The sequence below is a fragment of the Molothrus ater genome, chromosome 10, assembly GCF_012460135.2.
Source record: "Molothrus ater isolate BHLD 08-10-18 breed brown headed cowbird chromosome 10, BPBGC_Mater_1.1, whole genome shotgun sequence".
Lineage (NCBI taxonomy): Eukaryota > Metazoa > Chordata > Aves > Passeriformes > Icteridae > Molothrus > Molothrus ater.
Window position 1 is genome coordinate 15,975,627 of NC_050487.2, and position 232,680 is coordinate 16,208,306.

A 232,680-nucleotide genomic window follows, 5' to 3' on the forward strand; every position below is an offset into this window, starting at 1 on the left:
GCCCAGTTTCTGACTTCTGGGGCTGCTCCGTGCCTGCACTTGCCCCGGCCACCTTACCACCTTCATCCCTGTCCTGCTCCTGCCAGCGACAACAGGAGGGTCCTGCCCACCCCGTCCCCCCACCTACGGTGCAGCAGCTGCCGGGAGGTGGGTGGCAGGGAGAAGCAGGCGGCCGGCACGCTGAAGTTCCTGATCAGCATCTCCACCAAAGGGCGGGAGAACCTGCGGAGCAGAACCAGGAGTGCTGCACGGGGCCACAGGGACACGGGGACACCTGGCCCCGCAGGGTCCGAGCAATCCCCTGGCTGGTTTGCCTCACCACCAAGCGCTTCCCTTCCTTTACAGAGGAAATGAATCAGAACTTTACAAAGATCCGATCCAAAAAGCTGGATTTGCCTGGCTGCAAAGCGGCACAGGAGTCTCCAGCACTCACCTGGGATCATCTGCCAGCTCCAAAGTGGGATCCATCCTGTTCGGCTCTCGCTGGTTCCGTCCCAGTGGCTGTGGGGCTGCTCGTCACCGCCTGCCTCAGCTCCCCTGGCCGACCCACGGGGTCAGAGTCCCCAGGGCAGGGACCGCGGGACGATGCCGCGCCTCGTTCCAGTTTAACCAGAGCCTGCAGAGCCTCCCTCCCTCTCCCGCAGCCGCGGGCACCCATTGGCGTGGCCGTCCCGGCCCTCCGAGTGCTTTGGCCACCAGGTTATCGACCCGGGCTGCCGGGAAGGCAATTGTCACCCGGGCGGGCACGCCCGCGTGTGCCAAGGCCCGGGGCGCAGGGCGCCTGTGCTGGGGTGACACCGCTGCGCCCTCGGCAGTGCGGACATGGCTGGTGGTGCTCTGGAGGCTCCGGGACGTGTCCTCGTGTCCCCTCATGAGTGTCCTCGTGTCCCCTCAGCAGCAGTGTCGGGGTGGGAGGTGGTGCGTGGGGAGGCTGCCAGCCCCTGCTCTGCTCCGCGGGCCCTGCGAGGACTCCGGGCGTCCCAGCTCCAGGGAGCCGGGGCTGAGCCCTGCACGGAGCAGCTCAGGGGCACTAGAGGGCAGGGCTGGCCAGCGCTCAGAGCCCTGGCCTGGGGAGGGCACCAGGGGGCTGGAGGGAACAATCTGAGTGGGGAGCTGGGGGTCAGGCAGGGGAGCAGCGTACCCTTGTCTTAGATGGATCCCAGAATCATCGTGGGTTCCAGGGGTGTCCACAGCCCCGGGCATTCTCCCAATGCACCAAGGAAAATGAGTTCTGGTTTATACTGGGTCCCCTTGGAAGCGCCACCCTTTGCCCCTCTGGCAGGGGGCTCCTGCTGCAGCCAGAGTGGCACCAGGGCCCCAGATGGGGTCTCTGCACCTTGCTGTAGGAGCAGGATGCTGCTGTTGTCATGGGAATGGGATGGTGGGGAGGGGTCGGGAGGAGGGAATGGGTGTGGATGCTTCAGTGGGAGGGAGTGGGATGGAGGAGGAGGGAGTCCTGTGGGGACTGTGCACACCTGGCCCTCCCCTCCTCTCAGCCCCATTAACCAAGCCCCGTATCCCTGTCCCCATACACTGTACATGCTCTTTCCTGCTCTATATGCTGTAACTTAACCTGACACAGTGCGTGCTGCACACCCAGCCCTCTGCACTCACATTCACACACACAATTGCCCACACCTTGCACCAGCAGACCCCTCACCATGGCTGCTCCTGGCCCCACAGCATGCATGGGACCAATGGGGGCCCCCCCACCCAGCCCCCCTGTATCACCAGCATTGCCTATGGCTGAAGAAACACGTCAGCTCCCGTGACATCTGCTGTGCTGGCCTTTATGTGACAGTCACTGCAGGCTATGTCAGGGCAGTCCTGCTGTCCTGCTCATCCACCTGGTGCTCATCCCCCGGGGTCCATCAGCACTGGGATGATCTGCACGTATCCCTGGCCCCAGGGAAGCAGAGCCCAGCCCCAGCAGGCGGCCACACGAGCTGCACTGCCCAGACACGTGCAGGAGCCTCTTCCCCTGCCTGGCATAGCCCAGGGGCCAGCACCACCCACGGGTGCCCGCAGCACAGGGGCACATGCCAGTCCCCTTGCCCACCACACCTGTGTCTGGCTGTCCCCTGACTCACTGCTGTAGCACCATGATGATCCTTCTGGCCACTCCGGTGGTACCTGAGCCTGACTGAGCCCTGGTCCCCTGCGTTCCCCAAGCACAGCACACCCCAAGGCGCCAGTACAGCTGCGGGGCATGGAGCAACCTGCCAGCCCGTGAGGGGGATGCAGAACACGGCTGGGCCCCTAGCCCAGAGCAGAGGGCAGCCCCACACATTGATGCTCTGCATGAGTGAGCCCCAGCACACATGCACAGGTGTGCAAGGAAGGCTCCACTGCTGCACACACTCCCATCTGCATCCCCACCAGTGACACCCACAGCACTGACCCACCTGCACTGGGCCCCCAACCCCATCACGATGCCCAAGACACCGGCATGGGGCCAGGACACACCCACACACTGTCCTGCTGTGGACAGTTATTGGGAGTCTGGGTGCCACCACCCCAGAACTGTCCCCTGGGCACATGGAGGGCTCTCACCCTGCAGCCCAAGGTGCTGAGCCCCCCCTGCACCAGCAGGACAGGACGTGCCTGCTCCTTGCTTGCTTCAACCTGCCCCAGGAGCTGGCGGAAATGGGTGTGGAGAGGGGGAATGCAGTGGGATGGGAGAGCCCAGAGTCCTTCCAACTGCTCCCTTGTTCCAGCCCCTATCTGTGCCTGGGATGTATGGTCCTGAAGCCACCAGGGCCCATGGCCACCCTTGTTCCCCAGTCAGGGCTCTCCACACAAGCTGCTACCACGGCCAAAAGCATCCCCTGGCATGGGCATGGGGGGCAATAGATGGGTCAGGCTCCCACCAGTTCTACCTCAGCCCCAGACCTTCAGAATGCTCCAGGACAGAGCAGCCACAGGGACTCCCTTTCCTGCCAAAACCCTTTTCAGCAGAGAAGGAAAAAAAAGAACAGAGAGATGGGAACCATACACCCACCAATCCAGGGCAAGGGGTGGTTTGAAGGTTCGTTGTCCACTTAGCATCAGGGTGGCTGTTTAGCCCCAAGGAGCTGGCAGAGAAACCTGCAGCAGTGCTGGAAATTCTCCCCATTTGCTCATTTAGCTTTTTTTTTTTCTTATTTTAAACAAAACTATTTGACCATGGAAATCCTGCTTCTCCCCGCCCCCAAAAAAAGCCAAGCAGACCCTCTCAGTATGCCAGCTCTCCCACACTGCTGCTGTGTCAGCACTCCCCAATACTTGGAAAAGCCCTAAAAATGCAAATATTTGTATGGGGTTTAGACAGTTTTCCACCCATCTCTAATTCCCTGTGGTTATGGCCAGAGGGGCTGACCTTGGGGGGCACAGGCTCCCAGCTGACCATCACCACCTTCCCCATGGCCAGGACACGGCAGGGAAGAAAACTCCTCATTTATATCCTTGGTAGGAGCTGGTAGGAGACCAAAACACATTCCTTCTCATATTCTCCTCTCCCACTCAGAGCCTGAGGCCACGGTGGATGATTGGGATGCTGGGGAGTGAGAAACCCATGCCCAGCTCATGCTGTGGCACAGCCAGACAAGTGGACAATAAAGATCTGCACCCTGAGCTTTTGGTGATCCATGGTCACTGCTGTCACAGGGCACAGAGGGACAGACCCTGCTCAGTAGCACAGAGCAGCCAGGATGCTCCCTCTCCCAAGGGACCTCCCACGCTCTGCCCAGTCCCTGTGCCAGGCAGGACCAGCCGACTGAGAGCATTGGCACCCCATAGTGTGGGGGATGCCTGGCACCCACCTCAGGGGAAAACCACACTCCACAGGCACCTCCTCAAAGGGATGCCCATGCTTTGCATGGACACAGATGACCCTGTTCCCCACACTCCTGGGGTTTAGGAGAGAGTCAGCATCCCCACCCCACCAGTTTTCCAGCAGCACTCTGCTGAGCCACTGGGAACAGGAGGGTGGCACAACCACAGAAATAAATAAAACACAAAGGTCTATCAGACTTGTGAAAGGGCAGGAAGGCCTTTTCCATGGTGGTGCTGGCCCTTTGAGCCCCCCTCAGCCCTGCAAGCATCTCCCTGGTGAGGAAATTGCTGCTGAGAGTTTGGTGGAAGTGGATGAGGGATGTGGATTCTGCTAGCAGTAATAAGACTGTTGCCACCATCTGCCTTCAACATTCCAACACAATCCACAACTGCCTAACTCAATGGCCTTGGCTGGACCCCTGCAAATCTGTCAGTGTCACAGCAACACTGCCCACTACGCTGGAGAGGGGTCCCAGAACTCTGAGCATCCCCCTGCAATGGTCAGTCACAGTGCCCCCAGCCCTGGCCCCAGCACAGCAGGAATGGGGCTGGCTCCCCTCTGCCCCAGGTCTGGAGCCGCCCATCTGATAGGGATGGCAGGGAGCCCTTCCCACAGCTGGCCCGTAGATAAGGCCCATGTGTTGCCCACTGATTGCCCCAGGAGGCAGCTCCACCATTCCTGGGAGATATGGCCAGGAGGGGCACTGGGTGATGGGGGCAGGGGGGCTGCTGCAGGGGTGTGAGACACTGGGTCCCTCTGGATCCCTCCTCTGGGCAGGTGAAGCTTCCTGGGCTGCCCTGGCAGCACAGCTGGGCTGGGAGAAAGTGTGGACCCCCTGGCAGGGCAACAGCCCTCCACAAATCCTCCCCTTCCAGTGAGGACCAGAACTCTGCCGCTGGAAAACACTTCCCAGGGCCTGCAAACCCACAGGGCTGCATCACGAGCTTGCTGCAAGGCAGAGTCAGGGACCCCACTGTACCTCAGTTTCCCCAGCTGTAAAACGGGGCATGAGTCCTGCAGCATGAGGGTATACAGGGCTCAGTCTCTCATTGCTCTGGTGCCTGGGGACAGATCCATGCCAGGTGTTATTTAGAGACCAAGCTGGCATTTTAGAAGAGGGGGATACTGTCCTGGAAGCCAGCTGGCTGTCTCCAGTCTCTGCCTCAAGGTCACCAGGAAAATGCTGGCCTTGGAGAGGTTTGGGGTGGGAGTCCTTCCCGCTGCAGCTTCCCCTTCTGGGCAGGGAAAAGAGGCAATCAGAATCATTCCTGTTAGAGTCCCCAGTCCCCACATCTCCTGCTGGGCCATGGGTGATGGGACACTCCCAGGAGGTGGCCGTGGGGCAGAGATTGTGGGGTGAGAGTGGCAGAGGGCCGCACACGGGGGGCACAGGGCAGAGCTGGGGTTTTGCTAACCAGAACAGCTCACTGTTTCATCAAAAAGCCAGCCCTGGATGCCTAACCTTCTTGGGAAGCAGAAGTGCTGCAGAGGGTGTGTGGGCAAAATCTCCCCATGCTCCAGTCCTCAGAAACACTGCTCTGCCACAGCTGGGGGACCAGCTCCTGTCCACAGCCCTGGTGACACCCCCAGGGACCCTCCTGTCCCTTCCCATCTGTGCCACCACAGATGCTGCCAGCCTGACTTCCAGGCTAGGAAGAGAACTGAGACATTGGCACAACCAGGATGTCACTGTGTCTGTCCCAGAGCACAGAAAGAGGTCACCCCATAGGGAACTGGCTTGTGACCCCTCAGCAGCCCAGCTGCAGTTCAGGTCAGCAAGACGCCTCTTCCCAAAACTGCTGAGATCATTTGACCATGTGCATATGTTCACAGAAAAGCCACACACAATGTACACACACACACCCATAAACGTGTATGTGACTTTCTGTACTATCTAGGATCTTGTACAGTGCATATAAACTGCAATCAGCTGGGATGGGTGTGCCCCCAAGAGTGGAACTCTTCCCCACAGGCTGGCTTATCGCCCATGCCATAGCCTCAATCATGATTCCAAACCATTCCTGGGGTACTGGCCCACCCAAGGGTCCCCTGACCCCACAGATGACCAAAGGGGCTCCGCAGGGCAGGGGGCTGCCCTTTGCAATGCCCAGCATTCCACAGGTCATCCCCCAGACAGAGAAGTGGAAGAGGATGGCGGGGCCTGTCCCTGGTTTGGGAGGAAGGGGAGCCCATGAGAAGAAAGAAGTCCAACCAAAGCTGGATGAAACCTTTCCATGATCTGGATCAAGGCCATCACAGCAGCTTTCATGGCCCCAGCCCTTCTCCTCCCGTTTCAACAGAGCCTCACAGATGGGGCACCTGATAACACCCCTGTCTTCTGTCCAGCCCTTCTGGCCCCCTTTGTGTTTGCTTTTCCTCCCAGCAGTTCCATGTCCAATGGTGCTGCCCTGGGCCAGGGGGGAAGTGACCAAGCTGTGGGGCTCAGCATGATGAGGGCTTTGTGTCCTTCAAAGGGGATGAACAAACAGCCAGCGCTCCCAGCCTGGCTGGGGATCCTGCGGAAATACCACGGTCAGCACTCCTGGGAGCTGCTTCCTGCCTGCTCCAAGGCCTTGGATGCAAAGAAGCCTTTTCCTGCCGCAAGGTAACATCTGCATTTCCAGTGGGTGTCCCAGTGACATGCCACTGGTTTCTTAGAGCCACCCCCAACCTCTGAATGAAAAGGCACCTTGTTTGAAAAACAGAGGGGCCTTTTTCTGCTACAGCTACCTAAAGTAACCACGTCACTCCTGATGTTTGCTTTTGGTGAATGACGAGCTTAACACACCCTCTGAGAGGGCTGTGAGCGTTTTCTTTGGTCAGGAGCTTTATTTTCATACTCGTCTGTCTTGCAAGAAGCTCGTAGGGGAAAATGCTGAGGCTTGAAAAAGTCAGATGGACAGTAGAGACACTGTGTTTGTGGAAGGGAGGTGCTGCTCCCCTGATGACCCTGAGCCTTCCCAGCTCCGTGATACTCACCCAACAGCCTCAGCCACCCCATGGGGTCACCCACAAGCACCTAAGTCAGGCACAGGGAGTAGTCCCACCTGCTTGGGGAAAGCCTTCAGCCCTTGGTGGGACTTCTTCAGCTGTCCCTAATGCAGGTGGGAAAGCATCCCAGGTACAGCTCAATGGGAAAAAAGAAAAACACTTTCCCTTCCTTTCCTGTCACCTCTACCAGTGCCAGATCCACACCAAGGTGCTGGGCAAACCCTCCCACCTGCTGCCTGCTCCCTCCTGCTTTGGCAGGAGGGATGGGAGGGGATGGACATGCCTGGAGAGGTGTGGGCACACTCGTGTTGGAGGCATGTGTGGGTAGGGGCGTACATGTGCATGCACACATGTGATGTACATGTGTGGGACATGGGTTTGCCCACCTGGCTGGCATCCACACCTGTGAGCACAGCACTCTGTGGGGTGCAGGGAGCTGAGGCAGAGGGTGGTGGGAGCCCAGCATCACCAGTTCTTGCTGACAGCCAAGCAACACTCAGCCCTGGACAAGCCTCTCTCCTGGGTGTCACTTCTTCCCCAAGTCCCTGCTGTGGGATAAAGCACAGGGACAAGGCCTTTCAGCCCCAGTCTCCAATGATGAGGAAGAGAAGGGAGGGCTGGAGCAGCACTAGGAGAGGTGCACATCACCCTGGGCCCCTTTGCCATGTTTGCATCACTGAGTAATATATAAAACCTCCAAATTCACATCTGCCATGAAAGCCACCGGGATGTGCACAGGCAAAGAAAGGTGCTTTCTCCAGGGAGGAGTAATGGCAGTGAGCAAACTCTGTGATGGCATGAGGCTGAGGAAGGAGCCTGCACTAGCACAGGGGGCTCAGCAGCCTCCAGGGCAGTTCATGTGGACATACTGAGCCAAGCAGAGCTAAAGGAGAGGCTGGTGTTAGAAACAGTCCTGCTGACCATGCCTTTACAGATCACAGATGACTAAAAGTCAGGAGCTAAAACCAAACACAGCCCACTATTCACTGGAGGAGTGGGGAAGAGGGCAGGGGAAGTTGTTTCCATTAGTTTGACCTGAGAGTTTTTCTAGCTGCAGGAAAGACTTTGACTCTCAGGCCACATCAAGGCAAAGATACAAACTGATTTTTTTTTTTCCCCCTAGGGTAAAACCAGCTTTTCCCAGCGAGCAAGAGCCCAGCCCTGCCATGTGTTAATCCCAAAGGATGCCTGTCGCAGCTGCCACCAATGCAGAGAGAAGGCAATTAGCAGGTAGTGAGAAAGCTCCTGCTCCCCCTGTCCAGCCCAATTGTGCTAATCCCACCCCACTTAAAGCCCCCTCTTTGCTTTCAGATATTGCTATGAAAGATTAATCCACCCTAAAACAAAGTATTTCCAGCAGGTTAACAAGACAAAGCCAACTCTCAGTTTGCAAGAGGCTCTGGCACCTGCCTGGGAGCATTTAATTACCCTGACAATGGCATCAAGAGAAGAAGGGCCACGAGACCCCTTCAATCACAAATCCACAGAGGAGGCACTGGCTTTGCCTGCTGCTCCCACATGCCTGAGGCCAGCACCTGCAGGCTGCAGCCTCTTCCCAAGAGCAGAACCATCACCCAGCCCTCTTAGGGACACCTTTTCTCCCTCAGAGCCGGCAATGCTGCACACGGTACTGGCTTTTTCATGTCGTGCGTTTCCTGTGTCCTTTGCACCGCTCTTACACCAATAAATGCACATTATAAAAGAGCAAAGCAGTGGACAGTTCTAATATCTTAAGTCAACATGTCCCCTTATCAGTGGGACAGTGGGAACCACCCTTACAGAGGGTGGTTCCCACTGAGCAGGCTCAGGCTGTCTTTTATCCAAAAGCAGCAACGCGTGCACACGCTGCAGATCAAATCAGAGGCAAAACTTTCCTGGGTTTTCCAGGCCCTTTGGGGGCACAGGAGTGAGCAGCCAGGGATTCTTGCAGGACCAGGTCCTGCCAGAGAGGTACAGCAGGTACTGCAGGACCCCTCGGGCAGGCACATGTCCAGCATACCAACAATCACTCCCACCATATCTTCGTGTCCTTCCGTGGCTCTGTTCAAGGCACTGCACAGAGCTGTTCCCAAGGCTGTTAAGTAAGAGTAACTTTCCTGCTGGCCTTCTTGAGCAAAACACCACATTATAGGTCTGGTTTTCTAGGATTCTAACCACCAAGTCCGGAAGGAAAAACCCCAACAGCCCTCAGCTGTAGCAAATGCTGATTAAAAAAAAGTGTAAGAAGTAAGAAGTGCTTACAAAATTGCACATGAAGCACTTTGGAAAAGTGACCTGCCTGGAGGTGCACTGAAAAAGGAGAAAGAGGGGCTGTGTGCTATACTCCAGATATAGCAAGAGCCAGAACAAAGTGGACCAAGGGAATTCATGACAGGCCCAGGTTTTCGAGGAAGAGACCCACATGACTGCGTCCCAGCTCCTGTGTTCTCTCCCTGCTGATTTCTTTTCCCTTTCCACTTCCCCTCACTCAAACCCTTGGCCCCTTGTGCCGGGGCCAGTCAGTCCATGGGTAGCCATCAAACACACGGGCTTTTTCAGCAGTGCAAAGTGAGACGGACTTTGATGTGCCCCAGGGCGGCCACACTGCGTCCCCCTGCTTTTCAAAGGCCGGTCCTTGGCTATTGTGTTCACATCCTGAGCTTGTTTGTACACTGCTGGAGGGAGGGCCCAGCCCCGCAGCCCCCCTGCCACAGAGGCAGCCACAGCCGCCCTGACCTGCAGATAAAAGCAGGGGCTCCCGAGCAGGGCTGCTATCAGAGCAGGGACACACGGCACCGCCGAGGTGCAGCTGCCAAGACAGGCAGAGCTGTGCCAGGCCGACCCTGCAGCTCTGAGGGCTCCAGGTCAACAAGAGCCCCACAGAGCTGCACCGGCCCTGGCTGCAGCCGGGGCACTGGGGCTCTTGGCAGCAGCGGTATCAGTGCTCTGCAGCCGAGGGATGTCCTGGCGCTGCTGCTGTCCCCCTCAGCTGCCCTTGGGGAGGGCCAGCAGCTTGCCAGCAGAGGTAACTGCCAGGCAGCAAGCAACACTCAAGCTGCTAAAGCTCTCTGATCATCGTTCATCTCTCTGTGCCCTCTGGGCAGGTGCAGAGCGGGTAACAGTCCACCCTCCTCCCTGTAGGGTAAGGTGGGGTGGTGCAAGGAGCACAGAGGGTTCCCCACGACTTGGTGGTTAAAATTCCAGTGAAATCCAGTCTTTGCAAGCAAGGAAGCCCCTTGTTAAAAGAGCCAGACTGTTTTAGTCCCACTGGGACAGTGTCCAAGCATGAGCTTCTCTGCTGGGCCTCCATACCAGCCCCTGGCAAGCAGAGCAGCAGTAATGAGCATCACTGCATCCACATCCCTCCTTGTGTGACAGGACAGATGAGATGAGCCTCCACATTGCAGGAAGGCAAAAGAAAAGAAATCCCAGAGGATTTTGAGGGGGTGGTCCATGGGATATGCCAGGTCAGCATCTGTACAGGAGCAAGAGCCCACACTCTCCTCAGCCCCACATCTCTCCTCCAGGTGCTTGGTGCTCTGTCTCCGCTCCAGGCCAGCTGTGGAAGATCTGGAGAGCCAGGCCAGTCCCAGGTGCTTCCCCAGGAAGGATGCAAAGACAATAGTTCTTTTGAAGGGACAACAATGCTGTGGCCAGCTGTAGCCTTATCCACTGCACTTTTATTCTCCCAAGTGCCTTTTTCTCACCTCCTCCACAGCCTCTTTGCTACAGGACAAGAATAGGCAGCAGAGCCTCTCCCACATGCCAGTGCCTGTCACAGTCCCTCTCCCTCAGCCTGCACGGCAGCACGTGTCAGGGCCAAGGAACAACAGCTCCCAAGCATGGCTGTGGGTGCCTGGATTGCTGGGAGAGAGCAGGATGGAATGACACTCTCCAAGACAGTATGATGGCCTTTCCTAAGAGGATCATACCCAACTACTTTACCCACTTTTTGCCAGCACAATTGAGAAATGCAGCAGCAAAAGCCAAAATATGTGGTCTTCTGGAGGATGGGGATACTCATGGTGTTGTGAATTCTTGGCTATTGCACTCTTGGCTTGGTGAGACAGGAGCAGAGAAGGCAGCCTCTCCTGGGAGCCCTGCCTGCCAGACCTGACCTGGAAGGTTAGGGTAGTAGAGGGGGAGCAGTATGATTCTGACACTGAAAAAAACTTGATAAACTTGATTTCTCAGCTTCCTGGGACCTATAATGGCTGACTGCACCCATGAGGTGCAACCCATGAGGTGACACGGGAGCACAGACAGTCCATCCCTTAAACCCAGCAAGGCTGGAGCTGGCACTGCCACTCCTCTGAGTGGCTGGGATCCAGAGGAAGCAGTTGCCATTCAGGGCAGAAGATCAAAGTCTTTCTTTTGTCTCCAGATGCCTGTTGCCTCTTTGGCCCTGCACCCTGGGGTGCCTGGAGTGCCACACAGCCCCTGTTCCATGGAGCGCACTGCCAATGGGAGCCCTAAAACCACCTGCCACCCCACAGACCACTGCATGTCCCACAACCCTGGGCCTCAGCCCAACAGCAGATCCAATCCAGTAGCACACCCCAGCACTTGGTTCTCAGCTTTTCCATCCCTTCCATGTTAGTTGCAGTATTTCTTGCCATAGAAGTGTTCAAGTCACCTCACAACATTGTTCGGGGTAAGCTGCTGGAAAACCAGCTTTTCACAGAATATTCTGAGTTGGAAGGCACCAACAAGGATCACCAAATCCTGCTGCAAAACTGAAGTGAAACCATATTTTGATCACATGTTCTCAGCATCCCAGAGGAAGGACACTGGCCCATCATGAGATATTGTACAAAAGCATGTGGAGTCATTTGAGTCGAGTCAGAGGACTCACATACCCCCCAGTTTGTGAGTTCAGAAGACACATGGACATCTAAAATAGCCAAATAGTTTGCCAAACCACAACGAGGAGGAACACCCTGATGCTGGGAAGACAGATCAGAAGTCAGCAGTAATCAATCCTACATCCTCTTTCCTCTTCATCTATTTCCCCGTTTTTGTTCTCTGTTCCTTGCAAAGATTTTTTGTTGTTCTGGGCAGCCTGAGCATCTGGGCTCGGTATTGCCAGCACCACAGGCATCAGTGTGTGAGCAGCAGGTGTCCTGAGAGAGGTGGCACCAGCCACCAAGCACCCATCGCCAGCCAGCTCCCAGTCCCTTGCAAGGTGAAGGGCACTCCACTGCTCAGGGGTACACAACACTGCTTTTGAAGAACGCTCATTTTAAAGTATTTTACCACCAAAACCAGATGAGGTGCAAAAATGTCTGAATTTCTAGAATGTCAGCTTTCTTCTCTTTTTCCTGCACGTGTAGAAATGGGGAACTGACTGCCGGGCACAGGCATGTTGTGATGGGGAATGGAAAACACCTGCAGCGAGTGTCTGCAGGGCGGGTTGGGGCTGGCACCGCCCCTGCTGTGCCGGAAGGGAGGCAGGGCGAACCGAATAAATCCCATTGCCGCCTTCCTTGAGCATTGTGACCTTGCTCTGGGGAACGTCGACCCTGAGCGCCCTGCAGGTGTCCCTCCTGTGGCAGGAGCTCGGCGTGGAATCGCTGCCCTGCGCCTGGCACGCTGTGCACAGGTAAAGGAAGCTTAGGGCTTGGTGGGGGGAGCGCAGGAGGAACATAAAAAACAGGGCAGGGCTGCGGCTGCTTTCCCTGGGTTACGCTTTCCTGAGCGGCAGCTGCATCCAGGCTGGTGTGGTGAGAAATGAGCGGAGCATCCAGCCTGCAGGACTGATCTGAACTCTTTCTGAACCCTCTTACACCTTGGGCCAAGGCACCAGCCAGCACCTTGTCCCATGGGTCAGTCACATGCCAAGTGACAATGGTTTTCCTCAATGGTTCCCCTTCCCATGACTGGCATCATCACAGCTGCTGAGGGATGAATCTGGAGACAGCCCGGCTCAGACCTCCTCTGGTAAACAGAACTGGCAGGTCCGCCAGCACATTTTGCCTGAGAGACACTTTACAGACTTGTCTCCAGTCCTCCATGCTGAATTTCAGGTCTAGCTAATCCCCCTTTTATCAGCACAGGAATGTATTGCTTTTCACCAAACATAATCCTCTTTGCAAATCATGTGTTCTGCCAAACTACAAACTTTCTGCTCCTATCCTTCTTTCTTGGGAGAGGATTTGAGGCAATAATCCGGGCCTACTGATTTATTTTTCTAATGAGCAAGGGACAAACGAGCACAGTACCGCAGAACATGCGCTCACACAAACCTTGAAGCGTTCTGTAGCTGTGACATGCTTTTGAGGGATGTCCTGGGCTGAAGGACTGAGGCTGGAAGCAGTGACCGTCTCTCATGCTGGGCCACAGCCTGTGTCCTGATGCAGGCTGTCCATACTTCTTGTGTTTAGGGGCTGGAAGTCATAATACCTGCCATGCTTCCTGTTGTACAAATTAAATAGCAATCCATGCAGCCCAACACAAAGGAAAGGCACCTCGGGTGTCTCTGCCCATTCAGATCTAAAAAGGCAGCCCTGAGCATATGAGACTTGCTGGGACCTCAGGGTGCTGAGAGCCTCCCAAGCCAGAGCAAGGGAGGCCCTCATCCCTCAAAATGCTGAGAGGGTGGGAATGCTGAATCTGTGACCCACTCCTCTTCTACTGTGGTACAAGCATGCCTTCCCACGAAGAGTTGGTAACCTCATCTCCCTGCCCCACTTCCAGCCCTTCCTCTGGGGGAAGCTGGAACTTGGTGTGCAGCCACTGAAACACATGCCACTTGGTAAGTGACTCCTCCACTGTATCAAGGGCACCTAAAGGCAATTTATAAAGCAAGCAGCTTCATTCTTTATCAAGGAAGTAGGTTGTAGTGAGGAGGGGACAAGTCTCTTCTACTATGCCTGCAGTGAGAGGATTAGAGGAAATGGCCTTTAGCTGAGATGGGAGATTCAGATTAGGTATTAGAAATTTATTTTTCACCGTTTCAGGCACTGGAATAGGTTTCTAGAGAGGCGATGGAATCGTGACCCCTGGAGTGCTTAAGAGGTGCCGGGTCACACGGTTTAGTGGTTACAGGGGTGATGCTGGGTTCGTGGCTGGACTGGATGATCTTGGAGCTCTGCTCTATGGTTCTGTGCTTCCTTAGGTTCCCTGTGCGCAGCAAGGCCGGGGGGGCACACAGCAGCCCGAGCCCTTGGGTGGGCTGTGGGGCGGCGGGACGCGGCGGCCCCTGCGGCAGCGCCATGAGCAGCATGAGCAGCCCCACGAGCAGCCGCAGCCTCGGCGGGAACGTGCTGAGGGCAGGAGGGAGGCGGGGCCTGCCCTGCCCGGTAGGGGCGTTCCGAGCCTGGGCCGCGCCTGGGCCAATCCCGGCCCGCGTTAACTGCACTACGGGCGCCGCAGAGGAGCCCGGCGCGGCGCTGGAGCTGCTGCGGGTGAGCGGGCGCGGAGGTGCGGCGCGGCGGGAGTGGAAGGCCAGGGAGCGGGGCAGGAGGCGGGGACGGACGGACGGACGGACGGAGAAAGGGAGGAAGGGAGGCGGCGCGGGAGCCGCGGCGGCGGCGGCGCAGGGGCCCCGCTGGCGCCGGGGGCCGCGCCGCATGCGGCAGAGCCCGCGACCTTGACGGGCCGGCACGGGGCAGACGTGCCCGCGGCCGCCCGCCTATCGCCTCGCCGCTTATCGCGCAGCCCGCAGCTGGGCCCTGCTGGCCACGCCGGAGCCGCCCAGCCCCGCGGGGTGGCTGCTCAAACGTGCCCGCTTTTCGCTCTTTTTCTTCTCGTTGCCGTATTTCTGAAAGATCGGGGCCTGGCTGGAGGGGCTCGGGGAGGTATCGCGCACCCGGCCAGCATCCCTGCCAGGGCGATGCCCGCAGGCCCTTTGTGCTTCCCTGCCTCTTCCCGGGTTTCCTTTTAGCAGACCCTCCACATGCTCAGTGCACTTGTGCCTTGATAAGAGCCTGCGGCCTCAGGTTGTCGCTTGGGGAAGGCTTCTCTAATATGTCGGGGCTTCACCTCCACGTGTTCTTGCCCTAAATAAAAGGTGGAATAAGCAATGGCCACTGTTAACCTTTGATCTCCAAATAAAACCTTGCAGAGCTCCCAGGTGTAGAGCTAATCCACGTGCACCTGAGGACCAGAGCACCTATTAGCAGCGGCGCTTGAGGGCATACTCAGGTTGCTTGCTCTCAACCTCAGCACCTGTCTGGTCACTCGCTAAATTGCAAACCTTCTTCAGGAAGAAATGGAGAAGTAAATCAGTTTCCGTTTACCTTTCAGATATGTTTGCTGTTTGCAGAGAACTTAGAATTTTAAAAGTTGCTGAAATTATTTTGGAAAGATGCTCTTATTGATTTTCAGAGACTTTTCAAGACAGAAATTCCCTTCATAAAGTTGTAGAGAACATGGCTGTCTAGGAGGGATGTTTATATTAGAAGTGTTTTGTCGGGGTTGGAGTTTGTGCTGCTTTGCCTTATGGCCTTATGTGACTTCTCTTTTCCAGCTGGACTCTTCCTGTCATTGAGACAGAGCCCAGGATATCTACATATCTGGGGTCCATGGTGGCAGTTGAGTAAATGCCTGTTGCCAGCACTCCCTAAATGGAGGTGTCCCCACCATTAATAAGACCCTTGGCTGAACTTAGCCATTGGAGACTATTCCTTGTTTGTATGCCTGTCAGTATGCCCAAAGTTCAACAGAAAGAGTTGATTTGAGCTGATCATTGCCATGGGAACTTCTAGGTTGCATTCAAGGTTCATGCAGGTTCACTAATGTAGTTACTTAGGTGGAAGTATGCACAGAAAATCCATGGGCAAGCAGTGCACTAGTGGCAGTAACTGATCTCAGGTGTGTAATGTAGTGGTGAGGGAACAGCCTAACCTTGTTGTATTCTGAACTTCTAGGGCTTTGGTGAAGTTGGTTTGCATTTGTCCAGAAGGCAATGGATCATGCCAGAGCAGCAATCTCTAACTTGGTAAGACATGGTACCCCAATGCTGTTTGTCTCTTGGTGGGCTGATGATACTGCAGAAGAAAGGTTCAATAACATCTGTGTATGAGATTATATGTTTATGCATATAATATGTAATGATAATAATATGTATAGTATTATTTTTATATTTTTCCATGTAGTTCATTGTCTATTTGAACATACATGAGTTGGAGAATTGAGTATAGCTAAACTGTGCAACAGGTGGCTGTGTTGATGGAACTGTATGAAAGATACTTGATGAGTAGGGAGCTATATTTATTTTAAAAAATATCACTACTTATCAGTATTGGAGAAGATAAATCCAAAGCAGCGTTAGGTGCTGCTGTATGGGTGGTGAGCCAAATGTCACTGCAAGTAGCTGGCCATGATAAGGAAGTGGCTCAAGCAGTTCATGCTGGTGGGTTTATCGTTAGCTGCTATCGTGTTTTGGGTCTCTGAGGGCTGTTAAGAAAGGGGGGGCAGGCCTTGAATAAAGTTGCAGAAGGAAGTGCTGCTGAGGAAGCCGTTCAAATGCCTACTGGGACAATCAACATGTGTTCTATTGTTACTTGGGGGTGGGAATTCAACCACAAGTCCAGCTTTTGAAAGCAACCTGTGCTTGAAACAAATGTGCAGGAACTTGTTCAGCCAAGCCTGCTGGTTCTAGAGAGCTTGGATTGTGAAATGACCCAAGGCTACAACTGAGCGTGTGGTGGTTTGGTCTCTGAACAAGAGTGGAGGATATATAGGGTTGGGGCATGTCCTTTGTGTGAGGACATGCCTCAGGTGTGAGGGAAGCCAAGCTGTGGAGCAGCTGGGCAGGGAGAGTGTTAGGACAGATTGCAGTGTTGCTCTTTTCCAAAATATAAGCAGGCAGCCACTTCATTGTGGTTAGTGTGGGTCAGAGTGGAACTGCAAGTCTGAAATGACACTGGTTTCTTTTGCCCAAGCAAGCAGATATCTGGTGTCTTCACTTCCAGCTCTGACGTACAGTTTGAGAGGGAGCTGAGAACTGTGGATGAGCTGCTGAGGTTGTAACAGGGCTTGGGTGCTTGTTACCAGGTGTTCTCCAGTACAAAGGAGAGTGCTGCTCCCAAAGCTATTCCTTTTTGCCAGTCTCACTCTACTCCCCAGCAGAACCATGGCTGCAGGCAATTTCAGCATCTCTAATGGAAGAGGAGTGGTTCTGCCAGTGTCTGGCTATGCCTGGAATTGAGTTAATCTGAGCAGCTGCCTTGTGCATGGGCTGCTGTTCTGTGGGAGGCTGGGCTCTGCCTTGCACATGTTTAGGAAAGTGGGCTCCAGACTAAAAGCTCTGCTTGGGCACTGGTAAAAACCTGTCAAACAGTGCCAGTTGTTGGTGGGTGCAAGAGGTGTAGCCTCAGCTTTCATGTTAGCTAGCATAATGCCCAAGGGTCATCTCTCTTCAGCATAGCTGCTTTGTAATACTACCATATGTGTAATAGTGTAATTTAAGGGTAGCCATAGGGCAGTTTAATACGAAATTATCCAGGTGCTGGATGAGAGTATTTACATCAAAGTGGATGTGGCTCAAAGGCCCGTGAACAGTTGCTTTCTGTTTCCTCTGTGTTCATCAAAGTGTATATTGTACACAGTCAAGACTGATCTGTGCTCTGCTGATTAAAAGCAGGAGTTTCTGCTTGAATCAGCCTCAGCCATGGGGTCACGTGGGAAATGCTGATGCCATTGGCCACTTCATATCTGTAAGACTCCAGGCTAGACTGATCAGTGTGGCTCCAAACTTGTGCAGGGTAAATGGAATCTAAATAGACTCTGGAGACCCTGAGTGGGTTTGAGTCCTATCTGTGTTTAAAGCATCCATCTTGACTTACTGACAGCCCAAATGCTCGCTGCACTGGGGCAGCTGCAGATGGACCAGCAGTGTTTGGGGTGGAGCGCAGGTGCAGCTGACTGCAAGGACTGCAGGCTGGTGTAGCCAACTCTTCCATCTCCTGACTGCCTTTCCTCACAGTTCAGTGGCGAGCCAACATCGTACACACGCTTCAGCATTGCCCGGCAAACGGACGGAGACAACAGCCACGTGGAGATGAACCTGGCTGCTGATGAGGAGGAAGGAGGGGAAATTGGGAGACCAGAGCACCTGCATGCCAGCATGCCTCCTCCACGGAGGAATGGCAAGAACCTCTGCTTCGTAATCATGGCAGCTGCCCTCCTCCTTTTGATTGGTAAGGAAGGGTGGGAGGCAACTGCATGAAGTGGACTCCAGTATTGAATGTAATCTGAGGTGGTTACATTTCAATCTGTATTGTTCTCGGAGATAATTCAACAACTGGGATCCAGGCCACAGCCTCTTGTCACTAAGTATGTCTAGATCAGATTTATGGTACAGCACTGGCACGAAGAATCGTGCAGTTTGATTGTGGAGAGCTGTGACTTAGCTGAAGGGAAGACTGGTCCATGTCAAAGTTTTGGTTTTCCCTCCATTAACTCCTAACGCTTCTGTAGAGATATGGGTCAACAGATGAGTAAAGCCTTTGGTACTTGTCTCTTAAGGTTTTAACAATGCCATTGGCCTAAAGAGAATATTTTCCTTTCTAAGTGGTGCTGGAGGGACTCTGCCAAGTGCAAGATCAGATTTACAGTGCCCCTTAAAACATGCCAGCTCAGGCAAAATGTCAGGCTGCATATGTGTCTGTCCTTGGGTAAGCCAGCTTGTCAAAAATGGTGAGAGCAGAGATGTATCTCAACTCTGAAGCTGTGTGGTGGGGTTCAGTCATCTTTCTGCAGCACAAAGAAATTCCTGTTCTTTCCACAGGGTTTCTGATTGGCTACCTGAGTTATCGTGGACGCATGCAGAGGGTTAACAGGTGTCTGGATGGAAGTGGCAACTGCGAGATGACTCCTACTGCATCTTACTACTCAGATGATGGAATGGAGGAAGAAGAGGTCCTGGACCACGCATCTTATACTGGCCTGTATTAAGGAAAATGTTGTCATCTAAACTGTCAACTGCACATCTTGAGGCCAACCTGAGGTAAGGGTTCCAGAAGGTTTATCTAGAGCTTTGAGAGAGTCACAGCCTGTGAGCAGAACTTGGGCTCATTTGGAGAACAAGGGCCTTATGTAAGGTGGCGTGTTTTAAACTCAGGCTTAAATGGCTCTGCAGGCTGCAGTGCAGCCTGGTGCTGTAGTCTAAGCTATATGTATATATCTGTTACCTACAGGCAAAGGGAAAGTAAGACTTCTTTTGAAGCTGGCAAAGCTGAAGATGAGGGCACTGCCGGCCACATTCATGACCAGTTCACCAGCTTCCGCATGGATGACGTGTGGAACGATGAGCACTATGTTAGGCTGCAGGATAAAGGCAGGTATGTTAAAGAAGAGATTACACATCTCGTCCATATAGCACCTGGATACCTGTACGCGGATACAAGTACATGGATACCTGCAGTCTTGAGCAAACGTGTCATTTCTGCTTAAATTATGTGAAAATTGTGAGCAAGTTACCACTCTGCAAAGTCAGCCTCAGTCTAGCCAAGCAATGACTGCTCCTGCCTCTTCTCAGGCTTTCTAAATCCAGAGGGTCTTGAAGCAGAACTCTGGATGTTTCCTGGGGGAGCTGTTTCCTCCAAGTGTGCTTAGGAAGTGGACAGAAAACAAACTTGAGTGAAAACTCAGCTGAAAGGCAGATTACCTGTGTCTAAAACTGCTGGCACAGGTTTCTCTGTCTTGTCACCCAGACAGGGCTGCACACCTGGCAGTGGCTCCTCCAGTAGCCCAAGAGGGTGTCAACAGGCATTGTGATGTCTGGCAGCTCACACCCTCGTGTCTTACTTCCCCTTTTTATCAGGGGAAATTAGTTTGCTCAGCTTCTCTTAGGAGGTGACTGAGAGACTTGGAAGCAGATATTCCTTCTGCTACTGGTCTTAGAAATCAGCCTTCATTAATGTCTCTGACCAGCTCCAGAGATTTTTGCATGGAAGATATTTGCTGGGATGAGTCTGCCTGTTTTGGGCTCCATTGACTTGATCAGAATTTAGAGCACAGACTGAATACAGTCAGAATACTAACTCGGAATACTGAGCTAATTAAATTCTTGTGTGAAAGAGTTTAACGCTGTCTCTCTACATTTAACAGCAGCAGGAACCAAGTGTTCATTATAGAAGATAGTCAAGAAGAGTTGGAGAGTCCTGATGCATATGTGGCATACAGCAAGAGCGGCACAGTTACCGTAAGTGACTCCAGAAGAATCCTGGAAATGTGTCTGTACACTTAAAAAAATAAGTCCCTTTAAGATAGGGAATGTATAAAGTCCTCCTCAGTTAAGAGAGCTGGGTAGGGTGGGGAGAGAGAAATGGGCCCACATAGTATTCTTACTGCAGCAAAATGCAGGAGTAACTTTAAACTTCCCTGCTAGAATCCAGACAGGAACCTTGGCAGAAGTGCTGCTCCAACAGGCGTCTTGCACTGGATCAGTTTACATTGCTGAGCTTCAGCTCCCTGCTTTAGCAGGAGTCACTGTTACAGTGACTCTGTAGGCTGTTTCAAGTATCTTACTGACTTAGGACTGCTGCGTTCATAACCAGTGTTTCTGTTGCAGGGCAAACCTGTCTATGTGAACTATGGACTGAAAGAAGATTTTCAGAAGATACGAAATTTGGGTGTTTCAATGAATGGAGCTATAATCATCTTCAGAGCTGGAAAAATAACCCTTGCTGAGAAGGTAAGCAGTGTCTGCCCCAAAGCCTGGCTAGACTTGGCAGCAGGAAGCTATGCTTCCTACTCTTTGAGGTGCAGAGGTATGTCTTTTTTAGGTCTGTAGAACTCATGTATGTAGGATTGTTCTGCAGGCCTGGTCTTGCTTGTTTGCACTAAAGCTCCACGTGCAGGTCTGGACACTGAGGCTGAGCAGAGTTTGTTACTGTTCATGGTGCAATTCTTCTTGGCCTCGGGCAGTTTGCTGGAGCAGCCAGACCTCTGGAGTGCTGGGGTTGGGAGCCAGCCTGGGAGCAGAGCTGGCTAATATCACTAGGTACAGCCATAAGGCTGCCAGAAGCAGGACAGCCTTGCCTCCAGGACACCTCTTGCTGCTGTAGCCAGATACTTTCAAAGTTTGGCTGCAGTATGTAACTTGGGCCCTTGCTGACTGTTCCTTGGACCGCATGGCAGTGCTGGTACTGTGTCCAGCTGGTGGCCATGCATGCTGCTGTAGTGTTCCCTCTGTAGAGAACAGAACCAAATAGCCAAGCAGGCTAAAGGATCCAGGTGTTTCAATATGCAAGCCTGTTCCATATCTGACCCAGAGCTGCCCCTCAGATGGGTGCTCCTGGGGGGGCTGGGGCACAGGACCCTTTGCAGTTGGACTCAGCCTTGTCTGCAGGCATCTGAGACAGGCAGAGTCAGAAAGTGCTTCTAAAAATGTGCTCACTGGTTCTCCAATCCCATTCCCACTTTCCAAACTGGTGTCTAGCTGTACAAGATTGTTTGTACCAGTGGCATACTTGTAGGTGTGTTAAACAGGAACCTGGCTAGTCCACTCTGCCACCATTTTCTGGGTGAAGATGAGCCTCCAGTGGCTGTTTGTCTTGAGACTAACCTCATCTTGGGAACATGGATGGAGCATAATCAAAATTAAATAATGTAACATTTTAAGCTGCTCCAAGGAGCAAGTATGAGCTGAAAGAATCATAGACTGAGACACTGTGGTGTGTCCTGACTGTTCATAAGGATGCTAGACACAGTTTGCCTGAAGCAGGGCTGAGCTGCTAGGATTCAGCTCTCTTGTGTATCTGTCAGGTAGCTGTTAAAATCTGCTGTGGAGTTGGGCACTGAGAGGCACAACCTTCACACCATTACTCCATGTTCTTGCCTGGACTCCCCTTGCTTGCAATGCAGATGTACACTTAATGTTTCTCTTTGCTGCAGGTTGCAAATGCCAGAAAGGAGGGAGCAGTTGGTGTCCTGATGTACCCGGGCCCCTCAAATGACAGGAAGGCAGATTCCTATGTCCCCTTTGCACATGTGAGTATGTAACTGGTTCCCCTGGTTGTTCTTGAGAACCTGACTGGGGGCTGCAGCCTGGCCAGTCCAGCAGTGTCCTTGTGTAAATGAAAACTGTTGGACTCTGGTGAGACTTGAGGACTCCTCTTGCTTTTCACAGGCCCACCTTGGAACTGGAGACCCTTTCACCCCAGGCTTCCCTTCTTTCAACCACACCCAGTTCCCACCAGTGGAATCTTCTGGACTACCTCAAATTCCTGTCCAAACTATTTCTAGAGAAGCAGCAGCCAGACTGTTTGGGTAAGTGTTTCTGCTATCATGCAGGCTGAGGTGCTGCCTCTTGCCAGGACTGAGGATGGTGTGAGGTGCTGTAAGACAGAGCTCTCTGCTGCTCTCTGCTGTGTGTGGCAGGGAGCATGTTCTGGAACTGGCTGGAGAAGAGTCACTTGAGTCCATGTCTCATGCCTTAAAGATTGAAGTTAATCTAGTGTTGGATTCCTCTTGGCCTATGCATTCTACCCCTCCCTGCATAATTAGTGGCACAGAACTGCAAACTCTCTCTGAGGCAGGCCCTGAACCAGGTTCCACCTGCAGTTGCAGGTGTGCATTTTTCACACCAGAGCTAAACACGGTCAGAGCTGGATAATGAGTTCAAAGGATCTTCTTTTTCTCTCAGAAAAATGGATGGAGACAAATGCCTTGAGGAGTGGAGAGCTGATATCATGGGATGTAAGGTGACAGTGAGCAGTGGCAGCAAGATGACAGTGAAACTGACTGTGAACAACGTTATGGTGGATAGGAAGATTCTGAACATCTTTGGTGTTATCAAGGGATTTGAAGAACCAGGTAACAGCAGCTGCATTGTGGCTCAGTCTTGAGAGGAACCCTTCTGTGGTCATTGGAATGGGACAGCTGCTCCCAGACAGATGACAGTTCTTTCTCAGCAGAACCAAGGCCTTCCCCTGAGCATCAGAGAAAAATCTGAACCATGCCACCAGGGAAAGGCTAATGAGAGCACTCAGTGTGCCACATTCAGGGATCAGACTGCACACTCTCTTCCTAAAACAGAACTGAAAGCCGCTCTTCTCATAAATAGTATTTGCAGTTTGAAGCTTGCAGCTCAGGTCTTGATCTTGTCTCCTTTACAGACCGGTATGTTGTGCTCGGAGCCCAGAGAGACTCCTGGGGGCCAGGAGCAGCCAAGGCTGGAGTTGGCACTGCCATCTTGTTGGAACTTGCCCGTGTGATCTCAGACATGGTGAAAAATGGTAAATATTTGTGGACAAAAGCATGAGGGTGGGTAGTGATGCAGGTCTAGCTCTCTGTGTGTTAACACTGGAGAGCCCAGTTGCAAAGCAGTCCTTTAGAAGGTGTAGGGAATCTGACAAAGCTTCCTGATAAGCTGTTTCGTGTCCAATATAACTTGCCTGCAATGAGCATTCACTTCCAAGGGGGACTGCCTGTCTGTATCTGGCATGTCTCAACTACCAATGTGTCCTTGGATAACACGGGATGCAAACCTTAAACTTGAGCTGTCTCTTGGACAGTGGGAAAACTCTGAAGCGTTTGACCAGCTGGAACAGTGGTCATGGTGGCAGTTAGTGTGAGCACAGTTGTCTCCAGGGTTAATTTTGGGCTCAGGCAGCTAAACAGAGTGGAAATGCAGACAGCATTGTTCTCCTGCGCAGTCCTGCAGCATGTGGGGGCAGGGTACAGTGTCCGTGCGACGGGCACATTTCTCTGCAGCAGCGCTGTCTGAGGAGCAGGCAATTCATCATCCCAGGCCTGCAGTGCTAATCTGCATCTCCATGGGGAAAGGGCAGACCTCTGAGTCTCTCTCTCTTTACAGATGACTACAAACCACGGCGCAGCATTATCTTTGCTAGCTGGAGTGCAGGAGAGTACGGAGCTGTGGGTGCTACCGAGTGGCTGGAGGTATTGGTTGTTTAATAGAGTTCTGCAGGATGGCTGTGCAGTTGTTCCTGTGAATTAAACATTCTGGGGTTGGACTGCTACTTCTCATTATTAAAATACTTGTTTTGTTCTAGGGGTACTCCACCACGCTGCATGCCAAAGCCTTCACTTATATCAACTTGGATACTGCAGTCCTGGGTAACCTGCTACTCTTTCAAGTACTTCTTGAAATTGGGTGGGACTAGAATAGCTTGAACAGACATCCCTTAACCTCTAGGAATGGGGGCTGTGCCAGGAGGTGGCTGGTGGGTGTTTGGCTGAAGACTGGCATGACTCCATTTATTCTCCTGCTGTCATTGAAGCTGGGAGGTTGGTACAGCCTAAGCCATGAGGAGTCAAGTCTGCTAAATCCCAGTAGACTGTCCTGTGTCTGTTGAAGGTCCTTCAGCAACTGTAGCTGCAGATCAGGGGTGGGCAGCTCTAGCAGTAGTGGTTGATTGTGCCAGTATGTCAAATACCCTTTCATTTTTTGCAGGCTCCACAGACATCAAGATTTCTGCTAGCCCATTGCTGTACTCATTGCTGGAGACAACTATGAAGAGGGTGAGTTAAAGGGCATTGATCTGATCAAGGTGACTGTGGTTTTAAGGGGGAACTGAAAGCAGACAGAGCTGTGCTGGGTCACTTTGCCCACTTGACAGGAGAAAGACCCATTTAGGAGAAAAACCTGGGATTCTGAAGGGGCCCTGTCTGAAATCAACTGGGCTCTGGGAATTGCAGTTGCCACATGCAGAATCTAAAATCAGCAAATGCCACAGTTCAGTGGCAGATGTACCAGTGTGGAGAAAGGTCAGGGGAGCACACCTTACTCTGGCATCTGCACAGCAGTGTAAGCTCCAGGATGGAACTAGAAGCCCAAACAGATGTCAGAACAAGTGCAGTGATTCTCATCTCTGTGCAGGTAAAGGACCCCGCAGACGATTTGCGTTACCTGGATAGCAGAGCTGGCCCTGACTGGATAAAGAAAGTGTAAGTACTGTCATTCATCTCCATCTGGAGAAAGCAGATCTTCATAAAGGAGCAAACAGTATGGATTCTGCTGGAGTGCCATACTGTTGTCTGGGTGGGCTCTACCTTCTGACATGGGGTTAGGGAAGTGCTAACAGTACAGCACTAACTGTGCTGCCCCAAGCTGGCTGAGGCAGCCCAGCCACCTTCCTGCAGAACAAGAACAGCCTTGTACCAAGTCCAGTGGCAGAGAATGGACAAATAGGGCCATGGATTTGGTTGGGACTCCTTCAGTCTTGTCTAGAGTTCTGGTGGTTCAGAGCTTCAATTGCAGAGCTTGTAGCTTTTCTCCTGGGATGCCCAAACCAGCTAGTAACTGCTCAGTGCTTATTTTCTGCAGCGTTCCCCTTGATCTGGATAATGCAGCATTCCCTTTTCTGGCCTACTCAGGAATCCCAGTGGTTTCCTTTGGTTTCTACGATGTAAGTAATGTGTGCTTGCCTGGTGTGCTCATTCCATGCAGAGTGCTGTAAGGGTATCTTAGAGCAAAAGTTGGTGGCAGGGCAAAAGGTGCTGTCCAAGCTCAATGTCCTTGCAAGAGCCTCTCAGAGGGAGGAGGTGCAGCCTCTGGACCTGGTGGCTGTGGCAGTACTTGCTGTCAAGACTGCTCCTGGGACAAGGCTGGCCTTACAGCCTCTGTTCCAGAGTACTGAATACTTGCAGGTTTTTGGGGAGAGGGGTCACTTGCTTTTCTGGAGGTTCAGATGTCAATGAATTGGAAGCTAAAAGCAATGGAAATATGTCAATCTGTTGCTGCATCAGTGAAAAACTGTTCTACAGCCTGCTGGTCAGCAAGCAGAGAGAGAGCATTGTGGAAGTGATATCATTGCCCTGAGCAAGTACTGAGCAGAACATCCTGCTGGTCACTGAAAGCTGTCAGGGATGAGATACAAGAACTCCATTCCCTTCCCAGTGCTTTGGAGTTTTGCCACTTGAGTCTTTGTTCCTTAGCAGCACAGGGAGATGGGATGGGGGGGAGGTAACAAGCAACCTTTGGTGGGGGATGAAAAAAGTCTAACTGGAAAAGCATTCTTGGCTAACTCCAATACCTTCTTTCTTGCAGGAAAATGATGAGTATGCCTTTTTGGGCACTACTGAGGACACTTTGGCTAACCTGAAAAGGAAGACTGTCAACTTGTATCCTCTCATGCGTACTGCTGCAGAAGTTGCTGGTCAAATAGCTCTCAGGATGACCCATGACCATGAGCTCTTCCTGGACTTGGATAGATACAGTGACGAATTGCTGTCATTCCAGGAGAAGCTTTGGCACTTCAATGGCAATGTGAAGGTTAGAAGGACTCTGAGTTCACCAAATCCCTGATGATTATGGGGCCCATGTGCTAATAAGGCCCTGTGCCAGTGGATACAGCAGGATGGACACCTTTCCCCTTTAGACATAAAAGGGTAGTGAAGTGTGGCCAGAATAGATGCTCCTTATAGAGCTGTGCAGGCAGAGTAGCTGTGGCAGACAGATTTAGCTGATCTGGATGTCATGAGCTCTTGAGGAAATAGATGTGAAGTTTCTTCTCTGGTTGTCATTCACAGCATAGTGCAGCTTTCCATCTCATTTGCACATTTGCTGAAAATCTACGAGAAACTGTGGGTAGGGAGTGACCTCAGAAGAGCCTGCCAGGAACTTGTTCTGCTACTTGGCTAAACTGCAAAGAAAAAAAAAAACCAACACTTTCTTTTGGTAAGAGGAGCAGCAAAAGAAGAAAATCAGGTTTGCTAACAGCTCCTCCCTTGCAGGAACTGGGGCTGACCTTGAACTGGCTGTATTTTGCTCGTGGAGACTTCCAGCGAGCTGCAGATGCACTGAGAAGAGACATCGAAAACAGTGACACAGAAAACAGGATTGTCCGCAGAGCCCTGAATGACAGGATGATGAAGGTGGGTATCTTCAACTGGTTTTTCTTCCTTCACAAAGGAAGAGAGTGCTGGCTGGGATGGGCCTTTCCCTAAGGGGCCATGGGCATTGTGCAGACTGGTGTCTCTTCCACTTGCGTAGTGGCAACACGATGGCTTGCTCATGAGAGAGGGTCTGGCCCTTGCAGAGCTGCTGTGGGAAAGGGCTGAGTGGGGATCAGAGGTGGGCAGATCAGGAAGGAAAAACTTGGGAGGTGAGAGTATAACCCTCTATTTGCACCTCTACTCAGGTGGAATACGACTTCCTCTCTCCATACCTCTCACCAAAAGATGCTCCCTTCCGCCACATCTTCTTCGGCAGAGGCAGCCACACCCTGAAGAGTCTGCTGGAGAACCTGGAGCAGCTGGCAGCCAACAAGACCAGCGTGGATGTGAATGAGCTGAAAGAACAGATGGCCCTGGTGACCTGGACCATTAAAGGGGCTGCCAATGCTTTAGTGGGTGATATCTGGAATACAGACAACGAAATCTAGACACAGCAAACACCTGGATTACCCGTCTAAGGTACAGGAGAGCTGTGTGCTCTCACAGGGAGCACAGCTTCCTTCCTGGCCCTGGTCCCAGCAGAGGGCCTTGCTGTGTAGATCTAGTTCCACCTATAGCAACACACACAAACTCCTGTACCTCAGATTAGGCATTGGCATGATTTTTAAATGGCAGCTTCTTGCAGATTTCCAGTACCTTATATGTTGTAAAACCTAACCAAACCCTCTGAAACCTAAGCGAAACCCACTCCCTAACATGGCATTACTTTCCTGTAGATATTCTGGCAACAAAACGTTTTTGACCAAAGTTGAGCATAAAATTTAAATCTCACCTTGACAAATTCACAGGAGGCAGTTGTAAAGCAGTAGTAAGATTACCATGAAGTCTCTCACCAGGCTCCCACCTAACCTCAGTCCAAACCAGTCATGTACAGCTGCTCCAGTGTACTTAAAAACTAAGAGCTCAGGTGTTTCCTGAACTGGTACCTTGAGTGGGGAGGTACTTCATCTATTCAGGCTTTTAATTGTTGGCCACCTAAACCTAGTGACAAAACAGGGAATGGATTCCTCTGAACATTTGTAACAAGGGTCCCTTCTCTAGCAGGGAGCTGCAGTTCAAAAATTAAACAATGTAGTAATAGCCCGCAAGTGCTGGATTATCAGCAAGCTCTGAAGTGCCTGCCTGCCTTCACTCAACAGCAAGGTCCCAGTGACATCTTGCAGGCTTGCTTCTGCCAAGGCAGGTATCAGTACCCAGGGAAAATGACCCAAAGATTATCCAATGTCCCCTTGATATCCTCGGCAGGCACCTCAGCAAGTCCTGCAGCAGAAATGTCTTTAGACTGGCACTTCAGACCTTGCTGCTTCAGGGGCCTTGTGTGAAATTGAGTCTCTTGCTGGCCAAACTCTGTTTGACTGATGTCATTTTGCAGGTTGGCTCTTGTTTGGCACTGAGATATTTATTTCTTTATTTATTTATCAGTGACAGTGTTCACTATAAATGGTGTGGTTTTTTTATAGAAGATAATTATCGGAAGCAGTGCCTTCCATAATTATGACAGTTATACTGTCGTTTTTGAATAAAGCAGCATCTGCTATTACAATCAAACATGATACTGGAACTTTGCATTTAAAATAATCAAAACAAGACCCTCAAAAAGTTTTGGAAAACTAGCGATTAAGCTTTCTGTGGCGAAAACACCCCTCTGGAAGAAACTTGAAGGTGCAGACCTGGTAGTGAGTATCCAGGTTGCGCTCCAAAGTAATCCTTGAAATGCTGATAATCTGGGTGGAAATTCCAATACTAGAAATTTGTCTTCCTTGCAGGGTCTGTGCCCTTCTGTGGGCTTCAGACTTCTTCCTGCTCCCTTTTCTGGATGCTGTGTGTTCTCACAGGGAGCACAGCTTCCTTCCTGGCCCTGGTCCCAGCAGAGGCCCTTGCTGTGTAGCCCTAGTTCCACCTGTGGCAACACACAAAAAACTCCCTGTACATCAGATTAGGCATTGGCACGATTTTTAAATGGCAGCTTCCTGCAAACTTCCAGTACCTTATGTATCATGAAACCTAACTGACATTATCGGGGGCAGTGTCTCCCATAATGTGTAAAGAACAAGGTAGTTTTTGCCTACCACAGTGTTATATCGGAGGCAGTGACCTCCATATGTTGCACTATGGGTGTACTTAATTATCGGGGACAGTGTTTCCCATAATTGTTCTATGCTTATCACGCAATGTCATCTGCGAAGCTTGATGGTTAGTATCTAACATGGATTAATTTCCTGCAGTCCTTTTTTTCACTCTCCTGTGGTGATGCAGATACAATCTTCAGTCTGTTATGTACATCCTTAGACACTTCCTTCTCCATAGGCTGAACCGTTTCAAATAGCTGTGCTGTCTTGAATTGGCTTCCTGCCTTCAGTCACAAGAGTGGTGCTTGAGTGTTTAGTGGAAACTAGGCAAGTTAGACTGTGTGCTCTGTGGTGTTGTAAATTTCCTTCAAATTAGTTACAAAGACCTGAGGAATTAAAGGTGAATGCAGGGCTTGGGTCTGACAGCTGTCTGGGGGGCTCTGGTCGCTGCTCTAGATGGGTACATGTAGCACTTAGAGAGGCTGGCCTGCTGTGGCACTGGGAGGGTGCTGGTGTGTGGGCATGGGCTGCTCACTCTCCAGTTCTGGCAGGAAATTCCAGTCTTGCCCCCTTGGGTGTTGAATGGAGGGAGGAAAATCAGTGTCAGCTCTCTAATGGTACCGCTCTGCTGTGTGACCTGAAGCTGAGCACTGCTGATGTGTGACACCTGCTAAACTGCACTGCCTGTTCCCAGGGGCTGTTGGTTGTTCTTTGCAGTTTGATTAACCCGCAGCTTAGTTTTAACCTAAACTCTGCAGTTTGATCTGGCTTTTAAACCTAACCTGAGCGAGTGACCTGAGGCCCAGCAGTAGTCCTTGAGGGAAGGAACACTGTTCAGCTGGAGCTCTGCAAGGAAAGGGCAGGGACTGGCCCCCAGCCTAGTTACTGAGCTCAGTGCTCACCAGCTTGGAGGGCTGGATTTTCATCGGTCTCTAGAAACCTGATGCCCAGGCTTGTGCAACTTGTTGTTCTTCCTTAACTTTTCTTAACTCTCTAACTTCCTACAGCCCTGTCTGTGTTACTGTTTTCTCTGACATTCTAGCTTCTAGTGGAGTTTCTCTGGATGGCATCTAAGAGCTGCTGTCTGGGAGTCCTCACTGTGGTGTTTGCATGCATCTTGATGTCAAACTTAATCTTGTGCTTTATAGCCAGCAGAGAGAGACAAAAGACAAAGCTTGTCTCCTGGCTAGGCAGCACAGCCGTGACTACTGGGATGTTGGGATGCCTTGCTCACTGCTGGCATCTGACTGCTGTGGGGTGCTAAACTGTTTCTGGATTTACCTGCTGTTTGCTTGAATAAAGTATTTTTGAAGCTTGAACAGTCAGTTTCTCTTGTGGGGTTCTGGATTACCTGCTGTCTGCTTTAATAAAGATGTTGAAGCTTGAACACTCACCTTCTCTTGTGACTTCTTGCAAAGCCATGATGCTGTTGTGGCAGTGTGGCCATGGGTGAGCTTGGGCAGTTGGAGGGAGGCTGTTGTCCTGTTCCATCAGGGCTGCTGTGCAGCAGCTCCAGTATCGCTTAGTTGATGTGCAGTAACAAATCTGAACTTCATGGTGCTGCTCAGCTGAGACCTGCCTTATCACAGACAACTGCAATAAGGAGTCTGGTAATGAGGTGGAGGAGCACAACTGTATGCAAACCCCCAGACCTCGCCCTCCTTTTGTGTCCTACTTCCTGCCTCTCCATCACAGCATTGACTCTGAAACACCTCTGATGTATGGGTGAATGATGGGAGGAGGATGAAATGTCAGGTTTCCTCTGACCATGGCCTTGCAGGTCTCTGCTGTTGAGAAGGTGGCTGGAGGAGCCGGTGTGTGGCTGTGTCCCAGCAAGCCAGCACTTGCTTCTGCCTTGTTCCTGCCCCTCATCCTCCTAGAGGTCCTATGGGCCCAGGTAGATATGCAAGTGTGGATATTGCTTAGAGCCCAGGGCAGCTCTGGGAGGGCAGGAGCAGTCTCCTCAGCCCCAGAGACCTGCTCAGGTGAGACTGCATGGGTGTGGGGCTCTGCATTATCAACAAATAAGTTCAGTTTCTCTCTGCTGTCCTACCCCATCCCTCATTCCGGTCTCACCTTCTGCTTTACAAGCACCACATCTCTAGAAGTCGCACTATTTGGATGAGCGGCAGCTTCTCCAGGATCCCAGCTCGCTCTTTATGGGCTGTCCCGGCATAGCTCTGGTCCCTCCTCTTCCCCCGGGGATGATTTACTTGTTGGAAGGACGTCGTTTCCCGCAGCTCCTGCCCGCGCCTGGCAGAGCTCTCTCCCTGCGGTAACTCTGCAAAGTGTCCGGAGAGGCCGGGCCGGGGCTGCGGGAACCCTGCTGCGGCCGGGCAGCACCAGCCCCGCCGGGGCAGAGGGAACGGCGAACAGCCCCTTCCAACTCAGCTGGGAGCAGGGATTTTGGCAGCGCAGGGCAGCCCGCGTCCCCGGTGCAGCGGATCGGTCCCGGGGCCTGGCGCTGCCCCGCGGTGAGTCTGTCCGTCCGTGCGTCCATCCATTCATCTGTCCGTCCTCACCCCCGCCGTTACGTAAAGCGGCGGGGCGGCGCCTTTAAGAGCGGGGCCGGGGGCGGGTCGGGGGCCGTCCAGGCTCCCGGCGGCGGCGGTAGGAGGAGGCGGGGGGGCAGGAGGGGAGGAAGGGGTGGCGGAGCCGGAGCTCCAGGGGCGCGGCGCGGGGGGGGCTTCCCCAGCGTGCGGGGCCGGGGTGGGGCCCGCACCGCGTGCACCATCCGGGGACAGGGGGCGAGCGGGGCGCCGGGGGTGCCGGAGGGCGGAGGGTTGAGCCCGGCGGTGCCGGAGGGCGGCGGGGTGGCCCCGGGGGTGCAGGAGCAGGGCGGCTTCACTCGCGGCGTGCAGGAGGCGGGGCTGGGGGCGCTGCCCCGCGGCCAGGAGCTGGTGGCCGGCGGCGGGGAACCGAGGGGCGGCGGGGGGCCGGGCCGGTGGCACTGGGTGCCGCTGGGTGAGCGGACGAGCCTGCAGGAGTGGGGCGAGCGGCCCGGGCCCGTGACCGCCCTCGGCAGCCCCAAGCCGGGCGCGGAGCCGCGGCGGCCCCGGGAGCGGGGGGCGGCGCGGGCGCGGCGGCGGGCGCGGGGCGCGGAGGAGGCGGCGGCGGGCGGCAGCCCCGGGGCACGGCGGGCGCGGGGCGCGGTGCGGGGGGTGCAGGAGCACGGCCCCAAGGTCCGGCAGGAGCAGGGCCTGGCCCGGCGGGCGCAGCAGGAGCGCGGCGGGGGGCGACGGGACACGGCGAGCCCCCCGGCCCGCGCCCGCTGGTGGGTGCGGCGGGGCCGGCAGGAGGAGGGAGAGGCCCGGGGCGGAGTGCAGGAGGAGGGCGAGCTCTACCCGGGGGAGCAGGAGCACCCCGGCGGCAACCCCGGCACCCGGACCCCGGCACACCGCCTGAGCCGCAGGAGGTCCGCCCGGGTGTGAGGCCGCAGCCCGTGCCCGCTGCCCGCTGCCCCGGGGGTGATCCCAGCCGCGTCCCGGACGTCCCCGGCGTCGATCGTCGCACCCCGCCCCGGCAGGTGTGCGGGCTCGTCTCGCCTGGCATGCCGCCTGTCTGGAGTGCCGCCGTGCCCGTCCTCGCCCTCCGGTGACGCTGCAGACTCGGCGCAGGATGCGGTGGCAGTGGCGGTGAGCGCACAGGTAAGGAACAAGCCGCGACCCCGTGGTTGGGGGTGCTGCGAGGGGTAGGGGCGTTCAGGGCTTGGCGCTGTGCTGCTGCCCGGTTGACAGCTGAGTGTGCCGGTGTGTTGGCACCGTGCCCCGCAGCACTGCGAGCTGCGGTGCTTCCCTCGTGCCCAAGCACTGCGGGACTGCTCAGCAGGCCCGACCTCCTGCTCCAGCTGCCAGGGCAGAGCAGGCAGCAGGGTCTGCTGTGAGTGGGTGCCTGGTGCCCTTGAACTCTCCTAAACCACAGCGGAAGCTGGGGGAAGGTTTTTTTTTTTTTCCTGGAGAAAAGGCAGCTTTGCTCTTCCTCTTCCCTGGGCTCGTGGGAGCTGTGGCACTGAACAGAGGATCCTTGTCCTCCGGGGCCAGCCCCGTGCCTCGGGGTGTTGTACTGCGGCCGAAACCCGGGCAAGCAGTGAGGTGTCAGGAGCCTCTGACCTCTGGCCCAGCATGCAGCATCGTGGTTGTGTCCAGCCGTGCTGTGGCAATTTTTCTCTGAACAGTCCAGGACTGCTTGGTACTTTGGTCTTTGTTGTTTTGCTTTTTTAAATAAAAGTTTTAAGTTAAACTTGGTAAGGTCGTGCTGACAGTCCAGACAAGGATCCTACCATGCCGGGCAAATCCTGCTCAGCTTCTCAGAGCATGATTAGACCCCTTGCCCACTCTGAAGCAGCAGCTGGGAAGGAGGTTTGGAGGTGGCCAGAGGAGCCCAGGCAGGGACAGTGTCTCTGGCAGCAGTTCTGGGGCTGGGCTGTCTGGGCAGGACAGGCTGGGGCAGAGCCTGGCGCTGGCACTTCCCCACACCCTCAGCTCCCTGGGGCCGCTTGCTGCAGCGGATACACCAGGGTGTCCCAGTGCTGCTGGGCTCCAGCACCGGCTCAACACCTTGCAAAGGGTGTCCCTCTTGCCAGGTGCTGTGGGCTCTGGAGGTTGTGCATTCCCCCCTCTTACTCAGCCGTTCATTGAGCTGGCTCAGGGAAAAGCTTTCAAGAAAATTTTTGGGCTATGGGCTTTGCAAAAGTCTCCTAAAAACAGGACCTGCCTTGTGAAGTGTCTTTGAGCAGGCCTGTGCTACCGGGCACCTCTTTAGGGAGAGGGCTTAGGACAGACCCTGGGTGCTGCACACCCATCCTCAGCTGCAGCCCTGCTCCCACTGCCAGCCCTGAGCCCACAGGTGCCGCAGGGAGTGGGGAGTAGAAGCAGCTTCCGCATCCCCCGCCGGGCCGCGCCGAGGCCTGGGGGTGCAGGGTGGGAGCTGTGCAACCTGTTACCAACCCCTGGAGCTACCGGAGCCTCCTTAGCCAGGTATTTGTTGGAGCAGGGTGGGGTGTAGTGGGTATGGCTGGGGGGGCTAGCAATGCCTTCCTCCTCCTCAGGCAGCTGCCAGCCTGTTGTCCCACTGTGACTCAGCCTCCCCGGGGCAAGGGGGGGCCTCCTCATAAGCAGAGGAGCAACCCCCAGAGGACCAGGAAGTACTGTGAGTTTGTAGCCGAGCCCTGTCCTAACCAACTGCAGGCTAGACTCGACACCGTGCCTCAGTTTCCCCCCAAGAAGTCCCATCCTGTCCATGCAGCCACCTGGGTTTTGACTTCAGTTGTGTCCATGAGGGATGATAGCTGTCAGGGGCAAAGCATCCTGGGGGCATTGCCCACTTGTATGGGCTTTGGGGACAGGAGGAGGCTCTGCTTCATACACAGACCATGCCAAGATAGGAAGACTTAGGAGAAAGTCTTGTTCCATCCCTTTGCTGAGCAGCCCTGGGGGAGGGCCACTGCTCCCACTGCAGCCTGGCTAATTAGGGTGCTGTCAGTTAGTGCTAATGACTGGCAAATACTGAATGCTCTGGCTAGAAAGCTGTGCTGCTCTGGTGTTGGGGAACTGCCGGGATTGAGCTTTCATTCCCCCCTTCCAGCTCTAGGGGTCCCAGCTCACCTGCTCCCAGCCCGAAAGGAAGATGCTGCTGTGTGGATGTGGCTTTGTGCCAGTCTGGCCTGAGACCTGACAAACTCACCTTGTGCCAGCTGCAGCCTGACCCAAGGACACATCCTGTGCTGGGGTGGAGATGGGGGTACTGCTGGCAGCACCCCGGGGTGGAGGGGCAGGTTGGGCCAGGGCTCAGGGTGCATCCTGGTGCCTCCCTTGCCTGGCAGGACTGAGGCAAAGCTCTCCTGGGGGGCAGGTCCACAAAGGCTCTTCAGCTGCCTTGGCAGAGCGGGTCGTGACTCTGGATGCAGAGACACTTCCCATACCTTAACCCCCAGGAAGTCTTGGAGTGTCTGGGGTGGACAGATGGGGGTGCCAGGCAGGGATGCCCATTCTGATGCCATTCTCAAGTCCCACTTTGCCCCAGGGGGACCCTGTGACTGGTGTCACCTGAGCCCGACGTTTTGCTGCCTCTCACACTGCCCAGTTCTCTGTGACACGGGCTGGCACTGCTAAGGGATCCCCCTGTGCTGTCCTGTGGCCCAGGTGAGATCAGTGTGGAGGACTGGCAGACACAAACCAGCCTTGCATCGGGGTAGGGTGACAGGGTCCCTACAGTGAGTGACACCAGGGCTCAGTGATGCCAAGCCTGCTGCCCTCTCCACACCCTCCACAATGAGGGTGCCAGGGACTGTTGCTTTGCATGTTTGTCCCCCAAAACACTGCACTGTGACCCTGCCTTGTGGGAGAGCTTGGGGCTGAGGCAAGGATCAGTTATGGGGTCAGCAATTGCTGCCCATGCCGGCGAGCTGGGGCGTGCAAGAGAAGCTAAGCCCGCCCCAGCTCGACCTGCGGAGCGGATTTAGCAGAGGAAAGAGGCTTAGGGAGGGGATTGGGGCTGTGCCGGGATGGGGGGGGGCTCCCACGTGCCTGTGTCTTTCCTTCCCACACATCCACTGCTGCAGGCAGGGGCTGAGAGCAAGCAGGGGATGCTCTGTGCTGGGGGACAGGGCCAGGCCATGGGACCAGGCTCTGGGAGCCCAGAGATGGCAGCAAGGAGGAACCTGGCACCTCGGCCTCCCCGGCCCCCCATGCCACAGGGGTCAGCAGCCCTCCGTGCTGGCCCCCCGAGACCTCCTGCTTGCTCCATCCAGCCAACCAAGCAGCATCAGGTGCCTGCACCGAGGGAGGTAAAGCACCCGCTGATATGGGGGTACGCGGGGTGGCACAGCCCAGTGAGGGGCTCGGGACGGTCCCCGGGGAGCTGGCTGGCAGCAGCATCCCTCAGGTAGGCAGGATGCCGGCGGCAGCCCTGCCTCTGGTGGGAGCGGGGTGTGTTTGTACGCGTGGATATGTGTGTGTGTGTCTGCACACCTGCGCCGTGGCAGCCGGGCTAGGGAGTGTGTCGCCACAATCTGGGGCCGCCCTCGGGGCCCTGCCAGGGCTGAACAAGCCAGCCCGGGGTGACGGTGCGGCTGCCCTGCTGCCGCCGCAGTCAATGAGATCACTTCCAGGCGACACAGCTGCCAGGAAGGCGGCAGGAAGGTGGCAGGCGGGCTGTGACAGTGAGCGGGGTGATGTGATGGAGGTGAGTGAGGGAGCCTATCCCCCTCTGGGAGCTTGTTTTGGGGAGCCGCCACTTTTTGGGACTCTCGGTGCGGGGTGGTGGGCATAGGGGATGCTGTGGCACTGGTCCCAGGAATGTGGGGCCAAGTGTGGTGTCCCGAAGGGCTGAAGAACTCCAGTGTCTCCACAGAGGGGAGGGACACCTTGTGTTCGGTGTTGCTGTCACACCCTGGAGGGTAGAAGACAGTGCACCCGATCCAGTGGTTATCATTGTGGTGGGACCCCCCTCAGGGTGGGAATTACAGGGAGGTGAGTCAAGGCTGGCAGGGCACAATGCCATTTGTCCCCTTGTACGGTACCTAATCATTTTGGTGTCAGTTAAGCCTGGGCAAGCCGGGACGCCGACGAGTGGAGGGGGTGTGACCTAAATCCATGCCCAGGGCTGTGGGGACAAGGGCTGTCCCTGCTCATCCCGCACAGCATCGCCTTCCCTGGGCAGGCTGGTGAGGGTTTTGGGGTGGCGCAGGGCGGCTGTCCCGGGCGGGAAGGTGGCATAGCACGTGCATCAGTCACCGTGCCGCGGCGTGCCAGCGCGGTGACGCCGGCGGGCCGTGCGCGGGGGCGGCTCGCTGCTCCCACGCCGCAGGCCCGGCCCGCCTCGGCTCCGCGGCTGAGCTCACCTCCGTGGTATGGCAGGAGGAGCCGCCAAGGGGCTGCTCCCGCCCGGCCCCTCAGCCAGGGCAGATCCCCCCGGGATTGCGGGTGTTTGTTTCTCTGGAGCAGAGAGAGGGGAAGGAGGGGGGCAGGACGCGCTCTTGCCCCCTGCCTTGGCACGTTGACAGCCTGGTGTCACTCCTTTGGCTACACCGGGTTCTCAGGGCTCTGTGGGGGAACAGTGATGGATCCTGGGGGTCAGATTCATGGGGCATCATTCCCTGTGGCGCTGGCGTGAGGAGCAAACTGGTCCCTGGGGACTCTGTTGTGCCCCAAAGCACAGGCAGGTTACAGGGGGTCTTTGAGGGGCCTGCAGCCCCTCACTCCCCCCACCCCTCGATTTCAACCTGCTTGCGGTTCTGGTCCGGAGGCTGCGGGAGGGACTGTGGCTGGGCAGCGCTGGGGTACAGGCCGGGCGGGAGCTCCGGGGGGCTCCCCATCCAGGGAGGTGGCTTCCTGCTGGGGGCTGTGCCAGCTGCGGCAGCGCCTGGCAGAGGTCGAGGAGACCCCCAGCCCCCTCCGAGGGGGTGGGGGGAGAGGATTGATCCTGGCGTGGCCTTCGGACCCCCATCCCAGCGGCACCCCCCGGGGCCTGGCTGCTGTGCCAGCCCTGCCGTGCTTGCGCCAGCGCTGCCGGTCGCTGCGGAGCAGCCATCTTCCCGGTGCATCCCATCCCCCTCTGCCTGCGCAGGGAAGCGGGCGGGATGCTGGGGATACTGCCAGCGCCAGGAGCCCCCCCGTCCCTCTGCAGGTGCTTCCCTACCCATCCTGCCTGCTGTAGAGCCCCGGCTGCTTGACGATGGTCCCCCCTCATCCTCCTCCTCCGCCTGCCTGCCTGGTGCACCGTGCCGGGGTGCGGGGAGAAGGGGGCTGCGAGCGCGGCGCGGGCGGCGATGCCACCACCTCTGCACTCAGGAGCCGGAGCAGGGACAGAAGGTGGGCGGTTGGGCTGCTGCGCCGGGAGGAACACAGTGGTATCAGGCTGGGATTGGGCTGAGGGCAAGCGCTCAAAGGGCTGCCTCCCTTTTCCCATTTCGTCTGCATCCCTCCATCCATCCTCCACCCCCCCAACCCCCACCATTGCCGTCGCGGTCACCTTCACCCTCTCGCTGTTTTCCGGAACTGCAGCAACTTTCTGCCATGTGATCCCAAACCCGGCTCCAGCCCTCGCCGCCCCCAAGCAGACGCGGGCGTCTCCGCAGAGCCCCCCACTCGCCGCTGCGCCGCAGCCGCCGCCTCAGCCATGGGCGAGAGATGCGACTACCAGCGCTTGAGCAGCGCCGAGGAGGAGGAGGAAGTGCACGGCCCCCTGCCCCACAGCTTCTCGGACAGCACCGGGCAGCGGGCCCTGCGGCTGGGCAGCAGGCGCCCCACGCCGCCCCCACGGCAGGACATCGCCCCGGGCATGCCGTGCCGGCGGGTCAGTGGGGGGGAATCGGTAGAGGGGAGCAGCGGGGGCACCTGGCTGAGCTTGATGGCCCCAGGATGGGCATGGTTTGGCAGCTGACAGGGGGTCCCTGCATGGCATCTCCCCTCTGGAATGTGCTGTACCCCGCAGCATCCGGGGCAGCATGACACCCCCCCTTGCTCAGCTGTGCTCGCATCCTGACCCACAGGAGGGGGGCTGCCTGCTGCTTCTTGCTGGGGAAACTAAGACATGGGGGAATGGTGTGAGGTAGTGAGGCTCAGCTAAGCCTGGCACAGCTCGTGGAGGGCGGGGGGCGCACGGTGCCCAGCACAGGATGCCGTCCCTCAGCTGCAGCGCTGCAACCAGACGGTGGCCCTGCAGGCTGCCATCCCCACAGTGGAGCGTCTCCGGGGGATGTCAGGCTTTGCATGGATGTGGGGAATGTGTAGGTGCAGGGGGCTTGAGGTGTAGGACAGGTATTGCGGTGTCATTCGGGATAGATGTGATGGGTGGGAGGACTGGCCCCCCACGTGCCAGCTCGCACGGGTGTGTGCGGTGCCAGGCGAGCACGGAGGCGACGAACGTGCCACATCGGGGGTGGGCACCGTGGGCGCGCAGGGGGCCGGCGGCTCCAGGTGCGCGGCGGGCGGAGGCGGGAGCGGGACGGTGCCGGCGGCGGTGCCGCGGTGTTTGCGCACGTGCGGCCGGGCAGGGCGGCGGCCGGGGCTGCGCGGAGGGGGACGTGCGTGGGGGGCGGCTGCGGTTGTGCAGGTGGCGAGAGGCACGCGGGGGGATTGCTCCTGTGTGGTCCTGCACCGTGCATGAGCCTGGGTGCACGTAGGGAAGGTGCATCCCTGGCGCTGCAGGGATGGGTGTGCGTGGCAGGGCCGTGCAGGGCACCGAGGGCCGAGCAGCACCTGTGCGGTGGGTCTAGGGGATTTGTGACTTCCTCAGCTCAGGGTGGGAGTTTGCTGGCAGGGTGCCTTGCCCCACTCAGAGTGGAGGTTGCAGGATCACTCTCTGTACGTGCGGCTCTATCACAGAGAGGGAAGTTGAGGCACGGAACCTCCCCTGGCATGGTGGGCAAAGGTGGGTTCCCCATTCAATTTTGGGAACGTGTACTCCCGATGTGAGCACTGAACTGGGCAGCCTCACCTGGGATTTGAGGGGGCAGGAGGCAGTACACTCGGTGCCAGTCCCGGTGGGTGCCATTTCTGCGTGATGAGGGTGATGCTCTGTCAAGGCAGGACACCCCCCCCCACCCCCGGTGTCCCCCGAGCTGGGACGGGGGAAGCTGGCGCGTGGCAGAGGTTGGTGCCGAGGGCACTGTGCCCAGTTGTCCCCAGTCAATGGGCTTGTTGTGCCCGGTGCTTCTGCTGCTGGGTGCCAGCTGGGATCCCAGTAGCAGTGGAAGCCCCAGTGGAGACTCCTCCTGGGGATGCACTTAATTCCCTCTCAGCTGCCCCCGTGGAACAGTAATGGACGCGGTTTGGGGGCCCAGTCAGGCGGGGGCTGTGGCAAGAGGTTGCTGTGGGTCCTTCCTCTCTCACGCTGTGGCTGCCGGCGTGGCCAGCTGTTCTCCCTCGGGAGCCTGGGGCGGACAGCACTGCTGGGCTTGGGTGCCAGCCCCGCCAGGGAAGGGGAGCGAGCCCCGGGGTGCTGGTGGCGCCCCACGGCAGAGCCCCGTGGGGGCTGGCAGCTGGGCAGCGGATATGTTTGCCGAGCCAGAAACTCCCCCCGCAGTGCCCATCGCCCTGGCATAATGCCTGTGGCCTCGGTTGGGGAGCAGAGAGCCGGATGTCTCTTCTGCCTCCCTCCCTCCCTGCTTCCTAGGGGGGAAACTGAGGCCTGGGAGCGTTTCCCAAGGCCGGGGCGAGTTTCCATGGCAATGGGAGCGGGGGTCCGGGCTCCCAGCTGCCGGCAACCGCCGAACAAGGGAGAAAGCGGGACATTGATGGGAGCCCGGCCCCTTGGGCGCGCGTCCCAGCCCGGCTGAAAATAACCCTCCTGGGCAGCGCTGCGGGCAGGCGGCCGGGACCGAACCCCGCTGCCAGCGAGGGGTCCCCAGGAAGCGGCTCCAGCCAGGGGAGTGACCCCAGCCCTGCTGCCGCCACCCCCCGCCCCGGCCCCGTTGCGTTGGGGAAGGGGAGGGCCGGCCGGCCAGAGAATCGGGAGCCGGATGGAAGGAGGGGCAGAGCCACAGCCCGCGTCCGGCCGACGGACAGCCCGAACCCCCTGCCCGCTGCAGGGGGGTTCTGTGGGGCGGTCGAGCCCAGGGAACATCTCTGTAGCGCGAATGAAGGGACCGCGGGTGTCCCGGCTGCAGTGAGCGGGCTCCGCCGTGGGACGCCGGCACCGGGGAAGGGACATCAGCGGTGCCAGGGGCTGGCAGCCAGGCAGGATGCGACGCTTCCAGGCTTTGCACCGATCCTTCCCCTTCCTCACCCGCTTCCGCCTCTACCGAGTAAGTGCCGACCCTCGCCCCGTGCAGACCCTGCGCTGGCCGTCACCCGGCTCTGTCCCCGTCCCCTGCGGGCAGGGGAGCCGCAGCTCCCTTGGCCCCGTGTGGCCCTGCATGCCCCCATGCGCCCCCGTGCCCAGCTGCTCGCCGCGCCCGCCGTATTTTTAGCCCAGTGCCGAGGGTTGTAATTGCGGTGACGCGGCCGAGGGAGCCGAGCACAGCGGGTGAAGACGCCAGGGGCCATGTCGTCTCGCAGGGTAGAGGAGAGGATGGAGGGGGCTGCCGCGCTGTGGAGCTGGGATGGCGGGTCCCAGCCTCCCAGCCGCTCTCAGCAGGAGGAGGCAGAGCCATAGCTCGTTGCAGAACGGTGGTGGTTAACGTGGGGAAGAGCCAGAACAACAGGCAGGGATGGGGAGTCGGAGGGGGAGGATGGGGCTCCAGCCCTTCCTCTCTGTGTCCTGGCACAGCTGGGGGCTGATGCCAGCAGCACTGGGGTGTCCTGTACTTCAGTGCCGGAGCAATGGGACCCTCCAGAGGCCAGATGTTCCTGTCTGCCCCCTCCCTGTGTCTGCCCAGTGAGGTGCCACCACCCGTAGCAGAGGAGACCCACTGTGAGTCTGTACTACAGCTCAGCCAAGTGTGCGGGCATGCCAGGGGGCCAAGGTGGCTGTCCCTGCTGGGGACAGCTGTCACCTCCCTGCTCAGCCCTTCCAGCTGAGCAGAGAGAATTGGGCAGGCACATCTGTCCTGAGCTTCTGCCTCCTCCTGTGTCCTTGGCACTCCTGACCAGGGGATAGCCTGTGCTGGAATGGAGGGATGGCTGGGTATTTCTGTGGGCAGGACAGGGCAGACTGGGGTGCCCTTCCTATCTCTGGGGGTCCTGCTGATTGGGGTGCCTGTCCTGGCCTCCCCTAGAGAGGTGGTGACAGGCTCAGGAGATGACTCCACTAGTATCCCTCAGAGCAGCACCCCAGCCTTGGTTCTGAGCTCCTCTGGGTGACTCCCCAGTGGGGATAGGGCAGAGGGGAGTGGAGCAGGGTGCCCCTAACCCGATATTGTGTCCCAGCAGAGGCTGAGCTGTAGCATGCAGGCGGAGGAGGGCACGGACTGGCTGCTGGAGCTGCTCACCGAGCTGCAGCTGCAGCAGTACTTCCTGCGCATCCGAGACGAGCTCAACGTCACACGCCTCTCCCACTTTGAGTACGTCAAAAATGAGGATCTGGAGAAGATTGGCATGGGACGCCCCGGTGTGTACATCCCCCCCAAACCTCTCCCCTTAGCCCTGGCTGCATGTGCAGCATCTTTTGGGAAGCCCACAGGAGCATATGGGGCTGCAGGGGACCCCTACCCCAACTGGCCTGTGACAGTCACTGTGTCCTGCAGGCCAGCGGCGGCTGTGGGAGGCAGTGAAGCGGAGGAAAGCCATGTGCAAGCGGAAATCCTGGATGAGCAAGGTAGGGATGGGAGAGGGACAGGTGTGGCAGAGAAACTGAGGCAGACAGGAAGATCTGGATGCCTCCCTGTACCCATTCAGGGTGCCTGGCTCCCCCACATCCCTGGAGGCTGACAGGGAAATGGGCAGCAGCTGCTGCCATCCATGCCCTGCCTGTGTGTGACCCTGCCAGTGTGCACCCCAGTCCCCCTCAGGCTCCTGGGTCACTTCCCATCCCAGCACTTGGAAAATTCATTCCCCTCGTGTTATTTGCCTCTTTGTCAGGAAACTTGTTTGCAGCAAGTGAGCCAGAGAGCCTTGCTCCAGACAGCTCTGTGGGCAGCAGTGGTGCCCAGGACAGCGAGGGGGCAAAGCCTTGTACCTGCAGGCTGGGGCACACTGTGACTGGGGACCTTGGGATGCTCACATATGCCCTGATACCATTCCACCCAAAGCTGGTACTGCTGGCACCCTATGGCACCTGGCACCCAGAAGCAGAGTTTGGCAGAGCCCAGTTTGCCAGCTGGGCACTGGGCCATGGCCTCTCCCCTGCGTGACTTGTCTGTGCTGGGACATGATGAGGATGGGCTTTTAATAGAAGGCTACTTCTATTAAATAACAAATAGCAGAAATGCCACCTCCCACCGAAGACACATGCTGGGCCCAGCCCCCGCGCACCCTGCCTCAAGACTGGGATGGACCCTGTTCCATGGGGCACATCATCCATCCCAGCTGAGGGAGATGGAAGGAGGGCCCATCCTTTCGGAGTGGTGGTAGCCAGCACGCATTGCAAAGCCCACATCGCTGCAGGGATGTGTCACCATGCTCAGCCCAAGCTGGAGGTTTCCCTTGGCTTTGTGCCCAGGCACATTGTGTGGCCTCAGCCTGGTCAAGGAGTGCCCAGGGCTCTCTGGCTACCGGCCTGGTTTGCTGTGGCTGCTGGGGAACTGCTGCAGAACTGCTACAAGAGAAACAAGCTCTTCCCTCCACGGGAACCTCCACACAAGCTCAGTGTGCCGGCAACAGGAGGAACAGAGCTCTCTCCCACAACCAGCCTTCTCTGGGTTATGGGTCCAGTTACGGGTCATCACTAGGTTCCAGTGTGTACAGCTGAGGCAAGGAGTTGTGCCAGAACTTCTCACTTACAGACCCAAGGGCTTGGGATGTTTCCATGCCCACGTTTCAGCCTCCTCCATGTCCCACAGGTGTTCAGTGGGAAGCGCCCAGAGTCGGAGCTGCCACCTCAGCCCCAGAGCACCTTCCGCAAGCCTCCCACACCACCACCCCCTGAAGCTGGGGGCCAGCACTCCCTGACCTGCCTCGTGCGGGAGCGGGACCTCTCAATCTTTGAGAAGCTGGGTGACGGCTCCTTCGGGGTCGTGCGGCGCGGCGAGTGGTGCACGCCTGCTGGCAAGACGGTGAGGGGCTGCTCTGGGGGGTGGGGAGCCAGGCAGTGGGACCACACACAGGGGAAGACACTTCAGAACTCATCCCTGCTTTGGCCATAGCTGAATGTGGCAGTGAAGTGCCTCAAGACAGATGTGCTGAGCCAGCCGGAGGCACTGGACGACTTCATCCGGGAGGTGAATGCCATGCACTCCCTGGACCACAGGAACCTCATCCGCCTGTATGGCGTGGTGCTCTCCCACCCCATGAAGATGGTGAGTGGGGGGGAATGGGGCCCACCCCAGTGACACCCCTATGGGGAGGAGGTCCCACATGATGGCATGAGCCAAGCCAGGCTGGGTCTGTACCCCAAGCCCTCTGCTGGCATTCCCAGTGGGGCATAAGAAGGATGGAAACCAGCCCAACCAGGGTGGCCTTGGACTTACCTGCTTGCTGTCCTCATCCCATGGTCCAGGTGACAGAGCTGGCCCCACTGGGCTCCCTCCTGGACCGCCTGCGGAAGAACCAGGGCCATTTCCTCATCTCCACCCTGTGCCAGTATGCCATCCAGGTGGCCAAGGGCATGGCCTACCTGGAGTCCAAGCGCTTCATCCACCGCGACCTGGCTGCCCGCAACATCCTGCTGGCCTCCAATGAGCTCGTCAAGATCGGGGACTTCGGTCTGATGCGGGCACTGCCCAAAAATGACGATCACTACGTGATGCAGGAGCATCGCAAGGTCCCCTTTGCCTGGTGAGCCCTGGGGAGGGGGAGACCTGGAGGGGCAGCACCCATGGCCTTCTAATGCTCATGTCTTTCCCCCTGTAGGTGTGCTCCTGAGAGCCTGAAGACACGCACCTTCTCCCACGCCAGTGACACCTGGATGTTCGGAGTGACCCTCTGGGAGATGTTCACCTATGGTCAGGAGCCTTGGATTGGCCTCAATGGCAGCCAGGTAGGTGTACAGCAGGGACCTCCCCCCTTGCCTCACCCTGCTGGTGCTGAGGGAGATCTGGGACACCCTGACAGCACACCCTGTCCAACAGATCCTGCACAAGATAGACAAGGAGGGTGAGCGGCTTCCAAGGCCTGAGGACTGTCCCCAGGACATCTACAATGTCATGTTGCAGTGCTGGGCACACAAGCCTGAGGACCGACCCACCTTCGTGGCCTTGCGAGACTTCTTGGTGGAGGTGGGTGAGCAGGGAGGGGGACAGGAGCCCGAACACCCTCTGCTGCCAGCTCTGCTCAAGCATGGATAGAGCTAAGAGTATTGCCAAGGTGGGAGGTGACATGGGGAGCTCAGGCCAGGCAGCCCTGCAGGCTGGGAGGTGCAGGGTGTTGACATGGTCACAGCAGGAAGCACCTGGTTTCTGCCTTGCCATCACACACCCCAGGGATGTGACAGCGAGGAGGGGCTAGTGGTGATGCTGTCTCTGATCTATTTTTGGGGCCTCCCTGCCCTCCTTGGGGCTGGGCCAGGCCTCAGAAGAGGATGGACATGAGGGGCTGCATCCCCTATTGTCATCCACTTCTCCCCCAGGCTCAGCCCACTGACATGAGAGCGCTGCAGGACTTTGAGGAACCAGACAAGCTGCACATCCAGATGAACGACATCATCACGGTCATTGAGGGCAGGTACTGCATGGGAGGGTGGCAGCTGTTGTAGAGGGGGATGCACTGCCTGCCAGCCTGCATCGGGATAGGGAATGGGGACACTGTGAGCACTGGCAGAGCTGTGGGGAGCAGGGAGGGGAAGGGGTGGCTCTGTCTCCAGCACATCTGGCCGTGTACCCCACGGTGGGCAGAGCTGGTATGTTTGTGGCTCCCCAGGCAGCACAGCATCGTGGGACTACCCTGGTGTGGGGGGCACAGCCACTGCTGTGCTGTGGGCTCCACACTGCCCACAGTCTGCCCACACCACCCCTGCTGACTCACCCCACGCTGCCCGTGGGTTTGCCCAGGGAAACTGCACACCCCAGGGCCCCTCCCTGCAGATAGTGGTGGGGACCGTGCCACCAGCACCCGGACACTGCTACCGTCATCGGGCTGGGAGAGGCACCGTGGGGCTTGGTACCGTGCTGGCAGAACCCGCTGTGCTGTGGGCTCCTTGGTCCCTGCTGACCATACCAGGGCACAGCCACCCCTGCACCGCCCCAGGGACCTGGGACTGGAGTAGGGGGCCCTTTTGTCCCTGCATCCCCATCCCAGGATGTGCCTGTCACCTTCCAGCTGGGGGAGAGTGGGGACCTCCCAAAGGAGTTCGGTTCGCCCGCACTAGAGCCGGCCTCCCAACCCCGAGGGGAGGAGGAGGAGGGCTCTGTCCCCGTCCCTCCCTGTCCCCCGCCCCGGGCCGGCTCCCCGCGGTTTAGTCACAACCCGGGGTGATTCAGGCCGGGTTTGTGTGTCTGCAGGGACCGGCTGCTCCCGGTCCGCCGCCGCGGGGATGACTCCTGCCCAGGGTCTGGCGGTTTAATTGCAGGGAGGGAAGGGGAGGGGAAGCAGCGTCGGCGGAGGGAGGGAAGGAGCGGCGGAGGGCGGTGCGGCCGTGCCAGAGCGCCTACATCGTCCCTGCCGCCGCATCGCGGCCGGGCTGCGGGTCCGTGCCCCCCGCCCCACCGCCGGCCCCAGGTGAGCCGCGCAGGGAAGGGTAGGGCGGGAGAGGGGCCGGAGGTTGCCCGTCGGGCGGGAATTGCCGGGAGTGGAGTACAGCCGGGGCGCAGCTTCCCCTGCCTCAGTTTCCCCGAGGGACGCCGGTCCTTGGTGACCCCCGGTGGGTATGTTTTGGGGGTGCGGACTCAGGGCACACGCGATGGGCTCGCAGAAGCCCCACCGACTGCCGGTACTCCCGGAGGGAAGCCCCCTCCCCGTGCCTCAGTTTCCCCGGCAGTAGGCACCTCCACCGCGCTGCTTGTGGGGATGCTCGGGCAGAGGTGGCGGGGGAAGGGGGGCGGCCTCCTGCCGGGGGCTGCATCCGGCCCTGCCGAAGCCGCCCGGGGCACCGTAAACACCCCCCACCCCTTTTCAAGCCCCTGCCTGTCGTTCGGCGGGCGCCGGCTGTGCGTACGTGTGTGTGGGCAGGGGCAGGGACCTCCCTGAAAGCCCCCCGGGGACCCAGCCGCTCGTGGGAGGGGGCTGTCGCGGGGAGAGGAGCCAGGGCAGCACCGGAGCGGGTTTGTGCTGGGGGTCCGAGCTCGGGCTCGGTGGGACCGAGGCTGGGAGCGGGGAGAGCGGAGGGATGGCCCGGCTGCAGCATCCTTTGGTCGGGATGTGGCAGCGAGGGGCGCAGGGAGGGCGGGTGGAGGGGAGCTCCCAGGGAGGGGAGCTGTTCCCCCAGCTCCCCCAGCCTGCCGCGGCGAGGGAGGATGCCCGGTACCGGCTGGGCTCTGCCGGAGCTCTGCTGAGGGGTCCCCACGCTGAGTAAGGCAGCTGGCTGGCGGCAGCGGGAAGGTAAACAGGAAAAGGGCTGAGCTGGTGGCCGGGGGTGACTCACAGGTGACTCCAGGAAACTGTGGGGCCCGTGCCAGCCTCACCAGGCTGGCACCCACACTGCCACTGCCCCCTGCCCACAGCACACACCCTGCCCCATGGGGAGTGGAGGGCCCTGACAGGCAGGGGGGGTAGCTTTGGGTCGAAGCCCCCCCACAATTTATTTGGCATGGTGCTGAGTGGGGTACAGCACTTGGGATGCCTTTCTCTGCCCCATCCCTTTTCCCCCCACCAGTCCCTCTGGGTTAGACAACCACCTCATTTCCCCCAGAAGTGGCTGTGTCCTGGGCAACTTCTTGGGACACATTGGGGACCAGTACCCCAGGGTGGCCTGGGCCACTCAGGTGGCTCCAGGAAGACAGACAGCCTAAGCCTGCCTTTTGCCCATCTCCCCCTGCCTGAACGAGCCAGCACAAGGCTCATTGATAATGCAGGAATGGAGAGCTGTGGGCTCCCCTACCCATATGGGGGGAGGAAGACCCCACAGTCCCCCATTTGGGCCCCCCATCAGACGCCAAGCATGTTCCCTGTGCCACCCTTTAGTACGTGGGGCACAGAGGGATTGGTGACAAAGAGCTTGGTGCAGGCATTGCCCCAAGGCTCCTGTGTAACTTGAGGCAGCAAGGAGGAGGAAGGGGCATATCTTTTGGGACACAAGCACAGAGCTTTGTTCCCCACTACTTGCATTCCCTGCACCTGGTGGCGCAGGGACCATGTGGGATGGGAGCCAAAGTGTACTGCTGTGTAGGGTTGGGATCCTGGGCACCCAGGGTCCCTTCCCACTTGTGTCACCTCATGCCTTCGTGCACTTGGACAGGTCATCTTCCCTCCTCCCCATCACTGGGGCAGGCGCGTCTCAACCTCCCATCCCCTCATCAGTAACGAGGTCCTTTTTATTCCTTAGGGCCGAGAATTACTGGTGGCGGGGTCAGAATAAACGGACCCTAAAAGTGGGCCAATTTCCCCGAAACACGGTGACCTCGGTGGCAGGGCTGTCGGCCCACGACATCAGCCAGCCACTTAAAAACAGCTTCATCCACACAGGCCATGGAGACACCAACCCGCAGCACTGCTGGGGGTTTCCCGATAAAATTGATGAGTAAGAAACTTTTTGTCTTCTCTGCATCCTCTGCCTGCTCCCTCCCTTCCCTGCTGCCCACTGGGCTCGGGAGCAAGACGTGGCTTGGCTACTGCCCCCCTTTTGCCCGTGAAGCATCTCTTTCTGCCCCCGCTGTGTTGGGAATGGTGCCTCTGGGTAGGGTCCCTGCAGCTGGACTAACTTCCTTGCCTCTTCCTACTAATGGGTTTAGGGGACATGGGGGGCTGCTGTGCTTGTGGCTGTCCCAGGGAGAAGACCTTTGTGGCTGTCCTGGGGCAGGGAGACATCAGTAAGCACCACCCCAGAGGTGGCCACATTACCCCAAAACACTTTTGGGGTGTCCCAGGGCTGCTAAATGTGCGTGGCTTGCAGCCTGTCCCCACGCTTCTAACAGCATGATTCTTTTTGAAAAGCAAAACATGAAAAAAATCCACTGAAATGATTTTTTTCTTCACCCTGCTCTATCAGAAGACACCTGGCTGGACTGTGATGTGGGGAAGGGGGGCAGGGTGCTTGTGCTCCAGTGTCCCACATGCTCTCTGCCAGGTGGGATTGGCTGTGCGACAGTGAGCAGAAGCACCTTGGCAGGGAGCATGTGCAGGTCTCTCCCAGCACTGGGCTGGAGGGAGGTGGGAGGTCATTGTGGTGGGGGACAGGATAGGATTTCAAAAACTGGAAAGCTCCTGGTGGGTAGGGCCAGCTCCTGTGCTAGGCTCAGTCCATCCCCTGGGATACCCCGGCTGCTGTTTGTTATCCCAGGCCTGGGACAGCTCTGCCGGTCCCCTCAGTCCCAGCCTGACCCCTGGGCAGCACCCCGTGTCACGGGCCGTCCCGGTGGTGGCCCTGGGAGGGCTGAACCGCGGCGCCGTGCACGCGGATCAGGCTCGTGCCCCGGCAGGCCTCCCCGCGCCCCACTGCGTGGGCACGGGCGCTGGGTATGTGCTGCCCGGGCTGCGAGAGAGAACGCACCGAGCTCGGCACACGCCCAGGCCTTGGGGCTGCGCCGGCTCCCGCCGGCTCCCTGGCTTGCGACGGCTCGCCCGGGCCTCCCAGCACCCCCCGGCACGCGGGACCGGGGCATCCTGCCCCGGGCACAGCATCGCCCTGGGGCTGGAGGGGTGTCCTGGGCACCACACACTGCACAAGTACCCTGCACGCAGTGCCCTGCTTGCAGCCCCCTGGGCACAGCGCAGGCAGCCATGGATGCACGTGGAGCTGGAGATGGGTAGGATGGCACTGGGATGGCACTGGGATGGCACCAGGCTCTGTGCCGTAGTGCTGGAAGCCTCTGGGGTGTGTTGCCCCAGCACTCACAGGTACTCGCCAGGTGTGGTTGTGTGGTGGAGGAGCTGTGGGGTGTCCCAAGGCACAAGCCTGGTGAGCGAGGGGTCCCACGTGGCCCCTGCTGACTCCCAGGCACTCTCCTCTCCCCCCACAGGCTGTACCTGGGAAATCCCTTGGACCCTCCTGATATTTTAGGTGTGGACCAAACTGCTGCCAGACCTACACAGCTTCCAGGGAGGGCTAAAAGTGAGTAGCTTTTCTTCTTCCTCCTGCCCATCAGCTGCACAAAGCCTCCATCCCTGTACCCTGCTGCCAGGGTGATGGGCTGGACCCTCTCCTTTCTGTCTCTGTGCTGGCACTTGCTTTTTGCAGAGCAGGGGGAGCTGGGGTGATGGGGCGTGTTGTCACCTGGCCATACACCACTGCCAGCAGCATGGGCAGCTGGTGGCTCTGCCTGGCTGGACTCTGCCCTGCTGCCCTTTGTCCGAGTCCCTTGTCCCCTCCTGGCCTCCCACAGCTGGGCTCCCCAGCGCGGCGGATCTCAGCGGAGCTGCCACGGGGAGGGAACTCAGATGCTGTGCGTATGACCCAATCCTCCTAAACCTACAGTTTTTCCTTGGGGGGGGCTTCCCACCAGCATCCTCCCCATGCCGCACCAGTGAAGGGGGACACAACAAAGCATGCACCCCTTTAACAAGCACCCTGGCTGCCGCTTCTGTGTTCACCCTTTGCTTCCCCTTCTCTTGGGTTCTGTCTTCTGCAGGGCAGCCTCCTCCGCGCCCACCTCAGCCTACCGTCCTGCTCACCAGTAAGTTGGGCTTCTTTGAGTGCTGCTCTCCCTTCTTCATGCCCTCTTTCTTTTCTCTTTTACCTGGGTGGCCTGGGGCAGGTGCCCTAGTATGCCTTGGGAGCAAAGAGGGCTGAAATTATGGGATGGTCTGGGGACTTGGAGATGTAGATGCCCCATCTTGCATCCTAGGGATGGGTGCTGGGACCCTCACCATCTCTCTTTGCCGCCTTCTAGAGCCTTGCTACGACCCGGTTAGTGAGGAGGAGGAGGGTCTGCCAGGGGGTCTCCGGAAGCTCTGCCTGAAGAAGCCAGGCACAGGGAAGGGCCTGCGACCAGTCAAGCCATCAGCACGAGTTCCAGGCACCAAGGTGGGCGAGCGACAACCCAGACGGCTGGCAAGTGAGGGGACAGCAAGCGGCGAGGTGACTCTCATTGACTTTGGGGAGGACGTTCCCCAGGGTAGCCCCTCTCCAGTGGGAGAGCTGACAGCCCTATCATTAGCTGAGCTGGCCATGGAGGCCTTCTCTTTGCTGGACAAGACCCCACCACAGAGCCCCACGCGGGCTCTACCTCGGCCTCTGCACCCCACGCCGGTGGTGGACTGGGATGCCCGGCCCTTGCCCCCACCGCCTGCCTATGATGACGTGGCACAGGATGAGGACGATATTGAAGTCTGCTCTATCACCAGCCCCCCGAGCCGGCGGGGAAAGACCAACTATGGCTTTGTGGATGAAGGTGAGCGGGGACCGGCACTGGAGGACAACCTCTTCCTGCCCCCCAAGGAGGCCAAGCAGCCCAGCATGACACAGACCACCGAGCTCTTCGAGGAGCTGCAGCAGGAGTGCATGAAGAGGCTCAACGTCCCTCTGGGACCGGCTGCACCAGCTGACGACAAGCCCCAGATCCCTCCCCGTGTCCCAATCCCGCCCCGGCCCCTTCGCCGCAATGAGCCTGGGCGCTGGTCAGGAGACCTCTCCCCAGCTTCGGGGGGCGAGGAGGACCGGCCGCCCCAGATCCCCCCGCGGGACCCGCTGTCCCGGCCCACTTCCCGGACACCCAGCCCCATGGCTCTGCAGGTGGGCTCCCCCCAGCAACGTGCTGCCCTCTGCTCCTGCCTCTCCACCTCACCAGGGAAGCCCATGCCCACCACACAGAGCTTCGCCCTCGACCCTAAGTACGCCACGCCCAAGGTCATCCAGGCGCAGGGCAAGGACTGCTCCAAGGGACCCTGCATCCTGCCCATCGTGAAGGATGGGCAGAAGGTCAGCAGCACTCACTACTACCTGCTGCCCGAGCGCCCGGCCTACCTGGACAAGTATGAGAAGTTTTTCAAGGAGGCTAAAAGCCCTGAGGAGGTGGCAGCGTCCCGCCAGGTCACCACAGCCACCGTCCGTCCCATGGTGCAGCAGCCACTGTCAGACTGCAAGGGCAACTTTTCTTCCAACAACAGCAACCCTGGGCCCAAGTGCCTGGTGAAAGCCTCCTGCAGCCTCCAGAAGATCGTGTACGACGGGCCGGATGTTTGCCGTCCTGCTGACAAGATCCGGCTGGTAAGTGTCAGCCCCCAGCATCCATTAGAAGTGGGCTTACATGGGCAAGAGCTTTGCCCACCCTGTGCCTCAGTTTCCACAAGTTCAGTCCCAGGGGATTGGCTACAAGAAAGCCCCAGATGTTCAGAGGGACATAAATGTCACTGCAATGCCAAAATGGGAATTGAAGGCCCTGGGGAGGAGGAAGGTGGCTGCTGCTATGGTCCCCTTGGTCTCTCTAGGCTGGGGATATTGTGGCCCATGCAGACCCAGGGGAGATTTAAGATCCCAGAAATAAGCAGGCTCCCAGCTCCAGGCTGATAGTACTCCCTGAAGACAGAACCAGGGATGAGGGCAGCCCCAGTGGTCTCCTGTTTCAGTCACAGGCTTCTTGCTGCCCAGGGGTGGCAGCAGACAGTGACCACAAGCTCCCCCCCAGGTGCAGGACATGGTGCATGGTGTGACCACCGAGGAATGCCAGGCAGCCCTTCAGAGCCATGGCTGGAACGTCCAACGGGCTATCCAGTACCTGAAGGTACAGCACACCCCTGTTCCCTTGTCCCCGCTCCATCAAGAGTGGTGGCACCCCTGTCATCCCTCTGGCCATGCCCTGTCCCCTTGCAGGTGGAGCAGCTCTTCTGCCTGGGGCTGAAGTCCCGTGGTGAGTGCCAGCAGGTGCTGGAGAAGTTCAACTGGAACCTGGCACAGGCCAGCTCCCACCTCCTCGGTCCCTACAGCGCCACCCGCCAGAAGTAGGGACATCCATGTTTTTGGGGGGGCAGTTCTCTATGTCACACTGCTCTGGGCAGACTGGCACTATCACCCCTCCTGAGTTCATGTCCTGTCTTCTCCTTACAGGTGGTGACAGCAGGGACAGGGCGAGCTGTGTTGGATCCAGAGCAGGCATCTCGCCATGGGGCCAGTCCCACCACCTCCACCCATACAGCCTGCTGCAGGACTCTGGACTGAGCCCCCACTTGAGGGTGGAGCCACCCCAAAAGGGACCCTGCCTAGTGCCACAAACTTTCCAGGGTGCTTGTGCCCTGGCCTTGGCAATGGGCTCCATCCCCTGGCCCCTTGTTGAATTGTTTTTGTAAAGAGAAATGTAATTTTAATATATATATTATGTATATATATAAAAATATTCTATGGAGAGGTTGAGGGTACCTATGGCCGTCTCCCAGGTTTATCCCTACCAGCACACAGGGACAGGCCACACATCCATGGGTGCTGGTTCCTCCCTGCAGGCAGCTGGGACTGTGACCCTTGGGATCCCCAAGGGTGGGATGTGGGATCCCCACAAGGCTGTGACTCTGGGATGAAGCTTGGGAAGGGATGCGCAGACTCTGGGGATCCCCGGGAAGCTGTGTGACATGTGCACCTATAAAACCTCCTGCTGAGTTCTCCCAGGCTGCTTTAGGCTGCAAAGTTCTCCCCATCCACAGCTGCTGGGGTTAGTCACAGTATATCCCACCCCAGGCCCAACGCTGGAAGGCTGGGCATGGTTGTGCCTGCTCTGAGTGGGCAGTGTTTGCCTGCAGGGGAGCCCCTGCAGCCGAGCCCCCTTGCCTGGTGCCCCGCGGCTCTCACCTGACTCATGCCCGGGCAGGGAGCGGCGGGACCGGCGTCGCCCCCACCCACGTGTGGCTGTTGTGCAACCGCGTGCCTCTGCTGCAGCCGGAGCCGGGAGCAGGTGAGGGAGTGGAGGGGTGGCTCCTGTGGGGTCCCAGAGCCGGTGTCAGTGCTCACTCCCCTCTCCACGTGGGTATCAGGGCCCCTTAGCTGGGTTTCCTGCAGTGCTGCCTTTTAGCAGCATCAGGAAGAGATCTTGGGATCAGGTGGAGGAGGATCTTGGTGCCCAAACCCGCCAGGTCCATTGATAGTGGTGGTCCCTGTTCCCCAGGATACTCTGCTCCAGAGCTGGTGGCTCCAGAGGAGAGACCCTGCCATACATGGTGAGGAAGGGCTGCCTTGGCATGACCATGGATCAGATGGGACCTGGCCACATCCTGTGCACCCACAGCTCCCTCTGCTCTGGTCCCCTGGCCCTCCCTGAGCGTGGGGACAGGGAGCTGGTGCTGCTGTGGGCACAGTCACACGTCGCTGCTTGGGACTCTGTGCTTCTCTGTTCCTGTGTGAGGTGCAGTCGCCATGGCAGGGTGTCAGTGAAGCGAGGAAGGCAAAACACCATCACTGACTTACTTCCCTCTCCTTAAGTGATCCTGGAGATGCGTGAGACCTTGTGAAGAAGCAAACACATTTGCTGCAGTGGCCTCACTGGATCCATTCATGCAGCAAGGTCCATCCAGCCTCTGTCGCTGGTGGAAGGTGACCTGCAACCCAGGGCAATGCCCGGCCCCGCCACCTATGCAGGAACAAATCCCTCCCCCCACTCCATCCGGGTGTGTGTGGGCGTTTGCCACGATGTGCAGATAACGCCTGGGACCGGCAGTGCCCAAGGGGGGGACAGGACAGGGTCAAGACGTGGGACCCCAAGGCATCAGCGCTAGCCTGCTCCTTCCTTCTTCCTCCTTGGTGACAAGCCAACCCCTGCCAGGGGTTATCGGCCATGCAGCCAAGTGTGGAGGGACCTGACAGCAACCCGGAGGGTGGATGGGGGTGCAGAGCCCAGGACCGACCCACCCCTCCCAGAGATGTTTGGGACCCCTGTCCCCACCTGCCGTCCCAGTGCCTCCAGGCCAAGTGACTTTGAACCCCCTGGGGTGGCTCCCCAGGGGTTGGGGACCCCATCCGTGGGCTGTCAACAGTGGGGTCGGCCTGGGAGGGACCTTAAAGCTTCCCATGGCAAAATGGGTGTGGCCCCCAGCATCAGTGGGTCCCCAGAATTGGGACGCTGCCACCTCAGCGCAGGCTGCGAGGACACGGAGACGTCAGTGCCCCAGGCAGGGCACGTGGTGTCCCTGTCCCCCCCACCTGGAGGAGTGCTCACCGGTGGAGTCACCCGTCGCACGCTCCCTTGAGAGAGTGCGAGCTGCAGCCGCGTCGCCTTCCTCCCTGACACCGAAGAAGCACTATGGGGTGCCGGGGCCCGTGGCCGCTCTGGAGCTGGGTGCTCTGGGGGTTCTGGCTGCTGCCAGGTAAGTGCCAGGGTCCCTCGCATGCTGTCGGGCTGACCAGGTGGCTGATACCATGCGGGCGATGGGCTGCAAACAACCCTGCAAAGTCGAGCCGAGTGCCCGGCCGGGGTTTGCCCTCCGTCCGCGGGTGCCAAAGCTTTGTCACGGTCTCCAGCTGCAGCAGGGGAAGGTGGCGGGAATTGTGAATTCCCTCACCCTCGGGGAAGGTCCCTGTCCTGTTCTTGGTGTTGGTCCTCCCGCAGAAGGGAGGAGGGGTGGGGGTGATGGCGACTCCGTGCTGGCTTTTTCCTCACCTGCCCTCACCTGCCTTCTGCACAAGCCAGGGAGATGAAGGGGCAACTCCTTGTCCCCACGCTGGACCCATGCGAGTCGGGCAGCATCTCCCATGTGGCCGAGAGCACCAGCACCAGCGCCGAGCTGCCTTCAGAGCCGGCCATGAGCCGGGAGCTCCCCGGAGCCGCAGCCGCACGGGCAGAGCTCCCCTCGCCCGCCGGCCCGACCGCCGCCCCCGCGGGCAGCCGGAGCTCAGGTAAGGCCGGCAGGCAGCTGGCCACGGGCAGGTTCCTGCCTGCTGGGGCCGCGGCGGGGCTGATCCAGCTGGAGCTGCTCTGTCTCGCTCCACAGGCATCCTGGTGCCACCGGCAACAGAGAGAGGGCTGGTCCCAGCTGGGAGTCGTGGTGAGCAGGAGGGACCTCCCGGTCCGGCAGCTCTCTCTGGGGGTCCAGCAATGCAGGGCAGCCCCCAGGCAGGGTCAGGGGCTGGGCTCTCCTCTGGAGGTGCTGCCGGCCACCCAGCCAGCGTCCCTCCAGCTCCCACCACCACTTGGCACACGCAGCCTCTGTCCTTCAAGACAATGGGGCACACAGTGGGTCTTGCCCTGGGTGCTGTCACCGTGGAGCAGATGCCAGTGACAGCATGGACCACAGAGCCATTGCTCCCCCAGGATGAGCACAGCACAGCGACAACATCCCCCAGCGTAAGCAGGAGCTCTGCTGAGCCACCTAGTACTGCCATGCTGCTGTCCCAGGAGGTCATACTGGGGCTGGATGAGGCCACCTCACCTTTGGCCACAGCTGCCAGCATCTCTCAGGACAGGGCCAGCCCCATGAAGATGGCAGCAGCTGCAGCCAGTCCCCCTGACACGGCTGCAGAAGGAGCCTTTTCTTCTACCACCACTGGCACCAGCAAGGCTGCAGAGCCAGGGACATGTGCCTTACCCAACGCTGGCCACAGTGCCTCACAGGACCCTCCTGGGCCCCCCACTCAGCTGCCTGCAGCCCTTTTGCCCCAGCTTCCTGGTGAGGCTGTGCTGGGCACAGGAGAGATGCTTCCCCCCAGCCACAGTGCAGCCCCGGGTACTGCTGGACATGGGCTGCCTGCAGACAATGCTGCCCACCAGCCCCAGGCCACCACACAAGCTGTGGGCACACTGGCCACAGTGATGGACATCACAGCTGGAGAGCACATCCCACCACTGGGAAGCACCACTACTGAGCTGGTGTCCATCAGGAATGAGGCCAGTACCAAAGCCACATCAGGCACTGCCATCCCAGAGACCGAGGACACACCAGGGGGGCTCAGCATGAGTCTGTCCCCCCATGCAGCTCTCAAAGACCCTGATGGTCCCTCTCCAAGGCCCTTTCCACACTCCATGGGGTCTCTGCTCCCTCAGTCCCTCTCAACAGGCCTTGGGACCACCACAGCAGAGGCAGCTGCAGGCAGATCTCCTTCAGCCACTCCCAGCATGGCCATGCCTTTGTACCTCACGGGCACCACTGGAGCAAAGCCAGACAGGGCCCCTCGAGCTGCTGCTGCTGCACCACCACCTTCCATCGCTGCGTTTGGCATTGGGACTGTGCCAGCTGCCCATCCATCCTCCTTTGTTAGCAACACTCCAAGTAGTGAAGCTGGGATGGGATCAGCATCACTGGCCAGTGGCAGTCCCACTACAATGCCAGGGGACACCGAAGCCACCCTGCCTGTGCCTGATGCACACCCCAGCCACAGCCAGCCAGGTCCTACAGCAGGCTCAACAATCCCTGGAAGTGGCATCACACCCAGATCTGCACTAACCCCAGTGCTCTGGACTGGGCCCCAAATTGTGGAAGCTCCAGGAACAGAGATGCCATCACCGAACACTGCACCAGGCACTGGCAGAGCTCTATCAGATACCCCTGGGGGGCCCAGGGCAGTCACTGTCCCCATGGCATCACAAGCAGACGTCTCCCCTCTCCTGGAAGGCAGAGGCAATGTAGGGATGGCTCTGGAGGTGTCCCCATCCAGCATCCCCCAAGAGATGGCAGCAGTCACATCCCCACTGTCCCTGGCTGCCCCACTGCAAGCAATGGGGGCTTCAGGTGACCCCCAGCCCAATGGCAGCACCACAGGGCAAGCAACGGGGATGGGGTTCCTGGAGGTGAGCACAGAGGAGAACCCAGGTGCCAGTGCAGCAGGGCCAGCTCCCAGCCACGCGATTGTCACTGCCAGGCCATCACCAGAGCCACCTGCCACTGAGAACAAGCCCACTGCTGGGATCCCCTTGCTGGCTGCTGGCCACACAAATGTGTGGGAGGCTACAGCTGCACCCCAGACAGGTGCCACAGGCACCACTGCCCATGTGGACACCACCAGCTCTGAGAGCAGCACCAAGGGTGCAGCACCCTCAGCCAGCACCAGCAGCACCCTTGTCCCTGATTCCAACGCCAGTGGCACAAGCCTGGCCACCACGCCGGCCACCACACCATCCACCAGCGTGTTCCCCAGCAACACTAACCTGCCAACCACTTCCACAGGCTGGGACACCTTTGTGACCAGTGTCACCACAGCCATGCCACCTGCCACAGCACAGGCCACCAGCACCAGCAGGGCCCCATCCCTTGCTGTGACACACAGCGAGACGAGCGGAGGTGGGCAGCCTGTCCCATCCCCAGCAGCACGTACCCCCATGCTGGAGACAACTCTTGGACCCTGGGGCATCCCTGGTCCCAGCACTGCTATTGCAATGTCTGGTTCTCCCTTCCCAAGCCTGCACAGCCCAACAGAGGAGGCCACAACAGCCCCCTTGTCCCTGCTTGGTGTTGGTGTAACTGGGGTGGCAGCAGCTGGACAGACTCCCACCGAGTCAGCTACAGGCACCACTTCTGCATCCATTGGCTACCAGGACATGGGACAAGCAGCGAGCATGTCACCTCCTGCCTTCCAGACATCTCCAGGGGCACCTGCCTGGAAGGAGAAAACAGCCATCAGCAGAGGCAGCACCACATCCACTGCTGCAGGGAGCACCATGGCCAGCACCACAGGCAGCATCACTGCCACCACTGCAGGGAACAGCACTGCCACCACTGCCACCACTGGAGGGTACATCACTGCCACCCCCACAGGGAACAGCACTGCCACCACTGCCACCACTGGAGGGTACATCACTGCCACCACCGCAGGGAACAGCACTGCCACCACTGCAGGCAGCACCACTGCCACCACTGCAAGCAGCACCACTGCCACCACTGCAGGGAACAGCACTGCCACCACTGCCACCACTGCAGGCAGCACCACTGCCACCACTGCAGGGAACAGCACTGCCACCACTGCCACCACTGCAGGGAACACCACTGCCACCCCCACAGGGAACAGCACTGCCACCAGTGTGGGGAACAGCACTGCCACCACTGCCACCACTGCCACCACAGCCACCACTGGAGGGTACATCACTGCCAGCACTGCAGGGAACACCACTGCCACCCTCGCAGGGAGCAGCACTGCCAACACTGCAGGGAACAGCACTGCCACCACTGTCACCACTGCAGGAAGCACCATGGCAGGAGGCACCACAGCTATTACATCCACAGCCCCAGTGAGCCCAGCCAAGGAGGTGGGAAGTCTCCCAGGCACCACGGCACCAGTGACACCACCAGCCACCACCAGCCCTGCCACCACCCTGTCTCACACCTTTGGGACACAGAGAGGACCATCCACCCAACTGAGCACATCTGCCCACACCACCACTGGGCACAGAACTCCTGTACCTGAGCCCCAACCCACCCATGAGCTTATCAGTAAGTAGATTTTCTTTTTCCCAAGGACAAGAGTAGGAAAGGGGTTTTCAGCCAGTCAGGCATTGGGATGGATGAGGGTACGGCCTGGTCCGGGGTGTCTCATCTGCGTTGCACATTGGGCTGCCAGATTAATGGGAAAAGGCAAAATACGACATTTGAGAGCATCCCAAAAGTGGGTTGAAAATTGGGTTACAATCCATCAGAGCACAGGCACAGCATCCAGGCAGCAAGCAGGTGGGTTTGTCCTGGCTTCAGGATGGATAAAGCAGACATTAATGATTTCACACCTTTTTCATTGATCTCCTGCCCATGACAGAGCCAGCGACTTCACTCTACCCCTTTGGCGTGGAAGCAGGGGATCAAGAGTACGTCCGGAGGATGGTGGATTTTAACTCACCCCTGTTCAAGCCAGAAATTGGATTTCCCTTTGGGAAGTCACTGCGAGATGCTCTCTATGTGAGTGCCCCCTTTGGTGAGCAAATAACGGATGTGCTGCCTTTTTGGTAAAAAAATCCAAACATTGAAATGGAGTAGAAACTAAATTTCATCTGAATATCTTTTTTTTTAACATTTAAAATGGTTGGTTTCTGCTCACCCATGGAGGCTAAAAGCTATCCCAGTCAGCAAATAACAAGTTCTTTTGGTTAGTTTACAGATAACGGACAGATCATTTTTCCACCCACGGACAACTATGTCCCAACCAACCCCAACCCCCCTCCCCGGGGCTTCACTGGCCGGGAGAGCTTGCCAATGGTGGCTGCCTTTTGGGATGATGCAGACTTCTCCAAGGGTGTTGGCACCACTTGGTACCAGGTGAGGGCCACCAGAGGTGTTCTGGCATAATCCAGTTCCCAGCTCACTCATTTAATTCTCTCTCTTGCCATCTGGCAGGAGTACTCTACACTCAGCTCTACCCAAGACCCCATTGTTCAAGATGTGGAAGCAAAGATTGAGAAATACCTAAAGATCCCCTATGTAGCAAAATGGACCTTGAAGGTGACGTGGGAGAAAGCTCCAGCGTACCCATCCCAGAGGGATGACACTCAGGTGAGCAGTGACACATCAGGTGACAGAGAGGAGTGCTGGTGGCTGTTTCAAGCCTCAGTCTGCTCTGCAGGGAGAGCAGGAGAGGCTCTGGGAGCACTAAGGGGGTGCCTTGGGTTTCTCCAGACGAGCACCTACCAGGCAGTGCTCAGCACCGACGGGAGCCGCTCCTTTGCCCTGCTGCTCTACCAGGACGGGGGGATGCGCTGGGACTACAGCAGGCTGGCTGCAGCCAACGTGCTCATCGGCTTCTCCAGGTGCTGCACGCCTGTCACTGCCTTTTGGGACAGCAGAGATTTGTTCCAGCACTGTGTTGAGACTGTCAGAGGCATTACCCCCATGAGAGCCCAGCTCCCACTCCTGTAGCAATCCTGCCCCACTTAAACCCTTTCTCTTGCAAACTGCAGCAATTCCCACCCCAGCTGCTCTGTGGGGGGAGGAGGAGGGTTGTGTTGGAAGGATGACCTCAAACCTCCTCTCTCCACACAGCGGCAATGGCTATGCCCAAAACAACGAGCTGACTCAGGAGCCACCGGCTGTCAAGTACCGACCAGACCAGCACAGCAGCACCGGCTCTGGTACGGCACCGGGGGGCCCTTGGGGAGGGTGGGGATGGAAGGAGCTGTGTGCTCTGTGCCAGGAGCATGTCCCCAGCACCCATCCCTGGGCCAGCAAAGCCACTGGATAAGAGCTGGCCCCCCAGAGCAGACTGTAGGTGTCCCATATCCTCCTGTGGCTTGCCACAGCCCCGCTGGCTCTAGAGGGAGCCTGGAGACCTCGTGTGAGGTCAGTGGCCGGGGACAGCTGTCCCACGGGATCCCTCAGCACAGGCAGAGACCCTGGCTGAGCAGTGTTGCTCTGTGGTTGCTCCCCCAGATGTGCGTGGGCTGTGGATTTACAGACTGGACAGTCGCTCCCGGGTGAATTACAGGCTGCAGTGCCTGGCGTGGCTGGACACGGAGCCAGCGCCGGCCACCTGGAACAGCCAGCTGCCACCCTGCCCCTGCTCCCGGCCCCAGGCAGAGCTGGATCCCCGCTACCACTGGAGCAGAGGTGCCGAGGACAGCCCCCCAGCACCAGCTGCAGGGTGGGGACGTGGTCCCCTCCTGCTCTGGGGGCAGCTGTGACCCCCCCCACTATTTCAGGCCCAGCAGACACCTCTGTGAGGATGCTGCGCACTGCGTCCCCCAGCCCAGCTGGAGCTGGGGTACGATGTCTGTACCAAGGTGGGAGCTTGCTCGAAGGCTGGCAGGAGAGAGCATGGAGCCCCCCCTTCCAGACTGCCACTGGTAAGTGGGAACTGGCATTCCCTCACCCTAAAATACCCCAAGAATCAAGCACGGGCCCCGACACACCCCATCACATTCCTCCACAGACACGGAGCTGGAAGCGTTCAACTGGTGCTGCCGGCGTGTGGGGAAGCCCCTGTTCTGTGCCAGGTTTGCTGAGAAGAGACCGAGGGTTGACTGTGAAGGATATGTGCCACCCACCCCTGGTGAGTGAGTGCCCAGGCTCTGCCTCTGCTGTGCCAGGGCACTGAGCTGTGCATGGACCCCATGCTTTAGCCACACTTTGCAACATGCCAGTGGGGACTGCTGAGCCACCACTGAGCAGCTCTGGGGCTGCTCTCCTCCCTGAAATGACACCAGCATTTGCTCTTCTTCTTCTGCCCAAAATGTTTCTGTCTCTTTTGGACCCCAGCTGGTGCCTTTGGGGACCCTCACATCACCACCCTGGATGGACTCACCTACACCTTCAATGGGCTTGGGGACTTTGTCCTGCTGCTGGCCAGTGATGCCCAGACCAGCTTCGTTTTGCACGGGCGCACAGCACAGACTGGCATGGCCCAGGCCACCAACTTTGTGGCCTTTGCTGCCCAGTACATCTCCAACACCACCACAACAGTGAGTAGGAGTGCCCTGGATATGAGTTTGATCCTCTAATGGGAGAGACCTCTGTGGCAAGTTGGGCATCACCTCAGCATCACCTACAAGTGGGTGGGACCCAAGAGGCAACCCCTCTCCTTTTCCTGCCACCTCCCACCACTCCAACAAACTACCATTAGTGGGGGGATGGACTAATATTCACCAGGCACAGGTCTAACACCTCCTGCAAACACGCCAGCAAGGGCTGGAGACTCTGGAGGAACATGGCCTGCTCGACCTCTTCCATTGCACATTCTTCATCCTGACACTTTAGCACAAGTGACTGCTCTTCCTGACTTTGCAGAATTGCTCCCCACACCCATTTAGCTTCATTAAGCAGAATGTCCCGGTGTCACCAGGAACAGGCATTGAACAGCATGAGGAGGGGGCTCAGGGCTGGGAGCCCCCCAGCACAGCTCTCCATGCTGTCAAGGTCAGCTGAGCAGTGGTGGTGGCCTGGGCATGTCCCTTACCAAGGTGACAGGCAGCTCTCTGTCCTCTTCTGTGCAAACATCAAAGCTGCTGTACTGTATGTCTGCTGGGGTGGAGAACACACCAACACAGGCCCCAGGGCTGAGCCCCTCTTCCTGGCTGGAGGAGGACAGAGTTAAGAATTGTTCCCAGCACGGAGGGACAGCAGGAAGGGACAAGCAGAGGGGCTGACTGGGACATCCACCATGATTTTCAGGTTGAGTGGACCTTGGGGAGCCAGGATGACATCCAAGTCCTCCTGAACAATGAAACCATCCAGTTTTCCTATTCTCAAGGTGAGCAGGATCTATTGTTAAATGCTAAATATATGTGGGGGGGACCAGAAATGACCCCATCCCCTGGGACCAGTCTGCCCAGTGCTAGGGCAGCCACCCTGGGCTCCATTAAACGTCTCTCACCTGTGCCTGTCTCTGATGTGGGTGGGGTGGATGGGGAGCACTCCCCTCCAGGAGTGCATGGTTGTCATTTCAGGTGCCAGCCTTGCATGGACTGTCCCTCTGTGCTCTCCTTCTCTTGCAGACCTGGGTGATGAGGTGTACTACAGCCCTGGTGTTCTGCTGGTCAACTCCTCCTCTGTCACGGCCGTCCTCGATGGGAGCGTGGCTGTCTCTGTCTCGGCCACCTCTGGGATCCTCAGCGTGCTCTGCAGCCTCCCCGACTGGTACCGCAACAGCACCAGCGGCCTCCTGGGTGAGGGCTCTGCCAGAGCCGGGTGCAAATTCTCTTCCCACTCTAAAGTAGAAAACTGGGCATTGTGCTTGTGAGGGCAGGGACACCTGGGTATAACCTAAACACTGGCCTGCACCAGAGAGGAGGTCAACCCTGGCATGGGGGATTCCAGCACTCTGGTGATGCTCCACCAGGTGTGTGGGACCATGACCCTGCAGATGACTTCCAGATGCCAAATGGTACCAGCATCCCTGTGAACAGCAGTGAGGAGGAGATCTACAGCTATGGGATGACCTGTAAGTCCAGGCTTAGGATCCCTCTTGATGATCCTCTCCTTCCTGCACCTTCTGGCCATGCTTTGGCTTGAGATATTTAAACATTTGCCTGAGCAAAAGCAATGTCAAGGGGAGGTGTTTGGTGTCCTCACTGCCTCGTGAAAAAGAACCCTAAAATACAACAAACCTTAAAATGGCCTGTACCCATGGCGTGCTCTCTTGCAGGGGCTGTCGGGGAGCACAGCCTGTTCACTCAGCCTCTGGACTCACCAGCACTGAACTTCACACCCTTCTTCTTGTCTCGGCTGCGGCAGGAGAACGAAAGCCAGTACGAGCTGGTGGCCTCTCAGTGTCATGGCAGCAAGGAGTGCATCTATGATTCACTGAGCACAGGGAACTTGGCCCTGGGCCTGGCCACCCAGAGCCTTGCAGCTGACTTCCAGCAGAGGAAGACAGCACTCAGTAAGTGGAGCACATCCTCACCTCTGAGAGGGCATGGCTTGGATGTAACTGGGCAGTGCCCTGCTCCTTTCCTGGGCTCTCTTGCTTCATATGAGACAGAAGACAAGTCACCAAGGTCTTGGATTTGCACTGCCCAGCTGGCTTGTCTCCAGTCCTGGGAGATGCCACCAGCAGGACAGTTGCCATCAAGGTTTTGGAATTGCATTTCCTGGAACTGCATTTCTGGCTTCTCTCCAAACCTGGGAGATGCCACACGCATGCTGTGCAATATAAGGGCCTTGTTGGTGGGCAGCCATGACAGCATCTGCCTGGGGTCCCATCCTCACCAGAAGGGAGTTGGAGCCAAGGGGTGACAAGGCCACATTTGTGCTGGGATGCTCTTTCCTCAGATGCCTTCCCTCCCATCATCACCGGTGACGCATCAATCACAGCCTTCAGGACACAGAAGGTCACAAGGCAGTACCATGCCTTGGGGGAGGGTGCACGCTTCATTCCTCATCTCTCACCAGAGCTCAACATATCGGGTAAGGAGGGAGAGATGGAGCAGCTGGGATGGGAAGGAATGGGATGGAATTCCTCTGCCATCTCTAACTCCTACCTCTCCTCCTGGCAGAGAATGGCACCCTTGTATGGGAGCCCCGTGGGACAGCCCCATTCACCATCAACCTGGAGGCTGTTGGCTCCAACAACATCTCTGCACTCCTCCAGCTCCGCTTCACCCTTTGCAGATGCAGCAGGAGCCAGGACTGTGACTACAGCAACACTGTCACTCTCAGGGAGTCTTCCCTGCAGGTAGTGTACCAGAAAGCTCCTCTGGTGACACACTGAGCCTGCCCCCATGCCAGCTGTGCTGGCTGTCTTCTCTGTCCCCCCATCCTCCTCCCGTTCCCTAAGCCAGTGTCACTATCCCCTTCCCAGCTGGCAGCCTGCAGATGCGAGAGCGGCTACTCAGGTGCCCTCTGCCAGGACCCTCCCGATCCCTGCTCCCAGGGATGCTTCCCTGGCGTGGGATGTGACCCTTCCAGTGGCTGTGGCCCCTGCCCAGCTGGCCTGACGGGGGATGGAGAGCACTGCTCAGGTGACAAGGGCTCACAGCGTGCCCCCTGGGACCCCAGCCAGGCTGTTTGTCCCGGTGCCATGGTGCGGTGTCTCAGCAGATATCGATGAGTGCACGCAGGGGATGGAGTGCCCAGGGAACAGCACCTGCACCAACACTGTGGGCAGCTACGTCTGCTCCTGCCTGGCCAGTGAGCAGGGTGAGTATGGGATCCCTGGCAGGCATGGCCCTCCTCGCCATCACCCCAGGCTCTGTGGGGGAGAATTCCTGAGGGACCCAGGCTGGCCAGAGAGGAGAGAAGGGGGAGCTGCTTGAGCTCTGTGCCCAAGCCCTTGCTGTCATTAGCAGAAGGGACCAGAATCCAGCCACCACTCGTGTTCCCAGGCTGTCGATCTCACTAATCCGCTGGGAAGAGAAATTTTTCCCATGCAATTTTTCTCCTTGAGAAAAAAATTCTCATCCAGCAAAGTTCAAATGCACATGCGGAGGTTGGGGGCTAAATCAAGCCCTATTTTCAGATTGCTTTGGTGGGGTTGAGTTGATGGCTTTTGCTCTTGTTCTAATGCTGGGATTTAAGAAGGGCAAATGGCTCCAGCTAGAAGGAGGGGGAGTGGGGCTTTTACTTGAATTAATATTGAAATTCCTAACACATAAAAGAAAAACAAAACTTGGAAGAAAGGCCTTATGGAGCAGCTGAGGATGGCTCAGAGAGCTGGAGCTCTGCTCTGCAGCCAGGTTCATGCCTCTACCATGCTCTCCATCGCACAGGTGAGAGACCAGGCTGTGGCTCAGCCTGTGGCTACCACTCCTGCCCTGAGGGCTACTGCAGCAACGGGGGACGCTGCCACCTTCACCCCATCACTTGTGCCCCCACCTGCTCCTGCCCCCCGGCTTTCACCGACCAGCGCTGCCTGGTGGCAGGGGGGGATTTTCAGCCACTGCCCAGCTCAGGTGGGTACCTGTGCCCAGCGTGGGGTGAAACCCAACCCCACTCACCCTGCTCCTGGGGTGCCAGAGCCACCACTGTGGCTTTCCCCCAGCAGCTCTCCCTCGGAGAAGCATCCAGATGAGGATCAGGACACTGCAAAGCGCCACTGCTGAGGAAGTGAACAGCACTGTATGTCACTGGGGAGGTGGGCTCAGAGCAAGGCACACACTGGCATACTGGACAGCATGGCAGCTGGGAGTGGGCAAGCCTCTGGATGCCCTCCCATGGGATCTCTGGGGCTCCAGCAGATCCACAAGCCCAGAGGGAGGAAGCACCAATTTCATGATGATGGCTGCAGCCGTAGCCCAGTGCCAAGTCCCCAGCAAATGAACCAAAGGCCAGAGCAACCCTTGGGGCTTGGCCAAAATGCCTGCATCACTCTTCAACCTTTCCCCATGCTGGTGTCATTCTGATGTGCCCTAATGCCTTCCTGCTCCCCTCACTGCAGGTCTCAGCCATCCTGAACTCCCTGGAGGTAAAGGCTTTCCAGAGCAACACCAACATCACCCAGATGTGAGTCAGATGTGAAGCAGCCTGTGACCACTCCAAGGATCGGGTGGGGCAGGGCTGAGCGTGGGGCCAGAGAGTTTGGTGCACAAAGGGCACTTTCCCCCAGCTCAGAGTCTGTTTTCCAGCCCTGATGCTGGTAAACCCTTGGAGACACAAGTCTGTTGGCACCTTCCCCTCCTGCCTCATCCCTTCCTTGCCATGGCCCAGATGGGAATACTGAAGCACGGTGAGGCTCAGTCACTCTGAGAGGCAGCAGCAGCTCCACCGGCACCCCTCTTTTCCCTGCAGGACAGACAGCGATGGCTTCACCTTCGTGGTGGTGTCCGAGTTTGCCTATGACAGCCGCGGCACCGTCATCCGCTTCCTGAACGAGGAGCTGCCCGCGGCCATCACCGGCGCCTTCAACGGGCGGCGGCGGCGGCGGGAGGCGGGCCCGGGGCTGCTCTTCCAGCGCCTGCACCGGGACAACATCACTGACCTGGTGAAGCGTGAGTGCTCCTGGCACTGAGCTGGGGAGAACCCTCCTGTCCCCATCGTCCCCATAACCCTGAGTGCCCCAGGGATTGGCTCACACCCATGGGGGAGATGGGTGGGCAGCCTCCCAACCCCAGGCATAGATCCAGCTTGGGGAGGCTTGGGGAAGCATCAAGGGGTGCTGCTGCAAGGCCGAACCCATGTGCTTTCCCTCCCCAGTGACAGTGGACGAGCTGAGGGACTATTTCCCCTGCTCTCTCTACGGCTACAAAGGCTACCAGCTCCACTACATGGGGACCATTGGCTTCATCTGCATCTCCCCCTGCAAGACGGGCTACTGCCAGCACGGTGGCCAATGCCAGCACCTGCCCGAGGGGCCCACGTGCAGGTAGCAGCAGCCCTGGGGTGGACAAGGCCACCCTGCTCAGCTGCTTCTCCCGCAGCAGCTCAGCTCCTCCCTCCCCATCCACAGCTGCTTGCCCTTCTCCATCTACTCTCCGGCCGGCCTCCGCTGTGAGTGGCTGGCCATCAGCCTGGCTGCCTTCCTCGGCATCCTGCTGGGAGCCCTGGCTCTGCTCTGCCTCCTGTTTGCCACCGCCTGCCTGGCCCTGCGCCTCTGCCACCGCCACCGGCACCGGAGGTAAGCCACAGGCTGGGCCTGCACAGGGCTGGGTGCTGGCTGGGTGTCAGAGAGAAAAACTGATCAAAAATCCTCATCTCAAAGATCCACCACTGGTAGAACTCATCTGGTTTGGACAGGGGGACCCTGCCCTGGGAGAGGGGTTGGGTGGCCTTTTAATATCTTCAGCCCCTTTTCCAGACATCTGTTGCTCAGGGGTGCAATAGCATCAGTGGGTTGAATGTTAGCTTTCCTTTTTCCCCCATGTTAGGGAGTGTTGCATTTCTTCCTCATCCCACCCAATACTTGGTTACAGATGGGCTTTCTATTTAATTTTAATTTGCATACCACCCAAATGATTTCCACTTCAATTCACATGGGTCTGGAAAGAGCTGGCCTGGAGCAGGGAAAATTGGTTTAACAATTGAACCTTGCTCTTCTGCAGAGCAGGGACTTAACAGAGCAATGGCAAAGTGCAAGACTGGGGTGGAAGAACCAGCATCTCCTTCCCCCCTCCCTAGCCCTTGGTCCTGCAGAGGTATCCACGCTCAGGGGATCTCCAAGCCCCTGGCTCTAGTCGGAGCTGTGTCCTGCCCCTGCTCCCAGCTCCCTGCCAGCCCTGGAGCCAGGGATCTCTGGGAAGTTCCTCTGTTCATTTGCATTTGTGGCAAGGCAAGAAATTGTATGTGCACAACTGGAGTTTTTCCTCCTCTTACAGCCCCATCAGTCAGTCACTTTGCCATCTGACCCAGACCCCAGCATCAGGCAGGGGGTTCTCTCTCTGCTGACATGTTCTCCCTATTCTGTTCCTCCCTCTCAGGGCCAAGGAGACCTTGTGGAGGACACGACCCTTCTCCTGTGAGTACATGCCTGTAAAACTCCCCTCACTAAGGCTCTGCTTCACCCCAGTCCTCAAGCTCCACTCATCTTCCCTGCTCCAGCTTTAACAATGGCAGGAGAACAAGCAGAGCCCACCGTCTCCCACTCCCTGGAAAGGCATTGGAAACTGCAGCTCCAGGCCATTGACCCCTCAGTCCAGGTCTGTCCTCAGGTTACTGTTTCCATGGGATATTGGGGCTGGGAACTTTGGGCTGGGCTCTGAATCCTGGCCCTGTGCCACAAAGGAGCTCAGGAGCTGTGCCTCATCCTGAAGCATCACCGGTGCTTTGGCTGGCTCTGGGATCCACAGCAGTGTCACAAAGCACAGAGCCAGTGCCACACTGACTGCATGGCCTGCTCCTCCTTTACAGATAAGGATCCAGAGACCCCACGTTGTGCCTCCAAGCCAGTCCCCCCAGCAGCCCTAACCTGCCACCAGTCCCTTTCTGGCACCTCCAGGCTCACAGGGGAGCCAGACACTGCTGCCTGCTCCGCTGCTCGCTCTCGAGGTCTCCAGCAGCAGCAACACACGGAAGCAGGGGACAGGCAGCTGCCTTTTGGGTTCTGGGAGGATTCTGGAGGAGGTGCTTTTCTGAATGTGTGTTTATGTTGGGTGACCAAAGCAGGAGGATTTCACCTTTCCCCAGGACCTGCAGAGACACCTGGGATCATCCTTGAAAGTGCCTGCACCAGGGGTATGTGCTAGTGCAATATAACCAGACCCCGCAGATCCCCAGAGAGCAGGGCCAGGTGGGGCAATGCAGTGATTGTAATCCCTTAGGAACCAAATAGAATAAACCAAAAATGTTGGCTTGCTGTTAAATTGTCTGCACCTCAAGGGTCTCTGCTTCACTGTCATTGAGCCCTCAAGTCCTTGCTTTCTACTGGTTCCACAGAGCCAAAGTGAAAATGGATGTAAATTTTTTGGTGGCTTCATCCCCTCATTTTCCCTATGTACCTGCAAGTCTCCTGACACTGCTCTCATGGACACTGCTTACAGTGGCTCAGATCACACAGGTCAGGCTTTGGCCCCTACAAACATCCCACAGCCCTTCAACCCTGGTGAGTGGGAGATGCTGACCCAAGGAGGGTATATCAGACCCCATCAGACCCCCAACTCCCACCCCATTCACTGCCCTCGACCCTGGCTGAGCTGTATCTCCAGTACTAAAGCCAGGAACAGAAATATCCTGTAATCCTGCTGCTCCAAGCCTGCCCTGTCACTGCTTCCCACCCCACTTTGGCAGAGGACATGGCTGCTGCAGGATCAGGGATGCTCAAACCTTTCCAAGGTCTTATTGAACAAACAAGATTTGACAATGATTTATTTTTTTTTAAGAAAGGAAGATGCTCTCTTACACACAAAAAATTATTTTTTCTGCCAACATTTCTGATCATGGGGTTGCATTTTGGCCTCACACACCCAGCAGATGTATTGATCTGATTCTGGCTTGATCTGGAGAATTGTCCCTTCTCCTGAAGGAGAGACAGGGCCCAGGGACCACTCAGGGAGGGATGGCTGGGAAACAGAAGTGGGGGACAAGACAGGACAGGCTCATAGGACAAGCCTGGTGCACCCTGGCATTTAAGGGCTTGGCCATAGTCAACCCATGTGTGGTGTTTAACCCTTTCCCAGGGGTCCAGCCTCACCCTGCATCATGGGAGCACAGTGGGATGTGGGAAGGACAAGGGTGGTGTGTGCAGTGGGGGGTACCTGCCCACCTCCCCACCTGTTCTGCCCCCCAGCTTCATCTGGGAAAGGACAACTAAAGCAACTGAATCCTTGGGACAAGCAGGGTTAGAAATGTGAATTCGGGCCAGGGCAGGCAACTGCAGGCTCTGGCCAAGTGAGCTGCCCTGCGTGGTGGGCAGGGGCGATGGGTTCTGTGGGGGGACACAGGGGAAGAGCAGATCAAAGGGCTTGAGGATCAGCCATGGCCCAGAACGTGCTGCAGGTGTGCAACCTCCCAGTTACTTGTCCTCTCCATCTGCAAAGAAGAAATGAGATTTGCTCAGCCACCTTCTCCCTGAGGGGCAAGCTGGGAGCCCCAGGGCATTTTCTTGCAGGGGCACAGGGATAGAGGGAAAGGAGACCCCACAGTCCTGCTCACCTATCTGCTCATCTGAGTCATTCTCTGCCTCCTCCGAGGAATCTGTTGGGGGTTGCAAGAAAGCCCCACATCAGCTTACACCATAACCACATTTGCTGTGGTCCTCCTCACCTCCCAGTGCCATTACCTCCAGACTGTGCTGGTGGTTATGTGCTGAGGGAGATGACTCCACAACCCCACACAGCCCAGGGCATGGCACAACCTGCACATGAGCACCCCAAAATCCATCCCCCATCTGCTCAGGGCTCTTGCTGCCTTAACCACAGGGAGGCTGGGACATTCCCACTCCCCTCCCAGCCCTGGGCACCAAGACAGCACCACCCCAGTGCACATGAGCTGCAGACCCACCCATGCTGGGGGACTGGTATCCATCACAGCCGATCTTCGGCCTCTTCTCACTGTAGCGGGCGCAGAGGTGGGCACTGCCCGCCCGATTACAGCACCAGTCATACAGCTTCAGCTCCTGGTCTGGGGGCAAAAAGGACAGTGAGGGGCTGAAGGGAAGGGGAGGGAGATGGGCCGGTTCCAGGCGAGGCTTTTGGCAGCTCCACACTCCCTCCAAGGGAAACAGCATGTCAGGAAGCAGGTTGGCACAGAGATTAAAATTATTTACAGGCTAAACAATGCCAGCCTCAGGCAGGGGATGCCAAGGCTGGCTGTGCTTACCACGGTAGGGTGACGCCTGCCTGGAGTTCCTCCAGTACCTCTCCTGCCTCCCCTCGATGAGCTGGTCCTGGCTGTCGTACAGGCAGCGCACGCCGGCGCCGTGCTGGTTGGGGGAGGCCGAGTGCAGCATGGAGACACGGGCACCCCACCTGCCTGAAATGGGCACCAGTGAGCCTCAGACAGCTCTGCCCGGCCAGCACACCTGCCTCAGGGCAAGGACTGGGCCAGAGCTGGCTCCTTGTTATCCAGCACTGCCCCCACATCACCCACGGGCTACAGGGGTTTAAAGGAACTGGTGGAGACCATCCAAGCAGTCCCCAGGGGGAGACCCTGGTCTCCAGCACCCCCATGCAGGTCAGACCAACTCTGGCCAGTCCAATAAGACAAGAAGAGGTCAGCCCTCAATCCTCCCCACTTTTCGTGTCTCTGAAGGGTAGGCCAGCCCCCTTCTCCTTTTCCTTAGGTCACCTGCCCACCCTGCCAGGTGGGACTCCCCCCACCCCTGCAGGAAAGGTGGGGAAGGACAGTTTGGGGATGGGGAGGGTGAGGTACAGGATGTTTACTTGCCTCCACGGCTGCTCTTGAAGCGTGGGTCCTGCTGCCCTTGCTGCAGGGAGCAGGGGCAGGTGGGCAGGCCCTGGCTCCATGCCCGGGGCTCCTGCTGCTGCCCCGTCCATGCCAGGCACTTCAGCCGGTAGTTGATGCCCACGCGGCTCTCCAGCTTGTAAATCCACAACCCACGGAGGTCTGAGCAGGGAGAGAAACCATGAGCTGTCACCTTTGGCCAAGGGGACCACAGGGGCTGTTCTGTCTCAAGGTGAGAGTCATGTGGTGCTGATGCTGGAAGCTAAGCCCACGTTGACCTCCACCCTATGTTCAACAGCCACTCAACAGAAGGGAAACAGGGGGAGAGGCTCTTGTCAAAGAAGAAAGCCTTGGGACAGAGCCATTGGCACAAAAAGTGACCATGGGCACAGCAGGAATGTTTCAGCCTTAGGGCATAGTGGGTACCCAGGGGAAATGTGCTTCAGGGGGAAAGCCTGGCCTTGAGAACTCAGTGAGAGCCTTGCCACAGGGGCAGGCTGGATTTCATTCCCTGGGAATATTCCCCTCCTTGTGAACCCACCCCAGCTGTGTGGCACTACCTGTGTTGTAGCCCCTGAACTGGTCAGGGCGATATTTGGCAGCTGGAGGTCTCTTAGTCAGGTCATCGTTGTGGTAAAAGCCATCCCCACTGAGTGAAGAGAAAAGAGAAAAAATCAGGGGTTGCTCTTCCTGAGTGGGATTATCCCAGCCCCAGCCCCAGCCCCAGCCCCAGCCCCAGCCCCAGCCCCAGCCCCAGCCTGCCCTTCAGCCATCCTGACCCTGTGCCAGTGGAACTGCAGCACCCATGTGACAGCTCTTGGGACAGGAGGGCAAAGGTATGAGCTGCCCCAGCCTGCTTCCTCCTCCATATGGGGTACAGTTCTTTTTGGGTGCTGCAAACACTCCTGCTGCATCAGGGACTGAGCCCACAGGCATCTGGAGACCCCCAGGAGCAGCTCCCATGGTTTCCAGCATTTTGCCAGGCGATTTGGAGGAGAAACCCACGAGTGGTCACTCACAGGCACACACGTCTGTGCTGCCTGTGCTTCCCATCCAGGCCACCTTTTCCTTACTCAGCTGCAGCAAGCAGCTAATGAGAAAGCCCTGGAGACAGCGTGTACGGGGAGAGACGTAATGCGAGGAGGCAGGAAGCAACTGCTCCGGCCAAGCACGGAAATCCCTTCCCTCGGCTGGTGCAAAGTTCAGCAAACATCCCCTATTTCCCACTCCTTCCACCCAAACTGCCAGGATGCTGGGGGCCCAGGACTCCAGAGGGATTTGTGGATCTTACAACAAGCACAGCCCAGCAAGACAACATGCTGCAGCATGATCCAATCCCTAATGGAGCGAATTTGTTTGTGAGGCCCCTATATGTTAGAATATATGGGCATGCAGACCACATCTGGGCTGTCCTCATCCTTGTAGGGCACTCCCTGGGATATGGGGGAAGGATTCAACCAGTGGGAGCTGTGGGTGGGATGCATCCCAGTGCTCAGAGGAGGCAGGGATGGAGTGCTGAGCTGCTGTACCTGGTGTAGCCAATGAGCACATTGGTGGAAGTGAGCCTGGTGTAATCCCACTGCATGCCTCCATCTTGGTACAGCATCAGGATGTAGGACCTGAAGCCATCAGTGGTCAGGACAGCCTGGTATGTGATTGTCTGGGAAGAAGTGTTGCAGACAGGTAAGAAAGTGAGTGAAGATGTGGGGTTTAAAATTCAGGGTGTGGGGCAGTGCTTGCTGGGGAAGGGCCAGACTGAGGTCTGGAGGGAAACAAGGCACACACAGCTAGGCCTGGTTCACATTTCACATGGAAAATGTGATGGCTTTACTTTGAAACTGTTCCATGACAAGCTTCAAATTCACCGAGTTTTATGCCTCTGAAAAACAGTGTTTCTGGTGTGCAATAAACTCCCACCACCTAAAGAGAAAGGTTTTATGGAATGGGGGAAGTTCAACTAAAGGTGTCCCTCAAAAAACCTGAAAAACACCAAAACATGGGCACAGCCCAATCCTTTTTGGCAAAATTCTTCAAGACTGGCCTTTGTCACAAAACTGGTTCTTATATTCAGGCACAGAGAAGGTCACTGCCTGCAGGTCTTGGTGTTTTTTGACAACTCAACAGCACCTGTGTCCCATCAGCCCTCACCTTCCGGGTGTCAGTCCGTGCTGTGTGGACAGGTGCCTTCTCCCAGGTGATTTTCAGGGTCCAGGCTGCAGAGTAGGAGGACCTCAGGTACCGCCGGACCTTCGCTTCCACGTCACGGACAAACGGCGGCTTGGCCGTGTTGAGGGTGGAGAACTCCTGGGGGTTGGGAGCACACACGCCTGTGTCAGCTCTCAGTGGGACAAAACAGGCCTAGACTGGGGTCACACTCAGACCCTTGTAGCCAAAGTGCTGGATGGGATTTGGATGGCTCAAGAGGTGACATAGCACCAACAGCTCTTAGATTTGGCTCAGAAAAGGGAAAAACCATTCATGGATTCCATCTCAAGAGGCGTCCACAAAATAAATGATGAGCTTATAATCAAAAGGTGTTTCGTGCAATCGTGCTCCCAGGTGGCTTCACTCACCTGGTAAAAGGTGGTGCCAACACCTCTGGAGAAGTCAGCGTCGTCCCAAAACACAGCGATCATGGGGACCTCTTCGTGGCCATTGAAGCCACTGGGAGGAGGGTTGGGGTACGTGAGGATGTTGTTGTCTGAGGCTGGGAAAATGATCTGTCCATTGTCTGTGAACTGAGCAGAGGGATCCCTCCATCAGGTGAGGTCAGGACCAGCAGCACTCCCTGGCATGGGGGGGCAGCCCTCCCATTTCCAAGTCTGTTTTGAGCAATGCCCAAAGAAAGCCACCACCTGCCACTGCTGAAATGGCCACAAAGTCACCTCCTGCTGCAAACAGACCCCAGCAGCATCCCAACAGCTTCAGCCCCACAACAGTCCCATCCCAGGCACTCGGTCCCTGGTGCCTCTCCCAGGGGTTTAGGTGATGGCCAATTGCCCAATGAGTCAAGCCCAAGTGGACTCACATAGAGAGAGCTGTGCAGGGTTTTCCCAAATGGGAATCCAGTCTCAGGCTTGAAAAGTGGAGAATTAAAATCCACTCTCCTTTCCACATACTCCTGATCATTTTCCCTTGCTCCATACCCATAGAGGGGCACAGCCGGAACTGGAAAAGCAAGCAAACAAACAAACAAACAAACAATAAAACCAAACCACATTTACAGCAAAGCTTTTGTTCTGTATCAAAAATTTAAAAGGGCTGAAATTATCTTGCTTCTACTGGGACAGAACCTGGGCAGCAGAAGGATGGGAGGACACTGCTTAAAGCCTCCAGGGACACTCTGCATGTCACCTTCCCTTGCACGAGCTTGTTCCCTCTCCTTACACAAACACAGCTGCCCTAAACCTCCTATGATGGCCTTTGTGGTCACTGTCTCCTGCTTCAACCAGCCCTGTTGGGACACTGAATGACTGCCATTAGGAGGGGAAGAACATTGTACAAGGACTGTGGCAGGGGACAGCACAGAATTAAACACCCACAGCTCTTTCTAGAGACTTCTACAGCCTTCAGCTCCTTATTTATTTCTGTCAAAAAAAAATCATTTGGAGGGGATGGGTTTTCCAGCTGATGGGACTGTATTTAAAGCAGACTCAGCCTGCCAACGTTGCAAGCTCACGTGCAGGGGCTCCTCGTGCTGTGTCTCCCCCAGGATCCTGCCTTCAAATAGATCCCTTCTTTTCTGGGCACTGGATGTCCCTGAGGATGGTCCATCAGGAAACTGGATGTGTTAGTCCCACCCAGGCTGCTCTGCGAGCATCACCTACCTGTGGAACTGGGCAGCCGGGTTGGGGCAGCTGCTGGCACTCCTGGTGGAGCTGGAACCACGGGGGACGATGCACGGGAGGTGACAGTGGCTGTTCCTGGCCTGGGAAACACCTCCCTGCCTCTGGGGAGAGGGGCTGCTGGGGCTGGGGCCGGGCTGCAGGATGTGGCTGGGCGTGCAGTGGCTGGGGACCCACCCTGGGATGCCCCCCGGCCTGGGAAGGCTCCAGCAAAGCTTGACCCAGAGGTGGCAGGGGCTCTGTTTGCCAGGCTGGTGGTCAGCTCCCTGCCCAGGGGTGGCTGCAGGGCAGCAGGTAATGAGCCACCAGCAGGTCCTGGCCCCAGGGTTTTTGCTCCAGGACTTTTGCCAGCAGTGATCCCAGAGGGAGGAAGGGCGAGGAGCCCTGGGCTCCCCCCAGGTGGGGAGTGAGTCTCCATCTGTGCCCCGGGAAGGAGATGGGTTACGTCCCCCTGCCCTGTCACAGTTCCCTGGAGCACAGTGCTCCCTTCTCCAGGAGCGGGGCTGTCAGCATCCCCAGAGGGGGCTCCGGGGTTTCCCAGCTGCTGGGAAGGCAGGAGCAAGGCAGCTCCCCCTGGCAGAGCAGCCCCCAGCTCTCCCTTTCCCCCTGCAGAGGACCCCACTATCGACTCACGTGCCAAAGGCCCAGGGCTGGCAGACGCCCCCTCTGCAGAATTCCCTCTCTGTGGAGCAGAAGGCAGCACTGGGGCAGTGTTGGGGGATGTGGGAGCACGAGGGGACGATTCTCCCAAAGGTGCTGGCATGCCTGAGGCCACCTCATCTTCAAGAGACCACGAGTGAGCACCTCCAGCTGCTTCTGGCAGCCCACCTGGTGAGCCTGGCAGCAGGGGGCTGCTCCCACTCTGGGTGCTTGGGGCAGAGTTGGGGTCCCCACTGGGTGCCAGCCCCGAGCTCAGCCCCTGTCCAGGGAGAAGCAGAGAGCCAGGCACTGAGGTGGTCATGCCATTGGAAACACCACTGTTGTCTGGAGCCACTGGGACCAGGCTGGCACCAGGAGAAGGTCCCCCATTCACCGAGGCTCCTCCAGGCACCTGCACCACATTGACCTCACTCGGTTTTCCATTGGAAAGTTTGGTATTGGCACCACTTTGGGTGCCAGGGACAGACACAGAGGCTTCTTGAGGGCCAGCAGCCTCCAAGCCTGTGTTCAAGCCAGCACCAGCTGCAGTAGCTCCAGGAAGACCTTTTCCATCAGCAGCCTCACCCGTCCTCCCAGGTGATGAAGACCCCTCTGTAGATGAGGAAGAAGATGCAGACTGCAACACACCTCCCGTTTCTCCATCAAGGCTTTCTGAACCAGCTGGTCCCATTCCAGTAGGAGCCTGGGACTGCCCTGTGGACCCTACATCACCAGGCCCTTCACTTGCCCCTTCTCCTGCAGCAGGAAGGACCCCAGTGGCAGCACCCAGGGCAGGCTGAACACCTTCAGCAGCACTGTCTGTGTCTCCCAGTGCTCCCAGGCTGGAAGGATCTGAAACAGAGGATGCTGCGACATCACCACTGGGAGAGGCTGAACCAGATGAGGAACCTGCACCAGGCAGTTCACCCTGCTGAGGGCTGACAGCTGAAGGACTTGTCTCCATGTTGGGATTTCCACTCTCTGCGTTTCCTGCCTCTGCTACATCTCCTGCACTCTCAGCCCCCTGCACCAGACCAAGCCCTGGGCCAGTTTCACCTTCTGGAGAGGCTGGGGACAGACTGTCAGGGCCAGGGGCTGCAGATGACATGGGTCCTGCTTCATCACCCCTCGACACAGAAGATGCTGCCACATCACTGGGAGACGTAATACCAGATGGGGAACCAGCACTGGGCACCTGATCCATCCCAGCTGCTGCTGCTCCACTCCCTGCAGTGGAGCTCAGGGATGGTTCAGACTCAATCCCACTGCCTGCTCCTTCCAGTGCTGGCTCTGCTGCTGGCAGCCCCACGTTGGTGCCAGGCTGGTCCCCAAGGCCAGGTGAGGGGGGTCCCACTGGTTCATGAACGGCTGAGCTGGGGGTACCCCATGCTGAAGTCGAGTCGGTGTCTGGCCCTTGGGCCCCAGGGAGTCCTGCTCCCCCAGGAGCACCAGCTGCTGTTCCCCATGGCTGTGACCCTCCAAAGGATGGAGACCCAGGTGCTCCCTGGGCAGCACTGAGGTCAGGGCTCACTGGTGTCTGTGCCTCAGAGACGGGGCCAGTGACAGACCCCAGGGCTGGAGAAACAGCCACAGGAGCACTGGCAGATTCAGTGGGCAGGTCCCCTGGTCCTTCAGGCCCTGAGAGATCAGATTCCATTTCAGCATTGCTGGGAGGTTCAGAACTAGATGAGGACACTTGTCCCACTGCTGGGGCTCCTCCTGTTCCTGTTTCTGTTCCATCTCCAAGTGCTGATGGAGGTGAAAGTTCAGCAGGCTCGACATCCCCGGTTTCTTCTGCTGGCAGCTCTCCAGTGTTAGTGAGGTCCTGCTGAGGGCTGACAGCTGAAGGACTTGTCTCCATGTTGGGATTTCCACTCTCTGTGTTTTCTGCCTCTGCTACATCTCCTGCACTCTCAGCCCCCTGCACCAGACCAAGCCCTGGGCCAGTTTCACCTTCTGGAGAGGCCGGGGACAGACTGTCAGGGCCAGGGGCTGCAGATGACATGAGTCCTGCTTCATCACCCCTTGACATAGAAGGTCCTGCTGCCACATCACTGGGAGATGTAATACCAGATGGGGAACCAGCACTGGGCACCTGATCCATCCCAGCTGCTGCTGCTCCACTCCCTGCAGTGGAGCTCAGGGATGGCTCAGACTCAATCCCACTGCCTGCTCCTTCCAGTGCTGGCTCTGCTGCTGGCAGCCCCACGTTGGTGCCAGGCTGGTCCCCAAGGCCAGGTGAGGGGGGTCCCACGGGTTCATGAACGGCTGAGCTGGGGGTACCCCATGCTGAAGTCGAGTCGGTGTCTGGCCCTTGGGCCCCAGGGAGTCCTGCTCCCCCAGGAGCACCAGCTGCTGTTCCCCATGGCTGTGACCCTCCAAAGGATGGAGACCCAGGTGCTCCCTGGGCAGCACTGAGGTCAGGGCTCACTGGTGTCTGTGCCTCAGAGACGGGGCCAGCGACAGACCCCAGGGCTGGGGAAACAGCCACAGGAGCACTGGCAGATTCAGTGGGCAGGTCCCCTGGTCCTTCAGGCCCTGACAGATCAGACTCCGTTTCAGCATTGCTGGGAGGTTCAGAACTAGATGAGGACACTTGTCCCAGTGCTGGGGCTCCTCCTGTTCTTGTTTCTGTTCCATCTCCAAGTGCTGATGGAGTTGACAGTTCAGCATTTGCCAAGTCTTCTGTTCCTCCAGTCAGCAGGTCTCCATTATGAGCAGGAGATACTGAGGCTGGAGGAAGGGCTGTAGGACTCGTGTCACTCTGGGTATCTTCATAGGGACTGGCACTCCCTGAACCTTCTGCCTGTGCCATGTCCCCTGCCCCCTCAGCTCCCTGGCCTTGGATCCCAGCAGTGGGCCACGCCAGTCCACCAGGTACAAAAGGTGCTGGGCTGGGGGCACCTGAATCTGGACTCAAGCCAGTGCCAAGTCCCTCAGCTTCCTGGGGAGCTCCAGCTGGCTGTGACTCCCCAAGAGATGGAGACACGGCTGCTTCTGGGCCAGCAGCGAGGTCAGGACTTGCTGGTGTCTGTGCTGCAGCATCAGCTTCAGGCAAGGTGCTGGCTCCAGCCTCTGGGGCTGGGTGAGCAGCCCCAGGAGCACTGGGGGTGTCTGTGGGGGCTGTCAGAGCATCAGGAAGCAGCAGTGGCTGCTCTCCAGTGGGGGTCTGCCATGGGGCAGGCTGGAGGGATGGACTGGCCAGATGCACAGCTCCCACATCCCCTGCGGGCAGCGCAGTGGCCGAGACCGGGAGATTCGTGTCACTCTGTGCATCAGTGGGAGCCCCTGGTGCCGGCAGGGAGGTGGCAGTGTCCTCTGTTTCCTCAGGGGCCGCTGGTGCCCTGCTGGCTGCAGGCGGCAAGGCTGAACCGGGAGCGTCTGATGACATCCCGGGAACTCCCTGCCCATCCCCATCCCCATCCCCATCCCCACCATCGGATGGTGTCAGCGAAGTGCCCGGGCTCACTGCCTGGCCAGGGAGGAGGGAGGACTTCCCAGGGCTTTCCACTGTTCCTGACATCACTGGGCTCTCTGCAGGTAGGTGGGATGAGCTGGCTGTGCTGAGTTCACCATTGATTGCATCTCCTGGATGTCCAGATTCTGAAGCCAAGGGACTTTCCTCACCAGCTGGGGCCGTTTCTCCTGCTGCCTCTGGGTTGATGCCCTCAGCTCCACCCACTGCTCCATCCTGCTGGGTTGGAAGCAGCTCCCCAGCATCAGGACTGGAGCCCAAGGAGGAGTTGGCACTGGTTTCACCTTGAATATCTTCAGGCAGGATCACACCTTCCTCCACTGCTCCCTGGGCTGTGGTCAGCCCTTGGCTGGGCAGCACAGTGACACCAGCAGTTGGCTGTGGCACCCAGGTGACTGCCAGTGGAGGGGTGCTGTGGAGAGATGTAGTGCCAGTACTGAGGTCTGTAGTGATGTCCTCCTTCACATCCTCAAGGACAGGGGTGGTCCCTAGAGGGACATCAGGAGGGACCTCTGGTTCATCATGCGCTGCTTCTGGGGTGACAGCGGGGTGCTGTGTGGTGATGGCAGCAGCAGTCGTGGCCATATTGGGAGCAGCTGAATTTCTCTCTGAATTACTCTGAGTCGTGTTCAGAGCCTTGGTTTCATTCCCCAAAGCTGGCACTGAAGGGCTGTATTCGCTCGTCGCCATCACTGGGTCCATCTCAGTCCAGGGAGGGAAGGTCTCAGCATCAGCTGCTGTGGCACTCCTCTCTGTGGTATGGGGCCACTCGTTCTCTGTTGTCATGGGGAAAGCTGTCCCCACAGTAAAGGACCCATCGGTGGTGACAGGGACGGCAGTAACAGCCCCAAGCCCTGCAGAGAAGCACAAAGTGGAGTGTTACAGTGGGAGCTGGAGCTGGCAGCCTGCCAGGCTCAGACACCTCTCTGTGAGAATCATGAAGCTTCCACCATTTCTTAAACCCCCTCTGTCTCATCCCACAGCCCTACAAGGCTCTGATTTAAAAGCCAAGGAGTGCAGTCTGGGCTGCCTTGGGTACAACACTGCACATTGCATCCTCAGCATCAGCAGCTGGCAGCTGAGGCCGGACACAACTTGTGGCAGGTCAGAGGGAGACACCAGTGCAAGCCTGGAGGAAAAGCACCTGCTGAAACCCAGTCTAGTTGTGCTGGGGATGGCACTGGGATGCCTGGCCACTGGCTAGGACTGGAGCTAAGTAAGTCTGGTTGATAGCCCTGGGGGTGTCTGTGGAGCTCTGCCACCTCAGGGCAGCCCTCAGTCCTCTTTCCATCACTGCAGGGACAGCTCCGAGCACAGTGGCTTCTGCAGAGCCTGGGGGTTCTGTGTTTTTTCACCTTTTGGGTGTCTGAGGGACATTTAAATAACTTTACACAAAGCCCTTTGTCAGACAGGAAAGCCAAGGCTTAGGGAAGCCTTCCCTGACTGCAGATGGATTCTGATCTGCAGCACTTCAAGCAGGTTCAATAAAACTCTCCTGGGCTGGGTGCCTGCCTACTCCTGTCCCCATCCCTCTTGCCTCCAGCTGAGTGAAGGCACCAGGGGTTCTCCACCCATGGAGGAAATATTTTGCAAGCTCCCAGGACCAAGCCCTTCTTACAGTTCTCTCCTCCTGCTGCCAAAATTTAACCCAGATCCAGGAGCTCTGCAGAAAGGAGGAGACACCTGCCCACATCCCAGATGTGTCTCCCAGAACCTACTGGCACCCATGGGTGATGTTTCACACGGTCTCATTTTCAGGACAGGGACAGAGGCTCTGGGGTGACCAAGCTGCCGCCGCTGGCTCCGTGAGGAGCCGGCTGGATCTGCTGACGCTTGGCTTTAGGGAGCTCCAATTAGGGGAGACGAAGGGCACCCCGATGGCAAGATCCAGCAGGGCTCTGCCACAGCCTGACAGCCCCAGCCTGTTCCCAATCCCGGTGCTCCAGTTCATCAGGTTCCCCCTGACAGGCAAGCAGTTCTCCCTGCAGCAGAGGGATCTCCAACCTCACTGCAGGCTCAGCTCGTTAGCTCCCAGATAGCTTGTGCAGGATCATTAATGAATATCAGCTCCTGTCCCAGACCAGTCCTCCAGGGGTCCATCCTCTGCTAGACCCACATTCCCTTTCCTGGGAGGCTGCTTCAGTGTCATCTTCCCTGGCTGGAAAAGGCTCTTTGTACATGCACCCTCAGCCAAAGGAGCTCAGCAGCTTCCGTCCCCATCTCAGGGAAAACAAAGTACATCAGTCAAGTCACCCCAGTTTAGTTTGGCCTACTCACCCTGGTAAATCATTGTTTTATCTTAATTCTTCAATGTGGAGCAGGAAATGCCATCTACCCCACACACCCATTCATGGGAAGTTTGTGCAAGAGGGGCCCCAGCATGGAGCACCAGCATTTGCACTTCCCTGGGATGTGGGAGGGATGGGAGCATCCCTGGGTCCTGCTCTGCCAGCTGGCTTCCCTTGGCTCCTTTGCTGGAGGGGCCCACAGCTGCCTGAAGGCTTCAGGGCTGGGCTCTCATCTCTGCCATGGCTCCACGCCTGCAATCACCCCCTCGGGCTGATGTCTGCCCTGTAAAATGCTTTTCCAGCTCTTTGGCTGCAATGCCTTGCAAGGACTGGTCCTAAGAGGAGTTTCCAGTACAGCCAGGAGTGAAAAGCATCTCACAGAGTACCTGCTGCACCCTGGCAGGGCTCGGGTAGCACACGGGCTAGCAGAAGAATAAAGGACATACCGTGCAGAATCCAGGCGCAGCATCCCAGCAGGGTGGAGAGAGTCCATGCCCTGGGCCCCATGCCTCAGGCCTCCACACAGGCAGAGCACCAGGAAGCTCAAAGGGAGGAGAGAGCAGCAGGGAGCAGCTCCCTCCCTCCCTGCCTCTCCTGCAGAGCTGGAGTCCCACAGGTGCTCCTGCTCCTGCTCCCTCCCATTTATAGGGATGGCAGGAGGAGGCAGGTTGCCGACGTCCTCTCCCGCCCCCGGTCCCTTCCCTCCAATGTCCCTGTCACCCTTCCCTTCCGGTGGAGCCCTCCCCTGCCCAAGGGCTGGATGCCCTGTTCAGCTGGGCATGGGCTGGGTGTACCCAAAGCCCACCCTGCAGGGACCCACATCTCCCCAAGGACCTGGGCTCAGCCTGGTGCAGCTCCCTGGGCTGCCAGCACCAGAAGGTGAAGCTGCGCTCAGAGCCGTGTGTGGCACTGCCAACAGGGGCATGGCAGTCACCCCACTGATCCCACACAGCCTGTTCCCCATGGCAGTCACCCCACAGACCCCACAGACCCTGCTCCACATGCAGGGTATGGGGCCACAGAGCAGTGTGTGGTGGTGACAGGGCAGTGCCAGCTGGTGTCACCGTGCCTGTGAGGACACCATGGACACTCAAATCACCACTGAGCCATGTGTCAGCCCAGAGCAAGGCAGGACACAGGTTTCCACTTGACTCCCCTGGAGCAGAGGCAGGTTGTAAAGCAGGGAGAAGCATGGCTGGGGCAAGGCCCTGGGATGTCAGTTGAGCTCCACAGTGCTCAGCTGCAACTGGGAGCACTGGGGATCCCTCTTCAGAGCCCCAACACATCCCAGTGGGGTTTGAAACCTGCACCTCAAGCTGGGCACAGTAGTGATGGGGTGCTGGGAGGGGGTAAATGGTCCAGGGAAGCTTCTCTGTGAGGATGGACCAGCATCCCCAGAGGATGAAACAGGAAAAGGAACAGACCCAGACCCCCTTCCCTGCTGTGGGGATCCCCTGAGTCACTTCACCCCTATGTCTCACCCCCCTCCTCCTCCTGGAGCAGCAATTCCTGCACACACCCTTGAACACTGCTGCCAGCTGCCCTGTGAACAGCATTATGCAAACTCCCACCACTACATGGTTTTGTAGTCAATTAAACACTTCTTAACCAGAAATGCCCCCAGGCAGCTCCTGCAAAGTGTTATGAGGGGTGTTAGGCAGTACACAGTGTCCCGCTGGAGTCGCGCAGGCAGCACTCAAGTGACACCCGGAGCCAGCAGCGGGCACTACGGATGGGGAAACGCCAGGGGAGGCCGAGTCACGGCTGAGCAAACCCACCCTGTGAAACCCCGGCAGCACCCCCGGCAGGGGGAACCGGGCACAGACCATAAACCGGGAGCTCACCTGGAACTCAACACCCACCCACTCAAATGCCACCGCGGGTGTGCACTGGGGGGATGCTGCACTGGGGGTCTGGCAACCAGCACTGCACGTCTGGGGGTGACTGACCCATCAGGGACCACCTGAGCAATGAGCACACCAGGGCTGATGGAGGATTTGAGATGTAAACCTGCCTTGGGAGAGTGGCTCCTGCCCGTGCTGACGGTGCTGTATCACTTAGGAGAGCAACCCCAGCAGGGAATACATGCTGACGCTGGGGAGTGTTGCTCCAGATGGTGTTTGAGGTGCAAAATGTGGTGGGAACCACAGGGATTGTTGCAAACATGCTGCTCAGCATAGAGGAAAACAACTCAGCTGAAGCAAGGGCTGGCCCCAGCCTGCCTGCAAGCTCCTGTCTGTGCTCCACAGAGGCCAGCACTGCCTGGAGACCCTTGTGCCTGCTACTGCTGCCCATGCTGTCCCCCAGAAATGCCCTTCTCCCATCCGAGTGACAGGGCTGACAAACAAAACTCAGCCCTCTGCTCAGGCATTGGCACACCCTCCCAAGAAAGCCCAGAGCCACCAAGGGATGCCTGATCTTGAGGACAGTACCCTGTTACCACTCTGGGAAGGGGCTTCTTATTGATCTTTTTGCTGTGTCGGAAACCAAGGTCCTGGAAAAGCACCAGTTCCTGTAAAAGTCATTAATCCCCTGTTACCAAAGACCAAAGCATCATGTGGGCACTGAAGCCCTTCAGGAGCCTGTAGCCAGGGGGCAATTCCATGAATCCCAGCAGCCAGGGGCTCTGCACCATCCAGCATGGCAGAGCATGGCCCAGCACAGTGCCTTATCAGCTTTCCTGGAATTAATGGGCTGGTTGTTCCAGTCCTGTGGAGAACACAGCATCTCCTACTGGCTCCCCTCCAGCCTCCTGGCAAGGGCATTGGGAGAGGGCTCAGGGGTGGCAATGGGGGAAACCAGGTTATCCATCAACCCCACAGGTTCTGGATGACTTGGCATGCTGGGCGTGTTGCAACACCCTCCTGCCAAAGAGTGGGAGCTGGGCTATAGCCATCAGCAGGGGTGAAGGGAAGAGGGACACTGGAAGGGACACCTGAGTCACAAGGGTCCTGAGACACACCCCATGATGCTGCCAGCTCCTCCAAAGGTGACAGTCATGTTGGGCACAAGATTTGTTCCTTTGGACAATGCTGAGAGATTGGAGTGTATTACAGCAAAGAGGCTGAGAACTCTGTTGTGGACTGGGAAAGCAGCAGGGCTTGGATCCAGCCTCCCAAGCCCCTCTGGTCAGCAGTCTGTGGCAGGCCAGCAGCCATGGGGTGAAGGTGGCACCTCAAGGAAGCAGGCACAGAGAGCATGGGCAGTGCCAGGGGCTTGTCAGAGCTCTGTGCCACCACTGCCTGGGCAGGGACACCCCTCCAAGGGAGCCACATCCTCCCTCTGTGCCCCTCTTCTCCCTCCCAGGCTGGTGACAGAGGGGACCAGAGCATCTCGTCCCCCCACGGACCCCAACCACGACAGCGGTGGAAGGCGGCTGTGCCAGCAGGGAACAGTGAGTACCCTGGTCACCTTTTCATCCCAGCACTTCAGGACCTTTTCCTCCCTTTGTGACGCAGTTTGGCTCCATTACCCCGGCCTTGGCACCCGGCCATGTCCTGGGGTCTGAAGTTATGGATTCAACAGCCGGAGCAAACAGCCCAGTGGGACGCGCCGTGGGAGGACTCTGGCCCGGCTCCAAGGCGTGGGCAGACCACAAGGATTTCTTTCCCAGCACCCCAGCAGGCAGCCAGCACAGGGACTCCTTCCAACAGGCTTTGCCCTGCTCCCCAGCTCCTTGCCCAGCTGCCAAGGGACCTCTCTCAGTCTCAGCGGGTCCAAGGAGCCCACAAAAGCCAGGCAGCATCCTAAAGAGCAAAGGGGCCCCCCTGGGATGCAAGGGGCACCCCAAATGGGAGCATCCTGATAAGCTGCCTGGGCACAGCCTCCAGCCCAGCCCAGCCTCTCCCAGGCCCTGTGAACTGGCAGGCAGCTGGGTGATCCCACGGTGTCTCTCCCCATCCTGTCCAGCTGCTGGCTCCTTCCCAGCCAGCTGACGATCCAGGCAGCCTGAGAGAAGTCCCCAGGTTAGGAATCCCACAGCCCCACACGCCCCCTCCCAGCCCTCCCTGTGCAGTGAGGGCTGCCAGTGAGGAGCAGGGATCAGCCAAAAACAACCCCTGACACGCAACAAGGCTATTTTGCTAATTATTTCAGTTTTCAATCTCCAGGAGAGGTGGCTTGCTAAGGCTAATAATTGCTTCAGTTGGATTTTATCTGGCTAATTAATCAGTTAATAAATGACTTTGCTGCAGGGGGTCAGATGTTACAGCCGTCTCCTTAGTTGGGGACTGGAAAAAACAGGGAAGGAGCACAGCCCACGGGATTTCCACAGCCCCACAGAGCTGCCCCTGCAGCTGTGGGGTGTTTTGGGGCAGAGAGCTCCAGAGCAGACCACCAGTCTGCCGGGGTGCCGAGCCATCCTTGGGAATGTCTGCAGCAGCCCCTGGTGGGAGGGGACAGCACTGAGCCCATCTCTCCACACAAAGCTCTGGGGACTCAGTTTTCCTCACCAGTACCTCCAATAGATGGCAAAGCTGAAAATTGGGAAAGACAACTTGGAAAATAAAGAAGTCATCACTTCAACACAGAAAACATGGCATTTCTATTTACTGCCCGGCATGGGTGTTCTCCTCTGTCAGCAATACCACAGGTGAGCCTTGGGCACAGCAGTACTGAAGGCTTCAGGTCTCCTTCCTCTCGTTCCTCTGTCCCCAGGGTGGCTTTGATGGCTGAGCCAGCTCAGTCCCAGATGTAAAAGCCCAGTCCCGTGGGGTCCCCTTCTCCCAGCCCCCCAGCAGAGCTGGAGGGGGAATCAGGTCTGGAGCAGGGTGCTGGGAGGGCTCAGGCTCTTCAGACAGGTTGTAGGAAGGGTCAGGAGGGGACTGGGGGTACAGAGTGAAGGACAGGAAGCCCCAGGTTCAAGAGGAGCTGTATGGGATTCCCCAGGGGCCTGCACCACCATGGAGTGAGGAGCTGGGAGCAGGTGGCTTGGCAGTCCAGGTGAGGGGCAGCTGTCAAGTTCTCCTCTTCCCTCGCCATGCCAGTGACAGGCCAGCACATGGAAATGCTGTCTGCAGGTCCTCACGGAGCTGGGGGGAAAGAACAGCCATCAAACTGTGCCAGACATCTCCCTACCCTCTGTCCCCACAGAGAAAGGGCCTGATCCTGGACTACAGCAGCCAGAGGAGGACTTCCCCTTCATCTGAAAGGGCTCTGGCTGACATTTAATGCAAGATGCAGCCATTCCCCTCCCTGACTGAGGGAACCACAGCTGGCAGATGCAGGATCTCTTCCTGCACACCTCACCTTGGACAAGACCAGCTCCTGCACCGTGGTGTTCCCCAGGTCCAGAGGGGTGCTTAGCCGCAGCGACAGAAAGAGGTGAGATGCACCTGGGGGTTAAAAACAGGACTCTGGTTATTGCCCTTGCACCCTGGGCTGTGCCAGAGGACCTGGGGGTGTCTCCTCAAGGTTGCTGGCACAGACATGGAATGTCCTTCCAGGTAAATTGTGTCATGGACACACTGCACTGCCAGAACAAGCCTCTCACTGTACAGCAACCCCCATGTACCCCAGAGCATAGCACCCCCACACTGAGAGCACAGCAAGAGCAGTGGGGCTCCAGGGCCCCCTGCATGGCCCCAAGCACTGATGCTGCCCACAGGTGGTGATGCCCATGGGCACTGCACTTACTGGTGTTGGGTGAGCCAGAGGGGCAGGGTGGCAGCAGCGTTGGCGGGGCTGTAGGTGTGCTGAGGGTAGCAGCCTCTGAGGTCTGGGCTGAGCTGGTGGCAGGAGAAGAGGGCTCAGTGCCTGGGCAAAGCAATGATAGGTTAGTGCTGTCTGCAGGAGTACAGGATGCTCCTGCAGCTGGGGACAGGCCTGGGTGAAGCCATCCAAGTACATGAAATTCCTATGGGGATTTGTCACCCTGACCACGTCCCTGCCTTCAGGTGCCCCCCAGCTGAACCCACCCAGCTGCACTGGGGGTCCCAGATACTGTCAGGGTACCTGTGGTCGGCTCCACAGTTGAGGGGAGGATGTCGGGAGTGGTCCCATCTGGGTAGCTGGAAGAGGGAGAGCTCATGGGGTCTGAGGTGCTGATAACAGGGCTGGCTGTGGTGTCTGCCAGGGTTGCCAAGGTCTCTTCTGTAGATTCAGATGAATCTTCTGTAGTTGTGGTGTGAGGAAGCACAGTGGGAGGTGAGGTGTTTTCAGTCTCTGTGGATGTGCTGGATTCCTCTGGGGTGGAGGCTTCTGTTTCAGGGCTGGAGGAAAGGAGGGTGCCTGTGGTGGTGGAGTCAGTGGCAGGCAGCAGTGTTGAGCTCTCCATGGGTGTTGAGGAGGCAGGGAGAGCTGGGGACACAGTTGCTGTCACACCCATGGCAGTGGTCTCTGCAAAGAGTGGGGACAATGAGATGCACAAGGGTTGGTGGTGAAGGGCTGGGTCCATGGCTGTGCTGGGCATGGTGCAGCATCACCACCACAGTGAGCCCCCCAAGGAACTCAGAGCTGCATCAGCCATGGAGCACTGGGAGGGGGAGTTCACTGTCCTGCATGGATCAAACACACGGATCTCTTCAATGGGTATCAGCCAGGCTGACCACATAAATCCCCAGCCTGACAAAGCAGGAACAAGCCATGGCCATTGCTGGTTTCAGGGCAGAAACTCCTCTGGGCGCCAGTCCTAAGACCCATTCCACCATCTTCATCCGTCCCTGGAGGAAGTCAGACAAACCCGTCTGACAGGAAGAGCCAAGCAGGAACTGGTGACCATGAGACGGTCTGGAAGTGCAGCAGCAGCAGTTTAAACAAACCCTCTGTGCTGCAGATAGTCAGGAACTGATAGCAGTGGGTGTAAATAATGGCAGGGGGGAAGCAGCCCCACAAAGGAACAGATCCAGCTTGCAGCTCAGGATGAGCAGACGTGCTGTGACCCACAAAAGCTCTGGGAGGGAGGGGGTGGGGCACAGGAGGAATGTCCTCTCTTCCACTTGACTGTACCAGAGCAGTGTGCTGTCCCCAGAAAAGCCCAGGGATCTGTAACCCTCTCCACAGGACAGGCAGGACAGCCTGGCTACCGGGACCTTTGTCAAGGGGTGTCTGTGAGGTGGTGGCTTTGGGATACTAGACTGGATTCCCCAGTGATCCCAGCACAAACCCAGTGAGTCTGGGGTTCTGCTTGCATGAGGATGGGAAACCGAACCACAAGCTGCCATCTGCATTCAGCCAAGCCAGCCAGAAACTTCCAAAGCCCCTGGCAGCCAGGCCCTCTCTGCACACAGCAGCTGGTTAAATAAAAATACAGAGAAGGGCAAAGGTCTGACCTAGCCTTTGCCAGGTGAGCATCTGCACAGAAGGGCCTCATCCTCACAAAAGGAGAGGCAGCAAGTCCGCCTCTGCTTCCCATCTAAGAAGCAGGAAACAGCCCCACAGCATCTCACCCCCCAGCACCCCAGAGGTGCCACCCCTCCATGCTGGGGAATGATGCTCCCTGCTCACCACCCACCCTGCAGAGAGCATTGCAGCCCACTCAGCCCTTACCCAGAGCCAGGTGCAGCACGGAGAGGCAGGTGAGGCGCAGCAGCAGCAGCAGCAGCAGCAGGGGCCAGAGCAGGGGCAGGCACAGCCCTCCTCTCTGCCCAGCCATGTCCAGGTGAGCAGGAGCTGACAGACCCCCACAGGCACTGCTCTGAGTGCTCCCCACAGCCCCAGCACTGGGGTTTCCAGGTCTCCTTCACCCAGCAGAGGAGGAGCATCCAGGTGGGTCCTTTCACCCTCCAGGTGCTGGCAGCGAGGCAGCAGGTTCCACCTGACACGGACACTCCCAGGGACTGGTGCAATGCCCAGCAAACATCAACTGCACGGCTGGACCCAGAACAGCCACAAAAAGTGGGCAGGACAGGCCACCAAGGCCACCACTACTACAGACCTGGCTCCTGTGGCCGTCCTCTGCCTGCTGTGGGGAGGGTGACAACGGAAAAAAGCCCAGGAATGCTCCAGGCTGCCCGGAACCCCGCACTCCACCACGGGGGTGATGTTTGGTGGTGGCTCCCAGCACCAACGCCCTCAGGAGACAACAGCCAGCTCTGTCTGAGCCGAGGAGCTGGCCAGGGAACAGGCACGCTCAGCTCAGGAAGGGCGTGCCCCAGGCTGAGGGTTTGTCCCCTGGGCTGTCTGTGCAGGCATCACTTCCCTGTGTCACAGCACGGCCCAGGAGCACTGCTGGGGCTGCTTCCTCCTTCTGGGGTCAGGGACAAGAGCAGGCCCTGGGCCAGGTACGGCATTCCACAGGCAGGCAGGCGTGCTGGAGGATTGTCAGGGCATGGCCACCCTGCTGCTGAGCAGCTGCATGGGGGCACTGCCAGGGCACAGGCACACAGAGGCCATCGCCAGGGTGCTGGCACTCTGATGAGGTGCTCTCACACCACAGGCACGGGGCCAGGGTGCTGCAGGTACTCTGTGAGGATACAGAGGCTCTGCTGGGGTACAGGGACACCAGGAATCTGTGCATGGCCAGGGGCACCGGGGCAGGGTACAGTGTCCCTGTCCTGGCTGAGGTGCACAGAGTGGGCTGTCACCAGGATACATCTGCAGTCCCAGGATAAAGGCTCCTCCAAACAGCCACCAGGACACAGCCACAGTGACAGGACACAGGTGCTCAGAAAGCTGCACTGCCAGGGGACAGCTGCCTGGGGGACTGCAGGGGTACATCACACTCCTTGAGGGTACAGGGTACATAGACTGTCCACATGGGGGGTGTGTACACACAGGCTCAGTGCTGGGGGCACAGCCACATGGCAGTACTGTCACACCACAGCACAGGTCCCGCCCTGGGACCCGGCCACTGGCCTGCAGAGCCTGGAGACCAGCTGGCCCCTGGGGGAAGAAGCCAAGTGCTTTGCTGAGCAAGATGGGAGATCCTGTGGGGATTTGCCACCCTGATCCTGCCCTCCAGGTGCCCTGTGGTTGCACTCACCTGCAGTGTCACTGGGGGTCTCTGGTTCTGTTGGGATGGAAGTACCAAGGGTGGTCTCAGCGACCTCTGTGGTGGTACCAAGGGAGGTCGTGGTGTCTGATGGGGTCGTCAAGGGCCCTATCTGAAGTGTCTGTCACTTCTGGGGTGGTGGAAGCAGAGGTGGTGCTGGTCCCTGGGGATGTGCTGCCAAGCAGTGTGGTCATGGCTGGCTCTTGATGGGGGCTGGTACCAAGCGTGGTGCCCACCCCAGTGGAGGAGAGAAGAGTAGAGGTGGAGGGAGGCAGCGTGCTCGTTTCAACTCCAAATGAGCTGGCAGCCAGGGCCGTGCTGGTCCCCACAGACGTGAAAGTGGTAGTCTCATCACAGTTGGGTGTCATGGCCATGGAGGTTGGAGTTGGTGTGCTGGTGGTGGTGAGCCCCAGCCCTGCTGGGGTGGTGCTGGTGGTGGTGAGCCCCAGCCCTGCTGGGGTGCTGCTGGTGCTGGGTGCCAGCCCAGGTGACACAGGAGTGCTGTCAGCTCTGCTGCTCCTTGCCTGTGGTGTGGTGATGTTGGAGGCTGCCAGGCTGCTCTGCTGAGCTGTAGAAGCACTGGGTGTGAAGGCATCCATTGGCATCTCTGGGGTGGAGGTTGCAGGATGAGAGGAAGGGAAGGTGGCTGCAGTGCTTGAGCTGGTGTTGGACAGTAGTGCTGTGGTCTCTGTGAGTGTCAAGGAGGTTGGGAGAGTCAGGGGTGCAGGGTTTGCCATGTCTTTGACAGTGGTCCTTGCAAAGAGGTGGGAGACAGCACACAAGGGCTGGCAGTGAAAGGCTGGGACCACAGCTGTGCTGGGGATGGTGCAATATTATTGCCACCATGACCTGCCCAAGTCTTGCATCAGCCATGGATCATCAGGAGTGGGGATTCCCTGTCCTGCATGGATCAAGCACGTGGATTCCCTGAACAGCAACGTGACAATCAGCCAGGCTGACCACATAAATCCCCAGCCTGACAAAGCAGGAACAAGCCATGGCCATTGCTGGTTTCAGGACAGAAACTCCTCTGGGCGCCAGTCCTAAGACCCATTCCACCATCTTCACCCGTCCCTGGAGGAAGTCAGACAAACCCGTCTGACAGGAAGAGCCAAGCAGGAACTGGTGACCATGAGATGGTCTGGAAGTGCAGCAGCAGCAGTTTAAACAAACCCTCTGTGCTGCAGATAGTCAGGAACTGATAGCAGTGGGTGTAAATAATGGCAGGGGGGAATGCTTTGTGGAACTAGCCCCACAAAGGAACAAATCCCAGCCTGCAGCTCAGGGCATGTCCATGAGAGATCTGTTGCAACCCACAAAAGCTCTGGGAGGGGATTGAGGGGTGCAGCAGGAGGGGATCTACAGCTGTAGCTCAAGGCTCTCAGGAGGCACAAGCTGCAGGTTTATTCCCAGTGCTCCACTCAAGACTACTCTTACTTTGCATCAACTGCAAATGTTGGGACGGCATTTGAAGGTCTCCAGGCCTAGTACCTCCCAGTGAGGTTGCCATCTGGGCAGGGCCTACTGGGCAAGTTGTAGGAAAGGCAATGAGCCCAGCAAGGACCAAGGCTCAGCAAGGGGGTCCAGCTGAGCCTAAGCTCTTTTCTCCCCAGATGGAGACCCACATCTGAGGCAAAGAAATAGTGCTTGTTTCTTGTGTTCTATAAAGCCTGCCCTGTTTGCTCACTAGGACAGGGATGTTGGAAAGCAAGCAGCACCCAAAGTGTTTCACCTCTGTGGGCAAAGTCACCCCAGGACCACCCACCACCCTGGAGTACAACACTCCTCACTCACTCCCCACCCCATGGATAGCTCCACACACCGCTCAGCCCTTACCCAGTGAGAGATCCAGCACAGCGAGGCTCAGCAGCAGCAGGGGCAGCCCTCCCGTGCCCCGAGTCATGTCCAAAGCCAGCGCCCCAAGGCCTTGCAAGGCGAGGGACCCGAGGACACAGGGCGTGAGGAAGTTGCCAGCAGGGAACTACGCTGCCGAGTGATGGCTGGAGGTAGTTGGAGCCGCTTCCTTGTTCCCGGGCGGACGGAGGGGAGGCACCAGCGGGCACGGACACCCCTCCCGGGGCAGGTGCAGCGCCTTGGGCGCGCCGGGGCCATGGGAGCAGCACCTGCGCCCGTGTGCGGGGGGCGGTGCCGGTGGCGGAGCCGCGCCCCTCGGGACACGGCCACGCCCGTGGGCACGCCCTTAGCGCCCGCCCCGGCTTGTGTAACACTCGGGGCCGCGTGGCTGCCAGCAGGGATCGGGATCGGGATCGGGATCGGGATCGGGATCGGGATCGGGATCGGGAGCCGGAGCCGAGGTATGGACACCAAGAGCGGATCGGGCCGGGGACCGTAACACCGTTATTCCCCGGTTCCCGAGGACCAGCACGGGCAGGGGACCGGCATCCCCCGGGCTCTGGGGGCGGGCCGGGGCCGGGATTCCCGAGGGAGCGCGGGAGCTCAGCCCGGCCTGTGTTCCTCTGGCAGCGCAGCCACGCTGCTCCGGGCGGCGCTGAGGATGCGGCGGGCACGGGGGAAGCGAAAGGCCGAGGCCACGGAGGTGCCGTGCGTGTCTCGGAGGAGGACGGAGGCAGAGGAGGCGATACAGGAAGCCCGTCGGAGGGCGGCCCCGTCCGTTCGAGAGTTCAAGTACAACAAAAAGCGGGTTCGCCTTGTCTCGCAGGGCTCGGACCTGAAGGATGATGCTCGGTGCATCCTTTACTGGATGTGCCGGGATCAGCGAGTGCAAGGTGAGAACCAGCCGGTGGAAGGGGCTCCCAGGGGTGGTAAAAGCACTAGTCCCTCCTTCGATAACCTTGGTGCTGGCCTCACCTCTACAGGGGGGGTCTGGGGGGAAACTTCCTGTGAAGCCCCATCCCCACCCTGTCGGTGAAGCACCCTCCTGACGCTGCCCTGTGTATTTTCCCCAGATAACTGGGCTTTCCTCTATGCCCAGCGCCTGGCCCTCAAACAGGAGCTGCCTCTGCACGTCTGCTTCTGCTTGGTGCCCAAGTTTCTGGAGGCCACCATCCGCCACTACAGGTTCATGCTGAGGGGCCTGCAGGAAGTAGCAGAGGTACAGCCAGGAGATGTCCGTGCTGGGTGGGACAGGGCAAATGGGGAAGGGGGGAGGCAGATCCATCCCTTCAGCAGATGGTGCTTGGGTAGGGCTTGCAGAGCCATGAACTGTCCCACAGCCTTTTCCCTGTCGCTGCAGGAGTGTGCAGAGCTGAACATCTCCTTCCACTTGCTGCTGGGCTATGCCAAGGATGTGCTGCCCACGTTTGTGACAGAGCATGGCGTGGGTGGGCTGGTGACAGACTTCAGTCCCCTCCGCCTCCCCCGGCAGTGGGTAGAGGACGTCAGGGAACGCTTGCCAGAGGATGTGCCATTTGCACAGGTGGGTGCCAGCACTCTGGGAATGGAAAACTGGCTGGTCAGATGTTGGACAAACTTGTCTCCTGTGTCTGACTTGAGCAGAGACCATGTGTATCATGTTGCCAGGATTGTTTGCTTCTCACACCCTTCTCCACGGCTTTTCTCCCAGGTTGATGCCCACAACATCGTGCCCTGCTGGCTCGCCTCCCCCAAGCAGGAGTACAGCGCCAGGACCATCCGGGGCAAGATCCACGCTCAGCTCCCCGAGTTCCTCACCGAGTTTCCCCCTGTTGTTCGTCACCCACATCTGCCCTCCTGCCCAGCAGAGGTACCAGCAGGAGACACTGAAACCCATTCATGGGCAGGTCTCAGAGTGTTTCATAAGTCCTTTGTGATCCTGGGAGGGGTTGGCAGGGAATGAGGACAGTGACCTGCCTGAGGTCACACACAGATTGTCTGGAGATGAGGATGCCCTGGGGAAAGGGAGGTTCCCACCTCATTCATTCAGTTCCCACATCTCTGCCATGCAGAGGGCTAGTTAAAAGGAAGAGGCTGGCATGGACTGGGGACTTTGCTGGTTGGGGACATAACATTCAGGGCACCCCTCACTGAAGAGATTCTGCAGATGCACTCACTGCTTGGTTGCCACCCAGCCCATTGCTTGGGAGGCCTGTTATTCCAGCTTGCAGGTGGACCACACCGTGAAGGAGGTGGAGTGGGCAACCCCTGGCACAGCTGCAGGGATGGCTGTGCTCAAGTCCTTCATTGCAGAGCGGCTGAAATCCTTCAGCAGCCACAGGAATGATCCCAACAAGGCGGCTCTCAGCAACCTCTCCCCGTGGCTTCACTTTGGTGAGTGTCCCAGGCTTCCCAGTCTGCAGCAGGAGTGAGCATTGAGGCTTGGACCAGCAGCCTGACTTGGTGCTTCCCCATGTCCCCAGGCCAGGTTTCCACCCAAAGAGCCATCCTGGAGGTGCAGAAGCACCGGCGCAGTTACAAGGACTCAGTGGATGCGTTTGTGGAGGAGGCTGTGGTGCGGCGGGAGCTGGCTGAAAACTTCTGCTACTACAATGAGAACTACGACAGTGTGCAGGGTAACATCCTGGGTCACGTGGGCTGTGCTGGGTACCCAGCTGCTCACTCCAACTTGGCAATCCCAGTTCTGCTAGGAGAAGGGCTGTGGGGGCACTAATGTGGCATTTGGTCTCTTCTGGAGGTAGGACAGAAGCTGACGAGTGCCCTCTTCAAGACTGGTGCCTCCAGGGCACAGTGCCCTCAGTAGCCTGGATCTCAGGACCCTGCAGAACAGGTTGCTCAGTGTTGCTCCTCATCTCTTGCTCACAGGTGCCTATGACTGGGCACAAACCACCCTGAAGGTCCACGCCAAAGACAAGAGGCCTTATCTGTACAGTCTGCAGGAGCTGGAGCAGGGGACCACACATGACCCACTCTGGAATGCTGCCCAGGTACTGCCCTACATCTTCCCCACAAAATGCTGAGCTTTTTTCTGAGGCATGGAGGTGACCTGCCATGGCCTGACCCTCATGGCTGTCTCTCCATCCCTGCAGCTGCAGATGGTCCGGGAGGGCAAGATGCACGGCTTCCTGCGGATGTACTGGGCCAAGAAGATCCTGGAGTGGACGCACTCCCCTGAGGAGGCCCTGCAGTTTGCCATCTACCTCAATGACCGCTACGAGCTGGACGGGAGGGACCCCAATGGATACGTAGGCAAGCTGCAGGCTGGGAGGCCTTAGCTCTGGTGGCCAAGGCTGCAGTGGGGGCTCTCTGCAGGCAACTCCAGCCCATTCTGCTTTGCATTCAGATCCCCCTTGCTCTCTGTGTGCCCCTGAGCAAGGGGGAGAGCTGACGCTGGTGTCCCTGTGCCCGGCAGGCTGCCTGTGGTCCATCTGTGGCATTCACGACCAGGGCTGGGCGGAGCGGCCCATCTTCGGGAAGATTCGTTACATGAACTACGCCGGCTGCAAGCGCAAGTTCGATGTGGAGCAGTTCGAGCGTCGCTACGCCCCCACACACTCCCAGCTGTGAGGCCCTCTGGGCTGGGCAGATGTGCCTTGGCCCAGCTGCCAGCTTGCAGGGATCACCCTGGGATCTTGAAGGGCTCCCTGTAGCAGCAGCAAGCTCCAGGGTTTTACAGGTCTTTGCCATCGCCCACTGCTCGAGTTGCCACACTGGAGCAGCTGCTGGAGCCCTTCTGCTGGCACAAGGTTGCTGGCAGCTGTAAGAGCCTATCCTTGGCATGCCTATGCCTGCCAGAAACCTTTCTACCATCAAGGCCTTAGGAGTAGCCCAGGTCCTCATCGCCGCTGGTAACTACAGCTGCAATTTGGGCTGAGCAGGGTGTTTCTAGGGAAAAGCCCTCAGGAAGAGACTCTTTGTGGAACCAGTGCTGGGCTGTCATCTTTCAACAGTTGTTTTAAAGTTTACAGTTTTTATCACTTGTGTTGATGGTGTTTATGGGGAGATGCACAGCACTGCTGTGAAGGGAGAGCTGGGTGGCCTGGAATGGGGATGCAAGCATGGACAGGGCAGCCAAGGCCAGGCCCCTGTGCCCCTCTGCCAGCAGCAAAGGCAGGCTCTAGAAGGGGACAGACATTACAGAGAGCCCCTCACTCAGTGGCTTGTACCTCCTCTCCTGAGTCCAGGGGCAGTTTGCAGGGGCAGGCCACAAACCAGATTAATTAGTCATGGGGTACTGACAATAACCCCCTCCCAGTGACTGCATCACCAGCTACATGAGCTGTCCCTTCCATTGTTCAGCAGCACTCCCTGCCTGCCCCATCACCTCGAGGTGGGATACACACCATTACCCCACCTGAAACAATACAACCAGACTCCTTATTAACATCATTTATTAAGGACGGCATTTTAATTGCTGTGCTGTGCAATAACAATCCCGTTGTGAGGGCTGCAGTTGACGGCCAGGGCAGCCCCCAGCTCTCCCTCCCAGAGGTCCCTGTTGTGGCCAGTTCCAGTGTTAGTTGTAGCAGTCAGTGCTGGGCAGCAGTGTCAGTGCTGGGCACAGTCTTGCCCTGGAGACCCGTGCCAGGTTTGGGAGTCCTGCTGCTTCACACAGTCCATGGTGGAGGGTGGGAACCAGAACTAAGCCAGAATTCCTTCCCTCTTCTCAAAAAGTACTCAGTGCTTCTAGAAAGGGATCTGGGCAGCCTCTCAGCTGCTGTCCCATGACATTAAAGTGCTTAAAACAAAATAGGGTGGATGGAGGTGTGCTGCTGAGGCAACTCCAGGGAAGGGGGTACCAGATCCAAACAGCAGCAGGAGGGCTTTGGTTGGGGACAGGCAAGACCAAGGCAGACCAGCATCTGGCAGCCACAGGGCTTGCAGAGACAGAGTGAGAAGAAGAGCAGCTGCTCTTCTGGGGAAAAGCAGAAGCAAGACACAAGCCAGTAAAAACCCCAGGGGAGCAAGTGGGGAGCTGAACCCTGCTTTCAGGACTTGGTCAGGATGCTGCAGGCAGGGGAGAGATGCAGCAGCCCAGCCCTCAGCAGGAAGGCTGCAGCCACATCTCCTGGACCCAGCCTCTTCCCCTCTCCCCAACCCTGCCACCCTCAGGGAGAGCCCACAAGTCACATCCCAGCCTCAAATCAGGGCATGTGCTGAAAGAGCCACTGCCCCTTGAGGCCTCCTGCCAGTGCATTGCTCTCTGGTCCCTCAACAGCCTCCTTGCACATACACAGGCCACACCACCCTTCCTAAGACCCCACATCCCACCTGTGCTCAGGTGATGCTGCACATGCCATGGCTGAAGCATCCCCCCAAGATGCAGAGGCACCTCCTCAGCTGGGCACAGAGTTCACCTTGTCCCACTGGGTCTGACCCTGACCCCGCAGAGCTGTCACTTGTGCCAGGTGACACAAGTGCATCAGTGAGGAACCAGTCCTTGGCAGCACCCCAGTGCCAAACCCCTCTCCCCTGGGTATCCCCATTGCAATCAGGCTGCCTGACCATCCCACCACAGCTCAGCTGGGAAGCTTCAAAGCTTTGCCTGGCTCAGGGACCCTTCCTGCCCCAAGGGAAGCAGGAGATCCTGCTGGGAGAGGGGACCAGCTCCATCCAGGATGAGGAACCAGGAGCAGGATAGCCCTGGAGATTTTATACTGCTGAGTCCCAAGCAGATCACATGCCCCCTAAGAAGGCATTTCAAGCAGCACCTCCTTGAGGGGAGCACACAGTTAAAAATACAAACAACCATATTAAAAAAATAAAAGTCCAGCAGATTAAAAAAAAAAAAACTAAACAGAGGACTGGGGATGCAGCTGGAGGGATGAGCCTTCACCTGCATCCTGACAGGTCAAAGGCAGAGAGGCAGCTCCACACAAGGCAGGTTCTGGTGCCACCAGAGTGAGGTCCCATGTCATCCTTAAAGGAGGACATATCTCCCTGGTAGGACAGACAGGCAGCATGAGGAGGAAGTAGGGTCAGAAGCCTCACCATATCCCTTGGAGGCAGATTTCTATGGAGCCATAGGGATCTGCCTGCCAAAAGTCCATCAGCACATCCACTTGTGCAGCTGCTCCAGGGGCAATGTCCCTCTGCAGCACAGGGAAATCTGGCATTTTCATCATTGCCACGTCCTCTGCTCTGATTCTGGAGCGAGAGCAACTGCTCTCCAGCAGTGTCCCACAGCACATTTGAGAAAGGGAGCTGTTAAATACACAACCAACCCCAAAACCCACCCTCCCTCCATGCACACAACCCCCAGCAGCAGAAGGAGGATCACAGGACTGAGACCCGATTTCCTCCTCCAAGGAGCAGATGTGACCAGAGCTTCCCAGTATACAGCTGATGAGCAGCAAGTGCTGACCCTTCAGGGCACCCTGCTCAGCTCAAGCAGGGCACAGGGATGGACAGCACAGCCCTGCTGGGTCCAGCATGAACAGCTGCTCAGAAAAGGTCCCTGTTCTGCCTGCAGGACAGGCAGGAGCAGCTGCCTCCAAGCAGCTGCCTTTGCCCAAGCAAAGGCATCAGGGAGTGGGAGCGGTACCTGGAGCAGATCCACATGGTGGAATATGCTCCTTTCCCAGCCCAGCAGTACCGGAAAAAGAAACCCCTTCAAGACAGTGCTCCAGGCCTCCCAGCAGTCCTCATCCCCAGTCCGTGTGGCTCAGTCTCTGGTGATGAAGGCCATGCACATAAACAAACCCATGATCTGCTCCTTGGCTGCAGCGTGCTCATGTGGCTGGCCCTGGCTCTGGCTGCTGCAGCTCCCCCTCGCAGTCCGAGCTGTCGGGCTCCGGGCCCTGCCTGTCCAGCAGCTCCCTCCGGGCCTGCAGCCGCTCGCACCGGGGACAGCGGCTGCACTTGAAGCAGGACTTGTGGTAGCAGGCCTTGCACTCTGTGAGAGAGAGCATGGCTGAGTGCTGGTACAGGCTGACAGTCTGCCTGACACTCCACACCCCGGGTCCCTCACTAGTTCATGAAGCTTTGGAAGCACAGGAGGGAGGATTTCTGCTCTGCACAAGGTCCCTCCCCAAGCTTTCCTGATACTCCAAGGAAATAGTGACTTTGCCCCAAGTTTTCTCTGGCACTGCACCTGCCAGACCAAGGCTTGCATGTTGTCAGGAGCCATTTTATACCAGTTCAGAGGCTGGTCCCAAGATGTAGGGCCATGCTTTACTCAGCCATTAATACTGGGCATTATCGAGGATGTCCCCTGAAGGGGCCTAGGGACTTCTTATCAGGCAGGAAGGGCACAGAGATAAAGCCTTCAGGCTCTCTCTGCTCTGCAAGCTCAGCTCCAGCCATCCAAGCAGGGCAGGGGAGCTGTGTGCAGGCTGCAGCCTGTCCTGTAACTGCAGCAGGAGAGAAACCAGGGCTCCCAGACACCTGCTTGCTGCAGTGTCAGCCCAGCTGCCCACAGCTGCCAGGGCAGGCAGCACAGAGCGTGGTCAGGAGGGGACCTACATGCTTTACCATGCCACCAAACACTGTGACAATGATGATCTGCTGCTGTTGTAACATTGCAGACACAGGCCATGCACACTGTCTGGCTGGCTACAGTTCTGTCCCCCTTGCTAGCACAAATGCCACTCAAACTGGAAGCAGACCTTGGTGGCCCCAGGGTCTGTCTCCTCCCTGGTTTTCCCCAGTATCTCACCTTCACATGTCCTGCACTTGTTGAGCTCAAAGGGGAAGATGATGTCGTCCTCATTCTGGCAGAACTCACAGATGAAGCCTTTGGCTTGGCACAGCTGGAAGGAAAAACAACAAGGAAAAAGCAGCTAAATGCTTATCTCCCTCCCTGGCAAGTAGGACAGAAGGTAGAGTAGAGCAGGACAGCAGGCCACAGTGCCCTCCTCTAACCATGCGGGACAGCCCTTCCCCAGCATGGAGCACAGGAAGGCTGAATCAACCTGTGTCAGAGGCAGGGGAGAGGTAAAACAGAGTAGCAAATATCCCTTTTGTGCTGGGTAGGAGCTCTGTGAAGCAGAATTAGCATTGAATCAGTTAATTTGGTGGCTGCTCTGCACACCAAAGCCTCCCCATCAGTTATCTTTGCAGCAAAGCCTGCTCCCAAGGCTGCTCCCAAGGGTCCAGAGCCATGCAGGAGGCAGGAGAGAAGGCCTTACCATGCACTTGTCAATGTGCTGGCTGCCTGCCTTCAGGAGCTCTGTCAGGCGAGGCATCAGGTCCCCTTTCTTGATGGCACTGAAGTCACTCAGCGAGTAGAGGTGCAAATCCTCTGTCAAGTGGCCTGGCACTGTGTCAAAGGAGTCCAGGAGGCTGCAAGGACAGAGAAACCAGAGCTCAGAGCAAAATGACTCCAGTAAGATCCCTTCCTTCTCTCCTTATGCTTTCTCTCCCCCTCCAGGCCCCCGTCTCCCCAGAGCTCAATGCACAAGCTGCAGATTCCCAGTGCAAATTGCCTGGGACAGAACCAGGACAGCAGAGCAGCCCAGCACTCACTCTTTAGCCAGCCGGCACGTCTTGAACATGTTCTTCATGTGGAAAAGCTGGATTCGCAGCAGCTGGAGAGGAAGGGGCACAAAGAATCAGGAAACAGAGCATGGTCCTTGCCCAAGCAGGTCTGCCCCATTCCCTGTGCTGCTGAAATAGCTGCTGCTCCTCAGCTGCTGCTCCCAGCTGCTGCTCCCCTGTTTCCAAAGTGTTTACATCACACAGGGCAAGGTGAGCACAACCATCATCATCTGCTCCAGCAGATAAACTGAAGCCCAGCTGGATACCAGCCAGAAATTCCTGTTTGATTTTCCTATGAATTTGACATTCCTATGCCACTGAAGAAATCAGAAAAGGTGAATAGAAAGACACAGTGATGAGATTTTAAGCCTCCAAAACTGAAATATCTGCTCCTCCCCAGCTTCCCTGAAATACAGCTTACAGCTGGCTGCCATCTACTCACCCAAACTCCACTCAGGAAGGCACAGAAAGGGTCTTACCCTCACTTGGTTGAGAGCCTTCACTTTCTGGTACAGGGCAGGATTGATAGCTTGCACGTTGAAGAGTGGGTCACTCCAGATCTTGCTCAGCAGGTCTTTGGAGAAGTTGCTCACGTAGTACTTGCTGAAGTCCCACTTGCGCAGGATGCGGCTGGGGATGACAGTCTGGGCATTCTCATGGCAGCACTGGCAGAAGTACTTGCCCAGGTACTCGCAGTACCGCAGCCGCTTGATGTAATCTGGCCAAACGCAGGCAGACAGGCAGGGTCAGCCCAGGCACGGCCTCTGCTGCACTGCCAACACCACTCAGCATTTCCCATAAGCAAAGAAAGTGTGCCAGAGTGCTCAGTACTGGGGTCTGCAAGCACCCTCTGACTGCAAAAGCCTTTGGGACCAATAGTCCAGTCTCGTGCAACCACATCTACCTACATATTCAGGGAAGAGCTCTGCAGCTGCAGAATTTGCTGGGAGCTTGAGGACCCAACATAAGTCTCTGCCTTACAAGAGTCAACATCTGAAATGCCCTCTGAAGGACAAACTGACTGCTCTTTGCCTCCACCAGCTCTGTGACCCCCTAGAAGAGAAGGCTCCTCTGTGGATGGTGCACACCAATGTTCAGGCAGAGCTGGCAAAGGCAGTATAGCACTGTTCCAGGGACCTTATGCTGTGCTCTACCATTACCAACTCACTCAGCATCTTCCCACTTGTTTGCAGTTCCCCACCACTCTCCAGCTCAGGTCAGGCTCCCAACACTCACCAGGATCAGTCCGGATGCCACAGCCTGCACACCGGTAATTCTGCTTGGCCACAGCCACCTTTCTCCTGCCCAGACACAGAAGAAAACATGCATGACCCAGCCCTGGTGGTACCTGGCACCAGAAGATGGGTACCAGCACAGGCCTGGGAGGTTTATGTGGACAACACACCCAAGGGAAAAAGCCCCACTATGTCCCAAAGGCACTAACCCCAGGCACTGCCTCCATCTCACCATCTCACAGTGGTGACCACCGTGAATTTACCAAGATCAGAGCAGGGAAACCCCAGCAACCAGAGGATAAGCACCCTTGGTGTGGATGGGAAAGGGATGGAAAGGGCAGGTCTCCTGAGAGCCCCCAGCCACACGGGTCCTTACGCTGGGGCCAGGTGAACATTGAAGATGATCTGTGGCCGTGGCGGGGCCCACTCCAGGTTTCCGCGCACCCGAATCCTCAGCTTGTAGATGTCAGCGTGCTCTCCATCGTCGGGAGAGATAGGCAGAGAGTCAGGGATGGGCAGCAGCTGGGAGAGGCAGGCAAGAGGGTCAGATCCCTATCTTGAAGTGCAAAGGCAGTGCACCTGGCTGGACAGCCAGAAACCTGCAACCGCAGCCCTCCAAAAAACTGCCAGGCACCAAGCGCCCCTCCACCTGAATTGGGGGCTGAAGAAGGGCTGTCTCCCAGGGACCTGGACACTGCTGTAGGAGGCTGCATCTGTCTCCAAAGCCCAGATAAACCCCCTCCTCAAGCTCCACAAAGAGAGCACTGGGACAAGCTAAGCCCCTTCAGCAGTGCCCTGAAGCTGAGGGTTCAGGGAAGATCAAATGCAATCAGTGAGAGGAACTCACAGCCTTACCTTCTGTGGGGCCTCATGCTCAGGGACCAGCCACTCCAATTCAGAGGCAGCTGGGAGCTGCATGCCCTCAAACTGCTTCAGCAAGCCCATGGCCACCGCCTCAGCCGAGTTTGAATTGAGGAAGGAGTGGGATCTAGACAGCAAAGGAACTGTTAGTACTGGATCTCACAGCTGTGGCCTCCTTGCAGCCCCATGCCAGTCCCAGCTCAAGTCAAAGATCCTCCCCTCAACTCTGGTACCTTAATTCTGCACCGCTTAAAGTTAATACACATGATTGATTTCTGTCTTTGAAAATGTGCCCAAGCAAAGCTGGCTAATGGCACCATAACAACTGTTCAGAAGAGCGAGCTCAAAACTCAATTCACTTGGCAAAACCTATGCCTGTTCACAGGGGAAGCTGCAAAGGGTCAGCCAGTGCCTGTGTAAGTCAGAAACAACTGCTCTCCCAGTATGAACTTACCCAAGCAGTTGCCAGCCATGGACACAGCTTTGTATTTCACCACACAAAGCAAAGGCGTTCCCACAGAGAGAGGGAGAGGGGGAAGGAGGACGGGAGGGATATGTACTCCAGTGCAAAACAGAAACTGATGCACATGGAAGAGCAGAGCTGGGCAGGAAAGAGAACATGGTACCAAGATGTGTCACCATGAGGCTGAAGACGTACATGGAGTCCGAGGAGAGAAAGGACTTCCTGCTGGAGTCTGGGTTCCTCTTGATATCTGCATCTGAATCACAAACAGACAAGGTGGAACAGATGGGACAGGGCCAGGGATGCACTCACTTCAAACCAAAGCTTCAAGGTAAAACTCATCAAGCTGTTCAAAAGCACGAGAACTACAGCATCAACTTCTACCAGTGGCACTGAGCAGCAAGGAGGGGTGCAGTCTAATCAGCCAGCTGTCAGAACTACCAGGGAAAGGCATGGTGGGGTGCTGTGAACAGCCTGAAGTTTGGGGGAGACAAGTGGCTGCTGGTTCAGGTCACACACACCAAGTCCTAGCAGTAACATGGCCTGAAATAGAACACACACAGAACACAGGAGCCTGGAGAGCAGGACTGCAGGGTTAGCAAGAAGGTTTAGTAGCTCTCTACACACAGTATAGATGCTGGAAGGGATTAGCAATGGGTTGCAGAGCCCTTCTCTCTATTTGACTGTAACCTGTAAGATCAGACATTGGCCATGGCACAGTTTGTCAGTGACTGCACAGCCAGGGCTGGCAGCCTGTGCCCAGCACTGCCCAGACACAGCAGCACCCCTGCAGAGAAAGGGCCAGCAGCCATGGGGCCAGCCCTCTGCACAGGTCACAGACTCATCTACTGAGGAGGGAGAGGTCCAAGATAAGGTGCAGGACACTGCAGTCCTGCTCCCTACACCCCTCAATCAACTCCCAAAGAGCCCTGGGCTGCCCCACAGGTTGGGTGCCAGGCAGAACCCAGTGGTACCTTCACCACTCATCATTCTTTTACTCCAGCAGGTTAAGCCCTAACAGGGAATCCACCTCAACAGCAGAAAACCCCTATGTCAGGACAATTCCAGTCATACAACACAGACAGAAGCAGGCAGAAACTTGCTTCATGGCAGATAAGGCTCTCAGGAAAGGGAAGAAGGTATGTAAGGGGAAAGTACTACAGGCCAAGGCCAAAGCCACAACCTTCATCCCAGTAGGTTTGCTGTTTTGTACCTCTGGGGAGCTCTAGGAATGGCCTACAGTGACCACACTGCCCCCAAACAAAAGCCTGCAGCTTCCCCTGCCCCTGTGCCTGGCATGGGGAGGCACAGCTCAGGGTCCCTGCTCCTGTACCCCAAGCAGGCTGACTAACACAAACCTGCAGAGAGCCCACAGGTTCCCAGCCAGGCCCCAGCTGCACACTGAGGCCAAGGGAATCAGAGCCTGTGATGCAAGGGAATCACAGCCTGAGCAAAGAGTGTCCCCTACCCCAAGCTTCTCTACAGAGAGCAGGACTGCCCTAGCAACAAAGGGAGCAAGTCCTGCTAATTTACAGACTCACACTACTGGAATTTAGCTTGGACATTTGACCTTCATTGTTTGACATCCAATGCTAAAACAGGCAAAGGAAAGCATCCTTATGTTAAGGAATCCACATATCTACATCATGCAAACTGAATTCTAGCTGCAGAAAACAGGAAATTCAGGCAAACACCCTCACTACCTTGTAGGGCACCAGCCAGACACACTGCCATGCTCTGGTGCCTTCTGCTCTGCACAGAAAGGTCCTGCATGGTCCTAGACTACGATGGAGCACATGGGGGCACACACAGCACAGAGTGGGCCAGGGTGCTATGGGGAGGCACAGCCAGCACACTCAGGCATTGACATGGTCTCAGAGATGGCAGAGGGAGCCAGATCTGACTCTAGGCTTTCAGGGGAACTAACACTGGGATCCTAACACTGCTCGCTTCCCAACATTAACTGCAAACACTTCCCAAATCATCATTAGCTACCCAAAACACCTCTGCTGCCAATGCTATCAAGTGGGATAGTCCCCAGGAAGTTTGTGAACAGCCCCCAAATCTAAGGACATCATCCCACACCCATGTGCCAGCCTCAGCCAGGATCACAGCCTGGTCTGTGAACACAAAAGGGCTGACAGGAAAGACCTGAGCACCAGCAAACCCAGCAGGAGCAACGTGCTGGTGCTGAACACCTGACAGTGGAGATCAGCAGCAGCCCAGGAGACTGTTCCCTTGCTAAAGCAAACAGGGAGCACATGAAGGTTATTTAAACACTGCCAGCAGACCAGACCTAGTACTACTGTAAACAATAAAAACACTAAGCTGCATGTGATCCCAGTGACCAAAACCTCCAGCATGAACAAACTGCCTGTGCCCTGTCTGATGTCACTACTTCTCCCTCCAGAACTTCTTTCTAGAAGGATTCCACTCAAAGTCAAGTCTGAGCATGAAACTCAAGGAAGTCTTTGCTTCAGATCAAAGCTGTGGCATGCCAGCTCTGCCAAGTCAAGCAGGATAATGCTCTCCAAGGCACTTGGGATGGAGACCTGGTCCCCCATTGAAGAGGACTCTGCTCTCATTCAGCCCAGGCTCAACCTTCAACATCTACAGAGCTTCACTGTCCTGTGAAGTCCTACCCCAGGCAAGACATGTCTTCACACAGCAGGCATTTTGATATATCCAAAACACGGCATGGCAAAATGCCCTGGGGGATGGAGCCCACAGCAGAACTCCTCTGAGTCCACTCTACTCAATCCTCCACAGCTTTTCTTGCTGACATCTGGATGATACTGGAACTCATTCCCAGTTGGGAACCAGGCAGATTTGGAAGAAGTGTGCCCTGCACACACACACACACCTCGCACACACGCGCGCGTGCCAGGAGCACTGCAGGGTACCTGAGAACAAGGAAGCCATTGACACTGAGAGGCCGTTCTTGGACATTTGAATCAGGTTAGATCCATCGTTACCATCTGTATGACATGGTGATGACAAAACAGTTGACTTCAGTGCTTCAGCCAGGCCAGAGAGAAAGGGCATAAAACAAGAGCAGCACTCACACAAGGAGAGCCCAGAACTGAATTCACACACTCCTCCCTGGGCTACAAAACTGAGCTCAAAACCTCACCCTCATGGACTGAAAGGAGAGGGTGCTGTCAATAGTCAGGAGACAAGAAGTTTAAAGCTGAAGACTGGACAACTCCATCTTCTTTTTAAAGTAAGAGAGATGGAGGTACTGCTGAGAAGTAAGTCATCCACTTCAGAGGATGAACAAGGCTCTGAAGGCCAGGGATTTGGGCTGGTCTCCTCTGGGTGATAAGTGCACCACCCAAGCTGCCAGGAGCAGAGATTACAGGTATTGCAGGTCAGGATGTGACCAATACCCACCATCCCAGAGGTAAGTAGTCAGAGCTCCTTCTGCCTGGAGAGGAGAAGAGAGGATGGTAGCTCTCCCACCTCTCTAGCTGTGACCACAGTTATGTGTACCAGGAAATGAAATGGAAACCACCTACCAGCCAGAGGCACAGAATGTTACAGGGTTACAGAAGATTTTGAAGGAAAGTCATGCCACCACATGAGGGAAACTGATTGCTCTGCTTATACATTTGTTTGGGAAAAGCCATCCTGAAGGCCAGAGGGACAGAGTCTTCTTCAGCAGGACTGACCCTAACACAACCACACCAGGAAGTCTGCTTCTATGAAAGAAGCCAAGACAGCCGTTCCCTCCTACCTTGGATCTCATACTCTTCCACATCCTCGGCAGAGCCAGAGTCAGAGAGTCGCATGGAGCCGTGGGAGCTGAACTGGGACCCACTGTCTGTTGCCACGAGACCTGCGAGGAAGGCAGCACAGCCAGGTCACCAGTGGAAGTGCTCCAAAGGGGCACTGACAGCTGTGGGAGATGGGGATAGCCAGGTATGGCCAGGAAAGGAGGGATGGAGCTCAAAGATGGAAAACACTACAGGTTCAGAATGAAATGACATTCCATTACTCAGTGCCAGCAGTGTTATCAAGGGATGGTATCTGTCACATTATGGTCTTCAATAGCAGCAGTTTCACACATCTTGGCACCACCTTGGTAGCAATTGAACTGTTTCCAAGGAACAGGCAGGAAGGCAGGCAGCTATAGGATAGGCAATGGACAGAAAACCCACATCCCACTAGCTGATGAGCCCAAAACACATCACCCACTGTCTGAGCCCAGCTCCTGGCAGGCAGGGAACAGGTGCCTGGTGCGGATCTGCTGGCGCCGAATGCGAATCTTTTGTTTAAGCTCCTGGATCTCCTTGTCACTGTCTTCCTCCTCCTCCTCCAGCTGCCGGCTCATCATGTTGCATTTCATCAGCTCAATGGCAGCGATCAGGGACTCTGAGATGCTGAAGTGGGCGTTCTCCTGCAAGAGCAAAAGCATTCAAGGCTATGCCTTGGACAAACTAGGAAGACTTGGTAAAATTTTACTCCCCACCTATGCCAGGAGAGAGCTTATTACTCATAGATGGTGGCAGAAAGATGTTAATCCTTGTCAAAATATGACTCTTCTATCAGTACCTAGAAAACAAGGCCTTCTTGGGCATCAGAATACTCACAGATACAAATACTCAAAATACAAGAGGCATCCTACAAAGAGAATGTGCAACACATCCTCTCTGGGGGGTCAGCACACAGCCCTGAGGGGCCCTAACATGTTGCAAAGCTGCCATGTATATGACAGATTGACAGATCCCAGCTACCAGACACTACCAAGGAGCTCAGCCTTGCAGTTCTGTGCACAGCTTTACAACAGGCAGTACCATGGCATTATCCTCCCCATGGCAGGAAGCATCCCTGAACCTGCAGTAAGATACATTCCCTGAAGCACACAGGCTGCTGCTGCTTCCCTCACCTTCTCCAGGTCTGCACAGCTGCCAAAGTCCTGCTCAGAGAGGTAGCTGATGAGGGACTGCCCTTCAGAAGGTCTCCTGAACATCCCTTCCCCTGAGCTCAGGTACTGCCCAGAGTCTAGAAATGCAAGAGACACAGGTATGAGGGAAGAATCTGCTATCTCCGTGCCACCGAGTCCTGCCAGCACCCTGCCAGCATCCCACAAGCAGGTGCCAGCACTTGAGGACACTGCAGCCCATGGAGGAAGCTGACCAGGACTGAGTGTCCCCACTGGGGCTGGCTGTACTCACCATACTCCATGTAGAGGGAGCTGGGTGTGCTCAGTTCACTGCTCTGCGTGGAAGCAGAGACTGGCCCTCTCCCTCCACCTGGATCACCATGGGACTCTGGAAGGGAAGATGACACCAGGCACACGTCAGTACCTCAGAGGTGCCCTGCCACTGCACAGGGTGAAATGAAAGGGGCTTGGCATCACACACACAGGCACAATGGGTGGAAATAGAGACATCTTCCTGCTCCATGCCACAGCTGAGGGCAAGCCCAGGAGGAGACAAAACTAGAAAGGCATTTCAGGCAGGAAAAGGGGAATGAAGGAGAGAAGATAATGAGAGACATGGAACAGTCACATCCTGAGCCTTCCTCAGTCTACCCCAGAGTTGAGTTGGGGGACACAACAGGCTCCAGCAAGTACCTCTTGACAGCCCTTTCTTCCTGAGGGAGCATTCTGAGGGCAGAGTTATCCCCCAGAATAGAGAACAGGAGACACAGGGAAACATGAGCACCAAAGGATCTGTGGGGGTCCCTGCAGGGGTCCCTGCACACCAGTGTAAGGCGGCATCTGAAGGACATGCTCCTGCTCCACTGCAAGCTAGCCTCCCCACACACAGCACTGGAGCCTGGCTGCAGTGCTCAAGGTGACCTCCACAGGCTGTGGGCAGGGCTCTGCCCCTCGCACGCACTGTGGTGCAACTCCTGCCAGATTGAGCCAGTGGAGACCGCCAGGAGCTGGCCTGACCACAGACCAAGAACAGGTGGTGCTCTACAGAGAGCCACGGCCCCAGGGAGCACCTGGACAGAGTGCCTGGGTGACAGAGGACTGCTGAAGGAGACTGAAAACACCTTGCCTGAGTGGGAGGAGCATACGGCTCTGGATACAGGGCAGGTGCCAGCTAACGATCCTGAGCACAGCAGAAGGGCAACCATGTCCTTTCAACCTCCCACTCGCTTTTGTTCCCAGCTTTGTGCCATAACTGATATGGCTGGAGGCCTCTGAGCCCACCAATACCAGCCTCTCCCTGTCAAGGCCATGAAGCAGCAGTCACCAGGATGGAGCCTGGGAACAACCCACCTCACAGGCTGGGAGACAAGAGACTTGTCAGGGTAGGAGGCTCTCACAGCTACTCACTGCAGCCTGAGAGGGTGCCCTGCAGCCACCTCAACACAGAAACCACCTATGGGGTTGATGCTTGGGGATGCCACATACCACAGAGCCTACTGCTGAAAGGTTAAGTGAGGCAGTGCTCAGCATCATCTGTTGGAGCAGGATACAGGGCTGGACCCATCTCTCTGAACACCCATCAGCCCCAGGAAGGAGCCTTCCCAGACACAGAACCCTCAGCACCCAGATGTGAGCTCGACAAACCCAGTGCCACTGTTCACTGGATGCAAAACAAAACAGCCCATTCTGTTGTTGAGCTGCTGACTTTTTCTGCACATGGGCCAAAGGGATGGCAGCATCCCAGCATTTCTGCTTGGGGTAAAACCTGCCCTGAGCCCAAAAGATCATCCAGAGTCTCAGCTGTGGGTACATACACTGGAAATCAGTCAACATCAAACCTCCCTTTGCCACAGAAGATCCACGAAATAAAAGGAGAAATTAGATGTCCAAGCCCATGTTTGGTTAGCTGCCAGCCCTTATTCACTAGGTAAGGGAGGAAACCTCTCCTGGCTTCCGAGGCAGTGGGTGGAGGGAAGGGCAGGGATGCAGCTCAGAGACTTGGTGGCCAGCACTCCTAATGCCATGCAGGGGAGCTGGAAACACTTCTGGGTCTGGGCCACTGCTTCCACAAACCAAGCTGGGATCTTCAGTCAGGCCACATGCATAAACCAGACCACACTTCAAAGCATCAGCTGGGACACAACAAAGAAAGATTTTTTTTTTTGGTTTTCTAAATGAACACTAATGGATTGATGGCAATCCTGAACTTGATGCAATGATCACTAATGAAGGGCTGTTATACTGGCTCCCAAACCTGCCACTGGATCTTCTATTATAATGGTGATATCCCTGAGGCCTCCTGGGCAGACAAAGGAGGAGAAGGGCAGCGTTAAGGGAGAGAAAACAGAGACAGACTGGTTACTACTCAGCAAGGTCCTCCACTCCTCCAATGAAGGCAGCATCAGGACAAACTCTCACAAACTGGTTGTCCCCTCACACCCCAGTCTCTCCATCCCCATGTACTCACTCAAGACCACAGGAGAACCCCGCAGGTTACCAGTGGGATGACATTCTACCAGTAGGATGAGCCCAGGTCCCAGTCCCATATCCCAGCCAAGCAAACCCAGTAAAGAACAGCTGATGCCACAGCACTGCTGCCATTTTCTAAGATTTAGATCTAAGATCTAAATCATTTATAGATTTAGATCTAAGATCTAAAGCTGGCAACACCACTAACAGTTCCAGCCCAGGGCATTCTGGGAAGCAAAATGTCATCCCATCATTCCAGTGTAGAGCTGAAAAGCTAAGGGAAAAGACCAACCACTTGCCCACTGTCCCTCTCTCCAATGTGATCCATGGAGTCAAGGGGGTGGCCAGCACCAGCCTTCTGGTACCAGGGACTCCCACGCCCAGAAGCCATCCCAGAAAAGCTGTCCCATTACCATGCAACTTCCCAGAAGTCACGTTGGTGTCAGAGTGTGAGCGCATGTGGCTCTTCTTGAGGATGCCCTGTGGAGCTGAGGACTGTCCCTCTGAGAAGCTGGACCGGCGCAAGAGGCTCAGGCCCCTGCTGCCACCTCCGCTTGCCCCCTGCTCCCCCAGGGATGAGACTGAGTCCAGCTTCTGGGAGCTGCTGGAGGAGAAGAGTTTAGAGCTGCTGCTCTTGGTGCTGCTGGTGCTGGTGCTGCTGCACGCCCGGCCCCGGCGGCCCAGGTTCCCAATGGCCAGGTACTCTGGCCCGTCATTGGCATCACTCTGTGGATCATCCTGACTCCCTGTCCAAGTATCCTCGCTCTGGCTGGTGGTGCTGGAGCTCATCTCGCTGGCTGGAGAGAAGGGGTCTTTGGGTGAGGGGACATGGAAGCGGGTGACAGAGCTGGGCTGCTCCAGAGGGGACCTGCCCTCGCTGAAGGAGGAGGACCGGGTGGACAGGCAGCACTCCTGGGGCTGGCTGGAGGTGGAGCTGCCACAGGAACTCACTGGTCTCCTGTCTGGACAGAGGCAGGAGAATGATTTCACACACTGGCACAAGGATGTCCCCTGTATCCTATGGCTATAAGCTTGTGGCTTCACACCAACACGCCCACCCCACCACAGGCAAATCCCTCCCTCCCATCATGGGCAGAAGTCTTCCATACCCATCCACCCCAACAGATACATAGGCAGATAAAAAGATAAAGTCTTTTCTGGGTCTACCCTGAGCTCCCCAGCCTACCCTTGATACCTGAGAGGCCAGAGGAGGCTGGATGCTGGAGGCTGGAGAAGGACCCAAAGCAGCGCTGCTGAGTGCACGGGGATGCAGGGAGGGCAGTCAGGCTCTGACTCTTGGTCACTGGAGATGGATTGTCACTCTTCCTGGTAAGCTGAAGAGAGGTGGCATCATCAATAAATCAGCAATCTATTGGCCTACATGTAGCAGCAACAGAAAGGGATCAACCTGCAAATGCCAGATCACCAACCACAAACGATGCGGCGGCCCTGGGAGCACGAGGGTGGGGAGGGAAAAACACGGCAGCACAGAAGGGAAGCAGCTCTTTGTTCACAGCTGCAGGACAGACTCCCACTGGGAAATTACCAGGCTCTCAGTGAAATGATCCAGGCAGCCCAGCGCTCCTGGCAGACGGCTCTGGTGTCCCTCAGCACTGTGCTCACACATGTCTCTTGTCCCAGCAGAAGGCTCTGACGCGCACAGGGATGGCAGTGATGTGCCGGCCAGCTGAAAGAACACAGCCCCCATTTAACAAAGCCCCACTAATTGCTCTCTTTTGGGGACTCTGTGCAAAGAAGGCAGCTGCTGTTTCTGTCCTCTGGAGAGGGGCAGCTGGTGCAGGGCTGCACAGGGGGTCACTGGCTTGAGCAGGAGTTGGCACCCAGGTGTCCTGGGGTGTTGCCCATCCCCTCAAAAGCATGACTGTCCGTCATGACCAGGCAGCTCTGCGTGCTGGCCCTGAAGCCTGGGACTATTGGAGAGGGCTTTAAAGGTGCCTCTTACAAGGAACTGGTCCTCAGATCCGCTACTCAAATCCTTGGTGCAAGCCTGGACCAAGGTGCTCCACTACAGGCTCCACACAGCCATTTCCCGCACACTGACCCCTTACAGGTCACACAGGCAGGACAAGGACCAGTTCCCCACTCTCCTCACCTCTTGGAGCAACTTTTACTAGTTATAAGTCCAGCTCCTCGTCCAAGGGCTCCACATACCCTGAATGTGACCTTGAGGGAGCAGCCACAGCCAGTTGGCATCTGGGGAGAGCCAGATGTAAAATCTGGGACCTCAACTCACCATGGAGGTGTCGATCTGAGCCAGAAGCCTGGGGTTGTTCTGCTCAACAGCTTCCAGGCACTGCAGCATGGCCGTGACGTGGGCGTCACTGAGCAGGAAGGCAGTATCTGGGGAGAAAAAAATGCTGCTCAGGGGAGTCCCTCTCACCCACACAGTTTGACACACCAGTTGCTCACATGCAAATCAATTTTTCTGCTGTCCTCCCTCACTCCCACACAGCTTAGAAATGCCACCAGCTAGATATTTTCCTAGTAAGAAGGAAAAGGCCCATTGCTCCTTACCTGTGTAGAACTTCCTAATGTACTGCCGGTTCCCCAGGAGCGGCCTCAGCTGAGCTGACAGGCAGTGGCACTGCAGGCTGTGCTGCAGCCACAGCTGGGCAATGGCCTGGTCCCCTGGGCCCTCAGGGTCACGCTGGCCGCTCTCCTGCAGGCTGATGAACTGGAAAGGGACGTCAGGCAGAGGTTAAGGCAGGCAGAAGCAAGAAGGGGAACGGGGCTTGTTCCACCGCATGGCTTTGGTCCCCTTGATAACAGCAGCTTTCACATGCCAGTCGCTGTCAGCAGGAAAGAGGGCATGTCCCAGCAGCTCCTCAACCACCAGGGAGACAAAAGCACCAGGCAGGAACAATGCTTCAAAGGTCAGCCAGTGACCAAAGTCCTCTGACAGCCACCAGCACAATGAATTTCTCTTGCACACTCTCCCACCCATGAGCCTTGTCCCCGACTTGGAGCAACACCACGCTCCCAAATCCAACCTGACCCCGGTGGTGACGGTCATTTTCCTGCTGACACGTTAACTGGAAAAGGCTGTGGCAATGCCTGAGCGGCTGCAGCTTGCAGAGCTGGACTGGAGTTACACCCCTGTTCCTCCAGCAGCAGGCTGGCCACTGCTGTTCCCTGTGTCCAAAAGGGGCTGGCACAAATGGCCAGACCTTGGTGCCCATCCATGGCAGGAACCATGGATGTCAGCACGGGGCAGCTGAGGACCAGGAGCCATATGCCAGTGGCTGGCACAAGTCAGGAATGGGAGAATAAATGCATGGGGAAGCCAAAACCCAGAAATGGGACAGCCCAGACCCTTAGAGATCTGCACAGACACATTAATTACCCCTGTGCACACACAACCACTGCTTGTGCCAGTTCCCTTGGTGATGCCTGCTGCACCCAGCCCAGCAGCACTGGAGACTGGCCTGGGAGAAATAAGCAGCCAATTGTCTGAGCCCAAGCCACACTGAGTTCCCAGGACACAGCCTGTACCCAAAAACATGTCTGTGTCAGCCTCCACAAGCCATGGAGCAGCTTTACCCACAAGAGCCCAGGCAGCACTGTCCCACGGGTGAGGCTCCAGCCCAGCTGCCCTGTCCCCTCCCAGTGGGCACACAAGGCCACCCCCCCCCAGAACCCACCTTCTCCAGGTGATGAGCAGAGCCCGGACTCAGCCAGCGAATGTCCTTCACAAAGTGCCAGTAATCCTTCTGTCTGCAGCACACCTGCCCAGGACAGGCACAGTCAGGTGCCACCTCCCAAGTGCCACTTCAATGAGCACATCCCCGTTAGCCCCTTGCTGCCATGAGAGGCCATGCTGTTTGCCTCAGCTTTATTCAGACAATGAGGGGTTTTCTTAGTTATTCTTCCCCTTAGAGAGGAACTGCAACAGAGTTTCTGTTTTCCTCTCCACCCTATTGGCTGTAAGCACAGACCCAAAAAGTGTCTCTTCACCAAAAAGCTAATTATTTTTACTTCCATCCCTATTTCCTCTTTCACAAGTGACAGAGGAATGGCTTCTGTTTTGGTGGTTTATTTGGTTTGGTGGGGGAGTAGTTTGTTTTATAAGACTAAAAAACTAACATGGCAATTTTAGTTTTCTAGACTGAATTTGGTTTTCTGGACAAACAAATTAATTAAAATTAATTCAGAAGTTTAAAAACCTCTTACTGTAGTTTTCTTAATGTGTACATATGGATTTTTTCACCTTTTTTTTCAATTCCCAACTGTAGGCAAAAAGCTTGCCAAGAAAATAAAAAGTAACAGGAAATGTTTTGCTGGAGCAACTCTGAGCCAACTGCTGTTAGGAAGATGGATTTTTATGGGCCTCCTTTTGGAACTCCTATAGCTTGACTGGTGTCACTCATGCCTGATCAGAGGAGACATTCCTGAGTGGAAGAGCTGTCTTTGCCTACAGTAAAAGCACTGAGTAGGTAACACACATCCTGCTTTGCATGTCTGGCATGAACTGCTACCAACAGACAGACCAGCATAAATCATTTAAACCTCACTTCCTGAAGCCTGTGAATAGCAGGTCTGTCAGAAGGGAGCACTGCACTCCTCACATGGACAAGGCAGCTCCTCTCTCTGTCCATCTCCCAGGGCAGGTCCCTGGTCCATGCAGCTGGGGACTACCAGGAACAGAGCAGCGCCTCAACTAATGCTGTCTGCAAATTTAATAAATCCAGAGAGCAAAGCTCCCTGCTCAGACAACCTGCCAGTCTGGCTCTTCCTGGAGGTTTTTTAGCTTGGGAGCAGCACTGCAAAGGTGCAGTTTTCCTGATCTGGGACCCAGCTGGCCCGTGCAAGCTGCCTGGAGCTCCTCTGTGCTGTTCTCTTCTCTCTGGATGGCAAAGCCACTGATGGGATGCCTGTCCCCAGGCAAGCCCTACAGCCTTGTCCAGCCTTCCACTGGAAATAAATTGTGCCGGTAATTGCAAGCTGAAGGGGAGATCTTTAAGCACACAAGAGGGAAAGAGAAATTCTTCCAGGCAGCCATGGAAGGGGGAAGGCTGGGTGAGCAACTGCAGGCACAACAAGAGCCTGGAAAGAGTGATCCCATTCACGCAGAGCGCGGGGCTGGCTGCCAGCTCCTGTTACTAACACAGCTAAGTAGAAACAGTGAAGATGCGAGGTCTCCCTTGCCAGCCCTTGCTGGGGACTTGTCCAAGTGCCGATGATACGGGGCTGACTCACTGCAAATGCAATTTAATCACTTGGCTGCAGCAGAAAGAAAGGACAGAGGGGCTGGCCTCAGCACAGGGGGCACAAGTACTTAGAAAAACCATATTGAAAGTAGATGAGAGAGAAAGAATGTGTACACAGGTCCCTCTGACAACCACAGCATTTACCAGGCAAGCTCAGACCCTGCTTGGATCACTTCCCAGCCTGTTACAAGTGCTGGCCCCACTCTGCTATGAGCACAGAAGTGAGCTGCAGCACCTGCTTGTGACAGGCTCTGAGGCTGTGACAGACAGACAAACAGTCATGCTGGCAGGACAGAGCCATACCTTGTCATGGATGAGCCCATGGTAGAGGATGCTGTGCATGTCTCTGCAGAGCCGTTCCAAGCCACCATACTTGGACCAGACATTTGGGTTGCTGATGGACACCAAACCTTCCACTGTGGTCTTCAAGTTGCCAAGGAGCTTCCAGTGCTCTTTCCTGCATAGGAACACAGCAAGATCCATCAGAGCTACAGCAAGAGGAACTTCACAACAGGAACATGATATTGCACTCTCTCAAAGGAAACTCTGCTCCGGCTGAAACCTTTGGTGTTCCAGAAACCAGCAAAGGTGAGCTGAAGCACTTGGTGCATCCCTGTGGTCTCCCACACATGGTTTGTGGATAACAGGCCATATTGTAATGATTCTTCTGATGAGTGGTAGCCACCACCAGGAGATAGACAGAACAAACTGATGGCTTCTGCAATGCACCACATGCCCAGTCTAGGCCAAAAAACCTGGGGATTAACTTTCTAGCAGGCTGTTGCTCCACTGACATGTTCTCCCTAAGAGAGCAGCAGCCCCTCAGGAGCACAGCAGCAGTATGGAAGGGTGTGAGGGCCACCACATCAAGCAGACCCTGTGTTTACAGAGCAGCACTCCCTGAGCAATGCCCATCACACTGAGAGCTCCAGTCCTGTCAGGATACAGAGGTGCTCCTCTCCCAGGGAGGTGACACTTCATCTGCATCTCCAGCTGTACAGCTGCTCTCTTGGCCCCAACCTGCTGTAGGCACAACCTGCAAAAATATTATCACCTCATGGCCAGAGATTAGCAAACTGCTGCGCTAGACTATGCACAACAGCTCATCAGTATCATCCCCCTTGGCTGCCCTGCATACAGCAAGAAATCACCATTATCTACCACAAAGCAGGAGCAATGGTGTAGAGAGGTAACATCATTTGACTATGGAAAAGCAGCTTTGGGGAAGGAAGCTTTGGGTGACTGAGGTTCCCACTCAAGCTGCTTGACAATGTTGTCAGATGAACAGCAGCTGTCAAAAACACATATTCAAATAGGAGCCACTCTCAGAAGAACAGGAATGTTGCAAGGTACAGTTAGGAGTGTAAATAACCAAAACAAAAAAGTCACTGCAAGGTTTGTACAAAAGCACCCTAAATGACACCTTAGCATGAAAGTTCAAGTTTTCAATGGGCAAGAAACAAGATGGTCTTTCAGAAGTTTAGTCCTTCCCACAGCCAAAACTGAACTGGATTTCCAAAACACAAAGGGAAAAAGAAGGAAAACAAATAAATAACATTATTTAAAACTGCTCTCATTTCCATCCCTTGGGGATCAAAGTGTGGGCTGCACACTCCTGGTAATTAAAACAAAGCTTTTCTCACCAATATTCTCTTTTTGAGACTTGTTCACTACTGCCAAACTCAAACTGATTAGTTGAACAAGCAGATTAATTAATCATTAACTATTGGCTCTATCTCAAGCTGCCCATTTACTTTACTTCCTCATGAGGGAAACATCAGCACTTCCAGTGCCTACATAAGCTTAAACCACACAGAAGCCAACCCATCCCAGCAGCAAAGCCTGTCACCCTGACAGCACCACAGCCCTGAGGCAGACCTGCAGCGCACCTGGCAGCATGTGTATGTTCATGTTGTACTTCAACTAACAGGCATGGGGCTTTATCTCAGAAGAGACTGAAGAAAAATGCACAGATGTAAATCAAAGGCAGCTTCCTGAAGGAGATACAGCTTGGGAAGACACCAAAAATGATCCAGCTCTGCTGAATTTATGGGCTTTTCCCAACCCTGCCCTGAGCAATGCAGATGTTCTTTGGCTGTGGATGCCCAGAGAGGAATCAGCAGTCCCTGGTCAAAGAGCACCTGCAGCCACTGAGCTCAGAACACCAGCAGCTCCTCCCTAAGGTATTTCTAACACTCAGAGTTAGGAAATGCAAGTGAAAGCTCAGCCACACCACTGATATTGCAGTCAGTGAGTCAGGGGAACTCCCTCCCATGTTATTTCAGGCTATAAAAAGCAGGTGATGCACACAAGGATGTGAGCGTAGCACATGCAGGGATATGCCTTTCCAAATGGCTGGTCTCATTAAAGGATTTGTGCATCTCAAGAGGTGGAAACCAGGATCCATGGCTCTTTCCTAGCATGGGGAAACTAAGGGTAAGCAATCCTTGAACAAAATAATCTCAGAATGTTAAAACATTGAACACAGAAGCACATACAGAATAGGCCACATAATTAAAGCACCTTTTCAGAGGTGATCTTGAATCCACCAAAAGTGAATTAAATCCTGGTAGGACAGTAAGCATCCTATGGGACTTGTTGGCCCAAAGCAGTTCACAAGTTGGACACACAAGACCTTTCTGATACCCGAACCCCAGCTATTTCTGGGCTGGAACACTGAAAAGCACACAGAGACACAAGGCTAAAGACATGAGGACCCATATAGTTGGCTGCAGATGGCAGGGAAATTGAGAGAGCACAGCTAACCACATTTCAGCTTTGACTGGACTGTGGGGCAACCCTGAATTAGCAGCAGGGTTTCTCCCCTCCCGCTGACAGAGCCTTGGTTTCAGATACCAGGAGGGATGGAGAAAGCCCAAGTTCCCTTTTCTGCTGGTGTTCAGAGCATTACTAAGAAATCTGCTTTTTTTCCTGAATAAGGAAGATTCTCCTTTGCTAGTGCTACAGAAAGCCTATCATGGGGTAAAACAAATTCATATTACATCATGAGAACAACTTAATTTACAATAAGGGCAAAGTGAGTAATACCCCAGAGGGTCACAGAACAAGCCCCAAGCTTTCCCTGCAAGAACCACACATGCTTCTGCTCTCCTGATCCAGCAGAGCTTGGTTCCCCCAGCCAGAAGGGCCAAGGGTACTTGTAGGGGCCATGGAGCCGCAGTGAGATCTCAGCTGCATCCCTTTCCTCCTTAAAGACAACCTCTGATCCAGCCTCCAATTTCAACCACCAGCTCCACAAACTTGGCCCTCAGTCTCCTTTCTTTACCACAACAAACTCCATCTTCAAGTACAGCAACATCAACCTGTCAGTGGGAACTGTCCCAAACATAACTGAACCTTTTGCACTGGAGTGATAAAACACAGAATACAGAATATAAATAAACACAGAATATTTTTTGCGAGCCTTGTAGCAAAAAATGGCTTAATGCTGCCACTGCTGACAACAGGGAATGCTGCTTGCTCTTCCAAGGCTTCCTCAGCCCCTCCACATCAGCAAGGGTAGGAATTTCTCTTGGTCCAAGTCATCAAACGTGACTCACAGCAGAGGCAGGGAGCCATGCTGCTGACTTCTTAGTTTAAAATAAAACCAAACCTTGATTACTTTCCAAATCAGAATCACACAGTGGTCAAAACTGAAAAATAAAAATGAAGCTCATCTTTCTTGCAACCATCACCTGTGTATCTCCTGTGCTCTGCAGGAGGCACCCAGCAATGCCTGCTTGAATCCTGACCTCCACCTGGAAGACTCTCTTGATCCGTCTTAGCACACTAAAGAGGTTGGGCTAAGGATGCTGAGGTTATGGAGGGACTTCCGACAAATGCCCAAGGACACTCATTCCCGTGCTGGCTGTCAGTTCCCTCCTGCAGAAACCAAGACTCCACTAAGCTGCCCTGCGCAGAGCCTGCTCCGCCTCGCTGTCCCCAGATCTCCCAGACAACCAGCAGCCCCTTCCCTGGACTCCCCCGCCCGCTCCTCCGGGCTCGGCACTGCTGGGAAAAGGGATTAAAGGAAGCCAGGCTTCGTGCAATTCATCTGCAGTCGCGGGGAGTGGCTGACAGGCAGAGGAAGCCAGAAGAGCTCTGCCAGCCCAGCAGGGATGGGCAGGAATCGCTGAGCGGGCTGCCTGGAAAAGGGACACGCAGGGGAACTCGCATCCATGCTGAAAGCTGGCACTGATGGAAAATGGGGGCACAACCACAAAAGGTGCCCCCAGCAAACACAGCCCTGAGGAGCTGCTTGCTGACGCATTCCTGCTCTGCACTGGCAAAGGATGAGGGAAGAAAATAGGGATTAAAGGTGTTTTTTAACCTTCCCATGGCAGCTTTACCTGCTCATCTGGCTAAGTCTCTTACAAGCAGATGACCACAACCTGTGGACACAGGATACTGTCCATTGGGCTTCAATCTGCACAGGACCTGCCTGTGACGAGCATGCAGGCAGCCAGAGGCAGTGACAGGCAGAGCAGATCCCCACAGCAGCCCACCTCCCTAAGAGCAGCTGCTCACATCCCTCCACTGCTCACAGCACAGGTTCCCTTCAGGAACCTCTCCTCTGGCCCTGCTGTCCCTGAGGGTTTTGCTGGTGCCAGAGACAAAGGTGGCAGCTCTTTGCTAACCTGCCCAGCTGACCACTGGCCCATCTGCTCCCCCTGGGACTGCTGTGTCCTCTGCACCACCCAAGAGCCCTGCTCTCTGCCCAGCAGGACAGCACTAACCCTCCTGCCTCCAAGGACAATGTCCTCCCTGGACACCAGCCTTATAGCCCTGCCACTTGATGCATTTCAGACCTGCTGCTAGGAGGAAAAATCCAGTACAAGATCCTCATTGTCCTCTCCTGTGCTGGCTCAAGGATGGACTTCAGCAAAATAACTTTCACTTCTGCATTTTCTGTAATGCACAAGAAGATGGATCCAGTGATCTCTATCTATTCCCTATTGATAACAGTCACAATCCAGTGTGAAATGGCACCTCACTGGGAATAAAAATGCTAACCACATCACACAAAGGACAAGGCAGTGTAAGGCCCATGTTGGACCCTTCCCAAGGCATCAGTGCCAGCCAGGAGAACAAGCAGGCTCCTGCCTGTGCCAGCACCAGCGGGGAATGATGCTCTCCTTGTCCCTGGGGGAGTGCTGGGGGTGGCACCACCCCAGCCCTATTAGTCACACGATGGCAGAGTCTGGTAGTGCAGGACTTGTGCTTGCAAAGGCAAGAAAATGCACAAAGATGAGCCTGGAAAGACAAAGCAGTGAATGCAGTCAGTTTCTTTTACCTTTTGAACCTGCTGAGTCTGAAGCATTAGTAAAGAGGGAGAACAGCTCGAACTGTGCAGATCAGAAGGCACCCCAAACCTGTGCTATAGCTTTAAAAGCACCGGTAGCATTTTCCAGCTGATATGGCAAGCAGGAATAGAGCGACTGGCTGAGCCCCACAGATAAGGAATGCTTCTCTCTCATATCAAGTTTCAGCTGCTCCTTCCTCCCCAGCCAACACCTCCAATTTCCATCCAACATTCACCCTGTGCTTGTGAGTGCCAGGGCAAAACCAATGCACCTGTAAAAATGTGAAGTAAATAGGACTCGCCATCAAAACACCTCCAGGGAACAGCCTCTTCTGCTCATAAATGCTAACAAAAAAAACAGGCCTGAACCACATATGAGACTACACAGCTGAGGTCACTGTGCTCACCACCAGCCATGTGCAGGCGCAGGAATAAAGAGATAAATAAAGGAATAAAGAGATAAATAAAGGAATTTCTTGCCTTCAGGAATAAAGAGATAAATAAAGGAATTTCTGTTCAGCACCAAGAAGAGGGGATGCAGCCAGGAAGGACAGGAGATAGGATCCCCAAGCAGCGAGCTGCAGAGCCACCTGAAGGGTAGCAGCACGGCGTTAGGGTGGGGTGGTTTCACCCTTAAGCTCAAGGGTGTGAAGCAGAGACTTGGCAGCTGCTGTGCTGGCCACGGCTGATGAGGGACAGAGTGGGGATAGAGCACCGGTACTGAGGTGCCACATACGCGGCCATCACCGCCCCTCCAGGGGCCAAGACTCCTTCCCACGGCAGTGAGCAGAGATGTGCGGCCGCAGGTGGGTGACAGCTCTGACAGCCCGGCCCGCTGTGCGCTCCCTCCCACGAGGCACCGAGCCGGGGGCAGTGTCACGCTCTGCAAGCAGCGATCCCACTCACGAAAGGTTTATTCATCGCCTGCTCGCCCCCAGGTACCCCCACACACCCACGCAGGACGCGAGGTCTCCAGGAGCATCCCCCGCGCATCCATCCCTACTGCTGGCACTGCTGCCACCGCACATTCCGCGCCGCGTCCCCGATACACTCACACACACACTCACACACACACACACACACACACGCGCGCGCGGGAGTGCGCCCCCCCCACGCGTGCACACGCACAGCGCCGGGCCGCCCCCAGGCGCACCCACGCCGCCCCGCAGCCCGGCGCTGCCGCCGCGCCCCACACCCGCGCCCGGTGCCCCGCCTCCCACGGGCGCCCCCGCGGGCCGGGCCCCCGCGACACCCGCGCGCGCCCCTCCCGCCGCGCGTGTCCCGCCGCGCGCGGCCCCACCGGCTCTCCGCGTGCCCCGCGTGGGGCCCGATCTCCATCCCGGGCGCGCGCGGCCCCGCCGCCGCCACCGCGACACAGTCGCGCGGGAGGGGCGAGCGCCCGCCACGCCCCGCCGCACCCACGGACTACAGCTCCCGGCGCGCACCGCGCCTCCGCGGCGCAGCCAGTGCCGCGGCGGACTACAGCTCCCAGCGTGCACCGCGGCGCTCGGGCGCCATGACGGCCGGTCCGCTGCAGCCTCCCCCGCCCCTTAGCTTTCGGTGTCCCCCAGCCAAAAGCGCTGGGAAAAACCACAATGATTGCTGAAATAACCCTCACCAAATCCTGCCTTGGACGTGATGAGGAAAATGCGATGGCAAGGGCACAAAAACAAACAAAGAACGTGTCCCAGAGGGACAGCTCATCACTGATGTCACCTGCAGAGACAGAGGGCTCTGCTCTACTGCCCACTGTGAGGAGGATGTGAAAAATACAGCCCAGTGAAATGTGCCTTCCACCGAAATGCTGTGAAATGAGACTTCAAAAAGGAAAAAGTGATGCTGCTGTCTTTCGACTGAGAACAGTCAATGACAAATTTGTATCAGATAAAACCTAGATATGTCTCTGGAGTTGTCTGATGCCTCAGAAACCAAAGCCAGGCATTTGTAAAATGGAAATTCCCTATAACTGTTACTTGGAGTGATAACTATATGCTGCATACGTGAAAAAGCACCCCTTGACGTGACATTTCCTATGTGGTTTATTTTACCAGTACAGTATTTCTGCAGAACATAGGGATACAAGGTTCTGTACTGCTGGTCTTGATAATAATAACAATAACGTATTTTTCAGAAGGTGCTTAATGAAGAGACTAGGACTCCTCATGCATCATAATTGCATACAAATGTGGAACAACAACTTGAGTCCAGTTGTAAGACAGAAATTCCTCTCGTAGAGGCCACTGCACTGATTGAAACCACTGCCTGGCATGTCTGGTCTCAGGGCATCAGACTGTGTTGAGTCCCACAGTAAACATATTGGAGGAAATCAAGTCATCCGGACTACTGTGATTTTTAGATGACCATGCCTGGTGAAATAGAGCATGCAGATAAAACTAACAGATCTAATTTAGTTCTTTGTAGCTCTCAGTGCCACGTGGAAGCTTTGTCACTTGGCTGGATGCTGACACACTCCCGAGAGCCGCACAGCAAACTGAGGGCTGATGTTTGCATGGTTGCCTTCGTGATCTCCAGCCATACTGAACACAGAAAGAAAATACTTTTCAGGATCACAACTTGTGCCTGGTTCTCTGTTGTGCTGAGCAGCAGACAGCTGGCATCCTGTTTGTATGACAAACACAATTTGTGGATATGGTAAAATCTGGATTTTGTCTGATTTCCACTTGTCACGAGGACAGGTAGCATCTGCCACCTTTGCAGTTCATGTGTGTGTTTGGGGTAAAGAGAGCATTTGTTTATTGGTGTGACACAGTGCCCAGATGGAGCTGGACCCTACAGCCTCATGGAAATTTGACTTAATGCTTTTTCAAAAATTCATCTTTTGGCACCTCTATTTTTAGTAGTTTGTGCTAATCTGGCAATAGCATATTTGCTTTAGAAACGGAGCCTGATTGTAAGAACTTCCTACTCATCATCAATCACTTGTCATCCAATCTCACCTGGGGGAAAATGTTATCAAAAGTTTTTAAATCTGTGGGTCCAAAACTCCATGTCTGAACTTCTGCTGCCCATGGAGAATGCAGAGAAGAAAACAGGGCGGAACTGTCAGCCTCCAGCTCTGTGGTCACGAGTTTCTCCTGCCTGAAGGGAAAATCTCTCACTTGCTGGAGGTGTCCTGTGACAGTAACTGGGCCATTCTCTTCTAGACAATAGGAAGCAGCAAGAGGAACATTCAGAAACACATTTTTGGCCTTATTTAAAAAGAGATGGATAGACAGTGTAAATGGAGAGAGCAAAGCCTTGTCACCAGTCTGTAGTACAGGACACAGCTGAGGACAGAAAGTCTTAAATCACTGCTCTGATTCTTGCCTTTGATGGTAACACTCCTGGAAAGATCTCCCATTCTTAAGTCCTGCACAGTATTTCAGTGCAGGTAGCTGCCAGCACAGCAGCCCAGAGCTGTGACAGGGATTACAGGCACAGGAGCTCGTTGTGTGTCAGGTACTCGGGATATTGCCCTTGCCACAGAGTGATTATTTTAGCAAATGCATATATGGAATATGTGGGCAATGAAAGAAATGTGGGAGTGTTCCTGCTGCAAGGAGGTGTGTCCAAGGTCATGTATGGAAATAATTATCCCTACCCAAGGGCATTTGGAATACAGTCCCTGCAGTGTCGGTATGGAGCTCCCCCTCTGGAGGCAAGCAGGCAGACCCTAAAACAAGCTGTCCTTTGGTCATGCCACCTTTAGGACAGCAGCCTCAGCACAGCTCCCAGAGAAAACTCGGGGAGGCGTGGACAGTAATGACCATTGTGAGCAGGAGAAATAGATGTGGGTTTTCCTTTCAGCATTTACTGCCTAGCTTCTGCAGGAAGTTCATCCTCTGAGACCACCCTGTCAGTCCATCTGCTCCTTCCTTTTCTGTCTCTGGAACTCAGTGACCAATTTCAACCAACCACGAGCAAGATGTAGAGATTCCAGAGATAATTCCTATCCCTTAATTGTAATAGAATGTCAAACGAAGGAGGTGCTGTTGTGTAAAAAAGCCCTTTTGCATGTAACTTGTTTAGCAGCAGCCAGCTGCCCACTAGGCACATGTGTACTGCTGACCCACCAATACCACAGCTCCAAGGAATGCAAATGTACAGGGAGCAGGGAAAGGTTTTGCTAGATTCCTTGTTAAAAAACCAATTTCTCTTCTCAAGTTCTCAATCACATGATTCTGACCAAAAACTAGCAAAGATAACAACTCTGAAAAGAACCCAAAGAGAACAAACTATGGACACACTGTTCTGGGTTTAAGTAGTAATTTTAAGCCTTACATGGTATTTTGAAATAAGAACTTAGTTTGAACTCTGTTTGACATTTGAAAACCTAATTGTGCTCAAAACCACCCTGCACTGGTTTTGTTGTTCACAGAACAGATTATTTCTCTCAATTGCATGGGGGTCACAGGCAAAGGCAGCTCATAGTCAACTTCTCAGCTGAACACCCTTCCCTGCCCTGCAACGTCGAATGGTTGGATTGGAAGGGACATTTAGAGGTCATGTGGTCTGACATGTTCAACTCGATCAGGCTGCTCAGAGCCCCATCCAACCTGACCTTGAGTGTTTCCAGAGGTAGGGCATCCACCACCTCCCTGGGCAATCTGTGCCACTGTTCTACCACTCTCATTGTAAAAAAATTCTTTATATCCAGTCTAAATCGACCTTCTTTCAGGTTAAAGCCATCACCCCTTGTCCTACTGCAACAAACCCTGCGGAAAATCTGTCCCCATCTTTCCTAGAGGCCCCTTCAAGTACTGAAAGCCGGTAATGAGATCTCCCGGAGCCTTCTCTTCTCCAGGCTGAAAACCCCCAAATCTTTCAGCCTGACTTCGTAGAGAGGTGCTCCATACATCCAGCCACCTCCGTGACCCCTCTCAGCCCCCAGCAGGTCTGGAGCCAGCCCAGGACTCGGTGTCCTACGGCACAACGGCCCTGTCCTCCATCCCCCAGCACCCTGCCGGCAGCTCCGCTTCCCACCGCCACCCCCCGGGCCAGGCCGGTGTGCCACTCACTCCTCCCAAGGACACTGTCCCTGGAGAAACCGCTTCTGGAAACCAGCACACAGCGAGATCCGCGCCCCCGGTATCGCCCCCACGGCATCGCCCCCCGCCATCGCACCCGGTATCGCCCCCCGCCGCTGTACCTGCTCCTCCCGGCCGCCAGGAGGCGCGGTGCCAGAGGGGCGCTGCGCCGCTCCCCGGCGCGGGCGGCTGTGTCCTGGGCTGGGCGGAGCTTCTGCGCATGCGCGGGCCCGGCTGGGGGCGGTCCGGTGTGAGGGAGGCGGCCATGAACGCGTTCGGGGCTGCGGCACCGCTCCCGGGCTCCTCGGCCGCGGCGGGGGCCCGGCACGGCGGCGGCGAGAGCGTGGAGAAGATCGACATGTCCCTGGGTGAGGAGCGGGGCCGGGGTGGCCGCTGTAGGTGACAGGGCGGAGGGCTCGGGCTGAACCAAGTGCCGGGGACGGGGAGGGGCGGAACGAACCAACGGGGGGCACCGGCTCGGGCGGAACCAACGAGGGCGGGGGGTGGGGAGGGGAAAGGACGGGACCCTCCCACAGCGGGAGCGCAGGAGGGGCGAGGGTGGCGCCGGGGGCTGGGCATAGGGGCGAGTCCTGGGCGAGCCGCCGGGAGCAGCGCGGATCCAGGGTCGCGGTCCTTTGCGGGCAAGAGCCGCCACCCCTTTGTGTCGCTTGGTGGTGTGAGCAGGCCGCAGAGCGGGGCTCTGCCCGCTTTTGGCCCGGTGAGGCCCGCAGTACTCAGGCCTTAGGCTGGGCGGGCTCGGGGAGCGTCCCAGGGCCTCGCCTGGCGCTCGCAACCACAGGGATGGGTGAGGTTTGGTGGTCTCTCAGCTGGCCTGGCCTTTTTATTCTTCTCAGGTTTGGAAATCAGCAGTGGCAAGTCTCCCGTGTAACGTCTTTGCAGGATAAGACCGGCCACGCCGAGCATGACGTCACCTCTACCGCGTAGTTTGCCGTGACAATCTGCCCCGTTGTCCCCTGCCCTCCTATTGCGGGGTGTGTGTGTTAGGAGCTTGCACAGACTCATTACAAACCTGCAGAGCTGTGTCTCCAGCGTGTCCGAGAAACTGACACCCACATTGTAGATACTTCGTGAGGGATCTCAGAGAAGTTCTGTTCTGGTGCTGTGTACTGAGTCCCCTTAACAGTCAGGGACAGTTTGGTGTGTTCGTGGGCTGCATCTTCCAGTTTACTTTTATCAGGAAAAAAAGAAAATTTAATTGGTTTTGTACACTCCAATACTACTTTGTGATACTACCAGAGCATCAAAGATAGGTGCTATCAGGAGACTTTCTTCAAAAAACAGATTCATAGTGTGAACTGAAGTTATTAATGGTGGACTTGGTCTCTTTGTGGGCCACCGTAAAATAAGAGGATATGTACAATTTTTCCCTCTGTAAATAATTCAGTGGAGTTCTTTGGGCAGTGGAGATAACTTGTGAAATGATGTTTAGAGTTTGAATGTAGAGTAGTGCTACAGCATTCATAGAAAACTAAATCTGTTTTTACCCATTGCACACAATCTTTGTTTTCAGGGTTGCTAATAGAGTTGTTGATCCTGGCTTGTTGTATTTTCACATATTCTAATGTTTCCTGGCTGAGTTAACCTTTCAGTCAGTCTACATGTCCTGGCCATTAACTAGCAGACTGCAAAGGACTGTTGCAGTGTCATGAGGATGTTGTTTTAAAGTGGTAGTGTGAAGTGGGTGCTTCTTTGGGTGTGTAAGAACGTTGTCACCCCAGCTGCTGTCCCCAAGTGAAAGCTTTGTGTCAGGTATTGCCAAAGAGAAAATGCAGTCCCACATCTAGTGTGATATCAAAGAAACTGACACGACCTTAATCTAGGAAGTCTTAAGATTGAGATCATGATGTTGAGTAAATTCTCATATAGTGATAAAGATTAAACATGTTTTGGTTGTGTTATGTGCAGCTGAGCTTCCAGTTTGATACTGCTCCCAGATAACTCTGCTGTTCTAGCTGTAATTGTGGTCTCTGATCTCATGCAAGATAGGAGACTGCTTCAGTGTGGCTCCTCTAACAAATGCATGAAGTCCCAAATGTCCTTCATTTACCCAAATAAGGGAATAGCTGAATCTTAAGTCTAAAATGTTGTAACCTTGTGTGCAGCAACTTGAAAAAATTTGATTCAATATGAAACAGATGAACTATGAAGCATGAATCCATGTTTGAAGTGCCTTTGGTTTTCTTTGTGTATAAAAGGATAGTTTGGAATCCTTGTTCCAGGGACACCCCCTTTGGTCAAGAAGATTGTGTAGATATCAATCCCTGAGTGACCTGTATCAGTATTCTTGTCCTGCTAGATTTTTGCAGCAAAGTGAATTCATGTTCTCTTAGCTTTCTCTTGACAGCATGCAAACCATTGGTTGTGGTTTTTGCTGTTTATGTTTTTACACTGTTTTCTCTGTTCTGCCCCTTATGAGTCCATTTGAACTCAGCCACAAACACAGTAAACCCATTTCCATCTTTCCTTGACTGAAAAAAGACTGTCCAGCTATTTGGGGAGGCTCCCTATTGAAACATGACATTTTTTATCAGTTGTGCTCTCATGATAAAGATGCAGTAAACACAGTTTGGCAGTTTCCTTTAAGGTGTTCTGTAAACAAGCTGGCAGTCAGATAAAAGCTGCCACACCTCTTGCTTTGCTCTTCTCTCCTGAGCTGGCTACCAGGTCAGTGAAGGCAGTCAGGCTGGTGTAGCACAATTTGCACTGGACAGACCTGCTGTTTGCTTTTCATCAGCTTGTTTCTTACACATATTTTTGAGCTGAATAATAGCTTGTCTGGGATTGTTTCCCTGGACAATAGATAAGGTGATTGCTTTGGATTGTAGATTCCTGGGGAGAGATGTCTTGCTTGCCTTTTCCCCCATCATTTCAGTCCTGCTGAACATCTGAAGATAACTGATGGCTTGAGTTGTGTCTGTGTGATCTTTCTTAAGTGGCTTAGGATGAAAGAGCTAAGGCTGGAATTGACATTTTATTTGGTCTCTGCAAAGTTTCATTTTCTTTAACCATGTACAAAAACTAATGGAGTCGCTCAAATTAAAATTTAATTCTGGGCTGAATGCCATGATCTTACATGTGTCTCACATTTTCTGGATGTATGCAACTGCTTCCCTTCTGCTGAGGCATTGTATTTTAAAGTAACTTCTGTAAGACATAACAGGGACTGGATGTTTATAGTACTGATGTTTCTGGAACCTTAACTTGTATGTGCTGCCTTTGCAGGATTGACTGGTCTGTCTCCTGTGACTCCAGGCTGTTTGGGGGTTTTATTCAGTATTTTATATAGTATGTCAATTTTTCTTTTTGTAGATGATATCATCAAGCTGAACAAGAAAGAAGAAAGAAAACAATATTCTCCCAAAATAAAAAGAGGGCTTCAGCAGAATCGAGCTCAACAGTTCAGTTCACAAGGCTCCAAGTGGGGAATGCAACAGCAGAAAGGTGTGTGTGCCAAACAGAACACAGATTACACATTATCTTTCTTGAGCTGAAAGATAGAATAATGAAATGTGTGGATTGACATGGTCAGTTGACTTGTCTTTCAAATAGTGTCTTTTGATTGTAATTCAGGGGTATTTTTCATCTATTTATACTTGGTTTGTTTCTGATTCAGTGTGAGAAAGTAATTGACATGTTTGGCCACCAGGGAGCTTGGATGCTTGAAGGACTGTCCTTGACTCAAGGAAGACTTGGCTTGCTTTCTGATTCTCCAGTTTAATTTTAATTTTGGAAATTGTGATGATACCTTGCCCTTTCTCAGAGATGGACAGAACAAGTGCTTATGCCAAAGCCTTTGTACTGGGAGATGTGAAGGCCTTGCCAGAGCTTTGTGCAAAAGAAAAGCAAATTCATATTTGCTGGGTAGAATTCTCTTTACAGGCCTCCCCAAATTATCTGTTACTATAGACTGTGATCCTGGCTCAGGAATATTTAAATGGAGAGTGCACAGTGTGAGTTGGCTTTTCTTGTAAGAGCTTGAGATGCAAAGGAAGAGCTGTGTCAGCCTTATTCAGCCAGTGTTCTTACAGTGGAATACAAAAAGGGGAAGCCAGTGTTTTAACAGTGGAATACAAAAAGGGGAAAAAGTCATATAGACAGGGAGTGAGGAGAGGAAAAGTGCACAATAACAGCTTTGCTGTAGGTTCCCCTGAGTAACTCATGGGTTTTCTGATAAACAGGACAAGTTTGAAAATTATTCCCAGGCTTTAGTTCAGTACATGGAGAGCTCCTGCTTGAATTGCAGGTGGGTTTTGCTTGCAATTGGTTTTGAAAAGTATCTTTAGTACAGGATGATCAAAATGTGGAAGAATACTGTCTGATAAGAAAGCTTACCACCATGAGCTAATTAGGTATTCAGGTTAATAGATGCAATTTCTTGTTTAGTAGCATTCCTTTAAAACAAAGACACATCTGTCTGGTGTACTCACAATGATCCCTGTGTTATCTTTGTCTTGCTTAGTGTTTGTTGTAGCAGCAGCTCCTCCTTTGTGTCTTAGACACAAATGTCTTTAGGGATCAGTGAAATGTTGCATTACTCAGGGCTCAGAGGAGTTTTGGTTTCTATGCAGGCCCACACAACTGTGTTACTTGTACGTCTCTAATAAATTGGTGACAGGGCTGGAGAAAAATTTACATCTCTCAGCCCAGGTGTGAGGATATTTGTGTGGGTGAAGAGTAAGTGAATTTAAGTTGTAGATTATCGAACATGTTAGCTCTGTTTATAACTGCAGTTGTCAGGTGCAATTGTTTATCATCAAAAGACCACAAAAGAAACAAGTATTAGGATTTAGAATTTTAGGAGAAACTTGATCTGTAAACTTGAAACTCTAAATACTACTGTCTTAGGCAGTTACTTTTCTCTTCTGGAACCTTACCAGCTTCTCTGCCTGTGTTATAGGAAAAAAGCAAACAATTTCTTTGCAAAATTTCCAGATTCATGACATCTTGAAACATTGTGAATAGTTTCAACTGCTCCCTCCTATACAGCTTGGCACATTTTCTCCCAGTGAAAACAAATCTCTTGTATTGTTTTTAAGCAGAAGGTGTCATTAAATAGTTCTTGTGAGCATTCTAGTTATTAGTAGCTTAGCAGTAGATTTATTGCTACTCTGATGCTATTGAAGTTACCCTGATAAGTAGCAAAGCCTCTGTGGACAACTGCAGAAACCACAAATGATCAACAGTGTTCAGTTCTTGTGGTTTTAGAAGTGGCTGCCAAACTTTCTGGAAAGAAGTGAGGAACTTGAGCTGGATTCTATTCAGCTTTTGAGGTTAAAAGCAGAGAGATGAGCATTGTTCATTTAAATAAAAGTTGTCCTTGGTGATACACAGAATGCAACTGCACAAAGCCCTGTGCAGCCTGAGCTAACTGAGGTTTTCATTTATTTGAGCAGAGGTTGGTTTATAGAGCTTGTGAGGTCCCTTTCAGCCTAAGCAACCCTGTTTCTCAGCTTTTCTCTTGGAAAAGAAGAGCATTTGCTAACCAGCCACAAAATGTGTGTACACAGCAGTTCTCCACGGCAAATTGATCTGAGCTGGATTCTGACCAGTGGCTTACCTCATGTCATGGCTCCTGTCTCATGAGAAAGCACAGATTTATTATCAATGCTGATAAGTCAGATATGTTAAAACTAAATGTGTCTGTTGCTTGGAGAGCTGACTCCTCAGTCTGAAATTTGTTTTGCAGTCTGAGGTTCTAGAGGCGAGGGTGCTTGGGGACAAAATTGGAGCATGGTCTGTATTCACAGCATGAAGCTAAATGACTCCAGACTGGGTTAATCAAACCCTGGTAACTGGAGATACTACAGACCTCAGACTTACAAGCCTTTTATATTCAAAATCTGCTTTCAGTCCTCAGTTTGGCTGCACTGCCATGCAGACTTCTAATTGAAAACACTTCAAATGTGATATAATTCATGTGCTGTTTAATGTGCTTTTGTGGGCCAATTGCTATGTTCTTTCCTTCTAAGTCATGTCTTGGGAACCACTGATTAAAATAAATAATCTTTGAAGCTGTTTTAGGGTTTTTTTTCCTTTTAAATTAAACTAGTAATTTGAAGTTTGCTGAATGAGTAGGAAGCCGAGGGACTCTGGTTTGGTTTTATATTGTTCAGTGCTTGATGAAATTCCATTTCAGAGTATTTTGGTAGTTTTCTGTGCTAGAAGACTTTCAAGTTCTCCCTGCAGACATGTCAAATAAGAAATTTTCAGCAGAAATTAATGCAGTGAACTACAGTAAAGCTGTGCTCTGTATGAGAAACTGATCATTGCTGTGCTGGGGCTTGGGCCAGACCTGATAAACAACTGAGTGACCAAATTGTCGTCAAATGTAGTGGTGGCCTCTGCTCTGAGGCTTGAAGTGTGCAGCCAAATAACTTGTGCTGCCTGCAAGGCATCTTAAAGCACGAACCTTTTCTCTTCAGGAAGAATTGTTGAGCTTTCTGTGCTCGTTGCAGGTTACGGAAAGAATCGTTTGGGGCGCAGAAAGAAGATAGCAGGGAAGAAGCGTTCTTATGGAGTCATAACTGGCCTGGCAGCCAAGAAAGCTCTGGGTTCACACAAAGGAATCAGTCCTCTGAACAGACAGCCACTGAGTGAGAAGGTAATTCATTAATGCAACCCCGGTGATTCGTGTCAGAACAGGTTAAAAAAATGAAACACGAGTGCTTCAGAAAACTGCTCTTGAAATACAAAATGGAGACAAATGGTACAAGCTTTTATCAAATTGGGAATGTGTTAGCTGAGTTCTTGTTTGTTTTGAGTGGGCTGGATAATGACTAGGTGTGAAAATAGTTTCTAACACCTAATTGGGTTGCAAGTCATGAGAGTTGAAGTACAGAAGTATATTCTGTGTGAGTATGGAGGGACTTACTGTATTTTTACAAGCAAAATTGGTTTTCTTACAGACCAATAATTCAGCCAACCTGCAGGTGCTAAACTTCTACTGTTACAAAAATGCAAGTTTTTGCAGAATACTAAACTCCATCAGTAGGCTCCCTTCTCTGCACTGCTCCAGTGCATTGTTGCCTGCTTTGTCTCATTCAATATTATAGAATTGGGATTGCCTTTGGATTTCTGACAAATGCTAATTTTAAGACATGTGCAGCATGGATTTTTGTCAGTTTAGGGAGATATGGTAATGAAAAAATAACTGCTAAGGTATGTTGCTTTTTGTTTCCTCCTGAGGATGTGGAGAATATAGAATTCATTAAATTGTAGAATGTGTTTTCAAATTAGACTAGATTGTGAAGGGTAGGCAAAGCCAAGTGTATTCTAATCACAGTTTGTAAATGGAAGCTGAAATAAAAATGTTGGTATGTGTATAGGATACATTATGCTGAATATGTTGATTGTTTTTTAAGAATGCACAGCGGAATTACCCGGTCTTGAAAAGGAAAACAAACCTGCAGAGACAATCTGAAATGCAGAGAAAACAAGCTCCTGCCCTCAGGAGGTCTACTCTGCTAAACAGGAGGTAAATTACCAAACCTGCTTTCCTGAACACTACTTGGCAACTTCCCATGGTGAATCTTGTTTGACAGGACTGAGAGAGGACAGTAGGTACTGGAGTAGCAATATGGTCAAGACCAGTTTGTGTGTGAAGTTGTACAAATCTGGAAGCCAAGAATGTGCCAAACATGGTCTCAATACAAAGCCAGATGTTTGTTATGATGTAGAGCACTCAGGAAGTGCCTCTATGTGTGAGCACCTGGTATTCTGCCTTCACTTAAATCACAGGAGCCTATATTTGAGCAACCTGATTTTGTGGAAGGTGTCCCTGCCCATGACAGGGGGTTGAATCTAGGGGTTCTTCTTTCCAGCCCAAACCATTCTGTGTTTCATGATTCTGTTTGGAAATGGCTGCTGTGGATTTTGATAGCTCAGAAGTGTTAGCCATGGTTTAGTGAACTTTCTAAATGCCTTTGTGGAAGCTGGTGCCATCTGCAGCTTCAGGAATGCCACTGTATGTTTTATTTGTGCTGGAATTACCATGTGTTATAAACTGCAATGGAAATGGTCTCCATGATAAAAGGTTTCACTCTGTGACTATACTGTGAAAACTGTAAACAAACTTTCTTTATACATACTGATTTTAATTTTTTTTCATGTAACCAGCAATGTTTAAAGTGCTGGAGGATACTGAGCAAAGTGAAAAGCAGAATTAATGACCATATTGTCCTGTGATGTATGAACATTAGTCTTCTATGTACCAGCAGTGATTTCTCCATTTATCAGTAATATGTTTCATTCATAGTGGATGAGGAGCTTATCCCAGCTGAAGCATTCAGCCTCAAAGAGGCAGCACTAAAGATGTCCTTATGGATGTTTTGGGCACTTTTTTCACTTCCATAGTAGTGTCTCTAAGGTGTTCCCTGTGGAGCCTTTTATAACTATATTTTTAATAAATATTACAGGAATAACATGCCATCTACATTTGTCAGAATTGGAAACAAACTAAATCAGCAGAAAGATACTCGTCAAGCAACTTTCCTGTTTAGAAGAGGCCTGAAGGTAAATACAAATTTTGAAAAGAACAAGGCAGTTGGGCTATAGATTCTAAGCTAACCTGTAACACTGATATTAATGAATCAACTTCAAATATCAGATCCGAGTAGAAACTTCAGGTGCACTGGAGAATAGCCACAGGTTCTTCTAGGGAAGTGCACTCATTCTCTAGTTGCTGTAATCCATCGAGTCTTGCTTCACATTCCAGTGTAATTGAGCAATTCTGAGGGGCATGGAACTTGCCAGTGTTTGAGGGTATTTGCAAGGTATTAATTTTTCCTTTCAAAAGTTAATGGTAGAAAGCTCTGTCCAGCTTTTTAGAAGTTGCTTTCAGATAAATAATAGAGCAGAAACATATTTAAGAATCTGATTATGATTTGGTTTGCTTTTTTAGTTATTTTGGGGTTATTTATTTCAATTATTTTAGTTACTTAAGGATTTTTTAGTTATTTTAGTAGGATGGAGAGATGAGAGTGCACAGTGAATGAAAAGTGGTGGGTTTGGTTTTTATTTGTGCCCTCATTCTACATTTGCCATCGTTGTGACTGTAAGTAGCTGTTGTCTTCCTTCCAGATGGTTTGCAAAATTACAGACAAGATCAGGAACTAGACAGACTTTTCTTGCTACTGTAGTAACATTTTGATCTATCTTAGGCTGACATAGTCCTCCAAAATGTTGCCATTGCTCTATGGGCAGTTTTGTTTAAATCATTCTATGTTCATAAAGTAATTTCTTTTCAAGGTCTTAGGAAATTAATAGGACTCTTTGAAGTCCCTCTGAAAGTACAACCCTGTTTGTGCAGCATGTAGTAACAGCTTTAAACTTCTGTTTTTGAACTTCTCTATTTGCAGCTGCTACAATAGGAATTGAAACAATATTCAAATCTGGTGTTTCTACTGATGTGTTTTCAGGTGCAGGCCCAAGTGCAGTCAACAGATGATCTTGATAATCAAACAGTAAAGAGAACTCGTCAGTAAGTATCTAATTTGGAAATTTTCAGCTTTGTAGCATGTAAGATTCTCATTTTAGCTCAGACTTCCCAGATATGATAATAGAAGGGGGGGTGGATTTTTTTCCCCTCTAGGCACATCAACTAGAGTGACAGTGATCCTCCCCCTATTCTCAGTTATTTCCTAAATTATCTTCTAATTTAACCAGGAGGAGTTGGTTTGCATAAGACATTTGCAGGAATAAGGGGGAAGACGGTAAGAGGATCAGGCTAATCTCTAATACTCATGAATACTGCATAGACTAGAAGAAAAATTCAAATGTCAATGTTATCCTGAGCTCTTGTTGTAATTTTCCTTTTATTTAATATGCATATCAGCCTGTGAAGCAGTTTAGAAATGAAAAAGGCAGAGCCCAATGAGGCCACTTGGCTCTTCCCCCATATACTCTTCCCATACTATTCTGTGCTTGCTAGGCTCTTTGCAGGGTGTTTCTTGGGAACACAAAAGGCTGAGGAAAGCAGCAGGTGCCACAGAGTGGAGTCTGTCACCTCTTGAATTTGCTGTGTGGGCCATTTTGGCCCCATCTGTGGCAGGGAAATGTTTTAAAGGAGTTAACTCTTGAGTAAGTGCTGTAGTTCTGGTGCACTTCCACAGCCTGTGATTTAGTGTTCTGAATAGGTGTAGGCAATGTAAAAGGTACAAGAATCAATAGTCAGGTGTCAATAGCATGTGATTTTTTACTAGCCAACATTCCAAAAGCTTGCACGTTCTTTGCTGGCCAGTATTTTGAACATACCTTTAAAGATACCCTGACTGAAATCTCTGCACAATTCTAAGTGATTTTTGTGTTTTCAAACTAGATGGCGAACTTCTACCACAAGTGGAGGGATCCTGACCGTGTCTATTGACAACCCAGGAGCAATCATAAGCCCAGTGTGAGTTTTCAATTAAGTTCTGAAATGTTCTGTACATAAATGAAAGTGTTTCGGGTGACCTCAAAGTCATAGCTTCTTGTGAAGACTTTTAAGTCTGGCCCCTTTCTGAGTGTTTCTGAGCAGTGTTTGAATAATATCACAGCTGGATTTCACATGTCAGCTCCCAGTTAGGAGCTCGATGTGGTGTATAGAGTGGAAGAGTGGTGGGCTGGTACATTTTCACTTTGTCTGCGCCTTCCAAATCAGGCCATGTCACAGCTGTTTTCCACCTCGGAGTGGAAATGAATGAGCACCTACTTGATATATAATGGTAACAGTTACTCCCTGATTCATAAAAATATTGCTGGACTTGTGCTTAAAGAGACCATTGCTGTGTTTGTGTTTGGGAAGTTGATGGTACTGTTGTTTATAGGTGGTATATTTTTAAAATGTCTTGATTAGCATTTCCTTGGTAGCGTTTTATCAGTAAGGGAGACTGTACCAATTTATATTTTTTGTATTTATAGGATGAATTAACCACAAATTACATGTTTGTCAATAGAATTGCAGATAAAAAATAAGATGGTTTCCTGCTGGGACTCTTGGTGTCTGATAACAATAACAAATGGTCCCTTTTTTAGTTCTGCCTGACTTTCCTTCTTGAATTGGCACCCTCCAGCTTTTCAGCCAGCCTGGTCAAATGGTTTGGTGCAAAATTCGTACCTCTATCAGCATTAAGGCTTTCTTGCATAAAACACATGTTCATCATGTCCTTTGCAACATTCTTCTTTCACAGGTCCCAGAAACTACGATTAACTCGTAGTCCTGTGCCATCATTTCTGATGAAGAGGGACCAATCTGAAGAGAAGAAGATTCCAAAAGGGGTTCCATTGCAGTTTGATATAAATAGTGTTGGAAAACAGGTAAATGCAATTTTCCTTTCATAACTGTGAAAGTAGTTTCAAGACCAATAAAAGCCAGTGAGGCACTTTGCTCCTAGACTCCCAAGTGACAGAAAGAGAGAACTAGTGACTACTTCTTGTTTCCACTTCCAGTCTTTCCGCTAACTCGCTGTGTAACTTCAAGCAAGTAGCTAAACTCACTGTTCTTGTTCTTCTAGTTCATGCCTTGCATGCCCACATGATTTAAATGGGATTTAAAATGTTGAATATTTCTAAAAGGCTTCTGGTGCTCCTGCCGTGCTTGCATCAGCAACTGTGAATAATTCAGGGATGAGCTGCTTTCAGCTGTGTGACCTGCCTGGAACCCTGGCAGCCAAATCTGTAAGACAACTTTTGCTGTCCATCTAGGAAAAAAAAAAACAACTAAATGTGAGCATTCAAGGGCTTGAAAGATGAGCAATTTTTCACAAGTTTCATGAAGACAGGTGATTTGGTGCAGCAATCCTAATGCTGTCATTGAAGGAATTCTTACAGGGTGGCAGAGTTAGATGCTGTTCTTGTAATCAGCTCCTTCGTGGCAGCTGTAGAAATCTGCATGGAGTCAAGGCATTGATCTGCATTTGTTCCATCCAGGAATAAGAACTATGTCAGAAAGTCTACTAATGTAGTGTAAAATTGATTGAACTTCTGGATTAGACTCCAGCTTGCTGCCTTAGCTGAGTGAACTGGAAAGCAACCTGCATTAAAATGGTGAAAATGTTGCATTTGTTGAAATTGCAGAGAATCTATGTGGGGAAATGTGTACTGGAAGTTCCATTTTTCAGTCTGTTTGTCCTCAGTTTAACTTACAATATTTTGAGTAGGCTTTGAGTATTGACATTATATACCATGTGTTCTTAATGAATTCTGAAAATGCAAGCTCTTGATGTGTAGTCCAATCTGATTTTTAAATGGTGTGGGAAGTGACAAAAAATCCAAGTGAAGCAACTGAGGAGTCAAGTGATGATACAGACTGAAGAAAAAACTGTTCTGTCTCCATTACTTTGATTAAATTAACCCAACACCTTTAAAGTTTTGGTTAAATTACGTTATTTTTCAGACAGGGATGACGTTGAACGAGCGATTTGGGATCCTGAAGGAGCAGAGGACAGCACTGTCTCAGAACAAAGGAAGCCGTTTTGTAACAGTGGGCTAACCTGGCAGATGGACTTGGGCACTGAGCCCACCTACCTAAGCCCCCAGAAATAGAAGTGGGCAGAAGAATACAGCATATGTCACTAGAATTCTCCAGACATCTTGCTAAGATGGTGGCAGAGCTATCTCTCTTTATTACTTTTACTTGGAATGGTAAAAGACTTAATGCCCTGAGGGAGAAAAGTGGAAAGAAACTGATCCGACGTAGTGGCACCATCACCTGGTTGGAAAAGATTCTGTTGCCCAGCTGAGTTCTTTGACCCCTCTGTTATGGTAAAGATTGTTTAAGTGTTTAATTACAAACCCCATTTTAGGGTTTTTTAGGGACTGCCTTTGAGCCCTCTTTCAGAGACCAGTTTAGCACAGAGCCTCAGTCCGTGGATACTTTGGTAGCGATGTAGCGGCATTTTTCATGGGAGCATTGGTTCTGTACTTCTTTGTGCTTTTAAAGTTCCATTTTTTTCTTTTCTTGAAAACTGTTTTGCATCCTCACATTCACAAATAAAGCTCTTAGCTGAGACCCAAAATTTGTAACTGGGATGGAGACTATTCTACTCTTATCCTTAAAGTGGTCCAGATCATATACCATAGTGGAGGAATACTGCAGAGGCAGTTTGAGAGTCCTTTGTATTCCAAATAGCTCAACTTCATCATTCTCCTCTGTAAATGGAGTTTATCCATCTCCTTTTCTTCTTAAACTTCTGATTTTTATTTCTTTTCGAAATGTTTTTCACAAACTAAATGCAATAACTTCACGTTTTTGAATAATTTGATAGGAAAAGATAAAGCCTTCCTTCACAAGGAAGTCAGCAGTATGGTAGAGTTTCTTGCCCTCCCAGATACAGGATTCTCATCCTGCATATTTTGCCCCAGAGGGTTTTCTCTAACTTAAAAATAGCTGGAGGCAAACAATCTTGTGGCATTTGTTTGTTTGTACCAAAGAGAGGTAAGATGTGAAGCTGATCCAAAGTGGTCAGACATCTGGAAATTGTCTGAAACTGAGGAACGTTTCTGGAGGAAAGCCCTCACTTTGCCAGCATGTGTAAGGCATTAGGCAGGAACATGTAGCCACCTGCTTTAAGCATAGCTCTGTGCATCAGAATCTGCAGGACAGTAACAACTGGGGCATCCTCAACCTGTATTTATATAATCCCTAAAACTGAGGCACCTCTTCAGAATTGCTTCCAGACCAGGCATTGATGATCTTGGCACTGCTTTTTGGTGAGGAGGGCTAGGTACAGTCAGGTACAAGAGGGGCTGGCTTGCTGCATCCAGGAACGTTCATGGCATTTGAAGCAGGTTTAACTCCTTTTCACATTCTTGAAGAATTTATATTTGACAGAGTTGGTTTCCTTGCATTTTTATCTCAAATTCCAAGTTAACTAGCATATACTGGCAACTTCAGCCTTGAAGAGCACTTGACAGCAGAAGGGCTTTTTTTTTTTTTGGTATCATTTTGAAGTCAGAGTGCACTCTGATGCTAAATAGGACTTAAACCCTTGTTTTTAATGTTGGAAAATACACCTTAGCAGAGGCAAACTAAATGTAGTGGTGTTAAGGTTTCTTTCTCAATTACTAGTAGGAATTTTTTTTTAAATAAATGTCCCACTGTTAGAATTTGAGTAGGTAAAGAGTAGTCAATCATCCTGTTTCAGTGTATACGTTTTTCATGTGCCAGGATGCAACAAAAAAAAATTCTTTTGCATCAGCCTAGATGCAAAACATTGATGCAGTGCATCAAAAGTGCTAGTTTGTATTTAATGAGAAGATGCTTTACACTGTACCTTTTGGTATTTTTTGGAGAAGTTATTACATTTGATCTATTCTGAAGCTGTTAATTTTTTTTTTAATAAAAAGTTACAGGTTTTATATTGTCTTGTTCCTGTTATAACCACCTGGGCAATATACTGGTTATGTGAATTTTCTGATAGCTTGCAAGGGGTTCTTCTTGATCAAATTCTTATTAAATATTCTGAAGAACACAGCAGAAAGCAACCTAACTTAAAAAGAGGCTTCACACTCCTTGCTCACCTTAATACTCTGACAAGAGAGCACTTATTGGAGTGGCGCTGTAGAGGCTCACTTCCATTTGAATGTGTCAGCTACTAATTAATGTTTCAGTAGCACTTCCTAACTCAGTGATTTGGTGTGGTGGGAGTACCAGATGTGCCAGCGATTGCTGCTGTGCCATGTCCTGATAGCGAGAATCGCCGTCATCAACACCTTGTGCTGCAGGAACAGCCCGAGCAGCTTCCTGGCTGTGTGGGAGTGCTGTGCCAGCAGGAGGCACAAAGCACTGGAAATGCTGCTATTAATTGTTAGTGCAGGACTAAATACTGCCTGTAAATGTATCTGATAAGGTGTTAAATGTTGTGGTTGTCTTGCTACTTGATTATTGACAGCCTTTCTTCTTCATTATCAGCTCGCGTGTGTTGGCTGCAGCATCAGGTAGGTTCAGTGGAAGCAGCAGGGCAAAATGGCATTTATGAAGATGTAGCAAAGGGTGTGGCTTTTAATGTAATCAATCCTTAAGTTATAAAACGTGAAGCAGTTGTTACATTTCCCACTAAGCGGAGATCTGTGCGCTCTGCCCTTGTTTTGCTGCTGGAACGGGCCCGACAGCCAGCAGCTGTGAGCGATGCTCACCCAGAAACCATCCTGTGACATCCCACGCTGGCGGGAACACTATAATTTTTAACAGTTCCAGCAGGTGTCCAGACGTGTCCGGGGCGGCGATCCCCTTGCACGCCGGCTGAGCCGAGACGGGCGGGAAGACGCGGCCCTGAGGAGCGGCTGGCACGGCCCGGCCCGGCCCGGCCCGGCTCGGCTCGGCTCAGCCCGGCTCGAACGGACGCGGTGCCCGCGCGGTCCCGGGGCCGCCGGGCGGCGGCCGCGCATGCGCCCCTGCCGCGCGCTCTGGCATGCGCTGTCCGGCCGGGCTGTGGCGGGGAAATGGCGGCGCCGGAGGGCGGCTCTGCCGCGATGCCCGCGGCTTGTCCCGCTCCGCCTGGTCCCTCGGCTCCCGGCTCCTGGAGCCGCTCCTTGGACCGAGCCCTGGAAGAAGCGGCGATCAGCGGGACCCTCAGTTTGAGCGGCAGGAAGCTCCGGGACTATCCGCGGGCCAGCGCCGCCAACCACGATCTCAGCGACACCACCCAGGCTGGTGAGGGACAGGGCGTGAGGGGGGCGAGGCAGCGGGGAATGGGAGCGGGGGCTCTCGGGGGCTCTGAGCGTCCTGGCTGCCCTACCAGCCCCTCGCTCGGGACTGAGCCTGAGGTGACCGATTTGCTGTCTGTTCGTTAAATTGAAGCTGGTTTCGCCTCTTCCCTTCGCTCTCCGCCCTTCCTCTCCTCGGCTCTCGAGGCAGGATGGAGGAGCTCTGGCAGGGTTCTTCCTTTGCCCGTCTGATGAGATCTCTCTCATTGTAGGGGTTTTTTTTACTTTATCATCTCTGCTGTAAAATGTTTCCCTTATGGAGAACTGTTTTAAAGGGCGTTGTGAGGTTTTTCTCAGTATTGCTGCTCGCTGCTGTGATTTTAGCTAGTCTCGTTCTTGCTCTGATACGTCTGTGTGTGAATGTGTGTATATACACATTTGTGTGCACCCTCACAATCTCTCATCTTGTCCTACTGACACGGGAAACCAACTTTCCAAGAGGGCTGTCAGGTGTGTGTATGCTAAAGAAACTATTTTTTTTAAGCTCTATAAGGTCTTATGCTTCTATTATTGTTATAAGCCATAAGAAGATATGAAAAATACCCTGAATATAATCACAGCCTTTTCTTTTTTCCCCTGTATAGCATGGATTTAAGGATATTAAAGATTGTTAATTACTTTACAAGGTACAGTAAGCATTATGGCCTTTGCTCTCTCTATTCCTTGAATGTATTCATAAGAATAGATTAAAAAACTATACTTTGACCGTACGTACCTCGATCACAAGTGAAAACACATCTGTGTTTGCATATTACTGTACTAACTGGAGAGCTGAGAGTTGGGAAAGGAGAGTTTGTGCAGATGTAGAAATCTTCTTAATACATGATGTAGATCAGATTTAGTTTACTTTGATTGTGCAGTTGTATAAGCAAAGTCAGAGTAACTTTAAAAGGCGTCAGCATGCCATCTGTTTGAAGCTATGAAATCTAGACTTTTTAGTCTTGAGTTGTAGCTTGAAAGCTTAGAAATAAGCTTCCAACATCACTTTTTTCAAGTTTCCATGTTGGTTTGTAAGTGTGCTGCTTACACTGTCATTTAAGTAATTCAAAATGGAACCTTCTTTAAAATTGTCTTGACTTCATACTCTGTCCTGTCACATGCTACTTATGCAAAAATCTGTCACTAACAAAAGAAACGCTCATGAAAACTCAAGCAGACCTCGAGACAGCACTAGTTTGCTTGTCTTGAACACAGCTATACATAGAAAACACTTCTCGTTGGGATATAAATTTTTGGGGTGTGTTTTGTTTCTTTTGTACCAGTGCAGTTGCACAATGCATGTGTAGTGGACTAATCTGTAAGCCAATGCAGCATACACATTTGTGAGGGGTTTGGGCTTTTTGTTTATAATACTATTCATTTACTGTACTCTTAAACAATTTGTGGGAATTCTTGTTCCCACCAAGGTTCCCATCTATTGTGATGAATATTTGCATTGTAGTTGTTCAAGAAGCATTAAATGCTAATAAGCAGCAGTGCATGCCATACACTTTTGTGCATTTATCATCACAATGAACCTCAGAAAAAAGCTAGAACTGTTCTTAAGTTGTAAAAAGCAAAGCTTATTGAGTGTGTATGGGGACACACATTATGTTTAAATTCTCTGTTTTGAAGGCTGCTATGAATAACTTCATCTTGTGCTTTTTTTTTTAGCATGGTCTGTTCTGTGACTTGTTTTTAATAATTCTGGGCACAATTTTGTTCATGGGAGGAGACTTAAAATTATTTTGTATGGGACTAGCCACAAATAATATGATACAATGTATTTGTATGTTAGGTGTTATAAATACTTAAGTAAACACTTTAAACAACACCCCACACTGTAGACTCCCAAGAGCCTTTCTAAATGCTGTGCCACAGACTCTAAGCACATGAGGTGCTGCATGTCCATGTTTCATAAAAATGACTGGATTTGCTCCCAAATTACAAATTCAGTGACAAAACTGGAGATGAAGCAATGATGTGCAAACCTTCCTCCTCATGTGCCTGAGTAGACACCTCTCTGCTGTGAATCATGTACTGATACAGCTCATTCCCGTTCTTGGAGCAATGAAAGTACCTGCATGTCAGCGTAAGCACAGGGATGGTTACGAGGTGGGAATGAATCACACCCCTCATTAACGTAACTACCCTGCCAGAAACCTGGATCTCACTGCCCCAAGCCCTGACAGAGCCCCTGGCCTTGCCTGGAAGCTGCTCTGAACACAGGTGAACCAGCAAAGCGGGTCAGCAGGAACAGGGTGTTGGAGATCAGAGGTTTGATCAAGTTTAGTTGGGCACTCTGTGCGGATTTTGAGGTTGATGGTGGGTGATGTCAGCCATAAGGTGCATTTGCAGATGTTACATCAATGGGAAGATCACATTTTTTTGAACCTTGTATGGGTTCAGATTTGACTAATACTAGCCCTGGTGCTCAAGCTGTAATAGCTTCTAGGTAGCATTCTTAAACCACTCACTAAACAGTCACCAGAGCAGCAAAACCAGGTCAGGTTTGCTGCACTTTATTTTTGAACTTTATAATACAGTATTTCTTTTAGGTGGAAAAGTTAAGTTTGTCATTAATCATTTTCTTCAGTGCATAAACTTTTCACTGGGAAATGGATTGTCTAGTCATGTTAGAGCCTTGGCTGCTTCTGGGCACTGCTGTCTTCCAGATGATGAAAACCCACATGTGACTTTTTAAACCGAGATCAGCGCTCAAGGTTACTCTCAGAACTGAGCATATAACTTCAGCAGGCAGTGAAGCACTAGTGGGTTTCTAGTTGTTTTGTACTTTGACTGGAATGAAGATCCCCTATAAAATCAAATTGAAGATGGGATAGTCTGGAGAGCTTTGGCATGGATTAGCAGGAAGGTAACTGCAGTGTGTGACGCAGTCACCCATCTCACCTTCTCATAGGTGAGGGATGTGCAAGAAACGCAGTGTAGTAATAACGAATAACTTAGATATTGAAAGAGTATCTCATTCCTTTCTGTTCCTCCCTAACAGCTTAATTGGACCTTTAGAAAGTGAACAGGTTTACAAAGCTCATTGATAATGCCCAATGAGCAAACTTCTTCATTATCAAATGAAGGATATGCTTTCATGCTTCTTCTTTTCGTTTTCTTTCATACTTTCATTTAGCATTCATTATCTCTCCCCATTTTATCTGAGTTACAACCCATTTGTTCATTCCACTCATGTTCTTGACCACAGAATAGGAAAAAGAAAGGCTATAAACCACCTGAGCTAAATGTGAAAGGCAGCACAGTTGCATTTTGCCAGCATTAATGTAGATTCTGATGTCATTATTTGACAGCTTTCCCAGTGGCCTAAAGCATACATTGAGCAGAAAAGTTATTTGTCAAGCCCTCCATGACAGCTGTAATTACTTAAACCACTCACTGTCTCCATTTTTAAAGGAGAAGATGAAAATATGTGGGTTTATGGACTAAAAGAAAAGTCTGTTGTATGGAAATTGAGTAAGATAATTACACGCAGCTCACTATATCTTGTTTCTGGAATATATTAGTAGTAAAAAAGGATGGAAGGACTCTGAACAAGAAGAATAAAATGGTCCATTGTGCCTTTTCAATGGCTTTGCCAATAAGGTATCTCTGTTGTTTTATCCTTACTAGTTCTCCATAGAAATGGTAAAATCTGACCATAGTGTCAGTAAATTTTCTATATGCCAAGTGCTTGCATGCATCTAGAAGGAGTGCAGTGAGTATGTGAGTGTTCTGCACTAAAGGGTCTCACTGGTGTTCTTCATTCCTTCTAGAAGTTCAGTTGATACTGCCTACTGAAATGTAAAATGGCTTGAGAAGCACAGCATGGCTCAGATAGCACTGGCCCTGTTAGCCAAACATTTGTTCTTAAAGCCACAACAGCACAGTGAAAACCAGCCTAAAAGTAATTTTTTAAATCTCTCTGGGCTGCTGTATTTTGAATGTAAATTTTTTGTGATTGTTAAGGTAACTGGGAAGGAATTGGGATTATTGTTTGTTCAAATCTCAGACTATTTGCCAGCAAAGTGTACAGTTTTAATAATTAGATCATCTCAAGTTTCAATATTAAAACCCAAAACCTAATATGTCAGTAGGGTCATTCAGGTGCTTGTGATTGCCTTTGTGTCCTTGTCTCTACCCTTAGCAAAACCCAAAGAGAAATGCCCTGTGCAGGGGTTCTTGTAGCTATAGGAGTGGGAAGGAGGATCACAACCCTTCCCCTAACTTGGGACAGTAATCCAGCTTGTTCCATTCAGCTGCATTTCTTGATCTTAGCTCCTAATTTTGTCAGTCCTTGTTTAATTTGATTATTGCTCCGTTTTGTTTTTGTTCTTGTGTGTCTGTTAGTGGGAAGTCTTGAACTCATGTGGTCTGTGTATAAATACTGGCAATTCTTGGCCTAATGGAGTTGTCTGAGAGTGGTGCTTTGGTAAATTGCTAAATTAAGGTCAGTTCTGGCTTTTTCTTTTTTTTTTTTTTTTTTTTTTTTTTTTTTTTTTTTTTTTTTTTTTTGTTACCATGAAAACACAGAGAGCAGTAGACTGTGTGGTAGTTTACAGTTCATTTTTGTTGGATTTGTTGGGATTGGATGGAGACCTGAGGACTGCAGTAATGCTCAGCTGCTCTTTAGCCATAGGAAATCTTTTTGCCTCACGTTTTATGGCAACTGGGAAACTGCAATCTGAGCTTGTGGCTTCTAATCCTTGTGGCAATAAAAGCAATACGTGACATTCAGAATGCCTTTGTTTAGTGAGTTTATCTTTTAAAACAAACAATAAAGTCCTACCATCAAATTTTACTACCAGTGAGTTCTTGTAAGTGTTGCTCAGTAGTATTACATGTGTTTCTAGTTACTTCCCAAGTCTTCCCCTTCCTTGACTCCATCATGATCAGATTTAATTTTTTTAATACTGTTCTGACTGCATATGCCCTTGTGGTTATATTTTTGGAGATAACTGTAACTACATAAAGAGGGTAGGGATCAATAGTTGAATATATTGAGGCCTGTAGTCACATGACGGACAAATTAGAATTTAGGGAAAAAATAAAATGTCTATGTTTCTTTCATGATGTTTCCAGCTGTGTTCTCCTGTGGTTGTACCTGTGCTTGGAGGTAGAAAATTTATCCTGGGTAAATACTTCCTGAAGACTGTCATAAATACATAGCCTAATGTGATCCAAGTTCTTTGCTGATGCCAGAATGGGAGGAAGTTCTGTCTTCATCTCCCGCTACACAGTCAACACCAACAATCCTAGTGCCTTCCAGCAAGCTGTTTCATACTTACCTGGCTGAAAATCCAGCCAATAACTCCGTGTATCAAATCCTTGGACAGCTCACTGGGTTTTCACGTGCATGTGAATGCCAGCAAATGGAAAGGATGGAAGCACTGCATGGATGATGGAAGTGAGAGGATCTGTTTAGGTGGATGTGTAAGCTTAAATTGACTTGCACCAGTTGTGAGATTACACCATGACTCTGTTTTGTAACCTTTTCCCACTGACCTGCTGTAGATTTGCTAATCGTTTTCTTCCAAGCAATCTGCTGCCCTTTGACTCAATGAACATAAGAATTTTTTATTCTACAATATGGCTTATAGAGTTGAATTTCATTCAGTGAAACTTTACTCCTGATAGGTTTGGCTCTCGTGCATCCATTTGGCAAAATACATAGTTTTATGTAATTAGTTTTAAACTGATGGTTCAGGTTTAGAACACAGTAGATGTAATTAGTTTTTTCAGCAGAAGAACCAGCAGTAAAGAATTAGCTACAACAAACACTACAAATTATGTAGCATTTGTTAAAAATAAAATTACATGGTAGCTAACAAAAAGGCTATAACTCATTTCAAGGGTTCTCTCTGTAATAACTAATCAGGCTTGGATCTCGTGGTTTCTGATGTTGGCCAAACAGCTTGAATGAATTGCTGTTGTGTATTCATCTGAAGCCATGGGCTGTGCAGGCTGCTTTCTTCTTCTTCATCTCCTGTGGCCCCCTCTCCGAAGTGGAGGGGTGGAAATCCATTAATGTTAGAAATGTCTTGTGGTTTGATTTATCAGAGCATCAGAGTTAAAAATTGCCTTAATTCCCTGAATTACAGATACTTAGAGAAGATGCAAAGGGTACAACATTGTGGTCTTTTCTTTATGGGACTGTTGTGCCTGAGTTAGTGCTTCTGTGCAGGACAAGGGTTTAATGTTGCAGCTTGAAGTCCCCAAAACTGTCCTTGGCTTCAGCCTCACTTACAATTCTACACTACAGACTGCTGCTTCCACTGACAGCCCTCAGTGTCTTTCTGGAGTAAGGAGTCTCTGTTCTCTTCTAGCTGATAATGTTACTGATTGGAAAGTTAAAGTATTTACACTCATAGCCTTCTCCCAGGCACTCCAAAAGGAGAATATACTGAAACCCCCTAACTTGCTATGCAGCCCAGGTGTTGGCTGCTGGAACATATGGTTTGGAACCATAATGTGCTCTGTGCAGAGGGCAGGAGGATTAGGGAGCATCTATTCAGTTCCACCCACCACCCCCACATTGTTCAGTGACCCATGTGAATTTTAGTCTCTTTATTCAGCTTATTGTTGAAACATAGCTTTGAATACAGAAATGTGTTATTGTTGCCTTGGGCTTTTGGGTAGTGCTCCAGACTATTGAAAAGTTTTCAAACACTATTTTTCATGTAATCTCTGTGCAGTGAAGCATGGTAATGTTACTGCATTTTATACATATGAAGCTTGGAATGATAAAAAGTTTGAAAGCATCTGTTGATTTGGAGTACCAAAATTTAAAATACTTAGTGCCTGAACTTACAGGCATTATTTCTAAATGTAGCTTTTAATAAGTTCAGATGCCTTGGTAACTCCTTAGAAATACTGGGAATCAAGCCTAACAACTAGAAAAAATATGATTAATTAATGTATTTTTGAAAGATTAGTTTAGAAAATTTGCTTAGTATTATGAAGGAAATACGTGGCACAGACAATATGCAATCTATTTTTCCAAAGCAGTGTTCACCTCTTTCAGGTTAACCATCCCTTTTTCTTTGTGTAATTCTCTGGGTTTTTTCCTTCATGATTTTTCAACAACACTCTTCTTTTATAAGACTTTGACTGTGATCAGTCCTGATTCTGACAGTAATTTCATCTTGTCTGAAAAAATCTATTTGAACAGAAAAAATTAGAAGAAGAATGAAAAGTGGTATATGGTTTTTAATTAAAGACATGGGGACAGTAGATATGCCCAGGAAATGAGCAATTAAAGTTCTGTGGGCATCTCTGATTATAGACTTCATCATCCTTGTGCTTGATTTAGCCATGTTACCTATGTTTTTAACTGACTTTTCTCTTTACAAATATCAATATCAATGTGTTTTCCAGGTTGCTTTCCTGATGCTGAATTCTAAATTCAGGGTGAGTTTTAGTCAGAGATACAGTCTGAATTCTCTAGAACAGTCAAGTGGAATAAAGCTGGCATCTGTGTGACTCCTCAGGACAGTTCAAACCTTCACATTTCTCTGAGATGAGCCAGCAAGATAGCAGGAGGTTGTCATTCCCTGGAGCCTGTTTGTAAGGTGGGATGCTGTACTTCCAAGTTGTACAGGTGTCTGAGGGCAGAGCTGATGGTTTGATCAGATCTTTGGTTCTGTGTTTGGGTGTTCTGGAGGTGATTATGTTCTACACAGGTTCCTCCCTGTCTTCATGTCACAAGTCTTGTTCCCAGCAATGTTTGTTACCTTAGTTCTGTCTCTTCTGCCCGTGGTTTTTTTCATCTCCTTTATCCCAACTTCCATGTCTTAACACTTCCTTCTTTTCTTGTTAATCTTGCCTGCTCTCAAATGCCTCTTTCATCACCAACTCCAGTCTTCTCACCCAAGTTGTTAGCATGAGAAAAAGAGGAATAACTGGTATCTTAACATTTGATAGGAAATATCTTTTAATTCAAATCAGAAAATTCATTTTAGGGTGCTGAGGAAAAGTAATAATTTGAACATGCTTAACTCATGATTACTGTTATTTATGGTCACATATATTAATTATCTTTTAGTTCAGTCATAGACCAAGGCTTCTGCTGGTCTTTGAGCTGGTGTCAGTCACGCTGTTCTCAGGGACTGACAGTCACTGAGCACAATAATAGCAGGACAATTAGGAGCTTGTCATTACACTGGTCCCCAGCTCAGCTATGGAATAAATGTTTTTGTAGAGAGCCACAACTGAATGTGGTTGTGAGCCATAAAATATCTGCTGTTTCCTTTCATTCTGCTGGCTTGCAAAGGGACTGGGGAGATTTGTGCTTAGCAAGGTAAAAAATTATCTTTGGAACCCATCTATGCTAAAACAGCAGGTCATCCATTGGAGCTGTAAACTTATTGCAAATATTCAGGTGTTAAATATTCATGGCTCTGTTCTGCTGGGTGCAAATTGTGTCACATCATTCAGGGATGGCTGTGTGTCAGAAAATTGTTAAAATTACCATTAAATGTTAGTGTGGAAATCCGGGAGCTTCACTGTTGGTAACAGTCATCAAACCTTCACTGGTGATTAGCTCAGAACTGGTGTTGTTGTTCTGAGCATGGTGAAGGAAATCACAAACACACACTTCTAGTGCTCGTGATTTGGCTGTGAATTATGTAACTGAGTAATACAGATGTGATATTTTAAACATCTGTCATCTCTGCTTTCACAGATATGGTAAAATGAGAAATGCATCTGTTAGGTTCTTTTATCAGCATTACTGCACTTCAGTTTCTGTTCACAGCCCCTGTATTGCCCTGTAGTGGTTAAGAAATAAGTCTGTGGAAATTCCATTTGAAAAACATATTATCTGTTTGAAATCAGACTGCTTAAGTAGCTTTCCACATATAAATAAAATTAAATGTTATTCAGTTCATATTCCTTTCACTTAAAACACATTTTTCTTCTTTGGATGCATAAAACAAAAGGCAAAAATACAGATTTTCATTAATAATGCAGTTGTTGTTCCAGTGCTGCCAGATTTGCAGTTTGTAAATGGAAGAAAGACTTTTAATAATGACTATAATTGTTTCTGTCTAATTTGATTTTCAGACAGAAATGTGATTTTTTTTTCCTTAACTAACTTTGGCTGTACTCTTGCCATATGATACAGTTCTTTTCAATTCTTAACCATGCTGAAAACGTTACAAATAGAAACAGAAGGGTTTTTAGAAGCATGCATTGCAGGCTGTATGAGCGGATTGTGGGATAACTCAAATGAGGTGTTGTTCTTTCTGCTTTGGGGAAGGGGTTTCCTCTTCTAGTGATGTCTACAGCACATGTCCCTGGGGCTTTCTCAGCATAGGAAGGAGAAATGTGTCTGGTACCTGACAGTTGTTAGGGATAACAAAAGCAAACAAACAAAAAGACCTGAGTAGGGCCCTGAGATTTTCTCTTCTCCAGTCTGTGGGTTGCCTGCCACTTCACCCTTGGAGAAGCACTTTGTACTTCTGTTTTCCTCAGCTGGAGGTGTTTCAATCTGCTGAGCACTGATGTCCTTTTTTAAATCACATTAGAAGAAAGTGTGTTCATATTTATAGTGTGCTTTTTAGATTGGCCTGTTCTCTTTCTGTTCTGGTTTGGGCCATAAAGAAATCCTCCTATTACTGCATTTCCCAACTCTTTGTATCTTGCTTTCTATTTTGTGTGGTACATTCTGCTTCCTTCCTGTGTGCACCACGACATCCTTATGTCAGAGAATGTAGAGAAGCATTTAGAGAAGAACTTGCTTCGTGTATTGTTTTACTTCTCAGAAAAAGCATATTATCTTAAAGCTGGAAAGCATAGTTTGTGCTCCACAAAGAGAGGAGGAAAAAAGAAATTATAAGACATACCTTATGTGGGGGACTTCTTTTTAATCTAATTTCAAGTTTTATAAGGCATATAAGTGAATTCATTGAAACAGGTTTTTCATATGCCTTTGCATTTCGTTTCCATGCCAGATGATTTGAAGCTCTGTGGCTACATTGTATAATATTGCACGTTGTGCAGAAGAGTCATTTTGGGTGTAATATTGGTATTAATTTTTAAAGGCAATGTCAAAATCCAGTGGCAAACTTTCATTACCAAAATTTTTGTCAGTTTATGGCAACTTGTCTTACGATCCTTCCACTCTTGCTGTCTTACCCTGTACTAGTGAAATGCAGCACTCTGCATTTCTTTCACTTAATATTTCTTGTCACAGTTAGAACAGTTGTTTCTTCTTTGTAGTAGGTGCTGTTTAAATAAAAAATTCTTGTTTGTTAAATGCTATCAGGAGAAATACAAACTAAAATAGTTTTATTTTCAAATACAGTTTGTGGTCAGACTTTTCATAAGTTTCTCATTCTTTCTTTATAGTGGCCAGGGAGTTTTATTTTACTTCTGTTAGAAGTAGAGATGCATTTCTGTGCCTCTGATGATTTCAGGATAGATTTTCTTCATCATATTGTGCTTACAGTAATAAACTCAGTATTCATTTCAGGGCAAGAGAAATACTCTATACTGCCACTATTGTTAGTGCTTTATCATAATTTTTTTTTACAACTTCAAATCTCCTGGTTGACTCACATTTTCCTACTCTTAATTTTTTTTTTTTTGTTGATCACTTCCATATTTATACTGAAGTTAGGTGAACCTCTTAATACTGTGCCATCTTTATGATATTGTTCAAATATTGCATTTCAGGGCCAATTATTTTTAGTGTATAATCAGCCCTTCAAGTTTGCTGTGTGTGGTTCAATGGCTTATTTGCCATTTAGTGAATATCAAATCTGTAGTGTCTTTGCTGCATCAAAGCCCTTCTCTCTTATCTCCCCACAGCCTGTGTAGACTTTAAGAAGTTGTTAAAGCCAAATTATTTCCATTAAATCTGTTGACTAAAATCCAGGGACTATTTCTGTTGTTTGGGGTTGGATTTCTTTGGGATTTTTTTGCAGTCTCTGACTATTCATTTGCCTCGTGTTCACACGAGCTGGAGGCTGTTGACCCTCTTTGTACCAAAGCCTGTTATCCTAGTGAGGTTTTGGGAAAGGTAAGTGGATTTAATAAATAGCAAATGTACGTCTTAACAATACTCATAATTTTTGATAGGAAAAAATAATAGATGGATCCAGAGGTTTGCACATGGACTTAAAATCTGGCAATACTTTTAGCTCAATTTTCAAAGTTTTTATGTGTATTGCTTTAAATCGATGTTTTTAAAAGTAGATTTTTTTTTACTTGGGCAATTCCTTTTGTACTTGAAGGAGCTTTATCTAAAGGGCTGGGGGGATGAGTTCATTTACTGCACACTTCCCCTCACTGCAACTTTGTGAAGCAGTCTTGGAAAATGAAACCCTGCTCTGCTGGAACTCAGTCAAGTATTTCAGGAGCAGCGGGCAGAAGGCAGTGTCGTGTTGCCGAGGAGCACTGAATGCTCTCACACATCTCGAGTGTCTGCCTGTGGCCCTCTCTTAGCAGGGGTGAGGCACTTTCTCTGTTACTTGGAGATTTTTCCACTTGAAATTCTTACATGCTTTCAAATGAACGCTTTTTAAATTACAGTTTTATATACATGTACAGCTAAAAATAGCAGCAGTTGAAATAGTCATTATGAAATAGAATAATAGAGATCTCTGGAAGTGGAATTCTCATCGTTGTTGTGCAGTGTGGGCAGTGGCTGCACAGCTTCTCTTCTGTGGCTCAGTGTTTGTCAAGAATTCTCCTAGCAAGGCAAAAAGCTTTCATATTCATCAGTTTGCACTGAGCTGGTATAGATGAAAGTTTTCACATGCAGAAAAATGTTTCACTGAAGGACATGGAAAGATAAAAGCAACTAGCCAAAAATTTTCAAAGTGACTACTGCAGTTTGAGATTAATTTTCATGACAGCTTCTTTAGAGCAATGTTTACTGTTAAACCTCACCTTAAGCGTTTCCCTGAAGAGGAATAGCTTGGTTTGGATTTGAAAAAAAAGATTCATTTGTGGTCAGATGAGTTTGGATTTTATTTTATAAAACACCTTTGCTTCCAGCATTCATACTGTTAATTTTATTTTGTGAAAAGAAGTGCATACAATTCACCCCAAATGCTAACTGGAGAATGTAGCAATCATTTTAATAGCCTTGCTACTACTTTTTAGCAAGCTTAGGGTTTTTTTTTTTTTAAAAGTGAAGATGAATGAAATGGTGGCCTCCAGTCCTGTAGCCCTTGATCCCTGGTGATGTCTGCATGGTGTGTTTTTGACTGAAGGTGACTTTTATGGTTTCCTGATTCAAAATTTATTTCATATTTTAAACATGTATTTTGGCAATTGCTGCCATTTATCTCCTTGTTTGGCTGTTCCCTTTGATAAGGGATATTTTCCATGCATATCCTATACTGTTGTTTTATTCCTTGACACTAAAATGGCTTGTACTGCACAGATGACTTTGTAAGACTCCAGCTCTCATTCTAGAATTCTGGCAATAATTGTCCTATTGAAATTGAAACACTGCTTGTGTAAAGTGTAACAGGCTTTTTTTGTTAGGGATGATGTCAGCATGAGAGATGGCCTCAAGGAGCCATTAAAAGAACATAGGACTTTTGACTGTTAGACTTTATTGACTTTTCTCCTCAGTAAAATACAGTTCTGCAGAAGATGGATCAGTGTCTGCAGTGGTATGAGATGTATTTGTTGACTTTACTGTGCAGTCTGATGAATCTGTATCTCAGTGCCATAAATACAGAGGCACTCTATTAAGAATGTCAGAGAAATGCAGTAATAAGAGGCATAAAATTTTATAGAAATACTTGCCTTTCTCTGAAAGTAATTGGCCTTTTTATGTGAAATTACTCACTTTGCTTTTTAGGACCCTTGAATTTTCAGTTCTGGTTTGTTTCTAACTCTTCCCTTAAGACATTTTGAAATGTATTTGCAGCTAGAAATTTTTCTTTATTGCCTTTCTATCTATTGCAGACTTTATTCTATCATTCTATTTAAACTGATGTGGGGAAAAAAGGACTTTAGTAATACATTTTGAACTGACTGGTGAAATATATAGGGGGAATATGCAGAATTAATGTGGCAATAGGTAAATAGCAGCTGTTATATTAACTGGCATTTATATGTGAAAATGCTTGTAGATGGAGAATTTTATGTCCAGTATTAAGATGAATTGAAGCTTTTAGTAAAATAAATAGATGAACAGTAGAAATAAGAAGTCTTTGTTAGTTGCATTTTATGTTTCCAGCCCTCCTGACTGACACATTGCTCCCACTTTTATTCCATGCCAGGTTGTCCTTCCCCAAGTTACAGTTTATTCACAGAGCTATTAGAATGGCTGTATGTATGAGATATTTTACTGATTGAGATGAAAGCCAGGGCAGAACATCCAGCAAAGTGACAGTACCACACAATCTTCCTCTCTCATGATCTCCCCAGGTGTGACTCTGATAGCCATGAGCAGATTGTTGAGGGTTGTTTATCAATGTGGTCCATGTACCTGGGATGCCTGAGCTGGAAGGACCACCTTGGACAGTGTAAATGTACTCAGAACGCACTGTGCTGCCTTGCAGGGTTTTTCTAGCCTGGCTCAGTCCTTCTAGAGGTCCTTGACACTCTTCTGTCACCAGTGTCATTACCAAATCTAGTGCATGCTCTGCATTCGATTTTATGTTAACCTGTGGTTTTGCTTTGTCCTGGTTATCTGACTCTTCCTTCCCCGCCCTTTTATGAATAACTGAAGTTTGGCTGTGGATTTTAAACTACAGACTATGGTATCTAGCATAGTATCTGAAACTCTTACTGTGAAATGAAGGAACTAATTTATCATATTCTTGATTTCATGTCTGTTTTGTGAGAAGCTGTATGTGCAGCATAGTTTATTGGCAGGAGTCTTTTCTATTTTTCATATCTGCTTCAGTGCATAGTCTTTGTTCATATTGTGTGCCCCATGTTTTCCATGTAAAATTGGAAAAGAGGGAGAAACGGGTTTGAGGAGACAATAATGTGTGTGAAGACCTTGATGCCTTCTGAGTGCTTACTGATCAGTCTCTGGACCATGAGAAAAGTGTGGTACTTTTAACTTGTAAAAGTAAGGAAAAGTAAAGTTACCCCTAGAGCACAGAGCCTTCTCTCTTGCTGAGAGCAGACATCTCCTGGTTCCACTGGCTCAGCCCTTGCTCTGGAGGTGGCAGCTGCACTGTGTCCTGTAGTGAAGTTTATTTTTGAATACAGTTTACCATGATGTGAGGACAAGCATAACAACATTACTAAGCTTTTAATTAAAAACAAGATAAAAATATGTATTAAGTGACTTGACTTTCAAATTCAACATTTCATCTCGAGCCTGCAAAAGAATGTCTTCAACTGGACTTTTTTGCAGCCCTTTGCCACATTTGTTCCTGTTTGTGCATGGCAGCTCAACTCCCCTCTGCACAACAAGCCAGATCACTAAGAACAAGTTGCTGTAAGTTATGACCTGACAGTCAGGTTAGTTCTGCCTCTGTGGACATGACAAATTGTACTCAAGTCTTGAGCCATCAGCTGTCTTGAGGTGCTCATGGGAAAGTGAAGAGATGATGTCAAAGAAAATGAGGAATTGTATTGATTGAGAGAGTCCATAGAAGGGAGATATGTTAATGTTTTTGGTAGGAGAATGTTCATATGCTGGTATTTATTCTCCATGGTCCTGAGTGTGAGAACTGAGAAAAGCAGATGTCCTAGATAAAAACAGATGTTGAAGAAATACAGGAGAGGTAAATTTTGGTTTTTGTATGCTGGGAATCAGAACAGCAATTCTGAACCATGTAATGATTTTAAGGGATTGTGTTGCAGTGAGACATTTACAAAACAAGATTAGTCTCCTTTGTTTTAGCCAAGATGGTTGCATAATGCTACAAGAAAATGGAATGCTTAAGTAATGAAGACTTTGATCTTATTCAATTCAAAGTAACGTCAACTTAGAAAATCCTGATGAAAGATTTTCTTTCAAAAGTTGTTTTCTTACTTCTCCTTTTCTCAATTCTTTGTTAAGGCAAGACTTCAACTTCTTTGTCAATGTGCTGATCACAGCTAATTTAAGGAAACTGTGCTGCCAAAGGAAATCACTGCCCTCATATATCCACTAGAGAGACAGTTCATGTAAGTCCTCCCCAAGTTAGCTTCAGGCAAAATTTGCAAGAGAAGTTTAAACAGCTTCAAAAATCATGTGAGCTAACCTGACGGTTTTTCTGCCTGATGTGAATTGGGAAATGCTCACACAAGCATTGCAGAAATAGTAGCTTACAGCAAGGGGCTGGCAGGGAGTACCCAAGAGAGGGGATAATTTTAAACCAGTAAAGTCGGATCCCAGAGGGTGGGGATCTCCAAGGCTTTCAGATGTCATTAAACTGTCTTTGTTATACTGTATAAAAGGCTAGACATGAGGGTTTCATGCTATCATTTGACTTTTTTGTTTTTCTTTTTTAGTTTTAAATCAACAAGGAGTAGGTTTGGGCCAAACCCAAACAGCTTCTTTCAAGCCAGTTTTATCAATGGAGGGGTGTAGGCTGCCATACCAGCTTTGTAGGTGTAGTCCAAAGGCTGCTTTCCTTGGAGATAAATGCCATGTCTATGTATATGCTCTGCATAAAAAAAGCAGAGGGGCTGCACTGCAGCTGGACAATGAGGAACTGAGCTTCCCTGATTTAACTGGCCCTGGTGGGCTGGAGACTCCAGGTCATTTACTCAGTGATAGATCTTTTGCAAAGTTACCTCTGCAAATTCCAATTAGTTTTGGAACTGTTTGAAAGAGAAGCATGGTTATGCTGTTGGGTGAGTGCCAAGTTTAGTGAGGAAAGAGAATGAAATTGCTAAAAGAGAGAAAAGACTGGGGGGCTGTCACTGGGAAGTTGGAAGTAGAGCACATGGAAAAACTTATTTAACCTCAAACCTCATGTGAAGGAGTTAGAATTAATTCCTGTTTTCAGACAAGGATAAACAGTTCTACTTTGCATCATCTCTGCTGTAGCAGAACATGAGGTGCAGTTTGTATTCTGTCTGAAATCTGTCCTGTTGTTTACTGGTCAGTCATAAGGCCCAGCTGGCAGGTCACCTGACTTCCTTCTGCCTCCCTTTTAAAGCTACTGAAAATCTGCCCCTGCTCATCTGAAAAGTGGTTTCATCTCACTCTTATCCACTCTTATGCCATCCTTAAAATACCATGATGTGTACAGTACACAAGGACATAGCATGCTTTGTACTGAGGTACGTATCCGTAACAGCAAAACTTGGGTGCAAATCCCTGATCACATTCCTGTATTTGCTACTCTGAAAAGACCTGTTTTATTAGAAGTGTTTGTGAGTTAAGGACTCAAAACAAAACAAAAAAGCAAAAACAAAAAACAAAAGGGCAGTTTCATGGTTGTTATTAACCAGCTAGTCCAAATCCCAGGTACTGCCAGAAGTCCTAATCTTGTTCTTCAATACTCATAAAGCCACATTCTCATCCTCTCCCTTGTGTCGATGTCAGAGATTACTCAACTGCAGCAGGAACTGCATCATGCCTCAGAAGGGCTGAAGACCATTTGTGGCTTTGGTTTTTTTTAGGATTTGTTCTCAGTAATGAGACCCAACTGGCAGTGTGGCTGCACAGGCTGCTGCAAGGGAGAGGGTGGGAACACATGGCCAGTGAGGAATTGCTCCGAGGCTTCAAGTGGCTGACTGTGAAGGCAGGGTCTACATTGAATAATGAATAAACAATAGTTGATGTTACAGTTTCATCCATTCAGGCTACAGATCTTTCTGCTCTAGAGCCAATTAGAGGGAAAGCAACTGGAGTTGTTGGAATATGAAAAGTTTTCAGTTCCTGCAGGGTCTGGAGCTTGTCACTCTTGCCTGCTCTCCAGTAGCCACACAAGAGCTATGTAATGGTGTTCTATAGTTGTCACTGTTTGTTTTGTTGTTTTTTATAAACAATATTTTTCCTTGCAAAAGGAAAATGAAATCATTTTGCAGGGGAAGTGGCATTGTATTCCAAGCTGTTACTCTTGTTTGAATGTTTATCCTCTTCTTGCAGTACTCAGGTGGTTCTGTTCTAGCAAGACATCATGCTTTCCTTGGAAATGTGCTTTCTTGTCAGTGGTCATACAGCAGCTTACATTAAGGGTGGGACTGTAATATGTGTTTGTGTTTAGTCAGTGTTTTTTATGGTGGCACCTGTGAGGTTTTCCTTCATATGTAAAAGAGAAAGCTAAACTACAGCAAATATGCATTAAAATCATGTGAAGAGAAAAAAGGGAAGGAGAATGGGAGTTGGTGTTTAGAATCTTCTGTTTTCCTCTTTGATCTCAGGTACGATTGAGTTTTCTTACTTAGTATAATTCAAGTTCTTACAGATCTTTGTATATAGATTTTTCTAGTCTTAAGAGCAAATGGTGAATGTTGCAGAGACTAGGCCAGGTAAGAGGGTTGTACTTGTTTAATTTTTTTTTTGTTAATATGATGTGTTTTAACAGAAAAGAGTTGCTAAAAAAGCTTAGGGTAGTTCAAGTAACTTGGAAGCCAGATTCTGCAAATCTCCCTTGTGTGACTGTTCTTAGGACACTTCTGAATTAGAAAAGAAAAAAGCCAGCCAGCTTTCATGGGTAATCTGGGTGTTGAAAGGGGAAAAAAAGGTAAAGGCTTTGGCCATAGTTCTCACTTCATTAAACTTGCTTCAAGCAAGGGATTTGTGGGAGTTCTTCAGAGAAGTGAGGAGTTTTCTTGTTTTTTAAAAGCTTTGGCAAGAAGCTTTGTTATTTGTATTGAATATTCCAAAATAAAACTGTAGCCAGAGGAAATAGCATCTGTGAAACTTTGATTCACACATGTGAAACTTGACAATGATTTGGCAGTGATTTGAAGCAGGTTTTATAAAGGACAGTTAAGCAGCCTTGGTCAAAAGCTACAAACCTTGTCTTTAGCACTCAAGGCAATCCAGAAGGCCCATTTCAGTATGATGTGTAATCTTCTGTTTGTGTTTCATGTTAAGCAGTGAATTCTCAGGTTGGTGGAGCAAGTTTTGATGGTCACTCTGCATTCCAAATGTAGCACCACCAAGTCAACATTTGGAAGAAACCACTAACCTTTGCCTTGTTTTCTGGAACTGCAGCAATAGCAGCCTGTGCATGGTGCCAAAAGCAGCAGGTTGGAGCTTCTCAGTTACAAACTGTTAGTTCATGGAAATGGTTAAAGTGCAGTTTAATGCTGCTGATGCTGCTGCTAAGCAGGAATGTGATCATGCATATCAAGCACGGATCTGCTGAGAATTGAAATGTGATAAGTGTATCAAGGATGGATCACATCTGAACTTAATCTTCCTTCATGAAATGCTGGAAATTGAAACTGGAAATTCTATATTTTAATACAGGGCTACAGAAATAATGCAGGTGAAAACAGTCTTTGTTACATCTGTTCTGTGGGTGTCTGGCTTGGGCAGTGGGACTGTCCTTGACAGTTTACCTGGGGAAAACACAGAAGGAACAAATGCATTTTGGTTCAGTGAATGCCACCTTACCTTAATTGGTTTACACAAAGAGTATCTTGATGCTTGGGGAAATAATTGGGAAAAATTCAGGTTTGACAGGGCTGGCAGGTAGAAGGTGAGTCAGGAGATGACATTTTTGAGGTTTGTTTTAAATTAGGGTATGGCAAAAATGGTAGTCTTGTATCACAGCAGGCAGGAAGAGGTAAAGTCACCCCTCCTGTGCCAGGAAATCCTCCAGGTGTGAAATGAAGCTTGAAGGATGCCAACATTTTCAGTGTTTAGAAAGAAAAACACTCCCTGTAACTGAGTACAGGGACCAACAGCATCAGAAATATATCACAGAGGTGTTCTCTTATGATGATTTCTGGTTTCCTTGTGCAAGAAAAGTCAGAACCATAATACCAGTAGCTCATCTGCTTGGGGCTATGCTTTCATTATGTTAATTTTCTCTTAATAGCTTTATGGGAGTGTTTCCTAAAAGTCAGCAGAATCACAAGGATTGTTGCTCTTAGGTTATCAAGTTCTGAAGTGTTTGAGAAGTGAAAAAAAATTCATAAAACCAGGATAAAGATGCATGTATTTATTTGGCTAAGAGAATAAGTGACAAGCTAAAGGTGGAGCCGAGGTTTGTATAACAATGTGCCTCAAATCCATTTGAAAATGTTGTTGTTCTAATAGAATTGATTCTAAATGTCAGGATTGAGCAATCAGAGGGCATCAAGTTCCTCAAAAGATGGTTTTAGTGACATTATCTGAGGGGTGGCTGTACCTAAGCAGTCACTTTCCAGTAGCTGTAAATGAGCTGTTCTAGTGAGCTGCTTTCCATATCATCAAGACTACATCACCCAATTCAGGGATATTCTCCAGTGCAATGGTGGTTTTGTTGTTGTCAGTGTGAAAGTGTGGAGTTTGCTTCTGGTCTTTAAGTTGTGTATGGGGGGGGGGGGGGGAAGGGCTGTTTATACAGTTCGAGATTTTGGTATTTCTTCTTAAACAGCTACACCTTCTCCTCCTAAAGCAGTTAGTGCTGCCTTTTGCCTTCTGTCACTGTATTGGCTGTCAGCCTTCTTGTCATTGATTGGCTTCTTTAATTATTCATAAGAAAATATATTTTCCTCTGTCAGCTGCAAGCTCATATGTCTTAGATTTGTCTGTTATTAAAGGAAACCATGAATGTGCTTTCAAGCTATAACACGTCTTATAGTTTTTGGGAAAAAAGAACATTTGCTTGCCATAGAAATGAAGTCATTCTAGCTGAGGGCAGTCTATTCACCATTGGGATTCAGATCAATTCACAGATAGCAGGGTTGTTGCATCACTGCTGCAAGTTCATGGCTGACATCACACAGCTGCAAAGGGGCTGTTCTGGAGCCATGTTACATCATGGGTGGGAGCCCACAGCTGAGAGTGTCACAATCTCTCGTACATCAGTGCTGCAGCAGGTGTTGTGGTGGTTGCAGACATTTGGTTTTGAATAGACAGCCAAAATCTGGGCTTTGCTGGTTGAAATTTAAAAAAATAAAAATTCAGAGTGTGTGGGGAACACGTGCTGGTCTCTGATGACAAAAGGCAGATTTTTATTAACAAAATTTTGTATCAAAGCCCAGGTCTAGAGTGTCTGCCTTTGTTGTAGTTAATTGGAATGAGAGCAGAAGCCATATTCCCATCAGAACAGGATTATGGACTGATCCCATCAGCATCTGGTGATGAATTGGAATTCACCACCACCCAGCTGGTCTGAGTGCCAGCAACAGTTGAGCTGCTGCTCCCTCTCTTTGTAGTGTGGACAGTGGGTGCCCCATAGGTTGAACAGTGTATCTTTGTGCATCATTGATTGTTCTTTGGAGACAAAATTGTGTTACTGCTGAAGTTAAAAATGTGTGAACACAGACCTGCTAATGTTTGATGTTAGAGGAACATTCTTCTTTGAGCAGGAGGAGTTTGCATTTAATGCCAAATGATGCACTTTGAAGCACAGTGTGTCTCTAGTCACATTTTACATTGGATTTGCTGGCTGTCTCCACAGAATCCTAATTAAGATGGAAAAGGTCATTGATCTGACTCTGCTCTGAGATTTCATTTTGTATCTGTACGGTTTTTTATCTTTCACGAAGAGCTTAGTTCCAAAGAATGCTTCCTCTTTGCCAAAATTCCACATGATCTTGCCTTCAAGGAAACACATCCATTTTTAGTAAACTAGGCAAGCCTTTTTTCTTAAAGATTTCTGGTAACAGTGATTTTAACCCATGAAGTGTGGACACAAATGAGTTAATCCTAGTTCACATTATAACAGCTATATTTCATTCATATGATTATTCATAGCGAAATTCAGTATTTGTGCTTTTATGGGGGGATTAGTAATTTGTTTTTTGCAGTTTAAGGTATGAGAAGCAGCAAGGGTGTGCACCTACTTGTTAAAGAAAATAACCTGCATCACATAGATTACTTCTTGCTTGTTAAAAAATAGGAAAATTTAAATAATACCTCACTACAACATCTGTTATTTTCTCTGAGAAATAGAAATCTTTGCAGAAATTTTAGTTTACACAATAATTTGTGTAAACTGTAATACCTTTCTGTCTTTTGGTTGTTGAAGTTATTTCATGCATACAGTAGCAGAAGAATATGACCAAAACAAGTCTTAATTGTCAGGGTATTAATTAGGTATTTAAATAAAATACCTTCATTTTTTCCTTTACCTCACTTATACTTTCTCTTTTGAGAAAAACACCGGCTAGTGCTGTGCTGCTGGGCAGCAAATATGTGAATGTATAACCAGTCACTGGAATGATTTTGTTATCTTCTGGTTTTGTAATAGCTGTGCCTCTCATTCAGGTGTTTTGAGGAAGGTGATGGGGGAGAGGATGGAATTGCTGAATTGTTTCATGCAGTAACTGCTGCACTCTACCCTATTTCTGGTCAGATTTAGGGTCTTTTCTGGCATGGGAAAGGATTCCAGAGAAATTGAACAAACTAAAAAATGTCACTGTATCTTAGGGATGCTGTGTTCTGAACTTTAGGAAATTTAAATACCTATTGAAGGTTTGGGGCGGACAAAGCAAGGATTGCAAATAACCAAAAGCAGTTCTTGAATTTGCAGGTTCAGAATTCACGCTATTTTGTCATGTGTTGCTTCTGTCTAATTCTCAACTCTCTTTTTAGCTTAGTTGTTGTTTTCCTACTGCTTGTCTGTTTTTATGGTCCTGGCCAGCCCTCCCTCTTGGCTCCCCCTTTGGGCACATGAAATCACAGATGCTGTGTGTAAGACAGCATTCTCATGGCCATAATGAGTAAAAATGCTCTAAACTTATTAACCAGACTTGTAACTGGTTAGACCCATTTTGAATGATTTAAGAGACTATACTGCAGCATCAAAATTCAGCTGATTTAATCCTTTTCCCACTGAATGTGTACTGCTAAATAGGAATGCCAAGTTTTAAAAATCGCTGTAGATTGAGGGAAGTCTGGAAAAACCTATTATTGGTTCTAACCAGCTTTGGTGTCTCTTTCCTATCACACTCTGAGCTCATTTGTTGCTTAAAAGAGTGTATTTTCATTTCTTCATACCTAGTGTTATTTTTGCAGGGAGTTATTTCTGTAGCAATACTAAATCGTAGTTCACAGCATGTGAAGTTCTTGACTAATTCATGCCTTATGGTCTGCACAATGTGTAAAAAATAGTTTTTAGATGTTCTTTGGTAAGGTAAAGTGAAACAAAAAGCAAATAAGAATTCTCATATTTGTGGTTAAACCCTTTCCAAAACAGAGTAGAAAGAAACTTTTTGTCACTTTTCTGCCAGAAAATAGGGCTCACTACTTGGGATGCCTGTTTCTCTGTTAAAATGGGTAGAATTCAAACTGCCTTTGGCAGCACAGCTGTGTGAAGGAAGGATAAAGCTGTGAGCTGAAGGATGCTCCTGTGTTGTGAGAGAAGTGGTGGAATTCAGAAACTTTTACACCTTATACATAAACCACTGTTGAAATAACTCTTCAAATAGATGGTTGAACATCCAGTCAGTGTGGGAAATAAGTACTTTTTCTAAATTACTGTTGATTGTTTCTGGTCTTCTCTGAAATAATTTGCATTTTTCTCTCTTTCTTGCATGGTAACATAAAATTGTATTGTGAAACCTCACAGCAAGTTGTGTGGATGGTAGGTAATTCCGGTGTGGTTAGCTGCACTTGGTAGAAATATTTATATTATAAATTATATTATTATTATAAAATAAATAGGATACATTACTTATGTTGGGATAGTATGATTGAAAACTTCTCTTCTCTTGTTATGTTTTACAACAGTGTTGGCACACAGAGATCCCACTAGGAATGTCACAGTTTTGGACACCACGGTGTAGCACAGCACTGAAACTCTCCTTTAAATCTGCTGCAGCTCTGCAACTTGGAGGGGAGGGCTGGAGTGTGTTGTCATTTTCACTAAATCCTTAATTAGAATTAAACTATGGAAGTAAAGCAGAAGGGACTCTAGGACATACTAGAGCACTCTGGGAGATGGCTAATGCAAAATAAGCATCCATTGCATAAACTCTTGGAAGTGTATGCTGTGTTCTGCAGGATATATACAATTACTTTATTGACTCCTTTGTTACCTACAGATTCTTAAGCAGGTTGTGATCAGTCCAGTTAATTTGCTGCTTCCACTTAAGCTGGAGTTCAGTGGGTGCTCTAAAATGCCAAGAATAGTCTCTGCCACCAAAGTAGGGATTCTTCTGCCTGCACCAAGATTTTTCCCTGGTTCTGGTGTAGGGTTTTTGGGAGAGGTGATCAAAAAACCACTGCATTTCTGATCAGGTTCTCTCATACACTCTGGCAATGCAAAGCACCTGGGACAAGCTGTAGAGGTAGGAAAATTCTGCTTTGGCAGTAGCAGGAAGAAGGATCCATCAGAATGATATTTCTTTGCATTGATGCATTTGTCTGATGTTTTATCTGGATTAGCAAATGGTAAGATCAGGATGTTTATGGAGCCTGTCTTTAGCAATCTGTAAGTGCAAGTTTTTCTTCACTCCTAGAAGAAAGGGATAAAAGGGAAAAATGTTTTCTTTCTCACAAAAAGTAGAAAAGTAGGGCAAAGATCTCAAACTGCTTTCTGTCATAAAATAATAAAACTAATCTAGATATGCAATGCAAACTTATTGCTGACTTCTATCATTTTGTAGTTTTAACTCCCACTATTAGAGCTGTCAGAAACATTCATTTAAAGTGTTGATTTTTCAAAATCAAGTTTGGACAAGTTGAAGCTGAGGTCATGTTTGAGCCTGATACCAGCTGGAAAGAAGCACTTGGTGTTTGTGTATTGGTGGGGGAGTGATTTTTAATTAATTTATCTTTTTAAATTTTTGTTGTTGAACGGACAAGAGGTTTCATAATGTTCCCCATTAACTTTTTGTATTGGTGGATTAGAGGTTTCCATGACTTTCATGCTTTCTTACCTGTGTGCACCCTGCTGAACTTCATATCCATCACAGCCCCTGCTGTGGTGAGCTTTTGTCATACCTGGAGGTTGGGTAATGCTTCTATCAGAACTCAGAGCTGGGTGTGTCAGGAAGTGGGGACTGTAGGTGTGTGTCTGTGGGAACTGCCCTTTGGAATTTATAAGCAGCAGCTTTCCTTGAACTTTAAAGAAAAAAAGAACCCTTTGCAACTGCATTATTTATCATAGTGCAGCTTGTGAAGGAGAGTAATGCTAATAGGTATTTTGTGCCCACAGACTAGTAATTGGAACTGTCCAAAGAAACATACAGATTCTTCAAGTGTAAACATTTGGTAGGTGTTTTGGTTAGAGAAGTTTAACCAAAACAACCTTGCCAAGCAAGGAACTTTTGAAGTTCTAAGGCAGCTTTACTGAATCTTTCTTGTTTCCCTCCCTGCAGACTTGTCACGGAACAGACTGTCGGAGCTTCCAGCAGAAGCCTGCCACTTTGTGTCCCTGGAGACTCTGAATCTGTACCAGAACTGCATTCGCTATATCCCAGAGGCTGTTTTGAACTTACAGTCTCTAACATTTCTAAATATCAGGTAACAGTTGTCTTAGCAATTGTGCTTTAGCATGAGGAAAGCTTTTGCCCTCAGCCCAAACATACTCCTTTGTGACAGAGCATGGCCACTTATCAGAGCACCTGAAAGAGCACAAAAACCTCACATTGCTTCACTCCAAAGCCTCTGATCAGCCTTGATACTTGATATTCAGAGTTTGTTCACATATAACTAGATAAAGCAAGTAATGAAGAACAGCCTTATGGAACCACTTTTGTAGTAATTACATAAAAACTGATTTGATCATCTTTGATCATCTAAGTGGAGTGTGCTTTTTGTATGTGTCTTTCATTGCATGAATATTTCTCATTAGACTTATGATTATTTTGTTTTCTTTCTGTCCAAAAGTCGAAACCAGCTTTCAACATTGCCAGTACACCTCTGTAGTTTACCACTAAAAGTTTTGATAGCAAGTAATAATAAGCTGGTTTCAATACCTGAAGAAATTGGACGGCTGAGACAGCTGACAGAGCTTGTAAGTATACACTTGATTTCCAGCTATTACTGTTCTGCTCTTGGCCTAAGGATGGTCTGTGTCTGCCACAGTGTCTCTAAGTGTGTTTGGCTTTATATAGAGGTGTTAGAAAAGAGTTTTAAATACTTTGAGATTTTAGAAGAATTTTATGTGAGGGAAAGATGCTGGAGAGCAACTGATCTATGTCAATTTAAAAGTCTTCCCTATTCTAGAAAGGAATACCTGGTGGAATTAGAGTTCTTGCTATGTTTATTTCTGGCAGAAAGCTTTTATGTAACAAATTGTGCTGATATACTGTGGAGTAACTTGAAATAAATTTCTACATCTGAATGCTCAGTCTTTTAAAGCTTTTATTTCCCTTTGTGTTTAAAATGAGAACAATGCTTCATATGAGCACTGAGATTGAATGACTGTACGGATCTGAGGTGTTATATAAATAGCTGGGGTTTTTTTTCCTAAATACACCTGCATATTTTGGTCAACAAAGACTTAGACAGTGATAACTCATTCTTTGCTCTTCTTTGTAGGATGTGAGCTGTAATGAAATACAGACAATACCTCCACAGATTGGCAGTTTGGAGTCCTTGCGAGACCTAAATGTCAGAAGAAATAATTTGGTGCGTTTACCTGAAGGTGAGAAAATGGCTCTCCACTATAACAGCAGAAATTTCAAATACTTCTCTGTTTTCAGTCTCCTTTTCTTCCCCTGAGAGCTAGAAGCAGCTTAATTGTTTTCTGAAACACATATTTTCATACCCTTGCTTTTTTTCTTAACCGTCTTTTAATCTTCTGAATTGTATGTTTGTTTTCTATCTCCAGAGCTTGCTGAGTTGCCTTTGATTCGATTAGATTTCTCCTGCAATAAAATAACAACAATACCAGTTTGTTATAGGAACCTCAGACATCTTCAGACCATCATGTTAGAAAACAACCCTCTCCAGTCCCCCCCTGCACAGGTAAACTGCAGCTACAAAATCAGATGACAAGTTCAGCTAACGAGGGCAGAACTAAGTTATAAATTGAAGGATTATATTACATATTTGTTATTTAAGAGCAAGAGAACTTTAAATACATTCTATTGTCTGCAAGTACTAAATATGTGGCACAGCTGGAAAAATCCCTTTTCTTCTCTTTACTGTATTAATAGTCTCTGTTGTGGAATATTACAAAAAATTCACTAATGTTGGCTTGAATATTTCTGCTTTCAGCAGAAGAGAGAGGAAACTCTGTTAGGCAGGACTGATTTTCTGTCACTCAAATGTCAAAATTTTGACTGAGGCCTCAGTGCTGCAGTTTGCTGATCCACTTTGCAGCAGAGTACTCAAATTGGCCTTTGAGCTAGAAACTGCAATATTGTTAATGACTAATTTGAATTTCAGTGTGGTTATAGGAGCCCCTGAGTCTTACAGGTTCTACTGTGAGCTGCTGCATCAGAGTCAAGAGGGGCACTTGCTGAAACTTGTAGTTTCAGTAGGGTTTTACTTTCCTTGTGAAAGCAGAGACAGCTGTTACTGCCTTCATTGGCTATAAATTTGAGCTGGCTTTGGCAGTCTGCCACTACCATTCAAATATGGGCATGGGTGGGATGCATCTGTTCTGATGCCAAGGGTATAAATTCTGGTACTTGTAAATGCTCATGTCTTGTTTGCATGATGAAATTTCAGCATCCAGCTGACAGAATTGCCTGCAGACCAAATGTACTTGGAGGACAGCTTCCATTTGTCTACCCCAGGCATCCCATGATGCTCCACTATAGCTGTTCCTCTAAAATGCAGTGATATTAGAATAAAAGATACATTGATTGATGTAAATGTGCTCATTTATTATTATTCTCAACTACATCTTGAATGTCTGTAGTGTATTTTGAAAATATATTGTCAAATTATACTTACTTGATTTTTTTTTGAAGATATGTATAAAAGGAAAAATTCATATATTTAAATACCTGAACATAGAAGCATGCAAGATAGCGCCAGACTTGCCTGATTATGATAGGAGACCCATGGGATTTGGATCATGGTAAGTTTTGCACAAACCAGTTTTAATGGCATTCAGGAAAATTTTGTCAGTCCACCTTGAGTTTATTAAAAAAAAAAAACAGATCAAGGATTGTTCTTTAGCAAGTGCATTGAGGAGGCTTTAAAAAAATTTTGTTTATGGTATTTCATGGTGCATTCTAGTAAGGTACCAGTGTGTAAGAAGTGAGAAGTGGTTCAGGAGATGACTTGGGCAGGGTTATGGGAAAGGCAGTGTCAGAGCTGATATGCAGTAAAAAGAGAATAATAATAAACAATACAGGGGGTATGCTTCTGTGTTGTTAACATCTATGTTCAGTTTACAAGATCTTAATATTTTCCACAGACTTACTGAATCATATCCCAGCTGTGATTTTTAACCTTTTGTACAGAATTTTATAACGGCTGTGCTCAAACCGCAGGTGTAAATGCTGATCTCCACCCCGTTAGTAAACTGTTATTTCTGGCAAGCTGTCACTTGGCACTGCTGCTTGGCATTGTAACACAAATATTGGAACAGTCAGCCATATCAGCTGCTAAATTAAGATGTCTAGCAAAAACCAGGAGTTGAGATTTATTTCTGTTATGTGATACAGAAGAAAGGCAGTCAGTGAAGTATGAAACTGAATATATATAAAAATCACTTCAGTCATCTTTGAAGGTAGCAAAAATGTGTGGAGGAGTAAGCTGCTGAAGGATATACTGCTGCCTTAGCAGCAATAAAACACATATCAGAGGGCTTCACAATAAATCATCATGAGTCAGATTGATGAAGAAGAATTTGCATGAGGAACTGACAGAGTGATTCCTCATCAGCACTGAATGTCCTAAGTTACTGTTCTAGATGAGGTTAGCATATGAACATGTCAAGGGTTAATAGATTTCCAATACAAGCTGGTGCAGCTGGTTTCTGCATAATATTGAGGATACTGTCCTTCTTCTGGAAGGAAAAGGCTCTAAATGAGAAAATGTTATGATCTGTTTAGCTCTAACATAGTTTGTTAATTTTTAAGAGAAATTCAAAATCAGGTGGGCTGTAGGCTTACTGATTAAAATTGTTGTCTGTAGCTGTATATTGCTCTGGAAATTTTCATAAATTGCTTTTGTGAAATGAGAAGAATTAATATATTTTAATCATAGCTTGAAATTGTAAATGTAAAAACAAGGGCAGAACATCTTCAACTTGTAAAAACAAGTTGAGGATGTTTTCTTTAGAATTTCTACCAGACTCAGCAGTATGAAATGAGCTTCAACTGGCTTTGCCTTAGCTGTATTTCTGTACCCAAGAAGAGATAAGAGTTGGTGGAATTATTTGTTGTACTGTGCTGTTTAGGGCATTTAGTGTTGCAGGTGTTTCTTTCCATCTTCATGTAGCTATGGAAGAACTGTCTGTGGACAGAGCACATTTTAGGAGAAAATTGTGGAATGATCCCATGAAAGAGAAAATCCTCGGTTATTATATTTTTATGTAACTTGAGGTGAAAGAAATAAAATCCTTCAGCTGTGATACAGTTAAGGCAAAAGAGCTTTGTGTTTGTTATCTTCAAAGGTGACCAATAGAAATACGCTATCAGTCAGTCCACCTAGAGTTGGTTGCTGGTTTATCTGATCAGCTTGGTCTAACACCATGCAGGTTGAGAGTCTGAGTAGTAGAAACTCTTAAAGTTTAAGGAAGTCTGCCATGCTGTCAGTTCACATTTGTCGAACATTTTTAATAACAAGGCTGTTGGTACTGTTAATAAAACAAGATGCTCTGAAACACCATGGCAGGACGTGGGTTGGAGGTTCTAGCACAGCTAATTGATTGGTTTAGCCTTGTCAAATTATATCAAACTGTTTAACTAGAGTGAATCTCTATGCTTCAGTCCTTTTCTAAACATAAACTATGTGAAATTTATCTTGTAGCAAGTTCTGTTCAGCTGCAGTAAGCCAGTCTCATTTGCAGCAGTGAAACTCAGAGCAGCTCAGGTTGGTGCTGGAGGGAATGAGACTGAGAGGAGGCAGAACTGTCAAAGCTGTGTAGCAGTTGTTGGCAGACTGGCACAGTCTGGAGCTAGAAGGTTTAAAATACCTAGTACCCATGGGTGAACCAGTGTAGTGAATATTCTGGGACTTGGGCAACTGTTCTTGCTTACAGGAGGTAAACATACAGGTTTTAGTGTGACATGGAAATGGCAGCAAGAACTGGCTTTCATTGTTGGTCTTAGCAGGCATTTGGCTTCTCATCCTTTGATTTCAAGCTTTACATAGCTTCCTATAAGCTGTAGTTACCCCAAAATGGTCTGATCTCTCCAAATGCTTAATGTGGCTTAATTGTTCCTTTGTGGCTTGTTGGTCAGGGAGGAATAAAAATCCCAAGTCTCAGCTGATTTCAGGATGGCTGCTGTATGATTATAAATGTGTGAAGTGTGTAGCATTGAGTAGATGGGTTTTGTTGTGAGAGCTGGGAAGACAGATAGGAACTTTGTTGTTAAAAAGGAGAAGTCCTGGGCACAGTGTTTATGTATTTTTGAGCTTCCAGCTAACTTTAGTGTGAGATGTAAAGCTTTTCAAATTCTCCAATTGAAAAGGCAGGCTGAAAGAAAATTTGTATCAAAACACTTCCTCATTTTTGAGCTCCTTAATTTGTAGCAATTGTTCAATTTACAGCAGGGTGCTCAGGAAATGCTGAAAATATTGATTCATTTAAAATGGAATTCTATTGCAGATGGATTTTTCTTTTTTCCATGTTGTAAAAATATATGTGAATTCTATGAACTGTTAGTATAATTATGGTTCTATTGTCAATTACTCAAATTAGTAGCTCTTTAACTACATTGGGTGACTTCATAGTAGTTCTTTTTTCTTCTCACCCAGAAGAAAGGAGTTGGTTTTTTCTTTGGCTTTTTTCCTTTCTGATGGTTTATTATGCAGATAATCCTTCTGTTCAAATACAGGGCCGTAAAAGTGGATTTGAGTTAGTCAAAACTCTGTGCAGATGCAAGAGCTTGTCTTTTAGTCTACATCTGCATAGAAGCAGATGCATAGCTTAATGTGTCTCATCTGTAGCCTCCATCCCTCCTGGTACTTCTTTGCTATTTCATGTCTGTCTGAAAACTAAAATAGGCCTTGAGAGTAGTCTGTCGGTCTTTAGTAGTAGTAGTAGTAGTAATAATAATAATAATAATAATAACAATAATTTGAAAATAAGTATTTCCTGAAAATGGAATTTCAGAGGGAGCAGCAACTTGAGAGCAGTGCCAGTGAGAAAATGACCTGCAATTCAGTTATGATGGGGTGAAGCAATTAGCTTCCTGAAATTCATTCCTCCTTGTGCATTATGTAGTAATTACTGCTGCAGTTCTCCCTGGGGCATCGAGTGCCAATAGGACAGTTGAACCATTGTGAAATGCCATCTGCAGTGGATCAGACAAGTCCCATTGTCTCTTTTACTGGAGCTATCTGCAGCAGTTGCCAGAGTTGACATCTGTGATGGCTATACTGCTGAATGACGTAGTTTCTAAGCCCAGAAATTTAAAGAACTGTATGCCTGTTTGGTTATATGTATTGTAACACTGGGCACATGTCTAATGCCTTTGTCTAGACATGTCATTGACAAAGCTCTGTAAATGAGACCTGTACTTCTACAGTTATTACATTATGATGTATCTGAAATACTGTTACTTCAGTTTCTTATGTCATTATGACACAGAAGACATTTATGTAATATTTTATGTATGACATTTAGGTAATTACTCAAAACTGCATAGTTTTGAGTAAAAGTAGTATATTCTGTATTTTTAGTGATTTTGTACATATTTATGCCTATTTATGTAAAAGTTTGTTTGACAGTGGTTTTCAACCAAAACATATGAGTAGTAGAAAATGAAAGTTTGACTTGCTAAACAGAGAAATATGAGATCAGTTTGCAGTTTGCTTTGTCATCATTTCTCTTTGGGAAATGTTTGAAGAGTGGATCTCTCCTTTGAATCAGCTCAGCTCAGAGGGCCAGGCAGTGGCAGGTGACAGCTGACTGACAGGGGTGGTGAGCTGTCAGCATGTACCTCCTGCTCTATTGTAGCAAATGCAGCATGAGGTTTTCAGACATGCTGAGCTTGTGAACACGCTGAAAGTGTGCTTGGTGGCTTATTCTGCTGTTGTTGTGTAATGGCTGAGAAGCTTTTGGTGGTGTTTCTATCACAGTAACTAAAACTGTGTGTTTGACAGCCACGAGGAGCTCTATTCCAGTCGTCCATATGGGGCACTTGATTCTGGCTTCAATAGTGTGGACAGTGGAGACAAAAGATGGTCAGGGAATGAAGTAAGTGTTGCAGCTTTATTTTTGTTGACTGCAGTATTGTACAGTAAAGATAACTAAATGTATGCATCTGGAAGCACATTCCATGGGTAACATGCATGTGCTAGTGTGCAGGTTGCCTTGAGCCAATATTACTTGTTTTATTGGAGAAAAAGGTAAGGCTAATTTTATATGGGACAGACCCCAGGTTGGAAGTATTAACAGAAATGTATAAAACAGTGCATGAGAAGTTAATTTACTGGAGCATAAAAAATGAGAAAAATAGGGTTCCTCGTTTTAAAAACTTTGTAACAGTATCAAATTACAATGCTGAGTCAACTCTAATTTTTCATGAAAAGATGTTTCAATAAAATAAATCTGAACATGAATATTCAGCTTTGGAAATCAGCTGGAAATTTGTCTTATTCCTTTGTTTAAAAGGAGCTATTTACAAGGAGGAAAAGAGGATCTCTTAGCAGAAAGATTGTCAATTATTATTGCCAGGAAGAAGTTCCCTTTTCCTCTTGGAGCAACTAGAAAATAGCCAAGACCTAAAGTCACAATGAGCTATACTCCATACTTGCACTCCCAACTTGATTTTAGAGAATGTGCTAGGATTTTCCATCTTGGGATGTTTTCAGTCACGTGCAGGTACTGCAATCAGAACTGTAGGTAGCTGGTTTCTAAAGAAAGCTCAGCTCTATGTTTTTTAAAACAATACATTATAGCTGTCTTTTGCTTTAAATTAGTGTGTTTTGTGGTTGTAAAACAGGGCAATTGAAATACAAATCAAGGACAAATCAAGAAGTAGTAGATTACAAAATTATGTTTCTGAGGAGAAATATTTCTAGACTTCACTGTTTGTTTTCCAAAGCCAACAGATGAGTTCTCAGATCTCCCATTACGTGTGGCAGAGTTCACCAAAGAGCAGAGACTGAGAAGAGAAAGTCAGTACCAAGAAAACAGAGGGAGTGCAGTTGTAATTAATGGTGGAGGTAAGTAGTGACTTTTGGCTAACAGTATTTATTGTCATCATTATTAAAGTTTCAGAATGTCTCCTACAGATAGTACCTTGTTTAAAGAGGAAAAAAACCAGAAAGGTTTAGGTGGAATTACACAAAAGCAAGGTTGTGAAAACTAAAAATACCGTTGTTTTAAGGATGTTAAAGGCAAAATCAAATAACAGCAGAATTGGTATTTTCTTGAAAACTTTGTCAGCTTTTGGCTGTGTCCTATGTTAAAGTCTCAACTGCTTCAAATGGTATTTTGGAATATTGAATTTCAGTGCATGGAGTTTTGCTGTTTGAGCTTCTGGGGAAAATTTACTGTAGCAGTAAATTGTCAGTGCTCTGTGCTGACTGCTGTCAGAACAGGATGAGCAGTTTTGTCAGGGAATTTTATATTTCCGACTGGCACTAGTGTCTCATTCCAGTTTTGGGTTTTAATCCAAACTTTAATATCATCCAGGAGGGGCTGGTGTTTGTGAGTGGCAGTGCTTTGTTGTGCTTTCTCATTTGGTGTCCTGCAGTCTCACAGGATCACCTTCATAGCTGTTCAAGAGGTGATCATGCTTTCCATATTTCTTGATCTCCAGTCCTCTTTCATTTTAACTGCCAGAAATCTGCTGCTACCAGTGTCTCCTTTTGTTTATATACCTTAATTTTAACAAGGTTTCAAGTTTGTTTTTTCAATCATTCCTTCTTCTCCATTGTTCTGCAGTACTTATTATTAGATCTCTTCTGCATATACTTTGGTTCTTCTTCTTTGTCAGCTGCTCCCTGGTTTTCATTTTCCCTGATGGCTACTGTTAATTTTTTCTAAGTATTGCTCTTCCCAGCTATGTCTAATGTCCTAGGCCCAGCTCCCACTTTTTCTTCTTTCCTCCCTCCTCTTCCCATCGTTATCTTTTGCCATCTTCTTTTCTTGGTCTTAGTCTTCTGTACCACAATTTTTTATTTTTTTTGCAACCTTCTAGAAATATCTGAAACTTTTTAGTTAACTCAAGGTCTTTCACACATTAATGGGGAAAAACTTATTTTCAAACAGTTACATTCTAGCAGTTAGAAGAATTGAAGACATGGTGTCATGGGGAGCATTGGGCAGCCTTAATAACAGGTAGTGCTGCCAGCTCTGCCTCCAAGACTAACTTTATTTTGTTCTTTGGCTTTTGCACACCAGGGATTTCAAAATGCCTAGCAGACTTTGAAGCTGGAGCATGATCAGTTCATGAGTAGGTGTATCTGAGAGGGGCACAAACCATAGCATGTGGCTGTCAGAGATCCACATGTTTTGCAGTTTTATGTTCCTAACACAGCTACTAGTATCTTTCACATTTTTCTGTATTATTGTTTTTATTATCATCATCATGATTTAATAAGCAAGCCTGGAAAGAAGGGAAGTTTGGGTTTTTTGGGTTTTTTTAAGATTTGAAACTGAGATGGAAATTTAATGAAGCCACAGTATATAGGAATGTAGTTTTGGATGGTTGTAGTAGCAGAGGGGGTGGCTTTGGCAGTAACAGTTGCTAGATTGTGTGGTGAGGCAAAGAGAAGTCTGTTTTAGACAAGCAGGAAAGGGGCGGGGGAGTAAAGAAGAATGTCTGCAAGAGTCTGGAGCAAGTTTGGGGAGAGTTTTAAGAAAAAAGAAATCTAGTGGTCTGAAAGGGAACTTAAACTTTCCCCTGCATCCCCAGTGCAATATTTTTCACCAGGGGCGTTTGCTCAATGTCACGACTCTCAGAATCCCCGGGCAGAATGTGGAAAAGCAGTGACAAGTGAAAAAATTGCCCTACATAGTATCTCCCACACAAAGAAAAATCAACACCAGCCAGACCGTGCTATTTCTTGCTCTCATTTCAGTGATTCCTAGTTTCTTTTTCATTCTTCTTTTAAAATAAAATTGCAGGTGCTTATATTGTTTTTGAGGAATTTTGTTGTTTTCTGTAGTGTTGTTCATTATTTCCACATACACTTCTTATATTTATTGTATTTGCATCCAGATAACTTAGACGTGCTACTCTCTATTTTGTTGTAGTAGTAACACTAGTAGAAGGATCTGTCATATGCATTCTGATTTTTCTGACAGAGAACCAGGAGAAATTATTCCAAAATATACAAAGGTCATTGTACAGTCTTGATATTAGCTGAAATACTTTGATATATAGCTTTTGGTTTTGAAAAGGAAATCACAGTATTTACTTTTTCAGTCACTGCAAAAGTATTTGCAGCCAGCAGTATAAAACTGCCTCCTTGATACATGTTCCTCGTTGCTTTATAAAAGGCATAAATTTTACAATTATTTCAAAATTTGTTGATCTAATGTTAGTGGGCCTGACAAAATCCAGGAGCTTTCTGGCTGAGCTTTCCCAGATGGCAGAAAAAGCAGGACCTTAGCTCCTGACTGTGCTGTATTGCTGGGTTTTGTCCTGTCTCATGGCTTATCTAATTGTGGCTGTTTTCTCTGTGTATGTTTGTCAAGTGGAACACGATCTCGACCAGATTGACTACATTGACAGCTGTGCCACGGAGGAGGAGGAGGAGGAGGTGAGGCAGCCCAAGTGCCAGGACACAGACAGCCTCAGCTCCCAGTTCATGGCCTACATCGACCAGCGGCGCATCTCCAATGAGGTGGGGCTTTCCCTTGTGTTCATGCAGTTCACACACCCCAGCACAGCCCTTGGGAAAACTCTTCCCTGTTAAGTCTTTTGGATGTTACCCTTCTGGAGAGAGTCCTCAGAAACTGAACCTATAGAAACAGATTTTTATCCACATCATGTTTCCTTCTATGTGCTTCATTAATACCTGTGTACACAGTTACACAGTTCAGTGGCTCACTGTACAGACTACATGAATAACTTGTCTGAAAAAAAATCTTTGTGGTTGCTCTGCTTAAACAGTAACTATGGTGCTGTGATTCAGATGTGTCCTTTCAGAGTTCTCTGTGTTTTGAAGGAGAAAGATATTTGCTATTTGAAGAAAGAAAAACAAGGGGATCTTTAGCTTTTATGTAGGAGCTTGGTCCCTATCTTGTGAACCTTTTATTACTGTTTGAAATCAGTCATACAGATATGAGAGATGCATTCATTTTGCAAAGCTCATAAATTCAATATCAGATCACAGAAGCTGAAGCCCAGACACAAGAGCAAAACTTTTCTAAGTCAACTGTAGGCAATGCATCCCAAGGACTCCTTGCTGTAGATAGGGAAAAGGCATTGCTCAGCATCACAACAGCTATTCCTCAGGGTCTATCTAGTCATAAAAATTAAATTGCTTTTAGCTGAAGGAGTAGTTTCTCTAAAAAGACTGTCCAAAATACTCTACTGCTTAGGGCTGACTGAAATATAGCAGCATGCACGCAGGCAAGGGTGAAAATTGAAACATTAATATTGACGAGTTTCTATTTTCTTATATTAACGGGTGTCAGTGGAAGTTTTTAAATAACACCAAAGACAATATGTCCCTGTCCCCAATAGGATAAATTATTTCATTGCTCGAATTAAACCAAGAATCTTCTTATTAATCCCATGTTTTGCTTTCTTAGTCTTTCTGGGACCTGTCTTTAGAATGTCATAAAAGACCATCAGCTTCTTTATTCCATATTTCTGAGAATCCAATCTTCACTACTCTACATTTGTAGAGTTAAACTCAAAAAAAATGTATCTGTATTTCAATACAAATTTTATACCTACATGAACTTCTCTGCATGATTCTTAATACTGGAGGGTTTAAACTCTAAAGTTACCAGCATGCATATTTAATCTTGAAACTATTATTTATTTAATTTGGAGAAAAAATAAGAGTGAGCTTGCTTGGTTGGAAATGAACATCTCTGACTCATGTTTTGTGCTTTTTGTCAGGTGTTTTAAATACCAGTAGTTACAGATGCAGCTCTACAGAGAAATTGTTTGGCATTAATGTACAGTTTTCTGAATAAATTGCTGGCTTAGTCTTTTGTGGTTTTTTTTTGCTTAGAGCTCACCAGTAAAGCCTGTATCCATCAGAGAATTTCAGAAAACAGAGGATTCAAGACGACATTTACATCAAAACAGGTAAGAATTACTGTGGCAACAATAATTTTATCCAGAATTTTCTGATGAATGCAGAGCATGTATTTACTGAACATGTTTAGAAAATTGTTTCTGTTGCTTGGCCAGAAGTGTGTATGGCACTTCTTTGATAAGTTGTTGCTCCAAATTAGGAATTGGAATTCTAATAATGGCAGTGAGCAAAAGGCATAACTGTTTTATGCCAATACCTGACTTAAAATCAGTTGGTTAAAGAAATCTGCATAATTAAAGTGCATATTTTTAACTGATTTATTATCTGCTTTTTGTGATTTAATTTGTGCTTTGAGGACAAGAATGAGGACAAGAATGAGGACACATTCTTGGTTGACTCCTGATGGTTTTGATATTGTGGAAGAATAATTTATTTTTAAAAGTACCTTTCTGGGCCATAATCATGAGCCTACATCAGCAGAAGGGATAGAATGGGAATCAATTCTGAAAACAAGTTGTTTATTTTGATGAAGTATGCCCATGCTCTTTAATGATTACTCTTTAATGATTACTTTAATGATTATTGGAGAGAATGCTTATCTGTAAAATAAAGGTCAGAATTGGACAGAGTATCAATGGGGGGTGGTTAGGTTTCTGAAAAGAATTTTGGAGGTCTAGTTAAAAAAAATAAGATAAGCAAATAAAAGATAAAAAACAAGCAGTTTCTTGCAAATGAAAATTGATAGAACCTTTCTTATACTATTGAAGCATTTCAGTATTCTGTGGACTGAAAGTGAATTTGCAGGGACTCCACAGAAAACCAGCCCAGTTGTACTTGGAATGTTTGGGGGGTGGGGGAGTGGTGGAAAAGACAACTGCTAGTCCTAAGTAGGTCATTACTTATACTGTCAGTCGAAACCAATTTTTAATGGATTCTAAAATGGTACTGAAAGAGCAAATGAAACCAAGATTAGTGTATAAGTTTTTCCAGAGTTTTGGCAACATTTTAATAGGCATTCTGAAATGTGCAGAAAATGTGCAGATACAGTAGCTGTACTGATACAAGGGAGGGTAGCTGTTTCAGCATATGTCAGCAGTCCTTATCCTGTCCACAAGTCAGGTATAAAGTGATAGCAATTCTGCCATGCTCTCCCCCAAAAAAGAGTGCTCTTGGTTTGAAAAATTGATTTTTTTTGCTTGTTTGTTTACTTCTTTTTTTTTAATTTGAACATTGTGGTCAACATGGAAATAATTAAACTTTGCAAACCCTGGTTTCCGTGATAAATCTGAAGGAAAAAGGAGAAGGCTGTTAGCTGGGGAGAGCTGCTGTTTACATAGACAGATGTTAATGATAAAGGAAGTTGTAGCTCAGTAAGCTATCCAGTGATTTCAGAATTTAACTTGAGGATAGCAGGAAATCTCCATGCTGAAGTAGTTAATCAGCAATCTGAATGAATTGTGGCTTACTATGCTGCAGCAGAGTGAAATTATAAAAGCACTAAAACCAGATCATGTTGTTATTGCCTTCAAAATTGTGTAAAAACAGCCATATGACAATGAGTATTTTTTTGTATTTTAAGCTTGTATTAGTCAAATATATTATTTTGTGGCAACCACAAGGTGTAAAGTGCTTCCACAGTAATTCTGTGCAAATGCCTTGGCAGCCGGCCTCTTCTTTTTTTTTTTTTTGGAGCCGTTAAAACTCTGAAAGTTGATGTAGCACAGACTTCATCTCAAGAGTACTTATATTAGTTGATTAAATTAAATAAATACAGTTTATGCCTCTGGACAGACTGTGGTTCATTCCTGATGCACCAAAGCTGTGTGTACTCTGCTCTGAACACACTCCTTGGCACTGAGCTGAACCCAGTCCTGTCTGTTCAAAACAGCTCTAAGTAATGGGTTTGTCATGTGCTTCAGTGCTAATTTAAGTAACAGAAGAGACCTGTAACATCTGGGTCTTCCACATCTCATCTCCATGAGGAAAAGGCCCCAAGTGTGCACACAGCCAGCTGGACTGACATTTTTTGGAAATGCATGGTGAAGTGTGTCTGTGTTCCATGGCTGCCCCAGGAGCGAAGGTCGCAGAGTTTAGGCTGTCAAGAGGAAGCTCCTTGATTTCCATCAACTTTGTTTCTAGGCAGCAATGTGTCAGGGTACAGGCTGTAGGCTGTGGACCTTGGGAATAGTTTCACTGTGAACAGCTGCCTTCTGGCAAAGAACTGACTGCAGAATTTCTCTCTTATTGTTGATATGATGGATAAGAGCCAGATGGGTTCTTGTTTACCTTGTGACTTTGAGGGCTTGTGTCACTGGCAGTCACCTGATTGGTGAGGTGAGCAGATTTGTGCTGAAAATACCCAGGGGTCCTGATGTTTAAAATAATTCTGCTCTTTCCAAATAACCCAAATATTGTCTTAAAAGAGAGAATCCATCTTTGTGTATTTTTAAGTCATTGTTAATTCAGCAAGTTACGTTTAATTACGAACTGCAGTTGTGATCTGACATGGTATCACAATGTGATTTCTTTAGTCCAAATTTCACTTTTTTGATTATCTGAAGCTAATTATTTGGGCATTTCTCTCACAAAAACAGTTGCAATCTAGAGTAGAATTAATCTGACAGTAGTCTATATGCATCAGTGGCCAAATCCCCTTCCACCTGGTGTCTTACCTGCAGGGATACAGATGAATTACGAAGACCTGAAACTCTAAATTTGATGCAAGACAGAGAGCATCAAATACTAAGGAGTTATGTGGACAGGACAGAGAGGTAGGGAAAAAGAAATTGAGTGTTTCTGCTGATTCATTTTATTATTTTCCCTTCCCTCAAATAACCATACTATGCAGTTGTTCCTCTAAATGAGGATCATGTGGAAAATTCCTGGTTTGGTTACTCTTAGAGAATGGGTATAAAGTACTGAGTATCTCAATGTAGTAGGCCAAGTGTACAACCCCACTTGTACATCTTGTGCCGTAAAAAAATGTTATTACAATTCAGGAGAAGAAATAAAAATGACTCACAAAACCTGTCATTCACAGTGTTAAATCATCATCACAGCTGTTAGTAGACAGTTACTCTTCTGATTTCATCAGCTACTTGTGTGTCACTGACAATTCATGTATGCAGAATTTTTGGATTTAAGATTAAAAGTCTACTTACTCTCTGTTTTTGCATTTGTCAGACCCCTGCCTGATTCACCTTATTTTCTCTCGCTGTCAAGTCACCACACCCAGGTAACACATAGAATTTGAATGGTTTTGAATGAGTTTGCTGTGAAACCAAAGTGATGTTCCCCATTAGACGTGGGCTGCTTCTCCATAACCCGTGTGCAGCCTCACAGGCTGGTGCCGTGTTTGGTTGCAGGTGCCCAGCGCAGACTCGGAGCTGCAGCGCCGGCACATCGAGCGCACGCGCCGGGAGGCCCAGCTGGCAGCCCTTCAGTACGAGGAGGAGAGGCTGAGAACCAAGCAGATCCAGAGAGAAGCTGTCCTTGACTTTGTTAAGGTGCCTCCTTTTAGTACTTACTTCATACTTTATCTTTTCTAAATCCCTTAATTATAACTAATTGCCATGAGAATTACTGCTTGTATGGTGCTCCCGGCACTTTATAAAGAATTTGGACAAATACCATTTAAGTCCATTAAGTGTTGGTGCTGTAGCTTAACACAGACAAAGCTAGAGCTGAGGAGGAAGATGGAAGATTTACCCAAAATGTGATTGTTGCAAAGAATTCTGATTTTTGCATATTTCACCTCATACTTTCAATTTTCACTTGCATAAATGTGATGGGATTGATTTAAGAAAGAAGAGGCCTTTATCTGAGAAGGCATGGAGGCAGTTTAATTTTGAAGACAAATTTGGCAGGAAGGAAATAATCATACACACAAAAATATAATGCTGCCTGATCTATTTTGCTATTTTGTGATAATAAAATAAGTTAGTTCTGGGTAAAGCATGGGTGCAGACCTATGGTGTACATCAGGCACTCACTCTGAACGCTGTGTCTTCACTGTCTCTTTCTCTGCACTCATATCTTCTGCTTAGCATGCCCGTTTATTTATATGATAGTTGATTTAAATTTGTTTTACTGTTTGCTGCTCTGGTCACTTACCTGAATCTTACCATCACAAATTCAAGAAATATTACAGTTAATATTTATTTTGCATTTATAGTGATCTGCAGAGAGGCAAAGCATGGTTTACTGCTTATATTTAATGTATAAAGTTAGTCTAGAAAAAGGTCTTAGCTGCCTAAAACTAGGCTTTTCATTAGCAACAACTATTCTTAGGCCCCTGGCACTATTTTGTAGTAAAGCTGCTTATTAAAGATTCAGCTCAGTCTTTTAGTTAAAGATTAAGCTTATAGGATGCGTGTTGTTCATTGATGAGTCTCCAGGGGTTTTGGTTTGGGTTTGATTTTCGGGTATTTTTATTCTGTTTCCTTTGTTGCTCATGACCACTTTATTCTCAGCAGTTAAATTCCTCCCCGAGTTGTATTTTGGGTTTATTATGCATCTTTAATATGCATAATTTAAATTTTTGCTTGTTTGAATGTGAAATAAAGGCTGGTTTTTTACTAATATCAGGGAAGTTTCAGCTCAGTGAACCTAGTGCATGTTCTATTTAAAAAACTGAGACCTCTGTTTTCAAACACTTTTAAGTTATGCTGCTTTGTTGGGAGCTTTTGTTTCTCTATGACATTATTTTAAGTTTTGTTTTTTCTTTTTCTGTGTAGCAAAAAGCCTCCTTAAGTCCTCAGAAACAAAGTCCAATGGATAGTGAGGTAAGAGTCCAGTAAGAGCATTAGTATGGATGTCAGCACTTAAATTCCTAGCTCTCTATCAGAGTTATTTTCCTCATTGTGGAAAATACCTCAAAATTGGGTTATAGCATAGTTTTTTCACATATTATTAAGCCTTGGGTTGGGGTTTTTTTAATGGGATCAGCTTAGAATTTTCTTCTGTTCGTGTAGATTGCCTGTCCAAGTGTGTTGTTTTATTGTTTTTTGTATGTTTTCCTATGTTCTCTGCAGAAAATACATTTCATATTCTATTCTAACCTACTCCTTGTGAGCAGTACAGTTTATAGTCTAACAGGAGTATTCAGAATATTCAGTCAAGTTACACTGTTAGAGTCATCCTTCATAAATCAGTTTTCTCCCAGTTTCCTCTTATTAGATCACCAGTTGTTCCAGAAATATTAAGCTTTAGAATTTTGAGGGTTGTCAGAAAAAGGAATAAATATTTTTAAAGTTTTTTCCTACTATAGTTTTACAATAATGTAGTATTTATAATCAAAATCAGGTAGTGATTTTGATTATAAATTCACTTGGTAGTGTTAATTAGATCAAAACTTTTAATATTATAACAAATACAATAGTTCTTTAGCAGTGTTTTGCAGCTAACTCTTTTTTGTTAGAAAATTAGCAAAACATGGGGTAATTGAAATAGTTTTTTGCTCCTTTTTCTTCTTAATGTTTTTCTGTTCTTAATTTATTCTTTTAAAAGGTCCTTTGTTCTACCAGAGTCAGTACTGTGAATGCAGAGTGTTCTGTATTTGCTTGACACAACACAGAAAGCAGAATAATTGATTCCTTAAGTAATGTGACTGCACTGTAGTTCCTGGGTCCTGAGGCTGTGTATTCCTACAGAGTTACAGATACTTCATGGATTGTTTTAAGGAGCCTCACAGTGCTATAAGCAAGCAGTACATGTTCCAAAATGTCTGTCTGTTCACATACCATGTGTTTCTGACATTGTGTGTGTTTCTGACATTGCTCCATCTCTCCCACCTCCCAGTGTCCCTTTCCATCCAGAAGGTCTCAGCATACTGATGATAGTGCCTTGTTAGTGGTAAGATCCTGCACGTAATGGCCTTTTTCTGTGGCAGATTCTAGAGCATAGAAATGACAACATGTAATGATTGTCACAGATTAGACCAACGTTTTAGACCTAATCTAAATAGCATAAAACATGACCATCTTCTTTGAAAAGTAGCTTAGCTGTGAACTGTGATGTTATAAATATATTGACACTTTTGCTGTCAGACATTTGCTAATAATACAATGGTGTTTTTTCCATAAAATAATTAAAGCTTTTATTTGAGAGCAGAAGACAATTACTGATAGTAAAGAACAGTTTCTAAAATGAAAAATTCATCTCTAGTTGTTCTGATTTGATATCTTTGCCATTCAGCTTGCTTCCTGATTGATGTGCTCTTCAGTGTCAAGGAAGCAATTTTACTGCTTAGTACAGCCTTCTGCTTTAACTTGTCTGTGTCCTGCACATGGGGGCTAGAAATACTTGGCACAAGAAAAAAGAGTTCTACTTATGAATGCCACAAATCATGAAATACTCCTCATACAGTTTTATTGTTTATTAATGCAAATGTCTTAAAAATAATCTATTTTGAACACTTATCAAAAATAAAAACAAGTGTGCACATATTTCATGTTTTATGCTATTTCTTTCTTTGTGGCATCTTAGCAATGTAACATAACTAAAAAATCTAATTAATGTCATAATCTGTGTCTAGAAAATTAAAAATACACCTGATTTGCCTGTTGCATGACTGCATGCGTAGAATTTATTTTCTTGATTGATTTATGTGCTTCCATTATCTGCCTAAATTTTCTTTAGGCAGTGCTCTTGGTTAGAGTGTCTCTCTCCTGAATGTGTTTATCAAGATATTTACTGTGTCTTTATTCAGACTTTTTGGGTTTTCTGCTTTTGTAAGACTAGCACTTTGGTGGGTGAGGAAGAAAGCTTAAAATGTTAGAGAGAGATTTAATAATCATGTGGCTGTTTAGAGAAATCACTATCAATGAGCATATTAAAATGTGCTTCCATAGTTGGGTCATAAAAAGCAGGAGAACATCGGTAGTTTGGATTGAGATGATTCTCTGTTGTCAGTGAATTTGTCTTTGGAACATATTTGAAGATGCCTGTAGGAACCCCATTTCTATTTGATTTTGTGATCACATGACTTTTGTTGTAAATTAAGATACAGAATTTTCAGAAACTACATTGAAACTGGCTTCCATTCCTGTTTGTTTCCTTTCTTGTCTTCAGCCAAATTATAAAAAGAGTGGCCAGGCTGGCAGGGAAGGATTGAAAGCAATAATTTCTCTGTTCATTTTTCTTTTGGTTCATCACATTTTTCAGCAGCACTAAATTATAATAGTATATGAAATGCAGGGGTTCGTGATCTGTAGCTGTTTTCAGTGGTGGAAATCCACACTGTGCCTGATGATCACATATGCCAGGGCAGCTGTTCTGGCAATTACTGTAACTGAAACATTAGGCCCATACTGGCTCATGAATTTGTACCATCTTTTGTTTAAAGGTAAAACTTGTTCAACATCAAGGAAATGGTCATCAGATTGCTTTAAAAATTATTAGAGTTTACATTGCTTTTACGTTTTTATATTCTATTGTGTTTCATTTGACATTTCCCCTATCCTTATGTGTTTGAAATTTAACTAGGTCTAATTTCTGGGCCATAAGGAAAAGCTTTTAAAAGTACTAAATCTAATATGTAGTTAGAAAGCAAGTAAAAGCAATTAAAAGCAGAGCTTTTATTTTACTGCTTTGCTCTTCTGGCATTGATACTGCTTTAACAAAAAATTGCAGTTGTGAATCTCCTTTTTTAAATCTTTGGTATTTCTTTTGGTCATCCTGTTGTTGTCTTTAATCACTAATTAAAATTAAAATGTATTCATGTTGCACAGGTTACTGTGACCATTTCCTTCTGTTTATAAATAACATCAGGACAGTTGGTTTGCAGTCCCAGGATGATTGCCCATGCCTTGTGTGGATGTTAATGGTTCCCTTTAGTTGTAGTTGCTCCTGCATACCTGTGATTTGAAGTGGAGTCTGGCTGTAGAACTTCACTGCACACTGTGGTGGATTTCTTTGGGTTGCCCTGTGGTAGATAACCAGAAGAAAATGTTGTTGAAGAAGTGTAATCACTGGCCTCTCTGAAAAAATAAGTTTTATGTTAGTCAGAACCCCTTGCTCTTCTCACAAGGATAGCTCCATTTGTTACAAGGGAGATTACTTTTAGAGCTGTTGTTAAGCTTTCATGCTTGGCTAATGACTTGATTTCAGTCTTCATTGCTTCTAAATCTCATTTTTCTCCAAATAGTTTCTTGTTTTCTCCTATACTGTCCCTTACGATGTTGGTGCTGTCAAAGGGAGAGAAAACCCCAAAACATCCTCTCCAACTACTGCTCAGTTTCTCTGTTGTGAAGCCACAAGGTACTTGAGAAGCATCAGGCAGCTGCTGTGACCTCTTCCTCTCACAACCTTCGTGTCATTGCTGCCTTATGCTCCCTTCCTTGTGTTGTTTTCTTGTTGTGGTCTCAAATGTGGCCTGAGTCTGTAATATTACTGTTGGCACATAGGATCTCTGAAACATTTGAAGTTAAGACTACGTTTAAGTTAAGCACCAGAGTGTTACAAATAATAATGGTTATGGGTAAAGTAAGCAGAACTTGACTAATGCAGACTTGTACCCTGGAGTTTCCTCTCAGACCATTGGCATTTATTTGTGTATTTAAATGTTTAATAACAGAATTCTCTTAAAATATCCTTATTTGGTTCATGCAGAGTTCTTGTTGGGCACTCCCTGTATCTGCAGTTGTTTCTGGCACAGGGAAATTTTTGTGACTTCAGTGCTAGACCTAATGACTGCGTGCAGCATGTGCAGAGGGTGGTGTAAGTCTGAGCTGCAGCCTCCTGACTCCTTTAGTGTTGTGGCTGCCTTTTCTCACAGTTGTTCTTTGCATCACTTCTTCCTTTCTTCCCTCTCTTTCTTTCCTCACTGTCCCTGACAGAATGGCTTTGAGCCTCTCTTTGTGTTTGAGATTGACAATAACACCAATACCATTAAAAGGAGGCCAGGCACTCGCAAACAGGTGAAGAGCATGCGGTGTGTTGTTGTTGTGATTGTCCCTCCTGTGCTGTGCTGTGTCCCCTTCCCTGTGCCCACTGCTGGCTGTGTGCATACTGACCCCTTCTTCTTAATCTGTGTCAAGCTTGCCCTGCTCTATTCATACAAGAATAAGCAGATGCAATGATGTTACAGAGCACCTAGTTCTGGTTTATTTTAATGTTCTCATGTGCTAGCTAATGTGTTGTCTAAGACAAGTGATATTTGAAACTCTTAAAAAAAAATCTCACCATTTTGGCGCTGCCCTGCTCTGGACAAAGAGGCAATCTTGAGGACCAGCTGTAAGTCTGTACAGGGCCTAAAAACATTTGTGTTTAAGGCTTGCCCTGAGTGTAAACCTTCCCTTCTAGTCCTTCTGGCTGTGCTGGTCTGAAGTGGCAGAAAGTTGAAAAGTTGCAAATGTTTTAAGAACTAACTCCCAAATGTGTCTTTCACTACCTGTAGAGTTTCTAGGTGTCATTTGATGTTCTTTCTGGTGCTGAACTGTCACTTGGCTATTTGAATGCTGTTTCAGAAAGCATAGTGAGCCATTCAGTCCTCAAATGTTGAAGTTCTGATGGTGCTTTCAGTGAGACACAGGATTTGGCCTCCTAGATCTGCCTGTCAGTGACAGATAGGCACAACCCCACAGCCCCTGTTCTATAAACAGGAAAAGTTATTTATTTGGCTAGTTTTGATACTAGTCATAATTGAAATGTGACTGCACTTTATTTGTGGCAACACTGTAAATCCTGACACTGACATCTTCCCCAAGAGTGAGATTCTACCCACAGAATCTCATCTACTTTGTGTGTAATCACAAGGACCAGTTGTTAGTGTTTGTGGCAGATAGAAAGTGTGTTACTGAGCCTCTTGTACATGGGTTTCCCTGATTTTTCAGACGTGCCTAACATCCTCAAAACACTACAAAGGAAGTTGTTTATTTTTAATGATGGCCTAGAATGGACCGTTGTAGGGTAAAATTTCTTTTTTCTGATGGCACAGGTATTACTAAAGAAACTTTTGCCTCACTTACTGTTCTTAATTCTGTTTTTAATGTCACTGTATTATATGTAAAAGAAGCACTATACCTCCCAGAAAGTCCAGGAGGGTAGGAAATAACTAACTAAACTATAGTTCAGCAAGTATTGATGTGCTGCTTGTTGAGTGTTTCTAAGAATGTGATTGTGATCACCTCTTCATTTTTTCTTCCACCTTTGTGTGCGATCTGTCAGCTACTCACTAACTCTGCTACTGCCTTCTCTTTCTTTCTGCATTCAGTCACTCTCAGGGTTGAACCAAGAAAGCTGTGCTACTACCCTGCCTTGTGCCTCTACCTTCAGTCCTGTCAAGGTATCTCTTGCTATTATCATTCACCACTAGAGCCAACAAAAAAATCTTGGATCCACACATCGGTTTAAACAGGTGTTAGTCTGTCAGCATCTAATCAAAAGTTCAGGTAGGGCATGAACCTGATTCCCCTGATTAAACTTTAGTATGTATTACCTCATCTTAGCTTTAGGCTGTGTCTACAGGAGGCCTGATCTATAAAACATGGTAACCAGTCTCTGCTCCAAGGGGTTCTTGGTTGTCTTTGATGTTGCTTTTTCTGCACAAGATCATTTACCCTTGATCAAGTTGAGTTCATCAAAAGTACACTTGTATTCTTTGCCTGTTTCTTTCTTTTCTGTGGAAACTGCTGTGCTGAATTCATTCCTCACAAGAATTCATTAGTCTGTGTAAGCACTGTGATCAACCACAGTGTGTTTCACTGGGGACAGATGTTCAGTAAATAGCAGTTCTGCATTAGCAAAGGTGTCAAAGAGGAGTGTCCTTGTTGGGGCTGCTGTATTGCCAATTCTGCATGTTGCTTAATACCTGTTTTTTGCTGTCCCCTTTGCAAAGAGCACTTCTCAGTTTGAGTTGGAAGGAAAAGTTAACAATGATCTGTCATTGCACAGTGAGTGCTGTTTCATGATTCTTTTTCCTAAGGAAAAAGAGCAGTGGTGTCATTTCTGTAAAAGAAAAAAACTTAGTCTCTGCAGAGATAAGACTTGGGAAAAAACATACAGTGGTTTTTCTTATTTCTGGTTATTTTTCTGAAACACATTTAGATGGATGGAGCTTTTCTTAAACACAGCAAATTAAAATGTAGTCAAAGCTTTTCCAGATTAGGACCATTCATATTCTTCTGCTTTTTTGTTCACAGAGTGATGACAGATCTACCATCTCCCCTGGCTCACCTACCGCTCAGACAGGTAACAGGGACAGGAAAAAAAATCTGGAAAATAAGATCAAAAAGCTTGCTTGCTTATTTGTCCTATGAAGAAAGGGGAGCATCTGTTCCCACCTCTGTCTGTGGCACTGCTGTGTGTGGGAATTTACCCAGTTACTTGGGTCTCCTTAGAAAAACACAAGGGAAGAGACAAAAGGGATGAAGCATGTCCTTAGGCACAGAGCACAGGGTTTGGCTGGTTTAGGCCTTCAGAGAGACTTTGGCACACAGATGCATTCAACAAGAGTCAGAACAGTTGTTGGAATTGGTATGTGGAATGTGCTTTGCATGCAAGTGTCCTTGGAAGTGCCTTTTCCTGCTCTGCTTTTATCATGCATGGCTGTAATTTATTTTGTCATCATTACATTAAAATTTTTGGTTTGTTCTTTTAATTACCACATTGCTGTACCCATTTCCTATTTAACTCTAACCATTTCCTTCTTCCTCCTTCCTTTCCTGTGCCTTTCCACATTTGTTTAGTCCACCTTTCCCCTCCATATCCTGGCCATGCAGCCCCGCCTTCCTATAGAAACCCTTCCCAGCGACCCTGAGAGTTTCCTTTTCCGAACAGCTGTCAGGGATGGAGCCAAGAAAGGTAGGTTATATAGCTCAGAAGTCAGCTAGTTTTGCTACATTATATTGACATCTGCATTACCTCAGGCTTGCCTTGTTTTGTTACTTCAGGTCTTTATCATCAAACTACTTCTAGAATTCCATTTGTAGACAGATGACATCAGATATGCTGTGAACAAACAGGGTTTTATTTGGAGCTGCCCACTATTCTTTTGTCCTACCTGTACAAGTGTGAGAATTGGCTCATCTTGGTCCGCACTTACACCTTTGCCACACAAGCCTTCAACAACTTGATAATTCTTGCATTGCCCAGTAGCCTGGAACAGAATTCCAATTGCAATTCCATCTTTCTGGAGAAAGACAGAACCATTTCAACATACTGCATGTGGCAGAACTTTGTCATCACTTGTGCATGACTATTATCTAACAGAAAGATCAGAATCTAAACAGTGAGGGAATTGTGTTGGCATCTCATTTAGGTTGGTAGACCATTAGTTTGATTAATAATCAAAGGTAAGAAAGAGATTTGTGAAAAGGAATGTAATGTACCCATTCTGGAACTTTGTGTGCAATGCAGTAGCAAACAACACAAAGCCAAACTGTGCTTAGTGATTTTCTTTCCTTCATGCTGCTGTTTTAGCTGTTGCTTCATCCTCTACCTGTGCCTTGTCTCCTGCTAATGATTCTGCAGACCCTCGAGTGAGACAGAACTCCAAACAGCGGGAGGAGGAGCTGGAGCTGATAGAGCAGCTACGCAAGGTCAGTGCTGCCAGGAGCCAGAACGTGGACATAGCAGGAAATGCACTTTGTGACCCTGCTAAATCTGCCTTTGTCTTATGGACAAATTTCACTGAACCAATATGGGGCACAATTGATCAAAATGAAATGGTGTGGTACAGTCTGGGCACTTCTTTCAGATGGGTGCAGTGGTGTTCACTTGGTTGTTTGTTGTAGGTAGAGTCAGCTTCAAATTCTGTATAATAAATTATGTCAAGTCCTGCTCTTAAATGTCCGGTGAACTCTGTTTTATGTGTGTTTCCTTTCTTCCTTATCAGCTTTCACACTTGTAAGGAGCTCCCTGGAAAGTTGCCTTTACTGTCTCCTATTAATGCCTTTTTTAAAATTCTTTTTGCTATAAAGCTGACAGATGAACAGATGGAGTGCAGAGACTGCTGCCAGTCATGCTGCCATCATGGTTTCCTCATGTGCTCTAGATCTTTCTGTTGATTCTTGCCTTATCCTTAGTTAAGTGCAGAACACTTGAGCCACTAATGTTTCTAATATTTATGCTTTTTGTCTGCCCGGGGGCACCACACTCCTGGTTTGTGCCCAGGCACAATGACAATAAACAGGAATATTGGAAATGCCACATGACTTTAAGGTACTGCTCTGCTTGCCCCAGACTTGTTTCTGCAGAGCATGAAGGGATTTCTTGAGGTGCTGTAATTAATTGTTGAATTTTCCCAATAAATAAGAATATACTTACTGAAGCTAATCTTAAAAGCCATAAGCATTCCAGATAGAAAATATTCCCTCTCTTTCGGGGGAAGTTTTGAAGTAAGGACAGTCTCCTTTTGCTAAAGGAGAAAGGCAACTACGTTAGATAAAATTTGGTGGTGTCGGCAGACTCTCTCTTATGTTATCTCAGATTGCTTTCTATGTAGTCTGTCTCTTTTTCTGCTCCCCAGGTAAGCTTAAATTTTTTTTAATACTTACATTTTGTACAGTATTACAAGTTGGTGATATTCACACAGCATTTTAAATGAGTTTGAAAGCCTAAATTGAATTTTTATTCATTCTCTTAAACAAATGCTAACTGCCTTCTTTTTAAAGGACTGCTTATGCCAAATAGTTCAGTTTTTATTTTAAAGGCAAAAATATTGTCTTGACTTTTGTAATTGTGTTGTCCTCCAGCCCACAAAGACAATTATTTTCACTTCCCTTGGCAGAACCATTCTCTGAGAATATGTACAGTTAAGAATACTGTTCCTAGAGCCTGATTTCCATTATTTTTGAATAATGGTTGCATTAGTCCACCGTGCTGTACACTGAAAGCTGTTCTTCATTGAACTCAGTTGCTCCCAGACTGTGGCCAGCCCTGGCCACAGTAATGCACAGGGCTTTCTTCGGGGTTATTCAGCAAGCTGGTTGGAAATGCCATCAGGACAGACAGAGTTGTAGTACAGGAACTGTGCAGAGCTCCCTGCAGGAGCTCTGAGCCCCCTGTGTGTCCCTGTTGGTGTCCCACAGAACATCGAGTCGCGGCTGAAGGTGTCCCTGCCCAGCGACCTCGGCGCGGCTCTCACCGACGGCGTCGTCCTGTGCCACTTGGCCAACCACGTGCGGCCCCGCTCTGTCCCCAGCATCCACGTGCCCTCGCCTGCAGTTGTAAGTGTGCAGCAGTGACACTGCTTTATGGCTGTCCACAGTGATAGCCTGCAAAGCCCTGTCATCCAGACAGACACTAAAATCAGCATTCTCCTCAGTGAATGTACGTGACAAAAGATAACCATCTGTGCTGTTTAAAAAAGGTCTGGAGTGTCACTAAATGAAATTCTGTTTGGGTTTGTTTCATTTAAAGGAAGTTACTTCTAACAGCTTGTAAGCAAATGCTAACATTTTCATGTGCTCCCTAAGCACATTAACTTCAAAATTAGTGAAATATGAGACAGTTCAGCATGAAAACTAAAATAGGATATTTTAAAAGATCAAAATTACTGAGAAGTTCAGGAAAACGTAACAACAAGTAGGATCCCACTACACAAGACAGTGAAACCAGGCAGAGACTGAGTTGATTCCTGTGTCCACAGCATTACAAATTCCTCTGCTTAGGAATTTTAGCAGAACACGCTCAAGATACTTGGAGCACGGCATCTCCTGGAACAAAACGAATCCTGTCATACCTTTGTGATAACAGGAAAAAATGGTGGCTTTGTCAGGGGACTGTTGAGGAAGTATTGCAGGGAAGTATTGCAGACTATTTGGTAGGGAAAGCACAGAATTAGAGAAAGGTCAAAATCTGTGATATACGAACAGATTATTTATCCAGTTTATGTTTGTGGAAGTCAGAAAGTTCAGTGAAAATATTAAGGATCAGCTACTTGAAAGTAATATGGACAGGCAGATTGCTTGTTGTGCACCTTTAAATTGCATGAATAAGGAAAAAAAACAGAGATTGTTCCTTGGGGAAGAAGTTGAAATGTGCACGTAGTCTTCACTTATCCTTCTTTTGGAGTGAGTCTTCGTGTTGATCGGAATCTGAACTGGCACTTCCAGGGCTGCCAAGTGTGTCATTGTGTCCCTGGGACTGGATGTGACCAGGCAGATGGCCCCGTTATTTTGAGAATGACTGAGCTGGACACACCAACACTTTAGGCAGATTATGGGATCATTCCAAGCAAAGACAGGGAGCCACTGCTCAGGAGACTTGCATCAGTGAGATCTTTTCAATGGCCTGGTTTGATGTGCAGCTGAATGTTCTGTGTTAGGAATTAAATTGTGGCTTTGTCATGTGAATCCCAAGGAAGAGGCAGCCTGGAGTCGCATGGCTGCAGGAGCAGAAGAGGCATCACGTCATGCCCAGGCACAGTGTGATCTTTGTGCTCCCTTGGTCCTTGGGGAGCAAGAAGCCAGTGCTGCCTTTAACCTGCTTCCTTGGTAGGGAACACAGCACAGGAAGGGGACAGAGGAAACCCCATCACTTCCAGAAGTGTTGAACACCTGGAGGCTGCTGCCTGCTGCTCCAAAGCATGTTCATAGGAGCAGAGAACTTGTGTCTCTTGAACCAGAAGAGAATAAGCTTTGAGAGCAGGAACAAGACAGACCCTGTGCTGTGGTATGTCTGAAGAGGTGTGAAAACTGACTGCAGAAAAAAACCTCACTTGAAAAAATGCCAGTGAGTGCAATTCAGACAGCTCCGTTCAACACAAGAGGCTGACAAGCAGCAAGCGCTTCACTTCCAGTTTTCTGACATTATTTTTTTATTTCACCAAGCCTTTATTTTTTTACCTCTTTGTTAATTGAAGTATGGTTTGATATTTATATAGTTTTACATTATAGTAATCCAAAACAGATTCTAGATTGCTTTATGTCATGAAATTGCTCTGAAATCACAGTATGGAAGCCATGGATGTGCATTTCATCAAAAGACATTTTTAAAATGATTATAACATAGTCACTAAAAGTGTTAGCCAGTTTTATATAACACTGTGTATATAAATATTGCAGGGCTTAGAACTGTCCTTTTTTTAAAATCATCCAGCATTCATAACTTAGCTTTTCATAAAACAGCTTTGAAAACTGGGATGGTTTTCTAAGAAAAGCAAACTTCAGCAGAGCCTGCTTTGAATTAGACGAGCTTATGTCAGCACAGTGTTTCTGGCAAAGAGATTTATTAAGAGTTTTATTTAAATAAAATGTAAAATCTTTTAAAACCTTGCCAGTTAAGAACACTGTATGCCTTTGCTTATTTGCAGCCTAAACTTACAATGGCAAAATGCAGACGAAACGTTGAGAATTTCTTGGAAGCTTGCAGAAGGATTGGAGTGCCTCAGGTATGTATTTCTGATGTCCTGATATGTTTTATATGCATTTTTGCCTGGTGCTTCAGAAAATAAAACTTTCTTCGAAATATTGGATTAAAAAAAATAATTAAAAGTTTAAAAGGTTCAGGAACAAGCTGTCCTGCAGTATAGATTAGACTTACCTTGCATGGCCTTCCAGAGCAAAATGAAGCCAGGTACAGTTGATCAGAGTGTAGTATATAGATTTTATATTTCAGTATAGATTCACTTAAATACTGTACATCAAATTCATAATAGCTGATGGACTTTGAGTCTGCCTTTAGAACTGGCAGGTTCTATAAAACCAGTTACATTTTCTCAATATTAGGTATGGGACAGCTTAAAAGTGGGATAAAATCTGGATGATGGTTTGCATGTAGGTTTTTTTTTTATCCCAAAGCTTTTCATGTTTCTTCCCAATAATTCCCTTACATAAATGTCTTTACTGTCTTAACATCAAGTCACAGCATTATTGGCCTTTCGCTGATGGTAGCTGTCTTTGCATAGTTCCTCCTTTTGTTATGTACCAATAGTAGAAGTCTGTCTTCCTTGTTCCCTTTTGAAACTGGTAAGATCTAGGAGGTGGACAGATAATAAATAGTCCATCTTATCCTGTTGGTCCCAGTTATCCTGTTTTATGCTGTTCTGTCCTTTGCACTTTGTCTTATTCAGCAGCTTTCTCAATACAAGTAGTTTTAATATATTTTTCCTAATTTCCCTTCCAGTGCACTAATTGATTTGGGTTTTTACATTGGTGAGCATTGGTGTTTCTGTTGTAGGTGCTGGTTTCTTTTGTATTCTGAGAGGGAGAAGTAGACCCCATGACTCAATTCCGAGCTACATCTAAAGTCAGTTCTTGAGTCAGTCATGCAGGATTTTCTGGTGTTTTCAGATCACTTGCAGACGTTTGAGCCACTGGATTTTAGGATGACTTATTTATTGAGCTGCCTGGCAGTTTCACATGGCTCAGTGGTGAATTGTGTTAGAAGGGGCTAGGGAGTTGTAAGTGATCCTTAATGCTGGGAGATCCTGCACTGCTTTGTCCCCTAAAAACCTTTGGACTTTCAATCCCAGCAGAACTGCACAATAAAAATTCATCTGGGGCATTGTGCAATTCCATCCCAGCTTCCCTATTTATAGCTCCCTCAAGTATGAAGATGTCATTTTTATGGGATTGCAGTACAAAGAACATCACTGGAATGACCCACAATCAAAACCAAGCAAACACAAAGGCCAGTCAAGAAAAAGTCCCCTGTAAACCCAGGCTGCTCCATCTGCTACCCCTGCTGTGTAGGGCTCTCCTGTTTCCTCATATATCTTGTTTTAATATGAAAGAGTTCAAGAAGTTCTCTCTGGGAAAACTTAGTAAAATACCCCCCCTGAACCCAGAGCTGCTCTCACATGTCTGCATTACATCTCTGCTGAGATGTGAACATAAGATACCTGTATGGTACCAGAATGGCATGGCAGCCTGGTATGTTTTTCTTGAAAAGTTGCTTGAAGGTTTTTCATTTCATTTCCATTCTAATTACAAAAATAATAGGCTTTCTGAAAGCATGGATCCATGTAGGAATACCTGCCTTTTAAGGGGAAGGCTACTTTCAGAAAGGGCTAATAACAGGCACGACAGCAGAGCAGCAATTTCCCTGGGACTTTGGTGGTTTTAAAGCCCTTGGATCAAAGGAAACCCTCAGCTGACCAGGTTGATCCATCCATCTAGATTTCACTGATTATTAGCAGTTACCTGTGGGAAAGGGAGACGAGAGACACACAATGGGAATACTTACAGAACTCTTAAACTAATTAGTAATAGATATTTCTGCAGGATGCTACATTCAAGCATCAGTTACACATAAATTATTCCTTGTCCTGCTGTTTTCATTAAGTTACATGTGGAGGCTGAACTGTGGTGAGTACTCACTCAATGCCAGCAGCATCTCAGATACCTGTAACCTCTTCACTTCTGGAGAAAAATGGGTTTCACTAAGGCTTGTGTAAGCTGCTGTTTTTAACAACAAGGAATAATTACATGTGGGAGCTGGAGAGGTGACAGGCACCTCACTGCACACTAAACACTGACATTGAGTTCTTTGCAATGGGAGTCTTGCAGATTTCTATGTGAGAATTAACCAGCTGTGATGTGCTTCTCAAATGTGTAGGTTGTATCTGAGATGTCTGATAACTGCTTCGTGGATGTTGCTATGGCTAACTGACTGACCTTTTTTTTCTGTCTGTTTTCCCTTCCTGCTCACACACTCTGGACAGGACAATCTTTGTTCCCCTTCTGACATTCTCCAGCTAAACCTCAGCGTTAAAAGAACAGTTGAGACTCTTCTTTCCCTGGGGACAGATTCAGAAGAATCCAGTCTTGTGTCCCTTTCCGTTCAGCTCTGGGGCTTTGTGGTGTTTTACTGTACTCTAATGCTAACGCTCTGTATGTTCTATCGCTGGGTCTTTTTTCTCTAGTGCAGGATAGTGGTGCTGCTTCCTCCCTCCATCACTCCAGTGCTTGGGAACAGATTCTGGGCTTTGCCAAGACTGTGTGTATGAAGTGCTTTGTTTCCCACGGATGGGACAGAGGTGACAAGTACAATGTACAAACACGTTGGTGCACCCACGGCACCGTCCGTGACCCAATTCCCATTTGTATTTGCTGTGTCACGTTGAGCACATGAAATGCCTTCCAAGGGAGGAGCTGCTGTCCCTGGGCTCCAGTGAGGGCTGAGGTCAGGACATGTGGTGCATGCTGGAGTCTGCTGACCAGTGGTGTAGTGAAAACTGCAGTGTCAGTTTGTGCCTCTGTTCCCCCATCTGTGTAATGGGAAATGCAACCACTTTGGTAAATTGCTTGAGGATTATCTGATGAAAAATGTTAAACAATGTGAAGTTTTTTTTTCAATGTCAACGTTCTTGATGTGATCTCACAGTCTTAGGAGACATGGTCTGGTGTCATTCACAGAACTTTCGAACTGGTTTGTTTTTTTACCCACAGTCCTTTTATCCTGCTTCTAAGAGCATTTGATTTCTCAAATTTATAGACTCTGCTGTATTACTTTGATTCAGGATTTTGAAAACAACTGTCAGTGAATCCTGAGCTACTTGAACATTATAACAGTTCAAGCAGAAAAATTTCAGAGAAATTAAGCTCTTCAACAGCTTTAAGAGAAAAGTTTTCTGTCAGAGAAAGAAAAATCTTTATGATCCTGTCAGGTGCTACAGAATGTCACAGCATTTTACTGTGATCTGGATAAGACCAAAAACTTGTTGAATTGTCCCTTGATCTTGGGCACTCCAACCCAAGCTTGTTCCATGCTTATTCCCTTCTTCCTCTTATCCTGTCATTTTCAGAAACACTTGTATCATGTAATTGCACAAACATAAGGCCTGGCTGCACTCTTCACTGTTTTACAAAACTCAGGTAGTCTTCCATAAAGCTTCACAGCCTTTCCCTCCCCAGGGAAAGCACCCTGGTGCTTTAATGCTTTAATGTCTCAGGGACACCTCAGAACTTCAGGGCACTCCCCATGTGTGTAACAGACCATGTCTCCTCAGAGTGGAGATCCATTCAGGGAGCTCTGCTCAGACACCAGTGACAGGTGAGTGTTCAGGAAATGGCTGTTCCAAATCTGTCTTCAATAAATTTTGTTATATCTGCAAGTGCAGTAAATGGCTTGGAAGCCCAGTGCAAGTGGTGTTGGTATTCCAGCCATATCCTGGAACACCTCTGAAGCACAGTTTAAGGTACAGAGGAGTTCAGTTGCAAATGTGGTCACTACCAGTAAAAATGTGTTATGTGTATGTGGGTCTCACAAGCTCTTGTACCATGAAGTGAGTTTTTATCAAAGCAGCAAGTAAGAGCTGCTGCCTTCTGTCCAAGTCACACAAAGTGTTCTGTCCAAGCCAAACATCACTGAGTAAAGAAGGGACTTTTGACAGGGGGAGATTGTTTTACTTTTAAGTAAGCTATTTTTGCACTGCTTACTGGTATGAACTAAAATGAACTCAGTTCCTGTGGTTTTTAACTTTTAATGAACACTGTGATAAAAGCTGCAAGGAGTTTTACACTAACAGTGCCTTCCAGTTTTTAAATTTTGTTTGTCATTACTGTCTGCGGTATGGAATCATTCCAAAGCTTTTCCCCCCTTATCTGTTTGCATACATAAGAAAAAGATAAGGCATATTTACTCAAGTTTACAAGTATTTTCTGAAAAAGCACACTTTTTTCAAAGTAATATACATTTGCTGGAAGAAAAATGCATTTTAGCCTGAGCATATGGCTTTCTATGAGAATTGCAGTCGGGGCTCATTTGTTTTCTCTCTGCTCGGAGCTTTGAGGGAGGAGTGTTGGCTGCCACTGTTTGTGCTGAAGGATTTCTTTAACCTCAAAAATCAGTAAAGACTCAAGGAGTGGAGAAATGCCAGTTGATGTGGAAATGACACATGAAAAATAGTCTCTGTAGCTCTATAGGAAGGACACACTTGGGTTATTTTCTGCGGATACAGAGAACTGTTGGACATGTATCCTGACTGTTGTGGAGTGAGGATGGCCAGGAGGTGCCAAGGACTTCTGTAGGACGAGGCTTTAAATACATCTTAGACTGAGAATAGCACAACTGTTAATAAACACTTTGAAACCTCTTTTTGCATGTTGTGTATTACTGTTACTCCTCAGGATGATTTTGGGGGCCACCCACTAAGCGGGGGCACTTTGGGGAGGTGAGTGAGTGGCAGTGACTCATTCCCTGCTCCCCAGTAGGGCTTCCCTCCTGGCTGTAGCTGAACAGGCTTGTCCCAGGAGGACTCTCTCCAGAAGGTGATTTGGGAAGGAAGCTGTGGTTCCTCTCCTGCTCTGTGTTGTAGCACACTGATCGTATTGAAGCAACCCCCTCCTCAAGTTCATCTACTTTGGTTTCATAAACTGCTGCCATCTCAGTGTGGGCAGAGATGGAGGACAATTTGCTATTCCCCTTTTCTCCCACAATCCTTTTTCAAATTCTTATTTATAAAGTTTTCTATTAAAAGAACACAGGGATTAGCCCAAGGCCACCTTTCTTGAGTAGTCAAGGTCATGGTTCCTTTGCCACAAGCAGAAATCTCATGTCCTACCCTTATGTGTGTGTGCTGCCTGTCCATAACATTTCATATTTCAGTCACCTTTTGCTTAATTTTTTTTTCTTTTCAGTTGAGTGGTTTTCATCCATTTTGTTTTTGTCTTTGTTTTGTTCCCCATTCAGGAGCAATTATGTTTGCCTCTGCATATTTTAGAAGAGAAGGGTTTGACACAGGTAGCTGTGACTGTCCAGGCGCTCCTGGAGCTGGCACCCCCAAAGCAGCAGCCACTGCACCACTTGTCTGCTGTGTAAAGACCTCCGGGACCTTTTGGGTCACCTTGGCTAAGCAGAAGGACCTGAAGACTTTACTGCCCATGCAGTGCATCCAAACACACAGAGCTCTGTTCTAAGGAAATGAGTTTCCGTGATTCCTGACAGGAATGTTTTACTGCATTTCTCCATTTTTTTGGAGATCACAACAGTTTCCAGGAACATTTTTATTACCAATCTTTTTGCCCCTTATTTAAAAAATGAGAGTTCATTGGGAGGAGAGCAGGGACTTCTAGTGGCTGGCTGTTGGAGCCAGCTGTAGAAACGGACCTTGCAAGATGAAGAAATGGGTTTAGGGTCTGGAAAGCAATTCCTAGGGGAATTTGTGGGGGAAAAAAAAAAAAAAGGGTGTTGTTGCAGTGGGCACACAGGGAATTAAATTACTTTCCTTACCCACAGGGTGCAAAGAAATGAAATTTCTTTGCCTCCAAAGAATGGGTATTTCTGTTAGAATATTTTTTAAATTGCATCACACAATCTTAACCTGCAGTATTTGATAATGGTCAAGCTTCACACAGCTGTTTCTTGCCTTGGTAGGTCCTCATCACTAAAAGTTAAAGAAAAAAAATATTTTTTTTCCCAATGGAAAAATTACTACACGTTTTCTGCCAGAAACACCTTAGTAAAAGATACTAAGATCTGTTCAAATGGGATTAATCCCATTAGCATTCTTGCTGGGTTCACTTTCTGTTTGGGTTTTAACGTGTCTTTATCTGAACATTTTTCCAACAGCAGTGGAGGGAGATTGCCCCTGTCCTCACATCCCCTTCCAGTGGTTTTGTGGGATCACCAGAATCCCGTGCACTTCCCTGCAGTGGGAACAGTGCCAGCCTGCCCTGCTGGTCATTACAAGTCCTCCCAGCTAACACATTTATGAGGGCCTGAAGCATCCCCTGCAGGCACAGAATGGATCATGTTAAGAGCACAGTTCTCAAGTTCCCCAGGTGGGCTGGGTGTTGTCAGAGCAGCTCTGTGCTAAGGCAGCTCTGAAGGGTTAGACAAGGCTTTCAATAAAGCCCTTTATTAGTTGGAGTTTATATAGAGAGATGTGCTGGTTTTACAGAACTGCTGTTACTTGATTCCTCTTTGCATAACATAATGGAAATTCACAGTACAGCAGTGGGAGAGGCAGCTGACAAATTTTGCATTTTCCTGGAAAGCTGATGTGCAAAATAAAGACAGATCTCTATGCTCTGGTCCTAGTGACAAGGCCAAGCTTGCTACCAAATCAATTAACAATTCTTTCCCCCCCGCCCCCTAAAAAGGCCTCAGAGAACCCAGTTTCCACCCATGTGGTTCCTTTGTCCCTGAACATAATGCTACTAATACATGGTACATGTTCTGAAAGCAACTCCAGGCATCAGCCACATTCTGTCTGAGATATATTTGAAGCAGAATAGCGAGAGGATTTTATGCAGATAAAGGAAGAAGAAATGGAAACAAATTAGCTAAAAGTCATTTTTGCAGAAGTAAAACCTGCTATGGGACTGCCAAGGACTGGTCTTAGCTGCATTTTCCCCCTTTTGATTTGCAGTTTTGTTTCCATTTTGTTTTGCTTCATGTATTTCTTTCAAGGGCTGTTGTGGTGATTGTTGAATCCCCTATTTTTCATAATTATCCCAGCTGCTTCTTACTGGCATTGGTTGGTCACATTTCAAGTGAAGAACACCTGGGAGGTGTTTAGGAGTGCCCAGCTGCAAAGAGAAACCTCCTCATGCTGGGCAAATGCAGTGCCCTGGGTCCTGCAGGGAATGGAGGTGCCAGGAACTCACAGCACCCACAGGAAGAGCAGCTCCACACAGGCATTCTCACCCCCTTAAGCGGTTTTTGTGTTTCACTTGATGCCATTGGTGAGGAGCCTTGGTCATTCCCACAGGGTTACACAGAGGTGTCTGAAGTGTCTGCTGCAGTTTGCTGGGGGAAGATGCTGCCACTCACAGGCAACACCACACAGACACAGTCAGAGTGTTCCTGGTGTGTTTGTCTCTGCACGTAATTTGAGAGGGAGGGAGGCACTGACTTCATCTTGGTGTCCCACATTGGGTCACCTGTTGTTACAGGGACAGTTGCATTTACCAGCACACCCATCATGGGCTGTTTAAATACCCCTGTTTGAAGAAAACAATTCCCTTCATGGAATTGTGAGGGTGTGGTGATTGCTCCTGCACTTAAGGAAAGTGAAACTTAACAGTATTCAGGTTGGTGGAAATTTTGTCATTTAATTAACAGTAGTTTTTATTGGGGTGTTTTTCTTGAGTCTGGCCTGCAAGAACGAGCCATTTCCTATTGCCACGTGTGGCTCACAACCTGAGTGGCTCACGGCCACCTGTGGCTGGAGGCCAGGCAGGCAGAAGGTCCCTGGCACCAGGTACTTTGTTGTGAGCAACATTCACTCTGGAGTTTCAGTGTAGGTAATTGTGTTAGTTTGACATTTGTAATCTTAGGTTTTCAGGCTGGCAAGCACTAAATCTTGTCCAGATGCTTTGGACAAAAATCCAAACCTGAAGTTTCATCATGTGGTTTATTTAATGTGTTATAAAACCCACTTCAGTTCTCTCTTGCAAAATGGGTTGGGATTTTTCAGTAGTTATGTGCAATTTTTGTTGTATCCCATGAAAAGAGTATTTGAAAGAAAACATGTATAAAGTTCTATTCTGTGTGTTAAAGCAAAGAAGAGATGCTCTTTCCTCTTTGGGGCATTTGTGCTGGAGGATGTGGAAGGGATCCACCTCAGTGTTCCTGCACTGACTGGTGTAGGTGTTCCTACACTGACTCCATGGTGCCACACTCCATCCTCAAACCTGGTGAGCCTTGGGCACTGTCTGAGGCTCTGCAAGGTCCCACACTCCAGGTGGAGCAGCCTGGGCACTCAGGAGCCCCTGATGGCACTGGGAGGCCAGGGCAGAGCAGCTGGGGGTTCCCCTTTAGAAGGAGAGGCTTTTGTAAAGGCCCTGCTTAAATCCACCAGGACAGCTCTTCACAGCACCAGGGCACCTCTGTTGTCCTTGGTAGCAGCAGGATAGCAAATGGTATTCTTACCCCTTTATGACTATACATGGTTCTTTGAAAAACTGTTTTAGAAACAGAAGACTTGTAAGGTGAATTTGGACATCAGAAAATTCTTTTGTATAGATATTGTGATGTTCTACAAAGTGATCTAATTTTGTTATTTCTGACAACAGTGTAAACGTGTAAGTAATAGAGTAAAGGATTTTAAAGCTTCATCCAATGCTGTATGTCTGTAAATACATTCCATCATTTCTGTTACATATAAATGTGTCTGAATATTGTATATTTTAAATCGCCTGTATTCTGCCAGTAGTGTGAACTTCTAGCACATTGATAATATAAAAGGAAACCATGGGTATTTGAAATAAAGTTCTAAAACTTACGTGAATTGCAGTATTTCTTCTTGCTGTTTTCCTGTTGCACCAACAAACATCACATCCTCTGTGTCAGGTGTTTATTCCCTTCCACATCACCCCAGTTTGCATTAGATGGACCTGTTTGATTTTCTACTTTTCAAAGTTAACCAGGACAGGAAAATCACGGTATTTTTACACATATTTTGCAGCGACATCAGAAGCTTCTTCCTAGGTATTTTTAGCCTTTCCAGAGACTGATTTTGTACAGAATCCTTTGCTCATCTCTCTATAGCTCCTTGTTTTTTCCTTGGTCAGAAGGTATATGGAGCTATTCTGTCTGTGCACTGACACTGTGCAGGACTGTGGGAATGGAAACCTGCATGCTCTGACTGCACTTGTGTTTACACTGCAGACTTGCCCATGTTCTCCCTACTGACCTGATGCCAGCACTGGAGGCATGGAGAGCACAGAGGGAGTCAAGCTGGGGCTGCCTCAGCCTCTCTACCTGAGCCAGAGCCACAGCCAGTGCTTTGGGGGCAGCAGAGGAGGGTCTGGGTGCAGAGCATTCCATGCTGCTGAGTTACTGGGCTGGTAACAGATTACCTCCCACTGTCTTGTTTCCATAAAGGTCTTAGCAGGGGATATAGTGTTTCTCACTGCTTTGATGCAAATCCCCTTTCTGCTGGGAAAAAAGGCTGTACAAGGGCAGCTTTAAGATCTTAAGTGCAGCTTCACTATAACTGTGTCTGCAGGAACTGCATTTTCCAGAATTGCCCAAGCTCTGTTACATGGTTTATTTTGTCCTGTCAGACATACCACAGTGCCCTGCCCAGCAGCAGTCCTGGAGCACATCTGTGGCCACTTTCTTTACTTAGCTCTTTTCTTCTTTGCTCCAGATTTTTCCTTGCCTGTTTCCTTCTCTCTTTTTCCCTTCAAATACTTCTCAAGCTCCTGGTAGGGGCCGAGGAATCTGCGGACCATTGTACCTTTCCACCAGGCCTGCACCTGCAAGTGAGGGAGAGAGAGGCCTGAGGGGAAATCACTTGCTGGGGTACCTGGTACAGCTCAATGCCTGGAGAGTCTTTCCTGTGCTCCCCAGCCACAGAAGGGAACCCCCAGCCCATGCAGCAGCCTTTGGGCCTGTGCTAGTTGTGCAAAGCATCCATAGCTGGGCTGAGGGCACCTGTTGCTGGTGGCCAGGAAAGCAGGGGCACTACCCTGTGACCCTCCCTGTATCACCTGTGCAGTGATATTTGCAGGAGACTGGCTGCTCCCCTTCCATTTCCCATCTCAAACCTGCAGTCAGCTGCTGGCTCAGAGTGTGCTTCAGCAAAAGGAACAGGCTTTGTCCTTTGCTTGTGCCACCACACACCAGCCAGCTTTTTTGGGCTGTTTTCTGTCTGGACAAAGCCTGTGGCAGATTATTAACTCCCAGCTGCTGCTGGAGCAGCAGTGCCTCAGCTTTGCTCCCCTCTACCTTCACAGCACTCTTCAGCTCCAGGGCTTCCCGCTCTCTTTGTTTCTTCTTGGTCTCCTTGTCTGTCCGGTCAATGATGATGGTTGTCTGGAATGTCAGGCACTGCAGGAAAGCACAGGGATGGCAAAAGCCATGACAAACACATCCCCTAAACTGCACAGCCAGCCTTCAGGGCTCACTGTGCCCAGCTATTTGCCAGGGCAGGGCTCACCTGGATCCTGGTGCAGGGATTCTTTCCCTCTGCTCCCTACAGGTCTCATCCTTGCTACACACTTCCCACAGCCCTGCCAGGACTGCTCAGGCCCATGGGTTGTGGTGTCCCTCTGCACCAGGGAGCTCCAGGGCAGCCCAGGGATAATGTGTGAGTGGGGGCTTTCCTCCCCACCTCCATTATTTGATCTTTCCTAAATCCAGATGGCAAATGTTGCTCATTACCATTGTCAGTCCTCAGGCACTTGGAGCTGCTGCCAAAGTGAAACCTCTCACAGCCTGGATGTAATTAACCCCCTGATCCTGTGCTGTAAAATGGCTGGCTGATGGCTTCCCAGGCAGCAGCTGCTGGTGGGGAGGACACTTGGTCCCCCAGGCCAAGCAGCAGATGATCTACAAACACACTTGGGACACTGAGATGACAGTGTGAAAAATGAGCCCACAAGCAGGGCAACATCCAGCTCCATCCCATCATTTCCAAGCCACGGATGGTAAGGAATGTTTACAAGTAAATTCCTTCTGGTTTTAAAGCACACATTTTTCTAGATGCTTTTCTCTGTTCTGTGCTGCTGTTCTGCTGTGATCAGAGCTCAGCAGCAGTTAACCAAGAACCCAGTGGGGCAGGAATGATTCTACCCAGAATCAGCTCCCTGATAACAGAGCTCTGTGCAGCTGGGAATGTGTGTCTGCAGGAAGGGATGAGCTTCCAGTCTCAGCCTGTCTTATCCTGATCTTCCTAGAAGGAGCAGATTTATTCAGACTCAGGCAGCAAAGTAAGGTGAGGCATACTGATGGGATGGGACAGTACCTCTGCCCCTCACAAAGGCTGTCAGTAGCTCTCTCATTACTTGCTGGTATTTGAAAATAACTATAGGGGAATCATCATCATCCCTCCTTAATGTCACAGGTGGCAAATAGAAGATGACATCTCAGCCATTGTCTTCTCAAGACAAGTGCTATAATCACAGCCTATGCCTCAAAATTACTGATTTTTTTTTTCTGTGGTCCTGGTTCCTTATCCAAATGAGTGTAGGAAAAAGCCCAATGCAATTTTGCATGGCTGAACATTGAGATGCTGATGTCTTACCTCCTTGGCAAATCTCTGCATTGTTTCCAAGTTCTCTGCTTTTAATGCTCTTAGATCATCCAGTTCTTCATCTTTTGCAGCAGTGTCTTTTTGATACTTCTCTATCCAGTATTCCAGCTTCTCTTTCACCTTCTGCATGGGGGAGAGTGGTGCTCAGCACGGTGCAAAGAGGGCACAAGTGAGAGGTTTGCTACTATTACATGGCTTGCTTTCAGGATGGGGGTGAGAGTCCTGTAAATTGTGCATGGTCAGTGTTTCTTTCTCATCTTGAAAACATCAAACCCCTAAGACTACTCATAAATTACTGCAGGGCAGTTATTTTGTGCAGGCAGTTCTGATGAAGCAAGTGACAGCCAGAAGCCATTTGTTGTGTGTATACTGAAGGAGGGGGGAATTAAAAAGCACAGTTTGTCAGTGGGAGAGCTTTTATCCTCTGCCTGACTCCCTCTCCACTTTCTGGATTAAGCTCAGCACACCAGGAATAAGGTCCCAGGGGAGAGCACTTCACACTATTTCAGGTTGTGAACTTGGCTTTGTGTTCATGAATAGGGCAGGTGTTTCTGAAACAGTCACCCAGATGACTTCCTCCTATTCACCAATAACTTCTCCATAGCAACCACTGTGATTGCTTCCATGGAAAAATAATCTGAGGAAAAGCATCAATCTCATTACAGCATCACAGCTGGACACACAAGGGGGATGGAGGGCATGGCCATCCTCCTGTCTGCAGGCCCCTGCAAAGCCAGCAGCTGCTGTCTGAGCACTGAGGGGCTGCTGCTGGGCCGGCTGCTGGAGCTCAGCCAGGCTCAGCATGTGCTGGGGCAGTCCCGTCGCTGGGAGCATTGATGAGACCAAAGCTCTGGGGAGCAGAGCACACTGTCCAACTGCTCACAAGATACACCACTGGTTTGCCCTCAAGTTACATTTTTAAAGAGATATTGTCTCCTATTAAATTCTGTACTGGCAGTGGCCTCAGGTACCCTGCAGCAGTCCAGGTTTTCTTCCCATCATACCATTTATGAAAGGCTTTGCAGCATTATTCACTGTCAAGTTATTCACTGTTAATGATAGGAATGCTCTGAACCTCTGAATCAACACCACAAGGACATTCATACTGCTGAAAATGTGTACAATAGTTGTGGGTTAGCAATGATCCAACCCCAATTCTTCCTCAGATAAGGCTGGACTGGCAGTTTGTGTCATTCCCTCCCCAGTGTCCCTCCCCTCTGCACAGCCCTTACTGTGGGCTGTTCACTGGGGTGCTGGGAGCCCCAGTGACTGTCAAGTATGGTCTAAATAAAATTCCAATTAGCCAAATACAACTATCTAGAGAGGATAGAGGATTTTTCCCAGAGAGAGGAAAAATCCATAACACCTGAATAAATAATGTAATTCACTACATGAACCCTAATTTTAAGGAAATATATCTGTATGTGGGAAATCCCAAGCCTTGGAGAGCTGAGTTAATTAAGATTTGAGGACAAGTAATCATTCAAACTGTAGCAGTCATGAACCTGGTACATTTGATGGAGCAATGACTGTTTTCCTTTGGGCACTAATCAATGATATGGTGTTTATAGGTTGCTATTTTAAGCATTGATTGACAGTCACACATACCTGATACTCTTGCATGAGGAAATTTTCAGTTTCCGTGTGAAGCTGAATCTCCTCATCAATTTTGCTCTTTAAATTCTGTGATCAGAGCAGACAGAACACCTGTGAGACAATTTTGGTGTGTATGTGTGCACACACTGCTGCTGAAAGCTGAGTAACAAGTGCTGGAGCTCTGTGTAGTCCACAGACATTTTTCCCAGTGATAAAATCAGCCAAGGCAGTCCTTGCTCCTGGGCCATCCATGAAAAAGGGACAATTAGATCAGACCTTGATCAGTCAAAAAAAGATGCTTGCAAAACCAGACAATTTTCTAGTCCTTATGGCCACAGCAGCAGGTCTATCTGTATAATCTGCTGGGGGCACTGCTGGGAGCTCAGGTTGCTAATACCTTTGTAACCACCCCTTTGGATACACTTCTGGCTCTGGTTTTCTGGCCATGGCATTGCTTTAAGCATTCCCTGTCTCCTAAAGCCATGCCATCCTTGTTGTTGCTGATTGCAGCATCACACAGAGAAACAATAGAAGAGATAAAGGTGTCTGACCCCACTGAGTTTCCTGCTCCAGCTCAAACAGCTGTGCTGGTGACTGTAATGAGGAACAGAGAGGGCATCTGGGGAGTGAGGGAGGGCTCTTCCCTTGATAGATGGAGAGGCCTTTCAGTATGGGCCATGGAGAAGGGCTTACCTGGATTTCCTTCTCCAGGGCATTCTCTGCACTGCTGCACTTTTTCTGGGTTAGTTGGATCTGGAGATCTGTGTTTTTCTTCATGTAGTTGCTCTCTGTGTCCACTTTGGCCGTGGTCTCTTGAAGCTTATCTTGGAGGCGATCAATAACCGTATCTCGGCTCTAGTGGAGACAAAAGCAGCACAAAAGCAAGCCTGGAGACTGAGGTCAGCTCACCTTTCTTAATCTCTCCACTCCCTGATAAGGTCATAAGAGACAAAGCTATAGGCTTCACTTTCACCTGAATGTTGCTCCATTTCAAGGAGCATTTCAAAGGTTAGTTTGATCTGTAACCCATATAGACAGCAATAAACCCATCAGCAAAGAGTGACTGCCTCTGGAGAGAGCAGACTGAGGAACAGAGTGAGACAAGAAGGCAGGCCTGCTCTCTGGTCAAGAAACTGATTCAGTCATGCTTAGGATAAACATGAAAAAAAGCCAAAGAATTTTAGCAACTTAAAGTTAGGCTTTACTTTTACTAACACCTTGCATTAGACTATCTCAGTGAGTGAGCATATGTAAGAGGAGGGTAATGTCTCAGCCCCACAAAAGCCAAAGTTTGTTATCCTAAAGTATACTCTATTCCTTGGATTTATTTTTTTTCTAGTTATGCAGCAACTGTATAAACACAGCCTTAGGAACAAGTGCAAATCTAATGCTGACTTGCTCGTATTTTCAAACAGTTCTTTCTTGAAATGTTACCAGGTAGATGGTTCCCACTTCATTATGAAAACACACCCAGGGCAAGGAAGCAGTGTCAAGGAAAAGCTGGCTATGAGGTCCCAGCCTCTCCCCATGCCTTGCTCTGCAATGGAGCTGAGCTTTCCTGGGGCAGAAAGCTCAGTTTTCTGTTCCCTAGAGTTCTCCCATTGGCCAGAATCCTGAGTGGTTTGTCCAGCTTTTGGAGCATGCTCAGGAAGCAAAGTGCATTTGCTTGATTTGGGATTGCTGTTCTGTTTACTCCTTTTTAATTAATTTACTTGAATAGCAGATAAAGGTTCATTACCCTGGGGTTGGAATTTGGGACAAATGCCTGCAAAATGAAGACTTTTTTATAGAGTTAAAAAGGTCATCAAAGCTTCCTGTGTAATTATGCAAGATCAATGTGAATGCACCCAACTGCTCCTTTATTACAGCCTTTCTCTTTGCCTCCCTGCCATGCTGTGGTGGGTTTGATATTCATCAGCCAAACCTCCACAGCTGAAGATGACATACCACAGTGCTGACATTTTTTGAAGCCCACATATCTCATCTCTGAAGCACCTCACATTCCTTAGCTGTGTAAACATGGAAAAATGCCACTAAAAGAAGCCAGTTCAATAGTGCTGTGTTTGAAAGCCCTTGCAGCATGACTCATTTGGAAAAAGTCTCCTTATAAGAAGAGTTTGGAACAGTTAAAAGGAAAGTCCTTCCTTCTACACCCCTTGTCATACATGGGAAGAGTAGAGTACATTTATGAGGCTCAGGATAACTGGGGCCTTGGCTGATGCTGTTTTGTGGAGTCAAAGATGTTCACATGTTTTTGAATGTTTCAAACATCAGATACTATTTCTATGGCTGTATCATCATATGACTGCAGACAGCTACAGACATGAGCTGTTTGTGCCTTTTTAAGGTTTCTGGTCATGGCCTTTATTTTCCCTGGCATGGAATTTTGGTGGCCATTGGGAGGAGTTGTGTTCCTGGTCAGTAGGCAGGGGATGTGAGTGTGCCACTCTATTTTGAGATTGTCTTCCTGGGTCATAGTAGAATCATGTCTCAACTGAAGAACCAGCAGAGAGACTGAGTAGATGGTAATTTAAAAAAAGCAAACCCACAACTTTTTGTGGCGCTAAGGCTCAGGGAAGTCAAACACTGCTGATGCCAGTGTGTTACTGCTATCTGCTCAAGATCTGCAAACTTGCCAGAAAATAAGGGTTCAGCCTAGGTTACAAAGTACTCAGAGAGTTGGGGCAGAGCATGAACTTCTCACCAGGTTATTTTCTTTTTCATTTCACATTTATTAAAGAAAAAAGTGCTTTTGATTCTCGTGCCCCAGGCCTCAGCCAGGATGGGGGCCCATCTGCTCTGTTGTTTTCTCTGGTGAATGGCATGTCTGTGGTTTGGATTTGGTCTGCAGTGTTGTAAAACACGCTGGTTAGAGGTGGGGAGTCTGGGGGCTTGGTTACACAATCCAAAGCAGACAGGAAGTGAAATGCAAAACCCACTGGTGGTTTACAGCAGCATCTGCCTGGCCAAGGAATGCAGGCGTGAGGGCAGCTCCTGCTGCAGGACCTGCAGAGCTGGGGCACGTCTGGGATTTAGCTGAAGGCAGTAAATGCAGCGGTAAATGCCCACTAGCTGTGGGTACCATCTGCAGAATGTGCTGTTCCCCAAACTTCAGGGACAATAACTGGGAAAATGAATTAATATTTATTCATTCTGGTTTATCATAAGCAAAGGTCCACGCCAGGACATGGAATGCTTTCATAGCTGATGCAGTAAATCTCTGGGCTGCTTATTTGGGATGACTTCAGCATCGAATCTGCCAAACCAAATCATCCCTCGTATCCAAAACTATCAGAAAACTGGCAGAGACCAAGATCAAAACCCAGGAAATAATTGTCAGGAGCCAGTCTGCTTCACAAGCAGGTAAACAAGCTGATTTTCTCTGATCTCTCGGCTCACAGACATCAGCTCAGAGGCCTGTCTGCTGTCACCTGGTGCCACTGGAGTCATCCCACAGATGCTATTTGGCTGCAAAAGCAGCTGCACTTAGCTGGAAACCTTATCCACACTCCTGTGTTTTCATTTGCTTTGATTTATCTCTCTTGTGCCACCAAGCTCTTCCACAGCAATTAGTGTTTACAGTCATAAAATACAGCTGGTTACAAAAATAGCCCCCAGGAGTAAACAGTCTGAGGAATTCTCCTCAGACTGTGCAATGCTGCCCATTTGGCAGGAGAAGGAGTGCTGTGCTCTGTGCTGACAGAGGCCCTGCTCTGCCTTGCTCCCACACCGAGTGCTCAGAGCTCAAAGCTCTCCCTGGCAGCTGTGGCATCTCAGCTTGCAGGGCCTGGAGATGTGCTTGGATCCACACACCTGCTGCAGCCTGGGCTCAGTCCCCTCAAACCACAACAGGGGAGCAGCAGCCCTGCAGGCATTTCAGTAGGGCTCTGCCTGCATCACTGTCCCAGCTCCACAACACCCTCAGGGAGTGTCTGTGCCCAAGGGACAGCAGGGCATGGGCAGAACATTTCTGCAGCCCTTGGCCAGCTCAGCACCGATGCCAGCAGCTGCAGGAGAGCCCCTGGAGGGGCACTTTGCTGGCAGAGGGAGCAGACCTGTTGGCAGCAGCACTCCTATGGAAAACCCTGCCCCTCTGGATTTAGTGCACCAGCTCCAGGTCCTGCAGTGCTCCTTGGGGCCCTGCCAGCAGTGAAGCTCAGGACCATCACTAAACTTGTGCCTTCTGCTGTAATTATCCTGTGCATATCTCCAGTAGAAACATGCACCAGTGGGTGTGTGTATGTGTTTAAAACATTCCACAGAACACTGTTGATGCATTTGTCCTCCTGGGAGAGGAAAAGGGAAGAAACATGATGGGTTTTAATCTTACTACTAAAAGCATGACTAAGTGATGCACTGATACAGTGGGTCTGGGTGTGTTATGAGAACTGACAAAGAATTAAAGTTACAGGTCTGTTTTCAGTGGTGCTGTGGTGCAGTGGCTTGGCTTTCTGTCTGTTTGGTAGCTGTAACATCACTGCTTGTTATAAAATGACACCACTACCTGCACACATGTATAACATGAGTACAACACAAAACCTACAGTACATAAAAAGTCTTTAGGTGAAGAACAATGCAGGAATGCTATATTTTACATTTTTAAATTTTTATCTTACGCTGCATAATCCTGTATGATATTAATATGTTTCAAAAGCTGCACAGGCTGCTGTTACTTGTCCAGGAAACCAGAGAAAGTATTTTTATAGAAACTAGGAAATCAACACTGCAGCAGCAAACAGACCCCCTGCAGCCAAGCCTGAGCTACCAGTGTTGCTCCTGCACAGAGAGGTAAGAGCAAAACCAGATGCACCATTTCAGCTCCTTTAGAGACATCAGGGCTTTCCAAGAGAAAACAAAATAAAGAACATTTAGCATTTGATTTGTGTTCCATTAGAAAGAAAAATGAGCTGAGCAGGTTAATACACTATTAATTAGCATCTTATTAAGAGGTAGAAAGGCTGAAAATACAAATTCACAGCAACATGAGTGAGACAAAGGCCGTGTTTTTCTAGTTCCAGGATTAGATTTGCTCACTTTTGTTTTCTCAGCCATGTAGGCTTTTGTCTACAGGTCTGTGCATTATTATTGCTGTTCAAAGTACTCCAAAGTCAGTGAAGCTGTATTTTTATTTTTAATTAGCTGGCAAGGTGACAAATCATGCAAGTGTCTGTAAAACTGCCTATGAGAAAATCCCATATGAAGCAAATAGAAATTATTCTCCCTTGGGAGACACAGTGAGACACCATTATTTTTGGCACAGGAGGAAAGCAGTACTTTAAAGTAGTCTTGTCTCTGATTTATCAAAGCTGAAGCTATAAGGAAGATCAGAAAAGGACTTTTAAGCTTGAAATATTAAAAAAAAATCGCAGATAAGTGCAAATCCCACTTGATGAGGCAAAACCCAAGAACTGAATTAGCACTGAAAGGACAAAAAGAAGACCCCCTCCCCCTCACAGCACAGGAGCTACAATGCAGGGCAGGACACAGAGAAGTGGCCCCCTGACTGTGGAGTGCCAGGACATTGCTGCTGGTACAAGACAGAATGATTACAGCCCCTGGGAAGGCATTAAACCAGGACTGAGTATGTATATTGTATGCATGGACATGGTGAGGTTTGAAGAGACTACACAGATGAAGAACTACCTCATAACATTCACCAGCCTGGGGAGTGGGAGAGCAGGAACTTTCCAGGAGCCATCAGAGTGTGACTGAGAAGGCACAGTGTGAGAAGCAAGTATGTCACCCCTGTATTTACAATTAAACTTTCCACTGTGTAGGCATCCAGGCTGCCAACACAAAATCTTTGTGTTCTACAAACCAAACTTCACCAGCATGTCTGGAGCTTAAAATTCCTCTCTGTAGTCAACTATATCCTGGCTTGATTCCTCTCCACAGTTTTGTCCAAAGACAAAACTCAGTGACACCAATTCTTTCCTCAGGTGCCCTTGCTGTCCTCTTGCTCACTACTGAACCAAGTGTCAGATTCTTGTTCCTTCCCCCAGCCCGTGTACAGCTCTGCCCCAGCTTGCCTTCTGCTTGTTTGCTATCACACATCTGCCTCAGCAGGGCCAGGCTACATTTCCATGTTGAATGAGCATCCAGTCTGAGCTGTCTGGTGAGCATCAAAGTGACCAGTGATAAGCCATTCCATTGATCTGCACTAGTGTAGCAAGTTTTATATTTCCAGAATGCCCCATATTTACTGTGCATGCACACACCCTTTGCATGATGCAGACAGAAGAGCTGAAGCTTTCCAGAAAGATTAAGTTGACAGCATATGTGCAATAACATTGATCTCCCCTTGTGTAGGCATGTTTGGGATTTTCTAATGTCTGCAAGCCTAGAAAAATAGATTAATAGAATGACACTTTCCCCAGATGAAAATTTAGGTAAAAAAATGGCCTGCCCCTATGATAGGTGTCTTTCTCACTCCCTTTGGCACACTTCCTTCTGTGCCAAATGATCTGTCATGACTGAGTATGACAGGACCTTAGATACTGTTATCTGCAGATAACCTCTTTCTTACTGATAGCAGTATCTGTGCTTTGTCACTCCCAGCAGAGTTTTTGGGATATTCTAATTTGACCACGGTCTCTCATGATTATGAGCATTTTGAGCTCCCATTTGAAAACCATCAGACACTGCTCTTGAAGTCATTAGTGGGCTTATTCCAAATACAAATCTTTACTGTAATTATTCTGCTCCTGCACTCCTAAGTGGTGGCTCATTGTGTATGGCTATGGCCTCCCTGAGTGCTGGGCAGCAGAGGCTAGCTTCCTAACAAGCTTCCCCCTGGCAAGATGCCCAGTGCTAAGTGCTCTCACCTGAAGGTCTTGACCAGTTCGTTTCTTGACTTCTTGCAGCTGTTTCTGGAGTGCCTTTATGTCCTTCTTTCCTTTTTCCTCCCTGAGGTGGGAAAATACAATCACTTGAATATATCAAAAAAGACAAGAGCTGTTTACCTAGAAGAGGAACTTCCTGTCTCCTGATATGTTGTGGTAAGATAAACAAAGACTTCTCACCAAAACTACTGACTTGGTCAGTAAATCCTGAAAGAAGAGGTGCACAGACTGAGCAAGGCAGATCGGAACAAAGGGGAGAACAAGCCAAAAAAACAGGGGATGCTCTTATTGAAGGCCTGGAATGGATTTGAGGATGATGCAATTATTATAGCGGAGATGGACGATGCCTGTCTTTGAGTCACAGTTTCTACATTTAGGCAAAAATGCCTGAGATTCTATGCAGAAGCAAGCCTGAGCAGCAGAGAGTGCCAAATGGTGTTATTATGTGTATAAGAATGTTGTTCTTTCATATCAGACCTAAAATCTTCCAAAAAGCACTGCCCCAGGTTCTGGGATCATGAAGGGACCCAAGTGAAGACCAAAAGCTAGAGAAGTGTTCATCTGTCTAAAACAAAACAGATGCAGTAAATATTCTAGGTATTATTATCTTATTTCACTCAGAGTGCTTCTCTTAGATTTTATACTTATGATTAGTTTTAAAACCAGTAAATACTACAGTTAGTCCCTGAAACTTTGTATCCTTTTCCAACCTTACAATCACACATGCATTTTATTTTCAGAGTCCTTATCTGGGTGACTGATGAACAAAAGCTCCTGATAAGGAGTCTCCCATCATCTCACTGCAGGTGGCTTTCAGAACAGTGTATTTACACAAAATGAGGCAAGTATTTATTATCTTGAAATACAGATCAAGTTCATTCCATGAAAAGAATGTATAGTACAACATAGCTAGATATGATTGACAGAAGGGGATAAAAAGGATTATGTCCTTTCTGATTATAATTTGTCTGCTCTTTTCTACCTTTCCGTATTGGATAGTTGCTCCACAGCCAATTGCTAATCTCATTCTTGCTTTCTGTCCCTTCCGTGGATAAACAATAGATCCCTTGGTTTTAGGCAGTGGAAGTGGAAGAGTTGTGTTTCATGCTTGAAGTCACACATTGCACTGAAGCTGGGGATTTGCCCTGGAGGCAGATCCCTGAGTCACCACAAGAGCAGTTCCAGTAGGTTGGACTCCTGGCAAATCATGACTGAGAGCAGCTTTGCTGTGCACCCTCAATGATGGGCCTGAGCTGCTACACTGAGGTAGCTTTAAAGTGGTGAAATATTTGTCTGCAATTCTCTCTGACAGTTTTGGGATTGAATCAGAGGTTTGCATGCTAAAAAAAACCCCAAACCTCTAGAGCTCAAAAGTTTGAGCTGAGATTATAACAAATGTGTACCCTGGAAGATTTGGGACAGAAGGGAATCACAGCACAGTGGCTGGTGGATTAGCCTTAAATAAGACACCTCTGTCACCATCTGTGCTAACCCCTCACTGCTGCTGGGTAAAGGGAGCCCATTAGCATATGGGTCAGAGCAGATTCTCCTGGGCATCAGACAACCTAAAGGCCATATGTTCCTGGCCCTGATTTGAACAGATTCTCTGCTGCTCTGGCTTTCACTGGGGACAGAAGTTAAAGATCGAGGAGCTCCTACATCACATTATGTTTTAATTGAAATGAGGCATTTGCACTAATTCAGCCACTGGTGTCCACTGTGGTCAAAGCTTGGGCAATTCCTAGCTCAGATCAGTATCAGACCCATCCACCGTTTCTTTCTAAAGGGGAAAACTTGCAGTTTGCAAAGCAAACAGAATAATTCAAGTTTTAAAAGGTATCCCTTCCGTATTTTAGTTTTATTGGGTTTTATTTCCTTTTCAGCATGTACTCAGTGGGAATGGCTTTCAGCATTTAAACAGGGAAGAACTGAACATGGTACTGACCTGATGAGGATGTCATAAAACTTGCCCTTTCTTGCCTTCTCTCTCTCATTAGCATCTGTTAAGCTACTAAATGTTCCCAATTCCTCCATCTTTTTAATAGTGACTGTAATTACATCACTTGCATACTGCCTGCCAAGAAGAAAAGGAACACAATACTTTACAGGTCCTGGTAGTATCCATTACTGTTTACAGTAAAATGTAGGGAAATAAAAGATCCATTTTCTGGTCTTATGTCCTATCAACCCCAGGAGTGCTTCTCCCATGGTATCTGTTTATTGTACATCTGGAGAACTCAGTATTACAAGCTGCTGGAAGTTTATAATTTAAAATGCTGCCCTGCATGCTACTCTGGGAAATTGCAAAGAGACACAAACATATCCATGCTGTGCCAGACTGTTGCCATTAAGAAGGCTGCTGGCCTGCAGTAGTGATGGCAGGTGGATCTTGGAAAATGAGACCTGGCCATGCAATACATGGGCTTGTCCAGTTTATTGAATGTCATGATGCATGTGGCTTTTATATTTTAGCTGCATTTTCCTCATTTGTGTTAGAATCTTCTTTAAACCCACTGTCGAAATGACATTAAATGACAGAAGCCAGGATGCAGAAAAATGCATACTGAGCATTCAGCTGCATAATCTCTTTCAAACCAAAGGCTGCTGGTATTTCTGCAAATCAGGGCACAGGTTTAGGTGCAGGAATAAAGTCTGTTTTAAAAAAGAAAGAAAATCTTTAGTCTTTATATACATTTTCTATAATGGCTATAACTGCCAGAGAAGCTCTGTGTGCCCTGCAGAATGACTGAGTTCAAAAACAAGGCTCAGATCTCCCTTTGTATGTGGGATCAGCTGAAGGAACCTGAAGCCAGGTACCAGAATGTGAGCACTGATTAGTGCCTGGCATGATTTCTACCCAGGCAACCATTATCAAAGGGGTGATGTTTTATAGCTCCATTCAAAATAAACTACTGGTCATTAGGTAGCATCCAGAAGCAAGCAAAGGCTGGAACTAAATGGTCTATGAAGGATACCCCTCCTATCCCTAGAGGAACTCCTTTCAGACAGAGACTGATGTACTCTGGCAGTGGGAGAGCAAGGAATTTGTATTTTTGATTTCAAGAGAAAGACTGAGAACTTTACAGCTCTGAGCATCCCTCACAGGTGCTTCACTCACCTGTCAGCATAAATTTTTTTGAGCTTCTCTAGAGCCCGAGTGATGTGTTTCTTGGGGGTTTTGGAAGAATGCTGGGTGCTTTTCTCATCTTCAGTTTTCCCCTGCTGCTGCTCTTGTTCGGTGTTTTCCAGGACTGTTTGCCCACTCTCCTGCTTTGCTGACATAAGCTCTGGGAAGTTGATACCCAGCTCCTTCTGGATAATTTCTTTCGTTTCCTGGATGTGAATGAAAGGGGACAAGGGAAATAAGAGAATAAAGAGGGAAAAGGGAATAAGAGAGACCTGCTTGCACATTGCACAGCAGAACCAAACCCTCTGCAACATTATGTGATAGGAAGGAAAATTAGTAATTAACTAGAATGAAGCTATACTGAGAACAGCTGATAGTGCATGTTACATTTTGCAAGAGTGGAAGATCAGAAATATTTATGTTGGTTAGTTTTGAGCACACAGTGTAGCTCATTGAAGTTTATGGGCTCAGAAGTCCTAAAATGACAGGACTAGAAAAGGCCTAAAAAGGTGAATCATCCACTCCAAGAGATGATGGCTCAGACTGTTCTTAATCTGACATGTTCTTAATGGCCTCTAGCAGTGGAGGCTACACACCCTCCTGTCAATGCCAGCACCTCACAATTTTCTTTACCATAAGAAAGTTTTTTCTTCTCAACAGTATTTGAATTCCTGGCTTGTTGTCCTGGTCTCTAGGCACAGAGAACAAGTCCTTCCCTCCTTTTTTGCAGCAGTTTTTACAAACTGTTAGCCTTTTTCTCCTCCTCCTTCTCTCCATCTTAGACATTTCCCACTGCCTGTCACCACAACCTTTCCCTACAATATAATTGTTATAACTAGAGCTGTGTGGAAATAATTGCAATAGACTTTCTGTCTGCTATCTGCTTAGCAGGTTTTTGGAGAGAGTAACAGCAGAGGAAATATAACAGGAATTCAAAGGATAAATTCAAAATATTGGCATCTCTCTCCTTCATGGAAAGTTATCTTGTGATTGAGTACAATTTCATTAAAAAAGGAAAAGCCCCCAAAAATGCAAAAGCACACTATAAATTCAGCTAAGCTCTTGCTTCTAGGAAACTCTCTGCTTTATGTGTTATGGATAAAATGCAGGTGAATACACTGGGACATTAAAAGAGAACATTTTCTTGCTTGCATTTCTGTGGCTGAACACTTCCTAACAGCACTGCTGACTGCAGCTAACACAGACCCTGCCAGCCCCGTCCCTGTCCACAGCTGCCTGCTCCCCACCCCGGCTGCTTGGGGAAGCAGACAGAGAACTCACTGTGATGAAACATTTTCCAGCAAAAAGGAAAAAAAAAGTTATTTTTAGCAGCACCAGTTCTCAGTCCAGATCCTTCCACAACCACACACACATTTGTGCCAGCAGAGCAGAGAAAACAAGTGGTCAGGGCAGCAGCTGTGGATGCCAGGAGTACTTCCAAAAGTTACTTGTCAGGCAAGTCAAGCAAGGCTCTGTCAGAGGTCGGAGGTGCTGCTGCAGTCTGTGAGGGCACTGCAAGGAACTGCTTCGTGCTGAGTGTTTTGGACAGCTCTGGCTTGGGATGGATCAGCCTCTGGCAGTGCCTGACTCATCAGTGACTACAGAAGGAGACTAAGTGACTGTGTGCTTAATTTTTGGACTGTTAAATTTACATTAAATGAATCACATACAAAACATACACTGTCCAATGAAAATTGCATTGTTAATTAGTAAAAAAAAAGGGCTTAAATAGCTGGTTGGTGACAACTGTACTTCAGAAAGAACTAATTTTGGCAAACAAGCTGCTTTAATATCATGTAGATTTTATGAATGTTCTGATTGATGTTTTTTATGTCTGGGAAAGTTCAAGACAGGCAATAACTGAGTTGTCTGTAAACAGTAGGTACTTACACACTAATAATCAACAAATAACTACGTGAAAGCAAGAAGTTTGTAAACTACATGTGTTACCATCTGTGTAGTCTCCTAAGTGCTTGTCTGTTGCCCAAAATTCAGCAAATAGAAAGGCTGCCTTCCTCTGGGGCATGCACTGTGTGAAGCAATGTGCAAGAGCATCCAGTCTGGAAAATCAGTGAGGTGCTGGCCAACACTGAGATTAATTCTCTCAAAAATGTCATCAACTGAAATTTAGATGTCAGTCTTTGAAGATGCCATTGATTTGTCTGCCTGATAGGACTCCAGGGTACTTTGCAAATACCGATCTTGTACAAATACAATGAAAACAGCCAAATGTAATCTGAGAAACAGGGAGGAGTAGCAAATTACAGAGCACCAAAGTTAGCAAGAAGCTTCCCTAAGCCATTTTCTTGTTTCTAAATTGTTTCCTCCTCAAATTGTTTTGAAATCTTTAAGAACACAAGTAGGGTTTCTAACCTGTGAGAAAGTTATGTTCTAAGACGTGACTTGGTGAAAATGAGCATCTGTGATTGAAGAGAAAAGCAAAGGTGTTTTCTCTGTAATTTACGTGTCCCTTCAGTAGATCTATCAACCTGAGTCTGTGTGTCTGAAGAGGACAACTTCTGCTGTCCCAGAGATATGCCCTTTCTCTGTGTTTTGCTGCTGGCGTGTGAGAGAGGGAGAAGCATCCTCTGGGAACAGTTGAGACCGGCTCCCAGGAGTCTTTCAGGGGAGCAGTGCCCTCTATGGCACAGTCTCAGCATCGTTCCCGCCCTGAAATTCACTGTAACTCCAGCTGCTGCTGCGCCTTTGCCATGGTTTTTTGAGAAGGTAATATGGAAAGGAAGCACGTAGAAAAATTTGATTTAACTTCCTCTGGCATTCTTAAGTGGTCCATTAGACAGAGTGAACATCATTAGATGTCAAAACTCAGATGCCGGTTTTTATTTCCATCCTGGTTGTGAACGTTTTTCTTGAGTTCATCTTAAAAAGGTTTCAAACCTGCTAGAACTGGAAAGAGCCTGCTGTGCCACTTATAGAGCACAGTACTTAGAGCCATAGACCTCTCAGGATGGTCCCATCCTGATTCCTATGTCTAACAGCTACCAGAAATGTCACAACACCTTCCTCCACAGCAACAAACCCCTGCCTGAGCATTAGGAACTCTCTGTTCTCCATATCTCTTTTGAGTACTTTGAAATAACCTATACATTTCTACTTTTAAAATAGCTCTGTATCTACAGAAGAACCTACATATGTTTCACTTCCTTTTCCCCAGTTCTTTGCTTATTGTCTAACCACTGAGATTTTAAAATTATAATCTTAGGAACCTCATCTTGGATCAGAAGAGTCCTTTGCACAAATTCTTGACCAAGGCTTCTCAGTGACGCTGCAATATAAATATTTAAATTAGGTAACTTTTATTATGTTTCTTAACCCAAGAGTCATAGAATCACAGAAAATATATTTGAGTTAATTTTTTAAAAATGCTGGTAAAAGATATAAAACCAAGACAAAGAAAAATATATATATGATATACATCTTTTTAAGCAGTGACACATACAAGGTTGATGTCTGTCTTGTCCGTATGTGGAACTGGCATGATATACCCAAGAATTGTGAGTTGATCCACACAGCTCTCCAGCACAGCACTAAACATCAGAGCTTCCAGATGAGTGATTTTTTCCATTTGTTTAGTCTCTGTGTTCTTGCTAGGAGGAACAAAGATAAAAGACACCAATCAGAAAAATGCTGTGGTGTTAGTAATTCAGTAAGAGTAGTTTAAACTGAAGGTAGACCCAAAATAGCCTTATTTGCAGCCTTACATATACTTCCCTGGCTTTGTTTATAACCTTCCATACGCTGTTTATAAGAGGAGCTGTGCTCTGCTAATGGCTGCATTCAGGGACAGTGGGAATGTTTAACTTTCACAAAACAAAGAGGTCCTGGTCCCTCCTACAGCAGATCTGGGTAGACAGGCTGAGAAGGGAATGGGTATGGAGGGCACAAACTGGGTGAGGTGCCTCATTATTCAGTTCAGGGGAGAGCAGTGGTTCATAGTGGACTTTGGGAAAGGACAGAAGAAAGGTGCCTTTTCAAAAGAAAAAAATAAATCTGCGTCCTATAAAGTATCAGAGGGTGAACTTTCATGCTCTAATCATTCCTCAATATTATTTTGTAGCCTTCACACTTCTATCATCCCAGTTCCCTCTCAGCAGGAACAGTTACCATCTTAAGATGCTGGAAGTTAAACAAGAACCAATATCTGGACTGGGTAAACAATCTTTAACTTTCTGTATTATTTTATTTTAACTTGCAATTCAAACATGAAACTGCTCTGACATACACTTAAGCACCCCTCTGCCTTGCCTACAGATGGAATATTGTGAAAGCATATCTAAGGAAAAGTGAAAGTTCACTATTAATCCAAAAATACCTAAGAAAACACCTGCACATCAATGGGGAAATTCTCTGAGAATTGTAATGTTTTGATATGCCATTGGAAATCCCTCCAAAGCCTGTACATACAAACCAGGTATTTCTTGTACAACACGTAGCACAGCTGCAGTCTGAGGTGGCTGAGATCCTGAGTGTCATTGCAATGGAAGTATCAACAGCCACTAACAGAATCTTAATTTGGCTGCTCTACCTACAACTGGATTTGTGCCATCTGTAAAACCCTTGCATAAACATATCCTAAGCCTGCAAAATATTACAGCCCAACCTGTAAGCATGCCAAGGAAACACATCAGGCAGTCCCTGTTAGCATAGGACATGGCCATATCCTATGAAAATTAAAGAGGTTTGGATGCAGCTTTGCTCTGCATCACTGGGAATCAGTGATATTTCATAAGCAACAGTTTAAAAAGATTCATACTTGCTATAACATTTCTGTAGCAGTTATCATTTGTCCTCCTCCTTTTTGTGTTGTTTTTTTTGAAGAAAATATGTAATTTACAGGTGGACCATGAAGTTAATTTCACTTGGCAGAAAAGAAGAGCCACTTTTCAGTGCAGGTTTATTTGATGTCTGTTGGTACAGAATAGGTAAAACAAACAGAAGATTCAAACTCAAAACAAACTCAGATTTCACACATCTATTTCCTGACGTCCCTGTCTGTTGCAGGAAGTTGTTTAATGCACAAGTGTTGAAATGTGCTGGAAGAGGACAGGGCTCTCCCTGGGGGTGAGATTAGAAAGTGTGCACAGGGCAGTGACTGGGACTGCTCTCAATAAATCCATAGGAAGGGCAGGTACCAGGGAGGGACAGAAGTATTTAAGGTAAAGGATAATACTGCTCTGGATCAAGGGAGAGTAAATTCCCCTAAGCCAGGCAGTTGTGATAAGGTTTCTAACTCCTGAGTGGATGAAGATACAGATCAGCCAAGGTAATATTAGAGGCATTTATTTCAAGAAGCTTGTTTAAATCATGGCAGGAAAAGATAACAGCAAAGTAATGATTCTGAATATTATCAATATGTTCACTATACTTGTACTGTTTGTAACCACTTACATCTAATTCCTCTGAGCAGGGCTTTTGGTGGTCACCTAGGACAAAGAAGGAAGTGATTTCATCCCTTTGCTTCTGAGATTTTTTTTTCTCTTTTATCTTAATTATAAAAAAAATGTAACAACTTGAGATAGGAATCTGATAAAAACTTTAACAAAAACAAACCACAAATGATCTGTGTAATACACTAAACCCATCACTTTTCTTGTCAACCTTGGAATCAATTATAGAAGTGGACATGCAGTATTTTACATCAAGAAAGTCAGACAGGGTCTTCAGTCAACGGGTAATAATAAAATATTTTTCAATGTTTTACTCATTTTTATCTTTTTCAGAAATCCATTATCCATATTTTGAGTCTAAACAACCTAAGAATAATCTATTAGATGTGGAGTCATAATGCTAAAAATATGGTGAAAAAAGATGTGTTGGGAGATAGCTGTGACAGATGACTACAGCAGCATTTTTGGAAGAAAAAAATAGCACACGCAGCTCTCATAGGAAAAAGGGACTTATTTGGAAACAAAGGAGGATGCAACAGCTTTTCCTTTTTTCCATTAGCAGCTTCTGACCAGGAGAGGATTAACTCAGGATATTAATATATTTCAAGGCAGCTGGCAGCTGGAATGTTTCTCTAAAGCCCCTTTGCTGCTTTGCTCTTCCTGTGTATCTTCTTTTACATCCACATCCTTGCTCAGCAGATCCATGTGCCAAGCCAGCAGGGTTTGGGCCTGTGTTAAGTTGGACTTGAGAAGGAAACCACTGTCTGTGAATTAGCAAACACTACAGATATGAGCTGCTTGCTCTGGATTTTAGTGTCAGCACAGTGCCCCTCAGACCATCCACTGGCATCACCCTGCCCTGCTGTGTTTGCTGAACTCCCTCATTAAACTTTATTAATAATAATTTAAAAAGAAGTATTCTCCCATGAGTTTTGGATGACATTCTGTCCCTGCTGATATAAAGGGAAAGAAAAACATATCAAGTAATCATTTTTAAAGCAACTGTATAAAAGGTCTGGCCTCATGCTCCTTTGGGGATTGCTCTGCTCCCTCTGCTCCAGAGGGACTCCCTCTGCTGTGTGAGAGTCCTGGATGTTCATTTCTCCCACCCTGCTGCCTGATAAAGGAAAATGGATACAAGAGCAGCATTTTGTGCAGCATTCCTTGGAGTCATGAGAAGAGACTCCAGTGAATTCCAGTGATAAAATGCATAGCTGAGAATGTCACATCTCCTTTAGGTCTGTGTGGCAAATGATTGGCAAAGAGAGGTTCTGAATATCCACAAGAGCAGCAGCTGAGCCAGAAATCACAAGTAACTTCATTTTTACCAAAGAAAGGTCTCTTGAAAAGCAAAATAGGTATGGCCTTACCTTACACAGTTCTGCCTCCTGCTAGAAATGTTAGGACAGCAAGGTGCTCATTAAAAAAAAAAAAATAAGGGGGAGGAAGAAGGGGCAAGGAAAGGAGAGGAAAGAGGAGGAATCGAGAGAGGAAGGGGGAGGGAAAGAAAGGGATGGGAAGAGAAGGAAAGGGAAAGGGACAGGGACCATCAAGGTTTCTCAAGGTTTCCTTTCCCTTCACCTTCCTTCCCCTAAATCACTTCAAGTGCTCTGAAAATGCACCTGAATTTCTGGCAGTGTGAGGGAAGTGACAGAAATCGGGAGTGAATAACCCTGACGTGAGCAAATGGGTAAGTACATGCTTCCAGATCTTATTTAGGAAAATAAAGGAATGTGAGACTTGGTTACAGGGATTTCAATGTCGAAATATGTTTTCTGCCTCCAAGGCGATATAAAAAGTAAAATAAATGTGGAGATGATTCATTGACTCAGGGTGAGAACATCGGACGACGGGCAGGGCCCGGAGCCCACCCCGAACACCAAGGGCTGCTCTCTCCCCCCGCGCTGTCTCTCTTCGGGCTCCTCGGCTCGTTCCACCGCCGCGGCCCGTTTTCATTCGCCCTGCCCAGAGCGGCCCGCGCTCCCCTCAACCTCTCACCGGGATCTGCCCTCATTTCCCCCGGTCCCGATCCCGGTCCCCGTCCCGGTCCCGCTTCCGCCCTCACCGGGATGCGCCGCCCGTCTCCATGGCAACCACCACGCACGGGAGCCTCGCGGGGCTGCCCGGTGGGTGCCTGCGCAGGGGAGCTGGGGCCGCCCCTCCCGGGATCGCTCTTGCGGGGATCGGCCCCGTGGCACGCGGGCACGGGACAGGGGACACAGGACAGGGGACAGGGGACACGGGACGGGCGGTACCTTCCTCACACGGTGCTGCTCACTCCGGCAGCTCGGGCCGGCAGCTTGGGCCGCCCGCTCGGGTCCTGGCGGCGCATTTCCCGGCAGGCAGCGCGGAGTGGGTCTCTTTCGCCGCCATCTTGGGGCGCTGCGGGTGAGGAGGAGCGGGGCCGCGGGCCGGGAGCGGGGCCGGGGGGTGCTGCCCCCGCTGTGGGGCCGCCGGCGGGCGCGGGGCTCCCGGGGCGCGGTGGATGGCGCGATCCGGGGCGGAGACAAGGCGGGATGGCGCCGATGTGCGGCGGATGGTCCCAGTCGCGGGTTGGGGCCTTCGGCTGGAGCGGGGCTGAGGCGGCTGCTCTGGGGGTGAGCGGAGGCTCCCGAAGCTCTGAGTGGCTCCCGGGCAGCCCCCGGGTGTTCGGGGTCCTGCTCGCCGGGCCGGGTGAAGATGTCGGCCCGAGGCTCATGGCTGTGTGTCGTTTCCAGGCCTGCCGGGACCGGGTCTGCGGGAGGACGCCATGACCGGGAGGTGAGTGAGTGCCCGAGGCGGCTCTCGGCTCGGTGCTGTTGGAACAGCTGTGTGTCCCTGTTCTGAAGTCTCTTGAGCTGGTTGTAGTTGCTGTTAGGATGTGCTGTGCTCTCCCTGGCCTGTTAGTAAATATCAGTGTGAAATTTATGGGTTTGTTAATCTCCACTGTACAGTGGATCTTTTTCCTTGAGTAAAGGGAGCAACGTGTTTTTCCCATGGGTAAATTTTCTGTTGTGCCACCGAATTTTCTTAAAGCATGTAGGGATTGAGTTTCTAAGTTAAGGGATTAAATGTGAATACTCTGGAGTTGCCTGGAGAAGCTGTGGCTGCCCCATCCCTGGAAATCTAGTGTGAGGTGTCCCTGCCCATGGCAGGGGAGTCAGAACTGGATGGTCTTAAATGTCCCTGCCAGCCCAAACCATTCGATGGTTCTGTAAATCACAGCTTTATTATCTTTGGAGTTTGTGTCCTGTTACACGTGTGGCAGGTAGAACTGGGTATCTCAGTTGGATCCCAGGGCAGGTGCTGGATTCCCTCGGACCAGATGTGCTGTCTGCTCGCTGTGTGGGACAAGTCTTATAATGACTTTACGTGGGTAGTGCCTGAAGAATTGTTGGGGAGTTTGTGCAGTGTCTTTGTCCAGTAGATGTTAGGCTGTTGCTCTGGCTGTTAACTCCTTTAAAGCTACAAATCAGGGGCAGCTTATGCCTTCTATAGCAGTTACTGCAACGCAGTACACTTCCTATGGTGTGTAGAAAAAGAAGTGATGTTTACTCGTCAGTGTTGGTAGACATTTGGAAACAATATCTGCTAATGCTGAAGCATTTGAAACTTAGTATGAAGCCAGTATTGAAGTGCCAGGAGTTTATGACAAGCAGAAAATGCAATGTTCTCATAAATACTTCATGTTCCACATACTCAGCTTTCCTCTGTTCATCGAACATAAGTATTTGCAGTGATTTGTAAAAGCTGGCTGTTTCCTCTGCTGATTGCTACTGGTGTGGAATTAGTTTTGTTGCTTTGGAGTGAATTATAATTTGCTGATGTTTTCCATGTCTTTAGGCTGTGGTGCAAGGCCATTTTTGCTGGCTACAAACGTGGCCTTCGAAACCAGCGGGAGCACACGGCCCTTCTGAAAATTGAAGGTGTTTATGCCCGTCAGGAGACAGACTTCTACCTGGGCAAGAGGTGTGCCTATGTGTACAAAGCTAAAAAGTAAGTCATTCTTGTTTTATTCTTGTGCTGGATTAGTCAATTCCTGTATTGGCTTTGTAAATGCTGGGAGATAATGATATTACATGATACATTAGAGAGTAAGTGGAATGAGAAACAAGTTTTGCCTAAGCTTGACAAAAACTGAAGGTGGGTTGATGGAGTAAATTGAAGTGAGTGAATTTGTGTTAAATACTTTTAACTGTTGAGTTACTTAAACAGTAAAGTGATTTTGTGAAGCCTGGATGAATTTGTATTCTGACTTGTGTGTGCCCATGTCTGAGCAATGTCTGTCACTTCTGCTCTGCTGCCATTGGTACACACCTTGGGAACAGCTGCTTATTACTTCCCTTCTTTTTTTTCTTGAGTGCTGTCAGAATTACCTTGAATAAAATTGATCAAACTGGTGACTTGACCACCATCATTTCCAGCATGGTACATGGCTCTTCATTTAAGGCAATTTCTGCCATCTCTTCCAATGGCCTGTTCTTGTCCTGCCTTGTGTAAGTCTGGAGAAATGAAGTGTTGGCAATTTCATATAACAATATGGTTTTTCAGTTTCATCATATTAGCAAAAGTGTTTTCCAAATTTTTGGGCTTTGTAAGCTCTTAATAGTTGTCCGGTGGAACTTCTGATAAATTACAAGCTGTAATTACACCTTTGAAAGGTACAGTGAAAATCCCAGGCCAGGAAAATTTCACAAGTAAATAAAAGTGGATGTTGTTCTAGTTAAAGATGGCTAGGGAGCTAAATTATCGAGGTACCTTAGAGAAACCACATTGTCGCTGCTGGTGACAGCAGAGCTGTGACTGCCCTGCTGAGCTGTTCTGTGCCTCCTTTTCCCCAGCAACACGGTAACCCCCGGAGGCAAACCCAACAGGACACGCGTGATCTGGGGGAAGGTGACGCGCGCCCATGGGAACAGTGGCATGGTGCGCGCCAAGTTCCGCTCCAACCTTCCTGCCAAGGCCATTGGACACAGAATCCGGGTGGTAAGTGGATGTGGTTTAGCAGCAAGATATTTATTGGCAGTTTTGGGGGTGCCTTTTAATTCTACATAGTATGAGGGAACATTTGAATTCTGGTTTTGTTCTGTTGCTGCTGGGTGTTCAGCATGGCTCAGTGACTGTTTGATTTGGAGCCTAGAGAGGCTTTTTCCTGGCTTCCTGTGCTGAGGGAGTTTGTCTCTTTGTCAGGTTTGTGTGCTTGCTTAGGTTGTCTGGAAAGGCTCTTCAAGTTCCAGGACTCAACTCCTTTCTAAAGCTGCCTTGATTTCTTTTCCACCAATCTGTTCTGTGTATTTTTGCACCCTTCTACTCCTCCACCTCTTGATTTTTCTCTTTCGTCCCAAATGTTTTAACTGAGGGCAGTGCTCTCCTGTCATGGCCACTCCCACCTGTCCACACTCTTGGCATTTTAGCCACAGGGCTTCAGTGGAACTGTCCTTTTCAGGTCTCTCACCCAGAGTTGTGATGTAATATTTTCCTAATGATGTTGTCAAAAGGAGTACAAGAGGGCCGCAGTCCTTTCTGTCTTTCTCCTGTGCCTTAGAAAAAGCACAGTAGGAGCAGCACAGATAATTCCTGAAATCCAGAGCCATGGGAACTCTTGTTGGTGCACAGGAGGGCTGGCTGCCACAGAGTCTGTGCCACCAGCAAAGTGCTCCTGCAAGTCATTCTCACACTCTTCTGCATAAACTGGGGATTGCTTTAATAGGAGTTGAAGAGATTCATGGTGTAGATTGTAACTGCAAAACGCGTGTTTGAATACAATATTTCTAATGATTCTCTGGTTTTGTGTTTTACAGATGCTGTATCCATCTAGGATCTAAATTTTTATTCAAAATAAAATGGAGAATCTGTTTAACTTTTGTATATTTCTGGTTTTATTGCCTCCACCAATTTTGAGAGACCTCTTTCTCCATAGTGTATCAGTTGACAGCACAGACAGAGACACTAAATCCTGGCAGGTGCAAAGCCTCTCACATGTCACAATAGTAGTTCTAATGGAATCCCTGATAATGAGCCCATTTGTACCTGGGCAGCATGTAGTGCCTGTAGTGTCTGCTTTGTGCAAATAATTTTAACATGTTTTCATTGCACGGTTCTGTGGTGCTCAAGTGTTGATGCTCTTTTCTTGGCCACCCTTACCCCAGCTTGTCATGTAGGGCAGTGAGCATCTTCCTGCACTTCCTTAGCTCTTTTAGTTTTGTTGAACAATAGGTGGTGAAAAATGAATTTACAGTCGTGAAGTACAAGGCTCAGTTTCTTATCTCTGAAAATCCTCCCAAAATACTGGGTAGTTTAAAGGGAGGTTTGAGGCAGTTACAGGTTGTCATGGTTGCTGCTGATGTCACAGTCCCACAATGACCTCTGGATACCCTGTGAGAGCAGTTCCACACACACCAAGTAGTTCCATCATTTTCAAGTCGGTCAGGCAGGTGAGTGTTGGTTCAACCACACCTTGAGCCCGCTCCAGTGCAGTCCCTCCTTCTCAGGGCATGAGAGCTTCCTTCTCTCTGCCTGGCCGTGCTGCCAGTGTGTGTCATGGAGCACTCTGAGCTGTTGGCTTTGCAAGTTTGCAGTGGGCTGGTATTTCACAGCTAATCCTCTTCCTTCTGAAAGAGGTGGAGTAGTTGTGTGTGCAGAATACATCATTGGGTAAATCAAACCTTTACTGTGAATTGGAATTAAAAAACGACCCAACTACTCAGCTCTGGTATAGAAATTATTTTGCTGGATTTAAAGACCAAAGCCTACTGCCAGTGCTGTCCTTCACAGCAGGAGAGTCTTTGCCATGGAAAGCTGCCTTTTTTCAATCTGTGTACAGAAATTGCAGCTTATGGGATATTGGGCCAGGTCAGGTAGGGCTTTTAGTCTTCCACAACTACCAGTAGGTTGGACACGTTGGATTCAAAGGATGGATGGGATTTCCAGCTTTAAACTCAGGGGAAGGAGGAGGAAATGTCATGAGCAAAGTGAACTGTAACAACAGGTTTGTAGGCCTGTGGTCACTATCATACTAGTTTTTATATTAGATTTTGCTAATGAGAAGGTAGTAGGTCCTGAGTTTGATACAAGATGCCCAAAAATACAAGTGACAGGGGAAAGAGAAGGCATGATTATGTTTCTATTGTACCAGACTGCCAAGGTACAAAGCCTTTTTCTGGGAGGTGCAGCCCCAAAAAGCATATGGCTGCAATTTGTGAATCTTCGTATCAAAACCGCTATTTTCACATTCATTTGGTCCCACCCAACCCAGCCTTGGCTGCTCAGAGCAGCAGGTGTTGCCTGTTTTGAGCCTGTGCTGTACAATTGCCTTTGCTACTTCCACTCCTTTCCCCAGCAGCACAGTAAACTGACGTGTGAGAGGAAGCTATGGCATCCAAGGAATCGGCCTCCTTCGTGGACAGAACCACCTGGGATTTCCTCAACCTACTGGACATGCTGGGGAGCCGGAATGGACGGGTGGGTGTGATGGAGGTGGACCATGCTGAGTCAAGAGCTCCCTCCTTGCTGGTGGATTTTACCCGGGACCTGTGTGGCACAGGGGACATCAAGCACAAACCACAGCAGGCAGAGAATGAGGGAAAGGAAGAGGAGGACCTGGTTCCCCCACATCTGATTTTTATGTTATGGCAAGCCAGTGTGTTGAAAAGGCTCATGCAGTGGGATCACCTGGAGGAAGCTGTCCGGGACGTGAGGAGCCTCCTCCCCTGCCTGCCAAATGTGCTGGTGCTTGTGATGATCCGTCCTGACTCCCAGGAGCAGCTGGACCAGGCAGTGAGAGCGCTGAGGAGAATGCAGTGTGTGCTGGATGGGGCCCTGCAACTGACTGTAGAGACTGCAATTTACAGCCCAGGCCAGCCTGGAGGTGTCCTGGAGGCAAAGAGAGCTGCCTGTAGGGCACTGAGAGAAGCCTTGAACTGCCATGAAGGTAACTGGGTGACACAGGGGTGAGGGACACAAAAACAAGCTCAGGCCAGAGCCTGAGGGACAGTGTAGATGGAAGTCGTGCTTATTGACTGGATTCAGACACAAGAGGGAAGACAAGCTGGACCTTGCAGGTAATATGAGCCAGAAATGAGAATGAGGGTTTACATGTTGGGGTGGGGATGGACAATGTGTCCAAGCTAAGTGTGTTCCCTCTTCCAAGTGAAATGGTGTTGGGTCTACCTTGCCCCAAAACACACATGGCAGTGAAATGGCTGCTCACTGTAAGAGCTGCAGTTCTGACACCCTGCTGGAGCTTTCTGTTATGTTAACTGCTCCACAGCCTCACTGACACCGAGTTCTTCATTGGAGGGATGTGCCAACCTTTTTTGGGTGGCCACAGGCTTTAGCTTTGAGAGGATGGTGTCAGGTGTTCTTCTACATTTGTGTTTCTTCCCCTAGAAGTCGACTCCCAGGAGCCATTTGTTATTTCACTCCCGGAGCTCAGATACTGCCGAGTTCTGCCTGAGCGTAGGCAAGAGAAGATATCAAAGACAGATGGAGAATGAATTCCCTTGGGCAGCCGAATCTGTCAGGTTGGTTTTAGCACTGTCCTGCTGGATGTCCCTTCGCAGAACACTTCCTTCCTGCTGACTTGCTTGTCTGCCCAGACCTGCATGGATGAGATTCAGTGTGTGGCTGCTGCCAGAAGGGGACAGTGTGCCCTCAGCATCACACTGTCCTTGCCACAAAGCTCAGAGTTCTATGCTGCATTGGCTGAACAATCTGCCCCGGGAAACTTTTATCAAAAATCACTGGGTTTCTGCTTTGCATTAAATGCCTTGATTATCAAAATGTCCCTAAGAAACCTGTCCCTAAGAAAGCTGTCAGCAGAGAGGGAATCAGAGCAGGCCAGAAGCCTCTAGATTTGAAACTGTCCCAAAACTGAAATAGTGAGAGAAACTCAAGACTAAGGCCTCAGACCGTGTTTTCCCAGCAGAACCTGGATGGAGGAGTCTTTGGTACATGGTTCTCATCAGGAACAAAGCTCCTGAAACCATCCCAGGTTCTTTGTAGCAGGGGTTTGACCTTACATACAAGCCTGTACACATCCAGCAGATTGAATTTCTGGGATGGGTTATTTTGGATGGGAGGAACTGTGGGAGCAGTAGAATATTTTTAAGTCCAATTACCCACATAATAGCTGAATTAATTTCCCATCCTCTCTGGGCATGGCAAAGCACTATAGGTAGCTGCACTTTTTTGCATTGGGAGTTTATATATTTTTTTTCTCTGGTGTTTTTTGTAGATCTTTTGTCATCCTAAGATCTTCGTTATCATCAAAAAAAGGATTAAACACCTGATATTTATCTCATTTCTCTGTGTCTGTGTGTATCTATAAGCTTTAAAGCTTTTATCTAAGACTGCAAAACTGCTGAAGCTGCAGGTTTGCGCAGTATGGTACAGAAGGGGTGAGATTTGAGGGCAGTACAGATCCTGTAAACCAGTGTTTGTCAGAGAAAGGATTCTCCGGGTTATTTTTGAAATTCAAGATTCTTTCCAGATCCTTAAGGATGTGGCTTTATGAAGCAAAACAACCGTGCTCTA

At 49.6% G+C, this 232,680-nt stretch overlaps 11 protein-coding genes across 32 annotated transcripts; 8 read left to right on the forward strand and 3 right to left on the reverse strand.

The window, feature by feature from the left end:
• The first annotated feature begins 14,123 nt into the window (after positions 1-14,123).
• TFRC (transferrin receptor) lies at positions 14,124-30,112 on the forward strand. Its single transcript, XM_036388840.2, is given in 20 exon segments — positions 14,124-14,190; positions 15,655-15,725; positions 17,715-17,928; positions 18,519-18,650; positions 18,653-18,737; positions 18,928-19,071; positions 19,841-19,934; positions 20,304-20,426; positions 21,629-21,724; positions 21,864-22,003; positions 22,380-22,549; positions 22,852-22,971; positions 23,553-23,638; positions 23,752-23,815; positions 24,153-24,220; positions 24,579-24,646; positions 25,026-25,107; positions 25,749-25,973; positions 26,435-26,575; positions 26,842-30,112. Coding segments are annotated over 19 exon segments (2,328 nt in total). The 5' UTR covers positions 14,124-14,190; positions 15,655-15,692; the 3' UTR covers positions 27,085-30,112.
• A 1,787-nt stretch (positions 30,113-31,899) lies between these two features.
• Positions 31,900-52,630, forward strand: TNK2 (tyrosine kinase non receptor 2). Of its 8 annotated transcripts, none has more exons than XM_036388595.2 (18): positions 31,901-32,372; positions 37,351-37,535; positions 37,728-38,019; positions 41,535-41,715; positions 41,852-41,922; positions 43,106-43,318; positions 43,409-43,561; positions 43,762-44,039; positions 44,115-44,241; positions 44,333-44,479; positions 44,830-44,924; positions 47,680-47,874; positions 49,313-49,404; positions 49,922-49,966; positions 50,183-51,498; positions 51,917-52,012; positions 52,102-52,229; positions 52,336-52,448. In XM_036388595.2, the coding sequence occupies exons 2-18, from the start codon at positions 37,399-37,401 to the stop codon at positions 52,340-52,342; spliced, it is 3,573 nt and encodes a 1,190-aa protein (XP_036244488.1). In that variant the 5' UTR covers positions 31,901-32,372; positions 37,351-37,398; the 3' UTR covers positions 52,343-52,448. The 8 variants fall into 8 exon arrangements, with proteins under 8 accessions (XP_054371858.1, XP_036244488.1, XP_036244489.1 ...); XM_036388596.2 differs by having other exon boundaries at positions 41,538-41,715; XM_054515883.1 differs by lacking the exon at positions 49,922-49,966 and having other exon boundaries at positions 31,900-32,372.
• Positions 52,631-56,977: 4,347 nt separating this feature from the next.
• Positions 56,978-68,671, forward strand: MUC4 (mucin 4, cell surface associated). Its single transcript, XM_036388925.1, has 28 exons — positions 56,978-58,037; positions 58,200-58,628; positions 58,945-59,084; positions 59,277-59,441; positions 59,520-59,675; positions 59,799-59,929; positions 60,162-60,250; positions 60,549-60,725; positions 60,818-60,961; positions 61,048-61,167; positions 61,374-61,576; positions 62,286-62,364; positions 62,609-62,779; positions 62,953-63,054; positions 63,259-63,495; positions 63,885-64,019; positions 64,109-64,287; positions 64,414-64,573; positions 64,653-64,751; positions 65,321-65,503; positions 65,596-65,669; positions 65,989-66,053; positions 66,339-66,538; positions 66,744-66,912; positions 66,997-67,164; positions 67,964-68,001; positions 68,085-68,182; positions 68,394-68,671. Exons 1-28 carry the CDS (start codon positions 56,978-56,980, stop codon positions 68,448-68,450), a joined length of 5,028 nt encoding a protein of 1,675 aa, XP_036244818.1. The 3' UTR covers positions 68,451-68,671.
• Positions 68,672-86,150: 17,479 nt separating this feature from the next.
• LOC118690128 (mucin-2-like) lies at positions 86,151-89,617 on the reverse strand. Its single transcript, XM_036388847.2, has 5 exons — positions 89,117-89,617; positions 87,584-87,967; positions 87,266-87,385; positions 86,879-86,964; positions 86,151-86,661 (listed from the first exon to the last, which is right to left on the reverse strand). The coding sequence occupies exons 1-5, from the start codon at positions 89,220-89,222 to the stop codon at positions 86,587-86,589; spliced, it is 771 nt and encodes a 256-aa protein (XP_036244740.2). The 5' UTR covers positions 89,223-89,617; the 3' UTR covers positions 86,151-86,586.
• Positions 89,618-92,822: 3,205 nt separating this feature from the next.
• On the forward strand, positions 92,823-96,388 carry LOC118690401 (deoxyribodipyrimidine photo-lyase-like). Its single transcript, XM_036389250.2, has 10 exons — positions 92,823-92,875; positions 93,045-93,307; positions 93,488-93,633; positions 93,775-93,957; positions 94,105-94,263; positions 94,589-94,787; positions 94,877-95,029; positions 95,280-95,401; positions 95,504-95,663; positions 95,827-96,388. The coding sequence occupies exons 2-10, from the start codon at positions 93,076-93,078 to the stop codon at positions 95,979-95,981; spliced, it is 1,509 nt and encodes a 502-aa protein (XP_036245143.1). The 5' UTR covers positions 92,823-92,875; positions 93,045-93,075; the 3' UTR covers positions 95,982-96,388.
• A 400-nt stretch (positions 96,389-96,788) lies between these two features.
• Positions 96,789-126,552, reverse strand: RUBCN (rubicon autophagy regulator). 5 transcript variants are annotated; one of them, XM_036388711.2, is made up of 23 exons: positions 126,485-126,552; positions 116,337-116,490; positions 114,468-114,551; positions 113,341-113,500; positions 113,060-113,166; positions 112,352-112,492; positions 112,001-112,139; positions 111,219-111,767; positions 110,591-110,635; positions 108,629-108,724; positions 108,340-108,455; positions 107,649-107,850; positions 107,188-107,289; positions 106,355-106,429; positions 103,647-103,707; positions 102,983-103,115; positions 102,504-102,649; positions 102,129-102,193; positions 101,372-101,610; positions 100,881-100,942; positions 100,544-100,697; positions 100,072-100,165; positions 96,789-99,309 (listed from the first exon to the last, which is right to left on the reverse strand). In XM_036388711.2, the coding sequence occupies exons 2-23, from the start codon at positions 116,373-116,375 to the stop codon at positions 99,146-99,148; spliced, it is 2,973 nt and encodes a 990-aa protein (XP_036244604.1). In that variant the 5' UTR covers positions 116,376-116,490; positions 126,485-126,552; the 3' UTR covers positions 96,789-99,145. The 5 variants fall into 5 exon arrangements, with proteins under 5 accessions (XP_036244604.1, XP_036244600.1, XP_036244601.1 ...); XM_036388707.1 differs by lacking the exon at positions 126,485-126,552 and adding an exon at positions 122,636-122,697; XM_036388708.1 differs by lacking the exons at positions 110,591-110,635; positions 126,485-126,552 and adding an exon at positions 122,636-122,697.
• Positions 126,553-126,582: 30 nt separating this feature from the next.
• FYTTD1 (forty-two-three domain containing 1) lies at positions 126,583-140,717 on the forward strand. The gene is made up of 9 exons (XM_036388938.1): positions 126,583-126,730; positions 129,693-129,824; positions 132,839-132,984; positions 133,745-133,857; positions 134,798-134,894; positions 135,800-135,861; positions 136,699-136,773; positions 137,549-137,675; positions 138,754-140,717. The coding sequence occupies exons 1-9, from the start codon at positions 126,583-126,585 to the stop codon at positions 138,847-138,849; spliced, it is 996 nt and encodes a 331-aa protein (XP_036244831.1). The 3' UTR covers positions 138,850-140,717.
• A 1,102-nt stretch (positions 140,718-141,819) lies between these two features.
• LRCH3 (leucine rich repeats and calponin homology domain containing 3) lies at positions 141,820-203,437 on the forward strand. 5 transcript variants are annotated; one of them, XM_036388412.2, is made up of 22 exons: positions 141,820-142,011; positions 166,398-166,542; positions 166,909-167,035; positions 167,563-167,668; positions 167,855-167,991; positions 168,945-169,054; positions 173,257-173,350; positions 174,201-174,321; positions 176,804-176,952; positions 178,297-178,373; positions 181,002-181,094; positions 181,507-181,558; positions 181,689-181,829; positions 183,060-183,107; positions 184,123-184,176; positions 187,161-187,241; positions 188,537-188,608; positions 189,465-189,513; positions 190,744-190,862; positions 192,354-192,491; positions 194,579-194,656; positions 199,900-203,437. In XM_036388412.2, the coding sequence occupies exons 1-22, from the start codon at positions 141,831-141,833 to the stop codon at positions 200,026-200,028; spliced, it is 2,301 nt and encodes a 766-aa protein (XP_036244305.1). In that variant the 5' UTR covers positions 141,820-141,830; the 3' UTR covers positions 200,029-203,437. The 5 variants fall into 5 exon arrangements, with proteins under 5 accessions (XP_036244305.1, XP_036244304.1, XP_036244306.1 ...); XM_036388411.2 differs by lacking the exon at positions 199,900-203,437 and adding an exon at positions 196,931-199,303; XM_036388413.2 differs by lacking the exons at positions 187,161-187,241; positions 188,537-188,608; positions 199,900-203,437 and adding an exon at positions 196,931-199,303.
• Positions 198,676-225,270, reverse strand: IQCG (IQ motif containing G). 6 transcript variants are annotated; one of them, XM_036388419.2, is made up of 11 exons: positions 223,169-224,524; positions 222,534-222,685; positions 221,220-221,367; positions 217,751-217,965; positions 216,578-216,706; positions 214,615-214,696; positions 208,484-208,645; positions 207,803-207,877; positions 206,186-206,317; positions 204,889-204,990; positions 198,676-204,416 (listed from the first exon to the last, which is right to left on the reverse strand). In XM_036388419.2, the coding sequence occupies exons 3-11, from the start codon at positions 221,343-221,345 to the stop codon at positions 204,279-204,281; spliced, it is 1,161 nt and encodes a 386-aa protein (XP_036244312.1). In that variant the 5' UTR covers positions 221,346-221,367; positions 222,534-222,685; positions 223,169-224,524; the 3' UTR covers positions 198,676-204,278. The 6 variants fall into 6 exon arrangements, with proteins under 6 accessions (XP_036244312.1, XP_036244310.1, XP_036244314.1 ...); XM_036388417.2 differs by lacking the exons at positions 222,534-222,685; positions 223,169-224,524 and adding an exon at positions 225,233-225,270; XM_036388421.2 differs by lacking the exons at positions 222,534-222,685; positions 223,169-224,524 and adding an exon at positions 225,166-225,186.
• Positions 225,271-225,485: 215 nt separating this feature from the next.
• RPL35A (ribosomal protein L35a) lies at positions 225,486-229,006 on the forward strand. The gene is made up of 5 exons (XM_036389002.2): positions 225,486-225,555; positions 225,885-225,927; positions 226,990-227,142; positions 227,988-228,132; positions 228,948-229,006. Exons 2-5 carry the CDS (start codon positions 225,917-225,919, stop codon positions 228,969-228,971), a joined length of 333 nt encoding a protein of 110 aa, XP_036244895.1. The 5' UTR covers positions 225,486-225,555; positions 225,885-225,916; the 3' UTR covers positions 228,972-229,006.
• A 93-nt stretch (positions 229,007-229,099) lies between these two features.
• Positions 229,100-232,447, forward strand: LOC118690227 (uncharacterized). 2 transcript variants are annotated; one of them, XM_036389001.2, is made up of 3 exons: positions 229,100-231,076; positions 231,535-231,668; positions 232,382-232,447. In XM_036389001.2, exons 1-2 carry the CDS (start codon positions 230,518-230,520, stop codon positions 231,639-231,641), a joined length of 666 nt encoding a protein of 221 aa, XP_036244894.1. In that variant the 5' UTR covers positions 229,100-230,517; the 3' UTR covers positions 231,642-231,668; positions 232,382-232,447. The 2 variants fall into 2 exon arrangements, with proteins under 2 accessions (XP_036244894.1, XP_036244893.1); XM_036389000.2 differs by having other exon boundaries at positions 231,535-232,447.
• Positions 232,448-232,680: the final 233 nt, after the last annotated feature.

Bases quoted from the DNA above. Each gene is read 5' to 3' on its own strand.
- FYTTD1 (XM_036388938.1), top strand. From the start codon at position 126,583: ATGCGCGGGCCCGGCTGGGGGCGGTCCGGTGTGAGGGAGGCGGCCATG. The intron at 126,731-129,692 runs GTGAGGAGCGGG...TTCTTTTTGTAG, and splicing joins GAAGATCGACATGTCCCTGG to ATGATATCATCAAGCTGAAC. The intron at 134,895-135,799 runs GTAAATACAAAT...ATGTGTTTTCAG, and splicing joins TGTTTAGAAGAGGCCTGAAG to GTGCAGGCCCAAGTGCAGTC.
- RPL35A (XM_036389002.2), top strand. The intron at 227,143-227,987 runs GTAAGTCATTCT...CCTTTTCCCCAG, and splicing joins TATGTGTACAAAGCTAAAAA to CAACACGGTAACCCCCGGAG. The intron at 228,133-228,947 runs GTAAGTGGATGT...TGTGTTTTACAG, and splicing joins TTGGACACAGAATCCGGGTG to ATGCTGTATCCATCTAGGAT.
- MUC4 (XM_036388925.1), top strand. From the start codon at position 56,978: ATGGGGTTCCTGGAGGTGAGCACAGAGGAGAACCCAGGTGCCAGTGCA. The intron at 62,780-62,952 runs GTGAGGGCTCTG...ATGCTCCACCAG, and splicing joins CAGCACCAGCGGCCTCCTGG to GTGTGTGGGACCATGACCCT. The intron at 68,183-68,393 runs GTCTGTCCTCAG...CCTCCTTTACAG, and splicing joins CCATTGACCCCTCAGTCCAG to ATAAGGATCCAGAGACCCCA.
- IQCG (XM_036388417.2), bottom strand. From the start codon at position 225,255: ATGGAGACGGGCGGCGCATCCCG. The intron at 214,697-216,577 runs GTCAGTACCATG...TTCCCACCTCAG, and splicing joins TTTTATGACATCCTCATCAG to GGAGGAAAAAGGAAAGAAGG. The intron at 204,417-204,888 runs GTAGAGGGGAGC...CCTCACTTGCAG, and splicing joins AGCTGAAGAGTGCTGTGAAG to GTGCAGGCCTGGTGGAAAGG.
- LRCH3 (XM_036388411.2), top strand. From the start codon at position 141,831: ATGCCCGCGGCTTGTCCCGCTCCGCCTGGTCCCTCGGCTCCCGGCTCC. The intron at 181,830-183,059 runs GTGCCTCCTTTT...TTTTCTGTGTAG, and splicing joins CTGTCCTTGACTTTGTTAAG to CAAAAAGCCTCCTTAAGTCC. The intron at 183,108-184,122 runs GTAAGAGTCCAG...CCCACCTCCCAG, and splicing joins AAAGTCCAATGGATAGTGAG to TGTCCCTTTCCATCCAGAAG.
- LOC118690128 (XM_036388847.2), bottom strand. From the start codon at position 89,222: ATGGCTGGGCAGAGAGGAGGGCTGTGCCTGCCCCTGCTCTGGCCCCTG. The intron at 87,386-87,583 runs GTACCCTGACAG...TGCTTTGCCCAG, and splicing joins AACTGTGGAGCCGACCACAG to GCACTGAGCCCTCTTCTCCT. The intron at 86,662-86,878 runs GTGAGGTGTGCA...CTTTCCCCCCAG, and splicing joins AGGAGCTGGTCTTGTCCAAG to CTCCGTGAGGACCTGCAGAC.
- TNK2 (XM_036388595.2), top strand. From the start codon at position 37,399: ATGGTCCCCCCTCATCCTCCTCCTCCGCCTGCCTGCCTGGTGCACCGT. The intron at 38,020-41,534 runs GTCAGTGGGGGG...ATTGTGTCCCAG, and splicing joins CGGGCATGCCGTGCCGGCGG to CAGAGGCTGAGCTGTAGCAT. The intron at 51,499-51,916 runs GTAAGTGTCAGC...GCTCCCCCCCAG, and splicing joins CTGCTGACAAGATCCGGCTG to GTGCAGGACATGGTGCATGG.
- LOC118690401 (XM_036389250.2), top strand. From the start codon at position 93,076: ATGCGGCGGGCACGGGGGAAGCGAAAGGCCGAGGCCACGGAGGTGCCG. The intron at 93,308-93,487 runs GTGAGAACCAGC...TATTTTCCCCAG, and splicing joins CCGGGATCAGCGAGTGCAAG to ATAACTGGGCTTTCCTCTAT. The intron at 94,788-94,876 runs GTGAGTGTCCCA...CCATGTCCCCAG, and splicing joins CTCCCCGTGGCTTCACTTTG to GCCAGGTTTCCACCCAAAGA.
- LOC118690227 (XM_036389000.2), top strand. From the start codon at position 230,518: ATGGCATCCAAGGAATCGGCCTCCTTCGTGGACAGAACCACCTGGGAT. The intron at 231,077-231,534 runs GTAACTGGGTGA...TTCTTCCCCTAG, and splicing joins AGCCTTGAACTGCCATGAAG to AAGTCGACTCCCAGGAGCCA.
- RUBCN (XM_036388707.1), bottom strand. From the start codon at position 122,673: ATGGAGATCGGGCCCCACGCGGGGCACGCGGAGAGCCG. The intron at 112,140-112,351 runs GTAATTTCCCAG...ACCTCTCTTCAG, and splicing joins ATCATTTCACTGAGAGCCTG to CTTACCAGGAAGAGTGACAA. The intron at 102,650-102,982 runs GTAAGGCTGTGA...TGCCTCTCCCAG, and splicing joins AGCATGAGGCCCCACAGAAG to CTGCTGCCCATCCCTGACTC.